Genomic DNA, 288358 nt, shown 5'->3' with positions numbered 1-288358 from the left:
GTTTCCCCTTAGTCACCTCGTTAAAGGCCCTATTTCCAAACAAGGCCACATCCTGAGGTCCCAGGGGTTAGGACAGTTCAGCGACAGCAGGACAGCACCGACTGCTGCCTCCACTGTCTCGCATGCCTCTTTATCATCTGTCACACTGGAGGTTTAAACCAGAGCCTTTCTCTTTCAACCACATCCAGGCAAACCCCCTTCATTTTGAAGCCAGGGTTTAGGGAAAGGTCCACAAACCCCAGGAACTGAGCAGAGCCCTCCCTCTCTGACTGCACAGGCCTCCCCTCAAGACACCAGCCATGGGACTCCCATGTCTGTGAACCACTGTCCCCCTCACTCCCCCAAGGCCCAGCGATTCCCGCTCACTCTGAGAGCCTAAGTCCTCTCCTTCCAGAAGCTTCCCTGCCTCTTCTGCCCCCTTTGATGGTTCCTTGGGGAACATCTGAGGGGGAGCAGCCACCTCCACTGCCGTATTGGCCACATAGAAGGAACAGTCGTGGGGTGATGGGGCCTCCCCAGCCAGGCCCTTACTACCAACCTTCTTCCATTAAAATGTATGTGGTCCGGGGGTCCACACAGAACATTGCACGCTGCCTCTAGTTGAGTTATTGGATATCTCACAAATGTCTTAAAAGTAACATAAACCAAGGTGAACTCCAATCTTGGAACGCTCATCCACCTGGTCTTCCTCATGTGTTCCTCACATCAGCAAACGGCTGTCTACTGGTCACCCCGTCACTGAATTTAGAAAACTGACTCATCCTGGCTTCTTCCCTGTTGACCCCCATGGATTGAGCCCCTCGGTGGGTCCTGGTGACCAGCCTTTCCTGGGGCTGGACTGATGTCTGCTGGAGGTCTGCAGGAAAGCAACTGGACTCTCGGGTCTGTGGTCCTCTAGAGGGCGTTCTATATAGTTTCATATTGATTAGATCCAGGGTCTGTGGTCCTCTAGAGAGCGGTCTATATGATTTCATATTGATTAGATCCGGGATCTGTGGTCCTCTAGAGGGCGGTCTATATGATTTCATATTGATTAGATCCAGGGTCTGTGGTCCTCTAGAGAGCGGTCTACACGGTTTCATATTGATTAGATCTGGGGTCTGTGGTCCTTTATGAGAGCAGTGTACATGATTTCATATTGATTAGATCCAGGATCTATGGCCCTCTACGAGAGTGGCCTACATGATTTCATATTGATTAGATCTGAAGTCTGTGGTCCTCTAGAGAGCAGTCTACACAATTTTATATTATTAGACTCTGGGATCTGTGGTCTTGTACGAAAGTACTCTATGCGATTTCATATTGATTAGATCTGGGGTCTGTGGTCCTTTATGAGAGCCATCTACACAATTTCATATTGATTAGACTGGTGAACTCATTCACAGCGAGAGTCAAATACCCATTTTCTACAACAAATCTAAGTAAGTTCCACCAGTTACTTTCTATCATAACTTTCTACCAATTTTCCTCCCAACATCACAATTTATCAATAATACATTCATTGGTTCATCTCTGCCAACCTTCTGTCATTCAAATGTGTATGGTCTGGGGTCGAGACATTGCTCCCTTTGCTGGGGACACGGTGGCAAACAGTGAGTACTCAGTAAATAACTGTTCATTGAATTGAATGAATCTTCAATTTGACATAGGATTTGGGTAGGAAAATGCTGAACCTCACCCAAAATTGCATTCTCTTTTCCCTTACTGCTGGTACCAAACACGCCTTCCTAAGTATGATAACATCTGAGTATGATACTTAGTCATGCTGTAAAAAGTTTACAGACTTATTAAATAGAAAACAATATAAAATTTTAATTTTTAACCACAGTAATTAGGAACTCTAAGTCACTAAGATATAATAATCTGTTATAAAAATGTCTGGCTTTTACTGAGACAACATTCTTTAAATTCATTTTATTGCTCACTTGCTTCAATCCTGCCTTTCATAACAGGTTGGATTTGCGTCTTTTTTGAGACACTGTAGGTGACGTGTATCCTATCAGAAAGTCCCTTCTTAGAGAAGCTCAGCTGTCCATAACACAACAAAGAATTCAGAAGTGGGCTGAAAAGATCTCCCTGAATAATTTTTCTAAAGGCCCCAAAGTTCATGTACAAAAGTCATTCATTTTACTCAGCTAGCAATGGCTGGCCATTTACACAGAGCCAGTTGACCATTACCTAAGGTTCCATTCTTACAGCCTTTCTTGAGCTGGTTTGCCATGGCAGACTGGAAAAAGGAAATTAAGGGGGCAAGAGAAGAAATATTGATCATATCAAGAAGTGATAACTGATGGGCTGATAATGAATGGAGAAGAAAGTTAAAATGAAAGATAATAGGAATTTTTGTTCATGTAACAGCGTCTGGAGCCCTTAGGGTGGGAGCATTCAGTAACAGGCATCTTATTCATCCTGAAGGCATCGCTGTGCAACATAGCACATCTTAAAAACTTAGCTCCATCAATTAAAAAATACATATAGTCATTATAATACAGGTAGCCAGAAAGGCACAGTGCATATACTACCGTGGTGCCCGTCTATCACAGACGGTGTTCTTAAAGCTTTGCAGTTGAGTGACTGCATATCTGTTACCTGGGCACTTGCTGACTTCCCAAGGCTGCGTTACTGAAATCTCCCCACTCTAGATTTCAGCATAGAGAAGAATTCCATCTGGCTTGATTCCGAGCTCAGTGAAACCTCAGACACTGGTTCCCACTTCCTGCTATTCTTTATTTGATAAGAAGACAATTCAGTGGGGTCTCCGTCCTTGCCAGTCACTCCACCTTGGGCATGTGGAAAGCTTGGCTTCATCTCCCTAATGCGGTGCTTAAATTTCACTTTGAGCTCTTTCCATTGGAACAAGAGCACTTAACAGTATTTGATGGCATTGATAATGTCACTTTGCTGCTGAGCTGGAACTGTCACCCTACATGGCTGGCGGGGCCCATAGAAAAGGTAAAGTGAGGCATCCCTCATCACCGATGCAGGGCCAGCTGCCTGTTAGGCCTGAGTGCCATCAGCTGGCGGCAGATTCTTACAGTGAATATCTTGGCTCAGGTGGGTCAGAAGGCAAGTATGTTCCTAGAAAATATGGCCAGAAAGTCAATCTGCTCTGGGAGAAACCAGGGCCCTCCACCCGTGGATCAGTGCTGCGAACTCCTGCATTTACCCTGGAAACAAGCAGCTTGCATCACATTAGCCTGGAAAATGGTCTTTCCTCCCTCCCTCTGCTCTGCTCTTCCTCCCTTTGACCCTGGTCCTGGTGACAGCAGCCCCAATCTCGAAATAAAGAATCACCTGTCCTAGGGATGTATCACACAGGTTGAACTCTGTCTTCTCCCAAAAGAGCTGATGTCCTAACCCCCAGGACTTCAGGATGTGTCCTTGCTTGGAAATGGGGTCATTTCAGAGATGTAATTAGTTAAGATGAGGACACTTGGAATAGGGTGGGTGCTTAATTCAATATGATGGTGTCCTCATTAGAGAGGAAACGAGACAGAGACTCACAGACAGGACCACCCGTGATGGGAAGGTGGAGCTTGGACCAGCGTGTCTGCAAGCCAGAGAGGACCAAGCATTGCCAGCAATGCCAGGAACCAGGAAGAGGCAAGAAGGATCCTCTCCAGAGATTCGGGGAGCGCAGCCCTGCCCACACCGTGGCTTTGGGCTCCAGCCTCCAGAGCTGCGGGACAGTAGAGTTCCACTGTCTTAAGCTGCCGGGTTTGTGACCCTTTGTCACCGCAGCCCTTAAGAAACTGATGTCGTGGGCAATTCGCTGCGGCTTGTGTCTGTGAGGCAAAAAGCCAAGCCCTCCACACGAGGCCAGGTGTCCCCTGGAACACTCAAGGATGGGGCATTGTTTATTGACTTTTTGGAAGGAGAAGTGTAACCCCCTCTCTCTCCAGTTTAAGCCACACCCTAGCTGTCTACTGGAGGCTGGCCAAGGTGCCTACTACCACCCTGAGCAACTCCCCTCCAGGGGCCTTGGACACATGAGGAGGGCACAGTCTCCTGAAGCTCATGGCTCCAGACAAAGTGGACCATCACTGAACCTGGCCCATGTCCCACAGAGTGAACTGGCCCTAACGGTTCCAGAGCTCCCGTATTCCTCCTTCCCTCCCTCCCCGTCTCTTTCTCAAGAACACGGGGGCAAATGCGAGAGCCTTTTCAAAGCTGGATCACTATGAAAATTATCTTCACGAAATGTTCTAGAGGCATGCCTCTACCTTTCAAGACAATATTTGCAAAGACTCAGAAGGTTGCTGTAGTTAATAAAAACATTTTGTACTTTACTAATCAAAACTGAGTTTGCAAAATCTTGCTTCATTTAAGATTTAAAATCTTAATCTTAAGTTTGATTTGCTTAAATGTTAATTTTGATTTGTTTAAATTTGATTTTGATTTAAACAGTTACATTTTGAGGTGAGATTAACAAATTAGTAATTAGAAAGAAAACACTGCTCACATTCTGTTACTAAATGTTAAACTCACACAAAATTTTTAATCTTCCAGACCTAGTGCAATGAAGAAATGGTGAAAACAGTTACATATTTCCTGGGAACAGAAATATATGGCTGGATGTTTTCCAACTATTCAAAGCTTCCCTCAGTCACGAAGGGAACTGGCCTATGCCGACAGCATTTGGAACAAGCTGCAGGTGGGTAATATAAATATAAGCAGGTGAATATCACCAGGACACTCCACATCCTGACTGTGTCAACCTGACCCAGTGCTGGGAAGAGAGCTCTCTCAAACCCCTACCAGCTTCCACATTTATTTTTAAGAAAGGTCAGCATGAAATGTTCTCAGAGATTTTTATTAGGCAAATAATTGGATTTTTGTCACACAGAAGCCTTATTGTGTTGGGGTGAGAGAATGCCTGACTCACAACACAAAAATTCAGAATTAATGGCAAGTGGGTTCTTGTTGGACTAAATTTGCAAATGTCCCCTGAGGGGATGCTCAGATCAGAGTGGGCGCCTCGGGCATCCTGCCAGCAGCTATTCGGGTGCAGGGCGCCACGTGGGAAATACGGGGTCCAGCTTGGCCAGGCCTCAGGGGTCTGCAGATTCCCACTTCTCATGGTCCTCCCCCACTCCTCAACTACCTTGTTTTTTGTTTTTGTTTTTGTTTTTTTAGACTGAGTCTTGCTCTATCGCCCGGGCTGGAGCGCAGTGGTGCAATCTCAGCTCACTGCAACCTCCACCTCCCAGGTTCAAGCGATTACCCTGCCTCAGCCTCCCGAGTAGCTGGGATTACAGGCACCCACCACCACGCCCGGCTAATTTTTGTATTTGTAGTAGAGACAGGGTTTCACCATGTTGGCCAGGCTGGTCTCGAACTCCTGACCTCAAATGATCTGCCTGCCTCGGCCTCCCAGGGTGCTGGGATTACAGGTGTGAACCACCACGCCCAGCCCCTTGTTTTTAAATTCTGCTTAAACACAGCTCATAGGGTGGTGTTATGTTACTTGCCTGTCACCCAGCAAAAACATCCCGCAAACGACAAAGAAGAAAACTTTTGTTACTAAAGGAATGGCAAAGAAATAATAATTCTGACATTTGCAAATTGTTGAGGAAATAACTCATGATTTTTCAAATTACTGGATTGTTAGTGCTATGCAGTGAGAAACTTTTGTGAAAATTCCAGCCATCAGGAATGACTTCAGACCTGCTCCATCTCACAACAGACGAGCTCCTACAGCCTGCTTGTTAGCGATGTGTGAGAGGAACATGTTTCCTTCATATGTTTCTCCCTGTAACATGGCCTTCAGTGGTGGGTGCAGGAAACTGTGTTTGGAAAGACTTTAAGTTGTTTTGATGTTGTCTTTTAAAAATGAAAGGGGGAAATTTTCTCCCAGGAGCCACCAGACCTGACCCAGCACCCGCATGGAGGGTCTGGCACAGTCCCACCCTTGTCGCTCCTCCCTCCTCCATTCCTCCCCCTCCTTCCTTCACGTGTCCTCCCTCCCGCAGAGATCAACCCCAGCTGAAGCACAGCAGCCTCTGCCATTCACATCTTCTTCCACCCCTGCAGGAAGGGTGCCACCTGCCCAGGCTCCCTCTGCCTGGCTGGAACCTGCCTATGGCCCAGGGAGCAACCATCAGACAAAACCCTCAGACAGCCCCATCACTGTCTATTAACTCATCTTCAAGTCTTCAAAATGCCCCCCTCTCTACTCCTCCCCCACCCCACCCTTTTTTTTTTTTTTTTTTTTTTTTGAGACAAGGTCTGGCTCTTGAGGAGAGCAAAGATTGCCTGGCGAGCATCAAGCAGGCCATCCAGAGACAGCACTCCTTATCTGAGAAGTTCAGAAGCTGTCAGGCTTCCCTGTTATCTAAAGCCAGCATCTGGTTCCAAGCCTCTTTCCAATAATTCATCAGTAACTAGGATTTCTTTACATCTCTAGAATGCATGTGTGTTGAAACTCACTGGGCAACTCTTGCTGACGTCAGGGCACCAGAACGTCTACAGATGTAGTCATTTATCACGACCTCCGTGGCTAGTGTGGCCCAAATTACCCTCAGTTTATCACGACCTCTATGACTAGTGTGGCCCAAATTACCCTCAGTTTATCATGACCTTCATGGCTAGTGTGGCCCAAATTACCCTCAGCTCCTGCTTTAAGGTCCATAAATGCCCCTAAGAAAAATCGACCTTTGAACGCTCTGTCCCTTCACTGAGACCCTCACTGCACTCCTCTGCAGCGTTTTCTTTCTCCTAAAACTCCTTTTTCAAACCTATGCTGTTGTCTGTAAATTCTTACTACCTACCACACACGAGCTGACTGTTTTTTGATACTAGGGCTCTGACACCTCTCCTGGCAGCTCTGTCGCCCAGCCTGGAGTGCAGTGACGCCTCAGCCTCCTGAGTAGCTGGGACTACAGGCGTGAGCCACCACGCCCTGCTAATTTTTGTATTTTTCTGTAGAGACAGGGTCTCACCATGTTTCCCAGGCTGGTCTCAAACTCCTGGGCTCGAGCAATCCACCGCCTCGGCCTCCCAAGTGCTGAGATTACAGGCATGAGCCTCCGCACCCAGCCAATTCCTCCCGCTAACACTTATTCACAGGGACACACACCCGTGGTAGCTAAAAGTACAACATCCGACTCCCACTTTTCTAATAGGCTTTATTTTTTTTTGAGCAGTTTTAGGTTCACCGAAAAATTGTGCAGAAAGTACAGTTCCCATGTACCCCTCTCTGCACCCCAACTTCCCTTATTCTTGACATCCTGTGTGGCTATAGCACAGCTGTCCTCACTGGTGAGCTGACATTGAGACGCGGTTGCTGACTGAACTCCTCAGTACACACTGGGGCTGTCTCCGTGTGCGCATCCCTGGGTTCCAACAAACATACAATGGCACGTCTCTACCACGATCGTGTCACAGGCGAGAGTTCCACTGCCCTAAAAATCCTCTCTTCTCCACCTATGTATCCTTTCCTCTCCCCAAGTCCCTGGCAAACACTGATCTTTTCCCCATTTCCATCTTTTTGCTTTTTCTAGAACGTCACGTCCTTGGAATAATGCCGTTGGAAGCATTTTCAGGCCGGCTTCCTCCACTGAATGGGCCCTGCCAGGAAGGCTCCTCCTCACCTTCCCGTGCTCCGTGGCTCCGCCCCTTCGGCTGCCGCACAGCGCCCCATTATTTGGGGGTCCCACGGTTTATCCATTCACCTCCTGAAGGGCATCAGGGTTGCTTGCAAGTTTGGCAATAATGCACAAAGCTGCTATAAACAGCCACATGAAGGTTTTTCTGGATCTAAGTGTTCATTTCCTTGGGGTAAATACCAAGGACTGTGATTGGTGGATCCTGTAGTCAGAGTACGTTTAGTCTCCTGAGATGCTGCCAAACTGTCTTCCAAAGTGGCTGTGCCATTTTGCCTTCCCACCAGCCATGAGTGAGAGTTCCTGTAGCTGCCCTTTAAAAAGCAAGACACCAAAAACAAACAAAAAAATCTCTTCACAACTGTTCCATTGAAGAGAAAACTCTCAGGGTGAGGCGTGGCAGCCAAGGCCAGTGACAGGAACATGGACTTCGGGTGGGTGTGGTCCAAAGACAAAGCTGACATTCAGAGAAGGGCAACGGGCAGCCTTTTAATGCCACAAAATACAACACACCTGGGGCCAAATTTTACTGCAGAAGTTCTCCCCGGGGGGGAAACTGACACAGGTGCTTTGGGGCGAGTTACTCAAGAAGCTGCTAGAGACCAGATGATTGACAGTGAGAGGCTGCACCTCTCCTGGCTGCAGCAGGTGTGAAGATCTAGGCTGCTGGCTCCTGGTCCTAAAGCTCTGCTCCATTTGCAGCCAAAAATCGAACACACGGAAACCCGCCTTGTTTCCTAGAATTAAAGCGTTTACTCTTCAGCAAGGTTGTTTTCATTTTTTTGTTAATTCTTATTATACAAATAACTATTCGTTTTAAAAATCAACAAGCAAAAAAAAAAAAAAAAAAAAAAAACCTGGACATCTTACTCCTTTTGATATATTTTAATATATTTCCCTCCAGACATTTTTCTTTGTAAATATTAAAACATAATTTTTACAAATTGTCTTCCTTGTCTTCTCCATTAAAATTTGAAGTGATATCCTTGTCCTCTTCCTTTTCCCCAGACATAAATATTTTTCTTTTTCTAGGGAGAAAGAAGCATTAAACTCCCAATCCGAACGGTCAAGGGCCATTTGCTGTTTTATTATACAAATGTCACATAAGACGAACCCTCACACCAGGGAACCACGTCTCCAGGTGGGTGGCATCACGGCAGCACCAGCAGCTGTTATTCTAGCACCTTCTGGACACATGAGGATTGACGAGTTGTGTGTCCTGTAAGTTAGACCAGGCAGGGCCACTGCTGCCGAGTCGTTGTGACACTGAAGAGGCTCCCGAGTTAAATCCCAATTCGCTCTCTCCATCAAGTCGCTGCTGCCATGTGTGATAACTCTGCATACACTGACGCACTTATGTACTGGACATCAGCAATATCTGGCATTTCACCACCCTTTTCACAAAGTAACCTCGTAGTTCTCACATGCAGGTCATTTTGTGGCAATGCAGAGAAAAAAGAGATCTACAAGGGAAAGAGGCAACACTGAGATGTGATTCAAAGATGAGATCAGAGCCAGCTCCAAACAGCAGGCAGGCTGTCATCCGGGGCTATGTGGAGGACTGAGTCCACTCGGCCCCATCTCCACAGGGGACAGGACCAGACGCAACGAAGGAGCAAGGGCCCCACGGAGATCAGAGTGGACCAAGAGTAGGCTCACTGCCTGGGTGAAAGGTGTGACGAAGAGGCTGCTTCCAGACTACCAGGGCAGGTGAATACGGAAGTCGTCACCTGTCTGCTGCCAGCTTATAAATAAACACAAAAAGCAAAAATCACCCAGGGCAGATACACAACACCCAGGCACCATGACATCAAGCCCATCTTAGTTTCTGGCTCCTGCTGGTCTGTGACCTCTTGACTCAACCCTCGAGCTCTTTGCCACCCAGTGGTCCTCATTGTGCAAGTGTGTGGACGGCATGAACCACCTTCATTTAAATGGTGCATTCCTCTGTTCCTGCTGGAGTGCAGAAGGAAGAGGAGGAGAAAGGAATTAAATCCACGCAGCAGCTACTTCCCCTAAGGCAAGGTGCCAGGTATGCAGACATGATTGAATGGAGTGGGAGGACTCTACTGAGCTGCTGTATTTGATCCGGGCCCTGATACATGAATTATTCATTCCGCCAAGAACTCTCCAGTGCCAGCAGCTCTTGGAGGTGCTTGGGTTTCAGCAGTAAACAAAATAGATAAAAAAATCTGCCCTGCTGGCACTTAAATTCTAACCCGGGGAGGCTGTCAAAATGAACGGCTACATAGTATCATATGGTGGAAGATCGGCATTGAAGGAAAACTGTGAACATATGAGGCCTGGGGCAGGGGGAGGAAGGGGAAGGAGAAATCCGAACCAGGACGGTAGAGAAGCGCCCTGAGCCGTGATGCCGGGCGGCCTGGAACCTGGTTCCCCAGAGCCTCAGAACACAGCCAAGGCTGGGCTCTGGGCGCTCCGCCTCAGGGGTCGGGAATGACGCCCTCTCTCTCTTTCTTTGCTCTCTCTCAATCCGCAGCGTGCCTGGGGCCTCTGCACTTGCTGGTCCTCAATTTGGGACCCCCGACTTCCTCCAAATATCCAAGAGGCCTCCTCCCTCCCTCCTAAAGGTGTCTGCCCAAATGTCACTCTCCGACGGGGCAAATCGCCCTGGGCCAGTGAAGCTTCAACTGCCCTCCTGGGCGGTGGGGTCTGGTTTTGCATGGAGATAACATCCACCCCTTCCTAGAGCTCCACCGCGGCGTCGTCTTCCCGCTCCCGGGGCTGGAACTGCCCCATCACCCGCGCAAACCCCGGGACCATCCCCTCCCCGCCACTGTCCCCCAGGGCAGGTCTCCCCTCTGCGTCCGCGCTGCCCGCCCAGGGTCCACGGACAACGCAGGCAGCGATGGCTCCAAATGCATGCCGCCGTTCCGAGTGGGCTGTCCAGGCCGTGAGGTCCGGGGAGAAACCCGGCAGCGGGGTCGCCAGCAGCCTGCAGGGCGCGGAACCCGGTGCGTCTGCGCAGGGGGCGGCCCATTTGGGGTGGGTGGCGCGATCGCCTCTGCAAGGCTGGGACGCTGCAGCCCGGGGCCGGGCAATCGGGGGGCGTGACCCGGGCATGGAGCGACCCTCCGGACTGGGCTACCCCTGGGACAGGCAACTCTGGGGCCGTGCGACCTCCAGGACAGGTCAACCCTCGAGACCCTGCACGGCCCGCGGTCCTGCCGGGGAGGGTCGGCTGGGCGGGGAGGGGGCGGGCAGCGCCGGCCAATCCGGAGCCCGGGCCGCGTCACCCTCCGGGATCACCGCTGCCTCCCCACGTGGTCCTACCCGGAGGGCACAAGAGCCGCAGCCGCTCCTACACCGCAGGCGGGACCACGGCTCGGAGCCTGGAGCCGGACGAGGAGCCGGACCTCGGCCCCCCGAAGGTGAGCGCTTGGGTCTCCGCGGGCGGGGTGCGCCCTTCTCCAGCCACCGCCCCCGGGCGAGGGGACCCCGGAGGCGGGGAGTGGCGCGAACTGTCGAGTTTCAGGGGTTGCGTCCCAGGGCTCGGAGCGGAGCGCAGGGGCCAGGCGGCTTCCGCTGTCGTCCCCTCGGGGTTTCCAGGACTGAGGCCGGGTCTGGGAGGACCCGCCTGCCCACGGGGCTCCCTGCCCCGCGCTAAGTGCACCCTGCCTGCCTTCTGGAAGGAGCCCCGGCCCTCTCCCCCCGCCCCCACTTCTCCCCACTTCCCCCCCACCTCCCCCCTCCCTCCCTACCTCCCTCCCTCCCTACCTCCCACTATTTCCCCCCATCTCTCCCCACCTCCCTTCCAGTCCAACACCCTCCCCTTCCCCTGTCCCCTCCCCCAGCCTCCTGTCTGCCCTCCCTGCGGCTCTGCGCTCAGAAGCAGGTGCTGGCCAAGGGAACCAGAAGCTCTGCCTGCCTTTACCCCCTTCCCCACCCCACCCTCACCCTGGTGTGGGCTGGAATTTGGTTTTTGGAGCGTGTTTCTAGAGGGCTTTGGACCCTGAAAGGTGCCCACACAGGCCTGGAGGATCCTGGAGTCAGGCTCTGCTCCTGCCTTCTACAAACCAAGTTTTCTCCTCTCCCAGCAGCCCTCCTAGCTGTGGCTGCTTCCAGAGCCAAAAGGCCGGCACCTGAGAATGAGGTACCGCCAGTGCTCGGAGCAGGAGGTGCAGACCCTGGCCAGGGTGCAGGTTTGAGTGATTTGTGTGCTGCAGGGGCAGGAACAGACATCAGGTCACAAAATGACATCTAAGCATTTAATTACCAAAGTGAAGACATCCTCACCTTTGTTCCATGAGGTCGTCCAAAGCTCCCCCTTTCTCCCCTCTTTGAAAGTAAGGCTGGAGTAGGAGGTGAGCGAACGTGGGAGCAGGACCTCCAGAAGGGTCTGGAAGTGTCCGTAAGAGTCTGGAAGGGCCTAGGTGGTGATGTTTCCTGAGTAGACTGAGTAGGGGTGGTGGGGAAGGGGAGCCGTCGCTGGGCAGCCCTAAATCCTGCCTCTCCCCACCCATGCCACTTCTCCCCACCCATGCCACCTCTCCCCACCCATGCCACTTCAGAACTTCAGCCCTTCTCTGTGGGACCTCCCTGCCCCCGCCCCCCCCCCACCCCATTAAGTGTTAAGGAAAAGACAACTGAAAACCAAAGTGGGCTGCGCCTTCACCTACCCCAGGTGCTCCTGCGGGCCAGGGCAGGTGCAGTCTGTCTTTCTGGAGAAAGAGGCAGACAGAACAGGAGCTGGGGAGGAGCTGTCCCCAGCACCAGCCACTCCAGGTGGGGCAGGGGAGTGCAGCCTGGTTGGCCGGGGGCACAGGGGGCTCTGTTAGTCGTCCCCCACTCAGCATCATTTGTGTCTCCTTTATCCCCCGTGGGCTTTAGAAGGATTCTCTGGTGCCCAGGATTGCAGCACAAGAAGTCACCACGCACCCTGGGCTTGATCACGCAATGGGGAGGTCTCTTGAGACTCAGGATGCATTACAGGGCCCCTTCCAGTCTCTGGGCATGGCTGGAATGGCCTGGTGGGCTTGTATGAGCTCCACAGTTCGGAACACATACCCCGGAGGTGAGCGGGGGTCCAGACCCATGGAGAAGTTTCTAGAGACAGCCAAGTGGTCATCGGGGTACCAATTCTCTAGGATTCTGGCCTGGCCCCTGTCAGACCCCTTCAGATATGAACTTGAACTTGAACTCAGGAAACCTTAGGCCCCGAGAAGACTAAGGAAGTCGGGAACCTGAGGACCGCAGGGTGTTCTCTGCAGGACGCAGCAGGAAATGTCTCCCTGAAAGCCAGGCCAGGTGGGGATGCCTGTCTCCGAGACCCAGTTTAGCCAGGACGCACCGGCTCTGCATTGACTGTCTTTGGTGAAGTTCCTCCGCTGAGGCCCCACGGCTCCTCCTAAGCACCTGGCGAGGGGCTGCATCTCATTTCTTCCGGAGAGGGGGTTCCCAGACTCAGCCTCACAGATCACTGCTTTCCCTCGGAGGAGCTCTGTTCGGCCCCTGCTAAGGGAGGGGCTTCGGCCTCTCAGGGGTTCCCTCACTTCCTGCAAGTACAGCGACCACCTCGCATAGCTAAGGAGGCACTGGAGCTGTCCGCTTATCCACACTGTCACTCGCGGCTTCTAAGCTTTTAAAGTTGGTGTTGGGAGGGGTGGCAGGGCAAGGTTGTTTACAACGCAGATTTTGTCTGATGTTTCACAATTTTACTTGTTGTTTTAGAAGCAGTAGGGTCATTTTCTTGACATGTACAAGGTGTCTGTTTGGAAGGCATATTCTAAAAGTACAGTGGCTTCCCAAGCCACACGAACTTCCCCACCCAGAGTGGGGAAAAAGCCTTGAGCTTTGTCCGAAGCGTCTTCACTGAGATGCGGACCAGGGCTTTGGATTTGATGGGAATTTTGCCTTCAGTTTTGAAAATGGCTGTATTTTGAACAGGCTCAGGGCTCCCCTCCTCAGAGGTGGACCCCAGGCCTGTCTTGCCTGGGTCAATGTCAGGTGGTGTCTGTCCCAGTGCAGCCATCACTGCAGCCACGGTCACCCTGCCTGGGCTGCTCTCCCGTCCCCTTGAGCATGTGGGGGAGGCACCAGGCCAGGGGCAGCGGGGGCCGTTGCTGTTGCTTTTGGCGGGGTCGGTGAGACCTCACCTCTCCTAGGGTCCCTCCGGGAACGTTTGGGGGAGCACCAGGTGACAATGGCCATGGCCCCAGGTGGAATGGTGTTGGGGGTCCCATCAAACATCAGGAGTTCTTTCGGTGTTGCCTGGGCTGGGAGCACCCATGAGTTCAGCACAGGATCTGCCTGGGCGCCGGTCACCAGGGCTGGTTGGGGGTCATTATCCATGGGAGAGGTGTTGCTGGCCCCACACTCGTCGCCCAGGGTGCCAGAAGCTGAGGGCCCACAAGGCTGGGGGCCGGGCCGGGTGGGATCCTTCAGTCCATGTGGCCTACAGGGTACAGCCCCCGCCCCGGGCAGGCATCCCTGCTCCTCCTGTCCATGACTGGAGCCGGTGGCTCACCCAGACCCTGTCTCTCTTCCATCCCAACCCCACCCAGGGAGGGAGAGCAGGCGCAGGCTCGGTGGGGGGAGTGCCACTTGGAAGGCAGCACTGGGGCTGGAAGGTCACTTCTTTCTTTGAACAAATATTTATAGAGCCAGGGTGGGCAGTGAGCAGGAGTGCGCCATCTCTGCTTCCGTCTCCTGCCACCCGCTGCCCAGTGGGCAGGCAGCCTGCAGCAGATTATCGTGGGCATGAGTGACACGGCACAGCGCCAGGTGCTCTGGGAGCCATGTGGAACCATTTGCCTTTCAAGGTCAGACATTCAAATGACAATGGGGCCTGCTGATAAACCCCTCCTAGGCCAAACATATTATAAGTGCAGAAATGCATTTGATTCCCTGATAAACCCACTGTTAAGTCCAAATTTCCTAAGTGGAACAATTAGTCAGAGTCCATCTGTGTTTATGGAGTGGTGGCTGCCTGCTGGGGTGTCCTGGGCCTGGGACGGTGAGCACAGCACACAGTGGCAGACGGACTGGGGGTGGACAGCAGGAGGGGCCTGGGCCCAGTTGAAGACTTCCAAATAGGCCATTGCCTCTCACGAGTGTTCAAGACCGCTGGGACAGCCAGATGGGGGGGAGGGCACAGTCAAAAGAGGGAGAGGCTGCTGTGTCTGCAGCCCAGCAGGAGAGCTGGGGTCAGCAGAGACCCAGGGTGGACAGTGGAACTGGCCAGGGAGGGCTTTGCTGCGAGGGAGGGTGGTCTTGCCCCCATTGGGCTCCATGTTCTGGAGAGGGCAGAGGTGCAGGCACTTCCCCCGTGCTCTCCACTGGGTGCCCCCAACCAAGCCTCAGGAGCCCACCTGGCCCCACCTGTCCCATCAGTGGGGCTGGGGCTGCCTGGTGCAGGGCTGTGTGCCCCACCAATGACCCACGGCCATTGGTGCATCATGGAGCTGTATGCTGGTCAGCACTGGCTGCCAAAATGTCACATCCCAAGCCAGCACCATGCAGGGTGTCGTGTGGGGAGGGTGGCCTGGCGGCCTCACACTTTCTACTGTGGACACGCTGGGGCATGGTGTCCCAGTCGCGTGTGAACTGTGTTCTAATGGTGGTGATGAAACACGTGGAGCAGCCGGTGGAGTGTGGCCAGGTGCTCTGGGCTCAGCAGGCTGAGCTGGGCTCTGGTCTCGGCTCACAGAGGTGTTGGGACCCGGGGCAGTGTGCAAGAACCTTGCAGGTTACAGCAGGAATTAGGAAGAGGTGACAGTAAAGCACCTGTCCCAGCTCTGCTCCACATAGAAGATGCAAAATACATGGAAATGGAGCCTCTTCTGGGGTCTTACCTGTGGACTCCCCCACCCTCCGCCCTCCAGGGAGCTTCCCCATCCCCCGCACAGGAGTCAAAGCGATTGTCACTGGCGCTGAACTCATAGGATGAATCTTCGTCTTGCTGCCTTTGTGCCCCTAGGCCTGGAGACTTCTGTGTCCCAGAGTCGGTGCACAATTTTGTTTTGTGAGTGAACGAGTCGGAGATCAGCTAGGTCCTGGCCTTCACCCGGCAGCCCACACTCAAAAGCCCCGCCCCCTCCATCCCTCGACCGGCCTCCATGGCCAGAGCCGCCGGCCCACTGCTCTGATGCCACCTAGGAAGGGAAACATATCCTAACAGGAGGCTTCAGAGCATCTGGCCAGTGTTCCTGATAAGGCCGAGGAGCCGTGAAGGCAACAACTGCCACCTCTCCCCTTCCTGGGAGCCGGGCTCAGGGCACCCACCCCAGTTCCTGGTGGGCCAGCCCTGTGTGGCCTGGACATCCCCTAGAGTCACATCAGCTCCCATCAGCAGGGTGCCCATTGATGACCCGAAGACCCAGGCATCTGAATGTGGGCAGCACACTGGCCCGGACCCCAGTGTCAGGATCAGCCTGGGCCCTTGTCTGTCTGCCCAGTGGCTGCTGCGCACCCGAGGTCTTGCCAGGGGACTGGCTTGTTCATCTGATCAACCAGTCCTGCTAAGAGGTGCCGGCGGCCCAGCCTTCCCGACTAGGAAGTGGGAGTGAGGAGCTGGCCTTTCCCCACCTGAAACCAGCCAGGGGTCCTCCTCTTCCACTGTCCTTGCCTCAGGCCTAGAGTTACCAGCATTGCCAGCTCCAAGCTGATGGCTTCCCCTTCATCCAGGTGCACGTGTTGAAGTTACTGTGTCTTAGAACTCTTCCATTTGGGCTCTTGTGGAAAGAGGGTGCCTGCTTCTCAGTGCGGGCGCCGGAGACGGGAGCTCTCGGGGCTGGGCCATCCTTGCGGTGTTCTGTGTGCTGCCAGATGCACGGTTCTTGGTACACTTCAAGGGCCTGGAGAAACCACATCTGTGCCTGGAAACCGGACCAGGCCTGTGGACTTCAGATAAAGTGAAGGCGCCGGCCCCCGCCGGCCCCCAACCCCAAACAGTTGTGTTGTCCTTAAATGTAGCAAAATTAAATGGATGGCGGCGTGTGGGGTTTTAAAACTTAACCAGGTAGCGCTGATTGGAGGTTCGCATATTTTAAATTGTTTTGGTGCCTTTCCATGAATAACACAATTTGGGTCAATGGTTTCCTTCAAGACTCTGGAAACGTATAGGGCACCTTCCTGGCTGCTCTTCTGGGTTTGTGGAGGGAGATCAGGCAGGAGGCCCATTACTCCATCCATGTCGCTGAGCATTTGTGTCTGAATCCTGGGCCCTGGGCCTGCTCCCCAGCGACAGGTGCCAGGTCCCGGGAGGCCTGGTAGGGAGCAGTTCAGGGCTGTGACAAAGGCCCCTCTGGGGCTCTGGCTGAGCGCACAGACAGAAGGACAGTCAGAGGACCCTGGTCCAAAGCCGGGGGCTGCCAGGGGTCTGGCAGGGGCTGGGTGGCTGCATTCACTCTGTGGTGGGTGTAGAGGCTGAGAGGAGACTTGCTTTGTCCACGAGGGCAGGAAGGCCCAGGTCAGGCTTGCATCTCACTGACCTCTGTGAGCAGCTAACAGGTCAGCTCCGTGCTCCCGCTGCCTGTGTGGTCCATTGTGCCCGTCGGGGGAAGATGCTTCTTTTGGGCATTGGAAACTGCCACAGAACCTGGGACGGGCAAGTGCTGTCCCCAGCATCTTGCCAGGTGGGCTCCGTGCTCTGTCCCCGGCGGCTCAGGCACCACGCTGCTGTGGTCACTCGGTGCCCCTTCTACAGTTTCCCCGATTTTTAAATTCATGATGTGAAGTACAGAAAAAACAGTCACTCTCCCTTCTGTTAGATGAGCCTTTGTCAAGTCTCTCTAAACACACAGGGGTAACTCCACTCTCTGTTGAGGGTCTAGGACGCCTCTGATCCCTTGCACCCCTTGTGCAGGCACCAGGGCGTCCTTGGGCCCAGAGCTTGCTCTGGCCCCTGAGGACACTGGACCTGCCCTAGGGCTCCAGTCCCTGGTGAGTTACAGAAGGGGTTGTGGCGAGGGAGGGGCCGGTAGAAGTAGCACCTGGCCGAGTACTTTGGTTCTTGTTTCTGTAATTGTTTCTTGGGCAATTTTTGTTTTGTTTTGTTTTGTTTATTGAGACAGAGTTTTATGCTTGCTGCCCAGGCTGGAGTGCAATGACTCTATCTCAGCTCACTGCAACCTCCTCCTCCTGGGTTGAAGCGATTCTCCTGCCTCAGCCTCCAGAGTAGCTGGGAATACAGGCACCCGTCTTGGGCAATTTTTTTATTCCTCTTGGGCCTCGGTTTCCTCCAACTGTTAAATGGGGGTAATGTAAACCCTTTGCTCGATGCGACTCTGTGTGAACCCATCTGGAAAAGGTGTAAGCACCTTCACCCCGTTCCCCAGCTGTTCTGCCTTCGCTGAGAGTTGGGGACAGTGGAACCACTCTGAATGGCTGGCACCGAGAGTAAGCCCTGGTGTCACCACGGACTCTGGGTGACGGTGGCGAGTCAACAAAGGCTCATTGATTGTAACCTATGCACCACTAAGTGGGGGAGGCCATGTGTGGGTGGGGAAGACCATGTGTGGGTGGGGGGAGACCATGTGTGGGTGGGGGGAGACCACGTGTGGGTGGGGGAGGCCGTGTGTGGGTGGGGGGAGGCCATGTGTGGGTGGGGGGGGACCATGTGTGGGTGGGGGTATGCCATGTGTGGGTTGGGGAGACCATGTGTGGGTGGGGGAGGCCGTGTGTGGGTGGGGGGAGGCCATGTGTGGGTGGGGGAGACCATGTGTGGGTGGGGGAGACCATGTGTGGGTGGGGGGATGCCATGTGTGGGTGGGGGGAGACCATGTGTGTGTGGGGGGGAGACCATGTGTGTGTGTGGGGAGACCATGTGTGGGTGGGGGGGGATGCCATGTGTGGGTGGGGGGAGACCATGTGTGGGTGGGAGGATGCCATGTGTGGGTGGGGGGAGACCATGTGTGGGTGGGGGGATGCCATGTGTGGGTGGGGGGATGCCATGTGTGGGTGGGGGGAGACCATGTGTGGGTGGGGGAGACCATGTGTGGGTGGGGGGATGCCATGTGTGGGTGGGGGAGACCATGTGTGGGTGGGGGGATGCCATGTGTGGGTGGGGAAGGCCATGTGTGGGTGGGGGCAGGGAGCACATGGGAGCTCTCTGCACCTTCCTCTCAATCTTGCTATGAACCTAAAACTATTCTAAAAAATAAAATCTATTTTTAAAAACACACAGCTTGCCTGGGAAGAGGGGCAGGTGGACAGAACAGAGCGGGCCAGGCCTTGCTGGGCAGGGAGGGTTTCCCGAGCTGGCCAAGCTGGAGAGGGGGTAGCTGCTGGGTCATCTGCTAGGGAGAGTCTGGAGAAGCACAGGGGTCAGCCGAGGTCGAAGGTCCCTTATAAGCATCCCACACGGAACATCAAGCCCTGAGGGCTGCTGTTTAGAATCACCACACCAAACCAACCACAGAGCAAAGAAACAAAAAAAACCCAGGTCTCATTTCACCTCCAACAAACAAGTTGCTCCCTGCTGGAGTCCACCTGTGCCAGAACCCACCTTGCTTCTAAGGAAGAGGCAGAAAGTGCTGATCACTTCGGAGAAGCCGCTGTCCCTCTGCTGCTCAGAGGGTCTAATCATAAAGGTCATGTTTATCCTGCTCTGGACATGTGCTCAGTGGACAGTCTCCGAATAGTTCCAGAGGTTTTCTGGCCTCTAATCCCCGTGGTCTGCCTGCGCAAAACTCTGAGCACCTCATTAGAGGTTCCGTACAAAGACTGAGTTTGCCTTGATTTAAATTCCTAGGATGCTGCCGGGCCTCGGGCAAGTGGGAGCCCCGGGCTTGGTCCGGGAAGCCTGAGTCTCCTGTGAAAGTTCAGCGAATGTCTACACTGCAGGCTGCTTGTCAGGTCTGCGGCGACATTTCCGCAGGGCTGGTGTGGCCGAGTATGAGGTGGGGCCGGTCAGCTCATAGCCATCGGTGGTGCTTGCTGACAGGCTGGGCTGTGGATGTTTGATGAATGATGACCGTGACCTTGACTTCTGAGAGCTCTGGATCCCAGGACCTGTTTTCAGTGACCTAACTGATATGGCTGAGCTGTGTCCCACCCAAGGTTATTTCCTTGAACTTTCATCATCCCCATGTGTGGTGGGAGGGACCCGGTGGGAGGTCACTGAATCGCGGGGGCGAGTTTTTCCCGTGCTGTTCTCCTGATAGTGAAAAAGCCTCACAGGATCTGATGGTTTTATAAAGGGGAGTTCCCCTGCACACGCCCTCTTGCCTGCTGCCATGGAAGCTATCTCTTTGCTCCTCCTTCACCTTTCACCATGACTGTGAGGCTTCCTCAGCCATGTGGAACTGTGAGTCCTCTAAACCTCTGTCCTTTATAAAGTACCCATTCCCGGGCATGTCTTTATGAGCAGCGTGAGAACTGACTGATACACCGACGTTGTGTGCATGTCCGGGGTCACGGCTGCCTCTGTCCTCTCGTCCTTGGCCAGGCCTGCTCACAGGGTGGCTGCCACAGAGGTCACCCTGGTGGTCACTGGATTGGGACAGTGTCTTAGTCCTTTCAGGATGCTGTAGCAAAATCCCACAGACCAGGAGCTTAAACAATAGACACTGGGTCCTCAAAGTCTGGAGGCTTGAAGCCTGAGATCCAGGCACCGGGCAATTTGGTGTGTGGTGAGGGCTGCTGCCTTGCTGACGGCACCTTATTGCAGTGTCCTCACATGATGAAGGGGCGGAGGGTCTCTCTGGGTCTCTCTTGTAAAGGGCACTAACCCCATTCCTGAGGCCCTGCCCCCATGGCCACATCACCTCCCAAAAGCCCGCCTCCTAACACCGTCCCCCTCGGGTGAGAATTTCCACATGCGAATTTGGGGGACAGAGACCTTCAGTCCAGAACAGCCCAGTGTGCATTTGTTCAGTGAGTCTGTATGAAGAACACTTTGCAAAGTCCTGGAGATGCACAAGGACTGTGGAGTGGAAGAGCTGCTGTGACACCGAGCAGGACACATGATAGACAAATAAGGAAGACCATCCTGGTCCCATCAAGCCTCAGAGCAGACGGGGCACGGTGGCACACGGGTGCATCCGTGGCGAGGCCCGTGGCTGGGTGGTTGGCAGTGCTCTGTCCACAGAGATGTCATTTGAGCCGACAGATGAGCCAGCAGCAGCCCAGCAGAGGGCCAGGAAGTGCAGCGCTGTGGAGGCCGGACAGAGCCTGGCTCATTCAAGGACCTCACGGGGAAGCCGACTGGCCCGTGCTGGACACCTGAACACGGGGCTACTGGTCACTGGCCACTCTTGACCATTTCTTCCTAGCAACTTCCTTCTGGAGTGAGTGGAATGAAGGCAGGGTTGGGCCCGTGGCAGTGAGTCTGTTAGTCTGGGACCTGCGGGCGCAGAACAGAGACCATTTTGTTTCTGGGTGACTGCGTTTCGCTTCTGCGGAGTAGCCCCCCAGCCTGTCTGTCTGAGGAGCTATGATTCGGTTCTAGCCCGTGGTCCTCTACTGGGCCCATGTGTCACTCGGAGGCCATGTTCTCAGGGTCCCTGGGCCGGCAGCACCAGCACTTGCTAGATACACAGATGCTGGCGCCCCGCCAAATGCAGTTGCTGGCCTCTCCCAGAGTTTCTGCATCAAGATCCGCCCACAGGCTCCAGTGACACTGCTCCGTAGGGGGAGGATGCACAGTGGAGATCCGACCTGAGCCATCCTGCTGACACCTGACCAAGGCCACGGAGTCCCCAGGAGCCTGACCCTGAGACAAGAGGAGGGGCGAGGACCTGAGGAGGACGCTGCTGGGGGCCTGGCGGGACAGAGAAGGCTCTGGGCAGGGACACAGGTGGAAAGGACATTCCAGGCAGAAAAATCAGCCAGAGCAGTTTTGGGGCACAGAGAGCAGAGTCCGTGGAAGAGGATTCAGAGAAGGGGCCTCTGCACCTGCAGCCTGGCCCTCTGTTGGGAAGGCGCACACTGCGGGGTCTCCAGCCCTGCGGCTCCTCGGCTTTTTATTATCGGCTGGCAGTAACCATTTTAGTTACCAGGAAGTTGTCTGGAACCAGGAAGAAGGCGTGGGCTATCTTTTGTCTTTTTGCACTAAGCTCTGAAAAGTTTGCAGTTCACGTTCATGATCACTTTTGCGGTTCACATTCATGACCATAACCCCCCACAGTTTACAGGCACCTTCTCCCCACGGAGCCCAGGGCAGGGAGCAGAGCCGGAGTCCTCTGGGGCGGCCAGTGAGGGCTTCCTGCCGACCCGAGGTCTCCAGCAAATGGCCTGGATCGGTGGGCAAGCCTCGAAAGGAAACCAGGAGACCTGGATTTTGGAGTTGGCTTCGTGAGCCCTGATGTTGGCAGATCAGTAAAATGGACAGAGTAGCCCCCAAGAGGGCGGCTGAGAATCACGTGGAAGCACCGTGCATGGTGGACGATTGCCCCGGGTGTCATCTGTTTCCTCCCAACTTCAGCGCAGCACACATTGCTAAGCACGCACCATGGCCAAGAACTGCTCTCAGCAGTGGGGAGACGGAAGGGAACAGAACAGCAGCAAGTAAGACCTTGCAGAACTTTCCTTCCAGGGAGAAACAAACAACAAACAGGCAGATAGGCACAGGTGAGATTACCCTAAATGCCATATGCAGCCATGAACATGCAGGCTTAGGACAGGCCTCCCCAGGAATGCAGCATGAGAGCGGGCAGTGAGAACAGGGAGGAGATGGGCTGGGCAGCCACGCTGGGAAAGAGCCCCTCAGACAGCATGTGCAAAGGCCCAGGGGCAGGGAGGCAAGGGGCTGGGGTGGCTGCAGCCCAGGGACCCCTTAGTGGGAGCAGACGATGAGACCAGAGAGTGAACAAGTCCAGCCCACAAGGGACTTGAGGCTGTGGTGGTTCTCAGGCCTCTGGCTGCTCAGGAGGGAGGTGGGAGCCGTTTGTCGGCTTTGAGCGGGAGTTCTCTGCTGTGGTCTCTGTTTAGCATGATCATGGGGCTGAGAGCGTGGGGGGCAGAGGGACAAGAATGGCAGAGGAGACTCTGGAGCCCGTTGTCACCATCCAGGAGAGAGATGAGCCAGCCAGGGGTGGGTCCCAGTGGTGGACGTGGAGGTGGGAACGGGGTCAGACAGAGGCTGGGTTTTGGGGGTAACACCGCTGAGATTTGCTCACTGTCTAGACGCGGGGTGGAGAGCCAAGCTGAGACTGAGAAACTGAGTCCCGCGACCTGCAGCCCGAGCAGGTGGAGGATGGGCTGCGATTGCTGAGCAGCTGCTTTTCCTGCCAGCGAGGAGGGCAGCACATCCCTTAAATAAATGGATGACGGGACACCACCAGCGCCAGCAGGATTCGTGCCCCTCCATGGGAGCGTCTGTTCTCACTGCGGGGCTCACGTGCTTTCCCTCACCTGCCCTGGCTTCCCACTTCCTTCAGGAGCAGAGTTGCATTTTCTACTGAAACCTGGGCAGTGTCTCTGTCTAAACAGAGTTGCTGTGCCGTCTGCCTTCGATTTTCCGCTCCCCGCTGGGCGGCCCTCAGGAACTTCCCAGGGACCTGAGGACAGACGGGGCCTGCCCCAGTGCTGCTGGAAGGGGTGCACCCTCATAGAGAATTCAGAAGCAGACGTGAAGCTGCTGATGGTCCGTCTGCTGTTGATTATCTGTGCACAGTGACGGTAAACAGTGTGAGTGATAAACACAGCTGACCAGGGGCAGCCACTCCTGCCTCGGTCCTCCTCCACCTGTGTCCTGGAGGTCTGCTCCCCACGGGAGAGGACAGTCGGACAGATGCCAGCCACCTTCTTGAGGCTGGTCCCTGAAAGGAGGAGAAAGCAGCCACAGCCTCCTGAGAGTCCCTCCAGGGCCACAGCCCTTCGAGGAGGAGCTGGTGTTGCTCCACAAAAACGTTCTCTAAAAACAACAATGGGGCTGACGGTGACCGTGTCCCAGGGGCTTTGACACTCCCTGGGTCCCTTTACCCACCGGCAACAGAAGGATCTCCCTATACAGCTGAGGGAGCAAAGGCAACAGAAATCCAGGGACCCCCAGGGACCCACTGGCAGAGGCTGATTGGGTTTGAACCTGTGCCTGATGTCAGGGCCCACCCTCACCACCCAGTGCAGCCCCCAAGGCAGTCTGCTGGCCCCTGTGTATGGCCCTGGTGTGGGGCCAGCCCTGGGATCAAGTTATTTTACTTTCCAAATTGTCCTCTTCCCCTAAGCCACAGCTCCCGTTCCCCAGGAGCCAAACTGGCGGGGAGGACTTGGGCTCTCAGCAGGGCATGTTTGGTCAGTGTCCGAAAGCAGATCCGAGGAGTGGGGAGGTGGACAGGCAGGCCCGTGGGTCACACGGACACCTGGGTGGGGAGGTGGACAGGCAGGCCCGTGGGTCACACGGACACCTGGGTGGGGAGGTGGACAGGCAGGCCCGTGGGTCACACGGACACCTGGGTGGGGAGGTGGACAGGCAGGCCCGTGGGTCACACGGACACCTGGGTGGGGAGGTTGACAGGCAGGCCCGTGGGTCACACGGACACCTGGGTGGGGAGGTTGACAGGCAGGCCCGTGGGTCACACGGACACCTGGGTGGGGAGGTTGACAGGCAGGCCCGTGGGTCACATGGACACCTGGGTGGGGAGGTGGACAGGCAGGCCCGTGGGTCACATGAACACCTGGTTAGTAGCGCACGTGTTTATGAGAGTTAACATTTGCCTTGCAGTGGAAGGCCTGTGTTAGCTGGTGCTGTGTGCAGGGGACAGGAGTAAGAGGGTAGCCTGGGGTTTCTGTCTACACAGCCCTCCTGCCCGGGACAGGAGTGACAGGGTAGCCTGGGGGTTTCTGTCTACACAGCCCTTCCACCTGCCTGGCAGCAGCTGAGCCTCTGGCCCTCTGGTCCTGATAGATTCACAGCTCCTGTCTTCCGAGAGGTTCGAGCACTTTTAAGTGCTGAGTTAACAGCGGCAGCAGCTGAGGTCCCACAAGGCGAATGTTTATACCCGAGAAGATCAGATGCCAGGGGAGGCAGCAGGGAGAATTCCAAGCATCTGCCCTCTGGGTGGAGGGGGAAAAGTCCAGAGCTGAGGCAGCAGTAGCAGCTGAGAGGCCTTTGTGATCGCCTTGCCTCCCAGCCACTCCCCCGCCCGTAGTTTCTTTCCAAGAGTAAAAGCCAGTGACTCTGGAGAGCAGGCAATGAACCCGAGCACCCAGGGGCCTCTGCCTCCCAGCAGGGGCAGGTGACGGCGGGAGGGTGGTGGCTGCAGGCTTCGGGCTCACATGGTCCCACCCTGAGACCCCAGCTGGAGCATCCCAGAGGCAGCGTGTGCCCTGGTGTCCCCCGGCTTTCTTATCTCTAAGATGGGAATGAAGAGCGCCCTAACCCCCAGCTTGTTGCGGGGTGAGGGCCTGTGGGGGAGACTTGGAACCAGAGGGAGAGAGCCTCTTCGGGGCAGGGTCCTGGGGGCCGAGGGGCCCTGCTGGGAGCACACACAGAGCCCCGCCCTCACTGACACCCTGTGTCTGATCTGCTGGCTCATGCCGCCCCTCCCAGGTCCGGGGGTTCTCAATCTGTGATCTGGGGCCAGGGTTGGAAGCACCGTGCGAGGGGTGGAAGTGTGAGGGTCTGGGAGGATCTCCATGCCCAGAGAAGTGGCAAGGTCAGCGTCCTTGGGGACCCTGTGAACAGAAGCAGAAGGGGATGGACCTAGGAATGGGTCCTACTTCAGCCCCTCTTTAAGAGACGTGACCTGCTTCAGCCCCTCTTTAAGGGACGTGACTCAGGAGGCTGATCTCCCCAGAGAGTAGCTGAGAGCCTGGGAGTGGGATGTCCTCGCATCTCACATGCTCCACATGCAGCCCACACATTGCATACACCAGTCCACGCAGGTCAGAGCTCTGAGTGGTGGGAGAAGGGCCACTGCACCCTCACCCACAGAGCCGTCTTATGATGTGTGGCTGACAGGACCTTTTAACCTCTCTGTGCACCTGGGTTGACTGACATTGTCAACGGAGTGGGAGGCTCTGCTGACCAACATATACCCCACTCTGTAGGAGGAATCATTTGCACTGTCTGCAAAATTTCTCACATAAAAAGGTGCAATAAGTTCGGGCACAGTGGCTCATGCCTGTAATCCCAGCACTTTGGGAGGTGAGGCAGGCAGATCACTTGAGGTCAGGAGGTGGAGACCAGTCTGGGCAACATGGAGAAACCCTGTGTCTACCAAAAAATACAAAACATTAGCTGGGTGTGGTGGCTCGCGCCTGTGGTCCCAGCTGCTCAGGGGTCTGGGATGGGAGAATCGCTTGAGCCAGGAGGCAGAGGTTACAGTGAGCCAAGCCCGCACCACTGCACTCCAGCCTGGGCAACAGAGCAAGACACCACATGAAGAAAAAAAGTGAAATAAAACTGAAATCAGTGGTTGAAAACCAGGCCCAAGGGAGAGTGAGCGGGGAAAGGTGAGTGGCTGGTGAGCGTGGGGCTGAGGTGGCCACAGAATTGGGGACTACTCTCCTTGGCGGCTGGGTCACTCCATCAGGCCTCGAGGAGGCGGAAGGTGGATCACTCTGGGCAAAGAGCAAAGGTTCTGGCTAACAGGTGCCCAAGGGCACAGGCCAGGGCAGAATGGGGTCACATGGACTTCCCCCCGGCCTCCACAGTTTCCATGGAACATCGTGCCATCCAGTGTGGGGAGACAGGGAGAAGCCCAGCTTGTTCCACAAGGACAGCAGTGTGGGGATGCCGAAGGGGGTGACAGACGAGGGCCCAAGGGATGCATGATCGGGCACAGCCAGTGGCCCATGTCCGCAATGAGAACATGGGCGGCATCCGTGCTGGGGACGTGGGTGTCCGCACTGAAGATGTGGGTGTTCATGCTGGAACGTGGGCAGTGTCCACGCTGGGGACGTGGGTGTCCACACCGAAGATGTGAGTGTCCATGCTAGAACGTGGGCAGCATCCATGCTGGGACATGGGCATCCATGCTGGGACATGGGCATCCATGCTGGGGACGTGGGTGTCCACACTGAAGGTGTGGATGTTCATGCTGGAACATGGGCAGTGTCCACACTGGGGACGTGGGCGTCCATGCTGGGACATTGGTGGTATCCATGCTAGGGTATAGGTGCCCACGCTGGGGACATGGCTGGTGTCCCTGCTGGGGATGGGGTGGCTCCAGGGCTGGAAGGCAGGCAGCATCCCACGGATCCCTCATGACAGGGAGATGCGGGGCCACTCTGTTTGTGTGTGAATTCTATGTTCTACTCTGTACTTTTTTGCCAAACTTTGAATTTTGAAGTGATTCACCATTAGCACCCAGCACAACATTCGAGAAGGTCTGCCCTAATCCTGCGGCTCTGTGGCGAGCCGGGGGACCACATGGGCTTTGGATGCTGTGGCCGGGCGATAGGGAGCCATGGAAGGCTTTGGAGCAGGGACACCTGGGAGGCAGTTGCAGATCCTCCTGCAGTTCTCACGGTGGCCATGCTGGTGGCCACGCCCTTCCGTCCAGGCCTTCATGGTCCCTTTGTTCTCACGGAGGTTGTGGCTTCATTGAAAGTGACCGACCTCCTCTGCATACCCCCTGGAGCCCAGTGGCCGGTCCTGGGGAGCCATGGCCGGGCGTGTGGCTGTGGGTGGCCATTCGTAGAAATGGCAAGAGGGGCACATTCTCAGGGGCTGGAGCGCCCAGAGGCCCCCCACGGCTGTCCCAAGCCTTTGAGAGGGCTCCTCCGATGTCCCCGCCACAAGATCTCCCTCCCTCCGGGCGGCCTCCCTGTGGCCATGTGGAGGCAGGCTGGAGTGTCGGCCATCCTGGGCCAGGCGGCTGCTGCTTTCTGGGAGGCCTGGTGGAGTCCGTGCCTGCAGCTTCCGCACTGCGCGTCAGGTGGGAAAGGCCCAGCTCCCCACAGGCCCTCAGGTTGGGGCCTTTCTGGTTCTCTAGGATCCAGGTCACCCCTGCATCCTGGTCTGCAGTTAATGACTGCCTGGCTCAGGGACTCTATTCAGGGCCAGCCGACTGCCCCGAATATTCCTTATAACCAGAAGCTGGGGACTGTGGAGCTCAGTGGTGTTGGAGGGACCTGCCAGCCCTTTGTGGGCACGTGCCTGCTTGGCACAGACCAGGAGCACGGGAAGGAGTGACACCCATGTCCACGGGGCCTGCAGTGGGTCCCACCCTCCCACAACAGCCTGCTCCGCTGCTGCAGCCCCTCAACCTTTTCTGCTGCAGCCCCCTGCTCTGGCCGTTTGGTTGCCACCCTCATTTGGTCCCTGTGACGGGGAGGAATGAGATGGGAGGTGGGACCTCTCGACCATGGGACGCCCGCTATGTCCTGGTCTCAGAGTTGGTCTTGGTCTTGGGAGGATAACACAGAAGGGACAAGAAGGCTTTTTCCCTACGAAATTCCACACTGTTGTCATTCCAAAGGGCAGGTGAGTTTGAGCCAGCAGGGCTGCAGGTGCTGTCATGGAGGGAGCCGGCCAGGGACAGGATGGACGTCGCACCTTCCAGACCCCAGATCGGTGTGTGTTTGTCAGGGAGGCTGTCCACACCGGAAGGCTGGGGCCCCAGCCCTGCCGGCCCCATTCCCTGGGACAGGCCCCCCTGTCTCCCGAGGGGCAGAGGGGCCTTTCGAGTCTGCTCTGTGCCCGGCCACCTGATGGGGAGCGCACAGCTGCCCTTCACGGCCTCTTCCCATGGAGTGTCCTAACAGGCGGGCTTCTCGGTCATCTTTCCTGTTGGGGTTAATTTGTTGATTTAGCCTCTCATTCAGGTCGATGGGAGATTGTTCTGGTTTCATGGCACTTAGCTCACAGCGGCTCCTTTCTCTGAATCACTTCTTGAAGTTCAGTTGGGGCGGCTCCCGCTGGCACCGCTGCCTCCCCTGCAGGAATGCGTTGCCCTCCCTGATGCTCAGATAAATAAGGCAGGCAGGTCATGGCCTTTCCAGCGCCCATCCTGTCTGAGACAGCAGAGACACCCTGCAGTGCGTCACTGACCTTTCTCAACAGCCAAAGGTCAGTTCGGAAGACCAAGAAGCTGGCACCACCAAGACGGATGATGGGCTTGGGCCCTGCACCCTCCCACCCTGTTTACTGGGCTCAAGGTGTTAGTGGACCTTACGAGGTCTGAGCAGGTGGTGAATAAATGTGGCCCCGTGGCGTCTGCAGGGCTGTCTCCAGCTGCCCTTTTCCTTCCTTTCTGGCAAGCACCTCCTGCACTCCACATGTAAACTCACCGTGGGTGAGGGGCTCCTCAGAGCATCTGCCCTGGGCCAGGCTTCGATTCCTCGGCTCCTGTGGCTGCCTGGGACACTTGCCAGCCACCCTACCTGGACCCTGCAGTGCCTGGGAAAGAATTGGGGTGGGGAGCACCCTGCCCACCTTGGCCCAGACCCTGCACCCTGCTGCGCACCCCAACCCAGGCCCTGCATCCTGCTGCGCACCCCAACCCAGGCCCTGCACCATCCGCTTGGGCAGAGCAGCAAAAGTCAGATGGTTCATCTCCCAAATACCAGCCTCAGTCATCCCAGAAGACGAGGCTCGCATGGTTCGTTCACAAGAATGAACTCTCTCTTCTGAGATGATTTCCGAAGAGGGAGTCAGTAGATTCGGGGAGGAGCTTTGCGGCGGGTCTCAGGAATCCTGGAGCCTGGGGCCCTGAACAAGTCACTTAGCTGCTGTGTGCCTCAGTTTCCCTACTTACCAAAGGAGCAAAATGTGCTGCATCTGGGCAACGTTCTTTTCCGGGAAAACGTGTGAGGAGAGGAAGTGTGTTACTGAGAGCAGCGAGAAGCCCTCGTGGTGCTGATGGACAGCAGGGACCTCCCGGGGACCCAGCGGGCAGCCCTGGGCTCCTTCCAGGAGACCCCGGGTTTCTTTTTGGATTTCAGCCAGGCGGGGTCGGGTGGCCGAAGGGAAAGGGCAGAGTACAGGCTGGATGGTGGGGATGGAGGCTGAGCATGGAGCGAGACCCCGGCCAGCCACTCACTGAGCAGCTTGGCCTGAGCCCAGACTCCTCATCCAGAGACTGGGTGTTGCAGCCATCGCAGCTGAGTCGGTAAAGGGCCTCGCCTGGTTCTGTGATATGCAGAAAAGGATCAGTCTGTGTTGCTGATTGTGCAGAGGAGGACGTGGAGGAGGGGCGGGCAGCCCTAGCATTCCCGGACGTTAAGGCTGCATGTGAACATACATGCGCAGGCGTGTGCCCACTCACATCCACACAGGCACACGTTCACACAGCACACACGTGTCTCACACTCATGCCCACATGGTGGAATGGGTTGAGCTATGGCACACGGGTGCACTTCCTGCCATATCTTGAGGGCTTTTTGCGTGACCACTTTATAACTTGTGGTGTATTTTAATAGCTTTATTGAGGTATAGTCTGCATACTGTAAAATATATTCCTCTAAAGCGAACTCTTTCATAAACTTCAGAGCATTTAGGAACTGTGCAGCCATCACTGCAGTCCGACCACCCCCAGAGGAAACCTCGCCCCTCTGCAGTCCCTGCCACCAGCTCCCTGGCCCCGAAGATGCTGCCTTCACTGCACGTCTCCGAATGGAGCCAGGCCTTTTGCGTCCAGCTTCTCCCTCGCAGTGGGATTCTTTAGACCCGTCCTTGTGTCAGTTCTGCCTTCCTTTTCACCACGGAACAGCATTCCCACACTGTTTTCTAAAACCTGTGCTTTGTGGACTTAGGGCTCCGAAGCTTGAGTTCTAGAATGTTCTCAGCAGGCCCGTCTCATGATAGAGGATGGAAACCAGCTGTCCAGAAGAAGGGAGAGTTGGGCCGAGGAGGACTCCAGGGCTCAGCCATGAAGAGACCCTGGCGGTGGCCTCATCTTCCTCGTGCCCTCTGCCTGTCCACTGCCTGGCCCTGACATCACGAACGTGGCAGGCCAGCCTCTTCCATCACGAACAGGCCAGTCGAGAAGACAAGACATTCAGAGGTGGGGTCTGCGTTGGGGCCTGGTCACGCCTCTGCCTTCTCAGGGTGCAAAGTTGTCTTCTTGATGAGCTGAGGACAGGGGTTCCGATGTCCCCTCAGTGCCCTGGCGGGAGGTACTCACGGAGACCACCCTTGCCTTGGAGCCTCAGTACATTTTCAGGAAAAAGCCGCACTCTCCCAGGAATACGACGGGGGCTTCCCAAGCCCAACTCTCCCTGGCACTCGGATGGACGGCGGCCTTCGCTGGAGGACTGAGCCTCAATGGTGTGGCCCTGAGACTCCAGGTGGGAAAGAAGGAGCTGGGGCCAGGGACATCCTGCTTTGACGAGAATCCATTTATTGTGTTTATCAATACAAATGTGGAGTTTCCATTCCTTTCCCTTTTCTTCTCACTAATGATGTTTGGAGCTCATTGGCCCAAGGTCACCTGTAACACACCAGCGCCCACACACACCAGCACCTGCACACACATGGGGCACTATCGCTTTGATCATTTGTGCACCCAGCACAACTCCCCACCGTGTCCCCAGCTCTCCCCACCGAGGGGTCCTGGTGTCTGTTGTCCCCTCTGTGCTGTGTGTGCTCGTGGTGTTCTGCCACCCCCCACCCTGGCCCTTCCTGCCCTCTGCCACTGTCCTGCGCCCAGGCATCCTGAGAGGTGCAGCTGCTGCTGCCCTTCCTGATATGCTGGCACTGTGACTCCAGGCAGCGGCTGAGGGCATCCGGCACGGGGACGAGCTGCTCAGGTGCCAGTGCCACAGGGCCATGAGAATCCAACCTCTGCTGTCTGGGGCTGGTTTTTTGCCATTTTTAAAACTTTCTGTGCTCTCGGCTAAAGGGATCCTCACATCTTCCATAGTGAACTGCTCTACGTTTGCTGTGGAGAGAAAAAAGACCACCGCTGCTGTCTTGGGCGCACGTGTGTGGCCTCGAGGGTCTGGGAAGGGCCTGGATCTGAGTGGAGGGAGGGAGGGGAGCCAGTGTCAGTCCAGGGACCAGGGAAGGTGAGGCCTGAGCCTCCTAAATCTTCTAAACCCACCAGGCCAGGCCTTAGGGCAGCCAAAGTGCGAATTTCCTAAACTTACCGGGCCAGGCCTTAAGGCGGCTGGAGTGCGAATTTCCTAAGATGAACAACGGCCCTTCCGGAGGTCCAGACCCTAGAGGAGGGTCCCAGAGCATCCCAGACTCCATGGCAGGAAACCGATGGAGCCCACGGCTGAGGACAGAATTCCGCAGCCCAGGCCCATGGGAACTGCCTCTCCTGACCTGCAGTGCCCAAAGGTCTGGGTGGTCCCAGGGCCAGGCAGGATCCTGGGGTACCTTCCCCCCCTAACGCCATGCCAAAGAGCTCTAAGGCGTTACTCATCTCCGCTGAGCAGCCGCAGGGGTTCCGGGCCCTGCCAGAGATGTCCCCACCCCTCGTGCTGATGCCCCCGGCTGTTGTCCACCCGAGCCAGGACCCCCTTCCTGGCCTTCCAGCTGCTGCAGGCAGGAAGGGATTTGCTGGCCCTAGGCAAGGAAGGAAGTGTCCTCAGTTTCCAGCCCCTAAAGGGAGCCAGGGTCCCTCCTGGCAGAACCTGTCCAGGAACGGCAGCTGTGCTGCTTCCTGAGCTCGATAGCAGATGCCACAGGAGGTGTGTGGGGCAGGGTGCCCACCCAGGCTGCCTTCTTCCTGCCCTCCTCCTCCTCCCCTACTGCTGCTCCATCATCCCCAGCAGCCCTGGCTCTGGCATCTGTGCCCACGGTGTTTGCATGGCCCTCTCCACATTATAGAAGAAGGAGCAGGCACTCTGAGGAGCTAGGGGTTGTCAGGTGGGGGAGTTGGGTCCTGTCTCCCCCAACCTGGTTCTCATGGGGCCCACACCGCGAGGCTGGCTGCTGAGCTGCCCCGCGTGGGAGCACTGCATGGTTGGTGCCCAGCCTGAGGTTGTTTATTTGCATTCCAGGCGCGCTCCACACACCCAGCTATTTGCAGCTCTGACCCTTGTCCTGGCTTGGCCACGCTGGATTCCCAGCCCAGGCTTCCCTCTCAGTTCCCTTCCCAGTGAGAAGCTCGGCAAGGGCAGGTCCCGGAAGGCACAGCTGTGATCTGGGAGGTGCTGAGCAGCCACCTGCGACCCATGGCGGGGGAGGGCCAAGTAACGACAGCATGGCGGTGCCCCCAAGAGGGAGGGGCATAGACCCCGCCCGGACAAACCCTAACACGTTCCCTCCTTCAGGGACGTGATGGATGGAGCCCAGTCCTGAGAGGCCTGCACGCAGCTGGCAGGAGCCGACCCTGGGAATGGATGCGATGGCCTCGGAACACAGGGATGTCCTTGTGCTGCTGCCCAGCCGGGAGCAACTGCGGCTGGCCGTGGGGGTGAGCAGGGCCCTGGGTGGCCATGGGGGTGAGGAGGGCCCTGGGTGGCCATGGGGGTGAGGAGGGCCCTGGGTGGCCATGGGGGTGAGGAGGGCCCTGGGTGGCCATGGGGGTAAGCAGAGCCATGGGGGTGAGCAGGGGTGTGGGGTGAGCAGAGCCTCAGGACACAGCCTGTGTATGGGAAGTCCCTGGACCGCCTCACTCTGCTTACGCCAGGTGCCTGTGAGGTGTCGGAGGGTCAGCCCTTTCACTGGGCCTGTGAAGGAAACATCACTGATAGATGTTGCTGTGAGAAATAAGTTCAGCACATCCTTCCCAGGGGCGCTGAGGGAAGAGCGCCAGGAAGCTGGTTTCCAAGGGGTAGCTCCTGTCTTGTGTTCAGATGTCGCCACCTCTATGCTTCTCTATTTCCTTTTCTTTTCCCTTTCCCCCATTTGTCTACCTGTTTTGGTTGAGTTTGCGGGGACAGGAGTTGAGATGGTACTTTCATTTTAATGATTAATGTGGATAATAAAAATGTGGCAATTAAAATGAGAGCAGTTTGTTGAAGAACGATGACTTTCTGCATAGCTAATTTGTCGGCACTACCTGGAATGGAGTATGACTCGCTAGTAAGAGCCTGGTTCAAGTTCCCTGGGAATCTGGGAATCTCTTGTCTGCTTCGGGATAGAGTTCTGTGTTTGCATAAACGCCCACATCTATGTTTGTGGCAAAATCTCCCCCAAGACTCTGTGTCCCCACCCGGCAACGAGAAGCTGGAGTTGAGCTAATGGGGGATGTCCTGTAGTTTCCTGGGGTCCCCAGAGGTGCGTCGGGTTGGGGAGGGGTCATAAGAGGACCTGTTGAGGGGAAGATGCTGGGGCTTTGGCCTTTACCCCATAAGAGCTGGAACTTTTAGGTTTCTTGCACTGAACTTCACGGTAAGATTGTGCAGCCAGAACATAGTGAACCCCCGGGTGAATTGTGCTCATCTGTTTTTGATGGAGCCCCCTGAAGTGCCTCTGCAACTCCTGTGGCCCCTGCTGGGGCCAGCAAGTTGGCAACCACAGAGCCACTTCCTACCAGGGCGTGCGCACATCTGTGTCTGCAGTTGGACAGGAACCCCTCATTGAGGTGTGCAGTCATCTATGTCTGCAGTTAGACAGGAACCCCCCCATTGGGGTGTGCGCGCATCTGTGTCTGCAGTTGGACAGGAACCCCTCACTGGGGTGTGCAGTCATCTATGTCTGCAGTTAGACAGGAACCCCCCTATCAGGGTGTGCGCACATCTGCAGTAGGAGAGGAACCCTCTGTTGGGGTGTGCGTGCATCTGTGTCTGCAGTAGGACAGAAACCCTCTATCGAGTGTGCACTCATGTGTCTGCAGTAGGACAGGAACCCTTTATTGGGGTGTATACTCGTGTGTATCTGCAGTTAGATAGGGAACCCTCTATCGGAGTGTGCGCGCATCCGTGTCTACAGTTAGACAGGAACCCTGTATTCAACCAAATATGTGTCAAGCCCAGTTATTAGAAAGGGATGGGCTGGGAAGACCCTCACTGAAGACCTGTGTTACTGTCATTGTGGGGCCTGCCCCTCACCATGTTAAGCAGATAATAATCGTGTTAGTCTGTTCTCACGCTGCTCATAAAGACATACTCAAGACTCGGTAATTTATAAAGGAAAGAGGTTTAATTGACTCACAGTTCCACATGGTTGGGGAGGCCTCAGGAAACTTACAGTCATGGCAGAAGGCATCTCTTTACAGGGTGGCAGGAGAGAGAATGAGTGCCCAGCGAAGGGGGAAGTGCCTTATGAAACCATCAGATCTCATGAGAACTCTCTCACTATCATGAGAATTGGATGGGGGAACCACCCCCATGATTCAGTCACCTCCCACCGGGTCACTCCCACAGCACAGGGAGATTATGGGAACTACAGTTCAAGATGAGATTTGGGTGGGGACACAGCCAAACCATATCAATAAGGAAGCCAGTCTTACAGTAACTCAGGATTAACTCAGGATTAGTAAGCTGGATAGGCCATTTGACTTGAGACCATGCAAATGAAGAATTGCAAAATGGCCTCCTGCAGATCCAGCTGCCCCAGCTGTGCCCTGCCGGGAGGTTTCCTCTTGGAGCCCCAAGTGAGGGTCCTCGGGAGAGTCTGAGAGCAGAGCGCATGGCTATCGGCCTGCACCCTCGTCACAGGCTTGGCGCGCTGCAATTCTGCCCAAGAATGCCGCCTCTCCTGCCCAGTGACCACGGATGGGCCCCAGCACTGCAACAGACAGGACTCAGGAAGAGCTCTGCGGGGGATGCCCGCCAATCCCACCCATGCCAGCGCCGAACAGGCGTGAAGTAGTGTCATGTGCGGGACGCCGGAAATGTGGACACGGGACGCCGGAAATGTGGACCCGGGACACCGGAAATGTGGACACCAGGCACCGGAAATGTGGACACGGGACACCGGAAACAGGGACACGCACCAGACACTGGGTGTTTAGAGGCTGCTGTGAGAGGCTCAGCTGTAGAACACTGTTGGGATCACTCGCATTAATTGGGCGATGGATGATGTGAGACACGGATGCTCGCGCTCATGGGGGACCAAGCATTCATTTGTGCGGTGTGAGAACAGAGCCCAGAGGGCGGCCCTGGAGGTGACGCTGCATCATGTGTCCCTGACTGGTCTCGGGAAATCCTCACACCAGGGACAGACAGGGATGGAGGGGGCAGCCCTGATCCACTGTCCAGAGCACCCCGGCCACTCCACCGTCACTTCCCAGCACTCACAGGCGCTCTGATGGGCATGCGGCTAGTGTTTAGCTTTGGGAGAGAGTGAGGGACCCAGACCTGTTACCTGCAGGGGGTGCCTGACTGGGTCGTCCCCCTGGTGCCCCGCTGGGCCTCGTTTGCTCAGGTGGCCTCCCTGGGGACAGGTGCCGGCCCCTCCCTGAACCCCTCTCCACCTCTTTTGCAGGTGAAGGCCACTGGCCGCGAGCTTTTCCAGCAAGTGTGCAACGTGGTGAGCATCAGAGACGCCCAGTTCTTTGGCCTCTGTGTGGTCAGAAGTAAGCATCGCTCAGGCCCCACCTGCAGGAATGCCCATGGGCTGCATCTGCTGGAGGTCAAGGGGGCGGGCACACCACACATATCCATAATGTACACAAATAGTTACACACCACTCTCATATGGACACATGCACACACCATGCACAATGCACACAGCTACACACCACTCACATGTACACATGCACACACCACACACATGCAGGTACACACCACTCGCACCATGTACACATGTACACACCACACACATGCACACAATTACACACCACTCACACTTGTACACATGCATACACCACACCCATGCTCAGTTACACACCACTCACATGTACACATGCACGCACCACACACATGCACACACACACCACTCACATGTACACATGCACACACCACACACATGCACACACACACCACTCAGACATGTACACGTGCACACACCACACACATGCACAGTGCACACAGTAACACACCACTCACATGTACACATGCACACACCACACATGCACAATGCCGATTGTGCTGTTCTGGGGGCAGTTGGCTCCAGGGGCTTCTGGAACCCTCTGTGCAGTAGCAGGACCCTGGATCTATGGGAATTCTTACCTGGAGTTCTAGTACATGCAGACGGCAGGTGGAGGGCGAGGGCGGGCAGCCCCCTGGGCTCCACAGACCCTGCAGCTGGATTGTGTCCCATGGAAGAGCCATGAGAACCCAAAGTGCTTCATGTGCACTTTTTGCTGCCCCAGGAAGTGAGTGGCAGCGCCTGTATCCAGTCTTACAAAGGACTGGTGGCTTCTCATCTATAGCGGGGGCTTGAGGTTGGCAGCACAGACAAGCCTTGGCCCCCTCTCCCCAGCCAAGCCAAGGGAGGCTACACGGGGCATGGACAGATGGAGACGAAGCTCAGTGCTGACCAGAGGTGGCTGAATATCCCCCTGCCTTGCTGCCCGGGGAGGACAGAGCTGAGCTGACCTCTCCCAGGCACTCCCCAGATCAAGCCAGCCCCTGTCTAGGGGAGTGAGTGAGCCGGGGACCCTGGACAGGACACTGGGACACACACTCCATCCTCCCAGGGTCTGCAGCGCCTTGTCAGGGGCTGTGAAGGGAGCGTGAGATTTTAGGATCCTTCTGGATGAAGTTGTCTTGCTGCGACCGTCCCACGTGGCACCCTGGGGTTCCATCCCAAGTTTCTCTTCCAACCATTGTGAGTGTGGACAGGAGCCAGCCCTTCCCTCAGTGCAGGTGGCCCTGGCCCCTTCTGTGCCTCAAAGTAGAGGGGAGAGTGCCCCGTCTCAGTCTCCTCCTTCCTAATCTCCGCCTGGAGCAGAACGCTAGCTCCATCTCAGGGCTGCTCTGGGGGCTGTGGGAGCCCTGGGCGGTGTGGAAGGAGGACCCTGCGGGGCAGCGGGAATAAGATGGGGTCCAGCAGGCCAGCCTTTCTGATGTGACCTCATGCATTTAGACCCAGTCCTGCGTCCCCCAGGGGACCCTGAGTGGGCCCCGTGAGCCCCTGAGGGAAGGTGTGGATTTGGGGCTTCCTGTGTCAGACTCTCCAGGCAGGGCGGGGAGCAGGGAGAGCTGGAGGGCGCCTCCCTTTGCTGCAGTGTTTGTCAGGCAGCCCCCACCTGATTCCAGCCTCCAGCAGCTTCCCTCGGTGTTGCGGCCGGGGGTGACTGGGGGGTGCGGAGGTGGGAAACTGCGCCCAGCGCTGGGCTTACGCCCAGGAGCAGCAGATGTCAGTCTTGCTGTCAAGGTTGAATACTGGTGGACTTTTCTCAGTTTGCAGGGAAGTTCTGGCCCAGTTAATATGTTTGTCCACAGCTGCCATTCATGCCACCCTGTGCAGGAGCCCAGTCGAAACACGTAGCTTCCCAGACCCCGTGCCCCCAGGGGAACCTGAGCCATCCGAGGGCTGTGGACAGAAGTCTCCGGGCCCCACTTTTAATCACAGTGAGAGTCACTCAGGGGAGGGCGGGATGCTGACTTTGGGGAATCCAGTTTTGCTATTTGGTTTTGTGGTTGGTGTCATCTCTCTGTGATTTTAGAAATGAAAAGAAAATTAGTCTGGACGGAATGAGGGAAGAAAGTTAAAGTGTCCCAACCCCGTTCTCGGCATCTTTTATTTCTCAAAGGCTTAAAGTCTCTTTAACAGCCAAAAAACAAATCGAAGGTGGGGCGGGGGTTGGGGGGAATTCAGGGGCTGCCTGGAAAACCCCGGCCAGGACCCATCGCTTTGGTTGTGGATCATGTCCGTCACCGCCAGATGTTCACCGACGCGTTGGAGCTGCCGTGTTTGAGGGGCGAGCTCCGGTCCGCACTCCACTCTGCTTTGTCTTGTGCCCAAGTTCTCGGCACTGAGGCTTCACTGCTCTCCCAAGGCAAGAAAAGCCCCAGGGCATCCCCCTCCCCTACGTGAGGCCCTGCACAGGGTGGGTCGCTGTGGTTGAGAGGGCCTCTGGGAGACGCGGTTCCCAAGGTGACCACGGGTGTGAGGGCACGGGGACTTCAGCCCTATCCGGAGTTCAGGCACAGCCGCCGATGTCCCTGAAACCTGGAGACAGCAGATGGTGTTGGGGGGTTCTGAGGGTGGAGTGTGGGGGTCCCCCAGAGGTCTAGCGGCAGCTCCTTGGGGAAGGACCTCCCCTCCCAGCAGGGGGTGCAGGGCAGGGCGTCTCTCCTGTTGCCCAGGAATCCATCACCCAGGCGGGGCAGGTTCCCGGTGGCCAAGGATTCTCCCGGTTTATATGCTGATGATCCTTGGTGTTGGGGAATTGCAGACAGGTCAGGAAGCCGGCAGCCCCGGCTTGGACGCCATCGCCTGGCTTCTAACCCTGTTTCCCTTTCGACTGAGGCACAGTGTCCGTGTCGTCAGCTGCCCAGATGCTAAGAGGAGAGCTCATGGGCATTTGCCGTGTGTCTGAGCACAAGGGCCAGCAGGGGGAGGCAGGGGGCAGGGGTCCTTGAGTCTTGAGGGTCAGCACAGGATGAGGGCCTGCAGCGCTGGGACAGCCTCGAGCAACAGGAGGGGCTGGGAGGGTGGCCTGGAACAGCTCCCACTGGCAGCCAGGTGGGCGCACACAAAGGGAGATTGCTGGCTCATCAGCCAGTGTTTGCTTTGGAGGGAGTTCCCAGGTGGGAGGGCTTTCCGACTCCTGCCAACCAACCCTTTCTCACGTCCCTCTTGACGCTGTCCCCTTTCTCCCTGTCCCCTTGACACTGGACGTTTGAGACAGCCTGTGGCCGAGCTCACTGGCCTCGGGGACAAGAAAGGAATCTGGGGTCACCTTTCCTCCTGGTGATCCAGGAATCCGCCTCTGCAGGAGGAGGACAGACTCAGAACCGGCCCCTCAACCTCCCTGGGGCTGCGCTTGGCGCCTCCACCCAGCAGAGCCCCGTGGCCCCAGGGCCTTCTCGACCCCAGGACACCCTTCTTGGTTCTGGCCAGAGCTCTTGCTTTGGAGATTTGGACTTTTTAAATGGGAAGTGCTTGGATTTGTTACTTTAATTATCTCATAAGTTGTAAATTGTGTACATTTTTGAGACATTTTGTAAATTGTGTACATTTTTGAGGCCTATAGCAAAAAACAAGAGATGCGATCTGGGGCTTGGATATAGAAGCAAGGCAAAATAAGACAGAGACAGAGAGGGATAGAGAGAAAGTGGGCTCCACCTGGCCTGGCCTTGGCCCTCGCTGCCTGGAGCTTTCTCCTGTGGCAGTGAGCGAGGATGCCAGTGTCCAGCCCCTTGGCCAGCCCTGCAGGAGTCTTGTGCTGTCACACCAGCGTCAAGGGTAGCAGGGCACAGAGGGGGAAGCTCAGGCCTTTTGTTCAATCAACAGGCACTTGTGGAGCTCCACGGTGTGTCCCGATCTGCCTGCTGGGAGCCGAGGGGACAACTGTCACCGGGAAGAGAGTGAGGAGGCTCTGGAGGGTGCATGTGGTCCTCACCCTGCTGGGTTCATGGGAGCCTGTAGCCAAGGCCAGAATCTCCCCTTCCAGCAGCAAGATGCCCGTCCTCCAGCACACAGTCCTGTGCCAGTCAAGGCTCTCCAGAGAAGCAGGACCAGTAGGACGTGCACCGCACACTCCTGACAGATGTATACTTATGTGTATGTCTGTATACACGTATCCTTCCGATCCCATTTCTTTCTATAGGTAGTGTGTGTGTATAGATACACAGAGGGAGAAAGAGAGAAGCTGATTTATTGTAAATAACTGGCTCATGTGATTGCTGGGGGCTGGCAAGTCTCAAATCTGCAGGGCAGGCTGGAGACCCAGGGAGAGCCGCTGTTGCCATCTTGGGTCTGAGGGCCATCGGGAGGCAGAGTTCCTTCCTCCACAGGAGACCTCAGTCTTTCCCTCTTAGTCTTTCAACCGACTAGACGAGGCCCACCCACAGTATGAAGGTCATCTGCTTTACTCCAAGTCTACTGATGTAAATATCTCCCTCCCTTCCTCCCTCCCTCCCTCCCTCCCTTCCTTCCCTCCTTCCTCCCTTCATCTCACTCTGTCACCCAGGCTGGAATGCAGTGCTGTGATCATGCTCACTGCAGCCTCGACCTCACGGGCTCAGATGGATCCTCTGGCCTCGGCCTCCCGAGTGGCTGGGACTGCAGGTGCATATACCACCACAGCCAGATCCCTTTTGTATTTTTGTGGAGTCACGTCTCATTATGTTGCCTAGGCTGGTCTCAAACTCCTGGGCTCATGCAATCCACCTGCCTCTGCCTCCCAAAGTGCTGGGATTACAGGCATGAGCCACCACACCCAGCCTGAGTGTCACCTTCATCTTAAGAATGTCTTCACAGTGACATCTAGACTGCTTTGACCATACAGCGGGGCACTGTGGCCGGGCTAAGAAGGGTGTGCCCATCACCAGAGGTGATGATGTCTGCTGTCCCACTTCTAGGGGTGGGGAGGTTTAGGGGGACAGTGATGATTTTGAAAAACAAGTGGCTTTGTCTTCTAGATCGGTGTTGCCACAGGTATTGTTCTTGCAGTGTTTAAGTTTAAGTACTAGGAAGTACTAAGCTTAAGGAGTTCATTTTCTGTCCTCCTCATTGTGATTTGAGATGGAGTTTGGAAGGATACAGTGGGGTGATTTAGGTAATGAACGTACAAATAAAAGGCCTTTTGCTGACCTTACCGAGGCAAGGTAACCCCAGATCCTTTAGCAAACATTGCTTAACATCCGCCACTCATGCTGCAAACACTGAGTTCAAGCTCGAGTACCCAAATGGTGAATTCGGGGGAGTCAGGACCAGAGAATGGTGATCTAGACCTTTTCACTCAGCATTTGCTTAGACCGGGCATTGGCAGACTTTTTCTGTAAAAGGGCACATAGTAAATATTTTGACTTTGCAGTACGAAAGCAGCTATAGACATGACGTAATAGAACAATTGTGGCTGTGTTCCAACAAGATTTTATTAACAAGAGCAAGTGGCTGCTGGGGTTTGGCCTGGGGCCCTGGTTTGCTAACCCCTGGCTCAGAGGCTGTTAACCCTCTGAGCAAGGGTTTGCTAACCCTTGGCCTGTTATGGGGTGGGGTGGGGACTCCCATAGGAATGGCCTCTGAAAGCCTGGGCCTCCCTATCTGTGAGATGGGGGTAGATAACAGTGCCATCAGGTTAAAGATGTAGGGGTTGGTTCAGAGACTTTAGCACAGAGCATGGCACCCAGTGTCCAAGCAGTGAGCTGCTGTGGTTGTTACCGATGAGGCCAAGTGTTTGATCCTCCCTGACACAAAAGGAAGCTGGGGCTGGTGACACCCTGGAGCCTCCCCCTGGGTCTAACACCATCTAGAAGAGCTGGGTACTAAGGATTAGAAAGACAGGCAGGGTGGAGAGGGGCTGAGCCACGCGCCCGGCCCTGTGATGCCCTTTCTGCAGGCCTCTGTGGGTAAGTCTTCCTCACTGGTGTCTTCATTTATCTGCAGCACTTGGGGATGGAGTATCTTCATGTGTAATGCAGGTGGCTGTAAGGGAGTACTGCCTTATCTGGGACTAACTCTTCCCTGTGGCTTTTATTCTCGGGACGGCAGGTTTTCTAATATAAGCAAGAGTAGATGGTGCTCTGTATCCACGGGTTCCGCATCCTTGGATTTAACTAACCTCATGTTGAACATACTCAAAATAATAACAATAAATAGTACGACAATAAAATAATACGAGCTTGACAACACAGTACGACAAAGATTTCCACAGCGTTTACACTGCGTCAGGTATTATAAGGAATCTTGAGCTGATTTCAAGTGTACACAAGGATGTGCATAGGGTACACGCACACTCTACACTGTCCCTGGGTTTTGATATCCGAGGGGAGTCCTGGAAGCAGTTCCCAGCAGACACGGAGGATTGTACGTTGTTTTAAGTCACAGCCTGAAGGGTGTCTCTCTGGGCTTTATTTTCCTCTCTAGGAAAATTGTTTAATTTTTCCAGGCCATAAAGAAAACACATGCTGGGAAATATTTTCAAAATGTAGAAACACCTAATTTAGAAAGAAGCATCTCTTATAGTTTCCAGGGAAACCAGGTTAACAGGTAAAGCTGGGATCATTGACTTGATCACCTTGGTACTAGATTATAGACATCTCTATTTTTATTGATTGATTGCTTGATTGATTGAGGCAGGGTCACACTGGAGTGCAGTGGTGCGTTCATAGCTTCCTGCTGCCTTGAACTCCCAGGATCAAGCAATCTTCCTGCCTCAGCCTCTTGAGTAGCTAGGACTACAGGCATGCACCGCCACACCCGGCTTAATTTTTTTTTTCCCCTCTGGTGACAAGGTCTCATTATGTTGTCCAGGCTTGTCTTGCATTCCTGGCCTCAAGCAATCCTCCTGTCTTGGCCTCCCAAATTGCTGAGATTACAAGCTTGAGCCACCGCATCCAACCCTGACATCTCTATTTTTTAAACGACTCATTCCGTAGCTGAGAAAGGGGTGCCTGGGTTGCAGAAGAAGAGGGTAGGGATACATCTTGTTAAATTGCTTTCCCAAAGGTGCCCAGAGCATGTGCCAGTTTTGAATATCAGCTTGTAATATTCCTGCACGTTGGAACATCGTTTTAGTAAGCAAGCATTTGACACCTGCACGTGTGTTAAGATGCTTTTTGCGTTGTCAGCCGAGGAAAGCCCTGCACGCAGCGTCAGGTGGAGACGCAGTTTTCAGCTGTGTGTCTCTTCTCTCCAAGCCACACTCAGTTTTGAACAAATGGTGACACCTGAGAAGCATGGTGACTGCTCTGATGAAGCCTTTTGTTTTGCTTTCAGACAATGAGTATATATTTATGGATTTGGAGCAAAAGCTCAGCAAGTACTTCTCAAAAGATTGGAAGAAAGAAATAAATGAAGTAAGTGTAGAGTGTGGGGTGGGAGAGAGCAGGCACCGCGGTGGGCTGTGCTGGGCCGCGGGGACGCGTGGGGTGGGAGAGGGCAGGCACCGCGGTGGACTGTGCGGGACCGCGGGGACGCGTGGGGTGGGAGAGGGCAGGCACCGCGGTGGGCTGTGCGGGACCGCGGGGACGCGTGGGGTGGGAGAGGGCAGGCACCGCGGTGGACTGTGCGGGACCGCGGGGACGCGTGGGGTGGGAGAGGGCAGGCACCGCGGTGGGCTGTGCGGTACCGCGGGGACGCGTGGGGTGGGAAAGGGCAGGCGGTGGACTGTGCTGGACCAATGTGCTGCCTGCTGTCCACGCAGCTGCTCCGTCCAGAGGGGCTGTCCACAGGGTGACTGCGGTGAGCCCTGAGGCTGCAGGCAGGTGCGCCCACCCGAAGCCCGCCTTGGCAGATGTTCTTGAAAGCTGTAGACCACGTCCCACTCCGGGTTTACCTGGTAGAAAATACCATGAGTCGAGTTCTCAGCTGTGGCTGCAGACACCTGAGCTTTGGCTTTGAGCTGAGTGTGAAGCAATCCAGGCCCCCCGACTGGAAAACAGGACAGCTGGGGGCACCTCCCTGCGCTCACTATCCAGGCCCCCCGACTGGAAGACAGGACAGCTGGGGGCACCTCCCTGAGCTCACTTGCCTTTCTTGTGTTTTCCCCGCCAGGGAAATGAGAAACCCAGAGCCCCCTTCGTGGCCTTCCTCCGAGTGCAGCACTACGTGGAAAACGGAAGGGTCATAAGGTAACAGCATGCTGACTGTAAGGGATGTTTCCTAGAATATTGAAAATCTGCCACATGACATAGAAGTCCTGTGAAGGCCACACATTACATTTGAGTTTATCCAAAAACAAAAAGACAAACAAACACCCCCCCACTATATTGGCTGTTTGCTTTGGGGTTAACACAGGAATTCTATTTAATTGAAAGGTATACAGACTGTGTCATAAATTGGTACTTCTTTTTCTTTTTCTTTTTGTTTTGTTTTGGTTTGTTTTGAGACAGAGTTTCACTCTTGTCGCCCAGGCTGGAGTGCAGTGGCACAGTCTCGGCTCACTGCAACCTCCACCTCCCAGGTTCAAGCGATTCTCCTGCCTTAGTCTCCAGAGTAGCTGGGATTACAGGCGGGCGCCACCACACCTGGCTAATTTTGTATTTTCAGTAGAGACGGGGTTTCTCCGTGTTGGTCAAGCTGGTCTCAAACTCCCGACCTCAGGTGATCCACCCTCCTCGGCCTCCCAAAGTGCTGGGATTACAGGTGTGAGCCACCACGCCCGGCCTAAAGTGGCACTTCCTCAAATGCCAGGACTGGTACTCTCCAGGGTGGGTACACCATCCGGGGGTGGGCGAGGCTCTGGAGGTCGCTGGGCTGAGGGCTGCTGCGCTTTCTGCCTGGCGGTTCTCACTGTTCACTGCCCACTCTGCAGGTGTCTAGCGGGAAGCTTTCCCTGACAGGAGTGGGTAAGTTGTCCATCTGGTGGGCTGCACTCTAAACCCACAGGGGCTGCTTCTTCCAGAGCTGCCTTAGAGCTTCTAGGGTAACAAAGACGTCCCTCAGGAGGATCCTGAGACTTATTCCAGAACAGAGCTTCAGGGATGCGTGAACAGGGTTTTCCCTGGGGGAAAACCTAAGGGGGTTTCCCAGGAATTCCCTAAGCAGGCACAATCCCTGCCGGTTCCAAAAGGGATGTGTGCAGTTGTGTGGAAGGTTCTAGGGAGTGAGGGGCGTGTGGTTGTGTGGGAGGGTTCTGGAGAGTGAAAGGTGTGTGGTTTTGTGGAGAGTCCTGGAGTAGCAGGTTCTGGAGAGTTGGGGGAGGTGTTGTTGTGTGGCAGGTTCTGGAGAGTGAGGGGTGTGTGAATATGTGGAAGGTTCTGGATAGCCTTGGAGGGGAGGTCTGGAAGGTGTCAGGTGATGGATGGAGCTACCTGGTGCTATGGGGCCCGTTCGGGGGAATTATATGAGAAGATCTTGCACCTGCATCTTGGGGGAGCCTCCGCCTGGCCTGTGATTAATGAATACCAGCCATGGCCAGGCCCCGTGCTGGGCGGTGAGCTCTGGGAGCCAGGTCTGTCCACATCCAGGGATTTGAGTCACCCAGGCTCTGTGCACCTTTCCTGCACTGGGGCCTGGTTTGGTGAAGGCTGAGCTTACTGGGGAAGGAGTGGGACCTCCGCAGGTGGAGCCTCATCTAGTGGCTCCTTGGTGGCAGCAAGTCACCTGTGCCCCGCTCCAGGAAGAGTGCAGGCCTGTGCTGTGCTGGCCCTGCAGGGACACAGCTGTGGGTATAACAAGACAGAAACTAGGTATCAGGGGCTTAGGACAGCCCTGGGAGCTGGCGTGGGGAGGGACAAGGCAGGGCCAGAGGGGCCAGCAGTCCCCACACCGGCCGTCCTGGAACTCACTCCCTGCCGCCTTCCAGCGACCACAGGGCACGGCACCTGTACTACTGCCACTTGAAGGAGCGCGTGCTGAGGTCACAGTGCACCCACCGGGAGGAGGCCTACTTCCTGCTGGCCGCCTGCGCGCTACAGGCCGACCTGGGCGAGCACCAGGAGCCGGCCCACGCCGGGAGGTACTTCGAGCCACACTCCTACTTCCCACAGTGGGTAAGGTCGGGGCCCACCTCCTCCCAGCACCGCTAGCCTGGTGCCTGTCCACCTCCACCGGGTGCCATCCGTGGGAGCAGGGGGCTGGGGGCCTGGCAGGGGCTGCTGGAGGAAGGGTCAGGGATGGAAACAGGGCAATCACCTATCCTTTTCTCCTGAAGGCCCGAGGGTCCTTACCACCCCCAAAGGCGGGCGGTGTGGAAGAAGTGGCCTGGAGCAGGCAGGTCTGGGTGCCTGTGCTCCGGACACACCTGGCCAGCTATGTGGCCTTGCTCACTGGCTTCACCTCTCTGAGCCCCTCGGCTGCCTGGCTGTGGAATGTGACCCACGCGGGCCTTGTGGCTGTGAAACTTCCCTCTTCTCTCTAAGTATCCTGGGACCCGTAGGAGCCTCTGAGCCTCAGCTTCCTCACCTGTAAGGGAAGGAGGGCCATGGAGAGGCGTGGGCTGTGCCGCTGTGTGCCCAGTCCCAGGCACTGTCTGGCCTGATGGCCGCATGGGTTGATGGCTGTCACCCCGGGGATGCAGGCCCTGTTCTGGGTGAACTTTAACGTTTCTCTCCTTGACCGCTCATCCCTGTGTACCTCTCTATCCTGTGCACCTTAGGGCCTTCTCACCTTTGCTCTGCGGCAGTCGCTGAGGTCAGGGTGGGGCCCAGCCAGGCTTCCTCCCAGCCCTGTGGATGCCACACGTGCCCTTGGCCTCTGAGCACATTTCCACCCTCAGTGATTCCATGTCCCTGCAGTTCTTACCCCAGTCCCGGTGGGGGCCCCAGCCGGTCCTCACTGGGCAGATTCCCAAGAGCCAGGGCTCGTTGGGAGTGGAGTCACCACCTGCAGATGTCTGAGGAGGGCTGGCTGCTGCCATTCCCCTTGGGGAGGACCCGAGGGGGACTGGAAATCAGGGCCCAGGGCCAGAGCGGGCACCGAGACTTCATCTCTGGGTCTGGGCTCAGCAGCCAGGCCCCGGCCCTGCCCACCGAGGTTGGCACCAGCTGTGGGAGCCTGGGAAGGCTTCTGGGAGCAGGGGGCCAGCAAGGAGGAAGGCGGGACCAGCAGGGGTCTGAGCTGACCTCCCGGCTCTGTCCTCAGATCATCACCAAGAGGGGGATTGACTATATCCTCCGGCACGTGCCCACCCTGCACCGTGAGCGCCAGGGCCTGAGCCCCAAGGAGGCCGTGCTGTGCTTCATCCAGGAGGCCTGCCAGCTGGAGGACGTGCCCGTGCACTTCTTCAGGCTGCACAAGGTCCAGCCCAGGGTGGCAAGCGATGGGCTGGACTCTGACTCCAGGCCAGGGATGCACGGAGCCCCCATGGCTAACAGTGGGATCAGGACCCCAGGGCAGGGATGGACAGAGCCCCCATGGCTAACAGTGGGATCAGGACCCCAGGCCAGGGATGGATGAAGCCCCCATGGCTAACAGTGGGATCAGGACCCCAGGCCAGGGATGGATGAAGCCCCCATGGCCAACAGTGGGACCAGGACCCTGGGGCCGGCATGGCCAGGGTTCTCTTAGATCGTGGCTGATGTTTACTTAGCATGATGAAAGGCATGCTTGTGCTATGACAACTATGCCTTTGATCTGATGCTGGAGTGAACGAGACTGTCTGTAAATGGGCCCCAGAGCTCAGCCTGGTCCATGGAGGCCTCAGCCCCTACCCAGACTGACCATACTCTGCCATCAGTGAGGCCCAGCACCTCCAGGCCTGCAACTTGACCTCTGACCTGTGTCCTCTAGGATAAGAAGGAAGGTTGCCCCACCGTGATCCTGGGACTGGCTCTCAGGGGAGTGCACATCTACCAGGTGACCGAAGGGGCTCCAGCCTCACAGAGCCCCTCGTCCTGCCCCCACCCCCTCCTCCCTTCCCACTGGGGTCTGGGCTGTGTAGCATCCCTGCAGCGGTCACGGGCGCTGGCTGGCCCCGCCTGGACGCGCCCTGCCTCTGCTGTCCCGCAGGAGGTGGACCGTGCTCCGCAGCTGCTGTACGACCTCCCCTGGCCCCACATTGGGAAGCTGGCATTTCTGGTGGGTGTCTGGGGGGTCCCCATGCCCTGGAGAGCCTGGGCAGATGCAGCTTTATCCTCGGGGCATTTTCTAGGCAATTCTGCACCCGACAAGGTGCAGGTCCCTTCCTGCCGGCCTCTCGGGGGCATCAGGGCCGTCCTGGCCTCACAGGCTCTGTGCCTGGCCCTGGCCCTGCAGGCATTGGGTGTTTAGCTGCCTGGTGAGGTCTAGTTGTTGTTATTGCTTGAAAACTTCTGGCTCCCAATTGAGAAAATCAAGGGAGAAAATAAGAGTAGGTCATAGAAATGCACCTGTGTGGCCTCTGTTCCTCTCGTCCCGGCCCCAGAGCTGTCACCCAGGGTCACCCCACAGCCCAGGTGCCAGGGATAAAAGGGCAGTGACTGTGGGGGCTGCTGGGCAGCAGACTTGCTCTGGACAGCCACACCGACGTCTTCCCGTCCCACCCCAGACCTCCGCTCCCCTCACACTGGTGTGGGCACTTTCTAGCCAGGAGGGCTGTGTCCTCTCAAGCAAAGGCAGAGCACAGCATGCCCTGGGCACAGTGTCCACGAACAGCCATCTGCACTGCAAAGTGAAAACCTGGTCCTCATCCCCCTGGGGCCCATGGCTGGCATTTAAAATCATCCTTTCCTGTTGCTAGCGTGGTTTTCCACCTGTGGAGTGGCACCTTCTCTCCTGTTTGTTAGGGGAAGAAGCTGGAGATCCAGCTGGACGGGCTGCCCGCAGCACAGAAGCTGGTTTACTACACGGGCTGCACCTGGCGCTCGAGGCACCTGCTGCACCTGCTGTGCGCCAGCCACCAGCTCCACCTCCGCGTGCGGCCCACTCTGCAACAGCTGCGGCAGCGGGAGGAGGCAGAAGGTGGGGCTGGGTTGGGCATGCTGGGCTCCGCAGCTGGACTGCACCTTCTGGGCTGGGCTGGGCACACTAGGCTCTGTGGCCGGACTGTGCCTTCTGTCTCTTATTGTTGTGGCCTCCTGACTCCCATGTCCCCCAGATGCTCAGGTCGAAGGGTGAGGTGGTGGCCCCCCAGCTCCACCTGGAGTGGAATTCTACAGATGGGACTGGGGGAAGCTGGGAGCTTGAGGAGCCGCCTGAGGTGTCCACTTCTCAGTTTCCTGGTCTGTTTCCCACTTCTCCTCCCATCATGTGCCCACTAAGAGCAAGAAATGCAGGTTCTGACAAGGCCTCAGCGTTTACCCACAGGCCTGGTCTCCCTCCCTGTTCCACGTCCTCACCTGAGCACAAGGCCTGGCCTCAGCGTTCACCCGCAGGCCTGATCTCCCTCTGTTCCACGTCCTCATCTGGGCTGTGGATGTGTGTTTCTGTCTCCCGGGCTCTTCCTCCTGCATCAGCAGGGCTGGTCTCTCTCCAGCTTGCCCTCACTGTGCTCCCCGCTCCCTACAGAGAAGCAGCGCTACCGGGAGTCCTATATCGGCGATGGGCTGGAGCTGGACCCAGCCAGCAGGAGCTCCCCGGGCAGTGGGGTCAGCAGCCAGCACTGCCCCCACTGCCTCTCACACCACTCCGCCAACAGCCACGGCAGTTCCTATACGTCGGGCATCAAGGCCGACTCCTGGCTCAGGGAATCCAGAGAGATGTCTGTGGACGTGCCCTTGGAGGTCCACGGCCTCCATGAGAAGGAGCCGTCCTCCAGCCCCAGGACCAGCCGCAGCCACCCCAGCACATGTGGTGACAGCCAAGGTGGGCCCGAGGGAGATGCCCAGGCCCCAGGGACTGTGAGTGCAGTCCAGCCAGCCCCAGCTTGGCTGACCCTGGACACCAAGGCAGCAAAGCCCTGGCCTGCCCTCCAGTGGCCAGACGTGAGGGGCTGGGCTGCCTGTGACCTGAGTCCCGGGAAATGTGCCAGAACATGCCGGAAGAACGGAGATGGCAGGGAGGAGCTGCCTGCAGCCTGCTGTGCCCGAGTCTCCTGTTCCCACCAAGGGGCAGCTGCAGGCTGGGATCAGAGACAGGAGAGGTGGGGTCCTCTTGGGGTTGCAGATGAGTCCAGGTCCTTTAGCTTTCTTGGAAGCCCATCTCAGGAGCCCCTCCCACTCCTAGGAAGCCCCCCACCTCCTAGGAAGCACCCCCCCAACTCCTTGGAAGACTCCCCTCCCAAGGAATGCTCCCCCTCCCAGGAAGCCCCCCACACACACATGTAGGAAGCTCCCCCCCAACTCCTAGGAAGCTCCCCTCCCAGGGAGCCCCTCCCCCTCCCAGGAACTCCATCCACACACATAGGAAGCCCCCCACTCCTAGGAAGCCCCCTAGACTCCTAGGAACCCCCCCAACACTTTGGAAGCCTTCTGACTCCTAGGAAGCCCCCCACTGCTAGGAACCCCCTACTCCTAGGAAGCCCTGTCCTACCAGCTTCCCTCCCGTCAGAAAGCCTGGGTTAGACTCGTGTCTGTTTACACTCAGTTGAGTAGGAGTGAGAAGACAGAGCCATTCAGAGTGTTCTAGGACCGTGTGTCCACCTGGCCCAGGACACAGCACCCTGTCCTGAGGGGTGCGTCCTGCCCAGTCCCTGTGTATGAGGCCCTGAAGAGCTTCCTCATTGCCCCAGAAAGGGGACCTCAGCTCTGCTGGTCTCTGAGTGTCCCCACGGCCCTGACGGTGGATGTGATGAGATCAGGCGGGACCAGCCCCAGGGCTCAGTCACCCAGGGCCATCCAGGGTCACAAAACATCACCCAGGGCCTCCCAGGGCCAGGCATTCCTGTCACTAACCCACTGTGTCCACCATTGCCCTTGGAGTGTCTGGTCCACCAGTAAGGGATGGTTGGCCTCCATCTCTGAGGTTTTATGCAAGCTCTGTGGTCTGTAACCCAGCGGGAATCGCCGTGCTAATCCTGCATCTGCAAAGCAAGGGGCCTTTTTATCAGAGGTCAGGGAGTGAAGCAAAAGCAGTCACCGCACTGAGAGCAAGGGGGCGGTGTGAGCCTCAGGAGAAGCCCGGCTGAGACCAGGGCCCGAGAAGTGCAGGGAACTGCCCTGGGGAGGAGCCATGTCAGGCAGAACCCAGACACCTGTGCTCACGGCTGCCTCCTCCCACAGCCACTCGCCAGGAGCCCTGCGCCGAGGTCAGGACCAGAGGCCAGAGCGCCAAGGCCATGCACCAGGTAGAGTCCCCGCCACGGGCCAGAAGCCTGGGCCCTGCTCCTCCACCCCCTTCTCCTAGGTCCCCTGTCAGGGGCCCTGGGGACCTTCCTAGGCCTATCAGAGGGTCCCTCGACTGACACCCCCAGAGACGCAGCGGGCAAGTCAGGGAGCAGCAAGGCTCTCGGGCACTGGGGCAGGTGGACGTGAGTGGAGGCCTTGGCCTCAGGGCCAAGTGAGCCGGCTCGCTGTGGGGAGGGAGGGGTCCTGCCTGGGGCTGGGGTGGCCTGGCCCTGAGTGTCACCGGGCCACTGTAGGCAGGACCCAGACACCCGAACCCTGTGACCTGCGGTGCAGCAGACTGGCTGCCCCTGTCCCCTTCATCCACCTCCTCCACCCGGGGCCTGGTCCCGTGTGTGCAGGGCTGCTCCAGGGCTTCCCCCACTTTCTGCACAGCCCCTGAGCCTTAGGATCCCCCAGAGGAGCTAGAGAGGCAGAGCCAGTGATTCCTGGATGCCCAGGTGGGGAACAGGTGGGCTCAGGGTTCCCAGCCAGGCTCCGAGTTGCCCTCCCCACCCCCCAACCCCCTCCCCCGGCTCCACCACAGGAGGGTGAGGCCCCCTCTGGTCAGCCCTGTCCAGAATCCCCCTGGAAAGACAGAGAAAATCGGTTGTGGCTGATTAGTTACCGTGATGCTGGATGGAGAGAGAACAGGGCTGGGCACGGGAGGAGGGAGGGGAGGCTGCAAGTCCTGGCAGGCGCGGGCCCATCCCAGTGGGGGCGATCCCAAGCCCAGGTCAGCCCACTCAGTGGAGGAGACAGCTGCCCAAAGCTGCCTGAGCTCTGGGCCAGGGACTGTCACTCTTGAAAGACGTATTGATTAAAAACAAGGAAACACACGTAGAAGGGCAAGTCAGACCCTGGCGCTGGGCAACCTTCGGCGTGGCCTGCCGCCTGCCCCTAGCCCCTGCCACCTGCCACCAGGGGCCTCATCTGCCTCCTGGGAGCACATTGGTCCAAGGCAGATCTGAGGGGCCATGGCAGCCGAGAAGCTTGGGCTGGAGGCGTCACTTAAGGGCGATGACGCTGCCCGCTGGACGCCCACCTGGACGGGACCTTGGACAGTCAGCTCTGAACCCAGACAGTTTCCTCCCGTGTGAAATAGGAGGCCGTTCCTGACGTCTGAGGTGCTTCCAGAGCTGGTGTTCAAGGCCCACACTCAGACCTAAATTACACCAAATGCTACAAGTCCAGGTCCACTGAGTTAAAAGGCAGAAAACAGCCCCAGGAAAGAAGCTGGGCAAGGTCGGGGCCTCCCGAAATGCATCAAAAGAAGATGCCAAGCCTCTCTCGCAGATGTGTGTGCGGGGTGAGCCCGTCCAGGGCCAGGCTGGCCGTGCACAGGGGCGCAGGGTGGGCACTGGCAGGGAGTGCGGTTCTGTGGCCACAAGCAGTGTGGCTGCCGTCTGTGGTGGTGGGAGTGAGAGGGGGCGTCAGGCCTCACCCCATGGCCTCTCTCTCTGCAGATCCAGGAAATGAAAGCCGGGGTCAGTGAGGAGCAGCACAGCCGCAGCCTGGACGACATGAGTCTGCACCAGCTGGCCCTGCACCCAGCACCCGCCTCACTCAGACATACCTTCCACTGGGCCCCTGGACTGCAGGCTGGCGGGCCCCTGCGAGATCAGGGCCACTCTCCCCAGCAAGAGGTCCAGCAACTGCCTCGCCCCGGACCTGTTCGGAGAGGCCCCACCACAGGAGTTTGTGGTGTAGGCACCACCCACCCAGCAGCGCCGTCTTCACCGCCAGGTTCAGCCCCCGCCCACCCTGCTGCCATGTGGCCCTCGGCCCTTCCTGCCCGCCAGATGCTGCCCCCACCTCCGCAGCCAGCACACTCCACAGGTTCACCTGTAAGAGGTGTGGAGCTGGCTCTGACATCAACCTGGGAGGTGACAAACAGGTCCCGCACCTCATGCCTGTCTGCGGTGCACCCGGGAGCTCCTTCCCTCGGGGTCTCCAGGGAGCAGGTTGGAGGTCTGGCTGTCGAGTGTCCAGACAGCCGTGGCGTTGGCCCCTGAGGCAGCCTGTCAGCCATCCTCATCTGGGAGAGAAGGTGACACAGCTGGACCCTGACCCTGGAGAGAGAGCTCTGCGGTTTCCCACGCTGCCAGCTCCCCGAGAGACAGTCCCGACGGGCACAGGCTGCCAGCGCTCTGGAGCCGGAGTTCACGGTCCTCATCCCTGTGCAGGACCCAGGCTCCTCCTAGACCTGAGCCCCTCGCTGCAACTCCTGTTTGCGAGCGCTGGGCCTGCCAAACAGAGGCCCCTCTGGAGGTGCAAGCCCAGCTCTGTCACCTGAGATCCAGCCAGAGACCCTCCTCCACCAGCCACAGTCAGTGGCTGTGCTTTCCCTTCCAAGCCAGGGCTTCCAAAGACCCCACGGCCCCAGAGCCGAAGCCGACTCTGCTCCCATCTCAGCCATGAGGCCTCCGGCCCCACTCTGCTCACAGGTGGCTTCCTTAAGCCATTGCCCTGGCTGGGGTGGGGCTGGTGCAGCCCAGCTGGCGGAGGGGAGAGGCTTCAGTGACAGATGGAGAGTGGGGGACTGGCTGTGCATGGCACCTGCTCTGATCCGGTGGGCTCCGTGGGTAATGCAACCTCGGTTCCGTGGGCTCTGGAAGGCCACCAGGGTACGTTCTCCCCGGGGCTCCCCCGCCTGCACAACACTCCTGCACAAGTGCAAACCTGCTGTCCTCTGCGTTTAGAGGAATGGCCCGTGCATCCCTGCTAGTCTCAGGCCCATTCCAGAGCACTGAGAGGCCACAGTGGTTCAACCTTGTGCCCTGAACACCACTGGCCCCTTCACTGTCCGTGTGTGGTGAAGACCACACCACACCACCCTCCAGCTCACTGGAGACAAGCACAGGCTAGAGCCCCATGGCCTGGCACAGGGCTGCGTGCATTGAGGCCGCCTCTTCGACAGGCCCATCCGGGGGGCCCTCTCCTTTCTGTGAAAGGGAATCGTGTGTGTGCCCCAGGCACATGTAATAAAGAACCCGAGCAGATGCCTCCTGCTTGAACCAGGACCAGCCTGCCTGGGGGGATGGTGAGATGCCGGCTGTAACTCACTCACGGGCATCGGCCACGGAAGTCTGCGTTCTGTAGATGGCCATGAACCCTAGTGCTGCTGAGGGCAAGACCGCCCACAATTGCTGTGCAACAGGGGAGGGGCGCCTAGTGCTGGCTCAGATGTGAGCATGTGGGCACTTCCCAAAGCCATTCCCATTAGTACAAGAGGATTGATTTGCCCGGGTGCAGGGCAATGACTGTCTTCTTCCTTTGAAGAAACTTGAAAGCAAGAGCCCAGTCCTGTGGACCATGAGGGAAGGCACACGCCAGTGTTGGGCAGACACAGCAGGCGGTGTCCACCATGAAGCAGGGTCTGAGACAAGACCTACACACACACATGCACACATCCGCACATGCACACACATGCACACGCATGCACACACATACACGCGCACACACGCACACATCCGCACATGCACATATGCACACAGGCACGCACACACGCATGCACACATCCACACATGCCCGCACACATCCACACATGCCCACACACACGCACACATCCACACGTGCACATATGCACACAGGCACGCACACATTCACACATGCCCGCACACATCCACACATGCCCGCACACATCCACACATGCCCACACACACGCACACATCCACACGTGCACACTCCCCATGTCCAGGCTTGCCCTGCCAGTCACCTTCGCCACACGCCATAGACCCCAGGGCCAGCAAAGGCCGGGCCAGCCCAACCCTAACTTGTAGAAGTGTCACACTGCAGCCAGCCCAGCGCCTTGTGTCCTGGCAGAGGCGAGGCAGCCATGGCCCCTGGCTGACCCGAGAAGCCGCTCTGGCCCCACTGGGGATTCCTATTTCTGTCCTTCCTCTGGGCCTTGTGGACAGACATGGAAAATTATGCCAGATGCCTGTTAACTACCGGGTAGGGCTGCTCCAAAGACTCTAATCTCTGGTGTTCAGGGTACGTGGAGAGGACAATTAGAGGCCCGCTGCCCTGAGCCTTGCCCAAGAGGGGACGGCCGGGCAGGCCATATGAAGCCCATGTAGGCTACCAGCTCAGACACACCCAGCCAGGGCCGGGGCAGACTCCCCTAAGGCTTGAGCCTCAGCCTTGCTCACTGCCCCTCCCCACAGCCCCTCCCACATCCACCCACACCTGGAGGGGCAGGAGCGGAGCTGGAAGCAGAAGGCCAGCCTGGGAGGGGGCTCCTTCCCAGACAGAAAGCAGCGGAGAGCAGGGCTGTGGGAAGTTGGGGAAGCCAATCTTTCCTTTTGCACAGATTAAGATTAGAGGTCTTTTAGGCAATACAGCTATTTTCCAGGAAAATGGACACGGACTGGTAGGGACAGGGATGTTTCCTAAGAAGGAGGGTAGGGGGCAGGGCTGGGGGTGGCCTGCAAATGGACAGAGGCCGCTGTGTACAGGGGGCTTGTGGCCTCCAGGTGGCATGAGGCAGGCAGGTGGGGGAGGGGCACAGGGTAAAGTCCCCAACCCCTGTCTTACCCTGTCAGCGGAGAGGAAAAGAAGCCCACCTGTCCCAGTCCCTGTGGACCCCTGAGGAGCAGGCCAAGGACCTCCAGCATCACAGCCTCGCATGACCCCGGCTGGGGTGGCTGGTCCCGTGGCCGGGGCCAGGTCAGCGGTCAAGCTGGCAGGTCCAGACTCGCAAGAACCACCCAGAGGGCTTGTTCAGGCTGGGTTTCTCGGCCCCCCACTGAGTCTGCTTCTGTGGGTCTCACTGGGCCCCAGAACCTGCATTGCTGCTGTGGGGGTCCCTCATGGAAGATGGAGAATTCCAGACAGAGCTCATCCTTCCTCCAGGAAAGCCTGCTCCATCTGCGGTAATCAACAGCCTGAGAAGCTCTGCTCTTGGGCTGAACCCCAAGCAGGAGGAGGCTGGGGTCCTCAGGTGTCCGTCTGGGAGGCCCAGGGCAGCTGGCACCCGCCTCTGCGTCTGGGATCTCACGGGAGAGGGGGCTCCCAAGCCGAGCATCAGCCCATCGTGGCCCATGGACTCTGGGTCGCACAGGCAGGGGAAATGTGCCAGAACCACAGGGAAGGCTGAGCTCTGGGGCCCTGCGAGTGCCTTCACAAAGTTTTATCAGTTCATAAAACTTGCAGAAAACTCAGCCGTCCGTGTTTGGGACCAGCGGCCCCTTCTACTCAGGGTTCATCCGTCACGCTTCTTTCGCCTTGAGGGGCACTGAGGGGCCTGTGGGTGTGTGGGGCCCGCGTAGGGGAGGCTGAACTGGACACACACTTGGCTCAGTCTGCTGGGAGACGTTTCGGGGTTCCCAGTCATGTCGTCTCTACCTGTACGAGCAGCAGGGAGTCTCAGGACGGGATGGCCAGGGCCAGAGGTCACCTGGTGAGGCAGACATGTACTCCCAACCTGGGAGGCGTGGGGACTGCAAGAGAAACAGAGCTGGCAGTGGGAGGCTGGACGTGGTAGGCAATGCCAGTCCTGCAGCCGGGCCCACGACCGTTCTCACGGCGGCGAGCTGTGATGGGGAGGCTGCCTTCCAGGTGCCAAGGTTAGAAAACAAATCCCGGGCAGCCCTGCCGGGAGAAAGCTGGTATTCTACAAAGGCGCATAAAGAGGCGACCACGCAGTGGGGAAAATGGCATGGGTTAATTGTTTATTAATCATAGGCAGCTAACTATCAAAACTGTCACCGAATATCGTGTTACTGTGTTTTTCAGCTTTTTAAACTTTGTGATGTGGTGGTTTTTTAATGTTTCTGTATTTAGATTTATCTTCATACTTTAGAATTTGTAATCTTATCTTTTTCTCTGAAGGAGGGCTCCCCATCACCATGTAACCATGGAAGTTTCAGGCCTCAAAACGGGGCCCAGGATGGGGACTCTGATCTCAGAACCTCGGGTCACGCAGCGGCTGCCACTCCCTGCTCACATCCCCTGGCTACGGATGAGGCCCCCGGGCCACCGGGCACAGGTTGGGGCTCCCTCCCGGCTTGCTGCCTGCCCGTGCCTGGTTCTCCAGCCGCCCCAGTGTGGCAGTGTTCATTCTGAGTCCCCTCCTGGCTCTGCCCTGGTGTCTGTGCTCTGGTGACCAGCCAGGCCTCCCGTTGGCAGTGGTGTGGTTCCAGCCACTGCTGCTGTCACCAACCAGTGCAAGCAGCAGGAACTGGACGTCACCGTCACCAAGTGGGGACCTGTTCGCTGCACCATCTGTCGGCTGTCCTTGGACATCAGAGCCATTGTCTGCCCACAGCCCTGGATATCCATGGTGTTGGGGCAGTGGCAGGGCCTGGTGCAGTGGGAGAAGAGGAAGAAGTGCATCCTCAGAGCCAGATGCAGAAGTGTGCTCTGTAGGGTGCGGGCCAGGCTCCCTCCTGAGTGGACATGGGAACGCGTAACAGTGGGAACAGGCCGGCCTCCAGTGGGGGCCTCTGCAGGAGGTGGACGCGCCTCAGGAGCCTCCGGGATGCTCTTTATGGCCAGGCACGGTGCCTCACACCTGTAATCCAAACACTTTGGGAGGCCAAGGCGAGTGGATCACTTGAGGCCAGGAGTTTGAGACCAGCCTGGGCGACCTGGCAAAACCCCATCTCTACAAAAAATATAGAAATAAAATTAGCTGGGCATGGTGGCGCCTGTGGTCCCAGCTACTCGGGAGGCTGAGGTGGGAGAATCGCTTGAGCCCAGGAGGTCAAGGCTACAGTGACCTGAGATCATGCCACTGCACTGCAGCCTGGGTGATGCAGCAAGACCCAGTCTCAAAAAAAAAAACCAAAATGCTCTTTGTTCTCTAAGGAAGGGGCCGCCCAGCAGAAGATGGAGGGAGGGCATGAGGCTGTGGCAGCCCTGACAGTGCAGGGGTGGGGCTGGGGCGCAGGTCTGGAAGGCCAGCACTGTCCCCTACGTGGCAGGTGTGTGAAGCGAGGCATCCAGCGGGGGTCCGGGGCTGCCTCCCCGCAGCCTCTCCTTGTGTTTTGCTTCTCTCATGTGATTCCTGGGGGCAGGTGCCCTGGGCTCCCAGAGAGACTGCAGGACACACACCAGCCCCGGCATGTCCACCGCACTGTGCCTTCCCTCTGGTCGCTACAACAGATCCTCACAGACCATGTGGCCTCACTCTGCCCACACCTCATGGTTCTGGAGGCTGGAAGTCCCGGATCGAGGTGCCGGCCAGTTTCATTCCTGGTCCAGGCCCCTCCCTGGCCGCTGAGTCCTCTCAGGGTAGAAGGGGCTTGGGAGCTCCCAGGGCCCCCCTTACGAAGGCACAAATCACACCCGCGAGCCTCCATCCTCACAACCTCACTGGCTCCCACGGGCCCCACCTCCTAACACCATGGCCTGGCTGGTGGGGATTCCCACACAGACCTCGGGGGACGCACTCAGCCCACCCTACATTACACGCTGGCACAGATCCAGCTCATCGGTCTCCATCCCGGTCTTGGGATCTTCAAGGCAGGAGCCTCCGGCCTTGACTGCGGTTTCCTCGGTGCCAAAGCAAGACCCCGGTACGGGAGGCAGCCAATAAATGGGCACAGAATGGGTGAAAGAGGGAGGGAGGGCCGGGGGATTCGTGCTCTGTGCACCTCAGTGGGCAGGGCTGGCTTGCTCTAGCTGTGCCAACTGTATACACCTCCTTGTCCACCCAGGCTGAGCTAGAGTCCACATGGCTGTGACGGAGCTGAAGCCCCTGCGGAGGGGCAGCTGGCGTCCGGCCACACCCACCCCACATTGTTCTGGCCGCCCCCACCCCATCCCGGGGCTTGCCCGAGGAGCGTGGCTGAAACTACAGAGGGTCCCTAGCGCTTTAGGGAAACAGATGTAAAATGTCCGTGGATTTTGGCCAAGCTCCACCAAGAAAGGAGAAGGTCCAGGGAGTTATGAGAGCCCCAGGGCGTCGGTCACCCAGGTCCTGCCCACTGGGCCAACAGCTCACTGGCCTCCTACAGCAACACCCCCAGGGTCAACATTCCACCACCTCGGTCACCACAAATGAGGCGTCTTCCATTTCTGCTAGCCAAGCAAAGTCAGCGACTGGATTACAAGTTCCCAGGCCCAGGGCCTTGGCCACGGCGAGGCTGCTGGGCTCACACTGTGCTGAGGAGGCCACGGCTGCCCCAGCCACACCTGGGCCCCCGGCCTGCCCTCTGTGTGCTCCTCCTGCCTCCTCCGACCGCCGCTCTTTCCCCGAGTATCAGGGCTAGGCCAGGCTGTTCCCAAAGTGAGGTCTGCAGTGAATTCGGAATCTGAGGTGAGCCTGGTCCCAGACAGTCCTGAGGGAGTGTCCAGGGCCACAAGCCACACTGTGCGGCCGCCCACCACTCCCCAGGGCCTGTTTCTGGCTACGGCGGGGGCACAGGCAGCCTGCGGAGGAAAGGGCAGGCAAGAGAGATCTGGGGCAGCCGGGCGTCCCCACCATAGCCGGCCCCCTCCTGCCTCGCACTAAACGATGGCCGCGGCGGGACCCTCATCGCGCAGGGACCTCCGGCGAGTACCAGCAGGCCCGGGGGCTGGTGTCTGTGATGCTCTAGGACGGCGGCGTGCGCCCCTCACAGGGTGATTATAGTACAGAATACACAGTCCCGCACAGGCAGACACTTTGTCATTCCCCCTTTGCCACTGTGGACCCTTCAGGCCTCTGCACAGAGGCTGCCCCTGCAGGGAAGCCACCCGGGACCCCGAGGTGGGGCCGGGCCCCTGTCGTTCCGCTGTAACAGGTGCCTGTCGCAGCTCTCGCACCCTGGGTAGCTGTGGCGTCTTCTGTCCTCTCCATTTGGTCTGTCCCCGCGCAGCCTCCACGTGCCGCCTAAACCTCTGCTGAGTGTTTCCTCCCACAGATCACTGGCAAATCTCTTCAAAACCAGCAGCCTCTGACCCACTACAAGCTGAAGAGGGCAGGGTGTTTTATTCCAGCCTTGCAGTGTCCTCTGGACGAAACCGCGTCTGGCACCCAGAGCTGCCCCAGCCCTGGGGCCTGGGCCCCCACCCCACCCCCACCCCGGCCCCCTGCAAACTTCCCTCCTCGGGGCCTGGGCTCCTTCCCTTCCTTCTCTCCTCTCCTGAGCCTGCCCATGTCACAGGTTCTGTGGCCAAAGGGCCTGAGGGAGGCAAGGAGGGGGTGCTGTCCAGGTTCAAGGCGCCCCTCCAAGCATGCCTGGTCCAGCTGTGAAGTGCCCAGACAGGTCAGCCCTGGGAACGCAAACCTCGCATCAGAGTCACGCTCTCACCCCATAAGGCGTCTCTCGTGCGTGAACAATTGTGCCCTAGGTCAGCACTGAGGAGGTCTGGTTGTGCTCAGTTTGTGGAAGCCACAAGTGTTTCTGGGGATGCATTTCTCCGTGGTGCTGGGACTGCCCTCCAAAGGTCCACTTCTGTGAGAGAAGGAGCCGGACCACGACTGAGGGGCAGACGCTCCTTCCTGCCCACTCACAGGCACTGCAGGTCCGTAAGTGTGCAGACTCCACAGCCTCAGCGTCCTTGCTTTTCAAATTGGTGGATCCTAAACAGCTTCAAAGGCCCTGAGCCAAGAGGAAGAAGCTGATGGACACGAAGATAACGAAGACAGCAACCCCAGAGCAGAGCTGTTGACAGGACGTCTTTGAGTTTTAGTCACTGACTAGTTTTGGGTTTTTTTCTGTCTGTTTCCTGGGTCTTTCCCTCCCTCTCCCTTCTTACGGGCAGTGCATCAGCACCACGGTGATGGGCCATTGAAATCACTGGTGGTGGCCAGCGGTGGGGTGAGTGCCTGCAGCCCCACACCCTGGAGACTGGGCTGGTTTGCTCTGAAACCCTGGCACTCTGGGTGTGGCCAAGTGGACCAGGGTGAAGAGTGGACCCAGGCTTCCTTCTAGGAAATGAGGAGTTGAGAGTGAGAGCAGACGAAAACCTGGGGAGCGAGGACTCAGCTGCACGCCCTGTGATGGGGCAGAGGGGCCCAGTCTGCAGCGTGGGGGCGTCAAGGGTGGCAGGCAGTGGGGTCCGGTGCCTGGGGCCCAAGCGCACCCCACACCCACTGCCCCGACTCCCAGTCTCTGTAGATGCCCTTGCTCTAGACTGTGACTGGCAGGTTCCTGAGTCACTCGCGCCTCTGCCATCCCGCCTAGAGGCTGGCCAGAGCCCATCTAACACTTCCCCAGAGGGAAGCTCTGTCATTTTCACACGGTGCCCGTCTCAGGGGCACCACTGTGGGCCCCACGTGGCTGTGGGGCGAGGCGTCCACGCGTCCTCTGCAAAGGCAGCTTGGTTATCACAATGCCGGCCTTGCTCAGAGAGGAGCTTCATCAGATACACAAAGAAGGCTTGTCGAGTGTCACGCGGCTCGGCCAGGCTGTCCCTTCGGTCACGCTATGGCAGCAGCTCGGGCCCTTCAAGGTCAGAAGGAGGACGGCAGGGCCTGGCAGCGGTTGTTGCTCAACGCTGCTGTTCAGCACGGGCTCCGCAGAGAAGCTTCCGTCTCACCAGGGCTGCCGCCCCCTGAGTCCATCATTTGTGTGTCGGTGTCTCTGTCCTACTGAAGGAACTTCGCGCCTCAGGAAGCTGGTGAGGGGCTTCCTGAACCAGGGGCATCTGCCTGCCTAAGGGCCAACCCTAAAGAGAAGTTTGCTTTTATTTTGGGCACAGAGGGAGCATCTCAGAACCTGTGGGGTCATTCAGATCATCACAATGATGAGGGGACACAAGTGACATTGAGCAGACGGGCACCAAGGACGCCAGGTCCCCGAAAGGCACAGGACACTCCCACCCAGCAAATACTGTCCCAGGGGGCCGCGTGGCTTTAGCCACCTTCAGACATTCACAGGTGGAAATCCTGCATTCGGCAATCCAGGCCTGAAACCTCACACTGCTCTCTGTAAAATCATGAAGGATTATTTCTGCAGTTTTAATGTACATTATGTGTCAGGAATGCAACAGTTGTGTAAACCAAGAGAAGCTGAAACTTTGTAACATTACCAAGAGGTTTTCACCATGCACAAAATTATATCCCTTTGCTACACCGCTCATGACATGTGAGTCAGGAATATGACACTTCCGTGTCTGTGTGTCTGTCTGCTTTATGTAGCGGCCACATTCATGGAGATTTTACATGCACGTGCGTGCACACACACAGATATAGTCACTTGGCCCTTATTTTTAAATTGTCGCATATACATAAATTGAATATTGTCTTCCTTCTTATACCCAAACTCATTTACTTCGCTGTGTGTTCAGGTGTAGTTGTTTTGAAAGTTTTACAAATTGAAATATACTCATGTGTATATACACAGAAAAAAATATTTTTATTTCTCCAGTATCTTTTTATTTTTATTATTTATTTAAGACTGAGTCTCACTCTATCACCCAGGCTGGAGTACAGTGACGCGATCTCGGCTCACTGCAACCTCAGCCTCCCGGGTTCAAGTGATTCTCGTGCCTCAGCCTCTTGAGTAGCTGGGATTATAGCTGCCACCATGCTCAGCTAATTTTTGTATTTTTAGCAGAGACGGGGGTTTCACCATGTGGGCCAGGCTGGTCTCGAACTCCTGACCTCAAGTGATCCGCCTGCCTTGGCCTCCCAAAGTGCTGAAATTACAAGTGTGAGCCACCGCATCTGGCCTATTTCTCCATTATATTATAGTTACATCATTATATTGATTCTTTTGTTTTTTTCTTTTAAAAAAAGGCGTGCTCTGTTAGGATTATATAATCCATGTATAATTTCACTTTAGGATAATCAAGGTATCCTTAAAAATAGGTGGTGTTACAAAATGGAGGCATTTGTCTGTGGGGTTCAGCACAGGGCTAGGTGGGCTGCCCACCTGTGGCCCCCAAGCTCACAGCCAGCCTGTGCTAAGGGGCGCTGTCAGTCAGTGGGAAACACACACCAATTCTGAAGACAGTGTGGACAAAGAATCTTGAATATCTCATCTACGTCTTTATATTGATTTCATATTGATTACACATTGAAATGATCATATTTTTGATATATGAGATTAAATCTGATCTATCTGCTGATTAGTTTATCATCCATGGAGCTACAGCTCTGTCATCTGTTCACTGACGGATCATCTGCCATCTCTCTACCTATCTATGGTCTATCATCTCTACCCGATTATATCAAAGACCATGAGTTGAAGCGGATGTCTCTGCTTTCAGCCCCACTGTTTGGCTGAGTCCTTTCCTGGCAGGGAGAAGCCCAGCATCTCTGTCTTCAGCGCATGACGCCCTGTGTACCTGCCCTCCTGGCCACCCTGACCAAAAGCTGGACCCCAGCAGCCTGGGCCAGGTCCCCACTCCCAATGAGGCAGAACGCTCCACCCTGGGAAAAGGAGTACAGGAAAAGGCCGTTAGCACACTGGGCTCTGAACACCCCCTGTCTGTCCCCACCCCTTGCTCTGGGCTCCCAGGAAGGGAGGGGGTTCCTACCCTTCTGCCCGCCATGAGTCAGGACAACCACAGCTCATGCTCCTCACCTGAGCTGCATGTGGGCACAGGTTTACTTGGTTTGTGCTAACTACTAGAAAAGACATTTTACCTCCCTCTTGCATAAACAGGATAGAGTAAAAAAAAAAAAAACATTTTCCTGGCATTGAAACCATCTGAAAGCTACCAGCTGTGACTTCTCTCCAAAACCTGCTTCCCAGCCAATTCTCAGAGCCAAAATGATTGCTGGTAAGAAATGGGATATTCTTGGCCTGTGCTTGTGACCCCCCCATTCCTCTGCACAGGAGTTCCTCCTGGGACCCTGCTCTTGGATCTGCTGGGTCCGAGAGGGCACGTCTGTCACTGTGGGCCCGGTGGAAATGGAGGCAGCCCCAGGGGCCATCCTTCCAGCAGAGGACACCGTGGGCAGCTCTTCACCGTCCATCCCCTTGTGAAGCGGAGAGAAGCCCTGTGGTAGGGCAGGGCTTAAACGTGCCAGTTCAGCCCCACAGCAGGGGAAGTCACAGGCCAGTCTCCAGAGCTGCTTCTTGTCTCCTTTAAGGCTCACAACCCTCTGGTCTCACTGGCTTTGCCGAGGAGGAAGCCGGGCTTTAGAGGCCAAGCAAACCGTCCAGGGATGCAGAGCTGGGAGGTGGCAGAGCCACCATGGAAACCAGAGTCCACCTGGTCCTGCAGCCTGTGCTGGGGAAGCCTGGGGGCCGCGTTTGTGTCAAATGAGACGACAGGTGTGAGGCTGGCCCCAGACGCCCCCTCCCTCCCTGACAGCCCCTCGTGCGGAGTGTGGTGGATAACCAAAAACAGCGGTGAAGAAAGAGGGAGCCCGGGGGAAAGGAAAAGCACGAACTCGAGGAGGCAGAGGTGCAGCTCTGTGTGAGGCCTGGTGGCTCTGGGGCCGTACGTGCCCAGCAGCACCTCCCCAGCTCACAGGTGGGGTCCGCACTGGGACAGGCTGACCAGCTCCCACTGTGGGGCGCTCACGCCCCTGCCCTCCTGCCCACGGCCGCTTCTGCTGGCTCCTGAGTTTCCCGGGGCAGGGCCTTCAGGGCCCAAGGTGGCCTCTGGGGAGAGTCTGATGAGGACAGCGAGTGCCTGCTGTGACACCTGGTGGCAGCCACTCTGCAAGGAGCTCCTCTGTGAAGCCTGCCCTGCCTGATGGTCTGGCAGGGGTTGGAGGTCCCATCCACATTCATGAGGGTGCTTTGGAATAAAGCCAGGTTTATTGAGTCATCGGGAAACCTGTTTATTTCTAAGCACATATGCATTATAAAGCAAGGACAAGAAACACAGTTTTAGGAGAAAAACTCATTAATGCATTCAATCCAGCCTCCTCTTCCCCTCCGTCTGGGAGCTGGGCGGCCTCTTTCAGGCAGGGCCTCGCTGGACTTGCCGAGCTGGGATCCCAAAACCCAGGCCCTGCAACATCTGCGCCAGGTGCCTCTGGCTGGGAGAAATGCAGAGAATCACCAGTAACTTCGCGTCGCCTCCTTTAAAATAGAAAAACAACACGCAAGCTGGAAAGAAGGGCGGCTTCTGGAAGTGCCAACGTGCCGGCAACCAGGGCCCGAGATGGGTGGCTGCAGAGAGGGCGGCGCCCCAGCGGGAAAGTGGCCACGTCTGGCAGGCTTCTGGGACATGGGGTCTGAGAGGGTCAGCAGCCGGTCACTAGCACCCCTCACCCGGGTCCGGGAGGGTCAGCAGCCGGTCACTAGCACCCCTCACCCAGGTCCGGGAGGGTCAGCAGCTGGTCACTAGCACCCCTCACCCGGGTCCGGGAGGGTCAGCAGCTGGTCACTAGCACCCCTCACCCGGGTCCGGGAGGGTCAGCAGCTGGTCACTAGCACCCCTCACCCGGGTCCGGGAGGGTCAGCAGCTGGTCACTAGCACCCCTCACCTGGGGAAGCTGCAGGCCTTCTACTCACACTCCTGTGTCCCGGGAATTGGGAGGCATGAAGTCAGCCCTCAGTTGAGTCTGCACCTGACCCTGTGGCACGCTCGGCCCCCTGGGGCTGCTCTTTCCAGATCTCCCTCATGCCCACACCTGCTGCTCAGCCAGACCCCACTGGGGCAGGGGCCATGTGCCCAGGACTTCTCCTTCTGGGAGAATGCTGTCTCTTCCTGTTTTTCAGGACCCGTAATGAGGGTTAAGCAGTACAGATGAAAACCAAAAACAACGGAGAAGGAAGGGAGAGCTAAGGGGAAGGAAAAGTGCAGACCCCAGAGGCCCAGGCCGGGGCTCCGTGAGGGATCTGCTGGCTCTCGGGCACTGTGTGCCCCACGGTGCCGCCCCTGAGATCACGGGTGGGCTGCGCACCTGACCCAGGTCGCCCTGTCTCTCTGTTGGGGCTGCGAACTTTGGAATCCAAGAGTACCAGGTGGTCTCTCTCTCAGAGGCAGAATCCAAAAATATGCTCCTGTGAACAGCCCTGTTACTCACCATGTGGAGGAAGCCAGTTTGCCGTGAGAGGGGGAAATACCCCACAATGAGAGACAGGGAGAGTGGAACATTCCGGCCTCCCTGAGTCCCGAGCACCAGTGGCCCCTCCACCACCTCCCAGGGTGGCCCTCCCAGGAAGAAGGAGCCCCCCCACTGTGGTGGCCACGTGTCCCTGCCGTCCTGCAGTGGCCGTTTCTCAGGACAGGGCCTACAGGGCCCAGGGCCACCTCTGGGGGACTCTGCCTGGACCCTCAGTCAGGAAGCCCAGCCCTGGCAGAGGCCACTCTACAGCCACAGCAATGCTTCCTCGGGTCCTCCCTTTCAACTGGTCTGGAGTCTGAGTGGGGAGAGGGGGCACTAACTGAGCTCCCCGCGAACTGCAAGCCCAGATCTAGCCACAGCTGGATGACTCCGCACAGGGGCTGCCTGTGCCCCACCTGGCGCTGGTGCTTAGTCTGCTGCGTCCAGGCTTCTGGCACCTGCCCCCAAAAGACCCAAGGAACTTGCGGCCTAAGCAGGTCTACACAGCCGGAGGGACCCAGGCCACACACACAGCAGCAGCCTAGAGAGACCTCAGCTGCCCTGGCGGACCCCCGGTGAAGAGAGAGGCTAGGGCTGCCACCCTTGAGAACCTGAGCCCCGACCAGGAGGCAGGTCACACACAGACCGAACAAGCAAGCAGCCAAGCCGAGGTGAGAAGGCACAGGAGAATGACCAGCGTGCCGTGGGAGTGCCAGCTAGCCACAGCGAGGGCACAGGAGGTGCAGAGGGTGCATGGGTGGCCCTCGAGGACGTACAGGCCAGACGTGTGTGCACGTGTCCTGGGGTACGTGGTCCCCTATCCTGGGGGATTTTGGGGAAAACGGTTACCGAGGCAGTCCTGAAGGAGGTGGGTGAGGACATGGCCGCGATGCTCCGACAAAGCCCCTAGGACGTCTGCCAGGGCCGCAAGGCTGTGGTTGATGCACACCGTCTCCCTCAGGGCCGACCCGGTCACCCCGGACACACCTGCACAGGACAGGGGCCGCCGCGCACCATCACCATTTGCACCAAGAAAGAAGAGGCAGGAAAAGCAACACCGGCTCCTTGGGAGGAGCGGCTTTCAGGCAGGTAGAGGGGAGGCCATGGATGGGACAGGCATTAGAGCGAGGGTCTTTCATGGCTCTGCTCACAGCTCAAAGCAAGCTCCTGCTGGGAACTCAGGTTTTCTCTTCCCAGAGGGCCAGTGTGAGGAACACGACTCTCGGGTTGCCGGGGTAAGAGAACCAATCCCTGAGAATGTAACGGGATTTAGAACTCATCTGTGGAGGGGGAAATGCCTGACTCTCCCAGAGCTTCCCGGGCTGCCTGGTTGCACATCCAGCTCCATCAGATCATAGGCTTCTGCAGCATCCACCCCCCAGGGAAATGCCTGTCCCTGCTCACCAGTGTACTCGCTGCCAGCCAAGTCCACGAGCTGCAGCCGGGCCTGCACCTGCTCCGCACGCCCTGCGGGGTGCCCAGGAACCGGCTGTGGAGCCGAGGCCCCTTGAGAAGCTCTGCGGCTCCTTCCTGCCCTTCCTGCCCTTCCTGCCTCTGTTCGCTCCCTGGGGAGGGTGGCACTGCAGGCTTGGTCTACTGCAAGGGAGCGACAAGGAGGAAAACAGTTGCATGAAGCCATGAGGCTGTGCTTTGCCTCGGTCACAGCCGAGAAGTTTCTGAACTGCACCCTCCCACCCACACCTCCCACCCAGTAAGTGGTGGGATTTCCGCAGAGGTCTAGGGGATAGTGGCTTCTCTGGGGGAAAACCCAAGTTAGAAAGCAGCTTTCTTCACTGTGGAAGGTTGAAATAATGCCTAATTGGCCCAAAGGAAATCAAATAATGCTTCTTAGAAAGACTTGATAATCATGTTAATGAAAATCCCACTCAGAAAATCTATGAGCCCTTTTAGAAATAAATTCTACAACCTGTTTGATAATCTTCCACACAAATCCTAACAAAAGGGCTCTTCATTTTAATGCAAATGTCTTTGTAGTGTGTTATTCCTAAACAAACTTCTTAGGGTTTTTAAAAAAGCAAAATAGCATTTACTCACTGTACAAAACATAGAAAGTATACACAATTGTTTTTAAAGGACATGAAATCCAGTCTTATTCCCACCATCACTGGCAGCCACACCTCCCCTGTGTCGGGAGTGTTTTTGGTAGAGATCTTTGGTGCTCCCTAAACATCACACGCCTGTGCCTTTCCAGCCCCCTGCGGGTACAAGGCCCTGTGCCCAGCTGTGGCCTGCTCTAGGCTGGCCAGGGGCTATTGTCAGCACGTCCCCATCACCTCTCCTTCCCTTACCCAAGCAAACTTGGAGGCCATGTTTCAAGTGAGATGGTGGCAGGAAGGATGTGGAACGTTCAGCCACACTGGCCCTGGATACGAGTGAGAAATGGCCTTTCCTGTGTCAACCCACTGAGACCAGGTTTCAACGGGACTACAGTCTCATGTTCCGGCCCCAGACCCGTGGCTCTCCAGGTGTGGTCCCCCGAGCCATGTCCTTGCAGAAACGCACATTCTGGGTCCAGTCCCAGCCCTGCTGAACCTGAGCGTGGGTGGTGTCTGCTATTAGTTCCCACCACCTGCTGCAGGGAATTGGACGCAGCTCAAGTTTGAGAGTTGAAGCCCAGGCTTCACAGGCCTGTGTTCTTTCTGTTACATAACTGGAATCATTTTATATACTGCATAGTTTGAAAGTTTGGTTTTAAACTGAAATTACACTCATTGTTTCTTCCATGACAAATGCATGTACTCCAAGGTGTATTATGCCCTGCTTTTCTTTCTGCATTATAGTTTATTTAGCAGAGTGTTTTCCTCCCTCCCACTCTCACTTTTTCTTCTCAGCCTGGGATCCCAGTGGACTTTTGGGTTTGGGATGCAGATAGTGAAAAGGTGTGGCTGCTATTCCCATGCTGGGTCCCATGAGAGGCCTTGGATGCTGCAGGCATGCCGATTTTTCTTCTTCTTCTTTTTTTTTTTTTTTTTTTGACAGAGTTTTTGCTCTGTTGCCCAGGCCAGAGTGCAAAGGCACAATCTCGGCTCACTGCAACCTCTGCCTCGTGGGTTCAAGCGATTCTCCTGCCTCAGCCTCCTGAGTAGCTGGGATTACAGGTGTACACCACCATGCTCAGCTAATTTTGTATTTTTAGTAGAAACAGGGTTTCACCATGTTGGCCAGGCTGTTCTCGAACTCTTGACCTCAGGTGATCCACCTGCTTCAGTCTCCCAAGGTGCTGGGATTACAGGCGTGAGCCACTGCGCCTGGCCTGATTTTTTTTCTTCTTAAGTGGGTTTTTCTATTACTTGCCACTGACCAAGCACAAATGGTGACTTACCAGTGCTGTTAGAGCAAGCAGCTGTGGTTAGAGTCACCGTAATTATCAGGTGAGACCTGGAGGAATCCGCGTGCACCAGGGTGGGGTGCTTCGCCCTGAGCTGCAGACCTCCACGAACGAGCTCCATCAGTTTTGAGGCGCTGCCGACAGCCCTACAGACAAGGCAAGCAGTGGGGAACACAGCACGGGTGGCCCCCCTTACCCAAGGTGACTTCCAAGCCTCCTCGGCTGAGGGAAGCCTCTCACATGAGCCACGAGTGCTAATGGGGTACTAAAGCCAGTCTCGGGCATAATAAAACATGGTAAAGCAAACTTTTTCCTTTTGAGGCCTAACCAACCTATAGCATCTCTAATTGCTGACCCTGAAATAATGGACTTGTTTCAGAACAAAATCAGAGGTTGCTAACATTTTTAACATCAACTATTCCTTTATTTATTAGAGCCTCCAGGAACGATGTTTTAAAAATATTTTATGTATCGAATCTGATTTATGAAATAAAGGTTTAACCCATTTCCCCACGTTAGTGGATGAGATATGACTGCTAATCAGAGCTCTGAATCAGCAGGAGATAACATTTCCATCACGGTCTGTCAGTCAAAGGCTCAAATTTTGGGTGACTTTGTGTGACCGTATCAGGGTTGCATGGATGATTTCCTTCAGGTCTGTGAAATATTCAGCATGGCTGGCGGGCTCTTCCCTTGCTGCCTCCAGGGCGCAGGATGGGCAGCCTGACCGGGCTCTCACTCATGGAGAGGGTTCCCTTTGTCACCTCCCAGCTGCAACCCCACTGGGGCAAACCTAGCACATGCATGTGGATTTGAAGATAGGGAACTTTGAGGAAAATACTTAATATGGGGGATCCTCACTTTTACAAGAGGGTTCATTATCGTATTCTATGGAATACTGATATTTACAAATGTGGATGAGTTCATCTCTCCTAGCCTGAGTGGGGTGGGCAAGTTCTTTCACCTCTGCAAGCCTGTTTCCTCATCTGTGAGATGGGATGATGCCCGTCCGAGGGGCTCTTATGTACATTTTTTTAAAGCTACATTTATTTGTTTAATTTTGATTTTAAAAAATATTTTGTGTTTTTTTTTACTTTTATCTCTAACAGCTTTAAGATATTAATGACATATGAAAATTGTGTATGTTTAAGGTATACGTCTTGATATTTTGATATGAGAATACACTGTGAAATGATCACCCATTCCAGCTAATTAACAAATATATCATCCTGATATAACCACCTTTAAAGAAAGACAATTCTTACGCAAATTGAGAGTTGTGCAACACATACGAAGCATGAAAACACACAAGAAACCATTCAGTGACAAGGAGCACTGATTGGGCCACCACGGCCGATTCTCCTTGGGATCCTTGGGCATGGGGAGCTCGTTTAGAGATGTGCAGCCTCCTGACCAGGTGGGAGGGGCAGGTGCCATTCTCACTCAGAGGCCAGCAGCACAGGGCAGGTGCGGTGCTCACTCAGAGGCCAGCAGCACAACCTCTGTCCATCCATCCTTGGCTGTCATCACCTCACGCTTGACCCCTGACACGGCTGCAATGCTGTCTTTGGCCAGAAGGTCAAAAATGTCATTATTGTAAATTTCCACTATGGAGACTTCAACCTTTGGGATTCTTGAGGGATTTTCCGAAATGAGCCTGCGGGAAAACACACAAGAGAAACTTACAGAAAGTCTCACAGAGTGATTTTCAGTGTAAGCCAATCACAGCCCCAATGCCCTACAGGATGTTCAGTAAGACTGCTGGGGTCCGAGCAGGGGGATGCATGTCACATACCCCTAGATCACTCAGGGAACTAGGGTGTGCCATTTAGGTTGTAGGTTGAATACGTGTCTTGGGAGCAGTTATTTTATCAGAGTTATATTTAAGCCAACACCTTTGCAACCAGTACACTGAGGATTCTAAACACACAGGGCAAAGAAGCCTGAATATCACACAGCTGTGGTCTAGAAATTACCACGCCCCATCGATTGATCACTGCAGACACCCAAGGCAAGCTGCAAGGATGTTCGGGCCTCTAGCACTTCTCCAGTGATGGGGTTTGTTTTAAAACTTTTCCACTTCAGGGAAGCTTGAGTCCAGAGTTTATTCTAATTCCACTTATGACTTCCAACTGCAACTTTCCTGCAAGACCCGTAAAACCAGCTCCGGCTCTTTAAAAAGCAGCTGCACAGCCAGGCGAGGTGGCTCACACCTGTAATCCCAGCACTTCAGGAGGCTGAGGTGGGTGGATCACGAGGTCAAGAGATCCAGACCATCATGGCCAACCTGGTGAAACCCCATCTCTACCAAAAATACAAAACTTAGGTGGGCGTGGTGGCATGTGCCTGTAGTCCCAACTACTCGGGAGGCTGAGGCAGGAGAATCGCTTGAACCCGGGAGGTGCAGGTTGCAGTGAGCTAAGATCGTGCCACTGCACTTCAGCCTGGCAACACAGCAAGACTCCATCTCAAAAAAAAACAAAAACAAAAAAAAAGCAGCTGCACATCTTATTTTGCTCCATGTTTTAAAGAACTATGTGCTGACTTGCAGGAATGTTTTTAAATAAAGATACTACAGAGAGAGAGAAATAAAACCGTAATCCCACAACAAGAAAAAGGTGAGTGCTAACCCTGGATTCCCTCCCTTCCTCTCTCCTCCCTCTGGCTTTCTGGTTTGTCTCTGACAAAACTCTCCTTCTGACCTTGTCACCAAATAACAAAGGCCTCTTTCTGTCTGCTGGAGGTGGCCGCCTCTCTACCACCTGCACGGTGATGTCAATCCGATGGTGAGCATCGTGCTTTTCTTGTTCCTAAGGCTATTCTGAGAACCGGGTGGGAAGTCCGGAGTGACAGGATGCTATTTGTACTCGAGGGAAAATCCAGCAGGAATGTTCCCCACCCAGGCGCTGCCAGGCTGAGTTTTTCATCCAGATCTAGAGTTTTGTCTTCTAATGATAAAGAAAATGAAGACTAAAATGAAAGAGAAAGTAAGTAAAACTCTCAGGTAAAAATCATTACTGGCAAAGTATCAGGATTTGGATTAGACAGGTTCAGCACTGGGGTTTGCTGAGAACACTCTGAGTGTGTGCAACAGTGAAACATGAAGTTAGCTAAGCTACAGATTTTATTTTACTTAATATTTATTTATTTTTTTGAGACAGAGTCTCGCCCTGTCACCCAGGCTGAAGTGCAGTGACACATTCTCAGCTCACTGCAACCTCTGCCACCCAGGTTCAAGTGATTCTCCTGCCTCAGCCTCCTGAGTAGCTGAGATTACAGGTATGTGCCACCACACCAGGCTAATTTTTGAACTTTTAGTAGAGATGGGTTTTTGCCATGTTGGCTAGGCTGGTCTCGAACTCCTGGCCTCAGGTGATCCACCTGCCTAAGCCTCCCAAAGTTATGGGATTACAGGTGTGAGCCACCATACCCAGCCCAAACTAGAGTTTTTACATTCTCCTCCTCTCCACACATTAGGCAAAAATGCACCACATATCCAGAAACGTAACCTCCACACTTGGGCCCATCGTTTATGTGTCAGTTTGTCTCTTTGAGTGTCGCAAAACCTAAGTTAGAAATTTCTCAATTATGTAATACCGAGAAGTTAATTTGAGAGATGTCCCACAAGTAATTATTGGGCTGTTGACTAGATTCTAGGGACAATGGTGCAAACCACAAGCATCAGTCTTAGCCTTTAAGAAGCAAAGTGTTGAGAAGGCAAGACACACACACGCAAAGGACTCCAGGTCCCGGGATAAACAAGTGTGATTCAAATGCACGCAGCTCCCCTGACTCTCTGGGGAGGGGAGGGGCGGGGCCGTGCTTTGTCTCTGCCATCTGTTCCTGCCCATTTCCTACTGGGTCATAATTAGCCGTTTCCACTCTAGACTTTTTAAAAGCAGAAAATTGATCACATGCACTTTTGGATCCCTTGTGCCTCTGACGGTGCGGAGCAGGTGGAGAAATATCACACACTCCTGTTGAGAAGGATGACAGCGGAGACCGGTCGCGACGGAGGCAGTGTCAACAACCAGGTTTAGAAGAAAGGAGAGGGGCGTGCAGAGCCAAGGAATCCAGGCAGGAGCATTTTATTTACTTTAAAACAACAGGAAATGGCTTCTCTGGTGACTTCAGCAATCTAAGAGTAGTCCTTTTCAGGGTAAAGGGTTCCTGTAAACTATCTCTGACATCAGCACTGATGTCACTGTGGTTTTGTATCATTTTGGGCAGAGGGCGGTTTGCAACTTGAGTCACCAACACCCAAGCTCACCCCCGGCCCTGGCCCAGCGCACCCTTCTCCAGGTCGTATGTGGATGTGATGAGGAGGGAGACGGTCCGTGTCTGCTCTGATTCTCGTTTCTGCAAACGATGAAAGTGAGGTGTAGGGAGAGTAGGGCCTTGCCCGGGGCCACTCACTTGGAAGAGCAGAGATTCTGAGACTCAGACTGAGGGATTCCAGTGCCGCAAATCACTGTGCCCTGGAGGGAGACGCACGGCACCGCAGACTCAGAACAGCAAAACGGAAAAACCATTTTAGAAACGAGGCGACTGAAACGCTTGCCAGTAATGCGATGGGCCCATTGGTAATGCTGATTATCCGGTTTCTGGAGAGGCGCAGCCGCCTGGCCATCTTCCTGAGGGATCTCCCCTAACACTTTCACGCTGCTAACAGCCCCTCCCAGCGCTGCCTCAGCGCCGTTTCCGCCCTGGCAGCACCGTTCCCGCTGCCGCAGCGCAGCTCCCGCGTCCTCCGCAGGGCAGCTCCCGCCTCCTCCGCAGGGCAGCTCCCGCCTCCTCCGCAGGGCAGTTCCCGCCTCCTCCGCAGCGCAGTTCCCGCCTCCTCCGCAGGGCAGTTCCCGCCTCCTCCGCAGGGCAGTTCCCGCCTCCTCCGCAGCGCAGTTCCCGCCTCCTCCGCAGGGCAGTTCCCGCCTCCTCCGCAGCGCAGTTCCCGCCTCCTCCGCAGGGCAGTTCCCGCCTCCTCAGCAGCGCAGTTCCCGCCTCCTCCGCAGGGCAGTTCCCGCCTCCTCAGCAGCGCAGTTCCCGCCTCCTCCGCAGGGCAGTTCCCGCCTCGGCCGCAGGGCAGTTCCTGCCCCAGCCCTCTGCAGTCCTGGATATGCTTCCGTCGGTAAATTCCAGAGCCAAACGGAAACGCAGCCGTGGAATGTACGACGCCTGCTCTCACGGGCTGTGCATCGTTCATCTCTAAGCCCAGCTAAGGGGGGAAACGCTCTCGGAAGCACACACGCAGCTCACACTGGGAACACGACGAAGCCGACGTCCAGGACGTGCTGCCACACCACATCGCCCCCTTCCACTATGGTGTCCCAGCTCTCACAGACGAGAAGAAACGCCGCGGGAGGGTCTTGAAACTCCCACCATTCTCTCCCGCTTTCTACCTCAGTTCCCCAGTGCTCTTGCCTGAGCTTTTGTTTCTGGAACTTAAAGAGTTTGCTTAGCAGAAGGAAAAATGACTGGTCGAATATTTAATGACATGCACCATCCATGCAAGCTCGAACTCCTGACCTTGTGATCCGCCCGCCTCGACCTCCCAAAGTGCTGGGATTACAGGTGTGAACCACTTTGCCTGGCTGCTGAGATGACTTTTTACTATTTTTTTTTTTTCTAGAACTGTGTTGGTGAAATCATGACACGGGCAGTGGGTCTCTTTCGAGAATGTGCTAACGGGTTGGGAGCATCTTCGCAGGCCATGTTGGCTGGACCCCTAAAGAGAAGTGGATGCATACAGTCCTGATGGCGGCAGGAGGAAGGGCGACAGAAGGACAGGAGTTTTCCCTCTGTGCTTCCCATTCCAGGACAGAAAACCTCCATCCCTCACCATCCCCCACCTCCACCTCTGCCTAAGGAACCCTCTAACTCGGGATCTTTTTCAAGAAGTTTTGTCTTAGCCAAGCACGGAGACTCATGTCTATAATCCCGGCATTTTGGGAGGCCCAGGCGAGGGGATCACCTAAGGTCAGGAGTTTGAGACCAGCCTGGCCAACATGGCGAAACTCCGTCTCTACTAAAAATACAAAAATTAGCTGGGCGTGGTGGTGCACACCTGTGAGACCAGATACTGGGGAGGCTGAGGAGGGAGAATAGCTTGAACCCAGGAGGCGGAGGTTGTTGTGAGCTGAGATCACGCCATTGCACTCCAGCCTGGGCGACGAAGCAAGACCTTGTCTCTAAAAAAATTAAAAAATAAAAAAAGTTTTGTCTTAATGACAGAATTTCAACATAATTTCATCACAGGAATTGGTAGCAATAATGCCCATAAGTATGGAAGCACTTGGTAGTATTGAATGTATCTGATGAGATTATGGGGTTTGATCACCTTCTTCAAATGGTAATAATTTTTCCACGTGATAACCAAGGTGCTGACCACCTGGCTTCCCTGCCATATTTCTCTGCCCCACTCATCACCATCAGCGGTACCTGAAAAGCTCCTCAGCCACTCTAGGGATAATTCCTAAGTCATTCTGTGGGTCAAGCGGCAGAACGTGGCCGTCGTCCGAATGGGGTCCCAGCATGGTATAGCTCTTTCCGCTGCCCGTCTGTCCATACGCCATAACGCAAACATCGTACCTAAAATTCAGAGTAGATTCAGTCCAGCAAAACACGTGGGTGCCAAGAAGATTCCAGGGAAAAGTTTTCACTTGTATGAGAAACTTCAATAAATTTCATTTCCTATTCCCCTTACTCCATTTCTTATAAATTAGGTTTTCATTTAACTACAACTATTTTTTGCATAATCCATCCTTGTTGCTATCTTGTACGATATTGGATTAAGTGGTATTTGCACTGACACACACACACCGTGGGTTCATCCATCCCAGCTTCTCCTGGGCATTTTCGTCTCCCCATCCATCAGCTCAGTGTTCACACAAGGATTCTGACCTTAGCAAGGCCTTCCTAAATCCCCACACCTTCACTGTAAACTATCTTTTTTTTTTTTTTTTTTTTTTTGAGACGGATTCTTTCTCTGTCACCCAGGCTGGAGTGCAATGGCGCAATTTTGGCTCACTGCAACCTCTGCCTCCTGGGTTCAAGCCATTCTCCTGCCTTAGCCTCCCGAGTAGCTGGGATCACAGGCGTGGATTAGCACGCCCAGCTAATTTTTGTATTTTTAGTAGAGACCCAGAGTTTTGCCATGTTGGCCAGGCTGGTCTCAAACTCCTGGACTCAAGGGATCTTCCTGCTTTAGCCTCCTAAAGTGCTGGGATTACAAGCATGAGCCGTTTTTGTATATGTTTCATACAAAAAATATTTTTGTACTTTGTAATTGGAAGGGACTTTGAGGTGTTCGTGTCCACAGTCAGTCCACATGTGCTGAGGTCCTCTCTGTGACAGTAGCACCTGCTGCCTCTCAGCTCCAAGACTCTCAATTAGCTGACTGCAGCTTATTTCAGAGAAGATAAGAACTACCAACAGATCCCTACATTTCCTTCCAAAATATAAATGGGAGGATCAGAAATATTTGGAAGAATATTTAAAATAAGTATGATAGAAAATCATCTTCTCAGTCATGATGGTTAAGATGTTCATGGTTGTAAAGGTGTGGGTCCACCTGGCCCAATGCTAAGTGGGTTCATGCCTCAGAGCAGGATCTCCAGCCCTGACCCCCCGTCCAAGTCATCCGGGGAGATTCAGCAAGTCCTGCACTCAGAAATTCTGACTGAACTGGTCAACTGTGACTCCGATGTATCAATACCGGTTTAACGTGGTGTACCCACCACAAGTCAAACAAATAAAGGTTGTTGTTTTGAAAAAATGATTGTGAGACAGTGTTCTGATTGACATCTAAATCTCCCCTAGAACAGGATAGGAAAAGCAGCAGAGCCCAGTCCTGGGGCTGATGGTTTGAGTCACAAGGGTTGACTGTTACATTCCAGCCACAAGAGCCTGGAAACCACATGCTCCCGCCCAGCTGATCAGGCCTCTCCCTTACCATCCTGCGAGTTTTCCTTCCAGGATTAAAAGGTCTCAAGGCATTCATAACAAATCCCCACTTCAGGCAATGTCTCTTCCAGCTTCCCTGAGTTCATTTACATGCATTTCTTTGTGTGGAGAATATCTTTGACTACAACAGATAAATGGGTTCTTACAGGAGTCTTTCAACCATTTAAGAATGAACAGTGAAGGAAACTTCCCAGAGAAGGAAGCTGTAAACCAAAAATACAATTCTAAGGCCCCCCAGCCATCTGAATGGACTTCCTCCTCAGCCAGGGCACTCTAAAATTTAACCTCAGAGTCTGGTTCAGGCCATGACGGGAAGTGGGGGCTGGACAGGCCTCATGATACCCTCCAGCGTTAACATCGACACAGATCTTACATCTGATAAGAAACATGTACGCTCTGTTCTCTCTGAAGCTGCTACCTAAAGGCTTCCTCTGCAAATAAGAACTTTAGTCTCCATGATCCTTTACCTTAACCCAGACATTCTGGAGCCAATGTATTTCTTAAATGAATTGGATTGAAGTCTCATGTCTCCCTGAAATGTACAAAACCAAGCTGCGCCCAAACACCTGGGGCTTGTGTTCTCAGGACCTCCTGGGCTGTGTCGCGGGCCACGGTCACTCCTATTTGGCTCAGGATTAATCTCTCCCAATATTTTACAGAGTTTGGCTCTTTTTGCTGACAAGACTCAGAACTCAAACTAACTCCATCTGTTTCGCATTATCCTGGAAAGGCAGTTCTGGCAGTGATCACTGTGACCACGATGTCTTTTTTATTTCTGGAATCTGCTTACTTAAAAGATGCCTACTTAAAAAGAGACTCCCCTATCATTTTCAAAACCATTTGGTCAGATGGGTATAAAATTCCAGCCTTCTGGGGGAAGAGTTGAAGCAGCAACTGCATCATGATTGGCGGAGCAGCCCTGCCTGCGTGCGTGGTCAGACGCAGGAGCTTCCTGAGTTGACCCTACTCGTCGTATCATGTGCCTTTGGGGCGCGCAGAACACTGTGTAATTACAGTTGCTAGGTCCTTGAAGTTCCTTGAGGTTGGCTGTGCAGAAGCCTTTGCTGGACAAATGCAAGGACGTCTTCGTCAGGAACTTTATGTGGACTTCTGCCACAAAACTGAGATTCTTCAAAATGCCCCGGAGTGGAAGTATTGGCTTAAGGTGTCTCCATTAAGTAAAAAAAATTATTCATTCCTAAATTACAACCTGCTGCCTTTGACATCAGTAGTTGTATATTGCAAGAATAGAAGGCTAATTCCCAAAGGGAAAAGTCCCTAAATCTGACATTAACATTCCTTACAGATTTTTTTAAAATTCTGAAATGTAAAAGAATCCCAGAGAGAATGGCAGCTGCACTCACAGGCTTAAGCCCACATACACTGTAACTAAAGTGGAGTTTGGAATCCCAGGTGGATATGCTCATTTAACAAGCATTCTCCAAATCATTCTCACTCCTTTTCCCACGGTGCGGAAATAGTCTCCACGGATGCAAGTGGAGTCCACGCTGGGTGACCCATGGGCATGCTCTGCAGTGCTGTAAAATGCTCAGACTCTAATGCTACCTTCTCACTCCACAGCACAGTGAAGCTTCTTTATATTCAAATGTAACTATGATGACTGGCCTTAAAAATATTTTAACTCACCCATCCACGGGAGACGTGAGTAGGGAGCACACATCTCCAAAGACCGCGCTCTGAGACTCTGCTGGACCATAAACCCTGAGAGAGAAAGTGAAAATGCTGCATTAATAGAAGAAGCAGAAAGCTACTCGAGCGTGCAGACTCAGAAACCTGGGAACACAATGCCCCGTGTACTTCCCATCCCCACAACGCCATCAGGATTCTTCAACAAAAGATTAATCTGTGCTATTTTTCAAGATAACAGAGGTTAATAAAGAGTAAAGATAGTACTTTCTGCTATGAAAATGTAATAAGCATAAATGAAGTGACAGATGCTTGCAAGAAAGGAAGGAAGGAAGGGGAGGGGAGGGAAGAGGGGGAGGGGAGGGAAGAGGGGGAGGGGAGACGAGAGGGGAGGGGAGATGAGAGGGGAGGGGAGGGAAGGGAGGAGGAGGGGGAGGGAGGGAGAGAGAGGGACAGAGGGAGGATATAATTATCCCATAACTAAATTAGCTCTACTTTAGAGGGTCCAACAAATACAATGTAAACAATCCCACTCTGAGCAATATTTGATACATGGCATTTGATTTTTATGTTCAAGCTCTTAAAAATCTTGTTTTCCTAGGCCCCAGGTCAGTTCAGCGAACTTGAATCAATATCATGGGACTGGATGTCTGCTCTGAAAAGGAAACCTCATGTGATTCTGGGTCTATAAACAGGTACAAATAAAATAGGAAGCAACATCCAAAAGATGCCGTTTCCTGCACAATTTGAAAGAAGCCTGGAGCACGGTGAGAGAGCAGGCTCCCTGGCAGCTGCCCAGCACCGGTGGTTGGTTGCACTTGGTCAAGTATGCTTTGATGTGAACCTCAGTTTCCTGAACTACCGGTTTTGACTTAGCTGGAACCAAGTTTTTTCCTTCCTTCATTTTCAAGTGTGTCCTGACGCTCAGTTGATCCACGTCATCTCCAGCAGCGGCATTAATTTGACACGGAGGGGGGACCCTTATGAGGTGTTGCCACATGCATGATGCAGAGGGTGTGGTGAGCACTGTGTGGGAAGATGCTCAGGGCTGAGATCTTTTTTAACTTTTCACTCAGAAAATACACCAAGATACAAAAGTAGAAAGAATAGAAAAGTGAGCCCCATGTGCACATTGCCCAGCTCCAGACCCAGGCCTGGCCTGCTTCTCACGCTGAAGCTGACCTGAGGTCCGTTTCATCTGGGAAGGCCAGTACATCTGTAAAGGATGATGACTTTAAAACCTAACAGTATTACCACAACCATGCCTTAAAAATGAATGTTAGTTATTCCTTAACACCATCCAAAAGTCCATGTTCACATTTCCTCAATTGTCTAGTAAGTTTCTTTTTCCAGTCCATGTTTTAGAAATAATAATTCATCATGGCATCTACATTGCACAGGGTTGCCACCTTCTAAGTTCCTAATCTATGGCAAGGGTTGGCAAACTTTTTCTGAAAAAAACTAGATCGTAAATATTTTAGGCTTTGTGAACATCTTACCTTTAAAGAATACTGGAGTTTTTCCCAGTAATAGGAGGGAAAAGTCCAAGATGCCGACTACCTGCAATATTCTTTACCTGCAATACCCTTTACCTACATACTCTTTACCTGCATGCTCTTTACCTGCATGCTCTTTACCTGCAATACTATTTAATATTGCATCAAGCTATGATTGGCTAATGCAGTTGGACAAAAGAAATCAACTAGTGACATAAGAATCAGAAAAGGTAAAACAGTCTCTACTTGGAGCTAATATGGCCCTACATCCAAGAAATCCAAAATGAAAAGACAAAGAAAATTACTAAATCAATAAAATAATTTAATAAAACAGCAGGTCATAAAATTAATGTGTAAACATCCATAGCCTCTATATATACAAACAGAGTTAGAAGACATGCTGGGAGATGAGACTCTATCAGTGACAGCAACAAAAATATGCCTGGGAATAAACTTAATAAGAAATGTTCTAATCTGTCATGAAGAAAATGATAAAAAGGCTCCTGAAAATACATGATTAAACTCAAATAAGTGAAAAGTCACAGCATGTTCCTGAATAGAAGAGTCAACTCATGAAGATGCCAGTTTTTCCAAAGTTGGTTTATAAACTTACCTCAATCCCCCCCAAAATACTATATATGCTGTCAGGTTTTTCCTGGAGCTCCACAGTTTTATTATAATTTTTTTTTTTTTTTTGGCAAAATAAAAGAACGAGAATAGAAAGAAGCCCTGGAAAATAGAGGAACTGGGATGGGGCGGGTTCAGACACTGGAACCTTCTCTGAGACTCTACCTACGACAGCTTGGTCTTGCTGGGTGAATTAGTAAGTAGGCCGAAGGAAGGGGGGAAATGCTAGACAGATACAACTCCATGTGGCAACGGGCTGTCAGACAAAGGGCCATCTCAGATCAGTGGGGAGAGAGGTGTTTTAATAAGTGGTGTTACAGGCTGGGCACGATGGCTCACGCCTGTAATCCTAGCACTTTGGGAGGCTAAGGTGGACAGAGCGTTTGAGCCCAGGAGTTTGAGACCAGCCTGGGCAATGGGCGAAACTCCATCTCAATATCCTTTTTTAAAATAAATTTTATAATATTATTTTAAATGAATATTTTTAAAAATCAGTGGCGTTGCAATGAATAGATTTAAAAAGATAAAATTGGGTCAATTCTTTATAAAATGGACTAGGACACATTCCCAACAGACCACGAGTTTAATGAAAACCATCCGGCCATGCGTGGCCCAGCAGAGTCCACAGGTGTCTTCTTCTAGCAGCTGGCAGCCTTTTTACCTACGATCACGTAAAAACGTTCGTGTGGCTCAAAGACATCAGAAGCAAACAACAGACTGAGAAAGTAATCGTGGCTTAAATATCTGCTATATCAAGTGCCCCTAGAAATAGAGAAGGGAAAGGTCAGTCCTTGTGGAGAAAATAGCTAGAGAAGTGAAGCATGCACAGAAAAAAAGATGGAAATGACGGAAGCACACGAAAAGACTCAACTTCACTCTGAAGAGACGCTCCACAGAGAACACGTTTCTCACCCACAGACCGGAACAACGAATGCATCTGACCTCGTGCTCCGTGGGGATGTGGAGGGAAGCCGGCCTTGCCCACGCGGCTGTCCGGGGAGGAGGGGCGGTCCCGGTGCCAGTGGGAAGCTGGCCTGGGACCTGGCACTCCCAGCACCCACCTCCCACAGTCATGACCAGCCACATCCAAGGCTCCTGTGCTTGGAGCCTGTCATTCTCATTCTTTTTCTCCATAACTTTGACCATTTTTCCCCCAACCTGGAATCTCCTTTCCCTTTTTCTCTGCCTGGTTAACTCCTGCTTAGCTGAGCTGTCAAGCCCTGGGTCGAGGGCCTCCCCCATCTCTGCCTCCCGCCCTGCTGCTGTGTTGGTGGCTTCTGAGCTCAGCACAGCCTCCCAGGCACTGTCCCTACAGCTCTAGGTCTTGGTGGCAAAAATGCTGCCTTCCTCTCACCTACATCCCTTGTGTCTAACAGGGTGCCTGGCACATAATAGGTGCTCAGAAAAATGCTTGAAGTTGAACGACTATAGACATTTAACACAAGTGTGTCAGTTAGGAATATTGTATTGTAAATTCCTGTTCTACAAGAACACAGTCAGGAGTCCTTCAGCTTCCTGATGAATGAATTATTCTCAAAACAATGAACATGACTTATTCTTTTTCTCCTTGCATTTTGGATCAGTGGCATTACTTTTGGTTTGTCTTTTTTTAAATAATATTTTTATTTCACTTAGAAAATAACCTTTTTCTGACCCTGGACCTATTAATATTTCTTCTGAATAGTAAGAATTGAACTTTTCCCCTCATACAAATTTATTTTTAAAGTAAGTTAAGGGCTGAAAGTATTGGAATTTTTTTCAGAATGGAAATAAAATATTTTGACATTTGTTAGTTCCATAAAAAGCTGTTATAAAAACCAACAGTGTTCTGATTTCGTAAGAACCATATGCTCCACTGTTTATAAAAACAAGATGATCCCGAATGCTAAACAATATTACCCCAGAATAAATTCTTTCAGAGGTTTACATTTAGCCTCCCCTACCTCTATAGATAGACAGCAAGTTGCACAAATTCTTCCATTTTTCTGTTCACTTCAACTAGCACAATTTTGACCTTTCCCTTCGACCCTCAGCGTATTCATATTGAGACAGGGCCCGCTGAGAAGACACATGTCGGCATGAACGGTGCTGCTCCACTTCCTTCTTCCTCAAAACAAGGTTGCATGATCCCCGAGGGTGGTTTCCCCACCACAGTGCCCTTGCCTGTGCTTCTCCACTGATTTGAGCAGCAGCCTGGTGTAACTCAAAGACTGAGACCTTCTGCCCAAATCCAACGCTTGCTAAAGGCCATCGTTAAACTAGACTGGGCGGTGGTGCCCCCCGCGGCTTCCTGCTCAGGTCCTCCTGGGATGATCAGAGGCCTGAAAGTACTTGGAGACTGTCAAGGGCTACGTGAAGGTGATGTATATAACTCAACTCCACCCAGCTCAAGCTCTAGCCACTCTGTGACTCTCCTGCCCACAGGAATTTCTCTGTTGCTCAGCAGTCGGCCGCACACTCTGTGGGACTCTGGCTGCTTTGCGGTGATGACCGATACCCACAGCCTGTGTGTAAGCCGCGTGGGGAAAGGATCATACGTTAAACTTTTTATTCCTAATCCGACCCTACTTTATTCCTTCTCTGTGGCTCTGTGCTAAGCACCCGAAGGTGCTCATTAAATCCTTCAGCACTTTAACCAAAGGGTGCATTTGGCTCTAAACATTCAGCCCAATCCTTTATCAGTAGGCCACATGCTTCCTTAAACTGGCGCTGTTTACTTCCCAAGTCAAGTCTAGGGTGTGCAACAGTAAAGTGCAAGGATTGGAGGTGCGGTTGGGAGGAAGGAAAAAACTTTTACCACAATGTATCTACCACCGACGCCAGCTGACACGATCCAGCCATCATCCAGCAAGCCACGATTTTAAACACAGTTTAAATGAAATGCTCATTTATTGGGATTCAAGGTAAGACCTTGTCCCCAGCCCCGTGGGGCTCCTGTTCCAGTTGGGAAGATGACAGTAGAAGCAGATACTATAATGTGCCCAACACTATTCCAAGAGATGAAGCAGGAGCGGGAAATGAGAAGTCGGAGCAGCTGCCTCCGTCCGAGGGACACAGGGAAACTGAGAAGAATTCATCACGAAGGAGACATTCCCGAGCCACACCCCCAGGTCCTTCATCAGTGAGCACCCCTGTGTCTCAGATGAATCTCCTCCTGTGTTGGGATGCCTGTCCCACCTAAACCTCCAGAGCTGAGTCCAGGCTCAAGGCCCCTTCCCCAGAGGTGCTTCCCTCATTAACTCTGTTCCATTCCAAACATTCCTATCTTTCTTTTTCTTTTCTATTTTTTTTTTTCTTTTTTTTTTTTTGAGACAGAATCTTGCTCTGTCATCCGGGCTGGAGTGCAGTGGCACATTCTCGGCTCACTGCAACCTCCGCCTCCCAGGTTCATGTGATTCTCCTGCCTCAGCCTCCCGAGTAGCTGGGACTGCAGGCATGCGCCACCACGCCCAGATAATTTTTGTATTTTTAGTAGAGACGAGATTTCACCATGTTGGCCAGGCTGGTCTTGAACTCCTGACCTCAGGCAATCTGCCCGCCTCGGCCTCCCAAAGTGCTGGGATTACAGGCGTGAGCCACCGTGCCCAGCCAGTCAGGCTGCTCTTGAACTCTTGACCTCAGATGATCCACCCACCTTGGCCTCCCAAGGTGCTAAGATTACAGGTGTGAGCCACCTCGCCCAGCCCCGAACATTCCTTTCTTCTCCATCCTTGGCCAAGTATGTCACCTATTTTGATTGCTTCACCTTATTCTGCCAATGTTGATATTACTTATCATTGTAAAGATCTCCCAAGCCTCCCATCCCAAGCCTAGTTCTTGACTAGGGTATAAACTCCTGGAAGGAGTGAGGCCAACCCCATTTCCCTCCTTACCTAGCCCAAGACCAGATTACTCTGAAGCACAGTAAAAAAAAAAAAAAGAGAGGTTTTTACTAAGATTATTCCCCTGCATAATTGAGTTATCAAAAGAGGACAAAATCAATAGTGGAAGAAAGGTCAGCCCAGTGAAGGATTGTTAAAAAAACTGTGTGTCACGAGGAAGCGAAGTTCCACAAGTATTTGCATAAACAAACATGATGAAGCTAAGCCGTGGGGTCATTACTCCAAAGTGCTCATAAATTTGCTTCTTTTCTACACTGATAAAAAGTATCATTTTTCTCTATACTGTTTTTAGTGCACAGACATGAGAAAAAGCTTTTGCACGTGAAGACTGGCTTTGCTCTTACAAATCCATTGAACTACCAGCACCGTGTATGGAAGTTTCTTCAGGAAGCTACTTTATTACATGTGAAACTGATGAAAATTTTCTTGAGTATTCATAGTGAGATTTTTAAATATGATTATTTTAGGGAAAAAATCAAATTATTTGGTTTTAGATATACAAAGTAAAATGTTTTTCAGTAAATAATAAAAATGCATGATTCTAATATTGTTGCAATCCTTGAGTAATAAAACACATTCTACAAAGTGCACTGTCTCTGAAGCTCTAGATCTCGACACACGGTGGCTAAGATACTACAACTGCCTTTCTCTCCCCTAACCAACATGTAAGTAATGCAGATAAAATAGAAACAAAATATGTTTTAAAATGTGCTGCTGACATTGAAGGGAAGAAAGAAAGGAAACTGGCTGGGCTCAGTGGCTCACGCCTTTAATCCTAGCCCTTGAGAGGCTGAGGCAGATGGATTACTTGAGGTCAGGAGTTCAAGACCAGCCTGGCCAACATGGTGAAACCCGGTCTCTACTAGAAATACAAATATTAGCTGGCATGGTGGCTCATGCCTGTAATCTCAGCACTTTGGGAGACCAAGGTGGGCAGATCACTTGAAGTCAGGTGTTCAAGACCTGCTGGGCCAACATGGTGAAACCCTGTCTCTACTAAAAATACAAAAATTAGCCGGATGTGATGGTACATGCCTGAAGTCCCAGCTACGCAGGAGGCTAAGGCAGGAGAATCGCTTGAACCCAGAAGGCGGAGGTTGCAGTGAGCTGAGATTGTGCCACCGTACTCAAGCCTGGGCAACACAGCAAGACTCCTTCTCAAAAAAAAAGTCGGAGGGAGGAAACTTCCTAGGTGCAAGAAATGAAGAGTGGAAACAGGCTGAGTAGAAGGCTTGAGCTGGTACTGCAAGCACCCAGGCTGAGGAACCAATCCAGACAGAAGCAACAGGGCTTACAAGGCAGGGCTTTCTGACCTCTGGAGACAGGAGGCAGGACATGGAGGTGCCATGGCTATGCAAGTCCAGGGCACTCAAAGATAGGCCTAGTCCCTGAAAAGAGGGTCCAGATAAGTGGTAAGAAAGTATTCCACGTGCCTCAGAGTCTAGATGAGGAGTCAGGTCTCCTGGGAGCAATCAAAGCCCCACACCTGCACCACACGTGAGCACAGAATCCAAATGCACGGAGCCCACAGGGCAGAGAAACCACAAACTACAAATGTTACCTGAAAACTGATTCAGAACTTTTGTGAAACCCCAGGCCCTTGCAGCAAAAATTATAGTTGTAAACCCACAGCCAAGAGTACACAACTCTCCTACAAAAAAAAAAAAAAAAAAAATCCTCACCAAAGATAAGTTCACAATAAAAACTTACAAAACACAAAATAAATAAGTCACTACAGTCAGTGGCAACAAAGATACAAGTAATACAGCAGCCACCACAAGAACCAGACACAATAGAACATTTTGAAAGAGACTCAAGAAAACCATGTTAAAAATGAATAAAGTCATGCCTGTAATCCTAGCTACTCGGGAGGCTGAGGTGGGACAATCACTTGAGACCAAGAGTTCAAGGCTGCAGAGAGCTATGATTGCACCACTGCACTCCAGCCTGGGTGACAGACTGAGAGTCTGTCACTAAAAAATAAAAAATAAATCAGTAAAGATACAAAATAAGGAACACAAAACATAAGGAAAATGGAAGACTATTTTTAAAAGAATAAGAAGATTTAAAAGTGAGCCAAATAATTTACAAACATGAAAAACAGATGGGTTAAATGGAAGTTTACCCATGAATGAAGAGAGAATAAGTGAATTAATTAAAAGATTGTCACAGGAAAATTACCCAGAATGCAGCACAGAGATACAAGGAAGGTGATCATCTCGAAAGTGGGTAATAGTAGAGACACAGATGGTAGAATGAAAAGGTCTAATCTATATCTAATAGGAATTTCATTAAAAGAGTACAGATAGAAGGAGAGAAAGTACTTTTAAAAAGTACTTTTAAATCTCTGGTGTTTGTCTGTTTCTTTGTTTGTTTGAGATGGAGTCTCACTCTCTCACCAGGCTGGAGTGCAGTGGCACAATCTCCGCTCACTGCAACCTCTGCGTCCTGAGTTCAAGCAATTCTCCTGCCTCAGCCTCCCAAGTAGCAGGATTACAGGTGCGTGCCACCATACCTGGCTAATTTTTGTATTTTTGGTAGAGACGGGGTTTCACCACGTTGGCCAGGATGGTCTCAATCTCTTGACCTCGTGATCCACCTGCCTTGGCCTCCCAAAGTGCTGGGATTACAGGCGTGAGCCACCGTGATCCACCTCCGGCCGACTTCTTCAAATGTTCTCTGAGTACCCACTCCTTTCACCTTCTGGGATTGCAATTTCCTCTGTATTAGGCTTCTTGGAGCTGTCCCATGGCGCCGTGATGCTCTGTTCACTTCCTTTTTAATTGTGGTAAAAAATACATACAACGAAATCGACCATTTTCACCATTTCAAGTGTGCCGTCCAGGGGCCTCAAGCTCATTCACACTGTGGGGCTTGTGTCAGCCCCAACCATCCCTGGAACCCACTCTGTCCACTCGCTATGGAGTCTCCGCTGTTTTACATTGGTCATTTCTGTCACTGCGGCGCCAAGTTCACCCGTCTTTCTCCTGCATCCCAACTAGTACCTTCGTGTCTCCTCTATGGTATTTTTTTCATCTCTAGATGTTTATTTGGGTCTTTTTACAATTTTTCGTATCTCTTCTCAACATGTTTACATTTTCCTCTACTTCCTTGAACACACAGATTTATGATAACTGTTTTCACCTTCTTTACTAATTCTATCATTTGTGTTATTTCTCACTCTATTTCCATTGCCTGAGTTTTCTCATTAGAGGTCATATTTTCCTACTTCCTTGAATCATGTCTGGTAATTTTTGATGTCAGACTTTGCTAATTACTCCTAGTTGGCTGCGCCATGTTTTGACCCTCAGTCCCAGTAATTTTTCTTCAGCTTTATTATGGGATGCCAGCAGTTACTTGGAAACAACTTGACCCCTCCAGGCTTGCATTTAAGTTCTGCCACATGGCACCAGCAGCCTTTACTCCAGGGCTAACTTCTCACTCTACCCAAGGCCTCGTGTATCACAAGGTATTTCTGCCCCCGCGGAAGCACTCACAATTCTCAGGCCTGTGTGAGCTCTGCAGACTTTCTCCCAGGCTCCTCCCCAGTGGTTCTTTCCCGGCCTTATCCTTCCTACCACGTCTGTGCTGGTCAGTGCTCAGCGGAGGCTTGAGGGGAACCCTCTGCCCTTCTCCAGATGTGACCCTATCAAGCGACACAGGCTGCTGCCGGGGAGTGGAAGAGGCCTCAGGCACTGACGTTCTTCCGAGGAGCAGGAGGGCAGAGCCTGGGAGAGGGACCACTCAGCCAGCCCTTGGTAGCTGAAGGAGGATGAGCAGGGCTTTCCAAAGGCCACGTGCATCGATTCTGAGCCTTCCGGGGCTCTCCTACCACCCTAGGAATACACCACGACCCAGTGCCGAGGAAGGCATCTGACAGAAAGCCTTATGGTTAGTTGCTATCATCTCAACGAAATTACTATCAACAAACTGGATATATAAAAAATGTCTATTTACTTAAAACAATGAACATATGGATTACAGATGTCCCTCGACTTATGATGGGGTTGCAACCTGAGAAACCCATTGTAGGCTGAAAATATTGCAAGTTGAAAATGCATTTGATACACCTAATTTACCAAGCATTGTAGCTCAGCCTAGCTCTCCTTAAATGTGCCCAGAACACACACATTAGCCTACAGGTGGGCAAAATCACCAAATGGAAAGCTTATACACTGAAGTGTTGACTGTTTCATGTAGTTTATTGAATACTGTACTGAAAGCAAAAACCAGAAGGGTTGTAATGGGCACTCGAGACACAGTGTCTACTGAATGTGTATCTCTTTCACACCTTCCTAAAGTTGAAAAATCTACGTCAGGGACCGTCTGTATTTATAATCACAATTAGTCAAATGACAGGATAAATTGCACATTTCATTACTCAAACCCCAGTGCAAAATTTGTATTTTTAATGTGGAAGTTTGCTTTATAGGACATCTTGAAAAGCACTTACCTTTCAAAATGATATGTCTTATTAATCAGAGGGTGGCCGGGACGATCACATTTCACCAGAACTGTTTCCTGAGAGAAAAGAGTAAAACGATGTCATAAGACTTTGTGGGCTGCGTTAATTAAACACAAGCCCCGCCAACCCCAGCCTGCCGCCTGTTTTTGTAAACAACAAAGTTTGGCTGGAACACAGCCCCGTCCTTTGTTTACATACTGTGTACGGCTGCTTCTTCCTCAAGGGCAAAGTTGGATGACTGAGTTGGAGACCACACGGCCTTCAACGACGAAAATATTAACTCTCTGGCCCTTTCCCGAAAAGGTTTGCCAACCCCCATAAAGAGAAGAAGAAAGTCGCATCTATTGAGGAACACACAACAGAGCTCCTCAATCTGCCACAGGCTGAGGGTTCAACATCCAAATCACTGACTCTAAGGGCCCTTGATAGTTGGCAGGAGAGGTTTTCAAATGGCAAAAAAATCACATCTCAGACATCATTATATTCCATTGTAACTGGTGGAACTAACACGTCTGTTTCAAAAACAAATTTCGATCTTGCTGGCCTGTATTCTTAAATTATATCCTGTGTAAGGGAAGCAAAGGCATTTTTCAGCAAGAAATCTGAAATTAGTTTAGTTTCACTTAAGCAAAGAAAAGATGAACCTGGATTGGTTCCAGTTATAAAACAAAACGTGTATTCATGAAATAGCAGGGGTGATAGGAAGAACGAAAACCCCAAATGCAGTGGCGAATAACCCAGAGGCACTGGATTTTTTCCATAACAGTGTTTAGCGGATGCGAGGATGATACCTCTGTGTGTGTGTATCTGCAATAACATGTCAAAGGAGTGGCCTATTTTATAAAGACAAAAGCTGTGAGATTCAACAGCTGTTTGTGGTTGTTGTTGCTGTTTGTTACTCACTTACTATTGGATGAGCAGTCGTGGGCAGCTGCCGGACTCTTGTTGCCTCTGGATTCTGTGAGGTCTCCGAGGAGAAATGCTGATGGAATCAAATGGTGAGCCTGTCCTGTCTTGCCAGAGGTGAAAGGCCGCAGGAATCCCCGATGTGCCGCTCGGTGGGGCAGCTCAGGAAGCAATGACGGAACACCAGCCTCAGCCCCGCGCTGCCTGGGGACAGAGCCTCAGCTGTGCCTCGGAGGCGGCCTTGGGTTGCTCCCTGCCCCATGCCCGCTGCTGTTGTCCAGTATAATGAAACAGTGCCCTGGCTATCCCCTAACTGACCTCTGCCTCCAGTCCAGCACCCCTCCTGCCTGTCCTTTATGTTGTTGCTGTAGAAATCTTTCTCAAATGCAAATTAGAAAAGAAGAAAGCAGATGAAGTCACCGAAGCCAAAGAAAGACAGTTAAGAGGGAGGGAGTGGGTGATGCAGAATGCCACCTGTTGCCGAGAGGTTGCCTGGGTCCTTGTTTAAAACTCTTGATTGGATTTGGTAGACTGGGAGGCCACTTGCTACTGTGATTTGTATCCAATTTCCTGGGATGACTTTTGGGAGAGCGGGTGGGGATGCAAGCCCGACCACAGTGACTCTGGCAATGCCAGGAGGAGCAGCCGGTGGCTGGGGGCCGTCCGTGATCTCCATCGCAGCACAGAAGCGACCACCAGGATGCGGAGGTTGCGCGTGCTCGTGCTCCAGCACGGCTTTCACAGAAGCAGCTTATGTCTCTGCTGAGTATTTACTGGGCAGTTACTGTGTACCAGAAACTGTTTCGGAACCTGCATGTTCTTACATGATAATGTCACATCCCCTATGCCAGAAGCAGCTCTTCAGTTCCCTTCACGTTCAAAACACCGAAGCAAAACTCCGACACCCACCAGGACCAAGCCCCTGGCCTCGCCGTAAGAACAGACCTCCCAGTCCCTAATCCAACCGCCAGCCTAGGTCCCTTGCTCTTTCTCGCGGCATATTTTCATTTTTCTGCTGTCCACTTAGGGGACTGTTCCTTTGATGCTATGCCAGAATGTAATCCTAGTGCTCTCGTATGAACTGCACAGGGACACACACCCCAAAGTGTTTTACTGCTGTCTTCAAATGTCCAAGCTTTAACCATAAAGAAAAGCAAACGAAAAACGCAAAGGTCTACAATGTCTGACCCGAAAGCTCAAGGGACACCATACAAGAAACATGCAAAGCCATAAAAACAAGCCTGAGTCCGAAGGGTCCACATGCTATTTAGAACTTCATTCCACAGTGAGATCGTTCAATTTTAAATATCTGAAATTATTCCACAGCGAAGTTTAATTTTTCCAAACAGCTTCAATGATTTCCTGCCTGTCCAAAGACGCTCCCCACCCATGATACTAAATACCCTTAATCTCACAAGAAGGATTCATTTCTCTTGGCTTTTTAAACAAGTTTCTTATATCCAAATTTTCAAGCTCTTGACAGCATCCTTCTTTTCAAGATGGGACTGCCCATCTGGAGTCACTTCCCTGAAGAGGACTGCACACACCTGCAGGGGACACACGGGTCCTGCACACACCTGCTGGGGGACGCCCGGGGCCTGCGCACACCTGCGGGGGGACGCACGGGGCCTGCGCACACCTGCGGGGGGACGCACAGGGCCTGCGCACGCCTGTGGGGGGACACACGGGGCCTGCGCACGCCTGCGGGGGGACGCATGGCCCCTGCCTCAGGAATCACAAGATTCCCATGAAACAGCCTGTGAAAAGCACCTGGCTCAGAGGCAATGGTCAGTAAAAACTGTTTTCCTTACATTTACATGCTGTAGCATCTAGTTTTTTATTTATATCCAATTTCCTAGGTTAACTTTAAAAGCACTTAGGGCATAAAATTCTTTGTCATCAAATTTTCGAGCTAAAAGTACATTGAATTCACCCTCTCCATTTTAAGTGAGGAAACCTGAGAGGAAGAGGAGACCCGTGAACGACATGCAGACAGAGTCAGGGACTCTCCCAGAGGCAGACACAAACTAAAAGTACATTGAATTCACCCTCTCCATTTTAAGTGAGGAAACCTGAGAGGAAGAGGAGACCCGTGAACGACATGCAGACAGAGTCAGGGACTCTCCCAGAGGCAGACACAAAACAGCCAGGAGGGAGGGACTGCACATCTACGCGCTCCGTGCAAGCCAAGGCTGCCTGCTGTGGATAGCAACGGTCCTGTGGATGGTGGTTCAAGGCCCGGTGAACCCACGTTAAAAAAAGAACAAGTAATGTATTAAGGACCATACAGTCTCTGACCATTAAAAGTTTTGTCTCAGGTGTATCAAATCTATCAATCCTGCCAAGCACCACCAGAAAAATATGCTTTACATTGGCTGCATGTAACTAAATAAGTGTCATTTGACACATAGGCTCCGTTGACTGTATTCAGACATTCAAGTCAGTAACTGTCAAACTTAACAATAAGGGGGAATCACGAACAAAGACAGTTCAACAAGAACTTGATACAAAGCCTGAAATCTCTCCCATGTCTGATTATCAACAGAGTGGATATAAATTAAATGAAAAATGAAAATAAATAGCCTTTAAGACAGCTACCAGGAACTAGGGCAGCAGCCAGATTCTCCATCTGAGATCGACTTTATTAATAGATTGAATCCAAAGATGAAATGCTGAATTAGATTGCAAATGGAAATGAAGTGCCGTGTTACACGTCCAGTACGAACTCAAATTCTCTTTAGACTTTTGGAAATAAAAACACAACGTGGGAGCCAGGAGATACAAGGTCACAAAACGGACCATTTGCTTTCTCAGCAGATTTGATGGCATGAAGCCCTTCAATGATCAGGCCTATCAAATTAAAAAGCAACATCTTGGATTCTGATTTAAAAACAGAATCCAAAATGCCCCAATAAAATTTTATTCTATTTTGACGAGTAAGATGGAAAACCTCAAATATCCAAATCTGAAGATTCGGTGGAATTTTGGCAGGAATGGGAGAGGAGCGCAAAGAGAATGGCAGTACAAGGAACGGTAACAACAAACAGTGATGTTGATAATCATAATAAGCTTTCCCCAGGGGCTAGGGCCAGGCCTCAGCCTCAGGATGCATTTCCTCACTGAAATACTCTTTCAGGTTCACCCAGATGCAAACAGGGAAGTGTAGAAAGGCAATTACTAAACCACAAATACCCTGTGTGTTCACTTATAAAAGGAGGGGATTGATAAGGTCCCGAGGGCTCCTGTTAATGGGAAGTCCTGATCATGAGGATTTAATCTGTCTCCTTTTGTTTGACTCAAGAATACTGGTGCTTAAGGCATCAAGTGAGATAAATATATATATATGCATATATATTTGCATGGTGGGAGCAACATCAGCAAGACGCTGACGAGCTCTCCATTGTAGGGATCTGTGGGGACTACTGAGACCCACCAAGCAGGAAGCTGCTCTCTGAATACAATTCACGAGGAAAACTTTATACTCATGTCATCAACAGCATGGGCCACTTCTCTAGAGATGGAGCTGAAGGAATGAAACAACATTGAAAATACACATCATGAAGAAACTGCTTTCTGAATTCCTAACATTCAGCTTCTAAAACACCCCTCTGCTTCTCTGCCATCATTTCTGTCTCTGTCCTGGTCTTCCAGGACCCTGGCTTGGCTCCTCTCCCCTCTCTTCCTGTGTGCGTGGATCCACCCTTCCATCCTTTTCTAAAACTCCACTCATTGTCCTTTTTGACATTATGCTTTTTATTTTTTTTTTACTCTTTACTTTTTATTTATTATTTTCTTCTCTTCCCCACCCCCTTTTGTCTTCTCTTGATTTTTTTACTCCGATACCCCTGTTCTTTATTTCTTGTTTTTATCTTCCCTGTCTGCATTGCATGGGAGAGTCATCCATACTCCAGTAATAACGCTTAAATATCTGCTTCATGCTCAGTTTAGAGCAGTGGTGATACAGAACAACGGTCCCAAACCTCTGGCCACAGAGGCCTGTTAGAAACCAGGCTGCACAGCAGGAGGTGAGTGGTGCACAAGTGAGCAAAGCTTCTCTGAATTACAGCCGCTCCCTATCACTGGCATCACCGCCTGAGCTCCACCTCCTGTCAGACCAACAGCAGCATTAGATTCTCTTGGGAGCACAAACCCTACTGTGAACTGTGCATGCGAGGGATGGAGGTTGCACACTCCTTATGAGACTCTAATGCCTGATGACCTGTCACTGTGTCCATCACTGCTACATGGGACCCTCTAGTTACAGGAAAATAAGCTCAGGGCTCCTGCTGATTTTACATTGTGGTGAGTTGTATTATCATTTTGTTGTTTATTACAGTGTAATAATAATAGAAATAAAGTGCACAATATATGAAATGCAATTGAATCATCCTGAAACCATCCCCGCCCCAGCCCGCCAGTTCGTGGAAACCTGGTCTTCCAGGAAGCTGGTCCCTGATGCCAAAAAGGTTGGGGACCACTGATCTAGAAGACAAGCTCATCAGGTTCTCCCCTTCAGGAAATCAAGCAACTGCAAGCCATCATGAATCTGAAAACATGCAACATGTTTCAAAACCAAAAACCGATGAACACGAACAATGTGACAGTCCACACACACGTTTACGGAGCCTCTTAGGAAGCTCTGAGAAGCCCAGCAGCCCAGAGCCAAACCGTCCGGTAGAAAGAAGCCTCTGGGACGATGGAGACTTGCCTGTCTTTCTCATCCGCCCCAGGCCACGCCTCAGGTGTTTTCTCATCTGCCCGAGGCCACGCCTCAGGTGTCTTTCTCACCCGCCCCAGGCCACGCCTCAGATGAGGCTACTGCAGCTGAGGAGCCCCATTTCTGATGGGACTTCATTTGCATTCATTTGCATGTATTTGCCTCTTGAGGTGGGAGGCTCGCAGGGAGGCTGGTGTGTAACAAAAGCCGTCTGGAAGTGCCATGTGAAAGGCAAGTGCAGGAACGCTGATCACAGCTGGGGACCACTAACTACAGGCTGAGCATCCCTCATCCAAAAATCTGAAATCCAAAATGCTCCAAACTCCAAAACGTTTTGAGCACTGAGATGATGCTCAAAGAAAATGCTCACTGGATTATCTTGCTGAACCAGTACATATAAAACATGAACATTTGAAAATATGAAAAAATTCAGAATCGGAAACACTTCTGGTCCCACAGGTTTTGAGTGAGGGCCACCTGGCCTGTCCCGCAGCACACTGATGTACCCGACAGGCCCAGTTTCCAGTCCTTTGACAAGTGACAAGTGGCCACCAGTCAAGAAAGTGCGGAAAGTACTAGAGCCAGCACAATCATGTCTAAAAACTTTGAAAAGAAAAAGTTTCAATGACTATCAAAAGATCTGAATTTCTCGTTTCACACTGCAGGACCGGCCAAGTGCTTTCTGAAGACCTTCTCAAGTCAAGTGCTAAACTGCAGGATGCAAACACGGTGAGACTCAAGCTAGGCCCTCCAAGGAAAGCTCATTTGGACAGATTAAGCGGAGGAACCCAACAAGAAAAACAGCCTGAGCAAAGCAACAGAGTCAGGAGTGGGACCCAGTGCCCCCCTGCAAGCTGGTGGACACGGCCAACCCCATATGGTGTCGGGAAAGCCGGGAAGTGCAGCCCCTTGGAGTGGCGGGAGCGAGATTCTGTCCCCCGCCGCCTCCCCCCCCAAAAAAAAAGAACACAGGCGTGCACGCGTCACTCCTACAAACGTGGCCTCAGGGGAGTCACTAAGCAGAGTGCACTGAAGAAAACTAGGCTATAGCAGTGATTTCAATAAAACATCACGTAGCCCCGCAGAAGATCAGTACAGGTGCCAAAGTTCCCACACACCTATTTTGGAATAACAGCAGAACGACACTTAACCAAGTTCCTAAATTAACAATCATCTATTTGGCCTGTGGACACACTGAACACTGGGCAGAAGCTGTGAGTATGAAACGAATGTGGGGATGGTGCTATTTGGTTCTTTTGTTTTTTTGAGACAGAGTCTCGCTGTCGCCCAGGCTGGAGTGCAATGGCGCGATCTCGGCTCACTGCAACCTCTGCCTCCCGGGTTCAAGCAATTCTCCTGCCTCAGTCTCCCAAGTAGCTGAGATCGAAGGCATGCGCCACCACACCCAGCTGATTTTTGTATTTTTAGTATAGACAGGTTTCACCCTGTTGCCCAGGCTGCTCTCAAACTCCTGGCCTCATGTGATCTGCCCGCCTCGGCCTCCCAAGGTGCTGGGATTACAGGCATGAGCCACTGGGCCTGGCCGGATAGTGCAATTTGGATGATGAGTTTAAAACTGCAGAACCAAAGTAACCTCTTCCACGGCTTCAAGCACAGTAGCTGAAGATAATAAATCCATTATAACAAAAGAGTAGCCAAAATGCTGTGGCATTCTTAGAAATGAAGAAAGAACTGAACTGATAAGACAAAAAAAAAAACACAAAACACCTCACGTCATATTATAGGAAACTCTGACACAGAACACCCAACGTGGACACAGGTGCCAGTTCAGCAGTGACCGTCAAGGCCAAGGAAGTGCCCTGCGGTGATCAGGAGAACAAGGGGCTCCTCTAGCGAGTGGGACTGCAGTGGGAGCTGGGAGGGAGCAGTGCACGCGCCAGCGTGGCCGAGTCACACAGTGCCTACTCTCACCTGTGGAATTTGGTGTCAGCTAAAAGGAAGAAGAAATGGAAACTTGAATTCTAGACAGTCATTGTCTTAAAACTGCAAACCTTTCTCTGGAGTGTGGACTGGCCCGGCTTCGGTGAAAGGCGCCTTCCTACCTAGCAGGGTCTCGGCGCTCTGCTGTGTTCTTTGCACCGTGGTCACTATTTCAGAAACGCGGTCCTGATACTCATCCTGACAATCTCTTAAGAGCGCCCGAGAAGAAGAATGAAACGCCTGTATATCCTGGTTAAGTTTCCATAAAATAAGAACATACATGATTCATAAAATCATATGATTAATGATCACAGTATAATTACATAAGAATTCATTATATATGTTTCTATAGAATAATAACATACCCACACAATTAATGTAATGGATGTGTTGTTAACTGGAAGGGTTTAAAGCAGAAGTTCTTCGGCCCAGGCGTGTCGACGCCCGCCAGGGCTGTTTTCATGCTGCCCGTGCCTCGGCTCACTTACAGAAGTTCTGACTCAGTACAGCTGGGATTTGTACTTTCAAAGCAGTACATGTGATTTTATGCCCTTAAAGTATTTAAGAAACAGAAAGTCAAGTATTTCACCAATTTCCGTAGGAAGGGCCGCTCACTGCACGGTGGGGCGATGCTGGGCGCGAGCCATGTTTCCATCTGTTGTTGACTTCCTCGCGATGCTGGCTCAGGCTCAGAGCCTCTCGTCACTGCCTGTGAAATGGGGACCACCCTCCTAATCTACTCTCCAGACCTGCCTTCTGGAAGCTCAATTATCACGAGCACATGGTGGAAAACACGTGGGCCGGTGAAAACAACTTAACATGTAAATGTACATAATAAAATTCCAGGCATAATACATACGAACGCTTTTAGAGAACTTTGGGAGCAAAGCAACTGATGTCCTGGGTGGAAAGTCCTCTTCTCGCCCTGAAATTATCTCAAGGATCTTCCATGGGAAGATTTGACAGAACCAGAACACTACTGCTTAATATTTAATATCAGATGCTCTTAAATCACAAGAACATAACTAAACTTAAATAAGTACTCTTCGTTCCTTTAGTCAAATCTCTCCTTTTCTATAAAATGGAGATGGCTTTCATATGTTTGGGAAACATTTTAATAACAAATTAATAAAATTTTAATATCAAAACTAAAGTGTTTTTATTATATGGAGTACAGATAAAGTTATACATACAACTTATTCAATTAATTTTATTCAGTTGGAAGAGAATGAAAATTAATTTTATATAAATCTACTCTAAATACACTAATGCAGCTTACGAGGGGCTGGGATATCTCTAATTCTGACTAATAAAGAGAACAGATTAATCCTGTTTACAGATGTTTTATTGTGGTAGTAATTAGGCTGGTCACATTGTTTAAAACAAAAGGTAAAACAATGTTCTCAACCAAAGGTATAAAAATATCCTCCTACAAGTTCACCCTGGAGAATTGCCAAATATACTATAGGGAATAACAATTTTTCTAACTTTCCTTTCTAGAAATTATTAGTAGTTTAACAGGAGCTGTTCACATCTGATGACATGCTGTACCAGATCTATTTAATCTAACATGTATAAACATGTTTTCTACCATTTAACATTAAAATTAAATTGAGAACTTTGATAAACTAAAGATTTTAGTTTAATGATTTAATTTGATTAAAATGAGAATTTTGACTCAGAAAATTGAACTACTACCACAGCTATTTGAAATAATTCATTTCATGGCCAAAATGTATTTTTCCTTCTGATATTTGCTCAGAATCCCAATCCTATGTTTTGTTGTGTTTTTAGGTTTAGTCTTCCGTTTACTATGTATTAGAAGCAGAACTCCCAGAGTGAACACCATCCGCAATTGATTATGAAAACAGTAATGATTTTGGCCGGGCGAGGTGGCTCACACCTGTAATCCCAGCACTTTGGGAGGCAGAGGCAGGCAGATCACAAATTCAGGAGCTGGAGACCATCCTGGCTAGCATGGTGAAACCCTGCCTCTACTAAAAATACAAAAATTAGCCAGGCATGGTGGCAGGCACCTATAGTCCCAGCCACTCAGGAGGCTGAGGCAGGAGAATCCCTCGAAACTGGGAGGCCGAGGTTGCAGTGAGCCAGCATCGTGCCGTTGCACTCCAGTCTGGGTGACAGAGTGAGACTCCATCTCAAAATAAATAAATAAACAAATAAAAAGAAAGAAAAAAAAGAGAGAGAAAACAAGCTGGGCACGGTTGCTCATGCCTGTAATCCCAGCACTTTGGGAGGCCAAGGTGGGCAGATCACGAGGTCAGGAGATCGAGACCATCCTGGCTAACACGGTGAAACCCCGTCTCTACTAAAAAATACAAAAAATCAGCGGGGCGTGGTGGCGGGCGCCTGTAGTCCCAGCTACTCAGGAGGCTGAGGTAGGAGAATGGTCTGAACCCGGGAGGCGGAGCTTGCAGTGAGCCCAGACCATGCCACTGCACTCCAGCCTGGGCCACAGAGCGAGACTCTGTTTTGTTTTGTTTTGTTTTGTTTTTTAAGAAAATAGTAACGATGGTATACTCTTTTAAAGAAGACCAGATTGGGCCTGTGATGGAAACTTGTATCTAACACACGAGGGGCTTTCCTGGTTTCAATGAGGGCTTCTTTTACTTCCATAAGATTACATGTCTTTTGACAAGCATAATTTAAACCATTTCACCAGAAACAAACATAAACATTCACTGCATAAATTAAAACTCTGGCTTCTGGTGAAGCTGTTTTTACCTGAATGACATGACCCAGCTGGCTCAAGGCTGAGCGTGTGTTTCTCTGCAGACGCTGCTGTTTGTTGTACAGGGTGGAAATCCGCGGGCCTCGCTGCGACTCCTTTCAATGTTTCCCTTGTACTATTGCACAGAAAATAATCAAAGACAATTTAAAGTCTTAAAACCTCGAAGCTGAAGCAGAGGAGAGCTGAACCTCTCCTCTTTCCCCTGAGGAGAGAATGGTTGCTGATTGTCCCAGGTGCACCTGCCGCGTGAGAGAAGACACAGCCCCTGCATGGGCCTCGCTGCAGCGGGGAACACGGTGGGGGCAAGTCCAGGTGAGCCAGGGGCGTCCGGGGCACGGAGCCACAGGAGCCGTCGGGGAGGCATCCCCAGGGCTGAGCCTGAGGGTCCCGGCCGGGTGCGGGGAGGCAGAACGTCCTGAAGAGGGGCGGCGGGTGAGGCCGGCGATGCCGGCGTGTGAGCTCAGGGTCGCGCGCTGCCTGCGGTGCCTCCGGGGAGCTAAGCCGAGGCCCGAGTCCTGGCACAGAGACGGCCAAGCTCGGCGCCTCAGGAGCAGAGGGACGGGGGCGAGCCGGGCCCAGCAGGGCAGGGAGGCTGCAAAGTTACCCAAACTAACTGTGGAGCAAAGACGGCCGCGGAGGGGGGTGCGGTTAGCTCAGAAAACCGCCGTATTCTCCGGTGAAGCTCCTCAGGAGTGCAAAGATGTTAACAGAGAACTGCAGAGAGGGAGGCTCCCAAGAGCCCGGGGGGTGAAGAGGCCGCCAAGAGCACCGGGCGGATCCGTGGGGCCTGAGGGTGGGCCCGGGAAGCCTCTCCCGCCCTCATCTGACTAAAGAAGAGGCTGCAGCAAAATGCAGCCCCCGGCCCCCAAAGGCTCAGATCCTCTCTGGGGAAGAAAGAAATACCACGCACGTGAGGGTTAGAACATCAGCCTTCGCGTGTTAGGAACCGTGTTCCAGAGCCTCCGGGACTCACCGGGCGTGGAACGGCAATTCCCAGAAAATCCACGCTTCCAGAGCCTCCGGGACTCACCGGGCGTGGAACGGCAATTCCCAGAAAATCCACGGCGCCAGGATGGCCTGCGCTCAACGTGGGGCTGCCCTGGGCTTTGCGGGATTTGGCCGTGGGCAACAGTAAGACGGGGGAGCGAGCCTGCGTGGGCACAGGGAGGTCGCATTGCGCTGGGGGTGCTGAGGGATGGAGTTGGATGGAAATAAAGTCACCACCTGTTGGGCAAGGGACACGGGACTTATCTTAGGTGGGGGCGACATGGGAAGCAGGAGCATGAGTCACCGGCAGGAAGCTCCACTTTGGGGAAGGTGAGAGGCGGGGAGGGCCAGGAGGACCCGGTGCAGCCGCCAGATCTGCAAGGTGCATGTGGTGGATGGTGCTCCACCTGCGTCCCGGCCCAGGAGTCCCAGTGGAAAAGCCGTTTCATTGCAGGGCCCTCGACGCCAAGCACATCACACACCAAGGCCGCGGTCTGCGTGGCAGTGGAACATGCTGGCCTGGGGGAGGCAGCAGGCAGGGTCACCACGTGGAAATCGGCCTTCTAGTGACCGGAACCACCACGAGGGGCTCACAGTGCAGACGCCATGGCTCCATGGCTTCATTTCAGGCTGTGTGCCTAATGATCTTACATGCTAAAAAAAGATCCTTTAAAAATCTCATCTAAACGATACTGGAAAAGTCGCCGGGCTTGGGCAGTGCCCTCACCAACAGGGCATGGTCAACAGCACCAGGCTCTGGACCACACCCAAATGGGAAGCCTGGGAGTGCGCTCTGGGGTCAGCGGCCACACCGACAGCCCCTCCTCGACTCACTTTGGGGGTCGGCAGCCACACCGACAGCCCCTCCTTGACTCACTTTGGGGGTCGGTGGCCACATCGACAGCCGCTTCTCGACTCACTTTGGGGGTCGGCGGCCACACGGACAGCCCCTCCTCGACTGGCTGCTGGCGCTGCAGAGGCTGTGACGTCCTGGAGAGCCACTCATCCTGAGGGACCCTGAGCGGGGGCCGTCCATGTTCTGCTGGAGAAGGCTTTGGTGGAATGTGATGCCGAGGGGTTTACCTCTGCAATCTCTGAGTGCCTTACACTCAGGCACTCACGGGCAGGGGTCTGAGGTCCCTCCTCCACGGAAGGACCTGTGTCCCTGGCCAAAGATGGAGACTGGAGTGTGATTGTAGAGCAACGACACCTCAGGTTCCTTGAGACCTTCTTGATCAAGAGTCTTGACCCTTCTAATAAAGCCACGAAATGCTGTGAGGCCCTCAGGCTGGACGGAGTTCCTATTTCCAACTGTTTTCATTACTGTAGAATGACACTGTGCACTCCCAGAGAACACTGTGGCCTGGAATTGGGTGACGAGTTTTGATGCTCAGTCCCACAGCTTTTTGTCGTGGTGAATGTGGGAACGTTTTTCACCTTTGTGGGCCTCAGTGTTGCCGCCTGTGTGCCTTGGTCTTCAGTGCCTAGGAAGGGCATGATGATGCAATCACACCCGGGCCTCAACGCCCCAGGAAAGAATGAGCTCAAAAATGAACGCAGAAAATACTTTATTTAAGAAGTAGTATGAGTATCCCTTAATTAATCTGCAAATTTTGTGCAACTGCATTTTTTTTTCCAACGAAACTCGACAGGGTTATTCAAGGACAGTCAAGAAGAGTGGAAGCCCACTTGGTTCTGATTCTGCTCAGATTCCAAGAATTCTAAAGGGGTAATAATTTAAAGATGAGAACACAATGGTTTCCTATTTCCACTGTTACAAATTACAGGAACCTGGGAGCTTCCGAGAGAAACTTCTCGTCTCATGGTTCTGGAGGCCAGAAGTCCAAACCCGAAGTGTGGCCGGGCCTCCCTCTGAAGGCTCCAGGGGAGGGCCCCTCCTGCCTCCTCCCAGCTCTGGCTGTGCTTACAATCCTTGGCCTGCGATTGTATTGCCCAGTACACTCAGTCCCATCTGGAATGCTCCCTTCCTCCCTCCCCACGTGGCCTTCTCTCTGTGTGGAAACTCCTCTGCCTCCCTCCTGTAAGGACACTCACTCACGGTGGCATTTAGAGGCCACCAGGATAACCCAGGACACTCTCCCTTCCCAAGAGTATTAATTTAGCCGCATCTGCAAATGTCCTTTTTCCAGCCGGTTCATGTCCTGATGAGAAGCGTCCAGGGACTCAGGCCTGCTTTCTTTCCGTGGCCGCTTCTCAGCCTACCCCAAGTAGCAACAGCAAACAGTAGAAAAGAACAGCCTGAGTCCATGTGTGCCAAGGGCGTTCTCCCTTTGTGCTCCCTTCCTTTTACATTCTGAGAACAAACCTGCAAGAAAAACAGCGGAGTCATCTTCCAGAGACGTTTGTCTTTGGTGAGGCAGACGGATGATCGCGTAGCGTCGTTCACGTGTTCTGGGGCTGATCCCGGGATGACAGATCACTAGAGTCACCAGAGGAGCGGCTTGCTGGAACAACGGGGTGTGGGAAGGGGCGGAAACACGCCGGCGGGGGTCCTTCGGGGCGATGGAGACGCCGGGCACCTGGCTGGTGGTGATGGTGGCTGCTGCGGTTTGAATGCTCCACCTCCAAAATTCACATGGAAGCTTAACCCCCGATGTGGTGGCGTTGAGAAGCGGGGCCTTTGGGGACGGACCCGTGCCTTGTGGACGGACTGGAGGGAACCGGCGGAGGCCTTCTGTGCTCCCCACTGTCCTGCCAGGTGAGGACAGCGCCAGAGATGGCACCATCGATGAGGAAGAAGGGCCCTCGCCAATGGCCATGCAGCACCTGGTCTTGGATTTTCCAGCCTCCGGAACTGTGAGTGGTAAATTCCTGTTCTTAATAAACGTCTCCGTCGCAGGTATTTTGTTACAGCAGCACAAATGACCAAGTCAGTTGCACAACTACACACTTCCTAAACGTTGAATTGTACACTTAACATGGGTAAATTTATGGTACGCACACCTGGTACGCTAAACCTCAAGAGAGCTGTTTTGAAAAAGTGTGAGTTCCTGTTGAATTGTTACTCATTAAATACCTGTGAGCACAGAGACACACAGGAATTTGGAGCTCAACCTTGGTCCAGTGTAAGAAGACACTTCACACAGCAACCGAGAGGTCCCTGTCACCTCACTCGATGGCAAAAAGAAAAGGTCCCAGGGAGTCACCCCCAATGTATTTCTTCTACAAGGGCTAAAAGCTGACTTCAACACGAAGTCACTCCCCACTGGATACGATTCCACTCAGCCTGCAGAACATGTAAAAATATTACCTCTGCCAATTTCAGGAGAAGGACAGCATTTTCCGTTTCCAGTTCTGCTATCTTGTCTTCTTTGGTCTACAACCAAGGATCCAGAAAGGACAATGACCAACAGAGCACTTACCTGGTCATCCTGACAACATGAGAATTCTATTAATCGGCCATCATTGTCATCCTCGGAACACAGCGTACACCAGACACAAACGGGCCCTTGGCGAGGAACTGCCATCCTGGGCTGCATGGCCGTGCTTTGGTCAATGACAGGCCTCGTACCTCACAGTGGCCCCTTCAGATGGCAGTGCCTTATTTTTACTGTAGCTTTTCTGTGTCATGACGCACAAATCCTCACTGTTGTGTTACAGCCACCCGCGGTGTTCGGCACAGTCCCGCGCTGCACAGGTCTGTGGCCTGGCTGCAATGGCCACACCCTATAGCAGCAGGCAGGACCTTCCCAGTTCGTGGAAACGCACCCCACGATGTTCCCACAATGACAAAGTCATCCAAGGACACATTTCTCAGAACACAACCCCACCATTAAGTGATGCCTGACTGGGAACTGACCGATGCTGGGCTTGGATGACGCTGCTGCCGCAGGACAGGGAGGAAAGGCCATCTCCACCCCCGACAGCCCCTGCTTCCCTCCCACCGTCCACGCTCACATCCACCACCTCTCCAGCCTCCAGAGTGGCCCCTGACCAGCAGTGGCAGCCGAACCTGGGGGCTTGGACCCTCCCACTCCTTGTCAGAAGGGGACTCAGAGAGGCCGGCTGGGAGGGCTGAGGGCTGTCACAGAAACACTGGGGCACAGAAGCAGCCGGTGTGAAGGCCCCGAGGTGGGAACAAGCGTGGCGTGTTGAGGACAGGACAGAGGCCTGTGAGGCCGGCAAGTGGGTGAGGGAGGCTGAGGTGGGAAGGAGGCCGGGGCATGGCCAGGGTGTGTGCAAGCCAGATGCAAGCCCGGGTTTGATCCCACATAGACGGGAGGGCACTGGAGGGTCTGACATAGGACGGTGACATGTCACCTATTAACAGTGAACACGGAGAGAGCCAGCGACCAGAGAATTTCCTGCAAAGACAACCACCAGTTTCTTAGGAAGGGGGTTCAGGTGCAGCCCCTCCTACTGGGGGTTCAGTCCTCTGCTGGGGACTCCTCCTCCCCCACGCCTGCTGACACGCCCACAGCCAGCTGTGATGAGTTTAGGACAATCTTACTTTAACTCCAAACTCTTTGGGACTGGTGACATGACCTGAGGCCTTGGGAGTCATCTACATCAGAGGTCCCCAACTTTTTGCCACCAGGGACTGGTTTCGTGGAAGACAGTTCGTCCACAGGCTGGGGGTAGGGTGGTTTTGGAATGAAACTCTTCCACCTCAGGTCATCAGGCATTAGATTCTCATAAGGAGCACGCAACCTAGATCGCCCGCACGTGCGGTTCACAGGAGGGTCCGCGCTCCTCTGAGACTCTGATGTCGCTGCTGATCTGGCAGGAGGCAGAGCTCAGGAGGGAATGCTCACTGGCCCCTGCTCACCTCCTGCTGTGCACCCGGTTCCTAACAGGACACGGACCAGTACCGGTCCATGGCATGGAGCCTGGGGACCCCGATCTATGCTATCCATTGCTATATGCAGTCCATTTAACCTCTTAAAAAGAAATCTCTGGAATATTTCCTCTCCAATCCACTTAAATCCAAGAGGGCACCCTCTCTTCATGGACTACTGCAGGAGCAGACACCATCACTCTCTTCCAGCTTCTTCTTTGTGGAACTGAAAATGTTTCCATATCCTGACTGAGGCACAAATCACACGCCAGACAATTTACTCATCTCAAGTGCACAATTCAGTGAGCTTTAGTGCACTTTGAGTACAACACTCACCAGAATTAGTTTCAGAATATGTTCATCTTCCTCAAAAGAAACCCTTAGACATTACTCCTAACTACTTCCTACCCCAGTGCCAGGAAACCACTGATCTATTTTCTGTCTCTGTATTTGCTGATTCTGGACGTTTCATGTAAATAGAATCACACAACACGTGGTCCTTCGCGTCTGGCTTCCACTCTGCATAAGGTTTCCAGGGCTCAACCATGTGTAGCAATATCAGAATTTCATTCCTTTTTATTGCCAAATAGTATTTCATTGTATGGATGTACAACATTTTGTTTATTCATTCATCAGCTGATGGACGTTGAGGTTTTCTCTTCCTTTTGGTTATTAAGAGCCGTGCTGCCAGGATGTTCCCGGAGAAGCTTTGTGGGGAAATGTTTTCAGTTCTCTTGGGTGCATATACCTAGCATTTTGAGGAACCGCTAGACTGTCTTCCAAAGCAGCTGTGAGGCAGGAGGATAGGGAATTAGGGTAACCAAGGGCGAAGGCATAAGCAAAAGAACAGCAGGTGCAGTTACTTCCAGGCAGGACTGGGGAGCACACAGACCACAGCCTCCCTCTGGTGATAACAAGACAGACAAGTTTGCACGTCAGCCTCGGATTGACCACGGGCCACATCTCTGCTTCAGCCTCTGATTGGTCACAGGCCTCTAAAGGGCACCCAGGGGTGTTACCAAATTCTTTTCGCTTAGAAAACCCTAAAGAACATTGCAACTGGGGATCTTGAGCTGCTTGCTTGAGCCCGCTCCCACTCCGTGGAGTGCACTTTCGCTTCAATAAATCTGCACTTTCAATACATCTGTGCTTTTGTTGCTTTTTTCTTTTGTTGCTTCTTTCTTTTGTTGCTTTGTTTGTACATTTTGTTCAATTCTTTGTTCAATGCACCAAGAACCTGGACAACTCACAGTCAAGACATCCCATCCGGTAACAGTGGCATTATTTTTACATTCCCACACAACTGCATGAGGATCCCGATTGCTCCACCTCCTCTCGAACACCTGTTATTATCTCTCTTTTTTTATTATAGTCCTCTCTGTGGCAAGCAGTGGTGTGACACTGCAGTTTTATTTGACTTTCCCTGGTCGCTAATAATGGTGAACATCATTTTCAGTATAAAAGTCTTGTTAAGTCTTATACCTTGTACTTCTTTGGTTAAAGGTATTCTGAAATGTTTTGATATTTTTGATGCTATTGTAAGTGAAATTGTTTTCTCTTTCTTTCTTTTTTTTTTGGACAGAGTCTCGTTCTGTTGCCTGGGTTGGAGTGCAATGGCCTAATCTTGGCTCACTGCAACCTCCACCTCTCAGGTTCAAGCGATTCTCCTGCCTCAGCCTCCCAAGTAGCTGGGATTACAGGCGCCTGCCACCACGCCCAGCTAATTTTTTGTATTTTTAGTAGAGATGGGGTTTTGTCATGTTGGCCAGGCTGGTCTCGAACTGCTGACCTCAGGTGATCCACTCACCTTGGCCTCCCAAAGTGCTGGGATTACAGGCGTGAGCCACCATGCCCAGCCTTTTTTTTTTTTTTTTTTTTTAATAGAGACAGGGTCTCGATATGCTGGCCACATTGGTCTTGAACTCTTGGCCTCAAGCCACCCTCCTGTCTCAGCCTCCCAGAATACTAGGATTACAGGCGTGAGCCACCATGCCTGGCTGGAATTGTTTTCTTAATTTCATTTTTAGTTGTTCATTTCTACAGTATAGAAATACATTTGCTTTTTGTATATTGATCTTATATTCTTCAACCTTGCTGAATTTGTTTATTTCTGTGAATGAGTTTTCTTTTAGTGGATTTTTTTTTTTTTTTTTTTTTTTGAGACGGAGTCTTGCTCTGTCACCCAGGCTGGAGCGTAATGGCATGATCTTGGCTCACCGCAACCTCCGCCTCCTGGGTTCAAGTGATTCTCCCACTTCAGCCTCCTGAGTAGCTGGGGTTACAGGTACCTGCCATCATGCCTGGCTAATTTTTGTATTTTTGTAGAGATGGGGTTTCACCATGTTGGCCAGGCTGGTCTCGAACTCCAGACCTCAAGTGATCCGCTCACCTCTGCCTCCCAAAGTGCTGGGATTACAGGTATGCGCCACTGCGCCTGGCCCCTTTTTAGTGGATTTCCTAGAATTTTCCGTCTACAAGATCATGTCTTCTGCAAATCAGAGATCATCTTCCTTCTTCTTTTCTGACATAGATGCCATTTCCTTTTGATTTCCCTGCTCAACTGCCTGACTAGTGCTTCCAGGACAATGTGGACTAGATGTGTTGAGAGTGGATGTGTCTGTCTTGCTCCTGGTCTCCAGGGAGAGGTGTTGGGTCTTTCAGCATTGTGACATTAGCTGTAGTTCTCTCACAGATGCCTTTTATCAAGTTGGGGAATTTCCCTTCCATTCTTATTTGATTGAGTGTTTTTATTATGAAGAGGTGTTAAATTGTGTCGAATGCTTCTTCTGGGTCTATTAAGATAATCATAGCAGTTTTGTCCTTTATTTTATTGATATGGTCTATTACCTTAACTGATTTTTGAATGCTGAACCTGCCTTGCATTCCTGGAGTGAGTCCTGCTTGGTCATGATGTATAATCCTCTTTATATATTGCTGGATTCTGCTAACTCATCTATTGTTGAGGGCTTCTGCACCTCTATTTATAAGAGATACTGCTCTGTAGTTTTCCTTGCTCATGATATCTTTCTGTGGCTCTGGCTTCAGGGTAATATGGCCTCATGGAATGGGAAATGTTCTCTCCTCTTCTAGATTTTGAAAGAGTTTGTGAAGGACTGGTGCTAATTCCTCTTTAAGTGTTGGGTAGAATTCAATGACGCCATCTGGGCCTGAACTTTTCTTTGTGGAGGTTTTTGGTTACTAATTCGATCTCTCTACTCATTACAGTTCAATTCAGATTTTCTATTTTTTCTTTAATCAGTTTTGGTAGTTTGTGTTTTTATAGCAACTTGACCATTTCATCTAATTTGTGGGCAATGTTCATAGTGTTTTCTTATAATCCTTTATATTTCTGTAAGATAATATTCTCTTTTTTGTTCTTTTTTTTTTTATAGAGATGGGGTCTCACCATGTCACCCAGGCTGGTTCCTAACCTCCCACCTTGGCCACCCCTTTTTTATCCTTGATTTTAGCAATTTGAGACCCTGTTTAGTCAGTCAAGCTAAAGGTTCATCAATTTTATTGATATTTTCAAAGAGCCAATTATGTGTGTTTATTTTCTCTGTAGCTTTTCTATCCTCTATTTCATTTGCTTCTGCTCTAATCTCTTTTGTTTGCTTCCTTCTATTTGAGTCTAGTTTGCTATGCCTTGTCCAGTGTCTTAAGGTAGAAGAGTAGGTTGTTGATGTGAGATCTGTCTCCTTTTAAAATATAGGCTTTTACATCTATAAATTTCCATCTAAGCCTTGCTTTAGCTTCATCCCATAAGTTTCTGTACTGTGATATCTTCATTTTCATTTATCTCAAAGTACTTCCTTATTTCCTCATGGTTTCCTCTTTGACACATTTGGTTATTTAAGAGTATCTTAATTTCCACATATTTGTGAGTTTCCCAAATGTATTTTTGCCATCAATTTCAAATTTAACTCCATTCTGAACACGCTCCAGGATAAACATGCTAGATCAGAGAACAAGCCTGAATAATATATGATTTCTATCCTTTAAATGTATTCAGGCTTGTTCTGTGACCTAGCATGTTTATCCTGGAGCATGTTCAATGTGCGCTTGAGAAGAATTTTCAATTCTGTTGTTAGGTGGTGCATGCTACAGATGTCTGTTAGGTCTGTTTGGTTTATTGCGTTCTTTGAGTCTTCTGTTTACTTGTTGATTTTCTATCTGGTTGGTCCACCCATAATTGAAGGTAGTGTATTGAAGTCTGCAGTCCTTGTTTTTGAATTGCCTATTTCTCTTCCATTCTGTTGGTTTTTGTCTCACTAGTTCAGGAGCCCTGTTGTTAGGTGTATTCTTCCCTCCTCTCTTTTATATTATTATAGTTATACACATTATATGTACATATGTTATAAATACATTGTTATAATTACCACTTTACATAATTTCATGTTCATTAAAGAAGGTGAGAAAAGGAAGGAGGATACATATTCATTTATATGCAAGTTCTATTTCTTTTTATTCACCATGTTTGTTTCTCTTCATTTGGTCCTGTGGATTCGAGTCACTGGCGTCCTTTCCTGACTCCAATAAAACTTTGCCTTCATCACATCCTTCATGCTATTTTCGTCAAATACATTATATTTCTACATGTTACAGGGCTAACAGTACAATTATACACATTCTGTCTTACACAACTGCTCTTTAAATCAGTTAAGAGAAGGAAAATGAAGAAATATACATGTCTACTGTGTTTTATAATTACATAATTACCTTTACTGATGCTCTTTGTGGATTTGAGTTTCCTTGTGGTTTCACTTGCTTTCAGCCTGAGGGATTTCCTTTTCACAATAAATTCTCTCAGATTTTTTTTTGAAGAATGCTTTTATTTTGCTTTAATTTTTGAAAGACAGTTTTGCCAGATATAAGACTCTTGATTGACAGGTTTTTTTTCTTTCAGCACTTTGAACATGTCACTCCACTGCTGTATGAGTCCATTTTCATGCTGCTAACATAGACAAACCCAAGACTGGGCAAATTACCAAAGAAAGAGGTTTACTGGACTCACAGTTCCACGTGGCTGGGGCAGCCTCGCAACCATGGCAGAAGGGGAAAGTCACACCTCACATGGTGACAGAGAGAGACAGAAGGAGCTTGTGCAGGGAAACTCCTCTTTTTAAAACCGTCAGATCTCATGAGACTCATTCACTATCATGAGAACAGCACGGGAAACCTATCTGCTCCCATGATTCAATTACCTCCCACCAGGTCCCTCCACAACACATGGGAATCCAAGATGAGATCTGGGTGGGGAAACAGCCAAACCCTATCAACTGCCCTCTGACTTCCATTACTGCTGAGGAGAAGCCAGCTATCAGCCCTTTGGGGTTCTCTTGGACACGGCAACTCATTCATCCTTTCTGCTTTCAAGATTTTCATTTTGGCTTCAAACATTTGTACTATGACATGTGTGAGTGTGAATCTCTTTGTATTTATCCCACTTTTGGGATTCATTGAACTTGTTTGAGAGATTCACATTTTTAAGCAAATTTGGGAAGTTTTCAGCAATTATTTCTCTGAATATTTTTCTGCTCCTTTATCTCTCTTCTCTCCTTTTGCTTTCATTATGCATATGCTGGGGGGCTTAAAGGGCTCACATATTTCTCTGAGGTTCTATTCCTTTTTTAAATCTCTTTTTATCTCTATTTTTAAGATAACATAATTTCTACCAATCTGTCTTAAAGTTTGCTGACTTTTCAGTTCAAATCTACTCACGAGCCCTACCAGATTTTTTTTTTCCATTTCAGTTATTTTCAGCTCCAGGATTATCATTAAAAATAATTTCAGTCTCTGTGTTGTTTTTTATTTGATGAGGCATTGTCATGGTGTCCCTCACTTCCGTGAGCACAGCACTGTTAATTTTTTGAACATGTTTGTAATGGCTGCTTTGAAGTCTCCGTCTCCTCAACATCTAGGCCCTCCTGCTAATCAGAGTCAAAAAAAACCTAGGCCCTCACAAGGCAGCTTTTGTTTCCTGTGTTTTCCTCATGTCTCATTTTCCTGTTTCTTTGAATGTCTTTGCATGTCTACATTTTTATTGAAAATTAGATGTTTTAGGTAATAGTATACAAGCTACATGCTGATTTCTCTCCTCCCTCTTTGTAGCTTGGTTTTGTTGTTCTTTGCTTATTTGTTGAGTCACTTGGCTAGACTATTTCAGTGAAGCTTATTTCCCTGCAGTGTGAAGCCTCTGGGGTAGCTCCTTGGAGGACTCAGCCTTGGGCATGCACGGAGCCACCCTGGGTTGTGGTGGCTTTGGTGGGGACATTGGCTATCTCTTTCCTTGATCCCTCTGTGAAGCTATCTACCTTATGCAGCATCACATCTACCTGTTAAGTCCATTAATTACCAACTGATTGCTCCATGATTTTCAGTAATGACCTGGGCCTACATTTCTTCAATGTCTGCTTCGAGGAGGGCTTTTTTTTTTTTTTTTGAGACTGAGTCTTGCACTGTCACCAGGCTGGAGTGCAATGGCGCGATCTCAGCTCACTGCAACCTCTGCCTCCCGGGTTCAAGTGGTTCTCCTGCCTCCGCCTCCAGGGTAGATGGGACTACAGGTGCGTGCCACCACGCCCAACTAATTTTTGTATTTTTAGTAGAGACAGGGTTTCACCATATTGGCCAGGATGATCTCTTATCTCTTGACCTCATGATCCACCCACCTCAGCCTCCCAAAGTGCTGGGATTATAGACGTGAGCCACCGCGCCCACCCGAGGGCTCTTCTTAGTGTCACCTTGGTTCTCTCTAGCAACCTAGCAGGGCAATGAATTAGTTTGTTGATCATATGCTGAATTTTGTCTCTACCCCCAAATTCATATGTTGAAGTCCTAACCCCCAGCGTATTAGAATATGGTTCTATTTGAAGATAGGACCTTTAAAGAGGTGATTAAGTTAAAATGAGTCAACGGGGGTGGGCCCTATTCCAATGCGACTGGTGTCCTTGCAAGACGAGGAAATCTGGACACACACAGAGACATGAGGGATGAAAAAGGACCACGTGAGGACACAGTGAGCAGGTGGCCATCCACAGGCCAAGGAGGGAGGCCTCCGAGGCAACCCAACCTGCCAACGCCTTGAGCTCAGACGCTGGGCCTCAGAACTGTGAGGGAGAAACTTCTGCTGTTTAAGCCCCCAGTCTGCGGTGCTTTGTTCTGGCAGCCCTCACAGACCAATTCATTGCTCCTAATTAAGAGGAACAATCATTTCAGAGCATGCCTTCAGGCTTGAATGTCTCCACGCTGTTTCCAATAAAGCCAGTTCCTTTGGGAAGAGCTTCAGAGCAACCTTTTCTTCCCTGTGGACTGCCCTGCTCTCTGGTCTTTTCAGTTGGCCTCTTTTTACAGAACTGTGTCCTACAGTGGAGCTGGGCACAGCAATTGGATCCCAGCCTTCTCAGCCCGCTGTTCTTGGGCTAGAGCCCCATCCCATGAGTAGGGACTGGCTGGAGGAAGGGGGCTGTCCATCATGCTCACCAGGAATTTAGCCTCTTCAACTGGGTGCTGGGGTGAGAAATGCTGGCATCTGTCCCTCCTGGTGAGATAAGGGGACCCTCGGGCGGGAGCCGAGGGGAGAGCGAGCCCTGTCTCCTTGGCCACAACCACCAAGAGTGGGGCTTCTGTCAAGATGAGCTGGGGTGGGGGAAGGAGGGAGCCACAGATGATCATTATTCTTACGGAGTTTTAGCAGACTTTCCTGAATAAATATTTGTCATCTGATGTATGCTGTGAGGACTCTGATTTTTTTTTTTTAACTCTTACTCAAATTCCTATCTAAGGAGTCTGGGGAGTCATGCCCTACAAACCATAAATTCTTATCAGATGGGTTTTATTTGACCCTATATTTTGTGACTTACTTTCCAAATCTGACTCAGGCATAACATTACGAGACAAGGAAGAAAGTCAAAATATTTTACCCCAAAAGCATGTTTCTTTGCCGTATTTTGAAATGGTCCTGCAAAGCTGTCCTTTGTCGGGGGACGTGTACATCTGTAAAGAATCTCTGTTAACATGGTTAGATCTTTTTCTTCCAGGCCCTCCCAGTCCTGAAGAAATGAACTAGAGTCTAGCACCTTTTAAAGATTTAAATAGGAAACATTTGTCACCTATTGACTCTAAGGGCAGCCACTATGAAACTTCAAAAGAACCTTGGTCTCCACAATCTTTTATCTTGATCTGAACATTTCCTTTCTACTGATCGCAGGTCTTCAGAGAAACTCAACCAATTGTCAACCAGAAACTGTTTACATTTACCTAGAGCCTGGAAGCCCCCCCACACCTCGCCCTTTGAGTTGTCCCGCCTTTCTGGGCAGACCAATGTATTTCTTAAACGTATTTGATTGATGTCTCCTGCCTCTCTAAATTGTATAAAACCAAGCTGCGCCCCGACCACCTTGGACACATGTTCTCAAGACCTCCTGAGGGCCGTGTCATGGGCCATGGTCACTCATATTTGGCTCTGAATAAATCTCTTCAAATATTTTAGAGTTTGACTCTTTTCGTTGACAGCTGTTCCCACAATTTCCGTTAAAAAATGGGTGGTTTTCCCCATTTTGCGAGTTTTGCTCAGGTTTTCGGGGCTCTGGTCCCTGCCACCCCGGGTGTGCCCGGGCGGTGTTCTCCCTCCATGGCCATTACTGCGCTTGAAACACTGCCCTCCACAATGTGACATATTCAGAATAGGAATTCAATCTCATCTTCCCACCCTTCTCACAATCCCTCCAACGGTGTCTCCGTGCCCTCAAAAGAAAGATGATCCCTTACTGGTCCAGCCTGACCGGGCAGAGCTCGGCCCCTTGCTGTGCTGTCAGCCTTGCTGTGCTGTCAGCCTCAAGCAGTAGCTGCTTCCTGCCCTGCCCCAGCCATCCGCGCTGACCCCTGCCCAGCTCACAGCACTGCCGGCTGCAGCCTCTCACCGAGAGCTCCTGCCCTCAGCCTCCAGCCAGAGAAGGACTCGCCATCTCAGCAGAACTCAGCTCAGCGGGCACAGGCACGATGCAGAAATCCTTGATTTCTCAGATTAGGGGACGGCTGAATTATAAACACGTGTAAGACCATGCACCTCCACTCCCCAGCGTTCTGTATTTTACAATCATTCTGTGTTTATTTCATTGATCTACTTGCCGGATTCAACTGTATACTCCAAGAGGGCAGTGACTAGAGGAGCTTAACTGTCCCGGCTTAACTACTGTGCTCCCAGCACGTGCACAGCACACAGCAGACGGTTTTAAAAGCCGCGGAGGCCCTAGGTGGGAGGGGAGAGGAGGCCCGAGGGGAGAGGAGGTCCCGGGTGGAAGGGGAGAAGAGGTCCTGGGTGGGAGGGGAGAGGAGGCCCCGGGTGGGAGGGGAGAAGAGGTCCCGGGTGGGAGGGGAGAGGAGGTCCCGGGTGGGAGGGGAGAGGAGGTCCCGGGTGGGAGGGGAGAGGAGGTCACGGGTGGGAGGGGAGAGGAGGTCCCGGGTGGGAGGGGAGAAGAGGTCCCGGGTGGGAGGGGAGAGGAGGTCCCGGGTGGGAGGGGAGAGGAGGTCACGGGTGGGAGGGGAGAGGAGGTCACGGGTGGGAGGGGAGAAGAGGTCCCTGGTGGGAGGGGAGAGGAGGCGCCAGATGGGAGGGGAGAAGAGGTCCCGGGTGGGAGGGGAGAAGAGATCCCGGGTGGGAGGGGAGAGGAGGTCCCGGGTGGGAGGGGAGAAGAGGTCCCGGGTGGGAGGGGAGAGGAGGTCCCGGGTGGGAGGGGAGAAGAGGTCCCGGGTGGGAGGGGAGAGGAGGTCCCGGGTGGGAGGGGAGAAGAGGTCCCTGGTGGGAGGGGAGAGGAGGCGCCGGATGGGAGGGGAGAAGAGGTCCCTGGTGGGAGGGGAGAGGAGGCCTCAGTGTGGGAGGGGACAGGAGGCCCCGGGTGGGAGGGGAGAGAAGGCTCTGGTGTGGGAGGGGGTAAGGGGGAGGAGGTCACAGGGAAGTCCAGGGCCTCAGGTGGAGGTCAGTGGTGGGAGGACAAAGCAGGCCCACCACCCCTAGGTGCTGGAAGCCTAGACGGGAGGGGACAGATCACGTGGGGCCTCTGCATCCAAAGCTGGCTACCATCCAGTGAAAGCCTCAAGCCCACCCGATTCTCCCAGGCCTCCACGTGGAGCCTGGGGAGGGGGGGACCCTCCTCCCTCCCCCACTCACCCACACTTGGCTCTGCAGCTGCCGGGTCCGCTGCTCCCAGAAGCCCCCCCCACCGCCCGCTCCCCGCCGGCATCGCCTCTGCTTCTGGCCTCCTCTCACTGCCCCCAATGACCAGCGCAGGAGCGGGCGTTGGGGAGCGCGAGGGGGTGGCTCGAGGCGGGAGCGAGGGGCAGGAGGAAATAGCAGGAAGACCCAGGGGGAGGGGGCCGGTGTCCAAGCGTTGAGGAACGTTTCATCCCTTCTGAATCCCAGGCCTCGCTGGACCCCGGACCCGCCTGGTTCTCCCGTAACTTGCGGAGCTCCTGGACCGGCCCTTCCCAGAGACACAGCGCTGAGTCCCAGCAGCAGGACCTGAACCTGGAAGAGGAGGGGCGAGCACAGTCCTGCCTCCTCCTCCCCGCACACTGCAGAGGGAATGACCTCCACTCCTTCCTCCTTCCCGCACACTGCAGAGGGAATGACCCTCACTGCCTCCTCCTTCTCCCCACACACTGCAGGGCAATGACCCCCATATTTTAATGCAGTGGCTTCTCTGGTCACTCACAGTCCAGCACTAGCACGCAGCAGTCGGGGATGCTGTGGGTGTGAGATGCCCTGGATTTTGAAGGCTCTACATGAAAAAGAATGTAGAGAATCTGAATGCGTTTTATGTATAGATTGCATGTTGAAATAATGCTGTTGGGATATATTAGGCAAAATAAAATATATCACAATTTATTACACGTCTTTCTACTTTTTTCACGTGACTCCTAGAAAACGGATGGTCTCTGGAGGGGCTGGTGTCAGGTCTCGAGGGGACTGAGCTGCTCTGGGCCCATCCTGTGTCACAGAATGTGGCCAAAGGCTCCAGGAGAGTCGGTGGCAGTGCTGGACGGAGGCCTCATCTCCTGTTGCAGCGTGTTTGTAATACATCAGGTCCGTATCACTGACTTTGTTTCCAAACTTATTTACGTAGCAGCTGTTGGCTAAGCATGCACATAGGCCAGAAGAACAGTGGCGAAAAGGCTTGCACAGCATCCCAGCTCACGGCCTGGCAGAGGTGACAGGACACGGTATGCGATGTGATGGCGGCGACCATGTGGCATTGTTGGTTAGGAACATGGACACCCGCTTCTCCTGGCCTGTGGCAAGGACGCCCTCCCCAACCAGACCCTGGGCTTCTCCACGCCCTTTTTCAACTCAGCCTCAAGTCTGCATTGCCATGAGAATCCCCCACGCCTGCGTCCGACATCTGATCAGTTCTGCGTCCCCCGCCTTCCCCCAGGTGATGCTGGGTTCCCCAGGCCTGACTTTAGGAAGGTTCCCCATGGGTCAGTTTAGCCCGAGTGCCCTCCAGCCTTGCTGTATGCAGAGTTGAGTCCAGCTCTAAACTGCGGTGTCTTCCTCCCCCTATTACAAAGCTCTGGAATACAACCTGCTTTACCACCTTAATGACTGGCTCTGCCCATGTCATTGGAAATCCTGCCAAGAGGTGTGACAAATCTGCTTCCACCTGAGACAGCCAGAGGCCCCGTGTAGGTACACAAGTCAGCCCCGCAAATGGTGTCCTCAGGAGCAAAGAATATTCAGGGTGGCCCATGTCCAGTGCTGCCTGAGAAACGCCTCTTAGAATATGAGGCTGAGCCAAATTCCCTCCGGAGGCGCTTGCGTCTTGCTCCTCTTCTGAATACATGGAACTGGTTGTGGTACCAAGCCTCCCCGCGCAGCACCCCCTCGCAATCCAGTCAGCCTGTGTGGTCCTCACCTTCGCACTCTCCTCTTCCTTCATTTCCTATTTTTGTTTGTATTCCACCAATTCCTTTTCTTGTCTTGCTAGAAGAATTCTTCAGAGAGATCTGACCAAATCGTTTACAGACTGCAGCAGCCGGCTGTCTTTGAGCAATCCGTCTACTGTGCTGAAGATAGCATTCCTCTATGTTTTCTTGCATGGAAAGCTAATTTCAGAAAGTTATATTTAGTAACGCTAAGCAAGATGTAACTGGATGACTTGCAGGAGGGGAAGTATACGCAAAAAGTGAATTTTTAATTCCAAAATTTAATCAAATTTATTCCCAAAAGTCACACAACCCCAAAGATACATACTAGACTTCAGATTGAGAAGAATTTACCCAACAAATATTTATGGGTGCCTAGTCTGCAATGGGTGACATATAATTAAACAACTAGAAAGAGAAATAAACATCTCACATCACAGGAAGGAGAGGCTGCTTCATTAAATAAGTCACTCTTTGTCCACAAAGACAGAGTGCTCTGGATAGTCTCTGCATCGATGTCAGTAATTTTCCAATATTTAGGTAATGGCAGTTATAGAAATCAGACAAACCCAAAGTCCCGAGACTCCCTAGCTATGCTTCGCCTGTTCAGAACATGGTACGTATTTTGCTCAACTGAGCTAGGCTGTTTTTATATTTTGGGATCTATTCTCATACAAAAAAGACTGACGGGAGGAAGGTGGAACGTTTTTAAAGCCATCCAATTGACGCTACAGTTTCCCAGGTCTCTCTTTGGGCTTAGATTACTTAATATCTTATAATCATTTTCAAAAGTTCCAAGGTGAAGTTGGAACTACTGTCTCCAATTTAACATTCATTTAAGCCTGTAGTCTCTATAAAAGAATAAAACGTAAGATTTAGAAGAGCAGAGAAAAATAAGATCTAACCCACTGAAGACATGTGAAAGTAGTTTTCAGTCTGAAAGCCATGGTTAACAATTTGTTTGAAAGCCAAGTTGAGTTTTGTCCTCTTTCCTCATCTGTTCTTTGGCATCTCTGTAACTATGCAAACAACTCTAGAGCTCACCTGTGCCCACCCCAGCCCATGCCTCCACGCTCTCCTATCTGGGTGGCCACACCACCATCCGGTTCCTCAAAGCCTCCAACTCCTGCAGAAGTCTGCTCCGGGCTTCCATTCCTTCCCTTCCCATCCCGGCAACCAGAGCGACAGCCACTGACATCACCTGGGTGACCCCAGCCCCTCCTCAAAACCCTGCAGAGGCTTTGCACTGCGTGAAGACAAGTCACATTTCCTGCCACGGTCTTAGAAAATGCACTCTTTTACCACCGGGTAGCCCCAGGTGGCCCCTGGCTCTCTCCAGCCCCTGCCTGCACCCTCCTGTTCTGGGGGTCTGGGTCCGGGCTCCCCTGATCTTCCTGAGGCTCCAGCTTGCCTGCCTCAGGCTTCTCCTTCCATCTGCAAGGCTTCTCAAGGGCATCATTTTCTCAAAACAGCCTACTATCTCCCAGGAACTTTATTAGACCTCCAGGTGTCCCCTGCACTTCTTTATTGTTAACAGTTACTATATATCTGCACATGTAAAGGGAACATGTGCTTCTGCCTCCTGGAGTGATGCTCCCTGGGGGCAGAGCTGCACTGTTTCAGGACAGCAGGTAAGCGCTGTGAGACCTGTCACCGAGGCAGAGGAGGCACCCGTAGGCTCCCATAAACATCTGCTGAATTAAACAAGAAACTGGCTTCAATTCCCAGTCTCAAGTCTAGTATGTCTCTTTTGAGGTTATGTGATTTTTGGAATAAACTGGATGAAATACTGGAAATAATAAAACTATCACTTTTTGTACATCCTTTCCCTCCTGCAAGCCATTCGAATTAAATTTTGCTTAATGTTTACTAAATATAACTAAATCTTTGAAATCAGTTTTCCACTCAATAAAGGATAGAGGAAATTGTGTCCAACGGCGCACACCAGAAAATGATCAAGTGCTTGCTGGTCCGTATGACAGAAGACCACTGTAGGGGAGTACCATTATTTCCATTGACAGCAACAGAAACACAGGCCTTGAGAAGAAAAAGGAATCTGTATTAATACTCAGACTTCCTAAGTTTTTGTATTCCCAAACATTAAAGTCCCCTTTTAAGCATTAAAATATAGTAAAAGTGAATACTATAGTTCTAATACATAAACATCTCGTTCTATCAAAAAGGCCTCAAGTTTCTACAACTCTAAGACACACTCCTTCCTTCATGAACATCCTTATTTTTACAATACATGGATTACAGTCACCCTGCTGTGCAGCAAATGGATCTGAAAACCTATTCCTTTTGTCTATCTGAAACTTTGCATCCTTCAACCAACAACTTCCCATCCTTTTCTCCCCCCAGGACAGCTCTAAAAATTCTCCATCCCTGCCCTGTCCCGTCCTCCTGCTCACAGGCCATTAAAAGGTACACTGGAAATAGGCAGAGGCAGGAGATGGCGCAGAGGCAGCGCTGAGCCCTTTCCACACAGAAGGTCCCGCCCGCACATGCCCAGGCCTCCCGCAGCTCCCAGGTCCTCATAACGTGACTTGCGTAGTTTTACAATCAAACAATACCCTTTTACACGAGGCTGTCCCGAGTGGGTTCTTGCACTAAGACGCATCTCACCAGGATGCCTTATGTACACCATTTACTTATTACTAGGGATATTTTAGGAATTTCAAAGAGGCCACCAAGAGACAGTGTCACTGAGAAATGGCTCAAATGCCCACCTGAGCTTGCCGGGATCAAGGAAGCATCAGGAAGGCCCAGGCAGCAGAACGGCTTATGAGACTCAGGCACCACCCGTGAGCTGTGTGACGAGGCACACGACACGTCCCCACAAATGAAAAAAACTGCCTGACACAGAAATCATACTCAGTAAGTGTTTAATGAAGAATAGACAGATGGAAAGAGACGGGCGAGGAAGGCTGATGTTACAAATATAAACTTTGTCAGCACTTTCAAAACAGTAGCAAATACACTTAAATACATACAAAGTTTATTAAAAATAGGTTGCAACTGAAATACAGTAGAAATGGAAAACTACAGCAGTTTTGATGTTTTCTCATAGTAATGCACAGTTCTGAAAAGCACTTTTACACATATTCACATTTGACCTCACTGCCCAAAGATGGCCAAATTCACTTGTGTATAGGTTTCACAACCACACATACAAATATCCCTGTATGTAGATATTTACATGTATCTGCATGTTCTACTGTGTATTTTTCTATATATTAACAGAAAAGTAATTCATCTGCATCTCTTTAAAGAAAGTGTGGATTTAGTCACCATAAGGCTGCCAGTGTTCTCAAGATATTTGGGAGGCGCTTGCTCCTCCTAGAACTTCCGCTGCAAGCAAGCAAATCCTTCCTAAACACTCAGAACCATTTCACTCTCTTACTCAAACAAGGAAATGGTAAGAGCACACTTTCAAATAAAAAACCTGATAGACATAAAAAAATATTTACACTCGCATTTTTAATGATTTATCATACAACTCTTATTAAAAGTGATTTTGAAGGCAGTAAAAGCCCCTATACCTCTCTTTATAGGAAAGTATGCCTATTTTCCTAACATATGTATAAGAGAACATTCTCTTTGCAAGTGTGCCTATTTTCCTAACATACGAATGTGTAAGAGAACAATATGGTACAGAAAAATCATTTGGACTCCACCAAGGGCTTTGTCAAATAGAAAACTTGCTTGTAATCGCAAAGTTATTCATCATCTTAACACCAGACAATATAAAACACACTGAGGTCCGTCTCCCCAACATCAGCCACATATCCATAGCTGAAGAAATGACAGTGGTAACTCATAATTCAACAAATTAAAATTAAATATAAAAATAGCTTGAACTTCCATATGAGTTATTCTTACAATATTTAAGTTACAGATGCCCTGTAATTGAATTCCTTCCTTGACGGCATACAGATGAAAATCTATTTCTTTTTCAAATTTAAAATTTCTGAGTGACAGCTGTGCTTGAGGGGGTCCCTACTCATCTCCCATTCTTCTGCCATTCCCAGTCACATGAACATTGCTCCAATAAAGATCTCTTCTTTTACAGATGCCTTGGAACAGCTGAAGTATTAGTTAACTTTCTAATGTAACTGTCATCTTTAAATTTACCAGTGATTTATTAAGTCTAACAATCTGGTATTTATAAAAATAAAATCCCCTAAGCTTAAATCCTCAAAATTTTCTTTCAGAATTAAAATTAATCAAATATTTAGAATTGATCAGAAGAGCTGAAATTTGCGAGGAATGAGATGGAACAGTCTCAGACGTGCGTCATCGCCCAGGAAGCTTTGGCCTAAGCCGTTTCACGATGCAGACTAGAAGGATGTTGTGGGAACAGACACCATCAGGGGACACGGGAGGAGCATGTCGCCATATGTTCCTTCCCGGGTAGAAGAGTGTGTGGTCACTACTAAACAGTGCCCACAATAGTCTGAATAGTTCAAGCTATTCTCTGCTTGACAGCTAAAATAAAGTTTCTGAAAAAAACAGAAACAGAACTTCTTTGTGCTCCTCGGTTGATGATGAGGGGAAGATGGGAGAGAAGACACATCCATTCTCTCCTCCTGCCCTCAGTTCTGTCCCCTTTGAACTCAGGACTCCAAAAAAGAAACCAACAAAAAACTTACCCTCATGTGAGTTAGATAATTAAGAAACTAGACAGTGTTTAAATCACATAAATGGCAATCTCATGGTAAAGTAAAATAAAATTTCTTGGAATTCAAACATTTCTAAATCCCAACAATTTTAGAAACAGAAATTGTAAATCACTTGGAAATAAAACCCCCTTCCTCTTTCCTCTTCAAACTCGCACCTACAAACCCAAACTGAAAAGATTTTGGGGTAAATACAAAGTGTTCCCCTATTTTCTTTCACTTTGTGTTCAGTTCATTCTCCAGTTCTGTTAATTTACGAGAAGCTTTCACTTTATTGGATACATCTTGACCTTGTGAAAAAAGACGCTGGCGTTCCTTGAATGTCAAGTTTTCAGGGGCCCCAGAACTTCCAGGTGAATCTGCATCTTGGCTGCAGAAGAGGGCAATATCAAAGATTACTGGACAAACTAGAAACAACCTGTCAACAATTACACACGTTTGCATAATGGGCGATTAAAATTTTCACTCATTCTTTGTTAAATTGTGCTATAACCTTTCCTATAATTGAAATCACAGGGGCTGTATTTAAACCCATCTAGAAAAAAAGGGCAACATGTTCTCTTGGCTAAAACGTTAACTTTCCCCAGTCATAGCCAACTCTCAAAAAACTGGTAAGTGAGATTTTACCAAGCAGGCAATTCTTACCAGTTAAACAAGTGTAACCAGTTTTAAAATACAGCATGTTAAGGAATCTTACATGTACCTGAGAGGCATCTATAAATACGCCAAATTTAATAATAAGTTATAGAATGGTACTGATGATTTTTCTGGTTAGTTCAAATTCAATGTTTTAAGAACACCTGGGGCAATAGCATTTCTAACCAAAATCCAAGTGAGGTCACAGAGAGAAGCCATGAAGTCTGTTTATATAATTTAAAGTGCCGTGAAGAGTGAAAGGGCTCATCAGGTGCAGATCAAGTTCCTCGTCCAGTGCAACCGTCCATACCTTTTAGAGCGCTTCTCTTTTGCATCCCGATAGGCGTCATGGGCTCCAACAGCTGCTCCAGTAGATCCTGGGTAAGAGTTTGGTCCTTTTCCATGAAAGAAACAGTACAAGTTAAAGTACTTGATTATTTCTAAACTTTACTCATGATAAAGATGCAGTGCTCAGAGAATAAAAAAATACCTTTACTGAATAAGTAGGAAGGTAAAAGACCCTTCATATTGTATCAAAGTTTCATCAATTTGAAATTCATCCCTGTTGGTGGCCTGAGTAATCCAATTACTACTCTCAAAAGGTGCTAAAAAATTGACCTGACGCCCTTCATTATTAGAGAGGAATACTGCCCATGGCCCAGCTCTGCCTCTGACTGGCAGAGCAACTCTGGGTGAGTGTAACATCAACCCATCGGCAACATTTGCCCTGTTCCTACTGGCTTCAGTGGATTGTTGAGGATCAAAAGATGTGATGCAGACACAAAGTTTTAAATGTATCCAAGTAATAATGTCACTAAGTGTATCCAAGTAACAATCAATGTCATATTGTTAAAATCATAATGCAGTAAATCAGTGTTAATGTATTTCTATTAATTGTAGCATTAGAAAAATTCACACTGGAAAAATCTGACAGTGTAATACAGGCTGGAGTAATAAATGCTCAAACTATTTAGCAAACACTGACAGCAATGAATATTGGATTAGACAGGCCACAAAAGTAGTACAATATTTTCACATTAAAATTCTTTTTCAAACAACCTGCACAAAAATAAATTTTTGTTTCTCCTCTTCTACAAAAGGACCTGCTGTGCAGAACTCATCTGATGTGCTGCAGACGGGACACAGCTGCCTTTCGAAGGCGCCTCTCTGCACTGCACCTTCACTCAGGTTTCCCACCACCCTGCAGAGGGCGCCATCCTCAGCAAAGACTCAAAAGATTCAACAGAAACACATCTCTACCTTATGACAATCTATAGCGGGACTTTAGATAAATTACCTCATGGAGACATTTTTTTCAATTTTAGTTCCAAATATTTTATCTTGCTTAGTTTTAAAAACATTGTGTTATATCTTTTGAGCTTTGTTTTAAGAATGATACTGGCTTTTTCCACTGGTAAAATTAATTCTTCAAAATTTTCAGAACTTTTAGACTTAGAGTATCAAATACCTTCAGCTGACTCTCTATGAATACTCCAAATCACAGATCATTTTCAAAAAGCTTTAGTGATGAATCTTTCACATAGTGCTATGTTCAAATCTGGTATTACTCATTCACATCCTAATGCTGCTCCTCTCACTGGCCAGTGGAAGAAGCCCAGTCCATCTGCAGAAGCTTTACCAGAGCACTCGCGACAGCAACAGAGCTGAGCAAGGAATGAGACCACGCTGGTGAAATGAGGAAGACATGAGGTCAGAATGCCCTGCACACGGTGCAGATGGCTCTGTACATTACGAAGAAGTCTTCAAAGAAGTGGAGCAATCAGATGTCGGCTATGACCTGGTCCTGTGAGGTACTTCACGTGTGCAGTAAAATAAGGGTTAGTGGTAGGACTGAGAGCCAAGATGGTGGGCAGTGACACCTCACTATAATACTTGGCTAGCAAACCTCACATTTCTGTCATGACACATAAAATATCTTAAGTTCAGCTTATAAAATTCAATACAAGGAGACTGATGGCATCCTGCTTCAAAATTTACTATTATTCCGTAAATTTCTCTAAAAGGTACCAAATTATAGATATTTACAACAGATATTTCATAAAATGATTTAATCCTGGCTTCCAAAGTGACTCAACCTAAATATTATTATATATTAAACTTTCAAAGTAGATCAAAGCTCTGATCCGGGGGGCAGGGAAAGACAGAATTCTGGCAAAATTAATCTGTTATTTGAGTAAGAGTGACAGTTACACTGAGTCAGACTATTCGACAATTTCAGAATTGTCGAGTCCCATGCCTTGCTTATGGAGAATGATGCAGGATTTAGAAGACTCTCATACACTCATTAAAAGTAATCCTCCTGTATCTGAAGATATTTAGTACCAGAATTCCAGTTTCATTTAAGGTAAGATTAGTGTGAAATCTGAATCCTTATGAATTCAGCTATATTGTAAACATGCTGTCTTGAAAACACTGACTACTGAACCCACGCCTGTGACAGCCTCTAGGCCCTGTCCCCTGCAGAACGGTCCTGCTCTACAGTCAGCGCAGGGGGTTTCCCTAACAGCAGCTGCACGCCTGCTAAGGTCTGGCTGCTGGTGTTACTAGGTGCTAAGAGTGCAAGTAACAGGTAGGAGTGAAGCCAGTTAGAGGAAAAGGGGATGAGAGGAATTTCACTGTAACTGGGGTCTCTGGACCCTGGCGTGAGGCAGCCTGCACGGAGGTCATGAAGCCAACAGTTAACCAGCTTAGCAGATGCTCCGGCCACACCAACCAAACCACCACGAGACCGCATGATTTATTCCACAGGCTACTTAATCCAGAACAGAAAGTTCTACCAACATTAAATAATGGAAACTTATAATGTAATTATAACACTCTGTCTTTAGAGACACTACAATGTGTGAAAAGGCACTTATTCAAACAAATATAAGATCATTTGTAGAGATAGAAAACGAAAGCCAAGACCAACAGTACTTCAAGTGATTTGGGAACAACAGAGAAGGACTGATTGTCAGCTGATCAAAGAAATGGAACTTTTTAAAGTGTAAAAGAAATCGGAGTACTAAGATATCTACCAAAGAGTATTAGCACAGAACATCACAATCAGAGGCAGAGGAGGATCACCATGCTGAGACCAGTGATCACATGACATCCAAATTCCAAGGCAAGTACGATCGCCATGGACCATACTACAGGGCAAGTGTGCAGAGAGATGCTGAGGTTCCAATCATTAAGACAAAGACAGCTGATTTGTCACTCTTTTACCTCTACCTTTGCAGTGGCTGGGATGGTAGGAGCTGGATTTTTTTGGAGGGGGCGGGGGCTGGCCTTTTTTGTGAGCAGTACTGTTGGCTTTGGCTGAGGGTGGCTGGAATGAGTTGGAGAGAAAGATGCCATCGGAGGCCGGGCGTGGCTGGCAGGGGGGTGGCCGTGGTTTAAGAGGGGCAGGAAGGAGGTCCCCATGAGACTTTCTTGTGCTGGAGTACTTATCCTGACCTGCTAGGCTGCAGTCCTCCTCCTCCTCCTCCTCCTCATTGTATGCAACAAACTTGGCAGTGAACAGCGAGTCGGGGGAGAGGACCTGTGTTTTGAGGTAGGAGGCGTTTCGCTGAGGCGGGGGAGGAGGGGCGCCGGGCGCGAGAGACGGGGACGGGGGCTCGTAGTCCCGGGGAAGCGGAGGGCGGCACAGACCGGGCGCCTCGGGCTCCAGCAACCTGCGCGCCGCCTCGTCGTGCTGTCTGCGCCTCTCAGCTTCCAGGCGGCTGTAATACCCTTCTTCCTGTCGCCTCTGCTGGCGGGAATAGACAAGAGTGCAAAGGTCAGAAGTCAGAAGGGAACAGCCGACCCACTGGGCCTTCAAAGGGAACAATCCTCATCATCACACTGATGTCAAAGTTTAATAAAGTTTAATAGTTACAATTACTATATAACAGAAGCAGCAGGTCAATCCAGAGTCTTCTTCCTAGATTTACAAGTACATTAATACTATTCTGGATTATCTGACAGAAACTGCTCAAAAGCACGGAACGGATTCTCAGCCTCCTGCTTCCCAGTCACTTATGCCTTTCCATTATCCCAGTGGACTGAATTCTCCTCTGCTTTCCTTCTTTCCTTCCTCCACGCTCCTGTTACTTCCTTCTCTCTCTCCTCTTCTGATTTTGGCAGGATATTAACTTACCTGTTACTGCTGTGTTTAAAGATAATGCAAAACTAAAAACAGGCTGTCACTGGCTTTCTATGGCCAGCACTTTCCAAAAGGCAAACTTGCACTCTTTTTCACTGAGCCCCCATGAATGCAGAAGAGCAGTCCTTCCTGGACAAGGAGGGCGTGAGTGAACCACCCTGTTTACTTCCGGTTATTAGGAAGGAGATTAACAGGAAACCAGAAATGAAAAAAAAAATACTCATTCCCCCAAAGTAACAATCTAACAAATATGCTTTCCACAGTTCTTAACTTATATTTCAAATCTTAATAAACTCCCTAACAGACAGAAAATTAGAGAGCCAGGAATTAACAGCAACAGCAACAAGATATTCAAATATATTTTGACACATACTGTACATTTTTTTCTGACATACATCTGCACAAACTACAGTTGACAGTGTTAAAAATTCTTTTAACATTAAAAAAGGTAACAGCACAGTTTTGTTAAAGATTGACAAAAGTTTTAGAGCACAAGAAAAAAGTAAATAAGGGAGATGAAAGAGCAAACAGAATAAACTGCCTTGAGTAAATGTTTAATGCTGTGAAATAAAGTACAATGAATTGTAAATTCGTTCAACCAAAGAAAACTAATTTTAGAGACCTTGCTGGCATTCAGTGAAAACCTGTTAGTCCCTATTTTCAATTTCATCCTGTATTTTCTCCCTACTCCCTCTAGAGCTACACACACACACACACACACACACACACACACACACACAGAGTGAATACGCAATGTCACTCCTTCACCTTTTGAGGGAGAAAACTCTTAAGAATAAATGCCACCCCCATTACTGCCCTGAGCCCAATTTGTCATTGAATCTTCTTGCTCTATGATTAGAAATCCTGAAGGAAAGACTCTCATCTTCTTGTCTACACAAAGTAAGTGTTCCCTTGGAGTGAGGAATAAACCAGAATGACTTCTTGTGGCTTTTAAATAGAACTATCAGGAATCTTAGTATTAACATGAAGAACAGTTGCTTGGTAACATTTTAGGGAGAAATCAAAACATCCTCTTTTAGTTATACCAAGAGCAGATACAATTACAAGACGACTTTATTCTACCCAACAAATGAATGGCACATTTTTCTATAACAAAGCAAACCCATGAGTTTTGGACATTCTGATATAAAAATAGGTTATTCGCTTTTTTACAGTGACCACTTAATTATAGGAGCAGTTACTAACACAAGTGTATTTGATATAATCGTGAGTTATGAAAACACATTGGAAAAATTAAATAACCCAAGAGTTTCTCAGCATAGGAAAAACACGGCCTGGTCCTCTCTGCATGTGCACTGTGCTGCCATGACAACCCAGCTGCCCCCGCCAAGGCTCCGGCGTGGCCAGGACTGGGCCCAGCTATAGCAATGGGCACTGTGCAGGGCCTGGGACAGCCAAGCTGGCATTGACCTGGAAAAGCACAGCCCTCCAAGCAGCCAGGGAGCGCTTTCATGGAACAGCAAAGCAACAGCAAACACCATCAACACTTAGACATCAAGCGGCTCAGCATTTTGGAAATCTGATTTCCTTAGAAAGATCATCAATGTTGACTTACCATTACACAAGTGAAAGACTCACAGGGTAACCTAATCCTGAAAGCTCAAACTCTTTGAGAGGACTTCAAAGGCTGTTCAGATTCAACAGATAATACGATGATAAACTTAGAGGGCAAAGGTCTACAAAATGCAGAAATCACCAATTTCAACAGAGGTGAGTGTCCTTACGTTATTCATTCTACTCCATTTAAGTGAAGTCACATCATGTCTATCAAGCTTACTCTTAGATTGTTCTGTATCCTAATAGATCATATCACTACAAAAAACTCTCTACAAGTTCTTTTCTGTGAACAGTACACTGTTCTATTAATATAGTTCACTAGACTATCAAAGAAGGAATTATTAATAGAAACTAAATTTTCCACCATCAGAAGTTGTAACACTGAAAGCTTCTACCTTCATAGAAGGGAAGTAACAGAGAAGAGCAGCTTCTCTCAAACCACACAGAGCAACACGCAGTCCCCTCAGGATGAAACAGGCCCCCACAGGGAGCTCAATGGCTACAGCCTCTTCATCCAGAGGGCACTGGCCACACACACAGGACAAAGGGAGATATGGAGAGAAACATCTCAAAATCCCCATTCTCAGAATGTCAAAATTCGCTGTCATTTAAAAATTCAATTAAAAGGGTTACTTGACTTAAAAACACACACAAACGAAAATAAATAACTTAGGATATTTACTGGATTACATACTAAATTTTCCTGTATCATGTTTTCTAAGCCATCTGCTCTTTACCATCAACCAGAAGTGAGTGATTTGAGTAAACCATCTATTTGAAATGTTGAATGGCAGCCAACTGTCTTACTACGCTCCTACTGCTTCCCACGGTCCACATGCCATTTAAGCAATCACTGAACAAATGTCACCTTCACAATGACAAGCTGGGCCATGTCCAGTAAAGATGAGTGCCCGAGGAAACGAACCCTTTGCAAAGAGGCTCACTGCTACACACACCCAAGAGTTCAGAAGTTTGAGGGAGACAAAACTTGGCAGATAAGGGGATCTGGAGACAGTCCAGAAGAGAGGTAGGTGGGCCAGATGGGGTAAAGTTGCTGGTCCAATCACAAAGCTGGGGGAGCCAGGCCCTGCTCTGCCTTGTGCTTCTTAAGACACACAGAACTTCCAGCCCGCTCTGCCCCAGCCAATCGATTACGTTCAGGCTAACTTGGTAAAATTTTAGCTGCCCTTAGAGGACCATAACCTTTTCTTCAGCGTCTCGTTTTGTTCGCTCCTCCTCCTGCCGCCGGCGCTCTTCCTCTTGCCTCGCTCGGTCTTCCGCTTCCCGCTTGCGCATCTCTTCTAACTGCTGCTGCCGCCTCCGCTCCTCGTCCTGCAACTAACAACAGGCTGACATTAATCTCCCTCCACAAACTCCACCAGCACAAGACATAAAATGCACACATGAAGACAAGTAGACACACATATACACATACACACACACAGAAAGTTAAATACAAAATACCAGGTTAAACTCACTGTTGCAAGATAAAACTTTTCACATTTTTTTAGCTCTACAATTTTAAAATAAATTACCTAAAAACGGTTGCCACAAATCCCAGAGTTATTCCTCCATTAATCACGGCTATAAGATGGAATTTATCGTCTACATTCACAATTCAACAAGCACAATTCTTTTACTGGAACAAATTTAGTTAACCCGTTCATGTAAATTAACAGGCTCAAACAGGCCCCACTTGATGGACCTGCAGAACACACTTAAAACACCTCCTTCCCTCTCCCTTTTTAATTTCCACTATGAATGTCTTGTAGAAGAGGGAGGCCCCCACTTGCCTCTGCATAGGTGGGACAGAAGCAGCATATGTGACTCCAGTGGGCCGGGCAGTCGTCCATCTTTCCCGGGGACCAAGGCCTGCCACTCTCTCTCCTCTGCCCTTTACCATCAGCTCCCACCAGATCCCACCCTGGACTTCAAGAATTCCCTCCTGACTCAGGAGTATCCTACACTCTGCACCATGGACTCTGAACCTGAGACGGGAAGGAGCCCTATCTCACCTCTCTTCTGTCTGGACCTAATGTTGACCTCTCAGTCAATACAATCCATTCTGTTTTCAGGTAACACTAGTCAAGAAGTTCTTATGTTAACAATTCATTACCTGTTTTTCTCTTTTTGGTCATTCTAGTTCTGCCTTTTTGAAACAACACAAAAAGATACCTTTCCTTCATACCATTCAAATACTTAAGGATGTCCTTCAAATACCTAAGTCTCTTCTTTTCAATTTTTAGCTCCTTTATCCTTCTGCTCACATCTCTATGCACTATAGGTTGAAAATACCTTTTCTAAAGAGGAACCGTGGATTAGCAACCAGTGCAGAACAGAAAGACTCTCCCTTTTGGTCTTGGATACACACAGCTTTTCTGTTATTCTAGTCTAAGATAATGGTAACTTTGAAAACTGTGTTCTCCATTTACTTCTTATCTGGTATAGACCTATGCTACAGGAACACCCACAGCTGTATTATCATACATCATGAAGAAGTAATCAATATTTATAGGATTAAAATGAAACTTAAAGCCATCTAGTTCAATCTCTAACCACTGCAGGAATCCCTTACATAAAATTCCTATGTGTTTCAATTTCTACAGAATTACCAGTTTGTCTATAAATTGTTTGTAGCAGAAATATAACAATGTTAACTGCTGGGATTTGAATTGATTTGGTATGTATTTTTTTTTTTTAATAAAAATCTAACAACTTCACTCTCCCTTGACTTCTGTGAAGAAAACACTGTATCTGGTGAGAAAGAATAAATTAACCTGTGTTATTAGGCTTTTTCATGTCAATAAACAATAATAAAACACCTTAGAAAAATATTAAAATTGTCTTCTCAAAGAGACAAATAATTGAACTGTGTCTTTAGGACAACCTATCCATACCCCAGAGGGATGTTAGGATGACTGGCTTTTAGGGGGCTTATCGCAGGAGTAGATGCCACTGAGAACCCACAAGGAAGCCGTCGGTGATGCCTTGCCCTTGAGTTGACAGAACCAGCCACGGCTCCCCGCAGGCTTCCTGCACCAGGGCCAGAGCAAAGGATGGAAATGTTCAGTAAGGATTTCAGGGGGCAGGAAAAACTAGGAGAACTAGGAGAAACAGCGCCAAACAAAAACAGCAAAATAAAGCAAGGGAGAATATTAAACATTCTACAGAAAAGTAATCTAGGGTAGAATGTAAAATTGCATTAATGCAACATGAGTCTTTTCCTTATCCCACAAAGCACTAACTAATTTATGTTAATATTTTCTAGCCCCAATTAAAAATAAGTGCTGAGCAAGAAAGTGTTACACAATGATAGAGCCAATTAGTTCTTTTAAACAGAAGTATATTTTAAGAAATCAGAACAATTATCATTTTCATAATTTTTTATAAATCTATAAACAGGCATTTTCTTCTTAAAAACCTCTATTCTTCTAAATCTGGAACGCAGTAAGCAAGGAGCCTCTCCTTGTGTTCAGCTCATTAGTTACTATTCGTAAAGGAAGGCATATTAACCAGCACCAGTGTAATCAAGGCAGTTTCTTTCCACTCTTTGGCTAACTCATGTATTTCCATCTCCAAAACATAAATTGTTTTGTTCTTCAAAGCTATGTTGCTTTACTCCCACCATTCACAAAGTATTGAGAAAAATGAGAATCTCTTAATTTACTCAAAATAATAGCTTAAAACAGTACATTGAATTGTATGGGTTACTTACATTCAGTAACAGTTAAAGGATATTTTAACTTAAATTACAAATTTAATCACCCGGCAATCCAGTGGCAAACTGCCTATTAGATGAGCACTTTGATTAAAAGAGTGAAAAGTTACACGCTACCAAAATAGCCTTGCAGGAAGTGATCTTTGAGGAGAGAGCAGAATAGACTAAAAAATAACTATTCCCCGATGAATCAAGACCATGCAGACTGAAAGTTATTCTACATCGAGAACTACGCTGGGATTTGAAAGCCAGTATGGAGCAAGCTTGAACCAAGGTTCTGCTACATGGGTAGTCCACATTCCCCAAAACAGGTACTTTCAGGTTTTATATACATATATATATATGTGTATATGTTGAGATCTGTGTGTTTATAATTTTGTATCATGAAAATGAAACTGGTATCTGAACATAAAATGGGATCATAATACTCTTTACTTTTTGACAAATTACTGAAAACACGACTCTGTTAATGCACTTAAAAAGCCTTTTTCTCTACAGACTTTTTCTGCGTATGCTCCCTCCCTTTAAAAATGTCCACCCTAAAAAAATTTTAAGGACAAAAACATGAAAACTCCTGATTAGATCATTTATTACAAATTAATGATTGAATTGGAATGCCTTTGATAAGTGACATAACACCTGGTTTTTAGACCAAGCAAAAGTCTACTCTATGTCTTAGGGACCGATTTCCTCATTAGGAAAATGAAGTCCTCTCTCATAGTTGTAGAATGTATTCAATGACCCAGGAAAAACCATCCACTGTAGCACCTGGTACTCAGTAAGTGCTAGCTCCCTTCCTGTAGCACAGCCCACACGCTTTTTTCAGATTTAAGTAAAATGACCATTTTATTAGAAATTGTAAGATCTAGAGCTTAGCTGGTGAAACGCCCTTGTGGCAGAGACTTAACAGCGTAATCCCCAAGTAAGACAGTGTGGCTCAAAGTGGCCTACAACAGATACTTGAAGTTCTTTTAGGGCAACCGTTTTACGCAATCATACAAACTTTGTATTCCATTCTGTAATACATATGTGTTGGTTTTAATACGAACATATTTCTTCTCCTAATTCCTTGAGTAAAACTGGCCTTCCTGAAGATGCACTGCGACTACACTATGGCTTTGATATTCTGGGCAGGGCCCATTTTCATTCTAGAGGCACTCCAATTTGAATAGACAAAATACAGTCTGACTTCCCACAGACAGATTTCTCTGAAGAAACAATTCTGAAATTAGGCTTCCTACTAATTCCTGCTTGAAATTTTTATAAGGCTTTTAATTCAACCCCTTCTATGCCTGGGATGCTCAAGAGAGGTATACCCAATTTCTACCGTTCCACGCAAAAACAAACAACAAACAAAAACAAGAAAGCGGAATAGGAGGGAAGACCTAGCTTGGGTTTTCATGTAAGGAAAGCAGCAGAACCACTGAACTCTTTGAAAACATCTTTTCACTGGTATTACCTCAAGGGGGAGGAATTTCTCCTGTGAATTCTCATGTTTTCTGAGTCAGCAGATGACCCATTAAAACATGTTAAACAAGACAAACCTGAGCTTAGCCACGGAGAGATTTGTCAAACCAAGTAAATTTCGAGAAAATGGTTCCTGCCACTACAGTGTTACGAAAAGAGGCATTTTTGTGTCCTAGAAAGAGCATTTAATATGAATTCAGAAAATTCTTGTTAAAACCTTCACTCTCACTTGATCCACGTGATACAAAGCAGAGTATCCCTTATTCAAAATGCTTGGAACCAGAAGTGTTTCAAATTTTGGATTGTTTATTTTTGGACTAATTGCATATACATAATGAGATATCCTGGGAACAAGACCCAAGTCTAAATATGAATTGATTTCTGTTTGATATACACTTTATATATACATATATATAGCCTAAAGGTAATTTTATACAATATTTGAAATAATTTTGGACATAAAACGAAGCTTTGACTACAACCTGTCACTGAGGTCAGGTGTGGAATTTTCTACTTGTGGCATAATGTCGGTGCTCAAAGAGCTTTGAATTTTGGATTCTGGATTTTCAGATTAGGAATGTTCAACATGTACTGGCCAAGTCTCTCCCCCGGTGGGTTTGGAGACCCTGGCTCTCACCTGCTCTGTATGATACTGGGTCAATCTCTTCCATGCTGGCTTAGGCCCTTGTGCTCTGCCACAGAATTGGTTTGTCATGAGGAAATGAGAGGAATATATGCAGTTATGTGGCAACCTGGAGCAATGAAGGCATGAGTCACACACCTTGTCATCAGGTGGAAGGACTAGCTACTTCTCGAGGCTGTAGCCAGGCAAAGCTGTAGCCACAGTCATGGCCACCTCCATGGTCCTAACTGACCGGCTATTCAAGTTACAGACAGGTTCCAAGGCTAGGACAGAGTGCTCTGCCGGGAGAAAGCAGACTTCCTGACGAATTCCAGGTGTCCTGGATTTGCCCATGGGATATAAAGGAAAAGCCCTAAAGACACAATGGGCTTCATCATAATCTAGTGCTGAAGGAGATCCCTCCAGCAAGTCAGACTTTGGTTTGAACATGACTTACACACCATCTCAGTCATTAAAATAGGAGACAACCTAGTAACAGCTTTACTCTTGAGATGCTAACAGTCAGGAAGGTCACACACCTTCGAGAGCCTGGGACCTTGGCCTGGAATCCGATCCCACTCACTCGACTGCCTACCACACTCCAGAACTCTTCTAGAAACTTGGACAAAGGTCACTGTTCCCATGGAGGTGGCGCTACCCAGAAGAGACAAACATGCCTAATGATGAGTGATGTGTATAGCATGTCCACAGAGAAACACGCAGGACACAGTGAGGCCAGTGGGCCCCTGATACAAAGCAGCATGGGCAGGTGGGCCCCCCTAATATGAAGCAGTGGGGGCAGGTGGGCCCCCCGGAAAGGTGGCATCTGAGAGACACCTGCATGTGCCAAGAGGGTCAGCCATGGAGACGGGCAGGGACCCTCCCGACGGCCCAGCATGTGGAGGGTCACTAGAAGGAAGGCAGGCAGGCAGGTAGGCTGGAGGGCCAGTGGGCAAGAGTGTGAAGAGGAGATGAGACCCGAGCAAACTTGGACTACCTGTCTAAGTGAAGGGAGAGACTTAGGAGGGCTGTGAGGACGTTCTCATGGGACTGCTGTATGCTATGCCAAGGCTGTCCTGTGAAGGGACTGGGGGGCAGTACCAAGGGGTCCTGCCAGTCTCTCGCAGTGACCCAGGCAGGAAAGGAGAGAGGCTCTGGTCACGGGGGCACAGAGGCTGGTCAGGTTGTGAGGAGGTCAAGCCAGTAGAGTTTCTGAACAGAGAAAAAAGGGGGTCATGCATGACTGTGAGGTTTCTTGCCTGAGCAACTCGAAGCATCAGCTGAAATGGGGAAGGCTGAAGGCAGAATGATGAGCAGTGCAAGGTGAGTGAAGGAGACAAAGATTTCACTTTGAGCATGCTGCATTCCAAAAGTCTTCCTTGACTCCATGTGGAGATGTTACATGGGCAGGTGGATATCTGAGTCTTTAGTGTGCGAGAAGCTTGGACTAGAAATCAAATGAGGACATTGCTGGCATCAAAGTGGTGCTACTGTCTCAGGTCGGAAGTGAGCACAGAGGATGGAGAAGGTAGGCCCTGGACTGACAGGGGTGATGGGTCACAAAGAGACCAGAGGGAAGAGCAGAAACCAGTGCAGGCAGCCTCCCAACTTTATGAAACTCAGCTGTTCCCAAACAGGAAAAGAACTGCCTCATTTACCTAATTATCTGCCTGAAAATCCTGTGATGTGTCTAAGAAAATATCTTAAGAACCCTACTGGATAGTGTTGCTCCCTATATAGTCACATATTTGCCCTTATCCTTATTAAGGAGAGGGCTAATATCTTCACAGATGAGGGTCTCCTAGGGTAACCTGCCAATTCTTACATAAAAAGAATTCTATAGTTTTTTGTTTTTTTTTTTTGAGCCAAAGTCTTGCTCTGTCCCCCAGGCTGGAGAGCAGTGGTGCAATCTCTGGTCACTGCAACCTCCACCTCCTCGGTTCAAGCAAGTCTCATGCCTCAGCCTCCTGAGTAGCTGGGATTACAGGTGCCCGCCACTGTGCCCAGCTAATTTTTGTATTTTTAGTAGAGATGAGGTTTTGCCATGTTGGTCAGGCTGGTCTTGAACTCCTGGCCTCAGGTGATTTGCCTGCCTTGGCCTCCCAAAGTGCTGGGATTACAGGCATGAACCACTGTGCCCACCCAATAATTTTATAAATAATGAGGTGCTGTTAATAATATGTACTGGGGAACTGGGCTAAGAAATGCTCAGAAACATGGTTAGGATCAGTATTAATACTCAAAATAATTATCTTTTAAAGAAAGAAACTCTCTGAATTATTTCTATGGAACAAAAACCTTATTGCAAGCATTATTTTACTGTTCATGTGTCACAGAATTCTTCATAGTATAAGAAACTCTCTTTGGGCCTGAGAGCTGGCTGGTATCTTCAATGCCTCAGGTCAGTGTCCACCCGTGTCATGGATGCTGAGCAAGTATTTGCTGAATGAATATCTCACACTAAGGTGACTCTGATCAATATCTTCCAGCTACACTTATGTACACCAAAACACACAGAGAAGTAGGGAGAAAAATGTATACTTTTAAATCTTTGTTTCATGTAAAAAAAAAAAAAAATGCAGAGCTCAGAAAATATGCCTTCCAATCACCAAGGAGGGGAGGTGTTTGTAAGAAAGGTTCCCCTCTAAGGTGTTATTGCCACTGTGCTAAACTGAGGGGGGAAAAGGAAAAGGGGACTATTATTTGGTGAAAAGGCCATTAAAGTCAAACCTTGATTCACAGATTTTAAATGTAATGTCTGATATTGGCTTTTGTCTTTGTAAGTTGACTAGAATTTGTCTTCAAGTTCATATAAATGTATCAGAGTATAATTGTACAGCAGGTGATAAAGATACCATACGCAAGCATAATGGGCCCTAAACGATAAGCCAAACTTCCCCAATATGACAATGAACACTTTGAATTTACAACAGACCATGAACCTCAAGTATTTTTCAGCAGACTGATAAATTGGCATGGCTGATAAACTGAATTAAAATCCATGTTATATTATTAAAGAAAACATAGAATACATGTTCACTGGAAATCTCTTACTCTACCAATAAGACAGTTATATCTTAACTGGCAAATAATGTCAATACTCTTTCAGCTGAGTTTATAACAACTGAATATATCTTAACTGGCAAATAATGTCAATACTCTTTCAGCTGAGTTTATAACAACTGAATATTTAAAATCTACGTCTAATGTGAAAAAAAGAAATAGATTACTCATTACAAAATTTATTTCATTTGCTCATGTATTTATGACTACGTAAGAATACACAGAATCAATTTATGACTGAAACTGAGAAAAGGTCGAAACCATAAACAAACAGTAACACTTAAAATTAACAGAGAAAAGCAAAGAGTAACTAAATCTAGGAACATTCAAAGGCATGCTTCTAAAGTGTCAGGGACTCCATCTCCTTATGGAGGACACCCCTAAGGAGAACTGGATCTACTGAAAACATAAAACAGCCACCACTGAAAGAAAAGAAAATCAAGACAGGAAAAAAGTACCAAAGGGAAAGAAACAAGAACATACCAAATCTAGAACAGAGATTGCTGGCATAGCAGTCTGCTGCAGGTAACAGAGAAAGAAAAAAAAAAAAGAAAGATGAAGTGTGGAAAAAAAAGTTAGGTTTAGACCTGTAATCTGCCATCGGCATATTTTCTCACTATCACGAGTCATCTGTGTTTCGACAACTTGATGAGAAAGGTAAAGAACTACAGACTAACTTCTAGTATTCAGAAACAGAAAAATGCCCACATGGTATTAAATGAGTTTCATCATTAGGATACATAGAAAATAAAAAACAGCAAAATTTCCCTTAGCTTTCTTATTTGGAGACTAAGATACTAATTGTAACATAACTACTAAGCAAAAAGCAAATATTTTTTACTAAATTTTCATAAGAAACTTTCCAAATATCACAATTCATACTAAAAGGCTTTGAAATATTCAGTGTTTTAATCCATTTGGAAAAACTCTGAGACCTTTAAATAAAAGTTTAGTCCTCAAAGAAAAAGATACTTACAGAAATACTACAAGGCTAATGTTTCATTATTGTCAGGATACAGTTACAACAATAAGAAATGCTGATACTGTTGACTCATTTGCCATAGGCAACAGTTGTATATTCAGAGTTGAAAATGCAGTGAAGGAAAAGACATCCTTCCGTCTTTTGGGGTGTGGGCGACACAAGGCCGTGCACGTCCTTATGTTCCTAACGAATCCATCTTAGTGCACCCAGGAGCCACACTGGCCAGAGCAGAGGAGCATGCACCTGGTGCCAGCAGGCCCAGCACCTTTCAGAGGGCTCTGATGGAGAGGGGAATGCATAGTACTTTTAAAGTACTGTATTTTTTAAGCTACTTTTAAAGTAAAATAGCTATTAATGTAGTGGTTGGTTTTTCAAATAAAACAGTGCTTACAGTAAACACAGCTATTCATCAGGAAGTTTACTACTGATGACTTGAGGAATACTAATAAAAATAGTAGTAAAACAATGTAATAATTCACACTTTGGCCTCATTAAGAAACTTAAGTGTCTAAGGGGATTCAAGCTGAATTCTGGGCAAAGTTTTATATATACACACATTTTGGCTGAGATATGTATATATTAAGAAGTATGTGTTGAGAGAGACTTTCCAGGAAAAATTCACAGAGCAAATCGAAAAAGAATCACACTACTGGGCTCCAAGGATCTAAGGACTCACAAATTATTATCTAAGGTTAAATTTCATCGTGAGGTAGAAAGATTAAAATGTCTGACCTAATAGCTCCTGGTAGAGCTTTACCATTAACAGCATAAAAAAAGTCAAAATTAGAAACAGAATTCAAAAGATAAAAAGAACATGGCTCTGGCCATCTTTTCTCAAAATATTGCACTGTGTCTAAAAAAGAAAAAAAATCACTAAAACTCATGAACACAATATGGTCAATAGCATTCTCTATAAATTAATATTAATAAATGCCCAAATTAATAGCACTAAATGCTTCTTAACAGTTCTCTTTATAGAGTAACAAAGTCTTGCTTTTATCTAAAATTTCTGCATCACAATTCACTGTGTTAAACGAATTTAAATTTTACTTTTGTTAGTTTATTTAAAACAAAAATCATTTTCATACTATGGAGAAATAAGAATAAAATCAGTTCTCAATATCTTTATGCTACAATTGGAATATAATTGTTTATTACCTTAACAAATGCTTGCTTCATCAACAGTACAACTACTGTGAAGATTCTATTTTTGGTAATGACTGTCAATGTAATGATCTGAACAGTTTCTTTTGTTAACCACCACAAAATGCTGACAAGACCAGGGGCCAGCCAGTGATCTGCCCTGTGTTTCTGTAAATAAAGTTTTACTGGCACAGAGACACACCCATGTGTTTACTTGTGCCTGGGGCTGCTTTTGTGCTACAACAGCAGAGCTAGGGGTTGCCACAGTCCCCATGGCCTGCAAAGCCTAACGTATCAATCTGGCCCTGGAAGAAAAATTTTGCCTACCCTGGATCAAGATTATTACTGGTCATTAACAAATACTTGTTTTCTCAACTGGAAGTGTTAAGGAAAAGGATAATTATGAGTTTGCTAATGAAAACAATCAAGTTCCATTTGAATTGTATTTAATACTTGTCAAAGCATGTCTTAAAAAACTTGGCCTTATAGCCTTGACTCATTTCTCTACGACATCAGCCAAGAGTAACACATAGAATAAAATAGTATAAGCCTAGGGGCCCTTTTAATCCTTATCACGATCAGGGGCCTAGCTATCCCCAAAGGAAACACGCAGAAGCTAAAATAGGGACCACAGATGGGGACAGCCAAAGCACTCCCCCCTTTACCCTCGCTCTTCGTTCAGCCTCCAGGCGCTGCATGATCAGCATGGTGTCCACATCGTCGTCCTCCTCCTCCTCGTCATCTTCGTCCTTCTGCTTCGACTCCTGGAGTCTCTTCTGGAACTGCCACTCCAGCATGAGCTTGCGCAGCCGGTCGCTCTCCTCGGCGCTGCGGTCCGGTTTGCCCTGGAGCTCCTGGATCTCCTTGCTCAGCATGTCCACGATGTGCATCTGCTGCTGCTTCTCCAGCTTCTCCTTGGCGTCCCGCTTCCACGGGTCAGGGGACAGACTGTCTCCCGAGGAAAGCTCCTCTTTGCTGACTGTGATGTACTGCAAGTCTCTGCGCTCAATCGTGCGGGGCTGCTGCTGAGGCTGCAGCTCCCGAATGACTGTTTCCTGGGGCCGCTGGAGCGTGGAAGGCTTTTCGGGCTTCATCTGCTGTGCGGTCAGGGGAGAAAACGGAGCAGGGTTTAAAGACTGAGTGCGCATCTGGCCCAACTTCCTCTCCTGCTCTCTCCGCTTCCTCTCCCGCTCCTCCTCCAGGCGGGCCTTCTCCTTCTCATACCAACGCTGATGTTCTTCTCTCTTTTTCCGTTCGGCAGCAGCCACCTGCGCAGACGGCAGCCCTATCTGGTTGGCAGAAGGGGGTGGTGGGAGAGGCAAATCCATGGACATTCCATCGAAATCACCGGCATAGTGGATGGGAGGTGGCGGGGGTGGCGGAGGCAGGTCTGTTCGGATTGGCTGGGAGACGGCCACAGGGGTGGCCGGTATGGCTGCTGGTGTTTTCCAGCGGCCAGGGCCACTTTTGGTCAGTGTGGAAGCAGGGGTGACCGACTTAGAGGAATGGTTCAGATGCTCTTGGCTAGACGTACTGGAGTCCAATGAGGAGCTCTGATTTATCCACATATCACTATCAGACTTTCGGTCCATAGCTGCCTCTATTCGATGCCGCTCAAGTTGGTAAGCTTTATCTTCTCGAAGTTCTTCTTGGGAACGTGTAACACGCTGGAAAAAGAAAAAGAACTATTATATTTCAGCCATTTACTAGAAATTACCAAATATCCACAAACATTTTATCTTCAGATAGAAGAAAAACTGTTAAATGAGTGTACAGAAAGAGAATGAGACTGCCCTACAAGGTTCATTGGCTAACGTGGAGTAACAGTGCATTTATCTGTGTAAAGAAGGAAAAGCAGCCAAGCGTGGTGGCTCACGCCTATAATCCCAGCACTTAGGGAGGCTGAGGTGGGTGGATTGCTTGAGCCCAGGAGTTCGAGACTAGCCTGGGTAACATAAGTCTCTGTCTCGACTAAAATTTAAAAAAAAAAAAAAAGGAAAGCTGTACTTTCTCTCTGCATCGAGGCCCTTTGCCAGTGCCAGTGCCCATCCTCATCCTCCTCACCCTCCTGTGGTGCCCTGCACCATCTCCAGTGCAGAGCCAGACATGCGACTTGGACTTCAAAGCAATGAGTGTGTTTATTCATAATATGTAAAAATCAACAACAGGTACTTCTCTAATTACTATTACGAGTAATTATTAAATCTTAACCATTTAACCATCTGTGACTTTCTGCATTTTACAAGCTAAGGACTGGCTTTCTGGGCTCTGACAGAGCTGTGCACAGTAATGCAAGGACAAGTCCCACACATCTGAGATACGTCTGCTCCAACACCAGAAAGGTCCAAAATGTATTGCTACAAAGGTGTCGAACACAAAGGTAGGGGTGTGTGTGTGTGTGTGTGACAGAGAGAAATACACACACACACACACACACACACACAGAGAAATGAGTACACTTTTTCCAAAGGGCCAGTCTAAAATCTGAGAAATGGCACATATGAAAGGAGTCTACTCAGATAAACATGATCACTATGAGGTCTGAATCAAGCATCTTTTTCCTGCCCTGTTCATGAATACAAATTAAAGATGTAAACCGGGAAAACATTATTTCCTTTTCTTTAAAAAGCAAACCAACAACAAAGATGAAGTATCACTTCAAAAAGCAGTCGTCTCACAGGAAAATGGAACATTAACTCCCAACATTTTGCTAGAGCTTTACTTAGTACACAGAAAGAGTCTCATTACTGGGGTACGAAATCTATGGAACACATAAAAACAGAGACTGTGCCTACCGCCACTCCCTGCTGCTAGAAGGGCTGACCTGAGTCACTTCTCTGCTCCCTTAAGACTTTGCACTGGCCCCGGCTGCTGGCTCGCACTCTCCACCTCCCCGCTTAAACCCCATCATAACTTTTCATTCCACACTCTGGCCTGCCTCTCAGTTCCTCAACTCTCTCCTCTAGGTATTGTTTATCCATGTTGTGAGGTAGGAACAAGTAGCAGCTGTATACTCTAAATGTGAAGACGTAATGCCAGCCCCACAGAACAGGAAATACTGTGCATAAAAATGGGATTCAATGTATGCACTACAAATTGGGTTGTCTTGACATATGGGAAGCAGATTCTCCTAAGTTCTAACAAAAGATACTAGAAGGACTAGGGCACAAAATTACTCAATTTTTAAAGAGAAATTTGGAGAAAGACACCTTCTCCCAGATAACTCCAGCTTTTGGTTACAGAGTTCGTCCAAAACTCCCAAGACTGGGCCATTGCAGGTGATCAGGCCCACCTAGGAAAACAACAGGATGGACCAGCACACCAAACAAAAGGCCAAGATGGAATCTCCTGATGGCCAACATCTGTGGCCTGAGGAGCATTTTCTGCCCTCAGAAAACAGGATCCTCCTCATCTGTATCACAGCATCCGTCTCCTCAGTGTAATCCCCTCTCCGTTGCCTACTGTTCTCATTCTTCAAGGCTCAGCTCAAATTCCACCTCAACTCTGAATTTTGTCTTTTCCAACCACTCTAAGAATGCCGAGAATTCCTAGAGCATTTGCGATCCAGGGCACGTATTTGTTATAGATCCTAGACTGTACCTATTTTTAAGCATAACTTTAATTTCTTCTCTCAATCTTTCACCATACAAACAGTTATCTTTCTAAAAAGAAAACCACATTTGATAACGTTCCCCAGCTTGACTACTCAGATTGGCATCTCCCGTCTACTAATGTGGACAAAAATCAAAATTCCTTAACTGTCATGTCAAGTCCTTCTGCCTGGCCCCGCCTATCTTCACTGCCTTAGATCTTGCCACCCCCTTCACCTCTACTCAGGGTTCCTGCTGAACTACTACACATCTCTGTGCCTTTCCCTCCTCCTGGAAGGCCCTTCCGTGCATACAGCTGTGCCCAGGTTCTCGTCCAAGACTGAGAAGCTCCATCCCCTGCTGGGGCCTCTTCTCCCACAGCACTAACCATGCTGTGTCTGATGTGTCTGTCTCATTTCCCTGCCACACCATGAGCTCCCACAGGCAGGGACAGCTCCTGATACAGTGCAAAATACACCACTTGAGTTCTAATTTCTCACTTCTAGAATCAGTGAACTTTGTCTTAAAAATTGTAAGGCCTTATATTCCTAACATTTTGTTAATCAAACATCAGAGAACAAATAATCCTTTTTCTTATTAAGTATTCTATCCTGTCTCCTTTTTTTCCTCAAACTTAACCACAAAACCATTAAAGGAAAAACAAAAGGCCAACAATGCTGTTCTATAGAAAATATTAATTGTGTCTCAGAACTCAGTGTTTACTCCTTGAGAGGTGAGAAAAGTGTGTGGAATCTTTGATTTCTAACCTGAATTGCAATACTGGAATGATTACTATCTGTGTGCATATGTGGCTTTTCCTCATAATTTGGCCACTGGTTCTGAGGAGGAGCCATCCGATCCTGGGATTTGGAAGCTGGGAAGGTAAAATACTCTCTGGTGTATGTCTGAGTGGGGATGGGATAGGCTTCAGGTCTAGGCGGAGGCGTCTGCTCCTGTAAAATGTGAAGAACAAAAAAAGTGAGCTTTTTACAACCATACAGACTAACTTGATTTTCAATGATCTGTTTTAAAATTTAAAAAATAGTGTATGTTAAATACTGCATTAAAAAGTGTTTGATCCATACTGAGAATAAATAACATTTCATTTTGCCCAGACTTATTAATTTAAAACTGATTTACCTGACTAGTATATTAAAAATCAAAAGATAAAACACTGCAAATTTAGAAATTATAATCAATGCTAATTCAGAGTAAAAATTGTACTAGATAACTGAGATGTCCAAAGGGAGCTCTAAGTATGGAAGTGCAGTAGAAGCCTTTTGCTTATCAATCAATCAGACCTCAGTGCAGAGGTTTCCAGTAGAGACAGATGTTATCTTCGCTGTTGTTCCAGAGGCATATGCACTTTTCCCTCCAGGACTAGGAGGCTGATCTGTTCAAGTCAGGGGGGGAAAAAAGTTTAATATTAAATAAACAACCTATATATAACATAAAATTTCCTTAAAGACCTCATTCATCTTCATACTGCTAGTGAGCATCTAGTATACAGACGAAAAAAAAAAATCAAGGCAGATGAGAAATCAGGTCTTGTCATATCCACATCCATCTTTTAAATCATCAGAGCCCAGAGCTACAAAAACACCTTTGTAGCTCTGTGTATCAGGCCAGGGACTGGTAAACATTTTTGGTAACAGGCCAGAAAGTAAATACTTTAGGCTTTGTGAGCCTTTGTCTCCTGCTGCATATCCTTCTATTATTTCTTCTTCTCTTTGTTAACAACCCTTTAAAAATGTAAAAAATATTGGCCAGGCATGGTGGCTCAAGCCTGTAATCCCAGCACTTCGGGAGGCTGAGGCGGGCAGATCACGAGGTCAGGAGATCGAGACCATCCTGGCTAACATGGTGAAACCCCGTCTCTACTAAAAATACAAAAAATTAGCCGGGCGTGGTGGTGGGCGCCCATAGTCCCAGCCACTAGGGAGGCTGAGGCAGGAGAATGGCGTGAACCCAGGAGGCGGAGCTTAGAGTGAGCCGAGATCGCGCCACTGCACTGCACCCCAGCCTGGGCGACAGAGTGAGACTCCGTCTCAAAAAAAAAAAAAAAAAAAGTAAAAAATATTTTAGTTTCTCTTGGTAATTTACCAACCCCAAATAGAGATGTTATTAATGTTTTTGCTTATGGGATCAACCGAATCTAAAGTTTTTCCATCTTAGTTTTTGTCAGAGAAATGTTACTTATGATATCCCTTATGAAAACCATATCCTAGTTAGCCAATGTTTGCAGAGAATAATTTTAATAATTAACAAACCACAAAGTGCCTCCTCTCACTTCAGACTGTGACCACAAGTGTACTTAGGAAGCAAAAAAGTGTCACTCTTACTTGCTACGTTGGGGCTGGAACGGTGATCAGCTCTATTTTTCATCAGTCTGTCATCGCCAGGCAATTTCTTTGGTTCACTATATTCTGCCCAAGGCAGCTGAGGACTCTCAGGAGACCCATTTTGAGTTGAATTATTATAGAGCTCAAAGCCTTCACTCTTTGGTCGGGGTTTACCTGAGCCACGACGATCTGAAACTGGAATCAAAGCATATTCAGTATCTCTTAAGATTTTATTTTCAACATCCTGATTATCATTAAAATTCCCTAAGAATTGTTCTTAGCACAAGAAATAAGGTGATAAAGGTCAATTCTTCCTACAGAATCATAAAACAGCTTTTAAGTAAATATACTGAGAATAAAGAAAATATTTTTACTTAATTGATAATGACGGGAAGATAAACACTTTCAAAGCTTATTTTCTCGTTAACTGAAACTTCACTGTTGTAAGCAACAAATCGAACCATTTTTAAAGTATCTTTAAAAAAATAAATAAAGATATATACGCTTCCCTGACTTTGTAGAAACATATCTGAACTTTTAATCGCCCGGTGTCGTCGTTCTGAGCAGCCATCATGTTATATGAGCAGCCGTCATGTGACGTGAGCCTTCCGCTCCTGGCGGCCGCTTCTGTCAGTTCTCCTCCTTTTTGCTTGCTCACCCTGGTTTATCATCTACTGTTCACAGCTTCCCTCTGTGATTTCTAACTTACATTCTAGTTTGCTTCTTTTAAATGACCACAAACTAAGAAATAGACAACCAAGATGTTAAGTTCTATGTTACATAAAAAGTAAAAAACATGCTGAGCAAGGCAGACAATACCACACTAGGTTTTGCTGAGATGCCCCTTGGGTGGTGTGTGTTTGCTTCAATAAGCAGCAGGTCACATTCTCTGATGCCTTGGCTGTGGCTGTGATTTGTTACTATTAGGTACCAACTGGAGGTTCTGGGTTGTGAGGTTTCTAGAATCCTGCCTTACGGAGGAGAAAGCCATAAAGGCCATATTTAGAAGTCTATGTATACATTTAACAAGGTGTGCTATGAATCACAATGGTTTTCTCCTATTGTGTTGAAACTAATTATTTTAAAAGCCCTAAATTTGTATTGATTTTATCCTGAGATTTTTGATGTAGCTATAAAACCACAGTTCCAAAAAAGAAATTATTTAAATAATTAAGATGTTTAAGTGAATTACAGTCATGAACCAAATAAGCCCATTTTGGTCAATGATGAACCACATCCGTGACAGTGGTCTCTGAAGATTAAAACGGAGCTGAAAAATCCCTATCTTCTAAATGATCTTAGCCAGTGTAAAGTTGTAGTACAATGATTCCTTGTGTTTGTGGTCATGCCAGACTACACTGCTAGCTGTATACGAGTATAGCTCATACAATTATACACAGTATATAATACTTGATAATGTCATACGTGACTGGGTTGCTCGTTTATATATTTTACTATACTATACTTTTTATTGTTATTTTAGAGTGTACTCCCTTTACTTATAAAAAGAGTTAATGGTCAAGTAGCCCAGACAGGTCCGTCAGGAGGCCTTCCAGAAAAAGGCATCGTCACCACAGGAGGTGACGGCTCCATGGCATGTCACTGCCCCTGAAGACCTTCTCGTGGGACCAGATGTGGAGGTCTTCCACCAGTGACACTGATAATCCTGACCCTGTGCAGGCCGAAGCTAATGTGTGTGCTTATGTACGAGATTTTAACCAAAAAGATGAAAAGATAAATTAAAAAAAAAAAAAGAAAATCACTTATAAAGTATAGAAAGAATGAAAATATTTTGTTCAGCTGTACAACATGTTTGTGTTTTAAGCCATGTGTTATTACAAGAGTCAAAAGTTTTTAATTTAAAATTTTATATAGTAAAAAAAGTTACAGCAAGCTAAGGTTAATTTATTATTAAAGAAATATATATATATATATTTGTAAATTTAGTGTAGCTTAAGTGTACAGTGTTTATAAAGTCCACAGTAGTCATGGCCATGTACTGGGCCTTCACATTCACTCACCACTCACTCGCGGATGCACCCAGAGCAACTTCCATCCTACAAGCTCCACTCAGGGTAAGTGGCCTTCTACGGGTCTAGCATTGTTACTCTTGTACACTTTTTTAACTGTAGTTTTTCTATGTTAAGATATGTTCCCAATGAATTACAGTTGCCTGCAGTATTCAGTACAGTGACATGCTGTGCAGGTCTGCAGCCTAGGAGCAATAGGCTACACCATCTAGGTTTGTGTAGTACACTGTGATGTGTACACAATGATGAGATAAACTAAGGACGAATTTTTCAGAATGGATCCCCCTTGCCAGGTGATGCATGGCTGTATACAGAATGAGATCATCATGCCTTATCTCAGCAAATGCAGGACTAAGGTAACTACTCATATACAAATAAATGCCTATTTCTTCAGTGAAGAACTGAACTTATTCTTTAAACACTTTAAATTCTGAGTCTGCCAATTAAAACTGAAAATCCATTCAGTCATTCTTTAGTTTTTTTCCCAGTTCATCCTTAACACATCACATTCATTCTCTACTGAGCACCTACTATGTGCTGGCCCTAGGGAAGCTCACCAGCAGTCAACCAGCCCTGTGGGGGTGAAGTTAAACGGCTCCTGGTGTCAGGGAGGGGGCCTGGTGACTCACAGTGTGGGCTCCAAGGTCAGAAGGCTCACATGGGAATCTCAGGCACTGTGCTGAAGCGCTCTCATCCTCAATCTCTTTATCTTTAAAACTGGGGCAATAGTAACACCAGTACCTCCTCCATGGGGGTTTTGTGACTATTCGAAGAGGCCATGACTGTAAAACACTGTTGTTTCCCTACTGGTCCTTACTTCTCTGCATCATGGGAGATGGCTGATTGAGAAGGGTGGCCAGACCGTGGTAGATGGCACCCTGCTTTGCTACTTCCAGTGTCACCACAGAGCTTGTTCTTGTCATGAGTTCTGCTGCCCTAGGAGAAGAAGATTACACATGTAATAAAAACGAAAACGCAGTGCCTGCTCTGTCATGAATCACTGTGACACAGCAACGGAAAATCATGTTCCACAGCCTCATCTATCACTTTGAGTAATGGTTCTGACTTCCAGACAGCTTACTCACTACCCATTTTCTCCTTTGAAAACTGACTATGAAAATAGGCAAACACATCTCCTGTTATCGTATTAAGAATAGTAAGATAATATTCAGAAATTTAAAGAGGGTTGAGTATGTTTCTTTCAAGTTTCAAAGAAACTGTACTAGATTAAAATACATATTTATAATTTGATAACAAGTGAAATGTCATGTACACTAAAAAAGGTAAAGAGTAATATGAGCACGTTTTAGCACAGTTTTTATCTTCCAATTTCAACATTTAATGCAAAAATCACCTAAAAATGCTAATACTAAGCTTCAAGCAAATAAATCAATGATACCTTTCCTGAGACAGTCCAACCAGACTTCGTCCATCCACACTGAGGAGCTGATCACCTGCAGCTAGACGTCCATCCTAGGCAAATCCACAGGTGTGTGCATGGATTAGGGGTGGAGAGCAAAGAGAGATGGAGGAAGAAAAGGTAATGATGAGTAGATACCCTATTTGTTCTTCAAACAAACACTATAGTATTACATAACTAAAAGTATCAGCAGAATCTCTCATATCACTTGCTGAATATATGACACACTGAAAATTTACTTCTTTCAAAATGATACTGACCACATCTGCAGCACCTCCTTTCACAACCGATTTCACATAGATTCCTAGTTTATCTTGACCAGCACCCTATTGCAAAAACAAGGCGAAAACACTGCATTGAAAATACACTGTAAGAAATGCACTATGCAGGAAAGTAAAACAAAAATAAAACCACCCAACATGTACACAGATAACTGCAACAAAGTCCTGGTTCTCCTTTTTACATGAAAATTCGAAGTATGAAAAATCAGTTATTCATGCATCAGTTAATGATGAGACTAAAATAGAGACTTGGAATCCTGAAGTTAATTTAAGAATAGTTCTGAACAGCCACAAGTGTAAGCGAACTAAAAACTACTTGCATGATATATACTATTAATCATTTTAATACAAAAAGCAACTCAGTACACTATTTTTACATTTCACCATTTATCTATATCCTCCCTTATACCCTTGTTCTTTTCATACGTATAGTTTAAGACTTTAAATGATAAAAAAACTTCTTGTGGCAAACAGTAAGAGGAACTTAGTAAGAGAAAATCATACAGAAAATAATCAGTATTATAACTCATGTACTGTAACTGTAAATAAGTATCAAAGCAACAAGACCCAATTCACATAGAATTGATATATTATGAAAGAATAAAATTCTGTTAGATAGACTTAAGTACTATATACAATTATTTTCAGCATCACCAATATTCCACTTGGATACCAGGACTATACTAAACCTAACCCTATAACAATCAAAATTTTGGGTAATTTATTGCAACTATCAAAGAAAGCAGTCCTATGCATGAAATCTTACTTAAATATTATGGACAAGATTATACAACTGAGCATAATTCCTTAGGTCATAATGATTGAAGGCAAATACAAATCCATTTCAATCATTGCGAGGCACTGCATGGTAAGAGTAAAAATACAGCACAGAAAGGTACAAAGATATGATTCAACAAATGACTTAATTAAAACAGATTTTCTATAACACTCTGGAGCTATGTAATTTTCACTTGGAAGCCACTCACATTTGTCCCCTTTAGTTAACAAGTTAAGTTTACAGAAGACAGCCTGACTGGCCAGCACTGTTGATCCTGACTCCCTTTATCCCCTCAGGGAAAAACCAAACCAAACCAAACCAAACCAAACCAAACCAAAACAAAACGCCTGTAGCAGGTCAAATTTTGTAAGCATAAAATTACATATCTCATTTTAAAAACAGTATAGTATTTCTTAATTTAACAAACCAACTCCATTTTGGAGAGCATTATATACTTCAAATTTCATGTGGTTACATTATCTGGCAACTAAGTTTATAAAAGTTCTACAGAAAGAAAAATCAAGTATTCTCCTTTGCAGCTTTTGATCTGAATTTTCCATCTGTTCACCTCATCATCCCTCTGTCTGTCCACACATCTGTCCTGTGGATGGCTTCCACCCTCACCCCTACATCCCTCTGTCTGTCCACACATCTGTCCTGTGGATGGCTTCCACCCTCACCCCTACATCCCTCTGTCTGTCCACACATCTGTCCTGTGGATGGCTTCCACCCTCACCCCTACATCCCTCTGTCTGTCCACACATCTGTCCTGTGGATGGCTTCCACCCTCACCCCTACATCCCTCTGTCTGTCCACACATCTGTCCTGTGGATGGCTTCCACCCTCACCCCTACATCCCTCTGTCTGTCCACACATCTGTCCTGTGGATGGCTTCCACCCTCACCCCTACATCCCTCTGTCTGTCCACACATCTCTCCTGTGGATGGCTTCCACCCTCACCCCTACATCCCTCTGTCTGTCCACACATCTCTCCTGTGGATGGCTTCCACCCTCACCCCTACATCCCTCTGTCTGTCCACACATCTCTCCTGTGGATGGCTTCCACCCTCACCCCTACATCCCTCTGTCTGTCCACACATCTGTCCTGTGGATGGTTTCCACTCTCACCTCAATGCAAGTCTCCAGCCCAGTCCCAGATGCCTCATGGCCCACTTGCTACCTCCCTCTAGAAATCATTCACCACAGTCCACAAACCACAACAGCCAAATACAACCTGTGGTCCTTGAACAGATCCTTTTGCCATAAAAAGCATGACTGAGATAGCTGGCAAAGACTGAGCTTTTTGTAAATTTAAAATTTCAAAAATGAAAGATAAAATATACAGCAGGCACTCAATAAACGGCAACTTTCTGAATTTTAGCATATCACTTAGAAAAGAATAATAAATATGCTTTTTGCCTCACTCTATGTGTGACAATGCTGGGTTTCCTTGAATCTAGGGACCTAAGACACATTACAGAAAAATACTTCTAAGACATAGCACCCCCCTGACCGCCCCTATTTGTTAAATCAGGTAATCCCTCATACATAATCTAATTAACTGAATTTTTTCACACACTTAATAATTTTATATGATTTATGAATAACTTTAATTCCACAACTCGGCTGTTTAAAGGACAATTTCATTCACGGAACAAATATCCATCGAGCGCCTGTATTGTCCTAAGCTCCATGTACACATCAATGAACAAAACAGACAAACACCCTTGCCATTTGGGAGCTTCTTCTATTCTTCAGCAGAGTTTATCTGTGGTCATCCACTAATAATTCTAGTTGGAGCACTGAAAGTCCTTCTTTTTCTTTTCCTGAAAATGCTGCATGCCTATTCCCTTCCAGCTGGTACCCTAGGTCAGGTTTTTAAAAAGTTCTCCAAGTACTACTTATTTTTTCCTCTACTTTCTACCTGACTACAGAAAAGCAATCATTACTGAACATCAGAATGCCAACTGTCAGTGAGAATGGGCACCTCACGACATTTTCACATGGCATTATCTTCCGGTTAATGTAATACTGACCTTGTAAAGAATAAAAATCATCCCTTTACTAAGATAACCAATTATTATCATCTCCGACAAGAAAAATGTTTAGCAATAATATTAGTAATACAGCATTTTTAGTGATACTATTATAAACAAGGAAATACCAAATATATATTTTAGAACAATAAATCAAGCCTCCTTCCTCCATTTCTGGTATGCTTTACATGATCACAATTAATATAGACCAAAAAAATGACAGTTGCTTAGACAAACTGTAATAACAAAACTCCCTTTTTAAAATCATAAAATAGAATGATATCAGAAATGAGAACAGGACTGTTTCATTTCTCCCTAAAACCCAAGACCCTGCACACACAGTTGGTGCTGCCTGCCAGTCAGCTCTTCTGCCACTCCCAATTTTCATTTTTGGAAGATGTCTTTGTTCCAGTTTCACAATAAACTTCAGTTTTGTGGCACCTGTTACTCCATGTTTCAACTCCTTCATTCAGAGCAGTAATCACATACCTGAGGGCAACCACTAGGCTCTTTTCCTTCCTAGCCACCCCATACAAGCAGACAGCCAACATGCAAGCTGAACATGTGGACTCCACATGAACGGCACATGGTATTTAAAGAACCCGAAATCCTCTACCATTTTAAGGTAGTTAATTTATGATACTATATGCAATATGAAATTTAATGCCTAAATTTAAATCCTGAAGCAAAATTGATCATGTACTACTGATATCTGACTGCACTCCCTATCTTTAAATAGGCTGAAGTTTACATTATAAATTTCAGACAAATTCTGGCAAAATGAGGAAGCTCTCCTCATGACTGATCTTCTGGTCTCTCTATATCCAATCACATTTCCTGAAGCACAGCTCAGCTCACACTATGCTGACCAGACTCTTGTAACTGCCAGCTGCTGTAAAAATTCACAGCAGCTTCCTGCATAAGTTATTCATGGCTCCATGAACCTCTCTCATCATTCTCCACCCGGAGCACCCCTCACCTCTTCCCATTCTATCTGACTCATGTTCATGACTTGGTTGATGTTCTCTCTACACCAACTGTCTTTCTGATGCAAGGTATATGCCCAAATCCTCTCCATCATTCACCTCCGAGGCTCACCTGCCAGCCCACTCACCTTCCCAGTGTCAGGGAAGGCATCATCATTCACTTATGTTCTCATCACATTGGATTTTCTTTGTTCTCTTTGAGCAGTGAGTCACTGTGTCCTGCATTACAGCTACCTCTGCAAATGGCTTCTTCCTCCAACTCCATTAGAAGCTACTTGAATATAAGGAGCTCTATCCCTTCCAGAAGAGCTTCTCAATTAGGTTGACTTACAGTTTACTAACATTGATCAATAATTTGGTCAATTTCCTATTTTAAAAACCTAAGATGAGGAGGTCTGTAATTTTACTGAATGAATAGTAAGTTAAGAAGCAACTGATATGCCCATTATATATGGGTCAGCAATAAAACTGTAAAATTACTAGTTTAGAAAGATAGATACAAAAGCACTTCAGGCTCTGGCACCCAATGTGCCCTTTTAGGAAGGGAACTCAAATCCATGATTGTCAGGAAAGGCACAAATAAGATACATTCTATTTTCTTATATATTCAGAATTCATCTGAATTCTAAGTAATAACCACTTCTTTTAATTCCAAGTAAACTGAATTCGTAAGTATATCTGTTTGTCACAAAAGGAGGTTTTCATTTAAGGAAATAAGCATTCATGATAGGACCAGGCATGGTGGGAGTCATCCCAACACTTTGGGAGGCTGTGGCGGGAGGACTGCTTGAGGCCAAGAGTTCACAACCAGCCTGGGCCACATGGCGAGATCCTGTCTCCACAAAAAAATTTTAAAAAGCATTTATGATTATTAAAGACCTCAATTCAAAACACCCATTAAAATCTAAAAGGTCTATTCAAGGTTGGTCATAAAAATGGAATTTGATCAAAAGTCAAGACAATGCATCACGAAATATATTTTGAAAATACTCTTAGAGAGAGACAGGAAGACAAAACGATGTGCAAGTAAAGAATAAGGATCTGGATAATGTAAGAGGTATCCACATTTTGGTCGGCATTCGGGCCTCCACTTCATGGACTGCTCTGCATCATGGACGTTTCTGTGGACACATTCCCTGTCCACTGACCCTGCACCTTCTGAACACACTCCTTTCCTGCAGACCCTGTTCACATGCCCTTCCCTCCCATCACCTCTGGTTATTTGGATCCTACTTATACTTCAGGTGCAGCTCACAGTCATAAACTGATCATAAAAATTCTAACTACAACTGCTGTATGGAGAAATTACAGTTCTACTGGTAATTATCTTAGCAAAACAAAATTAGAGATGACTACCCAGAGATGAAAGAACTCTAGGAAATGTCTATTTGTATCACATCAATATGGGCAATTACCTTCAACTCAAACCACCAGAGTCTCTGTCCAACTACAAGGTGTCCACTTGTCCAAGGTTTCTCAATCTGGCTATGGCAGTGCAGGCCCGGAATGTGCACCCTGACTGGGGGAAAAGCAGAGTAAAGAAGCTCTGCAGGCCCGGAATGTGCACCCTGACTGGGGGAAGAGCAGAGTAAAGAAGCTCTGCTGCATCCCTGCCTCTGCTGCTGGTCAGATGCCTCAGCAAACTGTCGTCTGTCGAGCCAGAACAATTCCTTAACATTATGGAGCTCTCACTACCTACCCCACTTCTTTGAATAAATGAGAATTGTACTGCCTACAGTTAAAAAAAAAAACCAAAAAAACTGTATGAAACAATTTATTAATTTCAGAAATATTAAACCACTTAATTTAGGTCTTATTTCTAAACAATAATGGACAATCTATGTAGTTGATTAAGGCTGAACTCAAAACTTACTAAAATAATTAGTGTCTTTATATTTACATGTGCACACAATTAAAATTCATTTTATGGTAATTCTATTTCTTTTCTTTTCTTTTTTTTTTTTTTTTTTTGAGACAGAGTCTTGCTCTGTCACCCAGGCTGGAGTTCAGTGGCGCAATCTCGACTCACTGCAAGCTCCGCCTCCCGGGTTCACGCCATTCTCCTGCCTCAGCCTCTCCGAGTAGCTGGGACTACAGGCGCCCGCCACCACGCCCGGCTAATTTTTTTATATTTTTTAGTAGAGACGGGGTTTCACCGTGGTCTCGATCTCCTGACCTCGTGATTCGCCCGCCTCGGCCTCCCAAAGTGCTGGGATTACAAGCGTGAGCCACCGCGCCCGGCCTATTTCTTTTCTAACTAAGAAAGAACAGCCAGGCCTAGAAGCTCTTATGTTCTTTGCTGCTGTGTGTCAGCATGTAGAACATTCGAGTGTAAGCTATGTAATTACCAACCAAAAACAATCCCAGAAATGTAGAAACAGTTCCAAGAATACTAGTGAAATGGTATTAAACACTGTGCTGTTCAGTATGGCAGTCGGCAGGCCACTGGTGGTGACAGAGCACTGAAAATGTGGCTCATCCAAACTGAAATATGGAAATGCAGAGACTTAGTATGGAAAAAAGAATGTGAACTATCTCATTGATGATTTTTGTATTGACTACATGTTGAAATAACATTTCTGATGTATTAGATAATATAAAATATGGTATCAAAATTAACTTCATTTTTTAAAAAAACACAGATAGTAGAAAACTGAAAATTCCCCATGTAGCTCATATTATATTTCTATCAGACAGTGCTGCACTAATGATGTAGATTTTCATAGTATGTTTGTTATGAGTAATGACAGGTACTAGCAACACATTTACAATTACGCAGATAACATGGCAAAAACAAGATTTTTACCATACTATAATTTACATGCTAACATTACACATCCTGATTTCCAACCAAGAGAAAAGCAAAAGAGCCATTAAAATTGAGAACACAATATTATAGATAAATCCAGAAAGGCTAAATAATTTTAAGGATTACTTGCTTAAAGGTACCTAAATATGGTATTTGAAAAGATATTATTGCATTTTAGTCCATTTATTCTTTGCAAAACTAATTATTCAGGATTACTCATTCCTCATTTAACAAATCAGTTCCTTTAAAGAAAAGTTGAGGCAGAGGTCTTCTGAAAAGCAGTTACAGATTCAAAACGCATCAGGAATTACAAATTTCATTAAGTACAATTTTGGAATTTAATTAACCAAACTTAAATACCAGAGGTAAATTTTTAAATATGCTTTTCCCCATCTAGAGACCCCTGAGAACATTTGCAGTACAGCATCCAAACTGCTATGTACAGCCTTTGTGCCCTTCAACATAATTTCAGCATATCAGAGGATACCCAACGTGTAGCACACACTGGCAGAAGATTTAGATCTTGTATCCTTTAAAAAAAAAAAGGCAAAAAGGAAACACAAAGATCACTGCCTGTTTGATCTTAACATTTTAATCTTAAAAGGCCTCTTGAAACTGCCTTTCTTTCCATTAAAAAGGAAAGAAGGGGGTTTGGGAGGGGGGATGGGACTAATGAGGGAGAGGAGAGAGAAGAAAGGAGGACAAAAAAAAGGATGAACCAAAGCTGTACCTGAAATTTATCTGTAGAATGAGTTACAAGAGAGAATGGCAATAAATGAACAAAAAGTTATCAAAAATTATAATAAGAAACAGAAATAACTCAGCTGCTATACATTCAACTTTCCCTAGAACTGAGAAAGAAGCACGCACCTATAAGTTGCTTTGTACATCCGATGAGAAATGGCAACAAGGAAAAGACTGCTCCCCAAATGTCTTCTCTAATTCTTTTACTGCACCTTTTCAGAAGAGGTTTTATAGAAGTGTAGGTAGTCTCCCCACACGCACTACAGGGAGGCTCGGTCAGGCGGAGCCTAGGCTTCAAACATTCCAGAAGCAAACGCTGAGTGCGTGTGGGAGTATAATGTGATAAACAGCATAAAGACATCATTAAAACACAATCCAAAAAAAAAAAAAAAAAAAAGCAGGAGGAAGAAAGATATGCTGGCCAAATCATCATGAATCCAACCCTATTGTTCTCAGGTAAGAAAACCTAGCCTGGGTTCTCTGGCTGGTGATTTTAGAACAATAAGTGGCTGGAATGACCTCAGAGCCCAGAAGTATTTCAGTCATCAGGCATGCTTTCGTTGACACTCTGCCCGCTCGCTGCTCTCCTCGGGGTTTTTCAACTGCTTTATTTCTAGTCAGATAAGTTAATGCAGGCTTGAGTTTTAAAAACATTCTAAAGATCTCTCTTATTGGGTAGGAATTACCTTAATTTTGAAATAATCAGTTCTAAAATTCACTTTGTATATGAATTCTACATTCAGCAACCTTGGAAGTCCATGGTAAGTTACCCCTAGCAGGTTTGGTGCTGTGAGCAAGGTAACTAAGCTTGGTATCTATAAGCAAGGCTGTAGTTCCAGCTCTGGTTTTCGTTTATGCTTTGTATAAAATACAAACCCAAAAGACCACATCTATCTCTTCCCTCTCCATAAAATGAAGGGAACGAAGGTGGTCCCACAGATGGGATGCAGGAGCAGGAGGCCCATAAACCCCGAAAGACCGCATGCGACATTTGCAGGGTGTGTGAATTTCACCAGGGATGAGTGCACATCTCTCCCTAGCCTCACAAAGTGGTGTGTGACTCAGCAGATTTTCAGGCACAAGAGACCACTGGAGGCGACCCTGACACTCCTGACAAAGCTCCCCAGAGTCCTGGCCTGTGCAGGGGATGGGTCTGGATCACTTAAGATTCCACTGAGAGAGATGGGGCAAGCCTGGGGCAGTTTGAACCTCTGGGCTACCCTCACAGCCAATATTCTACATCCAGGTAAACTCTACAAATTATCATTTTCTATGATGGCTCTTTAGAGGATCAACATTTTATGTTCCTATTATGTTATTTTAAGTCGTACTTGAATTCAGTATTTCAGCCAATCCAAGAAATCAGCACTTAGGCCAAAATTATAAACTAGGTAAAAATAGTATTCTTTTATATAATTTACTATTTTGCTTTTGACACAAAAATATATTGTTTCCAAATTCGTAAGAAGCCACGAGGGGCAGTGTCACTTCATACAACTTTGTGGAAAGATGTTTCTGGCATCTCCATGGAAGAAACTGTAAGCACAATAGGTCTTTGAAACCAACTTTAAAAAGGAACCCGGAATTTCCTGACTTCATTTGTTTGACTAGGTGTTTCCCACGTGGTCATAATTAGACCATTAAAGAACACAAGAGAAGGTCTCAAAGTCTTCAAAGGACTAAATTACAGTTTATGCGAGAAACTGACTCCCTGAACAGTGAGAAGGCATGTTACTGAACAGTCTTGATCCTCTCATTTTTAGGGCATAGGAATCTTATGTTTTAAGCTGCGATTTTAAGATTTTAAAACTTTAAAATAGTACATTGTCTAAAAGCATAAACTTGAACATAAGGCATTAATTAACCATTATTTTTAAATAAAATAGTAAAATATCCTAAGTACTTTTAAAAGTGTCATTTTTATGTTCACTTTTAGAAAAAACAGGTTTTAGAGAAAGGCTGTAGTTAAAACCACCTAATGGGGCCAAATATAGGTTACATCATGGATATTCTTGTCCATGTCTTCAGCAAGTTACATAGTGGCAGTTATCATATTTAAAGCAACCTTCACCATATTATACCCAGCAGGATGAAATATCATGGCTGTTTTCTTAAATAAGAAGCATATAGAAGGCTTATGTTTTTATGAAGCTTAAGAATTTGCAGCACAAAAATAGCAAAAAAAAACTGAGTGTGTAATTACAAGCTACATTAAATGGTTGTTGCTTCATGAGCGAGTTAATTATTGACAGGTTTAAACAAGTTATATTGAAAGAAAAAGCATTCTTTCAAGACCACAGTGAGCCCAAGAACACCGACAACTGCCCCCTGAAGAAACTCACCACTGACTGTGTTCTTCCAACAACAGAGAACCACATTTTCATTTCCGGGACCACAACAACTTGGTGAACTGAAAATCAACCGTCTACTTCTCTCAGTTTTCAACAGCAACCAAGACAGCTGGTTTTTCAAGACCGGGATCACCGCATTCTGCGCTGGATGCTATGACCCTGTATGGCATTTATCAACACGACCTAGAACCAACGCAATATTCAGGCTCTTACGTAACCAGTCCACGCTGACTGCTATTCACTTTGTACTTTTAAACTTTAAAAAGACTTAGAAAAATAAAAAGGAGGGAATTGTTTGTAATTTTAAAATCCAAATTAAACAGGAAGCATCATGTTGTCCCACAGATGAGCAAGAAGTAGCCTGCTGATCCTCCCCAAAAGCAATGTTTTAAAAAGTAAACTGCATACCCACACTACTTCCAAATCATCTGGATTTCATAAAACTTAACCACCATGTGGAAGGCGAGTCAGGGAACTTAACATCAAAACACGGTTCAGCGTTACAGCAGCTAACCCATACACCAATTTAGAAAAGGAAAAAAGAATGGGCCAAATACAAAAACCACACAGCTTATAGAAAACAACAAAAGCACACAAATGACTAGGGGTAAAATTTAACTACACAAGTCTATAGGTTCCTCTGCAGAAAAAACATATACCACACACTCATGAGACTAATAAGAATACAAACAGCAGGTGATTATCCAATACCAGGCTCAACATGCCTGACAGATTCTCTCTGAAGAGCTGACGTAACTCTATTACTACTATATTAAAGGCAAGGAAACTGAGGCTTTGAGAGGGGGTGCCATGTGCTCTGTGCTCCAAGGCTGCCAGTGGCAGGAGCAGAATATGCACAGCAGCAGCGTGACTGCAAAGCCCAGACACGAACAGAATCCTACGTGATGCCGCCACACCAACAGGCTCAGTAAGACGCAGGGCAGGGCTAATGGTGAAATCCCCCTGTATACTGCCCTACCCTGCACTCAGAATACACCCCTGAAATCTCAAAAATACCTCCACTCTATTATAATAATTTAAGCAGTATTCAGGCTATCAACATACCTATCAACTATACAGTGTTATCTCGGCAGGGTGTTATGTATTAGATGACTTTCCAAGTACCAGAAATTACAAGTAAACTGGAAAAAAATGGACTGTATTTAGTAATCCAGTATGCCAGGAAACTGCTAGATTCATTTCTCTCATTTCAAGAAAAGGAATTAACAGATGCTTCATTTCTGAAAATGTTACACTGTCCAATTAACAGGCCATTTTCTTTATTTCCTTCAGAGCATCTATATGCTGACATCCAAATTTTATCTCTAGCTCTAACCTTCTGAGCTTCACTATCCAACTATCTACTAGATAATCTATTCACTCACCTGAACAGGCATCCCACATCTCCAGTGTGACCTGTTCAAAGCTGAACTCCTGATGCCACCATGCCTGCCCCCTTCAGTTTCCCTGCCTTTATAAATCACACCTCCATATGTCCAGCTGCTCAAGACAGAATCAAAATTCATCTTCTTGAGATTCATCATACTTCCCTCTTTCATCCACTACTGCAACTCACAAGCCGATCCAAAAACTGCCATTCAACAAATATGTATCAGTACCTACCATACCAGAAACTGTCAACCTTTCAATAGTGGACAAGAGAAGATGCCTGCCTTCACGGGGTGTCTGTTCCAGAACACCTTTGTCCTCTGCACACAGAGCAAACCATCCCATCATCTCCACTGCCACGACCCTACTGTAAACCTCCACGACCTCTCATCTGGAAAACTAGTACAACTTACTTACTAGTCTCTGGTTGTACTTCTGAGCGTCTCTAATCCATGTTCCAGAGTTGTAAAAATAAACTTTAAAAACTGCACTCTAATCATATCATGCCTCATTTAAACCTCAAGGGTCCTTATTTCGCCTATAATAAAAGCCTCAGCTCTGTCCAGACCCACCATCACAAGGCCTTTCTTTATGAAGTTTTATTGGAACACAGCCACGCTATGCCACAAACTGCCCTGTAGCTGCCATGATAGCAGAACTACTCAGGGCAACAGATTCCACATGGCCTGCAAAGTAGAAAATCAGTCTGGCCCCTGGCAGAAAAAGCTTGCTGACACTGTACTCCATGATCTGGTCCTATCTGCCTCTCCACACACCCCACATGGCTTCCCCTGACAGCCCAAACTGGGCTGAGCCTGTTGACAGGGCCCGCTGCCATCCTTGACCTGGCTAACACTGACTCATCCTTCAAGTTCAGCACTGACTTCCACTCTGGAGTGCAGTTTAGACATTCTGCAAACAGCCATGGATAATGACCATCGATCATATAATTCCTCGTTCATATTTTTCTGTCTTATCCTTCAAGTGGTCAAGGGGCATGTGCTGATAAAGTGACTAAGATCACAGACATCTTGGCAGGAGAAGAAAACTTTTATCACTAGGTAAAAAAAACTTTCATGAGCGTCAAATCCACACTTAATCTCACTAAATCTATTTTATATGCTGATGAATTAACCATTTTATTATTGTTATTATGAGACGATCTTGCTCTGTTACCTGGGCTGGGGTGCAATGATGAAAAAACAGTTTACCACAGCCTCAATCTCCTGAGCTCAAACCACCCTCCTGCCTCAGCCACCAGCGTAACTGGGACCACAGGCGCACATCACCACACTCAGCATACTTTTTGATTTTTTTGTAGAAATGGGGTCTCACCTTGTTGCCTGGACTGGTCTTGAACTCCCGGGCTCAAGTGATCCTCCTACCTCGGCCTAAACCCAACTGCTGGGATTATAGGCATGAGCCATGGCGCGTGGCCAAGTTAACCATTTTAGAACTAAATCTGAACTCCCTTTTCTTTCTTCCAGTTTTCAATTTATACACATTCACTATGGAAGGTATTTGAAAAGACCAAAAACAAGAACAAAGTGAACATCATCTACAATTTAGGGAGGATCACCCCCCACTTTAGAAAAGGGACACACAGGTCAATGTCCCCAGCAAAGGGAAGAGCAGGGCCTTTCCAGCCACTCTCTGCCTCTTCCCACCTGACTCCCCACGGAGGCAGCAAAGCCATGCATGGGAGAGTGAGACAGGGATGCCAAACAGAGCAGGTGCTCAAAACCTCTTCAGGCTGTCTTTTGGAGTGTCCTGCTCTAAGGCGACAACTACCTTCACCTTCCTCTTACCAGGGAAGACTTGCTGTGTGAGTGACCTGAGGATGGGGAGGGAAGCATGTTTAATTCAGGAGTCACAAATCTGCAGGTGCAGTGTAGACATAAACATCAGACACATCCCCAATCTAGCTTCAGCTGGTGAAAGGTCCATCTTTTTTATTGTATGTACCTAACCTATGCTGTCACTATGCCCCATTAAGCCCCAATTCTATTAATATAGCCTACAACCCAGTTAGAAGTACTATTAACATTGTTATTTCCTGGCCTTTTCTACAAATCTTTTAAAGTATCTTTTGTTAAATTTTTTTTTAAATGCTGGAGATTTAAAGTTTAAAAGTGAAAATTTACACTCTACTTTTCACACGATAGGCAGTAATATTCTCTTCTGAAATATTATTTTAACAATTAGCCACTACTTCCATATTAAGTTTATTCTAATACTAGTAAAAGTACAAAGAACCTAGTCTTGAAATTACAATATACCCTGAAGCTAACCCCTGCAGACTCCTAAATCACATTAGACTCATGGAAGCCAGTAATTGTGCTACACTGATACCTACTGCACCTTTTCCTCACAAATGACAAATATTTTTGTAATAGCAAAGATTCCAGAGTCAGTTATTTTTATGATGAAATTACTTTCCATTGAAGACACAGAGAGAAGGTTGTGTTTCTTCTGAGACTTCTTTGTGTAAGAGCAAACGCAAAGAGGACATACAGCAGCTCAGACTTCACATCCCACAGAAGAGGGGATTAGAGATTAGCAGAGGCTGGGGGTGGAAGAGGTGACCAAGTGCAAGGATCTAAAAACAAGAAGCAAAGACAGGTGTGGGCAGCAGCATGGATGCACAAATGGGCAGAGGCCAGGTGGAGCCCATTCAAGCAGCATGGGCTCCGTGGACTCAGACACAGTCGGGCACTCCTAGGGCTCCGCCCCCGTGCCTGAGCATCCGAGCTGGGGCACTTTCCTGACACCTTTTGCACTCCTTCCTCTCTCCCTCCCAGGTTCATAACTGGCAGAACCTTCCTTCTGGAGCTCCTCCTTGAAGTGAGAGGATTCTCCTCATCTGGGCATCAACTGACTGTCACCTGACACTGGGGCTGGCACCGTCCCTTAGTCTCTTGCCTGCATTGCCACAGTAAAACTGAACAGAGGCTCAGGTGTGATTTTGAAGCTGGCTTGTTGTCCTAATTGCCCCCGTCACCCTGGCAAGGACAGAGGTCAAAATTCGGAGACAAACAACCAGAGGCCAGAGGCCACCCAGGAGAGGGTGAGAAAGTGCCAAGTGAACCCAGAATTCCGCTCCTTCTTCCCTGCTGTAAGGTAATGCTGGTTCCTTTATACATTCGGAAATCATGCGAAAGAGAATACCAAAAACTCTGAAAGACTGAATGCTGAAGTAAATTAGACTTGAATCTATAGGAAACAAATAGTTTTGTACTGCAAGATACTTCTTTTAACTGGAAGAGGTGGACACTGATCGTGGAAGCCCCCTACTTCCACCTCCACACTCTTAAAACCCCAGGTAAGAAGAGTATTTAAAATAAGGTTACAGGATGAACATTAACAGAAAATATGGAAGTTACATTCTGCCCACAGATTTGAGTATGGTAGGGTAATTTGTGATTCTGATTTTTTCCTGAAAATGGGCATTGACTCAGTTGGTAAGCAAAGAGAAAACATAGCTCTATGGCTGATAGTTCCCCTTTTACATCTCCAAATGTTTGAGTCCTGGTCCCTTAAATTGCAACAGCCTGGAAATATGGCCTGTGAGCAGGACCCTTACCAGGAGTAAGCAGAAATTCTGGATGATGAGGTGGACTGAAGGGCCCTGGACTACCCTCTGCCTGCACAGGTGAACCCCATGTCCTGGTCTCTGAGAGGCAGCTTACTATGCCCCACGCAGCACCTTCAACCCATATGCTAAAAGTGTTCAGGTTCCTCTGACGAACTCCTGAACAGACGCCCACCTTTCGTCCCAGGTTCTTCTAATCCATCCTGCACACCAGACCCAGATAAAGCCTCCTAAAATGTCAGTTTCATCATGTTCCTCTTTTGTTCTAAATCCTGCATTTCTTTGTGGTGCCTACAAGATAAGACAGACTCCTTAACCTGTCAATCAAGAGTTTTAGAACTAATTAAGCACTGCCTTATTCTGCTCTCCTTAGTAATCGCACAGGTCTCACCTTATCCAAAAGTGGCCCACACAAGATTCGTTTCTCCTGTCTCTGCTTGTGCTCTCACTCCCACCCACGATATATCTCCCTTATTCCTTTATTCCAATTATGTTTGTTCCAAGGATTAGCTGAAACTCCACTTCTCCCAAGATGCCCTCCACAACTGCTACAATGCCCATTCATCTTAATTTCTCCAAAATACACAAAGGTAAAGTTTTATGGTACTTGCACTAGATCTTAATCACATACTGTTTCGTAGGCATTTGTGTTGCTATGACTAAGATTATGGATAACAAATTTTCCTCATAGCTAATTCAGTGAGAATTGTGCTAATATAGCTGGTAATGTGTTATTTTAAATAAACTAACTTCCAGGATTAAACCTGTATAACAGCAAATCAAATATCCACTTGGTAAAAAAAAAATTGTTCTTATTTGCTATTTTTCAACAAGTATTTTTTGCCTATTATATGCTGGGGACTGTGTCTGGGAGTGGGGATAACTATAGTGAAGATGCTACAGAGTCAGTCCGACAGGAAAAAAAGATACCAAACTCCCCATGATTTAATTCCGGTTCTAAAAGTACCCTGATTTAGGGGACAGAGATAAGCAGAGTGAGCTGCCAGGAAGTCCTTGCAAAGTAGGACACAAAAGCTTTGTTGGCATTTTGGGAGGCCGAGGTGGGAGGACTGGTTGAGGCCAGGAGTTTGATCGAGATCAGCCTGCGCAGCATAGTGAGACCCTGTCTCTAAAAAAATTTTTAAAATTAGCCAGGCATGGTGGTATGCTCCTATAGTCCTAGCTACTTGGGAGGCAGAGGCCGGAGCATCACTTGGCCCAGGAGTTCAAAGCTGTGATTGTGCCACTGCACTCCAGCCTGGGTCACAGAGCAAGACCCAGCCTCTTTTAAAACATAAAAATAAAAAAGGCCTCACAGCATGAGGGGACAGTAGATGCAAATATGCCCAGCCAGGCAGAGCCTGTGTACTTGTTAGACCGCTTATTAGCTCACCATCTAGCCTTTGGTTCAACGCCAGGACCTCAACATTTTTTCTCATACTTCTGCATTTGTTCGCTGCAAAGCTGACCTCATGGCCTGCCCCTATACCCTCATTTCAAATGGACCCTTCACAAATTAGAGCAGCTGAGGAAGAAAAAGCTTCAGTGAAAGCTTTTAAAAATCACAGGTCTCTAGGCAATGGGAATGGCAAGGTTTCAAACGATAGTCCGTTAATTTCCAAATTAATATTCAGGATAATATAATTCTGGTATAAAGAAAAATAAAATTTTTGACTATTAGCAATTAAAATATTTCTCAAGGCACATTAACTGTGTAATTCAGAAGGCACTTCTATCATATTGCTATGTAACATTTTCAAGCTTTTCATATATTCCCTAGAGACAGAAACAAAAATACAAATTGTAGTGGCCAAAGTGCTATTTTTAAGCAAAATATCAGCAAGGTTGACTGAAACATTAGTTACTGAATATTAGCTAAAAACATATTTGTTTCATGGAAAATATCTAAATACTACTCAAAGCTAAAATTCATTCTAAGCAAACAATTGAGATTCCATACTGGAAGAGGCTCATGAGTGAGTAACACCAAGTCACAATACTCATTTCTTTAACTCAAAGAAAAGCTCTGTGTAGCTTTAAATATCCTGACAAAACTAGCAGGTGAAGGGATTCAAACCCCAAGAATTCCAGGAGGGTGGTCCAGCAGTCAACACCTATCAGAACTATATAAGGCCTAGGTTAAGAATGCCATTTCCTAAGCTCCACGCCAGACTTACTGGAAGGGACACCTGGAAATGAGAACCAGACATCTTGTGTAGCAAAGTACTTAGTGGTTCTTATGTGCACTGGAGTCTGAGAAAGGTGTCCAGTGGTCCACTATGATGAGGTGACAGCCCTGTGCCCCACTTCCACGATGCAGTTTTCTACTGTAGCAATGCTTTCTCTCCTCACTGTGCGAATCAAGTTTTGACTATGCCTTTAAATTGTTTCCTTCTGGGCACCATCTGCTCAATCTCAAAGTATCACTCTAGCCACATTCTCAGAGTAGGAGATCATCCCTCAACTAATTGGGCCCAGTGAGCACACTGGCTTCATTCAGGTAACACCATTCCTCTCCTACACAGAAACAGAACTGAACAGGCACATTACACACAGGTGGTAAAGTACTCCCACACGATCCACTCTGACAACCACTGATTCAATGCTGAAAGACTGGAGAGAACAACTCTCACATGACTAATTGTCCTACCTTTGCTGCAACAATGCTAAGGCCCATTCCGTTCTGCTTTTTTAGGGTCACAGTGATTATTTCAGGTTCTTTCCTCAGAGGCTGAGCCTAAAGGATGAAAACAAAGGTTTATTTTATGACTGAAATGGAAGTGCTTCTGTATGGTTAGACAACTCATGATCTAGTCAATCATGTTCACTGGAGCAAATGGGGAAAGAAAAAGGGTGAGAAGATAAACAGTAAAAAAAAATTCAATTAATACAGACACTCTTCAGGTATTAATCTGGTAAACTAAATCAATATTCTTGACTCAAGTCTTAAAGATGAATTTAGTCATAAATGCTATTTAAATGTGATTTGAAGAACTTAGATTATAAAACAAAATTAAACCCCCATTACTATCAGGTAGAAAGCCTGATCATAAGGACAAAATTCAATTTTCACTTTATAACCTTTCAAAATAAATTACCAGTCTTTTTGTGTTTTCAAAGAAGAAATTTAAACTTATTTTACACTATCTATGGGGAGGACTGCAAAAAATGGTTATAACAAAGATGACCTAACATCTTTGTCTCTTGCAAAAACCCAGCAGTCATTTTATTTTAAATCGCAGCACCAAGGCCGCTGCAGGACTCATGCAGCAGCACCCAGAGCGCGCTGCTATTGAGTGAAGCCTGACTGGCCGGGTAAGGAGCCTAAACTGACAGACCGTAAGGCAAGACAGCTCCTGACAGACTCAAAGAATGAGAAAGCGAAATTACTCATTGAAGTTACGTGTTCTATACATGTCATTCCTATATGTCAAAGAGTAAACAAAATTCAAGAAGAAAATTAACGGTGCATACACACTAAGGAGGAACTTAAGTAATTAAATATATAAGCAGGAAGGTACCTTGCCAAGAGGTGATAATTATATATATGGCTTTTTAATTTAGAAGGATAATAACTAAAGCTTGTAAGAGACTATTTTAAGGAAAATAAAATTAGTTGACATTAGAATTTTTTTTTTTTTTTTTTTAAATCAAAACCTGCAATCTCCTGAGGAATCTAAGAATAAACTAAAAAGACGAGGAATGAGTGAATCTACCTAGAAGGTACTTGTTTTTCCATAAAATTGCGTAACCAGAGGTTGCTGCTGTTATTTGGGAATTAACAAACAGCAGTTAGTAAAGTCAATAAAAAGTATTAGGGGCCGGGCGAGGTGGCTCATGCCTGTAATTCCAGCACTTTGGGAGGCTGAGGCGGGCAAATCATTTGAAGTCAGGAGTTCGAGACCAGGCTGGCCAACATGGTGAATCCCCATCTCTATTAAAAATTCAAAAAAATTAGCCAAGTGTGGTGGCAGGCACCTGTAATCCCAGCTACTGGGAGGCTGAGGCAGGAGAATCGCTTGAACCCAGGAGGCAGAGGTTGCAATGAGCCAAATCGCGCCACTGCATTTCAGCCTGGGTGACTGCGTGAGACTCTGTCTCGAAAAAAAAAAAAAAAGTATTAGGGGTATGTTCACTTTGTCAGCAGTTCAATGTGATCATCAATTAATTCAATTTCTGGAGATGGCCATGATTTAATGCTCAAACCTAAAGTATGCCAGGGAGCCAAATTAATTACTTTGAATATACAAAAAATTCTTGTTTGTGTTTAAAACTGTCTATATGAAGCAAAGTAGAATTGTTCTTAACGTGTATGAAGCTGGGAAATTTTGGGATTTACCACTCCTTCAAAAAGATATAAAATATTACTATATGGCTTGATATATATTTAAGACAAGGCAGAACTGACTATAAAAGAATGAAATATTTCTGCCAAAGAATTTTAAGAAAATATTTTAAGGTTATCATAGTAATATGTTTTAAAATATGTATTAAGACTGGTATAACCATGGGTATAAGTGTTCTTTATTTTAAAAAGCACCTTTGCTTACAGACAAAACTGTAACAGGCATGGCTTGGGAGGAAAAAATACATATATATATGAATTATGGCTTAAAAATTTTTGAATATCAGTATTTAATGGGGATTTTAAAACTCTGCTATCACACCAATCTTCAGTGTAAGAAAGAAACAAATCTGCATCACATCTTCAAGTCCTAAGGATCCATTTCACTTCATGGTACCCTAAAAATACTTGCCAGCTCTGTGTTCTCACGCAGAAGGTGACTTTCATAATCTGCACCTTCAAAATATATTGTCCAAGTACCTGGTGAACGTGTGTGAGGAATTAATCTGCAAAATCCTAAGGAGGAAACAAGCAAATTATAAGTGAAAAAGCACATCTTGTCAAGATGAGGGAAGCAAGATTAATTACTGATTGCTTAATATCCAATACACAGTATTGATTTTTCTTAGTCTACACCTTTAAATCTCTGCAAACTGAATTACCAGACATTTAAAATCATCCATTTGTTTTGGTCCAAGAGTATTTCAGCACCAAGCAGTAAAGTAAAATTGGCCTCCCACTCCTCTGTGTTCCAGAAGAACTTTTTTCTTACTCCTATAAGAAATTACCAAATAGCCTTGTCATAACTGTTCACTCCACTACACTAAGAGATCCTTAATAACATTCAGAGTATCTACTTAACAAAGGGAAAGAAAAGAGAGAAGGAGCCAGAAAACAACATGAGCATGGGGGTGTATGCCAGCATGTCAGACTCTCGGTTCAACTGCTTACATTCAAATTATTGGGTAACTTGTACAACAATTCTAGGATTCCTCCTCATTACTCTTTGTCCAAATTTACTTTTAAGCTCATACTAATTTAAATTTCTTACAAATAAAGTTCAGAATCATTTTATAATGTTTTCAAGAATATCTCTGATATTTTCATCAGGGACAAATGACATGCTTTGTAAAAGTAAGCCTTTCAATTCAAACTAGGTCATTCCTCATTTAGTCAAATCCTATTTTGTTTCTCAGCAATGTTTTTGACCAACCCCTATCTATCACACGGGCCCTGAACAATCCTTGGTACATTTTCTCTACTGCCATCTTCTTCCCACTATCAGCACCTAACATTCATCAAGAGTGTCCTGTGTGACAGACTGCGCAGCTTTTCACCACAGTTTCAAGTGGTCTAATGGCTTGGACTGGTGAGGAGTTTTCTCTGGCAGTAGCTGACAGTCTCACCCACTCCAGTGCTTCAACAAGGAGAAAATTCTGACTGCTACTTGTGGACAGTTAGGTCATTTATGGTAGGCAAAAAAGGAGATGTCAAAAACATATTCAGTTAAAGTAAGTATACAAAGTAATTTTACTTATTTTTTATTTTTTAAACCACTATTTCAATTCAGGTTCATGAAAATATAACCTACAACTTGCTTCTCTTTCTCATGTTTCAGGGAATCACTAATTTATCATGATTTTGAAATGTGAACAATTATACATTATTTTCTTGTTTTTTTCAAGGGCTGCATTTCCTTAACAAGCTCTGGACCACACTACAAATACAGGTTTGGCTTTATTAGCTTAAGGAATGCATCTCAGACCAGGTATGAGTCCAGGCTGGTCGTACAGCCTTTTCTCACAGAACTGTATTGTATGAAGGAAACAAAGGAATATATATTGAGGGCACAAAGTAATTCTTTAATCAGCTTATAAAGAATTGAGTGTGAAGCATTAAAAACACTGATGTCATAAAAGAAAACACTCAATTCTTTGTAAGTCTTCTAAAGGCATCTGTGTACTAAGGTACATGTACAATGATCATCTAACACATATGAAGTAATGTGGTGATGCCTAGGCCATGGAAATACCACATATGCCCTAAAATTAATCATTTAAGAGGGCTTATGGGGAAGTCACAAAGAATACTCCATCATCAAGTCAAGAGCTCACTATTTCCAACCTGGTGAGGATCTGCCCTACGGCACATGCGACAAACCTGGCAGTTGCTCATAAACTATAAACTATATGCATTTGCAAAATGCTAGTAGTCACCTTGCATGCTTATTTGCAAGGTATTAATTATAAAAACAACTAGTTACTGAGCACTAAACATACAGCAGGCCCATGTGAGGTGCTGAGAATCAGAGAAAGTGCAGCTGGCCAAGCCCAGGCTCTCAGGGACCACCCTCACTAAACGTGGAGGACAGACAGCAGCACGCGTTTCAAACACACTGTGACCAGTGCAAAAATAGAAGCAAGTAACTAAAAATCACTCCTGGGGGAGACATGTTAAGTGTTAGGAAGACACTGAGGTTTTCCAGATAAAAGGATGCCTGATTAGAATTAAGAAAATAAGTAAGTGTGTAAGTTCAACAGCAGGAGTAGAGTACCGACAACGGTAACAGCACAGATATTAATAATACACAGTTCAATATTAATAACATATATAGTGTGCGTATTTCAAGGTGAAGAAGTAAGGCTGGAAGATGATGTCATGCTCAACAGTTTAAATTAATCCCACAGACGACAGAGGAAGAGGTCCTGGCAGGAGAGAGCCATCCGCAAACCATGGTTTTAAGATACCATGGCAATATGAACAATAGAACAGAATGAAAAAGTGGAGTGAGGAGACCGTCCGAGGACTAGTACTGTAAGTAACCCGTGTGTGGGGGAAGCCTTTGGGAAGGAAAGCTGGCTGTGGTTTCTGATTTGCTGAGATGCAGCACACCAGGAAGGATACTTCTAAGCAGTCCTGTGGTGGCCGAGTGCCTGCCGCCTGGAAGCTGTGCTGCTGCGTCTGGGTCTACCAGTGTGTGGCATGAGGCTTTTTCCAGGGAATGGCAGAGCACGGAACTAATGCTCTGGGGCTAGTTCAGGCCCACTCCATTTCTCAGACCTGCACTGAAACCCAGCCCTCCTCCTTCCCCAACCTCGTCACAGGTGCACCTGTACCAAGACTGGAGGCTCTCCCTGCCTACTCCTGCTCCCACCCCTCTTCCTTCACACACACTTTCCTAAAACACCTCACCCCAGCCTCATCTCACCTTGGCCTCTCTCTGCTTCTCTGATGGCATGGGGCCTTGAGCACCTTTTGGAAAGGCTCAGAGGTAACTGTTTTGCAAACACATTTCATTAAAGAAGTAGCCTTTGTAAAATGATTTTTTTAACTATCAGAAACTTTGAAGACATCTTGAAAGGTATAAAAACGTATTTATTGTAGGGAGTGAAACATTCACTGAAGTTAAAAATCACACTCACCAGTTTTATATATCTATGGGCACAAAACCTCTATCGTTATTACTTTTACGTGTTTAAACAAACCCCTACACTTTGGGTCTAACTTTCTACTTATCTGAGCTGTTTTCCACTTTATGAAAAAGTGGCAGACTGGGATTAAAATTTGGTCTAATACAAAACCTCATACATCAGAAGTAACTGTGGTGTTTTTGATCAGTATAGATCACAAGAAAATGTAGTAGAAGTGACATAATAAAATCCAGGAAATCAGTTGTACTCAAACCTTTCAGGGCTATAAGCCCTTCACACAGAAAAGCACATGACATGCTGGAGTTTGGGTCTCGCCAGCACACAGGCGCAAGCCAGCCTGGCACTGGTGGCCATAGCAGCAGCAGCAACAACAGCACTCACACCCACTCGCTCTGTGCTAGAGTTCTGCATGCTCCACAGGAACCCATTCAGTCCTCCCAAGAATCTCTTAGCTGGGTACTATCAACATGCCCATTTCACTGAAAAGGAACTGACTGAGGTGCCAAAGTCACCTGCCAATGGCAGCACAGCCTGTAGGTGACAGAGGTGGGTTTAGAATGCAGGCAGTCTGCTTCCAAAGCTTGTGTTGCTCTTAACTGCTATGCTGGTATCAACAAAATTTACAATTTAGTGCTAAAAGAATGAATCAACCTACTACACTCATAAAATACCAAGAAGGGAGAACAATAAAAGGTCCCTTGTTATCAGCCCAGGCAGAAAATGTAACCATGATAGCAAGTGGGCAGAGCACATGCTCACTACAGGGTCACAAAACATCCTCAAGGGCTCTCTGTCTCGACACTTCTGACCTTACATCACCATGAAATATTTCTCCAAGTCAGTGGAACACGGACTTCTCCAGACAGCACGAGGGTGCACTCCCACACAAGTGGACTACCCTATGAGATGGACGATGAATAAAATGCTCGCTTCAACCTGGGGTGCAGCTCAGACTCAGGCATGTAGACTAATTTACCTCTCTGGCACAGAGGGTCTAAAAATTCTTGTAAACCATTTGGAATGTTTCTGACAACATCACAAGAATAACCATCTTCTGGCAAAAGAAACGGCAGCTGCAGATCAGGATCTTCCTCCAGCTGCACTTCCCTTCCATCGCTGCGGGCCAGCTCATCAGCAGTGTTTTCAGCCACAGCCACTACATTTTCTATAAGATCCTGTTTGGAAAACAAATGCAAAATTAAAAAGAGATGCTCACTGCCTGGTGTATGTGACAAACAACGATTCCAAGCCTGTCTGATCACTGCAGCACAGCTTATCTCACAGACACAGACAGATGCAGGGTTATGGAGGGAGCACAGATCCCAGCAGTACACCCATCATCAGTTTTCTAAAGCCAACAACTCTGGGCTGCACACATTTTATAGATGAACCAAGATTTGAATTATTAATTTTAAGTAACTTGTAGCTTTAAATAAAAAGAAATTGTTCAATCACAAGAAGTTTTTTTTCTTTTCTAATCATTTTTTTCCTCGCACAATTCTTTAATTTTCAGCTGTTAATAACTATATTTGTATAGAATGTTTAATGATATAGGGAAAAGCCCACACAATGAAAAATATAAAAAACCAGAATAAAATATCTACACAGTATTTTTGCCAGTTTGGAAATATATCAATATATAGAGTTTATTTCTGAATTATGGGTTTATGGGTGATTTTTATTTAGAAACGTTTTATTGATATATTATCCACATATAGGAAAGTTCATAAATCCTAACTGAACAGATCAAAAAAATGAACACACCAGCTCAACCACCAGGTTCACTTCTGTTCAAGAAAGAGAACATCATCACCTGAGTAGCCACCCCATTCCCTATCACTGTCCCCTCCTTCTCCTTCAAAAATAATGACATGGTTTTCAGGCTTCTATCACCAGAGTGTGATTTTGACTGTTACTAAAATGTACACAGATGGAAGCGTATTCTATGCACTTTGCACAGGGCTGCCTTTTTTCACAGTATGTCATAATGTTCATCCCACTGTTGTAACTGTAATTCATTCTTTCTCACATATTTCTTTATATGACTATGACATGATTTATGTATATGCTGTGCTTTTGATTTGGTGATTTCCAGTTTTTGGCTGTTTTGTGCATGTCTTGTTAGCATAAACTCAATGCTGGTCAATCCATCCATCCACATACATAATTATCATGACTCATATTTAAGTCTACAGTATTTCTCTTTGTAAAAAGCTAACAGTGTTAGATACTATTTCTCACCCTCTGTTCCTCCTATTGAGAGGCAGGCATGCCAAAACTCCTGGCTCCATTCCGGATGAGATGGGACAAGCTTCTCATTTCAGCTAGGCTGTAAGAGGGTGATCTGTGACAGAAGCACCTGCCCTCTACACTCAGTTGCGGCCACGCACACTGGAACCCAACAGTCCTGGGCAGCCTCCTAACCTCCTCTCCTCTAGTCCTTCTGATGACTTCCCAAGAACCTAATTTCCTGAATAAAATCCCTTTCTACTTAGGAGTGTAGTTTCTGTTTATTCATTGAACTCTTAGACAACAACATGAAAATGATCTTGTAAGATGAGAATAAATAAGTCAACTTATTAAATAAGATTTCCTTTTGTTTTTTCATCCAAATTTCCCCATGCAAACATGTCCCGCACTGTGTGGTAATGTGGCAACATCCACTCACCGTTGGGATAAAAGGCTCATCAGGTGCACAGTGATAGTTCTGTAATAAGGCTTGAAGTTGTAGTGAATTTAACTTAAAGCAGGTGCTGTTTATATTTGGAATGTCATCAGGTGCATACTTATCCATGGTAAGCAAAGTCGTTGCCTATGTAAAAGAATAAAGGACATAAAATATCATACTTGTAAAGTTATTTCACAAATATTATCCTTTATGTAATATTTATAAAAATATAACTTGCTAATTTAACTTTGAAATGCAGAATGATTTCAGGAAACAAACTTCCATTTACAGTAACTATATACATTAAATAGAACTAAAAGCATTATCTTGTAAAGGGCATCTTTTTAAATGCCCTCTTAATTTTATGACATGCATGTATAATTAATTACGTTCGTAAAGCATTTTAAAAACTCTCTTCAAAAGCTAAACATTTACTTGACCATTCAGATGACCAAGTACTGGTGTTTGAATAGTTTCATTGTCCTGACTTTTCATAACCAGCTGTCTAGCCTCTATACTAAATCTCTTTCAAAAAAATGTTAATAAATAGAGAAAAAAATTATACATAATACTAAAAAAAAAGTCCTAGGTTTTTAAGCTGTAGATGACTCATTTCGTTAATTGCAAAACATCACCTCCTAGTTTTTCATATCTAAAAAATTTCCTCCGAGCTGGTTAAGCCACTGGGATATGATTTGGCTTTGTATTCTTGAGGGTTAATCATCACCCATCTTAAAATTGGTACCCATCTTTCACTGTAAAGTGTTCTGAAATACATCTTACTGATCTCAATATAAAGAACCCTTTAAGGATATTTATAGTCCACTGGTTACCACTTATGAGTTGCACTGCGTCCCCTAAAAATTCGCAGGGCTAACCCTCAGTATCTCAGAGTGTTATCTTTTTTCAAGACAGCATCTTTCCAGGGAATCATCAATTAAAACAAGATCAGCTGGTCCAATGTCAGCTGTCCTTATAGAAAGCAGTCTTTCGGACACAGACAGGCAAACGAGGAGAATGCCATACGAAGACAAAGGCAGGGACTGGGATGATGCATCTACAGGCCAAAGAACGCCAACTGTGTGCAAACCACCAGAAGCTAGGGGGAAGGCCTGAAACAGATCCTTTCCTCAGAGCCCCCCAGAAGAAATCAACCCTGATAACATCTTGATTTCAACTTCTGGCCTCCAGGGCTGTGGAGCAACTGTTAAGCCACTCAGTTTTTGACACAGGTTCAGTATCCCTTATCTGAAATGCCTGGGACCAGAAGTGTTTCAGATTTTGGAGTTTTTCCAATTTTGGAAGATTGACATTATGAGATATCTTTGGGGATGGGACCCAAGTCAAAATATGAAATTTGTTTCATATACACCTTATACACACAGACTGAAGGTAATTTCATACAATACTTGAAATAACTTTGTGCATGAAACAGTTTGTGTACATTAAATTAACAATCTGCGGTTGCTTGGTGTCACCACCATTTCTAACTCTGAATTTTTATGTATCTATAAGCAATCATTTTCTTAGATTTATTCAGGCTTAAGTACTTAACAGCAACAATTATGGCATACAATTACTACAGTGAAAAAATAATCTGTACTTTGTAACGGCAGCCCAAGTACTAATATAGCACTACTTCACTATTTGTACACACGAAAAACCCCAAAAAGAGGGTATTGAGGTTTTGCTGCATTGAAGCTCTTGCTCATTATGAAGATCAGATGCCTTTACCATAAAGCACATGAGCTGGGGAGTGGCACCAACACTCACCTGCACGATCCTGCTCAGATGACAATCCGCAGCCAGCTCCAGCCCCTGCTTCTCAGCCCAGGCTTCAATATGTCCCAACTGCTGACGGATAATTGCACCCCAGTAATGGGAGCACAGCCCTGAATCTGGGTCAGTCACCAATCTATTGAACAGCCACATATTGATAAAGTGGAAGAGCTGAGAGAAGAGCTGGATGGTCAGGGCGGCATTGACTCTGCAGCGTCGTAGCAAGGACATGGCTCCTGTGAGCGTGTGCAGCACATCATCTGCCCAGACAGGATGAGAGGACAAGAGGACCAAAATGTCATCCAGGAAGAATCCTTTGAATGTGCAGCAGATTTAGATAATGGTACCTATGGTAGTACGTGCTATTTAATCACTTTAAAACTATCAACTTCATCCCAAGAGGAAACAGTGACATGATCTTAAACTACATATAGTTATTAACTAATTACACTTAACATCATTAATTTTGCCTTAAGAGACTTTTTAAAGAGTATGGCCAGCGTGACACACCAAAATGAGAACTATCTGTAAACAAAACAAATAGTTAAAATTTATTAAAGATTGCCAAACCCAAAAGGACATCCCATTTATTTTAAAAATACCTCCATTTACCTATGCTAAGCATTAAAATGATGCTAACCGTGAAGGAAGAGGGATAGAGGGGGAGAGTCAAAAAACATCCTAACCTATTTTTGGTCTCTGCAGACTGTTCTCTTCAGGGTCATCTAGAAAGGCTGGCATGTAATTATTAAGTTCTGATTGAAGACAGTGAACCAAGTATCTGAAAATAGACAATTTAAGTAATCTTAGCATGACAGACAGCTATTGTCAGACACGTTATCACATGGGAAACAATCTGGACTCTTAAAAAATGTTTTCCATGAAAAAAATGTGTTTTAGGAATCTTGAAACATAGCTCACTGAATTCAGTATAACTATATTAAGTATATAGGTAGTTAATACATTTTGCAAAAATGTATGCTTCTTGATATCCATCTTCAATCAAGGGAAATATAAATCTTAAAATTAGTTTGGAAAACTGAGTAAGAAAACAAATGACTTAATTATTCACAGAGTAGTGCCACCTTCAAAAATGTGTTCCTTACTTAAATGCCATTTGAACCAAATGTGCTAAAACATCTTGAGCATCCAATGTGATCCGACTAAGGTCTCGGTCTTGCTTAATGAAGTTGAGAAGTTCAGATGCATTTGCCATCCAGAAGGCAAGTGCCCCTGCAATATTCTTCTGTTTCTGTAGACAGAACACATTTCCATAAGCAACAGAGAATAAACAAAATAAAAATATAAAGGAATGCTCTTGAAAAGCTGCTGAAGATAGACCAGTACCTTCCCATTTCACCAAGGTATTTACTACAGATACCAGATATTTGCAAAATAATTTGGGTGCATACATAGCAATGGGAAGTAAATAACCATTGCAAGTATTTCTTAGGTTCATGTACATAGACATATGGATTCCGTTAGCTACTATTTATAGATGGCATCAGCAGACAAATGGAGATATCAAATAATATAACACCAAATTGTAGACTGTGCATTATCTGGTAATCTGTGCAGTATACATACATGTAACCATGGTTACCCACAGCCACCCTGATACTTGTAGTCACTGGCTTGGACACCATGCAACTCAGTATCAAGTACTGATCTATCATATCCTCTCCCGACCACATGTGCAGGCCAGGCAACCTCAGATGAGATCCAAAGAATAGGAACCAAGGATAAATAATAAAGAGAAGAAACAGAACTTTTGTCATTTCATATCCACACTGAAGTGCATTAAGCAGAAATTATGAAATGCTGATAAAGGTTGCACAGTCAAAAAGGGTTTTAGTACTGCATGTCTCAGTTGCTGAATGAGTGTTATGAGCTGTTCAGTCCAGCTGTTGTATTACTGTATTTGACATGGGAGCAGCATGAGAAACTTGGCTAAGCAACACAGCTAGGATCAGCTCCCAGCAGATGTCCTACCTGGTCAACCTGGTCTACTTCCTGGAGAAAAACAGACGAGGGGAAATCAAGCAGAACGAGAGAAAGAAACTTGTAAACAATCATGATAGTTTAAAAAAATCAAAACACTAATATGAAGGTACGACATGAAGGTACGACATTTAGTTATGTTATTCCCAAAATAACATTTTCATTTATGGTTCTGAAGCACCTTTAGAAGTATACGACCTAAAGGATTAGTTTTATGTTCTCACCACTGGCACAATAACTGAATTTTTAGAGTTTATCAATAAATATGATGTTACAATAAACATACATGAACACACTGATCTCTTTAAAAGATTTACAATGGAAGGACTTGTGAATGAACATCTTTCAATGATATGGTGTGCTTACTACTTACTTAAAGGTACCTAATAAGGTGAAAGTCCATTCCCCTAGATTAATTAATAGGAATGGAAGAGACAGGAAAGACCAAGAAACAATCAAAATAAAAGCTGAGAAGATTAGAATTTAAAAGTGTATAAATAACTTATACCTATACTAAAGGGAGTAAATTCTTTGTTTTTTGAAAATAGAATTTAAATTATTCACTACCATAGTTCTTTTCCACTACTTTAAGATTCCCCCCATTGGATACTAAACCTAAATCTGAAGTTTAAAAGACTTGTTTGATAATGGTGATTTCACGGACTAGTTCACATCAATAAGGAAAAGGCTATCGAGGGTAGTTTTACGATAGGTGTCTCATAATTTGAAACAGGCTTAGTAAGTCCAAACATGATAGAACACAGACAATGGCTTTGAATGACAACTGAAAAGGAAATCCATGTTTGTTTATAAAATAATGATATGAGAGTAACAAAACGGTATCCAGATAAAATGACTTTCTTTTTTACCTATTTCCTAACTTGGGTAAAAGAAGCATAACCCTATTAAACTCATGCTAATCACTCAAATATCAAAGAAACATTTCTTGAAAAATTCTGGCCTTTGGAAACAATTCTGAAGGAACTAAAATATCTTAGTTTCCCTCAAATGATCCTGCCAGGAGAAAAGCAACCAATCTATCTATGTTATTAACATTATATAATTGGAGTTTTATTAAGTTGAATAACAACATTGACAAGTGATTCAGAAAAACTGAAAAAATCTGTACATTTACTTTTAAGAACTTTAAAAATTAAATCTTCAAATTATCTGTAGATGAAAAACTGCTACGAAAATTTTATCAACTGTAGATAGGGACAGAAAGTACATAAAGGAGTCAAACCATTCTACCAACAAAATACCTTTATCTTCTGAAATTTTGAAAACAGGTTTATGACGGAATTTCATTTTAAGTGAGAAGTATGTTACAATGTCCATTACACCTATACATGTGCTATCAAAAAGCCCAATTACTACCAACGTCTAGGCTCATTACACAGGAGCAGGTGACTTTTCGTAACCATTTTTAAAAAATCTAAGAAGGTGTTACCAGGGAATGGGGGAAAAGAAAAACACCAGGAACTACTTAAGGGGTATCCCTCTGAGGTGATGGAGATGTTTTGGAACTGACAGAGGCGGTGGTTGCACAACACTGTGAATGCACTAAATGTGACTCAATTGTTCACTTCAAAATGGTTAATACTATATGAATTTCATCTCAACAAATTATTTACAGAAAAAATTCTACAAAAGCCCACAACAGTCTCAGCACTTTCTCACAACTATTACTACAAGTTACCTTCACTTATGCTGAAGTTTACAGGGAAAACAAAATAGAAAAAAGCTTACATTTCCTTTCAACTCTTTAAAGTTATACATTTTCCTATAATATTTATATAACTTCTGTTTTAGAAAAAAATCGTTAGAGTCAAACATGTAACCAAATGAGAAGCCTTAAAGAAGCTGAATTCACTGGCTTAGCAATTACAACCACAATCACTGGAGGAGCATGGCTGGCCAGCTGGAACGTACCTGGATGACGCCCTCCATCATGCTCACCATCTTGTTGACGACTGCAATGACTTTATGTGTGCGCTCTGTAGGGCTGATGTCAGGTCTGTACTGGTTGGACAATACATACCGGCATGCCATATATAATACATATGTAGGGGACAACTTAAAGTGGACTGTAGAGCTATTAGTATAATTTATAATGGCAGACAAAAATGAATCTTCAGCTGTGGAAAGATTTCAAGAACAAAGAAAAAAAGGAAAAAAGAACAAAAACGAACGTGAAAATCAGATGGAGTAAAATGGATCAAGAAATAATTCATTGACAATGAAATCTGAAATTACTCACAACTTTCCCTGAATTCAATGCTTGCAGGTAGTATCAGTTCAGGCCCAGAAGCATCCTGCGTTCTAAAAGAAGAAAACTGACATCACTTAAAATAAGGTCACATGGCTAACAATATTACTGACAACTGTGTAGATTTCTGCAACTACTTTTTAAATCTATATACTACTCTTTCCAATGTAAAATAATAAAATATCCCTTGTTTTCAGACGTAGCCTAATCAAATAATGTGTTGGGAGTGATCTTATCACGACTCCTCTAAGAAGGTTAGTTCCTTGAAGTATATGCCGCAGCCATGAGAGCAGATCTGACGTGATTCTGGATTATTAATGAACACTTCATGTCTAGTACAGGGATCGGTCTGTCTTGCATCTGCTACAGCTATGGCTCAGGTAACACTGAAGAGAAAGTACTAAGTGACACAAAGAAAAATCAACCATGCCAAGCTTGAAACGGAGTTCTTATACTGAAAGGGAAAAGCTTCCTAAGACCTGGACTTTGTCTTTCTCTGCTGACACAGGGTTAGACAAGCTGACCACGGCAAGTCTCCTTCAGCCATTACTATCATCACTTTCCAATGCTTACAGTGATGCATGCCTTATAAAGAGATGTTCTACTCACTCACATTTCTTCTTATGGTCACATAAATTCCAGGTCCCTTCCACCATTTAGCCTGACACTACACAAATAAGGAACTGTCAAAAATTATAAATACAAAGAAACTATAATTTGGAACATTTATAAAAACTAGCATTGTGCTAATGTTTATCTATTTCCAGGTATTCAGATCAAATAAATTCAAAAGTTAGGTTCATTTCTATCTCTTTAAAATTTTCTTCAAACAGTGTGTCATCACCCATTGGCAGGGCAGAAGGCTGTTTTGTGAAACTACTCTTTCAGTTGAATATACATTTGTATGTGTGTTCACCAGAGCACAATGTAAGATATAATCTTGTGTTATAACCACAGTTCAAAAGCATTTTGAAAGCCATTGCTAGGCACAGACTCTTTAAAATGTGTAAGATAATAAATTACAAATCCAGTTTAGATTTCCTTATCTTTGTAGATTTATGCTTTTCTCAATGAATAATGCTCAGCTTATTCTTTCGTTTAGCCATGTGATTAGAACTTCAAGCCATTTACTTATTACTGTAAGTTTGCTACCCACTGTATTTTATATACAATATTTGCCAAAAACCAACGAAACACATAGTCAAGTGATTAGCTCCTTAACATTTCAAGATCTTTATCACTTTAGTTCAACTTTAACAGAGATAACCAGGAAGAATTCTCAAAAATGTCTCCGAAAAAACAAGAAAATTTAAATTGACAGTAAGAGCCAGGGAACATGTGTTTTGCCTTCCGCAAACTTAACGAAAAATGAAATTGTGGGGATATTAATGACTTAAACTGTGATGAACAACATGTCTACTGACTTAAATATTGACTTAAACTGAGACTAATACTTACTCAAATAAATCTTATTTGGTGAAATGGAAAGTCAACACAGTTATCTTGATATTGGAATGAGAAATACTCATTAGTGACTTAAACAGTCATTTCAGCAACAATGTGTCTGTTAATCTTAGACAACTGGTAATGAACGGCCAGAATTAAGTATTTGGAATTGCTGGTCCACTCATTAAATAAGTTAATATAGATAATAAAAAACTTTCCTTCAAAAATAAAAAGGAATAACTTACGATGATTACAGATTTATAACAGTTTACAGAAATGGCTAACTAATTTTTCTTTCAACAGCAAACCGTTCTCTTCCCTCCATCCTCACCTTCTCCATGCACCAAAAAATGAATAAAGAGCAATGAATATTTATACAAAATAATAAAAATATAACCAAATATTTTACTAATAATAAATATAACCCCAAATCTTTTTATCAAATTATATGCCTCAGAGTTGATTAGTTTATGATCTAATGATTTAACTCAACAATTAAGGAAAAGAAAAATGCTTCTATAAACAACGTAATTTAAATGATCAATTATTTTAACACATCTCCCTTACATTCCCATATTTACAGACATCTAAAATTGTAGCTAGGCAGTTATATATCTCATAAAGTGAACCTGAATAAACTTCACCAATTATATTTTAACAAATCTGGTAAAAAAGTGTTTAAATTGTCATTGATAAAAGAAAAAAAAATTTAGTGACAATTAAAAGTCATCCCCTCCATTCAAAAGGGTTTTTTCCTTCACTAATATTAGCATTTTAAACACGTTTAAATTTTTCATGACTACATCAGTTAAATTAAGTAGTGCTTATTACAACATTCCCCATGTGAAAAACAAAGAAAGGAGCAGAAAGGCTCATCTGTTTTCATCATTGTAGTAACAGCAACAAAACAACATATCTTATAATTAAAGCCTTTAATAACTCTGCAAACTAATCTTACCTTGTAAAATTAAATTATGTGTTTATGGTAAAAAAATAATTTCTGACATACAATTAACCATATTACCATTTTGACACTGTATTTATTAATCACTAATTTTGCATATATTAAAAGCATTATCCTAATCAATCCACTCCGTGTGAATTCATTTACTCATTCAAATATTTATGAGCTAAGAACTATGATTCATACTTCTCAGTTACACCTTATAAATACATAGAGGTATTCCTTACAATACCAATTTACCATTCTGAACACCCTACTCCATAATACACCACCAAAAACAAGTACAAACATGGAAAGTAAACTATTTATTATCACATGTAATAAAATTCACATAGCCAATAAAAATCTTGCATTAGAACCAAAAATCCACAATAAAAATAAAGTTAAAACCTGGGATTCCCTTACGAGTCTACATACGTAATAACTGGTGATGAATGATATTAAAATCCTGCAATATCCAGTGCCCTCTGCTGGAAGTTGGGAAACTGAAGAACTGTGTCTTCGTCACCTGCAAATGAACTGACAGGTGACCTCGGGCAAGTCGCCTGCCTCATCTAACTGCCTCACTGACTGGCTCTTTGAAGGAAACAGAATGGCTTCTTCAAAAATCTATCTGAAAAGCCCCAAAGGGGGAATGCTGCCAGTTTCACTGCTGACAATGAGAATGCCATAAAAGTCATGCAGTCTTTCTGTATTTCTGAGTTCCCACAGAGCTCTGGGGTAGGGGTGTTCAGCACCAAATCATGCTGCTGGTTCCACTAGTCAGTATCTGTTATTTATCCACCTTGTTTAATGCAAAGATATTACTCTGCAACATTTAAATAATTCCAGAGGTCACAAGGAAATAGGATTCTGATTAAGGTGACACGTTAAAAATCATAAGACAAGGAAATAACAAAAGACAGTTCTCTGCCCAGAAAAACTGGCAAGAACAATGTCAGAAAAAAAAATAATAATTCACATCCTCCATCTATCTCCACAGGGAGGCACATCACATTAGAGCACAAGACATAATATGGCCATTTATAATTCTTAAAATCTGTTTCAAAATCATTTTTGGCCTCATGTATTTTTAAACAGATGAAGATTTCTTCTAGAAATGGGTGAAATGCCCAGATTTTTCTAAATATAAAAATCATCAAATATTAAAATCCTATAAAAACTCCCTTTATGTTTTTACAAGTAGTAGCAAATTTTAAATGGCAACATTTTAATTCAATGTCCTCTTATTTCAATTTGACAACACTGTGGCATATAAGTGAGGGATATAATTATTGGTAAAGCATTTCTTTCAATTCAGTAACACAGAAAGGAAACGCCCCTAAAATATTATTGCTAACATTCTAAACATGTCAGCTGAACCTTTATAAATTCAACAATCTTTATCCCAACCCTTCTTCAGGAATACTTTCAGTACTTTCACCACTGAAAAATGATGTGTTTCCTACCTGCTTTCTTGCCTGCGATAATCTGGCTGCTGCTCTACTCTGATCATCGGTTTCACCATTCCCCGCTCAGCTGTGCTAGAGGCAGATGACACTCTGTCACTGTCCAGCCTAGTGGTGCTCTACATGGAGAGAAAGCACAGTGCGTTTAGAACCCCACACAGACCAACCAAGCTTGACACTCAGTGTTGCAAGCAGAGATCTGATACGGGGCTGCCAAGCAGGGCAGGCAAGAACACAGAGCAGGAAATAACAAAGCATGCTGGGGACACTATGTCCACGGGGAGTGCCCAAAGCACACTGGTATTAAAGCATAGGAAGACGCACAGCCGCTTTCATTCTCAAAGAGCTGGGAGTTGCCTTTAAAACACAGGCATGCAAAGCTGGTACAGATTTTTCCAAAAGTACATTAATAGTAATTCGATTCCAACAAGTTATTTTAAAATCAGGGTAAGAGATAAGAAATATGTATAACATGAAGAGGCAGGGTCTTTTTAAAGTTTATTATCTCTCGGAACAGATTTAGAAATCCTACTCCTTATAGCTCAATACCTAATGAATTCAGTACAGAAACTGGCTTCTTTCTTGCCCTTAATCAACACTGGGGAAAACACATATTATATGGTAACCCAATTGGGTATATTTAAATACTTCTAAAAAGTATACAATTCTAACCATTTGTATGGAATTTGTAGGCAGACAAAAGGATGAGTTACCTACATTAAGAAAATCACCAGAAAAGAAAAAATTTTATACAATGAAATTCACTGTAGAAAAAATTTCATGTAAAATTTCTTATTACATCTGCTTACTATAGAAACTGAGGACAAGTAGTAAATAAAAAATCATGTTTCTCTTATCACCTAGCGATTATTACTGTACTGTACATATCTTTCCAGCTTTTCATATTTTCCATAAATGGGATTTACGATCTTCTTGATAAAAAAAACTTTTTCAGATGTTATAAACATCTTACAGTATTACTTAATTTTATATTACAGATTTGTAATGCCTGTATAACATTTTGTTGTCTATTCATCATACTTCATTAAACCAATGCTTTATTACATCATTTAAAATGTTCATCAGTACAGAGTGACAAGACAATTGCGCTTGTAAATATGTTTATATAGACACACAATGAATCCTTCCATAAGAGGTTTTTTTTTTTTTTTTTTTGAGACGGAGTCTCGCTCTGTCACCCAGGCTGAAGCGCAGTGGCAGGATCTCAGCTCACTGCACGCTCCGCCTCCCAGGTTCACGCCATTCTCCTGCCTCAGCCTCCTGAGTAGCTAGGACTATAGGCACCTGCCACCACGCCCGGCTAATTTTTTTGTATTTTTAGTAGAGACGGGGTTTCACCATGTTAGCCAGGATGGTCTTGATCTCCTGACTTCACAAACTGCCTGCCTTGGCCTCCTAAAGTGTTGGGATTACAGGCATGAGCCACCACATCCGGCCCATAAGACAGAGTTATAGAAAAACAATTGCTGGTCAATGGATGGCAATACTATTTACACTATTAAAAATTTGTTATAAATGACTAGTAATAGGGCAATAGATAAAGAAATTAGAGTATGTTTATATGCTTACATACAGAATGGTTTTCATTTGTTTTTAAGTGACTTTTAAGTACTAAAAAATGCTCACAGAGTAGCAGCTGAAGAAAGCAAGAAAGGTGTGTGTGGAGACAAATATATCCAATGGTGTTAAAATGCATACGTAACATACAGACACACAGCAGAGCTTGGAAAAGGACCCCTCACAACATTACCATCAAAGGTCAACCATAAATTGTGGATGAAGGATTTTCATTTTTACTTTTTTCCTCTATTTACCAAGTCTTCTTTATGGACTACACATTTTTTTAAGAAATGAAAATTTTTATAAAGACAGTTCTCTTCGGCTCATTCAATTATTCATGAGATGGTTCCCAAGAGTCTTCTACACAGCAGGCATTTTTTAAGAAAAGTGCAACAGAAATACAGCAATGACATATGAATCAGGAGCCCCACTTGCAGAGTTCACATTCTACAGCTGGTCAACAAACAGACCAAGTATCGGATGGTAATAAAGACCGCATAAATAACTTACATCAGGTGCTGTGACAGTGACAGGATGCTCAGAGACAACCTCTTCAGGAATGTGGCTTTAAGCTGAGGTCTGAGACAAGAAGGGGCCAGAGTGTGAAAAGCAAGGACAAAAGCACAAACACTAGCACAAGAAAGGCCTTCCAATGGGAGGAAAGAGGCAGGCACCGGCACAGAATGGAAGCCTTGTGCGGCCTGAGTGAGCAGCAGAGACACACTGAGAGAGAAGCAGGCTCAGGGCATAAGGGGCTGAGCAAGTCAGGGTGAAGACTGATATACGGGTTGAGAAGCCAGCAGGGCCTTCGAAAGCAGAACAGTAACTAGAATCTAATTTACATTTTTTAAATGTGAGGAGAATGATGTGCTGGGTGGAATGGAAGAGGCTGCTCTTGGGGCCGTGTGGTCCTCCCGCTATGTGATGCCTGTAATCTCCGCTACGCAGGAGGCAGAGGAACGAACCCCTGCAAGCAGAGGCTGAGAGAAGGAAGGGACCAACTGGGAACGGGGAAGAGGTTTCTGTTGGAGCAATGCTGCAGATGGTAGTGTTGTCTTCTAAGGTGGAGAAGGATCAGGGAAAGTTTGTTAAGAAAGAAAATCTAGTCTTCTTTTAGCTAGGTTTAATTTGAAATATGTACAGGATATGCAAGTGGATATGTCAAGTAAACCTTTAGAGATATGAATCGGGGCTGGGTGAGGTGGCTTATGCCTGTAATACTAGCATTTTGGGAAGCCGAGGCAGGCAGACTGCCTGAGCTCAGGAGTTCAAGACTAGCCTGGGCAACATGGAGAAACACCATCTCTACTAAAAAATACAAAAATTAGCCAGGCATGGTGGCAGGTGCCTGTAATCTCCGCTACGCAGGAGGCAGAGGCAGGAGAATCACTTGAGCCTGGGAAGCAGTGGTTGCAGTGAGCCAAGATCATGCCACTGCACTCCAACCTGGGAGACAGAGCAGACTCTGTCTCAGGAAGAAAAAAAAAGAGAGAGATATGCGTCCGGAGAGGTCAGAACCAAAGGTACACATTAGTGGATAATTAACATTAGATGGTATTTAAACTCAGGAAACAGGGTAAGCTCACCTAGGAAAGATGCAGGAAGAGAACACATTGGTGCCCTACATCTGAAACCTTGGCCCTCCAAACTTTAGGAGTGAAGCATAAGAGGAAGAGGTACCGACAAATCAAACCAAGGAGAAACCACTGCTAGGTGGTTTATAGGAGGGTGATATACCCTAGAAGCCAAAAGAAGAAAGTGCATCAAGTACGCAGTTGTGGCCTGGCTAAAAACTCCTGCAACAAGTAAGACAGGACAAAATGCGTGCCAGATTTGGGACCTGGGAGGTCATCAGTCCTCAGTCCCTCTGACAGACAGTCCCTGTGGATGGAGGGGCAAGAATGAACAGGAGCAGATGAAAGAACATGGAGTTTAGAAGTAGAGGGAGCAAGCATAGATGATTTTTTTTTTCCAAGAAGCTGTGTAGCAAACAGGAGTAGAAAAATGGGATCAAAACTGGAGGCGTACAAAGAGTTTTCTAAAGAGAAGACACGTAACGTGTTTTGATGCTGATGAGAACACTCCAGGATCATAAGAGTTTGTGGCACCATGGCATTCAATAAATCACACCTTGAGTAGTGCCTTCCTCCTGAATCTGGACTGGGCCTGTATTTGCTTTAACTAATGAAAGGTGGAGGAAACGGGGTTGTGTCAGTTCTGGGCCTAGCATTCAAGAAGGCCTGGAAGCTCCATGGTTCTTGTGAGGTCCCACAACACTACGACTTCTGGCTGTCCCAGTGGGGCAAAAGGTCCCATGGAGAGGACGTGAGATAGCACAGAGAGGGTCAGTGGGCCCTGCACTCCAGCCACTGGCCACCAACTGATCTCCTGGGTGAAGGTGGTCACACCAGTAACCACCAGCAAGACCAGCAAACAAACTGCCCAGGTGAGCTCAAACCAGATTGCACAATGGTAAACAAATAAAATGGCTGCTGTTTAGCCACTAAGTTTTGGAGTGGTTTGTTATTCAGCAATAGAGAATGAAAATGAGAAAGGAAATGAACTGATTATTCCAGAGATAAGGGATCATTATGGAAGCAAAGTGTCTGAGGTTAACTGATGAATAGGATTTAGCACCTAAATTGAGGGGTTAATAAAAGCAGGAGTGTATTAAGGGTACTCTGACTGAGCAAGGCTAACTACACAGGAGAAAGCCTAGCAAACATGGAGGCTCTGCTTCATCCTGGCCTTAGAGAAAAGAAAGGTCTGGTAACTTTCTTTTATGTATCACTAACAACACAGCAGATTAGGACAATCCACATTTGGGGCCACTGTGAAGTCTGTTTTTACAAAGATGTTTTATAAGTGCACCTATTACCAGTTTACAGGAGTCCCCCTTATCTGCAGTTTCACTTTCTACAGTTCAGCTACCTGTGGTAAGCTGCAGTCCAAAAATAGGTGAGTACAATACAATAAGATATTTTGAGAGAGGAGACAGAGACCAAATTAACATACCTCTTATTTGAGTATATTGTTATAATATATATTGTTCCATTTTATCTTCAGTTATTGTTGTTAATGTCTTAGTGTGCTTATTTTATAAATTAAACTTTATCACAGGTACATATATACAGGAAAACAACACAGTATCCATAGGGCTCTGTACTATTTATGGTTTCAGGCATTGACTGGTGGTCTTGGAACGCATCCCCCACAAGTAAGGGGAGACTACTGTATTCATCCGTGGTGTCCTACAGCAAGCACACTTCTATCAGGTAATCCATAATTACCTACCTTGCTTGTCGGTAATGCTGTCCCACTATGAATATCTCCTCCCAAATCAAAAGTTGTCTCCTGAACAATTCTGATGGGATAAAACAAGAAACACACTGACTTAATAACATTCCGATGACAGGTACAGTCTCTTCTTAATACACAAGGAAGAACTAAAATACCAAATGTCAAAGACTTTTAAGAAATTGCTCTATTTTCTGCACACGAATTTACAGAATTAAAAAACCACCTTATGAACTTTCTTTACTGGTATATACTCAGTATTCCCAAGATCTTTTTTTTTTTTTTTTTTTTGAGATGAAGTCTCACTCTGTTGCCCAGGCTGGAGTGCAGTGGCGTGATTTCGGCTCACTGCAACCTCCGCCTCCTGAGTTCAAGTGATTCTCCTGCCTCAGCCTCCCAAATAACTGGTATTACAGACAAGGGCCACCATGCCCGGCTAATTATTGTATTTTTTATAGAGATGGGGTTTCACCATATTGGCCAGGCTGGTCTCGAACTCCTGACCTCAGGTGATCCGCCCACCTCAGCCTCCCAAAGTGCTGGAGATTACAGGCATGAGCCACCGTGCCCGGCCCAATCGTATTTTTTTTTTTAACTATACAAGAAACGGAACATAAAAAACCGGATTATTTCATTATATAAGTCTATCCAGGCAGCAAATGGCATATAAATGAGGTGTACAAGGTTGAAGTGCCGGTGGCCCTATTTATGGACACAGGGAAAGTGACACATGAGGAACAGGGGTGAGCTTCTCTCCTATTTGAAAGTCAATCTGATTATTTTTGTAAAGCACATGAGTATCACTACTTAGGCTACAAATTAAAAAGTGGGACATTTTTGATAATGTTAGCAAGCAAATCAAAAATTATGCTAGTTTAAACTGATTCTTCAAATATCTCAAAATATCAAAACTTCTAAATATGTCACTTTGAAAAATTAACTCATAAGCAAAATCTCATTATGAAGATTGAAGAGTCTAACAAGCTGGGACTGACTACATTCTTCAGCACAAACGAAGGGTGAATGCAACTCACTGGTCCCAGCTCATCGGAGAGTGCCCTCCCCACCTCCGCAAAAAAAAAGCTCTAAAAACACCTGGAAACCAATAAGGATGAATCAGTATTTAAATTTCCTGGATTTCTGCAAAACATAATTTAAAAAGAATGAAATGCCCTGTTATAATACTTGAAAAATATTAATATATGGTCTAATTTCAAAGCAGCATGGTAATGTGAAACTTTTATTTAAACTCAACCAATAGAAAGAAACAAGGAAGTAATGTAAAAGTTGAAAACAAGTTTTCAGATTAGAAGAGCAGGTACAAATTTCTCCCCTATCTCACCACTAAGAAAATAAAACCATCTTGTAATGCAAAATAATACCATGCTTTAAAATAGTAACTTTTGAAAGAGTAAAAGTTTTTACTAAAGGCTAAACGTCAATTTTCTGCACACAACTTTCTGCAATATATCACCAATTTTCTGAAATTAAATACTCATAATCTATCACCAAGAGATTCACAAAAACATGGAAATGGCCTGTGGGCTCCCATCAGTTTCAGTGGGAGATTCAGTCCAGCTATCGGCTCTGACAACAGGAGTAACAATGACGGCAGGCCAGCTTCTCTGCCACCTACCAAAGCTGCACACAGCAGTGTCCACCCCTAACTTCCTCTTGTGGGTAGTATGTGAGTAGAATCAAAGCCTTCTTGATTCCACTTACAATTATCATCCTAGAACAAGAGATTTCTAACATGCAACATTCTTTAACTTTTCCCACCAAAGCTACCTCTTTCAAGCTTTAACATGGCTCGTTTTTACTGTAGGCTGGATATGTGGACAAGACTAACCAAAATGACTTTATAACATGACTTTGAAATTATCAAACTATGACCTTTGACTGTAACAATCACATGTCACTCCTCTCAGCATTCAGAGAATAGTAACTCATGCCCTGGGTACTTGATATTTGTAAACTAGATTAATAAATCAATTAATGAGTCAGTGTATCACCAGGAGGCCCTAAAATTCCCAAACTATCAACATCAAACTTTGCTACTTGTTTATAACCATGAGTAGGATTTGAAGACACACTATGACATCTGCATTGGAGGGTATGTGAGTTATCTAGCCAGAATCTGTCACAGTCGTTTTGACACTAGAGCAAAATTAATGTTCCTAAAAAAACAAGAGTCCTTTCTAATTTATGGATGGTATGTTCAGCCACCAAGCAGCTTTTACCAGATTTGCCAGAAAAATACCTAATAATATCAACAAAATTTCACAGCACATTCTCCTCATTGAAACCTAAGCCATATTCTTCAATGATCTCTGCTTTTGGCCAGAAATATGGTAGGAAGAGACATCTGCAGGCTTCCAAAGCAGGATCCACATGGCAAAAATACAGTAGGAGATTGTCTCACACGTGTGAAAACATTACAAGCAAAACCGAAGGGCAGACTAGGTGTGGGACACAGGCTGCTCCTAGAATTGTGTTTATACAGAGAACAGAGATGGACAGTAACACTAGGAGTAACGCATGTCACAAGAAATATATTACAACTCAAGAATAAAGGGCATTTGTATATAAGGGGCAATAACTGTAGGTACTATTGAGAGACCACATGTAACACACAGCGGAAGAAACTGTTTCAGACAATACATAATCTCTTTGGAGAAACCTCAGTGAGCCTAAAAAATAAACAGGGAGTCAGGATATACCAGACCAAGATTTTTTATGCTGAAGGGAAGAAACAGGGCTGAAGAAAAGCTGATGATTGAAATGAACGTCTAAGCATGAAATCATGACTCGCTACTGAAGGAAAGAGCTCACGTAAAGCTAATGACAAGGGACAGGAAACAGGGACACGGCTGATCGATGAAAAACATCACCTTCAGAAAGAAACAGTTAAAAGCGGTGAAGAATGGAAGGATGGGTTTAAATACACACTAGTTTAAAGATGAAAGTGTTAGAAAGAAATGGATTTTCTTGGGAAGCAGGGAGGAAAAGCACATGCTGATCTCCTTGGATGTCACAGGTACGGTCATTTGCTGACACTTGGAGCGCAAGGTGAGGTGAACAGCGGGGGATGGATCTTAAACAGTTGTGAACTTTACAAATAAATAAATATATGTGATAACCCACCAAGTATTCATCTTGGAGAAAGACATTAATTCTAAATAGTCATATGTGGCCCAATGTGTAAGGTCTGGGTGGCTAATCAAAGGCATGCTGTGGAACAAAACAATGGGAAAGGCCAAGCACGGAAGACCACGCGGGTTTATGTCTGTGCTTCAGGAAGAAAGCCTATGCTCTAGGGGAGTTTTCAATTGTTTTAAGCAGCATGACTGAAAAAAGATAATGAAGTGGCTTAACAGAATGTTTTAAAAATAAAAACAAAGCAGAAGTCATATTCCCTACCTTCAAAAATTTTACTTGTCATTAAGAAAGGCTGTTTTCCCTTACTAAGCCCACAATGCAAGTCTTCAGAAAAGCACTAGGTGGAGCTAAAATATTCTGAATTCCTTAAGAGATCTTAACGTGTTTCATTATCAGTCATAGAAAAGAATACTTCAAAAAATTTTATAATCTTAGTTACACTGAATAATTACAAAGAACACCATGTTTTTTTCACAAAAGGTACTGTTTTAGTATATTGGCTAAAAAAACAAAGTTTAAATACAAACAATTTAAAACCAGTGAGAACTTACAATTTTAAGACAAAGTCAAGACCTTTCTTCTTTCCTCTAAAACCAACCCAAGTTAAAATTCAACAACCCTTCATGCTAAAAACTCTCAATAAATTAGGTATTGATGGGACGTATCTCAAAATAATAAGAGCTATCTATGACAAACCCACAGCCAATATCATACTGAATGGGCAAAAACTGGAAGCATTCCCTTTGAAAACTGGCACAAGACAGGGATGCCCTCTCTCACCACTCCTATTCAACACAGTGCTGGAAGTTCTGGCCAGGGCAATCAGGCAGGAGAAGGAAATAAAGGGTATTCAATTAGGAAAAGAGGAAGTCAAATTGTCCCTGTTTGCAGATGACATGATAGTATATCTAGAAAACCCCATTGTCTCAGCCCAAAATCTCCTTAAGCTGATTAGCAACTTCAGCAAAGTCTCAGGATACAAAATCAATGTACAAAAATCACAAGCATTCTTGTACACCAATCAGACAAACAGACAGCCAAATCATGAGTGAACTCCCATTCACAATTGCTTCAAAGAGAATAAAATACCTAGGAATCCAACTTACAAGGGATGTGAAGGACCTCTTCAAGGAGAACTACAAACCACTGCTCAACGAAATAAAAGAGGATACAAACAAATGGAAGAACATTCCATGCTCATGGGTTGGAAGAATCAATGTCGTGAAAATGGCCATACTGCCCAAGGTAATTTATAGACTCAATGCCATCCCCATCAAGCTACCAATGACTTTCTTCACAGAACTGGAAAAAACTACTTTAAAGTTCATATGGAACCAAAAAAGAGCCTGCATCGCCAAGTCAATCCTAAGCCAAAAGAACAAAGCTGGAGGCATCACGCTACCTGACTTCAAACTATACTACAAGGCTACAGTAACCAAAACAGCATGGTACTGGTACCACAACAGAGACATAGAACAGACCAGAGCCCTCAGAAATAATGTCACATATCTACAACTATCTGATCTTTGATAAACCTGACAACAACAAGAAATGGGGAAAGGATTCCCTATTTAATAAATGGTGCTGGGAAAACTGGCTAGCCATATGTAGAAAGCTGAAACTGGATCCCTTCCTTACACCTTATACAAAAATTAATTCAAGATGGATTAAAGACTTACATGTTAGACCTAAAACCATTAAAACCCTACAAGAAAACATAGGCAATACCATTCAGGACATAGGCATGGGCAAGGACTTCATGTCTAAAACACCAAAAGCAATGGCAACAAAAGCCAAAATTGACAAACGGGATCTAATTAAACTAAAGAGTTTCTGCACAGCAAAAGAAACTACCATCAGAGTGAACAGGCAACCTACAAAATGGGAGAAAATCTTCGCAACCTACTCATCTGACAAAGGGCTAATATCCAGAATCTACAATGAACTCAAACAAATTTACAAGAAAAAAACAAACAACCCCATCAAAAAGTGGGCAAAGCACATGAACAGACACTTCTCAAAAGAAGACATTTATGCAGCCAAAAAACACATGAAGAAATGCTCATCATCACTGGCCATCAGAGAAATGCAAATCAAAACCACAGTGAGATACCATCTCACACCAGTTAGAATGGCCATCATTAAAAAGTCAGGAAACAACAGGTGCTGGAGAGGATGTGGAGAAACAGGAACACTTTTACACTGTTGGTGGAACTGTAAACTAGTTCAACCATTGTGGAAGTCAGTGTGGCGATTCCTCAGGGATCTAGAACTAGAAATACCATTTGCCCCAGCCATCCCATTACTGGGTATATACCCAAAGGACTATAAATCATGCTGCTATAAAGACATATACACGTATGTTTACTGCGGCACTATTCACAATAGCAAAGACTTGGAACCAACCCAAATGTCCAACAACGATAGACAGGATTAAGAAAATGTGGCACATATACTCCATGGAATACTATGCAGCCACAAAAAATGATGAGTTCATGTCCTTTGTAGGGACATGGATGAAACTGGAAACCATCATTCTCAGTAAACTATCGCAAGGACAAAAAACCAAACACCACATGTTCTCACTCATAGGTGGGAACTGAACAATGAGAACTCATGGACACAGGAAGGGGAACATCACACTCTGGGGACTGTTGTGGGGTGGGGGGAGGGGGGAGGGACAGCATTAGGAGATATACCTAATGCTAAATGACGAGTTAATGGGTGCAGCAAACCAACATGGCACATGGATACATATGTAACGAACCTGCACACTGTGCACATGTACCCTAAAACCTAAAGTATAATAATTAAAAAAAAAAAAAAATAGGAACCAAAATCACAAACTTCACTTTGATATTTTTTAAAAAATTGAAACAAAAATAAAAAGCCAAGTTATGTATGAATAATCTGAATTACTTTAAGTATAATCAAAACATTTTAAATCTTAAGGTTAATCTATTTACCCAGGTTTATGTTTCGGGCCCTTAACCATCAGGCCTCCATCCACAGATCTTTTTGCAAGAGCATGATCCTGACTGGGGTCCACAAACTTAAATACATGGGATGCCCCAAACTGCACTTTCATGCCACTCTGCAGCATGGTGGTTTCCGAGATGCGCTGGCCTTCCACGTAGGTTTCTGCGTCCATACTTCTGGGCGTCACAGTGACCACTCCATCCATGTTGGTGAGGTCACAGTGATGGGGCTGAATTCCTGGGCCAAACAACTGGAAACGGAAGGAAACCAAAGAAACTCCTATCATGAAGTTCACAGCATTTAAACACAGAATGTTAAAACTGTGAGTACCCCTTTTATGACAAATATAACCTAATATGCTCTGGATTTTTAGTGCCTTTTAAAGTGGATTTCCCTCAATAGTTTAAAAATAAACTGTCAAAAAAAAGTCAAACCAATCAGACCTTTTATTTTTAGTATCCAGTGACTTAAGGCATACTGTAACTCTGCATTAAAAAGCATACAGTCAGCCAGGCGGGGTGGCTCAGGCCTGTAATCCCAGCACTTTGGGAGGCCGAGATGGGCGGATCATGACGTCAGGAGATCGAGACTATCCTGGCCAACATGGTGAACTCCATCTCTACTAAAAATACAAAAATTAGCAGGCATGGTGGCGCGTGCCTGTAACCCCGGTTACTCAGGAGGCTGAGGCAGGAGAATCACTTGAACCAGGGAGTTGGAGGTTACAGTGAGCCGAGATCATGCCACAGCACTCCAGCCTGCTGACAGAGCAAGACTGTCTCCAAAAAAAAAAAAAAAAAAGCATATAGTCATCTTAACCAATATTTGTTAGATGTTTAATGGACAAATCTAAACAGATCATTAGCATTAAAGATTCCTATCTATTATTATTTTTAGTGTTGTGCTAAGAAAGAAGAAATGGTAGAATTGAAGATGACATTAACAATCTGAACCCATCATCTTACAAATTGAGGAATAAGTACAGAGCAAGGGTGATCTGCCTGAATTCAACTTCAAAGAAGTGACAAATTCTGACTTCATTTATTCCAATAATGTGTTAAGCTCTGTTTTAAGTACTTAAGAACCATATTAAGCTAAATTTAATTAGAATTTACCGAATACCTACTGCTATGTGTGTCAGACCCAGTGATAAGCAGTTTTTCATAGGTTATATCCTATAATCCTGAAATAGACCTATAAAATTATCATCACCATCTTTTAGAGAAAAGGAAGCAGTTTCAGAGCAATGTCATCACCAGCCCAAATTTCTAGAGGTGGAGCTTGAACATAAACTCACATTCTGCTCTTTTCATACTAAAGCAGAGAAAAGTGACCAGAGTAGATAAATTATTTATATTTAAATACAAAGTCTGTAATTATAATTTCTTCTTTCATTACCATGTGGCAGGCTCTGTACAACATGTTATGCCTCCTGGAATGTCAGAGTTGCAGCAGGAAGCTCAGACTACGTACCTGGATAGAGTTGTCATCCAACTTTTCTGTCCCAACTTCAGTAACACTTAACTGAAGGCGGTAAAGCTTTGGCTTATCTCTAGAGTCAGAACCATCTGTGAGAAGAGAAGGAAGACAGCTCTATTTGCAAAGTCTAATATTACTGTCATGTTATTTCAAACAAACAAAAAGTTATATCAGGCACTACAGTTCTCACTTCTCAGGATTTCTTTTCAAAGAATTCTCCAAACTTACGTAATACAATTTAACAAACTGGATACAGAAAATTCAAAATAAGAAATAAACATATCAGTTTCTGATTAATACGAAGTGCTAGCACTAGCATTAATTCCACCACATTCTTATTACATTAAAAAAAGTCTTCTCTACCACACTGCCCTGGATTTTTGTTAATGATTCTGAGGAGCAACTGTGGTAGCAAAATGAAGCTCAAAGACACACAGGCCTTCCCTTCGGACCAGATCTTTCCTGGAGTATTCTTGCTGCCCTTATGGCACACAACACAACACAGGTTGAGGGCACAGCTAAATCACTGATGGAGGTTTTTAAATGTACAATTCTCGTAGCTCTCCCCAGACCTCCTGGATCAAAATCCTTGGGGATAAGACCTAAGCATGTGTCCTCTGAAAAATCTCCCCAAGTAATTCCGCTGTCCATTACTGATTAAGAATTACTGTTAAAAGTGGTTAGCTCCCTGGAGTAGAACTGGCGTAAAAGGAAGACTAGGTTTTTTGGCTTTTTTTTTTTTTTGTCATTTTATACCTTTATGAACTGTTGGAATGTTTAATTTATATGAGCATGTGTTTCCATGACGGAATGGGTGAGGAGGAGGAGGAAGCCGCTCTGCCAAAGCCCTCTAGTCCCAATACACCTAGACATGTTTTCCCACTCTTCACCGACTGTATCCCGGATGAGGACAATGTCACTTCATTACCTTAACTTAAAATGAGGTATTCTGATTTCAGAGTTGACATATGAGAAAATGTGCCTTCTAGAACGCATGAATGATGATGTAACTGCAGAGCTTAGCGCCTGCACCACAGCCATGGCAGTCAGTCTAGTGTGGCAAGCACACCACCCACCAAAGCTTAGGAAAAGGCCAAACCAGTAAGAGTCTCCCTGATCTGCTTTATGAGTGCCTTTAACTTTCAAACCCGCTGATTCCATTACCTGTTAAAACCTCTAGTCACTGCAATTACGAATGTAAGCTTTGAGAGTTTCACAGGTTAAACAGTTTGGAGTATGAGCATGCACAGAGTTTGTGACTGCTAAAATCCCTCAGCAGTGGTACTGCTAAACTCTCACAGACAAAAGACACCATAAAAATGCAAGTCCTGTTAGAATTGATGCTAATTTTAGGGTATACAAAGTTACATTCTAATGACAAAATTTTCTATTTCTGAAATATTTCAGAAATCTGTGACATCGAGTGAAGGTAAGATGAGACTGAAGTACCTGATAGACACTAATGCCTAATACCCATTAAAAAATTGATTCATCATCTTTGCTGCTTCACATCGTATTGAAACATTTATTTTCAACTCTAACTGTTCTAAAGTTCTGATCCGAACAAGACATCAAAATCATCTGGGGCTTTTCCTGGACATAGGTAGCTTCCTTCCAGACCTGCTGAGTCTAAATCCTCCAGTAATGTTTACTATTTTGTGTGTTTTAACCACCAAAGGCAGTTCTAATGAACCCCCCTAGTTAAGAAATGTGTCCCCCTTATCTACTCCCAGAGCACCCCATCTGTTACATTAACTGTACCACTAACCGTATCATATGATGATTTCCATCTACTTATTTCCCTCATCTCTGAGCTCCCTGGTGGCTAGGTTTAAAAAAAAAAATCTTTTTACGCTGGCAACTGATCACTCCACATATGGTCTATAGTTAGCAATCAATAAAGACTTGATGTGTCAGCAGTGAATACTTATATAAAAATAAAGAAAACCGAATGCAATATAGTCACAGAGAAATGACACAAATAAATTATAAAGAAAGCAAAAGCAGTAAATAAGTAATCATGTGTGAAACAAGAACATTTCAAAGCAAAGTTAAAAACAGAACATGAAAAATGTGTTTAGACATGAAAGAAAAATTCACATTCATGTTCTTCCAAATTCTGAATGCTTCTGAAAGGTCTCTTGTGATACAATAAAGAGCTATCACACACCTTTCTACATCAACAGATTTCAAAATAGAGAAAGGGAGAGATAGAAGCTGCTTTCTCAGTCTCTCCCTTCTCCTCACCTCACCATGGTAATAGAAATCTGTCAACAGATAGATTAGAGAGATAAACATCCTTCCCAGGCTCTCTTATTACTTCACAGTAATAATAGGAAACCATAGTTAAAGCTGTTACAGATTTTGAAGAACCTAAATGGTGGCCACAGGATTTAGTAGATAAAGGGATGTTTGGTTTGAGCTGGGGAGGAAAGAGAGAGTGCAGTAGTCCATTCCCTCTCCTCATTACAAGGACAGTTATCTCACAGGGAGTAACATATAAAACTGTTGCCAAAAACAAAAATCTCAAATTTTCTCCCCTTCCTCAACAAGTATTCTACAAATAGTCGATTTCTGGCCAAAGTGCCTGAGTCTCTTTCTTTCCCGTAGATAATGACAATACATCTGGAGCACCTTGAAGAGCAGAGACATATCTAAGTAACCCCACAACAAACAGTAACAGCACTGCTACCAGAAAGTTTTCCTATTCTACAGATGAAGGGAGGCAGACTGGCTGAGCACCGCCCAAGGAGTGCTTTGAAATGGCACTCTGTCTTTACTCCCCAGCATCCCTCCACAGCCATTGCTGCTTTTGCCTTCAGTTCCTTCCCAGGGTGAACCTGGGAAAATAAAGACACAAAATAAGCTTCCAGTAAATGAAATGAGTTCCAGATATGGAACACTTACTAGGTACAAATAAAATGACAGTACATTAAATTTCTTAAAATAGGTTATTTATATCAACTAAAAAACTGATACATAAGATATTTGGTCATTCAACACTATTCTGCCCATGAGGTTCTATTAGTACTTTAGTTACAAAAGTAGTAGTAAGCATAGCATTACCTTCATAAGTGTGATAGTTGTAGTAGGCAAAGTGATTCCTTCTCCCTGGGGTTAAGACACATGCCAGGACCCAGGTGAAGGCAGCATCAGCAGGACAGAGACCATGCAGAACACGCGGAATAGGGAAGGAGGAGAAGAGACGCAGAGGGTGAGCTTCAGTGAGACACGTTTCAAAGGAAGAAAAGGTACACTTCACCCACCAGCTTTTGTGAGGACAAGACTATACTAGTGCCCCAGTCAGTGTTTTAGAAACCAATGCAGACTGTTAAGGGAAACCACAGGACAACAGGTGAGTCACCAAGCAGCAGGACAGCAACAGTGAGTTAATCATATAGAGGGCTACCACCCCTGTGGGCTGATTTCTTCTGTTTAAAGAACACATTCAAATCCAAAGCAAAGAATGAAATAACGTATTTCTCCCCATTTCTCCAAAAGACAATGCTGAGCTCATGACCACATCTCAAAAAACTCCTAACCACACCCAGCAGAACCTCAGCATTGAAGATATAATGCTTGGCTGACAGTGTGCCCAGGGGAAATACAGTACTTATCCATTCATAACAAATCATTATGCATGAATATTATTTTCTCATAAATGGAAAATAGATCAATTTCATTCAGCATGCTGACTGTGAGCAATGAATAATAATGAAAACCTAAAATGACATTATGACTTAGTGAAAGAACATGGCTTTGGTGCAGGAAGACCCTGGCCTTGCATTCAGGCCTGCCACCAACCCTTAGGTCACCGTTAAAATAGCGGTACCAGACCTGAACTTCAGACATTTGTGGAACAAGTTAAGCTATCCCACAGGCACAGGGCTCAGGAGAAGTCAGGACTAGAGGCAGAGTCACTTGTCACAAGGCACTGTGATTCCCTCCCGCTGTGTAAATTACCTGAAGGCAGGAAGGAACTTAATCCTTTTGTATCCATTGTTTTGCCTAAAGTAGAAGGGTCAATGAATGCTGACTGAAGGCAGCATAGTGCCATGAAGAATGCAGTGTATTAATAACCACGTAACAAATGCTGTTGCCAATATTTGGTGAAAAGTAGTACAGAACTGTGATCTACTCCACACCTACAAAAAAAATTCTATATATTTGATTACCTGAGAGACTGTAAGTATGAAAGAAGCAGTCAAATAACAATTCTCACTAGAAGAGAAATTCCCAAGGTGAAGCGGTTTAATCTGTTTTGGTGCTCTACCTCCAAGGCCCAGAACACGGTATGACACACAACAAGTATTCAATCAATATTTATCAAATACATGCGTGAATGAATGAATTCTCATACTGTCTCTGCTATCTACCAAAATAAACTGTCCATTACTCATCTGAAAATTATTCTGTCAGCTGCTATTTATCAATTTTTCTAAGGACTTAACACTCTTAAATCCTCAAAAATTTGGATTTGGAGAAAACAATCATTAGTTTCTAGAATTTAATATAAGATTTTAAAGGGCAGACCCGATACCCAAAGAAGAGCCTAAAAAATTTTAAGTTCAAAAACTAATGGCTGCTTCACAGTTGCCATTCATTACCTCAGATAACCAAACATCAATGCTCTCACACACATTATAGACACACAACAATACTGGGATGTGTTTCCAAACTACAGTGAGATAATAAAACTTCAAATAAACTTTCCACCCAGAGAACTAAGGTTAGCAACACCAATCTATTCCTCACAAATAGCTAATCAATTAATTTTTTTGAAGTCCTGAAGCATAATTAGGTATAAAAGCGACTACTTAAAGCCACACTGCCACTAACTGTGGCATCAAAATGATACCATCACTTCCTGTTATTTATATAACCTACTGTACCATGAGACTGCTGGACAACAAATATCGTATGTAATCATTAGTTAATTACAATAACCTAGCTGTAAGAAACTAAACAAACCTTGTAAATAAAAATAAACTCTCAAAAATCAAAGAAGAAAAAATGTATAATTCACGTTCACGGAGCCATATATCATACACATAACTGGATCAATTTTCTGCTAATTTGTTCTGTGATTACTACTTGGGCTTTCTTTCAATGCAGCTTGGGATGGGGGTGCAACACTCTGATCTTCACAGTACTGTATAATGCAGGTCACATAATAGCATTTAATAATGAAATAAGAAATGAAGTAATGTTAACTGCATAAATGTCATGTATAGTCATGCACAGCATACATATGTGCAAATATACACTCTACCTAGGAATGTGTGTGTAAAACATTTCCTTAAGAATGCCCACGTATTCCTCTACTCAATGGCTAACCTGAAACAACAGCTTTAGCGTATTAGAGTTCTACAAACAAAACACTTAGAGGACTCATGTGAAAACAAATGTAGTCTGCTACTTTAAAATCAAATAGCCTTCCTCTTACTAAGATGGGTTTCTTAGATATAAAATTTAAAGATATTCTTTTTAGACGTTGTCCATGCATCAGAAACAACAGTTAGCCACACACACACACACACACACCCCTTTATGAAATCTGCCCTTGAAGGGGTAAATATCAATTTGTCATCTTTAGTAGATTAACTATTTTACTAAAGTTATCTCGGAAAAAAAAATTTAAGGTATTAAAATAGTTTAAAACTGTCTATACACTAAATTTTGTTTCTTAATACTCATTTTTGTCCATGTGAACCATTTTTATGTAAACATACGTATTTTATAACCTTAAGTTTTTAAAGAAATAAATGTTATGAGAGTTACTTTTAAAAAAATAAATGGCTAAAAATGTTAAGTCAGCCAACTGAAGACTACTTGAAGATACATTAGAAACTACAAAGATTTGAAGCTAAAAATGCACATTAATAATGTGTGCTGGTGTGACCAGCTTTCTCACCTGGGCTTAACTCTACTAAATAGGGCAGCTTCTCCGGAGGAAGGGTGGAGCCATAGCCAGACCCGTCAGCTCTCTCCTTTCCCTTGGGTGTCTTGCCTTCCAAGTGTTTCTTGGTTTTCTTTGGGATGTGGTCTGGTGGCCTCCTCTTCAACTGAAAGACTAAAATCCCTAGAACAGCAGCATGGGAAATCATCAGGCAGACTCGGGTTGGTCAGGATGGCCAGCCGACTGGCAGTCAACTGTGCAAAACTTTCTCAAAAAGATGCATGTAATTTAGGAACATCTGCCAAGGAATCACTGCGTAAAGCTTACCCAATTCATACTTTTACTCAACAGAGGAAATATTAGCCTCGTGGTGTGTTTGAAAAGCTCTAGCAAGCAATTTCCAAAGATTACTCTAAATTAACAGCTATCGAAAGACATCATAAGCTTGAAAAAAACACACCAGGTTAAGAATAAATGCTTACATTAGTAAACAACTCTATGATCAGTGAATACATTCATACATATAAAAACCACATTCACACACAAATACACATATAAAAATGTACTTTTAGGGTGATAAGTACACCAAAATCTCAGAAGTCACCACGAAAAAACTTATTCATGTAACCAGACACCACCTGTTCCCGCAAAAGCCTATTGAAATAAAACAATTCTATTACTAACAAAATATGTATATTTTTAGTTGACCTGATTTTTATTAAATTCAACTTAAAGAATTTAGGCAATTTGCCTTTAATAAAATTTTAACTTTATACTGTTTTTAAAAAGTACTAAACAAGTGTTTTAAGGAGGATAGAAATTTGCTTGCTGAGAAAGATTTTTTCGGTGTTTTAAAACTACCCATCTACATTCCATACTGACACGATTAAATGGCAATACATTTTTATGTCGTTATTAATGCAAGACCCTCTATGGAGTTAACAGTTAACTTATGATGTGAATTTGAAAGAAAACCCTATTTTCTTAAAAACACAGCTTTAAACTTAGACTGCTTTGAAATAATAAGGGAAAATTGTTTCAGTAGTGCAAAGTGTGAATTCATTATTTGAAATGATTAAATCACTGGACAATCTATAGGGTTACAGAAGTCATTTTCTCTATCATAACAAATTTGTCCAAACATCACACAGTTAATCTAGTCAGCATGAAATGTGTTTTCTACTACTGGTAGATACCAATGATCTTTCGCTTCTTGTTGTAGTGCTAATATTCTGGTTTCTTAATGAGATGTGTGATTTACCTGCAGTATCACCATTTGTTCAGTGTCTAACACATGAGACTCAGATAAGCTGAGTGTGGTCTTAGGGACAATGGCAACACTCAGGAATCATCAAGCAAGTTAATGAAGGAGGCAGAAAGCTCTACAGCAAAAAGCCATCCTTGTGGAGAAACTCCGTCTCTACTAAAAATACAAAATTAGCCGGGCATGGGGGCGGGCGCCTGTAATCCCAGCTACTTGGGAGGCTGAGGCAGGAGAATCGCTTGAACCCGGGAGGTGGAGCTTGCAGTGAGCCGAGATTGCACCATTGCACTCCAGCCTGGGCAACAAGAGCGAGACTGTCTCAACAACAACAACAAGGCCATCCAAAAACATTTACGTACACATCTCCTACATCATGTGATAAGGTGAACACCTGGTATATCACGTAGGAATCTGGTGTAAGTAATCCTTTAATAAGGTTACTACCTTTGTCACTTGGCCATTCCCTGAAGATCTGTAAAGGACACTCATCATCATCAAGAATAATTTCTTTAGCACCCTTTTCATCAGAATGCTGGGCTCCAGGAGGAAGCATAACCTAAAAAAACAAAAATAACTATGAATGTGCCAAAGTAACTAAGTTAACAAGTACTTAAAAGAACACATTTATTGCTTTTGAATGAATAAAATGTCACTGTAGAATTAAGCACTAGAAACAATTCTCACTCATCATCAAAATAATCATCAGTAAAAGTGAAAGGTAACAGTCTATAATAAAAAGCTAAGCCAGCTGATTTGGCTGCTTTTAATCACCTGGTCCCTAAAAAGAGCTAGACTGAATATTTTTTTTTTACAACCTTTTATACGGAAAGGCAGTATGTAATGGTTAACTTCTGCGTAATTTCTTCACTATTGCAAATTTCAATCTCTCTAGTCGTTAACCCACCTTTTCACATTCAAACAATTGTTTTTATAAAGTGGGTTCATACAATATGAGATATCTTAGGATAACCACCACACAACAAGCCAGAATAGTTTTCGTTTTCTTGTAAATAATCTCTCTTTATGATTAAATTTTAATCAGACCATTTAAATATATTACAGGGCAAGTCATTCATTCAACAAATGCTTTTAACCACCTATTTCAATATACTGTATTCACTGAACTCTTAAAAATTCATAATGCTGTATTACTGTTTTATTATGTTTTTACTAGAGCTGGATTTTTTAATCATCTAAGAAAGCCCCCAAAACACTGTAATACGGAGGAGAGTGGGAGATGATGGTTGTCCAATATTCTTCTAGACTTTGCGCTGGTGCTCCATCTTCACGCTAACACACTGCTAACATGAACCAAAACAGGATTAGAGTGAATAAGAAAAGAAGGCCAAGTCACCGGCATGTGAACATTACTTCCAACCTGTAATTAATGTAATGATGTTATCTTAATAGACCTCACCACCCAAATGTATCCTCATGCTCACATACCAAATGGGTTAGACTCTTCTACAGAACCCTGTAATTTCTCTCTACACTGCTTCAATTACCTTAAAAAGACAAACAGACTATAACACATCTTATCATAAATTAATCAATCTTTCTTCATAGTGTTTCATATTAAATTCAGTATCTTGGCTTAGAACACATACTACGTCAGGATCTGACCTTCACTCATCTCTTTAGTCTCAATCTTTATCAAACATTTAGAGCCAAGTCACACGGAACCAGAATCCTCACACTCGGTGACATATATTATGCTTCCATGATCTCTCCTGCCCCAACTTTCATGTCTAATAACATCCATTCATCCTTCAGCTTAAGTACAACTTCTCTACAAAGCATTCAATGATTTTCATTCTAATAGAAAAGCTCCCTGTATTTTTATTTCTTAGTCTTTCTGTCTCCCTTTATTATAAGCTCTAAGGGCAGCTTCTTCTTATCCCAGGATAAAGTCTAACAAGGAGAAAATTTATTGAATAATTAAATAGATAAAATAATGAATAAAGAATATGAAAACAGCTACAATTTATACAATGGCAACCTGGGCCAGGCGCAGCGGCTCATGGCCACCAAGGCAGGTGGACTGCCCGAGCTCAGGAGTTCGAGACCAGCCTGGGCAACATAGTGAAACCTCATCTCTACTAAAAAATACAAAAAATTAGCCGGACACGGCAGCGTGTGCCTGTAATCCCAGCTATTCAGGAGGCTGAGGCAGGAGAATGGCTTGAACCCAAGAGGTGGAAGTTGCGGTGAGCCAAGATCGCGCCACTGCACTCCAGCCTGGGTGACAGAGCGAGACTTCATCTCCAAAAAGAAAAAAAAGAAAAAAAAAAAAGGCAAGATGAGAAGATAAAGAATTTCAAAGTAAAACAATAATTACCTCCTGATTTGCACTGCCTAATCTTGCAAAAGAAAACTGGTTAGGAAATAACAGAACAGAAAACCAAAACTAGAAGAAACACTCTATGGAAATTATTAAATGACTTCATAAGGGACTGTCAATAAAATCCCAAGATAGGCTTACAGTTTATTATTAAATAGACTTGTATACACTTATCAACATAAACATTCCCTTGGCAAATACTGGAGCAACACCAGGTATTGATGCAACACTAGGCATTCTTTTTTTTTTTTTTTTGATACAGAGTCTCGCTCTGTCACCCAGGCTGGAGTGCAGTTGTGCGATCTCAGCTCACTGCAACCTCTGCCTCCCGGGTTCAAGCAATCCTCCTACCTCAGCCTCCCGAGTAGCTGGGATTACAGGTGCTCACCACCATGCCCAGTTAATTTTTGTGTTTTTAGTAGAGACAGGGTTTCAAGTTCCTGCCCTCAGTGTTCACACCACAACAGCTCAGGGACACAGCTCAGAAAGCATCAGGCCTCTGTTCAGTAGTACAGACCCTATGTACACTGCTGTTAACAGTATTCTGACTCAGAAAACTTTGTACAGCAGTTACTAATCAATTGTAAGTATACGGAACACTTAAAAAACCCATCATATCCATGGACTTAATTATTCTATAGGTAAATTACGTCTCTCATATATACAATCATGCTCGCTACATAGTTCTTGTGAACGGATAAGTGATTATCTTATAAGGCCCAGGATTATAACAGAGCTCTCTTGTACTTCAAGTAACTGTCAGGGCAACACACCACAATGTCCTCTAGCTCAGGTATTTTTCCTTCAGAGAGAACGTACAATTACCTTGACTAAACAACCTTACACCATTACCCCATCAATGCCCCACAGAGTATAGCAGAACTCTAGTTCATGACACTGTTTCTTTATCTATGAATTCTCATTTAGAAGTATAAATTTTAAAATTTCACTTCTGAGACGACCTTTTTTCCTTTAATTTTATCAATACTATTTCTTACTACTTCCTACTAGAGGCCAAAGAAATAAAAAGGTGCATCAAATTACCAAATACCCATGCTCATCTATCTTCTCCCATCCCAATGAAATGAGCTTTGCTGTATTTCTTTCTGATTCTGAGTAACACATGTTCACTGTAAAAAAAATTCAAATACAGAAAAAGCACAAGGAAAAAAAAAACTACTGTGAGATTACTATATTTTTGTGACCATACTTTCAATAATCTTTATGCATTTATTTTATAATGAGATTCAGGTCTTAATCATACAACACATTTTAAAAGTCTTTTCCTCCCTCTTTCCCTCTCTTAGTTTGTAAGCTAGTATCTTTTCTAGGCATTTAACTTTCTCTTTGCTCATGTAAACATATACACAGCACTGTGTTATCTGGTTTTGTTTATGATGACTGCTTTTACAAAGACAGGGCATTTGTAAATGTACAGGCATACCTAGTTACTTTATTGTGCCTCACGGATATTGCTCTTTTAAGAAAAAACAAATATAAGTTGAAGGTTTGCGGCAAGCCTGCGTTGAGCACGCCTACTGATGCCATTTTTCCAACAGCATGTGCTCACTTTGTGTCTGTGTGTACATTGTGTTAATTCTCACAATACTTCAAACTTTTTCATTCTTATTATTAAATCTGTCATGGTGATCTGTGATCTTTGATGTTACTAATATTCTGGGGTGCCATGAACTGCACCCATATAAGATGGCAAGCTTAACTGATAAATGTGTGTGTTCTGAATGTTTCACTCCCCATCTCTCTGCCTCTCCCTGGCCCTCCCTATTCTATGAGACATAATATTGAAATTAGGCCAATTAATACCCTAACATGACCTCTAAGTGAAAGGAAGAGCAGCACATCTCTCACTTTAAATCAAAAGCTAAAAATCGATTAAACATAGTGAGAAAGGCATGTCGAAAGCCCAGACAGGCAGAAAGCTAGGCTTCTCGGTGCCAGTCAAGTTATGAATGCAAAGGAAAACTTCTTAAAAGAAATTACAAGTGCTACTCCAATGAACACATGAATGGTGAGAAAGAGAAACAGCCTTATTGCTCATATGGAGAAAGTCTGAATGGTCTGGATAAATGACCAAATCAGCCACAACATTACAGCCAATTCTACTCTAGAGCAAGGCCCTAACTCTCTTCAATTCTATGAAGGCTGAGAGAGGTGAGAAGGATGCAGAAGACAAGTCTGAAGCTAGCAGAGGTTGATTCGTGAGGTTTAAGAAATGAAGCCACTTCCATAAAAGTGCAAGGTGAAGCAGCTGATAGAGAAGCTGCAGCAAGTTCTCCAGAAGATCTAGCTAAGATCACTGATGGTCACTACATTAAATAACAGATTTTCAGTGAAGATGAAACAGCCTTCTACTGGGAAAAGTAGCCATCTAGGACTCTCTAGCTAGAGAACAGAAGGCAATGCTTGGCTTTCAAGCTTCAAAGAACAGGCTGATTCTTTTGTTAGGGGCAAATGCAGCTGGTGACTTTAAGTTGAAGCCAATGCTCACTTACCTTTCTGAAAATTCTGGAGCTTTTAAGAATTATACGAATCAACTCTGCCTGTACTCTATAAATGAACAACAAATCCTAGATGTCGACACACCTATTTACAGCATGGCTTACTATTTTGAGCCCACTGTTGGGACCTACTGCTCAGAGGAAAGAAGAAAAAAAAATAAGAAGAACCCTTTGAAAATATTACTGCTCACTGACAAGGCACCTAGTCACCCAGGCTCTGGTGGAGAGGTACAAGATTAACATTGTTTTCATGCTTACTAAAGCAACACCCACTCTGCAGCCCATGGAACAAGGAGTGATTTTGAAAACTTTCAAGTCTTATTATTTAAGAAATACATTTCATGAGGCTATAGCTGCCATAGATAGTGATTCTCTGATAAATCTGGGGTGAAAACCTGGAAAGTATTCACCATTCTAGATGCCATTAGAACATTCATGATTCATGGGATAAGGAAAAATATCAATAGTGAAAGGAGTTTGGAAGAAATTGATTCAAACCCTACGGATGATTTGGAGGTGTTCAAGACTTCAGTGAAGGAAGTACATGAAGATGAGGTGAAAACAGGAAGAGAACTAAGACTATAAATGGGGTCTGAAGATGTGACTGAAATGCTGCAATTTCATGATAAAACTTGAACAAACAAGGAGTTGCCTCTTATGAATAAGCAAAGAAAGTAGTTTCTTATGGAATCAACTCCTGGTGAAGATGCTGTGAACACTGCTGAAATGAAAACAAAGGATTTCAAATATTATATAAACTTAGTTGATAAAGAAGTGGCAGGGGTTGGGAGGACTGACTTCAATTCTGAAAGACATTTTACTGTACATAAAATGTTATCTAACAGTATCGTATGCTACAGAGAAATGTTTTGTGAAAGGAAGAGTCAATCAACGCAGCAAACTTCATTTGTTGTATCTTAGGGAGTTGCCACAGCCAACCTAACCTTCAGCAACCACCACCCTGGTCAGTCAGTGGCCATCAACATCCACGCAAGCCCCTGCACCAGCAAAAAGATCGTAACTTGCTGAAGGCTCAGATGATCGTTAGCATTTTTTAAGCAATAAAGTATTTTTAAATTAAGGTAGGTCCATTTTTTCCTAAACACAATGCTACTGCACATTTAATAGACTACAGCATACTAAAAGCATAACTTGTATATGTACTGGGAAACCAAAAAACTCCTGTGACTCACTTTATTGCGATGCCAGATTTACTGTGGCGGTCTGGCATCAAACCTGCAACATCTCCGAGGTGTGCCTGTATATATCTCCAGGTCAACTGGTAGAGATTTAATTGACGTTGCAGAGCAACATGTCACTGAGTGGTAGAAGCATTCCTTAGTGCTGGGCCTGTTGTCTGCTTTTTTATTGCTATGCACAGAATACTGCAAAAATAAATGCTCATAGAAATATCCTCAGGAATTTACTGGCTATTTGTTTATGTCAGATGTCACAACTAGTATTTACCACCATATTTCTAAACAGTGTGTCCTTATTGCTATTTACCTTCAGTCTTGGACATTATCTCCAATCTCAAGTGTTGCCGTTCAGCACTACTGCAGAGGCATCTTCTGGACTTTCCTTCCCCACCATCCTTAGAATCCCCTTCTCCTGATAGATTCTATTCTTGAATTCTCTCTCTCTCTCTTTCTTGGCCTCCTCCATCATTCTGCTGGACAATGTCCTCCAGCACTTTTTTGAGATAGGGCACATGGGAGGTAAATTTTTGCCTTGTATGTTTTGAAATGTCTTTATTCCATCCACCTAACACTTGGCTGACAGTCTGGATGGGGAATCATTTCACTCTGCATTTGAAAGTACATGGCATACCAGATACCATAGTTACTGTTGAGAAGACTAGCACCAGCCTTACTCCCCAAACCTTTATATGCAACTTTAATCTTTTTCTTTTGAATCATTCTTTTTAATACTAGTTTTCTGCAGTTTCAAAATAATAAGATTTGGTTTGGGTCTTTGTCAAAGCAATTGTACCATTTTCAGTGGGCCTTTTCAACCTAGAAACTAAACTCCTTCAGTTCTGAGAGATTCTAGCAATATTTCCTTGATAACTTCCGTCTCCCCATTTCCTTTTTGTTTTTTGTTTGTTTTTGAGACAGAGTCTCACTCCATCGCCCAGGCTGGAATGCAATGGCGAGATCAAGGCTCACTGCAACCTCCCACGTTCAAGTAATTGTCCTGCCTCAACCTCACAAGTAGCTGGGATTACAGGTGTGCGCCACCACGCCCAGCTCATTTTTTTTTTTTTTTTTGTATTTTTTGTAGAGACAAGGTATTGTGATGTTGACCAGCCTTGTCTCAAACTCCTGACCTCAAAGTGCTGGGATTATAGGAGTGAGCCACAATGCCTGGCTTCCTTTTGATCCCCCTTTAGTATATGTTAGATATTCTACACTAATAATCTAAATATCTTGTCTGTTTTACTTCTTTTTCTCTTTGATCTGTATTTAGGTAGTTTCCTTATTTTCTACCTATCTTATTAACATTTTCCCCCTCTATCCCTTATTTACTTATATATATTTTTTATTTCTAAGAGCTCTTTCTCTGTTTCTTTTTCCAGCATTCTAGTCTTATTTCATGGATGCACTATTTTCTTTATCTCTGTAAGTCTTAGTGTTGTCAAACTTCCATCTGCTCTCTCCAGTTTCTCCCTTTTAGCTCCAGTTTTCTTAATGTTTGTGTTATCTGTCCCCATTTTAAAGGTACTTTTTTCAAATGTCTGTTGAACCTTGGCTATCGACATTTGACAGCAAGTCCCATGAAAGCTGAATGTAAAGGCTATATATGTGGGCAAGGGTTACTGTTGCTAAGTCTCAGAGTGATGTTATTAGACCAGAATTTCCAAAGGTCCATTTTTATACAGATCTTTCTCTCAACAAGTGCCTTCTGAGAGGGATCCATAAATCTTCTAGCCATCAGTATTCTGGATACAGTCTTTCACTTCATCCTCCTGTTTTCAGTGAAGACCCTTGTCGCCTTGTGCTATTCCTGTTACCTCCAAATCCAAGGACTTCATTCAATACCCACCCACCTCCCATCAGTTTTACTCTAGCCTTCAGCCGTTAGGGTAGGGAAGTGAATCTGGTGGAGTCTGCCACTTCTTACAGAAACTTTCAGCCCAATTTCTTCTTTTCAGCCCAACTTTCAACACTGCCTTAGAAAGTTCCAAAGCCTCTAATTCCTGAGTCTTCCCGGGGCTGGGATACACTCGCCTGCTTTGTCTTGATGTCCTCCCAGCAAGATTTCTCTGGTCTGGCAAGTTAGAGACCTCTCATTTACATCTGCAAAATTCCACAGACTAATCTCTTGTCATCTCATCTCTCATTCTCTTTGTTCTTGTGCATTTAAACAAATTTTTATTCCTTTATTGTCATTTTAATGTGAGAAAAACATGGTTTCCCATCTACTGTCAGCTAAAGTTGGGCTATACTCATAAGCTGCAAATCACTAGTTTTTCCAACTCAATGTAACTTCTTAGTTTCTCAGCAAAAAGATAAAAGTTATAAAACTCAAACAACAAGCCCTTTTATTTAATTCTACCTGTAGATAACAAGACAGGCACAAGACCTCTACACTGAATACCAAGAAACTGCTGAGAGAATTTAAAGCACTAAGTAAATAAAGAGATACACTCTGCTCACAAATTGGAAGACTAAATATTATTAGGATGAGAAGTCTCTCAAAATTCATCTACAGAGGCAATGCAAACCCAATCACAATCCCAGAAGGTTTTGGGTAGACACTGACAAGCTGATCCTAAAATTTATAAAGAAACATAAACGATCTAGAATAAACAAAGCCATTTTTTAAAATAATGAACAAAATTGGCACATACTTTCCATAATTTTAAGACTTACTATAAATCTACAGTAATTAAGGCAGCATGGTATTGGTAAAAAGATAGACATATATACCAATGGAACAGAAAAGAGACCAGAATAAGAACCACACATATATGCGGTCAATTGATTTTGGGGTAATTTTTATTTTCTTTAATTTGCCTTTTAATATTTTTCTTATTTTATAGTAGAAACATATATTACTTTTGTAATGGAAGGGAGACTGCTTTTTAAAAATATATATTTAGCACATGATTTGTAAATTATCAGATCCTAAATGATACGGTAGGCTGAAAATCTAGGTTTAATCTGATTTAAAGAAAACCTTCCATTTAAATGCAAAGTAGAAAGAACTACTTATTTGATAAAGTTCCTTACCCGGGCGATGCAGTAATCCTTAGGGTTTTCTTTTTCCAGACCATACTTCTCTAAAGCTTCAGCCACAGCAAAGTCTGCAGGATCTGTAGTAGACAGCAGGATTGTCTTATAGGGAATATTTGGTTTTAAACTATCTGCATAAATTCTCAATGTTCCACCTGAAAAAAATTTTGACATCTTTGAGTACAACTTACTTTATGCCAATAATAGAGACAGCTAACATTTACAGTCACTTGAGAAAAAGGTACCTGCATTCTAGCTAAAATGAGTGCAAAGACAATCTGCCTAATAACTATTGTTTCATTTCCTGTTAGATAACATATAATAGCAGTAACTAGTTGATCCAGTGACACTTAGAAACCATGAACAATCCAGTGTGACAAAGATCATTTTCATCTTCTCTCTCTAAGCTAAAGGAGTTTTTAAAAACAATGAATTGATTTCCGTAACTATAGTGAGGAAAGAAAAGGAAGGAACTCCAGAATTTCTCTATGGTGCTGCTCTTTATTCAATTGCTTTGCCATTTCCTTACCTATATATTATTATATACCTATTTTTCCCATTTTCCTACTTCCTGATCATCAATCTGAAAAAAAACTAAAAACCCAGATAAAGTTAAATATTGACCCACAAAATAAATCCATTTTTAAAAAGTGAAGTAGGAACCAGGAGATCTCAGGTGCTCAAGGCCAAAGATTTTTCGTAAGAGATTTGCCAACAGAGCAGAGTTCTATTTTTACTTCCAGGCACTACAAACTACAATGTCCTTTATAGCTGTGAACTTATTTAGGGGAAAAAAAGAAAACCAACTACAGCAGAGCAATTTGGATATCCTGACATTTTCTTTTGCGTTTCTTTTTAATGGAAATCTACATGTATAATGTCATAATATTGTCACTTTTGGTGTCATAATCTGCTTTCTACCTATGGTCTAAGATTAATATACCCTGAAATGTGAAGTCCAGATGAAAGGATACTGAGGGAAGAATTAAGATAGGCTCCACAGTCCCATTATGACAGTGTGACCCTAGGTACGCACTCTAGCTTCTTTAACTCTCAATTTTCTCACCTGTAATTTAAGAGAGCTAAATTAGAAAATCTGTGGGTTTCTTGAAGCAAATTCCTAATTTCCATGATTCTATTACTTTTTAATTCTAATGCAGTTATTTCAGTTACTGAATACTTCTCACACTCTCTTTTTCATCAAGTCTGGCATGAATTGCATTTTGATAACTTAGCTCACAGTAAAATCATGTTGGTCTTTTAAGAAACCAACTAGTCCTCAGTAGTATTAGAATATGGACCTGCTAAGCCAGACCAGGGGAATCACAGGTTGCAGCACATCTTTACCATGTGCACACTCACACTGCCCAGGGCCTCCCCTGTTCCAATGCAGAGGAACAGCAATAAGCAGGTCAGATGATATTCCTGCCTCAACAGCTTATATTCTGTGGTTGGGAAGTAGGATGCAGAGGAAGAAGACTAACAAGAAAACAAATAAATACCACTAAAATAGTGACGCACATTGTGAAAAATATAAGGTTGTGAGAAAGAACATGATCCAGAGCATCCTCAGCTTCGGTGACTGGCCCAGAACTCTCTGAAGAATAAACATTTGAACTCAGACCTGAACAACCAGACAAAAGCGACCATGTGAAAATCTAAAGGAAGGGCTTTGTCTCAGCAGGGGACCAGCAACTGCCAAGGCCCAAGGCTGGGGTAAAGTCTGGTTGGGTTCACTGGCCAGTACGGACAGAGCGAGGGGAAAAGGGGCAGATGAGGTCAGAAACCAGCTGAGACCAGATCATACAGGACCTCCCAGACCATGATCACATCATGAGTTTGAATTATTCTAGTTAAAGTGAGAGCCACTGGAAGGGTTTAAGTTCCATGTGTATGACAGAGAGAGAGAGACAGAGAGAGCGCGAGTGTGTGTGTGTGTGTGCGCACACGCGTGCATGCAAGAGAGTGCACATGTATGACTGTGTGTCTGCGTGCATGTCTAAGGAGGTGGGCAAAATGTCACTTGTGCTTTCCAAAGAAGATCCTGGCTTTTGGGTGAAGATAGGGACATTAGCAACAGGAGTGGAGTCCATTTAAACTGTGTTTTCCATGACACCAGAATGCACACTCCTTATTTTACACTCCACATCCAAATACAGGCCTCAAGTAATTCACAAAAAAAAAAATATGTACAATAGGATGAGTAAACAATTGGGTAGACCGCAGTAACATCTATATGATTTTGGTTAGTGCCCTGTTTTGAAGATGAAGAAACTGTGGCTCTTGGTTTGTACACAGTGGTTCCAACTGCACCCTGACCCCAGGTCCATGTTCTTCTGCACTTCACAGTGCCCTGCTACTCACAAGACTGTGTGCTAAAAAACCCAAGAAGAGGAAGAATCAACTAAAACTTCTCTTACAATTCTGTTAATTTATCAGTGAAAAAAAAACCATAACAATAAATGGTAGTAGAGTATTTGTGCCACAAATGAATTAACTGAGATATATAGGGCATTTTGGGGTCAATTACATTTTGAAGCCATCATGAAGCAAATATAACTGACCATCAAAAATACAAAGTTCAGGGGCAAAGCTTGTTATGAATTATGATGCCTGATCAGCTGTGAGGTGAGTTTAACAAAAACAAATTGAGGGACATGCAGGTTCTGTCATCAGAACTTGAGAAACTAATCCTTGAGGTAAAAGAGAAAAAAATAACAGACACAGTTGTCATTCTCAGAGAAGTGGTATTCACAGGTGCCCTTGTCTCCAGCCCACACTAAAGAATCAATCTGATAGCTAAGCTGATAGCTGCAGTAGGCTGTAAGGATATATTTTTTCAGAGCAAGTTATTTGTTAAAACTAACAAATAAAAACCTTAGACTTTATTAATACTTTTGGCTTCCTTAGTATTAACCATAAAGGGCCATTTTTTGTTATCAATATTTAGTTAAGAATTTCCTCAGAGTCTACATATAGAAAAAAGCTCCTTCTACATATGCATACATGTGCCATGTACCCTAAAACTTAAAGTATAATAAAATTTAAAAAAAAAGAAAAATGCTCCTTCTACCCCCAATCACACCTTTAACAGACAAGCTGTACTTTGATGTTCTGCTATTTCTCCTCCTAATTCTTTGCAGTTTTTCCTGTTTTCTTTGATGACTCCTCTTAACAATCAATGGCTTTCCCTTAAGTTTCTGAATCACCTATACACTGTCTCCCAACACTGATCACTCCCAAACCCTAATCGCCATGTGCCACTGAAACACTAGCCTAAAATATATCCCATATCTCACCAGCACTTCATGTGACAAAGATAAACAAAACGTACCTTCCACCCCCAAATGTTCTTCCATTCTACAGTCCATCAACATCTTTCCAATAAAAAGCAGAGGGGCCATCCTAAATGCCTCCCCTCCTCAGTAAATTCCAGTCTATTGCCAGTTCCTGATAATTCTACCTCTTAATTATTTCTTCAGACCCTTCTCTCTTTACAGTCCCACTGTCAATGACAGAGCTCAGAGGCCCCTTATTCCTTATATGGGCAAAGCAATACTTTTAATGGGCATGCCTGCTTCTAATCATAATTCCCTCAAATCCATCTTCCACTCTGCTTCCACAGTAATCTCTCCAGATATAAAGCTTAGGCTACAATGAAAGCTTTCTAAACCCCTAGCTTAAAACTCTTCAACAGCTTATTAACAAAGCATATCAAACTTTTCCATCAAAATAGCCCCAATGGCAGTGCAAAATACATGGGGGAATCTGGGGACATAAGCTAACTGACATAGAAAAACTTCCTATTTTATTGTAAAAAAAAAAAAAAAACATGTAAATGTTACATTCTAACCACGTTAAAGCATATTTCATTATAACAAACATTTTTTAAAGTTAGATATAAAAATTGATACTCTAAGCTAGCTATGTTTACCATGACTCACTACCTCTAGCCCATACTTGAATATATTCTTTAAGGGAACCATAGAATACATTCACAAATTCATTTCAGTAATACTGTCAAACTCCTTCTTACAGCATACAAAGTGCCTTCAGGTCTGGTATGTGGTTAGCACATGTAGCCATTTCTTAGCATTCCTCTTGTCTTTTAAAAAACTTTTACTCTTCTTTCTATTTTCTTTCAGACTCCTTATTTTGTCTTTTTTGGTGCATATATTTAGAAATTATTTCAAATTCTTGACAGAACAAGACAAAATATATATAAACAAAGAATCATTTGGGTCTCAAATGTAATCTATTAGAGTATTTACGGAACCAAGAAGTCCCATACTCTCTGAGATCTTTTTTGAATCACTGACCCTACAAGTCCTGTGAAATATGTAATTACGACTCAGTTATAGGGTGCTAAGGGTCAAAATAAGCACGAACACTAGGGTGGGCCAACATTCCCCCCAGATGGTGGCTGTCTGGACACTAGGCTGAAATATGCTTAGGAGAAATAGAGTCCTGCAATGGACGCAGAAGCAAGTGACCATGCATTCAATGTGTTACATCTCATTTAGATCCCATCCCAAACAGAATCATCTGAGGCAATCAGGAAAATTTAAACAATGACTAGTTATTTGATAATATTAAGGAATTATCAATTTTTCATATATGATAATGATACTATGGTTATATTTTGTTTTGTTTTTAAGGAATCTTTATCCTTCAGGAAAATATATCAAAATATTTATAGTTGAAAGAATGAGAAGTTAGGGATTTGCTTCCCAATAATAGTTTCAGAATGGAGGCAATGTATTTTGTAGTACAGAAGAAACCTCAGTGATACGTACACGGGAGTTTATTGTATCTTTCTCTCTTTTTTTGTATATACTTGAAATTTTCTAGTTTTGTTTTTTTTTAAGAGCTGTATTGGGGACAAGTATGACACTAAACATACCCCTATGTGAACAGAACTCTTGTACATAGAATAGGCTGATTTTGTACCAGAAGTATATGGTACACATTTGTTAAGAAAAGGTTACATCATCCATTGCTTTAGTTAAAGCAAGTCTCACACATGTATAAAGAGTGTAATTAAACAATGCTCTTTGTAACAGGTAGAACAGAGAAAAAATACGAAGTTGTACCTGAATCAGGCCGCCCATCTGAGCTCCGAAATTCCTGCATTCTCTTTTCCAATTTTTGCTGCCTCCGTCGTTTCATAACCACCTCAGGATTAGAAATGGTTCGAGTAAAGCTGGTTTCAGGCATGTCTTTGTAAACCTCAGCAGCCAGTCGAGAATTTTCACTGTAAGAAAAAAAATACCAACAATATTTTAAACACTGTTTTCTTATTAGAAATAGACACATTGCAACCGCACAAAAATCAAAATGGCAGGTGCTATTTGGCTACATCTGTACCTAACAAGTCTGTTACGTACTATTTACCACATGCTAATTACTATATGATAAAGAATATAGTTTCTCTCAACACAAACTAATATACTGAACTAAGCAGACATCTATCATTAAACGTTTACATTAATAGTGAGTTTATTCATGAATAATGCTAAAAGAAAAATATATTGATCATACATTTCAGTAACTTCCACCAGTGTTACTCTAAAACAGACCAATATTTTACCATGGCCTTCCAACCACAAGAAAGAAACATAGGACTGAATATACTTTAATTTTGCAAAAGTCTGTCTTAACATTATAGCAAATTTAGGCCGGGCGTGATGGCTCACGCCTGTAATCCCAACACTTTGGGAGGCTGATGTGGGTGGATAACCTGAGGTTGGGAGTTCGAGACCTGCCTGACCAACATGGAGAAATTCTGTCTCTACTAAAAATACAAAATTAGCCGAGAGTGGTGGCAAATGCCTGTAATCCCAATTACTTGGGGGGCTGAGGCAGAAGAATCACTTGAACCCAGGAGGCGGAGGTTGCAGTGAGCCAAGATTGTGCCACTGCATTCCAGCCTGGGCAACAAGAGCAAAACTCCATCTCAAAAAAAAAAAAAAAAAAAAAAAATTACAGCAAATTTTGAAAAGCCCAAATTAATTGAATGGAATGATTTTTTTTAACACCTAAAAGATTTAAAAGCCTTAACTTTCTTGAAGTTAAATTTTCAAAAAGAATTAATTGCTCCAACAGCTTCTGTGAAGGAGTCAAATGTATAGAACGATGAGCTGAAAACAAAACTAGGTAATTGACATACTTAACTAAATTTTGGTAAACATACTTTAAAGATACAATTTTTAATCATAAAAAATAATTTAATTAAAAATAGTCAAGCTTTTAATCAAGTTGAACAACTTAACTCATTTTAAGTTAAATAATTTATCACCCCATAAACAGGATGATTAATAGAGCGAGTCGTAAAGTAGAAGCTTTTGGTTTGTTTTGGTTTATTTTGAGACAGGGTCTGGCTATGTAGTCCAGGCTAGAGTGCAGTGGCACAGTCATTGCTCACTGCAACCTCAATCTCCCAGGCTCAAGCAATCCTCCCACCTTAGCCTCCTGAGTAGCTGAGGCTACAGGCATGAACCTAGCCTAAGTTTTAAACTCTCCTTTTCTTTGATTTTTTTCATGTATGAGCAACGTTATCTTTGTACATTTTTTTCTCTTGCATAACTGCATTTAATAGAGTCTTATTATGTAATACTAGACTCAAGTGATTACATAGGCATCACTGTCTAGTAGATTCATATCTAAACCCCCTTTGATGCAACACAAAATAGGCTCAAATTCCACTTTAAAGTATACCTTATTCACTGACAAATGGTTAATATCCTCAATACATACAGGACACTCAGAATCAATTTTAAAATGAGAAAAAGCCTTGGACAGGCCACTCCAACAAAAGAATATAAATGGTTAATAAATATGTGGAAAGATGTTGCCTTATTAATGATAACAAATTCAATTTATGGAAGGTATTATATACTGTAGAGATAATATACTGTTCTGTGACACCTAAGAGTTGCAGGTGTAAGGAAAAGAGAAGTCTCCTGGGCTCCACGACAGTACGGGGCAGTCTGCCGACGGGTTCAGAACACATGAGAGTATCTGAACCCTGTCAACCAACCATTCTTCTAGAATGCACCCTAAGAAAATAATCAGATGACGTCCCTAAGTCGTAGAACAAGGATATTCACTGGAACATTTATGTAAAAACAAAACAAAGAACCACTATAAACAATCTATAAGTACACCAAAAATGGACTAGTTACATAAATTATGGAAGAACTATATAATACTGTATAATCATTTAAAAATGTTTTTGTGAAATATAAACATCTTAGTGGAAAAAATATCAAGTGAAAATCCAGCTGAAGAAACTGTAGTTACATTTCTGTTTAACACCTCTCCAGAGAAGCATATGAAATAGAAACATTTATAGAGAAAAAACAAACTAGATTATGATTCTCTCTGGGTTCATGTGATGACAGGTGAGTTCTTTAAGTTCTTTACCCTTTTTGGCAAATCTATATATTCTGACTTTCTAAAAACAGTGTACATTATTTGATTACGGAAAGGTAATGTATAGAATACCATGTAGTCAAGACCAAGGCAACAGCAAGCTGCCTAAGAACAGGCATATGATAACCAAATGCACTAACTAAAAAACCAAAAAACTGCTGAGGCTGAAAACAGGAACTAGAAACTCCACATTAAGGGGAAAGTCTAGTTTCTCTTAATGACTCTTTTTGTTAGAGTAAAAATGCAATGATTTAACTGATTCCCTCAGCTCTGTGTCAGATCCTCCAACACTTAAATAGGTAACCATCTACAATGGAACTGGTGTGACAAAATAAGAAACGAGAGGTGGGAGTGGAGGGAACTAGATGGTGATCTGAAGCTTAAAAGGGAAAATCTGCTTTTCACCTTTTCAGCCTCTGACTAGGCATTAAGTGTATCTGAGGTACATAAGAGACAATTGCTGCCTCATGGCCAAAACCACAGAAATGAGGAAAAAACCCAGCTGAACATGAAAAAGAAAAATAATAATGTTAACTAGAGTTTGCTTATTTAAGATTAGCAAGACTGTGGGCGCAGAGATTCTTCCCAAGCATAGCAAGACAGGCACTGCCAGCAATGAACCCTGCTTAGGTAAGACCCTCTATCCTCCCTCCACACAGAAGAGCTGGAGTAGACCCAAACACATTTCCTGACTGATACTCAACCTTTTCATAATTTATCTGAAAATTTAACAATTTTGGTGAAACAAAAACATCTGATTTGGAGCACAAAGAAAGGGAAACATTTCCAAAACTGACTTACACGTCCTCCCCTTGGAAAGGTCTATCATCTTTATCAGATGCCTGTCGCAATGCCTCTTTTTCTCTCTTCTTTTTTTCCTTCTTTTCTTTCTTTGAGAGAGTTCTCTTGAAGTTCTGGATAACCCCTTCTTTTTCCTGCTTTTCAGGTCCATTACTTTGAGCCTTCTGATGAAAGTAACATTATCACCATATTTACTACTACACAGAATCACGTAAAATTGTCTACAGCTTAGCTAACTTCATCTCACATGCTACCGAACATGTGAACAAAGCTACTGAAACAGAGGAAGGTCTGGAGTAATGAGAATGGTCTTTATCTTGATTCAGCTGACAGTTACATGGGTGTATTTATCAAAATCAACTGAACTGCACACTCAAGATCTGTGCATCTCACTGAATCTATATTTTACCTCATTTTAAAACTAACAAGCAAGCAAGCTAAGAAACAAAAATCAAAGCCAGTTAGAAAACTGGGGTAGAAATGATGAAATCTGATTTTCAGTAAATAAAACTCCAAGTAATTTACATAAAGTAACTTGAATAAAAGAAACCTAACGAAATTATAAAAACAAAGAGTGAATAATAGACAAATCGTCTATAGTAGTTTTTAAATTTAAAGTAGTTTTTAACTTTAAATTGTTAAGAGTAGCCATAATAAATTGGCTTTTATGAAACAGTTGTAAACATTATGTTTGCACAAAAATCTCTAACTTCGTTTCCAGATCTGATTTATTTGCTTGCTTCTTCTTAATTTGTATTTTAACCTTGAACAATGGCCTGCTAGCAGATGACAGAGATGCATTATTTTTATGGATAACTTAATAAGAAAATAACTATGAAAAACAAAGAAAAGAATGGCTATTGTGATGGGAAAGAAAACCACCTTCTGCTTTATAAGTTATGGGAGAAAAGCATGTGAACATTGCCATTTGATTCATAGACACTTGGAGCACTGCACTGGTCTTAGGAGTTCCAATACATGTCAATGAGGGTCTGTGGTCCATAGCAAAATATACAGAATGAAATAGCATCTGCTGAAACTGTGGAGCAGAAATGAAATAAAACATGTATAGCAAAACAATGGACGCGCATTCTTAACTTTTTTTATATTTGCTGCAAATATGACACATCACTAAGCACAGTAACAAATAAGGTCAAGAATACATTTTGTACATCTCCATGACTCTTCAACATGGAACAGTGACATCACACAAAATAAAAAATTTCTGCTGCTACAAGTGATTAACGACAGCCTTTTCCCAATCTGTTGGGGGGTGGGAATGAAATGGAAGGAAGATTTTTCATAAAAATATTCTTAACCTTTGCATTTGCTATCACTTGTCCATAATGAATTCTAGTGTAAGATGCCACTTGATTTAGCACAAAATAAACACAGCAGCACAGAATTCCAGGTATCCTACCACCTAGAAAGTTTTAGAATCATTCTATTCCATCATTCAAGAAAGTTTACTAATTTCTAACCCTGCACATAATGAAAAGGTTTTAAATGAGCCAAAGTTGCATCTAAAAGTTCACAAATAGATATAAAAGCGTTATTTTCCCTTTTGATCCTTATTAGAACAATTCTGATTTTATATTTTGGAAAAAAAAAATAACTGCAGCTCATCACCTGATCATTAAATCTCACAGTAACAAGTTTACATAAATATTCTCTGAAAAGGTGAGAAACAATATCTGGAATTACTAGTTGAGATAAAGTAGGGAGAAAAAGACTTCTTTTAAATTATTTTCTGGGAGGAGGGCAAAAGGGTTTATAAAGAGAAGCAAAAAAGAGAAGGAACTCCTGTAACAAAACATCAGTCTCCTGTTTATCAGTCAGACCTGGCCCTGGACCAAGACCGGCATAAAATACTGAGGGTTCCTACCTTAGGAGGAATGGCGTCATTCTCATTCTTAAGAACAAATCTACCTTCCCGATCATCTTTGTTCCAATTCAACTGTACAACTAGAGGTTTCTCATCTATATCCAATCTTCTTTCTTCTTCAAAACATGAAATGAAAAAAAGAATAAGCTATGGTTATTTCATGGAACTAGCTAATATAAGCATTCTGATATACATTTAATTTTATAGACAAAGCACCTACTTGCAGACTGAAATGTATTGCTCAAAATGTAAAATCATTTGTTTTAATTAATTCAACATTTTGTTGCTACTGTATGTTTATTACCACATATCCAGTGCCAGACACTGAACAGGAGCAATTCCCTCATTTAGATCTAACTGGGAAAATAAGAGAAATATACATGAAATAAGAAAAAAAGTAACATGGTTTTTGCTAAAAGCTTATTTCTGTAAATCAAATTACCTCATATGCAACTGGAAAATAAGGACATAATGTTAATACCACACAGAAGTTCCACTGATTCTATGAGATTGTTCTTATCACATTAATGTTATACCCCACACAAAGCGATGGCAGCAGCCCCCACCAGTCTTGGAAGTGATGACTGCACTATTCTTCCTATCTGTGCATCTGATCCTTGTCTCCAAAATTTGCCCACTTCAACGCTTACCTCTCCTTCCACCATAAAGTTACCATCACTTTTCTTATGTAAAGTACTATGCTTGGTATATTACTTCTTTCATTAGCAAGCCTCCCAGGCACACTTATCAGGAACATGGTACTCGATGGAGGGTATCCATGAGAGCCTCACACAGCCTGACCACCTCACAAAGGCCTACAGTCGCTGGAAGCTGTGGAAAAAAGGCGGCACTGAAGGATGGACCTGCTCCTACTGGCCAAGACACCCATCCTAGGCTGGAGAAGACTAAGGAAGCAGGAGCTGGCAACAGATCTGAGGCTGCAAGCCCCACACACAAGTCAGGCTACATTCCCCAGGAATTCTCCTTGTCGCTCAGAGAAATCCATTCACTCTGCTCAAACGTTCAACTGTTCTTTGAGCCATGGCTACAAATTTAAACAGGTATTGAGTGACCTACCCAAATCTTTATCTTAAAGTCCCTACCTTTTAGTGTACAAATTGGCAGAATTTGAGTTTTTTTAGAAATGCCTCTTTCAGAAACATCTGTTACAAGAATGCTTGGTAACCTGAATATCAGGAACACAAGACCCAGCACTTTCAGGGTTGAGTAAGAAAAGTAAAATTCACCATAAAATAAAATCACTGACTCCCTATCCAAACATCACTCCCTGTCCAGCCCTGCCCACTGCCCAGCACCCCATCAGTCACATCACTTCACAGTCAGAATGCATGTGACAGTGCCCTGTCATACAAACTGCTACAGTTTGCTGAAAAGGACAAGACTGCACGATGCTGGCTGGGCTCACACCTATAATACCACCACTTTGGGAGGCCAAGGTGGATAGATCGATTGAGCTCCAGAGTTTGAGACCAGCCTGGGCAACATGGCGAGACCTGATCTCCACAGAAAAAAAAAAAAAGAAGAAGAAATTAGCCGGGTGTGATGGTGTGTGCTTGCAGTCCTAGCTACTTGGAGGGCTGAGGTGGGAGAATCACTTGAGTCCAGGTCCCACAGTGAACTGTGATGGCACCACTGCACTCCACTCTGGGTGACAAAGTGAGACCCTGTCTCAAAAAAAAAAAAAAAAAAAAAAAAAAGATAGCACAATGCTGATGAAAGTGATAGTAAAAACTCCATCAAGCACAAACTCGGCCAGTGATAAATGAGGATCAGACAGACCAATTAATAACTAAAGAGACAACTGATAAGGATGATGATAACATAGACTCCTTGCAAGAGAACGATGTGATTTTCCAAGGACTAGAAGACGTTCTGAGAAATACTGGTTCAAGTCCTAAACTCAAAGTGCTCTTCATAATCACACCCCAACAGTCACACAGAAAGTCAAGAAAGACAGTCCAAGATTAAGTCTTTGTTTTTTCAACTAGTCCATATTTGAAGCAATAAATGATAAATATGAGATAGACTTTGTTTTTCTAACAAAGGTCTGCAAACATTGTCACCATTTACTATAAAATTTGATTCCAGATGAGGGTCTCACTATGTTGCCCAGGCTGATCTCAAACTCCTGATTTTAAGTAGCCCTCCAACCTCAGCCCCTTGAGTAGCTGTGACTATAGGTACATGCTACCACATTCAGCTTTGATCCTAGTTTTAAATGTGTTTTTCTAAGGGGCCTTTTACAGATACTATCTCTGGAAAACAGTACTTTGCTGTATTAGTAATAATATATTACAATAAAAACACTAGGTGAGGCAGTACAAACGATCACTTTGGTTAGGTTATTCAGCGAAAAGATGCCCAGAGACTATATGACCAGGACAGCCCTTGAAGGAAAGAATAAGTATAGGTTGTTCCAGAAAACCGTCAGAAAGATAGGCGGTAACAGCATGGTGAGGGCACAAGGGTCTTACTACAGCCTCACGCAGGGGAAGAGAACTATTAAATTGAAAAAGCACTTTCAATGCTATGCCAAAAATTTAAATTTTAAATGAGCAATAGTTTACCACCACCCTCCCCATAAAAAATGACACCATAATGATGACAACAATGATGATATTGACAGTACTACTGCTAATAGTGTTGACAAAGATTATCCAGGTAATTATATACAGGATATGCTAAAAGGAGGCTGGTAAAAATAGGAGGCCATGAGACTAGCTAAAGAATTATTGTGTGGCCGGGTGCGGTGGCTCACGCCTGTAATCCCAGCACTTTGCGAGGCCGAGGCAGGTGGATCACGAGGTGAGGCACTCAAGACCAGTCTGGCCGACATAGTGAAACCCTGTCTCTACTAAAAATACACAACAAATTAGCCAAGTGTGGTGGTGTGCGCCTGTAATCCCAGCTACTCAGGAGGCTGAGGCAGGAGAATCGCGTGAACCTGGGAGGTGGAGGTTGCAGTGAGCCAAGATCATGCTGCTGCACTCCAGCCTGGGCAACAGAATGAGACTCCATCTCAAAAAAAAAAAAAAAGAATTATTGCGTAATGGAAACAACAGAAATGCCAGTTATCAAAATACAGAAATAAAAAATTTTAGATAATTATTTATCAACTGAATATATAAGAAATTAAAACCACAGTAAAAATTAGGGATAGAACAGTAAGTCTGAATTCCTTCCATAAACCAGAATTACCAAATCGTTCTTGTTGCAAAATTTTTACTAGATGAAAATCCTTCAGAGTGCAACTTTTAAAGAACTAACATTAACAATTATGTATAAATCATATAAGTAAAGCAAGAAGAGGGCTGAGATATTCTAAAGCACGTGTGAGTAGGCACTGAAGGTAAAGAGGGAACTGGGTCCTACTATATCTTTACGTATTTAAGATCTCTTCTGCCTTAGTGGTTTCATTCACGTTTTTAAAGTAGCATGATCCTTTTTTATGTTTCCTACTGAATTCACACAAAGACTTGTACTATATAAAAAGAATACATGCAGAGCTTCCCTGGTGGCTGAAGGTTTGGGGCTGGGGTTTTAGCTCACTAGGGCTGTGGTATGCAAACGTGCTGAGGTGATCCCAGGGCACTGAGGAGCATATAAATATTCAAGAGAAACAAGGTGCATGTGCCAGACACCAAAAGAACTGGTTCGGTGGCTGCTGGACCACAGCAAACTGCACAGCGTCTCTTCTGTCGGCATCACATACGTACAAAGCTGGGTTTTCCGTAACGCTGTAATAAACAAGCAGCACTGTCTGAAAATCAACATGGACAACAAGTGAGGGCTCCCGGGGTCTGAGGAGCTCGGAAAGGCCCAAGAGGCACAACTGTCCCAGCAGACAGCAGCTGTGATTAAGAATAAAATGAAAGCTTTAGTTTTCCATCATTTTATGTGTACTATTTTTCAAACATCTACCTAACTGTTCACTGTTAAACACTTACTAAACCTGTCTGAATCTAACTACTTAATGAAATGGACTATTAGGTATTTCCTCTGGCCTAGTGGTGCCATTATTAAAAAATTACTGAGACGCTGAGGGTTCTGTAACCCAGAAAAGACTGAGAACCTGCATGCTAGGGCTTTCCTCATACCTGAGGCACTGGTGAAAAAACCAGCACTTCAAGCCCAAAGGTATGGAAAGGCACCTGAGGGAGTGGGGAAGACACTATTTCCTTCTTCTTTAACCATCTTTTTGTTTTCACCCTTTTCTTTAAAAAATCAGAATCATCCAATTTTTAGACCTCAAACTCCAATCTTACATATTATTCAAAGACTTCACACTTGACAGTATTCAACTAACTGAACAGCACAGACTAAAAAGAAAAAAAGGTGGAAGTGAGAGATTTTATTCTTCTTTGTAACCTATTTACAAAGATTCTAAGGTAAAGGAAAAGCTCAGCTTCAGAAAAATCATCCAAAATTGAGAACACCCTCTATTGTCAAATTTAGTTTTGGCGTTAATGATGAAGGTAATAATCTTAAGGAAAAAAGTAAACGAACAACAACAACAAAAAATGGCCTGACTTACATACTACTGAGGGAAAAAGGATTTAGTCACACCTGAAAATCCCACATATTACAAACACTTTAGTCTATTTTCATATGTACAAAGAAAGCAGTATTTTTAAAGTTTTTAATGTTCAAAAAAGATCTGTGGATGGAACTTAAAAGAGGTATTCAAATTAGGTTTGTGCTATACATAAATCCTTTATTTGCTGCACCAACTGTAATTTGTATTTTATTAAAACTCAACATTTCCAAAACAACAATGAAAAAATTTAAAAATTTCTACATTTCATTTTATTAATTTTTTTAGAGAAAAGGTCTCGCTCTGTCACCCAGGGTGGAGTGCAGTGGCACGATCCTAGCTCACTGAAGCCTTAAACTCCTGAGCTCAAGTGATCCTCCTGCCTCAGCCTCCCAAGTAGCTGGGACTACAGGCATGTGCCATCATGCCCAGCTAACTTTTTTTTATTTTTTTGTGGAGACGGGTCTCACTATGTTGCCTCAAGCAATCTTCCCACCTCAGCCTCCCCAAGTGTCAGGATTACAGGCATAAGCCATGGCACTCACCCAAATTTCCACATTTCTTAATCAGTCTAATTTTAGTTGTCATTCGATATTGCTATATAAGATATTTTCAGAAATTTCTAATGTTAATACAAGCAGAAATTACCAAATGTATAAGGAGGTTTCCTTAAGATACATACCCTAAATTATTCCCAAAGAATAATGAAAATGTATTGTTTCAGAAGGCAAAAATATTACAGCAAGATTGATGACTCATACCCATATAATATTTAACTGTGTTACAATTATAATATTATAATCTCTACATAAGAGCCACATAAAACATTCTCAAAAAGCAGGTAGCATACTACACAATGTATGTGACACCCAGATATGTTGGATAAATTTAACACTACTTATCTTTGGAGAAATAAGCATATGCAAAATTAATATATTCATTCTAACTTCCAACAGATATATGCGCCAGGGATTTATAAGCACACTTCCCAGACATAAAACAGTTTTCTCAGCCTGCCAACTACTCTCCTACCCACCAAAAGAGAAGAAAGATGGAGACGAGCAGTAAACCTGACATGACCACAATGCCCCTGGACAAGCTGTCTCTTCACAGGTCAGGTCACGCCTCTAGCAAACCCTTCCTGTATACACTGACCTCCGCTGACATGCACTTCATAGAGTGAATACTTGGGAGAGGACAGCATTCGCATATCAGGTCGAAATTTCTCCGCAAGCGTTTCGATTACATCTTGAGTGGTGGCAGTACTAGAGACCCGAATACATTTTGTTGCAAAGTTTCCAGCAGCTTTATCTTGAAAATAAAATCTCATCACTCCATGGAACTCCAAATCCTAAAAGAAAACAAAATGATACATTTTTGGAAAACAACACTCTGAAAAGGATTTACTTTTTGTAAATGAGAAAGTCTGTTCACTTTTTAAAAAAATGCTTCTTTATCATAAATATCTGAGACTAACTTAGAGAGATGGGTTTTTCGTCTTCAAGTTTCATTTCTGACTTTGAACAAGTTACTTATAATTTCTCTTTGCCTCACCTGTCTCATGTATGAAATAATGGCTTTCAAATAGATGATGTTATCAACAGCTAACATCTACTGGTCCTCGGCAAGTGGTAGGCACACCATGACACTCAGTATTTATAAGAATGCAGCTCAACAGATACTATTATTTAAACCTATTTCAAGATCTAGTCGTCCAAACTCATAGAGTTGAGTTCAGTGCTCGAGCTGGTATGTGGCAGATCCAGAGTTAAGACCCAGATCCACCAGACTCCAAAGTCCATGCCTGTACTGCCCGTGAGATCCCTTTCCAGCTCCAAGTGTCAAAAGCCTAAATGAACAGAGTTAAGACCCGGATCCACCAGACTCCAAAGTCCATGTCTGTACTGCCCGTGAGGTCCCTTTCCAGCTCCAGGGGTCAAAAGCCTAAATGAACAGAGTTAAGACCCAGATCCACCAGACTCCAAAGTCCATGTCTGTACTGCCCGTGAGGTCCCTTTCCAGCTCCAAGTGTCAAAAGCCTAAATGAACAGAGTTAAGACCCGGATCCACCAGACTCCAAAGTCCATGTCTGTACTGCCCGTGAGGTCCCTTTCCAGCTCCAGGTGTCAAAAGCCTAAATGAACAGAGTTAAGACCCAGATCCACCAGACTCCAAAGTCCATGTCTGTACTGCCCGTGAGGTCCCTTTCCAGCTCCAGGGGTCAAAAGCCTAAATGAACAGAGTTAAGACCCAGATCCACCAGACTCCAAAGTCCATGTCTGTACTGCCTGTGAGGTCCCTTTCCAGCTCCAGGGGTCAAAAGCCTAAATGAACAAGTTCCTTTTAAAAAGCAAGAGGGAAATGTTGGTCCCAACCACTAATGCGAATAAATGAAAACTCTTCATTTTTGAAGGATATATTGTGATGGTGCAAAATTGTGGGTTTTGCTATTATTTTCAATGGCGAAAGCACAATTACTTTAGCACCAACCTAATAGTTGTAACTAATTTTCTAAATGAACTACTTGCCCATAATCAATGAACGCATTTTAGATTTGTCTCAAAATCTTACTTCTAGAGGAAAAGCACATTGGAATTCCAGCCAAAGGTATCCCCTCCACAGGTATCATCTACTGCAATGTGGGCTGACGCTCACAACTGTGGGATGTCCTTTCCCATTATTTCCTTGTACACAGAAAAAGCACAACTCCCAACAAAAATTTCAAAGAATATTTCTAACTCCTAGGTCACTTTTACTGTCTCAAGCAAGATTAAAGATTCAGTTGTTCAACTAAAGTCATCCTTGGTTCTTCTTTCTCTCACCCTCCACATCTGATTCATCAAAATACACCCAGAATCCAACCAAAGTCCTGTTCAAACTAAGTCACAACACATCATTCCTTGGCTTTACATTTTGCAATGGCTTTCATGTTCTCAAAGCCCATCACACTGAATGAAGCCTTTCTTTACTTTTCCCCAACCCACTAGCCTCTTTTTGACTAATAAGTATGAACTAAGAAGTATTTATTTGAAGAAAAATAGGAGAAATGGGATACAGGTTGAGAATATCTTATTCAAAATGCTTGGAACCAGAACTATTCTGGATTTTGAGTATTTGCAGATTTTGGAATATTTGCATCATACACTTCAGCATGTCTGATCTGAGAATCTGAAATCTGAAATGCTGCAATATGCATTTCTCCTTTGAGTGTCATGTTGGCGCTCAAAACGTTTCAGATTTTGGAGCATGTCATATTTCAGGTTTTCAAGTTAGAAACACTTAACCTGTATTAGAACAGGGTTAACAACTATACAAATTTATGAAAATCAAAACAAAAAAATGAGACAGTAAGGCACATTTCTAGCCCTGAAACTTTACAGTGCTTGCTCAGGGTCTTGCTACCCACTATACCAAGAGAAAATAAAAAATAAATGAGCATGTATGTTCAGAAACGACACTTACCCATAGATTCTGGAATAAAGGAGGGCCATAGTTTTGGGTGTGAGACCTGAGAAAGCTTAAAGAGTTGGCAAAATGGGAGCTACATGAGTAGGAGTCCTGCTGTCTCTCAGAAATTCTATCAACAACCTCTTAGTCTGGTCTGGGTCAAGTAACAAACAAAACAAAGCTGACATCCTTTTAAACATCTCCATCTCTATGTTAGTCTGGCAACCCTAAAACCTTTATAACTGCCGGGCACGGTGGCTCATGCCTGTAATCCCAGCACTTCGAGAGGCTGAGGTGGGCGGATCACCTGAGGTCAGGAGTTCGAGACCAGCCTGACCAAGATGGTGAAACCCTGTCTCTACGAAAAATACAAAAATTAGCTGGGCGTGGTGTCAGGCACCTGTAAGCTCAGCTACTCAGGAGGCTGAGGCAGGAGAATTGCTTGAACCCAGGAGGTGGAGGCTGCAGTGAGCCAAGATCGTGCCACTGCACTCCAGCCTGGGCGACAGAGCAAGACTTCATCTAAAAAAAAAAAACCAAACCTTTATAACTAAAAATGCATGCGAAACATGCTCCTACACTATAAACCTGTGAGTCTTAGGTAATATTAATGACAGGCCACGTTCACCGCCTCTGTGCCAGGTACTGTGCTGACCGCATCCTATGCACTGTCTCCCCAGCTTTCCTTCACCTTCGTTCTCCCCACATCTGCTGGCTGTACCTCTTGGAATCATTCAAGCATCTTCCGCTACCCCCTTCCACAGACTCCTAAAATAGCACTTTAGAAAACAAAAATTTCTATACAAATTTAGCTGTATAAATTTAAGATTTTATCATGGGAGCTGTATTTTTATTCCGGGATTCCGATACTTTCACACTACCACCCTGAAACCATCTTCATATTAAACCTAATAGTCTCTAAAATATTCATTGGCAAAACTACTCCCAGGCTTCTCCAAAGGCTCATCCTTATACAAGAAGTTAAAGCAAAAAAGCAATTAATCTCCACAGTACTCAATCACTTTGCTAACAAAATAGTTTTACATTAGTTGTGATCAGAATAAAACAGGCCAGATGTACCAAAGGATGACAAGAAATACAAAAGCACCAGTTTCCCTGAGAATTGTCAACAAATAATTCCAAATTACTAGATATTAAAGAACCAAAAGAAAAACAGAAGAATCATCTGTGGCTGGCAAGGGTGAGAGGGAATGCCCATTAACATCAGCAACACAAAGGAAAGAATCCACAATGAGCTGATAAAGACAAACAGGGAAAAGAGGAGAATCTACTTAGTCACCCTCATGAAAATTCCTTACATATAAATTACTGCCCTTCACTGTAAAAAAGGAAACTGCAAACACAAAATCTTTATTACCAGTGTGGCCCAACTACTTACCTTACATAAAATGTTAAGAGATCAAAGAGAGAAAAAAAAGAAACCCAAGGGAGTAAGGAGATACTGGTGTCCTCATCAAGCAGTAGCATTCCTGTATACAGAAAAGTAAGAGTATCCTGGAAACAATGTTCCAGGTTCTATCAAGCCTAAATAAAGCCTATGAACACTATGTTTTATTATATTTCATTTGTACTACATGTTAATAAATATTAATTTAGTTTGACATCACACAAGAATGTATTAATATCTGTTCCCAGAATATTCCCTTAATAAACAGGTTAACATTCTGCTCAATTATTTTGCCAATCATGTTTGGCTGGTGTGAATAATTCCACAGAATCTTACCAAAACTAGTCAAATGGATAAAATCAAGTTCCTAAACCTTAAAACTGGGTATGAAGAGAAGGGAGAGGAGGGGTGCAGAGGGCTGGGGAGAGGAGGGGAGGTCCAAAGAAGTACACTGACCACCATCACCTAGCTTTCCCAGTAGCAGGGCTGAGGTACAGCCAGCATTAACTGGCCCCAGACCTGCCTACATCACCATGCTCTGCTGGGAGTTTGACACTAATTATTTTTCTCTGATCTTACAACAGGTACAAGAAAAGTTCCAGAAGAAACAAAGCAACGAATGGTTAAATGAGAGAAAGAAATTGTTGGTGACTTGAGACCATCACCTACCTAGACAGGCCTGGCATTCAAATATAAGTATTCTTACTGCTCACAAGGGACTCCAAGGCCGCTCACGCCCCACACAGTGCCTAATCAACCTCATCTACCAGGTCTAGACATCTGTCTGTCCTACAGTGCAGCGGAAAAATCTGGGGGGCTGCAACAGGACATGAACAGATTCACATTTCAACATGACAGCCATATCCTTGAGTGAGTTATTTAAAGTCTATGTGAACTCAAATCTCTACATTTATAAAATGAAAACAAGCTTCTTTTGAGGATTAAACAAAATATATAAAGCAACTCATGCTACCTGACACACAGGTAAGTGCTCAACAATCAGAAGTTTTCTTCTTTACAGTCTCTCCCACTAGAATATAGCTTTTCTGGGACAAGTAAACCTCTTTTATTCATTATTCTAGGTCCTCCCTCAGGATCCAATACAATGCTTTGCATATAACAATAAAAACAAATGTGAGTCAAGATGCCCAATAGCACGATCTAATCCTGCCAGCTGTGGTTGTCTGTTCTCAATTGATAAGAACTCTGGAAAGCAAAACTTAAATTTATAATAAACAGCCATAAAGTCTCTAGGGCAGAATTAATAGTCTAATATGTTGCAGCCAACCTAGTTATAATCTTACAAAGACAAAGGTTTCTTTAAAAAAAAAAAAAGCACTGCTATAGGTACTCAATACCTAAATGAGCTTATTTGCAAGCAGCATGTTTTCAGAAAGAAGTTTCTATTTAGAATAGGTAAGATAATAACTGCCTATGATCACTTTATCAGTACAGTCAGCGTACAATGCTCATCTCCGTATGTCTCAATAATTTAATTCAAAGGGAAAGAAAAAATATAATAATCACGTTTCCTTTCCTTAATGGTTATTTCTCCTGCCAGGAAAACAAGTTTCTTTGGTAAATATTTACCTTGATATAAACTTTTCCCTGAGAAATATTATCACCAATGATTACTGAAACAGAAAAACTGCTTTAGGTCAACTTCAAAACAAAATTCTTTTCATGCTTATCAAAAGAATACAATGATCCAAAACTAAAAAAAAACAAACAAACAAACAAAAAAAACCAACAAAACCAAGCTACATTGTGAAATTACTAGAGTGAATACAAGAAATAAATAAAGATGGAGATTTTCTTTTAAATATCAGTATTTCGTTAATAAAATTGACAATCAACTGGCTGTATTCTCCAAGCCAGTAGAAATTCACCAGGACAACCCTAAACCTCCTTTTGATAAAGCTAATCAGAATCATTCTTTCTAAAACTTGAATAGGTCAACCATACACAATTTACTTTTCTTCTATGGTTAGTACTTACATGAAATCCATGTCCTAGCCAGTAGCAAAACAATGCTAACTTCAAACAGATCACCAATTCCTACTCCCCATGGAGGAAACTGACGGACTGTCCACTTTATTACACACGCACACAACCAATTTATTTCTTATGCTAGTGTCTACAAAATATGTGCAAAGTTTAAAAAAAATACAGCTGTGCCTTCAACACACACCACTTGCTAGTACACAAAACAACCTGATGGCAATAGCTATTTAACCTACTTAACATTAAGGTGTTAACAGCTTTAGGTAGAAGATAGAAGAAATATTTGAATACGGGCTTTTGAAATCTTCTCTATGAACACTATTTTTAAATACTAATACTTCAAGAACACTACTTGAAATGAAATGCATTTCATTACCTAAAATTTTTACAAGACAAATAATATACCTGGAAGCATTTGAAACAGAAAAAAAAAAAAAAAAAGGCCATAAAATTTCTTCACCAGGCTAACATTCTTTCCACTGTATTCATTCCCAAGAAACCGTCTTCCTAGCCCTTTCCTCCCACTCCTCATTCCTATAAAGCTCCTAGAAACCCAGTTTTCTACTGGCACTAATTCCATTACCTTAGAATTTTGACCTTCCCAACCATAAAATAATTTTCTCTAAAAATTCAATCAATTTGCTTTGTCTTTAACCTTGGTTTCCTCATCTATAAAATGAGCACAGTAAAGTATGGACTTACACAGGGCACTGTTATTCTGTTGCTGGCAACGTAAACTGGCAAACAAGCAACTGAGAGCAACTTAGCAAACACAATCCAGTTCTAGAAAAAGAATTTATACCTTCATGTGTACATGTGGTCTTTAAAATCAAATGATTTCATTAAATTTTTGTCTGAAAATAAAGGCATAAGCTTAACACACAGCAATGCACAACTGTGTAATGTGAACCAATCACTGTACTAGAAGTACATCTTAATGCTTATTCACCAAATCTGAGAAAGACCAAGTCACTGAAAGTGGGAAAAGGTCGTCTTCCAAGCAAAGAACAAAATATTTCTGGACGTAAGAAAATTAACAAAACAGAAAGCAAGCACACGATTGCACAGATCTCCCTTTTTATGAACCCTAACAAAAATCCATCCAGTACCCAAACACCTAAATGTTACAAATAAAACAAAATTCTCTGCCAGAAAACACAGCCTGCTGTGAAAACCAACAAGCCAACATACTTTTAAAATTGCCCCAGTTATAACTGCCAACATTATCTACTTAACAATCATCTGCTCACAGCAGCTACACATTTGTAAGCCATAACTCTGCCAACTTTCAAAGCAAGTGAAATCAGTGCTCTGCTGCTAGACTTCAATGGAATTAGAAATCTACCCAAACTCTTAGCATTATGAAAGGGGGATCAAAAAGTGAAAGTTTTCCCTACAGTACTCTTAAAAATTTTTAACTGTCTATTTTTAAATAACTACCCACACAGACATACACTGGGAATGTGAAAGATAATCAATTAAAAACATTTTAAACCCACATGACAAAAAAGCAATTATCACATCTGTGATTAAAGATTATGTTTATAACTCAATCGTAATCTTTAAATACTATATTTGTACACATGTACATAACACAGAACCCTAAAGCCAACTATCTAGTCTAGGGGTATAACTGATTTTGCCATGCACTGTTTGGACATCTAGTGAAGGCTATGAGTTGGTTCTCAAAGGACTACATTAAAACGTAACTAAAATATCTGTAAAACCTATAATGTAGTAATATAAGTGCTTCTTTATTAACATATTACATAAGATCTACAGTTGGCTCAGGTTCATATAGCTCAGATTTTGAAGTAATGAGTATAATAAACTCATGAGTGAAGAAAATGCTACATTATCATCAGAGGTTAATAAAGACGTATTTATTGGAAATACAAATGTAATCCTCCTCTCATCCAAGTTCAAAGGCCCCATGAATTATACTCATAGACTTCAACTTAAGAACCCCCTGAAAAACATCTAGTGACAGGGAACTATCTAGCCAAGCAATATATTCTTTCTTGGTATAGATAGTTAGCTAGGAAGTCTTGCCTTTTATTTAAAGCAAAATCTTTCTCGCACAGCTTGATCAACTGGGCTTAGTTTTACCCACTGGTATCGTTTAGACCTATATTCAAACCATGGCTTCTTGATCATCATTTTTTTTCTATTTATACATGAAATGGATCAGGGCAGATGATTTCTACCAGGTACAATGCACTCTGGGGTAAGAAAACAGGGCAAACACTGTCTCACAAAATTTTAAATTCAGTTATTCCTGTGTACATCCTGGGCTGCAAGGCAAAATACAATTTTTTTCTTACTATGGGTCACAGTTAAACCAGTTTAGATTGAGAAAGGGGTTTCTCAACCTCAGCACTACTGACAGTCAGGGCTGAACCATTCTTTCTTATGGGGGCTGTCCTGCATATTGTGACACATTGCGAGCATCCTGGCCTCTATGCAGGAGGTACCAGTAGCATCACACCCTCAGGTGTAATAACCAAAAAATGTCTCCAGACACTTTTATATGGCCCCTGGGGGAACAAAACTGTCCCAGTTGAAAACCATGGATTCATAACAAGTGTAGAACCTCTTCAGAATAATGTTCTAATTCTAGTTTCTTCAACTGTTCTCCTTCCTGTGACATAATTTCAAATCCACACCCTATATTGATCAGTTCTCCTCTGAACCCCTTCATGTTCCATCCTCCTAGCCTAAAAGAGTTCTTGGAGTTGATCACAGAACTCCAGATGTGGTCTGACCAGCGTAAGTACACAAATTCTACATGCTGTACCTGTAATTAATGCAACTTAAGATTAAACTAGCTTTTTAGTGACCACATAATATTGTTGATTCATAAGAGTTTCCAGTAAAATTAAAATTCCCAAGTCATTTTCATGTTAGTTTACCAAGTAACATTTCTCCAGCTTGGCAAAAATCTGTTAAACAGTCTTTGAGTACAACTAATCAACTGGTTTCTACTTCATCTAATTATTTTAGATCCAGTCCTTAAACACAATAAGATGGTAAAAAACATTATTGAAGTCCTTGATATACTCCAGATACGTTATGACTAAGGCACTTCCCTGAACTACAAACCTGGTAACCCTCTCTCTCACTCTCTAATATCAACTATCCCCACCCCCATCCTCTCTCTGGCTCTCTCTTTCACAGGAAATGACAACACTGTATTTAGTAAGCCATGCTGGTTCCTATGAATGGAATTACACAGCTTTTAAGCCTCAAGATAGTTTCCTCTTCCATCTTACCATAATCACAGCAAACATTTCCATGAACAGTTCAGTTTTTTACAGTGTGAGTATAAATAACTAGGTTAACATTGCTTTTAAACTTTTTACTGTGTAGTAAACATCTTTCTTACAAAGTGATGCTTCAAAAATTATACATTAAGATATATAAATATACGCCATATGTGACAACAAAACTATAAACAATTTTATAAATATGTACAAAAGCTCATAAATAGTCCTTTTTATGCACCCAATTCCCCTCAAACATAAAACAGGCTTAATAAATATATTTGGTTAAACTACTACTTGATATATATGACATTAAAACACTCCTTTTTCACAAACTGGAAGTTTCTGTTTTAGTCTTGTTTGGTATCCAGCCTCAGATACCTCTTCTATAAAAATGGAGATAATAGTACCAACTTCTCCATGTTACAGTGGAGAATTAAATGAGACAGTATGCACAAAAGGACCTAGCACAGTACAGTAGGTAATACATATTTCATCAGTATGTTACTTTTTTCAAATACATGGCTATCAAGTGACCTATAGTTCTTTCTATAAAAGAGTGAATTATCCAATTTCTAGCCAAATACTATAGTAAATTAGAGTAGGTCAAGACTTAATTACCAATTTAATAGTACCTAAGAGTATGTGCACATAAAGAATTATACTTCCCTTTTCTAGTTCAAAGCCTTCCAACCATAATGTGTATAAGTAGTTCCCCCATATCTGTAGGGAATATGTTCCAAGATCCCCCACCCCACTGGACGTCTGTTATGGCAACTAGTACAAAGCTCTATGTATACTACGGGCTTTTTTCCCCTATACATACAAAGCTATAATAAAGTTTATAAATTAAGCACAGTAAGAGATTAACAATAATAAATTAGAACAGTTATAACAGTATGTCAGCATCACCCCTCTTGCATTTTGTGGCCCTTAAGTAAAATAAGCGTTACTTGAACACAAGTTCTGTGACAGCACAACAGTCTATCTGATAAATGAGGCAGCTATAGTGACTAACAGGCAGGCAGCATATACAGCGTGGAGATGATAGACAAAGCGATGATTCACATCCCGGGTGGAACATAGCTGGACAGCCAGAGGTTTCATCACACTATTTAAACTGTCATGCAATTCAAAACATATTAGTTGTTTATTTTTGGATTTTCCATTTTGTATGTTCTGACCACAGTTGATTCTGGCTAACTGTAACCTCAGAAAGTGAACCAATGGATAGGTGGGACTACTGTACTATGACTTAACATTTCTCAGAAAAGTAATGATGCATCACAAATGAACACAATTTGCTTAAAGCAGAATTTTACCCTAAAAGTGTTGTATTATCCACTACAATCCTGAGGTTTAAATAATATAGGCCCTTGTCTAAACATTCAGGTCACTATTTGGTGTAGCTAAGTGACCAATGGAGTCTAAAATTCGTGATGTTATTCCAGCTCCACGAAAAATCAACCACAGTTGTTAAAGCTATAAGCTATCTTCCTACTGTCTAGAATAAACCAGGCTGTTCTAATATTCTCAAAGTCAATGAATGCTAGCTAAGGGGGGAATCTTCATTTTAAATTAAATAAGAAAGGTGACTGGACCTGACTGAACTGCAAGAGTAAGTTCAATTCACAAAGACTTAACTTTTGGTCAGTAACGCAGAGTGGATTCTGAACTCACCTATTTTTTTCACTAAGTAACGTGGCCAGACTCATTACTTTGTTTTGTAAGATTCAACTTATCTTCTGATTTATAATTTTTAAAAATATTTTAAGAAAGAAGACATTTGCCAAGGTACTCCTGGAGGCAGGAGACAACTTGGCTCATTTCAACAAGTAGTTCAACTGTCCAATTAACTAGATCAGTATTGTCAAGGACATGAAAAACAATTTATCACAACTGTATTCATTTTAATGATAGTTTTAAAAAAGATTAACTTATGACTTCCATGTCACTTCAAATACTTAAGTAAACTAGGATACCTTGAAAACTGTGTCAACTAAACTCAATTGCAACATAAAATTATAGTTATCAAGGACATGAAGACAAATTTGAAGTCAAATTACACTGAATATCATCACTGAACAGTTTGTTTTTCAAAACAGAATTCCTCTTGTAATATTAACAAAACCTTTTGCTTATTTTCTTCCGAAAAAATTCAAGTTACACACTTAATTTATAAATTTAAGAAAATAGTAACTAAAAATACGATGGTTTTGTTGGTTTTTCTTTTTTTCCTGGAACTAAACAAGCTAATTTAAAAGATTTTATTTGCTATGAGGAAAATAAGCAAGAAATCCAGAGCAATCCAGGAAAAGAATTATAAATAAGAAGGGTCAGCCTACTAGATGTTAAAAAAAACTATAAAAATCTCTATTTAAAACACCACCTTGACATAAATGAAAGAAGAAGTCTAGACTTCAGGTGGGTCTCAAATCAGTGTGGAAAAGACGAACTTCTTCATAAATGTGTTGGGACAAACAGACAGATGGCAAAGAGGAAACTGGACCTTTACATCACACTGTACATTAAGATAAATTTCAAATGGTCAAGGGATACAAAAAAGAAACAACACAAGTACACGAAAAAATGGATAAATTCCATGAAAACTTAGAAATAAGAAAAGCTTCCTAACCATGACTTGAAATCCAAAGTCAATTAAAGAAATGTTAAGAAGTTTGACAATATAAAACTTTGATATCAAAAAAATTCAAAAAGCACACAATAGGTAAAGCACCAAGACAAATAACACACTGGGGGAAAAAAAATTTCCAACTTGTTTCACAGAAAGAAATAGAATTTCTTTAATAGATAAAGAGTTTCTAAAATCTGTGAAGAAAGAACCAATAACCCAATAGAAAAATGGGCACCCAAAAAACCTTCAGGCAGCACAAAGTAGTGAATCTGCCCTTAAATACACAAAAAGATGAACAACCTCACCCACAATAAAACAACTTTAAAATAGACAATACTAATAGTAAAATGCCATTTTTCAACACCCAAATTGGCAAAAATCTGAAGGTCTGAAAACAGTCTTTTTGTGGGGCTGAAGTATATACCCAAGGTACAGATTTTGGCAACATTTGGAAAATTAGATACTCATGTACATTTTGAAACAGCAATTCTTTTGTGGATCTATACCAAAGATACACTAAAAATATATATATGAAATGCGAAAGGCTATTCACTGTGGCAATGTTTATAAAAGCAAATGTTTGAAAATGATCCAGCAGTAGGGAACTGGTTGAAAAAATTCTCGTATATTCATAGAGTGGAATGAAACGGTGCCATTAAGAGTTATGGCAAAACTCTTTATACTGTGATATGGCATGATGCATAAGACACATAGTTAAGTGAAAAAAGCACAACGCACAACAGCATGTGTCATAAGCATCTATTATATGAAAAGACAGGAAACAAACACACAACCTGTATCTGGTTATATCTTCAAAAAGACGCCTTCCATGCATGGACAAACCAAAACATAATCAAGATGGAAGCAAAGCTTTTCTAAATGTACTTTATTACACAGTTTCAGCTCTGGAACCATATAACTGTTTAACAAAAAAAAGGCAATCACTGAAAACATAAAACAAACTGAAATGAATGAGTCTTAACTATCAAGTTGGTCATACTAGCATACAGAAAAAAGATTTTTGTCTGAGCGATTTTGGACAACAGCTTTTGACTTTAAATTGCCAGCAGACTAGTCTACTGACAAGTATCTGCAAATAATTTTGCAGAATTTTTTAAAACCCCGTTCAGATATCCTGTTGTTAGTAATAATATTGGCAATATGTTGTAATAATAACTATATGATACAATAAAGCCAACAGGTAGTTGTGCTTATACAGTGACAAGGTTTTCAATGTAAGAGAAAAGAGATATAAAATTAAATAAATTAAATAAAAGCCATACAAGGCCATTCTGAATTGGAAACATCAGTAGAAATATACAGATTTTCCTCCCCACGAAATATAAATATCTCCTAGTTTTTCGCACTGAAAAGGCCCAGAAGCAAACAACAATCTGTAAAAATGAACATCTCTAGCACCTAGACTGTAGTCTCTTAAACACCACTAAAAGAAACCACAGCTACTTGGAGAAATGGCTTAACCCAGGTCTAGGTCAGAAAATGTACAAGATGAGTTTGGGACATCTTGTTATGATAGAAAACAAGGAAGTTCTCAAAGACTAACTCATATCAAAAGAACCCTCTGGCCAACCAAAAACTGCAGCTGGACAAATTTGGGACAATCTGAGTACCAGCAGAAATGACCTCAAGTTACTGAAACATGGAATACATAAAAATCCACCAGTTCATTATACCAAAGAAAAATGAGAACACCAACAAAAAAAAAATCAATGTTAGCACTGAAGGTAACTAGAGCAACCAACTCCTTACTCCGGAAAATAAGCAATACAGGAGCTCAGAATTTATGTCTACATATCTTTTAAAGAATGCCAGCCAATAAATGTAAAGAGAAATAATGGAATTAGAAAAACGCCATTTTGCAGCCACTAACTGATTTAGACAAAGATCTTTGAATGAAACAGTGATAAGGAACTTGACAGTACAGGGGCTGTCACCACTTGGCCTTCTAATGTGATTCAATATGAAACACACAGCACTGCTTATAAAGCCTTGTCCAACAACTGGACCTGAATCCATTCAAGCCTTTAAGCTAGAGAAACATGTCAAACCACCACCACCCTGAAAAAGATAAAGGCAAGTGTAGAACAGAGATGTTCTACAGAGAAAGTAGCCCAATATTTTCAAAGTTTACGGCATGAAATAAACGCTCTAGATTAAGAGATGTAGGAGAAGTAAATAGAATGTGTGGCCCTTGTTTGGATCCCAATTCAAACAAATTAACTGCAAAACCACATTCTTGAGAGACATAGGGAACCTCAGTATGGACCAAATAACAGATAATAACAAAGAATTATGGTTAATTTTGTTAATGAGATTATTGCACGATGGCTGAATTTTTGTTAGATGCACACGGAAGTAGGGAAGAAATAACATGACGGGTTTTAGGATCTGCTTTAAAAAACAGTGCACCTAAAAACAACAAAATTAAGAAAGACAAACTGAAAATTGTGAAGTCTAGGGAATGAGTTTCATTTGTGTTTGAAAATTTTCACACTAAAAATGTGTAATATGAAAATAATTCAGTTATAATTACCAACTATTAAGTGCAAAATAAAGTAAACCTATTTTTTTTAAATGCTCTACAAAAACTCAAGAACTTCGGTTCTGTAAATGGATAATGAATTATTTAACATCAGAAGCTAAACATAGCTTGCTTACACTGAACAAGCAACAAGTGTGTCATACAAAAAGAAAGTGAAGCAGAGCCTTGGAAATAGCCAGACATTGGGTAAAATCCCAGTTAATTTTACTTTCACTTAATACCCACATGACTCTGCAAAACACTTGAGTTCTCTCAAGTTCCCTGTCTATAAAGTGGAGGGGCTACTATTTCACAGGGTTTGGTGGTTACTAACTGATTCACACTATATAAAGGAACCTGCCACAAATAAGGCACTTGATAAATATTAGTTCCTGTCTACAAATTCTCAAGTGCCTACACTTACACAAGAACTAGTTTAAAAGGTGGGTGTGCATAGAGGCGAACAACACATTGGGACCTATTGGAGGGTGGAGGGTGGAAGAAGAAAGAAGATCAGAAAAAAATATCTAATGGATACTAGGCTTAATACCTGGCTGATAAAATAATCAGTACAACAAACTCCTATGACATACATTTAGCTATGTAACAAACCTGCATATCCTGCAGATGTACCCCTGAACCTAAAAGTTAAAAAAAGAAAAGTGTGTGTTTGTGTATATGTGTGTGTATAAAATACCTATCTCTAGCAAAACTAAATACAAAAGCAAAAAATAACAGAGTATATATTAAAGATCTGCATGTATGATGTGAAAAATGAAAACCATCAAACTTTGCAGAAAAAACAGAATGGCACTGTAAATATTTAAAATTCTATTGTTGAAATTAGCTGGGCGTGGTGGTGGGTGCCTGTAACCCCAGCAGGAGGTTGGGGTAGGAGAATGGCTTGAATGCAGGAGGCAGAAGAATCGCTCGCAGGAGGCAGAGGTTGCAATGAGCCGAGATCGGCTCCAGCTATGGGCAACAGAGCGAGACTTTGTCACACACACACACACACACACACACACACACACACACACACACACACAAACTATATTGTTGAAATACAATTTCTGAGAGTTGAAATCATTTCCAATGATATAACTGATCTACCCAAATCAACCTATACATAAAATTATAAAATGTTTTGGTGTCTACAGAAAATAACCATGTTCTTAAATTCAGCCTCAAAATTATAATACTGAAAGAAAACCCAAGAAAATGTTTTATAATCTTCATCTTGAATCTGCAACTAAGATTCTTCTTTAAGTATGTGAAATAATAAGAAGGTTCTAAATTTGAACGATGAAGATAATGTACCATACAAATTATATACACGAACATTGGTAGATCATCATTTACTTGGATTTACAGTGAGTTTCACATCAAAGTAAACACTGAAACTATAGCAAGTGATTCAAAGAAACTTCCTACAATCAAAGTGCTTCCATCTATCTTTTTATAGTACACTAAAAATTGAATTCACAGCACTCAACCTACTCCAATTAAGAAAAAAAAAACTTAAAGCAACTTACCTAAACCTAAAATATCTTCAAAGTACTGCATTAAGAAACAAACACAAGCACATTTTAAAACACAGGCAGTTTTTTCAAGCCTCCACTATCTTAAGACCTTTCACATTTCACACAAAACACATCCATGAGAAAGGGTTGGGACAGAAGTGAAAAGAACAAATGAGAAACAAAATAATTTTGAGGTAGAGAGTAACATGACTATTACTGCCTTGTAACTGGAATTTTACAAACTAAAACAATATATTGTTCCGGTTCAAGTATTTGACATTCTCTCCCTGGTATCATGAGCGATCTTGAACTGCATATTTGGTGCCAACCGGTACCTCCTGCCTACCCTTCCAGTTTCACTCTGTGCATTACCAAATGACTACAGCAGACTGGAATGTCACTTAGTACCAGGCATGAGAAAAACAAAAAGGTAAGCTGTGTAAATCAGCACAGGGACTTCTGAAAGGAGGTCAAGCTGTTTAGGAGGATTCTTATCAGTAGTAACTTACAAAAGGAACCTAGAACCTCCACAGGAAAAGTGACACTAATGAAACTAGCTCACTGTTCAATTAAGTTTTCTTAATTAATTCTCCTTGCAAAACAGAATTATGGTGAAAAGAACCAATCAGTGAAGTAGATTCTAATTTAATGTTATGGAAACACTCTGTTCGCTAGAATAATATTCTCAACTCCTGTTTTTGAGAATCTTCTATACTGTTAAATAAATATCCTAGGCTAACACATACACATATAGATTTCTAAAAAGTACATTCTGGAACAAATTCTTTAGGCAAGTAATGGAATACACAACAGGCATGAACTCAAAGACAGGGATACAGAATATGATAAGAATATGGTAAGATGTGTAAAGTTTCATGAAACAAAAACCTCAAAATCACTGATTCAGTTTTTAAAACGTTACACTGTTCAAGAATATCATACAAGGATACTTTTGAAGAAGATACTATCATTTCTAGCTACAATTGAACACAAAATAAGAAACGGCAACAAACAAGAATGCAGTCAACCTAGAACATACAATACTAAACCTAAACATGTTGCTGGAAATCTCTCCTCCCCCACAAATTACATTACATGATATAAAGATAAACATATAAAATCAAGGGAAAGAAAAAAAAAACAAATAGTAATGATGACAGTGCACTACAAATAACAACAGTATAAATGCCTGCCTTATGCTAAACATTGTGCTAAGTACTTTTTATGCGTTATCTACTCCAATTTTCACAACAACCCCATAAGGTAGGTATTATTACTGTTCTGTCTTACAGATGAAGAAATGGGGCCTAAGAAAGATCAAGTAAGTTGACCATGTTCACAGAGCTAATACCAGTGGGCCAGAATTCATACTCTGGCAATTTTGAAACAAGTCACTTTCAACCACTATGCGGCACTGCGTCTCATCCTGCTGTATAAAAATAAGGGTGGAATACACCCACAGCAATATGGCAGACTAAACAATCAGTAACCATTGTACTATACAATAAAGAATACAAAATGAACATTCTGTTTAATACACAGCTGAGTCTGTAAAAAAGAGAAATCCAATTAAAGGGAAGTAAAGGCTAGATAAACATACGAAAACATGCTCACTTACAGAAATCAGGGTAACAAATTGAAATTATCATTTCAAATACTTTAGAGCACATCAACAAATCTGAATATACTGAGGAGGGTGAAAACTGAAATTTAGAATATAAATTGGTAGAACCATTTCAATGATCAATTTTGCAGGACCTAAGAAATCTGAATCTAAATATTCCACTTCTAGGTATTCATCCCAAAAATTTTACATCAGTACAGAAGAAAACACAGACAAGAGTGTTCATTAAATCCACATTTGTAACTGCGGAAAAGTATACACAGTTTATTAATCTCTGGATAGGGATAGAGATAGAATACGATTTATTTGGACAACAGAATACTGCAAAGCTGTTAAATAAACTATATCTACTCATATGAAGTTTCACGTCAGTAGTTTTCTTGGGGGAGGCAGAAAGGGAGAAAGAAAACCCTTTCGCTATGTCTGTAACTCTTAATTCCTTAAACATTCTGGATGCTATTTAACTAAAAGAAATATAAATAGTAGTAATATATCCTTTGCTGATGTGGGAATCAAATGAAATAAGAGACTGGTTGTAATGCCTGAATCACTGCTAGGCATGGAACATGTTGTCAAAGAAATGTGACCATGATAGTTATGAATAAACTCAAGCCAAGGTCTTCAAAAAGCTTGCCATTTAGGGAGGAGCTCCTGTTTCACCAAAGTGCTGCCCCCACAGTTTCACATAGGGTAAATCAACAGACTTCTGGGATACTTGAGCAAAGCCTAATTGTAAGGAAACAACATTCTAAGCCCAGGGAACAAGTACTAAGACCCCAGGCAGAATCCTGGTTGGCATAACTGACAAATAGCAAGGAGACCCCTTGTGGCTATGGCAGAACAAGAAAGCGAAAAAAAGGTATTAGGAGTAAGGTTTGTAGGTCAATGTACACTTTGAGTGATTAAAAAAAAATTGGGGAGTCTGGCCGGGCGCAGTGGCTCATGCCTGTAATCCCAGCACTTTGGGAGGCCGAGGCGGGCGGATCACGAGGTCAGGAGATCGAGACCATCCTGGCTAACACGGTGAAACCCCGTCTCTACTAAAAATACAAAAAATTAGCCGGGCGAGGTGGCGGGCGCCTGTAGTCCCAGCTACGTGAGAGGCTGAGGCAGGAGAATGGCGTGAACCCCGGGGTGCGGGGCCTGCAGTGAGCCGAGATCGTGCCACTGCACACCAGCCTGGGTGAAAGAGCGAGACTCCTTCTCAAAAACAAAACAAAACAAAAAAAAAAACAAAAAAAAAAAACTGGGGAGTCTGAATAGAAACATTACATTATTTAACTTAAGGTTTAGAAGTGTATGTCTGTGTAGGAAACAGACTGTAAGGGGGCAAAGGCAGACAACGGAAATAAATTAAGGCTAAGTTAAGAGGTTACTGCAACAACCCAGGTGGGAGATATGAAGTTAGCCTGGATTAATTCAGTAGTAAGAAGCAAAGATGGTGAGAAGTGGTTAAATTATAAAAATATTTTGAAAGTAGAGCTGACAGAATCTGCTGCTAAGATTAGACGTGATCATGGTCTGAGAGGAAGAAAGGAATCCAGAAGAATGCCAGGCTGTGGACATGAGCAACTGGTAAAGTAAGCGGCTGTTCACTAAGACTTAGGAGAGAGCTGAAGAAGAAGCAGATGAGAGTGCGGTGCTGATGAGAGTGCGGTGGTGGGAAATCAGAGTTTAGTTTTGGACAGGCTCACTTTGAGATGCCGAGAGTGCACCTAAGTAGAAATATGCATTGAGGGACTGGCTATATGGGGCTGAAGTTCAGAACAAAGGCGAAACTCAGAGATGTAAATTTGGAATATATTAGCACTTAAAACCACAAAAATGAAATATTTCACCTAGGGAATAAGTGGAGAAAAGAGTGTGTATTGGGATCAGACCCTGAGGTCAGGGCAATAGGCCAGTCCTGAAGACCAAGTGAAGGAAGAATTTGATGGAAGATGTGATCAACTGCTGCTGCATCAGAAGATAAAGAAATGACTGGATTTGGCAGCATGAAAGTCTTTAATGACTTTGAGGAGAGTGGTTTTCGTGAAGTTAAAAGCTGCTCCTACTTAAGGTAAAAAAGCAAATGAAAAGGGTTCTAAAATTTAACTTTCATCTTTAAAATTAAACAACTTAAACTGACAGAGTATAGACCTCATTTTTTTTATTGTATAGATGACAGGTTTGCATCAATCAAATAACTAAACTGGCAAAACAATAATACAATTATTGAATGTCAACACAGATTCAGTTGATGAATTATATTAAACAATATTTGATTTCTGCTAACTCAGAGTTTTAATTATGATTTTTCTAATAGATTAACTCCCCTGAAAATGCCATTTCCTAGACATCCTATACTCTTCCCCCAAATCGCATAGAAGATTCTCTAAGATACATCAGAAAAAAAAAAACTTGTTTTTTAATATTATACTTTTTTCAATCTTCAATTATTTTCTTTACTGTGATGTTTGTAGAAATAAACTGAAAAAAAAAAAAAGCCATTTCATAAATATACATCACAACAAATAAAAAGTTAATGAGAAGTTTTAAGTAATCAGACAACCTTAACTATTTACAACTATCAGTAAGGCTAATTTCTACAAAGCTCATGGCTTATTTTTGAACTTTTAAAAATTCACGCACTGGTTTTCGGGGAGTTTTGTTTATGTTCATTTATCCCCAAAACAGAAAAAAACACCCCTACAGTTCATTTTGAGGATCTTCTCAATGTCACTGAAGTAAAATTATTTTAGTATTTTTGTAGTCATATTAAAAATTTGGGACTTAAAACATCTAAACCAGTCAACATTTAAAGATCTCATTAACAAACCTACATCCAAGGCTTCTTCTGATACCATGCAGTCCAGTGATAAAAGTTTAATAGATTTGAACCTCATTTAAGGAAAAAAAAGACTGCCCAAGCGCTGATAAACTGGCACCTACTAAATGTAAAAGGAATGGGGTCCAAGCTATCAGCTGTAACTCAAGTGATATGGTTTGGCTGTGTGTCCCCACCCAAATCTCATCTCGAATCATAATCCCCATATGTCAAGGGAGGTAAGTGATTGGATCATGGAGGCAGTTTCCCCCATGCTGTTCTTGTGACAGTGAGTGGAGATCTGATGGTTTTATAAGCATCTGGCATTTCCCCTGCTTGCACTCACTTCTCTCCTGCCACCTTGTGAAGAAGGTGCCTGCTTCTCCTTTGTCTTCCGTCATGATTGTTAAGTTTCCTGAGGTCTCCCCAGCCATGTGGAACTGTGAGTCAACTAAACTTCTTTCCTTTATAAATTACCCAGTCTTGGGTAGTTCTTTATACTAGTGTAAAAACAGAATAATACACTAAGATATTCTGGGTTTTAAAAAATAAGTGCTCAGTCTTTTTAGTTAAATTTCAAGTCCCCTAAAAATAAGAAAACAAAGCATTAAGAAATATTCATTTAGGCCAGGCGTGGTGGCTCACGCCTGTAATCCCAGCACTTTTGGGAAGCCGAGGCAGACAGATCACCTGAGGTCAGGAGTTGGAAAGCAGCCTGACCAACATGGCGAAACCCTGTCTCTACTAAAAATACCATCTGCCTGTAATCCCAGCTACTAGGGAGACTGAGGCAGGAGAATCGCTTGAATCTGGGAGGCGGAGGTGCCAGTGTGCCGAGATCATGCCATTGCACTCCACCAAGAGCAAAACTCTGTCTAAAAAAAGCAAGAAAAGAAAAGAAAAAAGAAATATTCATTTAATAGCAAAAATACCATAAAATTAGAAGACCAAAATGACTGAGTAGGAAAAACTACTTATAAACACAGTAAAACATCAAAATGTTTATTTAAAAAGGATTTTCCATAAAAATTGACGAGAATAAAACAAATTTCTTGACAGAAAAACAAGCACTTCGCATAGAAAGAAAACAAAGATGGCAAGAAACATTCATGAAAGACGCCCTGCTAAGTGCAGTGGCTCATGCCTGTAATCTCAGCATTTTGGGAGGCCCGAGGCAGGCAGACCGTTTGAGCCCAAGAGTTCAAGACCAGTGTGGGCAACATAGTGAGACCACATCTTTATACAAATTTCTTAAAAATTAGCTGGGCATGGTGGCACATGCCTGTAGCCCCAGCTACTCAGGAGGCTGAGACATGAGAATCATTTGAGCCTGGGAGGTCGAGGCTACAGTGAGCTATGATGACGCCACTGCACTTCAGCCTGAGTGACAGAGACCCTGTCTCAAAAAAATAAAAGAGAAAAGGATGTTCAATCTCAACAATGAATAAGGAATTACAAATTTTAAAACCAATGACACATTACTTTTTACCTGTCAGACTGAAAAGTTTAATTCATAATATGCAGTGTTAGGTAAAGGGTCATAGTCACAACAGTGGCAGCATAAACTGGAGGGCCCCCTGCCTTTTGAATAATAACTTGGTAGTCTATCAATATTTTCAATAAGTATAGCCTTTGACTCAAATTCCACTCATAGGAATCTATTTTATGGAAATACGCAAGTATAGAAAGACATGTGTATAAAAATGTTCGTAGCAGCATTACTGGAACAGTGTATTGTGGAAATAGTCAGTGTTCATTAACAGTTAAGAAAATGATTACTACATGGATTATACAGCTACTAAAAAGACAGAATTATATTTATACATACTTTTGTTTTATATAAATATGGGAGAATTTCTTTAATAAAGCATGTTGCAGAAAAGTATATATCCTATGATCCAATTTTTGTAAAATAAAATTCAAATACAGCTGTGCTACAATGGTGCATTCCTGTAATCCCAGCTATTTGGGAGGCAGGATTGCTTGAGCCCAGGATTTAAGAGACCAGCCTCAGCCAAAACAGCAAGATCTCATCTCAAAACACACACACACACACACACACACACACACACACTTTTGAGTCTACAAGAGCAAAACTGGGAAAGACACACTGTAAAAATTCCTTACAGTGGCTATGTCTGGATAGCTAGAATTCAGAGGTCAAAGGGAGACCTTCAGATTTACCCTACAGACTCAATTCAAAAAACATGAACTAAATCCACATAAATCTTAATAAATACAAGCTCTCCATATCTCTTGCTATAAAACTTAAGTTTCCCTTTGAGTAAAACAGGCCAGTTACTGCCCACCTGAAAAAGCTTACATTAGTCTGCAACAGCTTAACTATCCCAAGAAGGTGTTTCTCCTTTAGTCAGATATTGAAATGTTAACACAAAAGGTTCTAATTATATGAGCAGATTATAGTACCAGGTGAAAAGTAGCAGCATATTCTCAGAATAAATCTATTATTTCTTACAATATACTACCAAATCATGAATATCTGCAATGAACTACTTATAGTTAATAAATTTTTGCTGTAAGTTATCCAATTTCTAAAGAAATCAACACAAGCCCAGCAAGGGGCCAGACTTCTAAAGCTTTAAATAAAAGGCTTCAAATTTTACTGTGCTGAGTTTATGTATGACAGTTATGTCCTTACCGATCAACCTTAATGTCTTAGTGCATGCATTCTTCAATTATCCACTGTGCACATCGTGTCCTCCTCTGGAAGACCACACAGCCTGGTCTCTGTCCTCAAAGAGCTTAAGTTTAGTGCAACACCCTTTTAAGTGCATTAACAATGTACTAATGTCCATTCGTCAATCTTAGGAATAAAACAGCTCTCTTATACTTAGTGCTTAATTCGGTGAGGAATACTGTCACATCCTTGACTTTAAGTAGATTTCCCTACAGCAACTTTTTCTTCTCATATTGTAGGGAGAAGAGGTCAAGAATTGCTAAACGGGCATTTTAGCAGTCTGGAGTCCTCCAGGTGATGAAATACTGGAGAAATTAATGTAACATTTGAGTATAGAATGAACTAGAAGCAAAGAGACCAAGTTTACGATGTGGGGGTAATATTTTCACAGAGGCTAATCTGAGAGAGAATACCGGAGCAATAAGTCAAATCCCAACTTTGTCAGCTACCCAAGTGCACTTGATTCCTACTGAATCTCCAGGATTCAATTTATTTTCCTCCCCTATCCTATGCCACTACTCATTAACTATCGTATTTCCTCAATCCCTCTCTTCCAAGACTGGCCACCAAAATCAAACGTAGTTTTAGTTTTGTTTTCTAGACCTTTATTTACAGATAGTAGCAAATGACTAAAAGCTCATGTGTTTTTATAAAACTTTATTGGAGATGCTAAGGACAACCACCAAGGCAGAGGACTCGAAAAACAGCAACAGCCAGCATTTCCTGAGCAATATTCTCAATTGACTGCCAATCTAAAATTGGAAATCAATACTGGATTTTAGTATAGGCAAACCATCACCTAGATTACTTCACCTAGAAATATGCAGTCCAGATTCTGTGATGAAAGCAGTATGTCAACACAGTGAGATGAAACCAAGTATGTGAAATAATACATTCCAGTGGAGGAGAGGAAGGAAGACAGCACAGTAAATCGCAGCTACCATGAAATCAGGCCCTCCATCAACCCATCTTGCAGAGGATCCTGTGACCCAGGAATGCCAGCCAAATTTTTAAATATCTACATAAGCATACACAGTTTGAAGTCAATAAATGCTAAGTATACTATGTCAGCTAGAGTCATTATCAATGTGCCTCCTTGACCTCAGGATTGTGGCCCCATAGTTAATTATGGGGCATTTTTTAATTGAGAGAATGAGTAGAAGAACATCAAGAATCCAGCATTACAATACACACTGTCCTGAGAGATGAGCAAAATGGAGTCAACTAAGGGAGATAAGGAAAGAATAGCTCCAGAAAGAGGCTAGTATCATTACCAAGAAAAAAAAAGGGTGGTAAAAAAAGCCTTTTATGGTCCCACAGTGGGCAACCGGTTTTGGTAATCAGGAAATCAAGGCTACCAAGAAAGGCAGTTCTAGCGGTGTTTTTGGGATAGAAGCAAGAAAGGCAAGGGTTAAATGAGTCAGGAGCAGATGGGGGAAAGGGATAATTCTTGCAGTAAGCTGGAGTAGAAATGTTTGTTGAATGAATGATGAGACAAAACATGAAGAGTTACAAAACTTTAGCAAAGTTTTTTTTTAATTAAAAAACAAAACTTGAGTGCCTTTTAATAGAAGAGAAAAGCCCAAAGATGAGTGAATGGAAGGTACAAAGAAACGACAGAGAGGAAGGGAAGTAAGAGAGAAGGAATGAAAGGGCAGCTGCAAAGTCCCAGAGGAATGAGATCTCAAAAGAAGAAAGGCATCGGTGAGAATTCAGAGGGCTCTTGAAGTAATAAAATAGATAACAATTATAAAAATGTTTCCAGTAGTAGAAAAAAAAATTAGCAACATAAATTGAAACACTCTAACTGATATATTAAGGACATCACAGATGATCAAAGAATAGGAATCTTTACAGAATGCTAGGAAGGGAGGCATTTAAGAGGATACCGAAAAAACTTTGAAGCAAGATCAGAGAGTAGAAATTAAATTAAATGCAATTTAACAAACTTTAAAGCAAGATCATGGAGGACTAAACAAAGTTTAGTAGGTGACACTTTCTAAACTTTCCTCTCCTGATCTGACATCATTGTACAGTATTTTTTTTTCCTGTATTGGACTTCTATGCCCATTCCCTTCCAGTATACTTAGCCAGTTCCCCTTCCCCAGCCCACAAGATATTTTGTTCTCAGGCTTTCTGTCCTAGGTTCTTGTCTCTCCTCACACAACTTTCTCCTTGTAGTCACCTCTATGCCTTGGCTACCTGCTACCTACCACAATCACCCTGAATACCCTGGCTCTCTTCCTAAGTGCCTATGTAGGATGCCTCTGGGAAATCCAAGTACCTCAAATTTGGTATATCTCAAAGAGAACTTTTTATTTCCCCACTCAAATCTAATCTACCACTGACATCTTTTATTCTGGTTAATGACACCATCACCTACCCAAAGTAGCCAAGCAAAAAACTGGGGTTTCCCTGGACTGTTTCCCTTTCTCTCCTCATCAGTCTCCAAATTCCAGTTTACCTCCTTCAGTTTCATTTTCTCCTTCCCTGTTACCTTAGTTCAGGCCTTTACCTCAGACACAAGCGCAGGATGGCCTGAAGGCCCTGCCTCCAAGTGTGCCCTCCCTTCACTCCACAGACTCAGCTGCCACGGAGGTCCATCTGAACTGCAAGCTTCCTCACATTCTTTCTTCTCGAATGTTTTTAACTTCCCTCCCTTCACTCCACAGACTTGGCTGCCAGAGCTCCATCTGAACTGTCAACCTCCTCAAGTTCTTTCATCTTGAATGTTCTTAACTTGGCTTACAAGGCCCATAAGAACTGACCATGATTTACACCTTTGGTTTCGTAACTGGCAACTGGCTCCTCAGCCCCAAACCAACTAGTATGTATACTTGCATGTACACACAGACACACATATAGTGCTCTTCTCAGTCACAACATGATGCTATGAAAACACATGGCCCCAAGATCTTAGCAGCTTACAACAAAGCTGTATTTCTTTCTCACAATAACGTATCATTCTGTGAGTAGCTGGAGCTCTGATCTAGTCATCTTCATTCTGGTACTATGGTTCAAGAATGAGCCCCAGTATGGGACACACTAATGCACGGATGACAGAAAAAGGCAATGACAGAACCATGAAATGGACTTCAAGCTTCTGCTCAGAAACCGTATCTGTCACTGGCCAAAGAAAGTCACATGGTCAAACTTGATGTCAAAAGGGCAAAGGCCATATAATCCTCTTACAAGGAGGACAGTGAATAACGAGGAACAGTACAATCTGCAAGCCCAAAATGGGCCTGCATATTCGCACGTCTGTGCACAGATTCAACCAAATTGAATGTTTTTAAATAAGGTCTCACGCCTTACCCCTTTGCCCCGCTATTTCCTACAAATTTTTCAGGATTCAGAATAAACATCACTTCCTAAAATGAACTCAGTTAAGCTTCCCTGACTTGACAAATCCTGGAAAGGTCCACCGCCCATGAGCTACCTACCAGGTCTCCCCTCTTCGCTGCCCTGAACACACTCTGCTTGCTTGCCATGCCTGTCTTCTACCACAGTGAGATTCTGCCACAGCTGCAGTGCTCCTCTTGCTCAGCGTGGCACCACTGTGCTAGTACAGTGTGTACACACAATGGGTACAAAGAGGATACATCTCTGCTGCAGGAATGCCGGTCCCCTCTTCCCCATAAAATATTCCTTCTCATCTAAAGACTCTGGTCTGTAAACATGCGCCTGATTCCCACCACCCAAATAGAACATTTACCATACTATTGCCATTTTTCTGCAATTTATCTCCCATACTGAAATGGGAGCTTTTTGAGAAAAAGACCATGTGTCAATTAAGTGTCGCATGCTCAGCAAAACCCACACACAGTGGGTGACCACTCAGTGAGTGAACGTGGAAATGGAGACCGAAAGGAACACATGTACTGAGTGGGAGGGCTAGGAGTCAACCTCAAGCCCCAGATCTCAGTGCCAGTTACCGCTCCCTCTTCTTAAGGCACAGCAAGCTCATTAGGTAATTGTTCACTTCCTCCCTTGAGATCACAGATTACTTCATTCCTTCATCTCTGACAAAGTCTGACTCCTAACAGGCTCTCAATAAACACCAGTCTGAATGAATAAGTACATTATCCTCAGATAAATCCCTACAATTGAAGAAAAATGTTTAAATGTCCATAATTTTAATAGGGCTAAGCCATTATTGGAAAAAAAAAAGTAAACAACAGAAACAATTTCCCATGTTTCTCAGCCCATGAAATAGGCACATAACTATTTCCGAAACATTTGCTGTTCATAGGCATCAGTTCATGAAAACAATAATTTCCATTACATTTAATGTAAAATCTGAAGTGTTTCTCAAAAATCAAGCTGGTGATACCATCCACATGCATTTGTAATTACATACTAAAATAAAATGTCTAAGATGCCATTACATTAATAAAATGTTAACATTACTGATTTATCAGAAGCTACTGTTCAGCAGGTACACAAATTATAAACAGGTAGCACTTCATGGTTGGGTGCCACTTCGTTAAAAAAAAAAGTTTTTGAAGTTAAATTATATTTTATGCAAGAATATTGGCCACAAGAATCTAAAGGCAAATGCTACATTAAACCAATACAAATAAGGAAAATATAATGGGTGAGCAACTGAAGTTACCTGCATCTAAGCATCTTACAACACTAGCAGAGTGAGTAGTCTTAGTTTATTCTCATCACAAAATCAGGTAGGCTAACATGTGGTTCTTAAAATCAAATATTCAGAGAGCCCACGATTCATGAAAGAAAAATATTCCTAACTTCCTACTAGAAACCTCCTCCAGGGCTACTCGCCAAGATTCATTGTTTCTTACAAGAAAAAAAAACCAAGGCTCATCACCAGAGAAGACGGGCTGTAGGATGTAAGACGGTACAACAGGCCGCTGTGTCTGAGATTCCCCCTTTTCATTTGGAAATGCAAGTATTTGTTCAATAGATGTTGAGGAACTGTTAGTGATAAAGAATAACCTCTCAAAGATTGTTAAAATTCGAATGTTATCTGGGGAAAAATTGCTAGTTAATGTGTAAATAAAACTTTATGACACAAAATTAACTGAGTGATGGCAGTAAGGAGAACCAGAGTCTCCAAGAGTCACAGAATAAACACATTTTGTTTATTGTTTAATTGTTAAGCACAGACCAGGGAAGGACTAGGGCAACATCCAGAGCAAAATCAGGCAGGGCAGTACCAAGAGGACGCCCAGTAAGAGGACAGGGACTAAGCGAGATGGCGAGATGGCGAGATGGCATGGGCAGGCACAACGATCTCCACAAATGCGGCATCACAGCCAATGCTGTCAAAAAGGCATCTAAACCTTGGGTAGGTCTTGACCTCCTTTCTTTCCTATAGGCCTAAGAAAGTAATCAGTGAAGCTATCAAGACTTCTTCACTGAACTCCTCACTCGTATTCCAATTTCTGGCTGCTATAAAAGATACAAGGTTTGTATATAGTTACAAAATAAAATATGGCATGTGTCACCTTGGCTACAAAACACAGAATCTACTATCACAATGATAAAATTATAATAGGGCTTTAAAAAGTCTAGATGAAAATCAATACATCATGTATTTATGTATGAAATACATATATATGCACATAAGTACATGATCCAAATAAAACAGAAGAGATGTTTTATTACATTATGCCTGTGGTTCTTCCTGAAAATTATGTCCTAAATTTTCTACTTAGAAATTATTTTCCTATAAAACTTCCAAACACTGGTTTCATTGCAGTGACCTTAAATTTTTGGATTTTACAAACATAGTGCTTAAGAGAAGGTTCCAGAGTCAGAGGATCTGGGTTCCAATCACTGCTCTGTGGCTTACTAGTTTTGCATACCCTTAAGCAAGTTATTTAATCTCCCTGTGCCTTGGATTCTTCATCCAGAAATGGGAACAGCAAAAGGACATACCTCACAGGAGAACGTAAAAAGGTAACATACACAAAGCATTTACACTAATGTCAGGTATATATCACATATGTTCACTACATGTGATGTATTACAATTACTATCAGAATAACTTAGGTGACTTTAAAAACTAGATTCCTGACAGAGGCATGGCTGGTTAAGAAACACGATTCAGTACTAAAGATGCAAACAACTAATAAGCAGACACCGCTAAACATACACACAAACTTTTTTCCAAAATAAAATAAAATGTTAAAAAAAAAAAAAAAGCCTAAAAAGCAACTCATTTCTTCAGATGGCAGAATGCTGGGTAATTTGTTACCTTTATTTCTGTTTGTATTTTCCAAATGCTCTAAAATAAGCATATTTGAATAATGGAAAGAAGCAAATATTTTTTAAATGTATCTTACTATAGTGAATCAAACATACTAGCTCCTTCACGTCTAATCACATTTTCAAGAATATACATTAAAAATCAGCCATAAAATATCATAAATGTTTTTTAATGTTTTTCCTGATTTACTAGTCTTAATTTCACTGTCCTTCATATTCTCAAAACAATGTCATGAAGGTAATAAAATTAATTTTGTATAAATTAAAATCAGCAAGTTTGGCACAAAAACCACATTAATTGTACCATGAACTCACTGAAGTCACCTTTGCCAATCTTAAATTAAAAACACATTTTTAAATATTTGAGGTCATAAACATTAAATTCAGTAAAAACACTGTCCATGGTACTCCTGGCAGAGTTCTGAATAAGCAAAAGCTTAGCTGATTTACAAAAGAACCATTACAAATTCATATATTCACCAACTAGGATTTTTTATCTGTATTACATCGTTCTGATAAATTAAAACAATGTTTGCTAATAAGCATGATTCTCTAAATGGTTAAAGATTGTGTAGCACCATAATAGTTTAGTAATGCTATCTATAATAACTAAATGGGTGACTCAAAAACTCAAAATGCCTTTGCACTCATCCATAAATTAACAACACAATATATTTTGTGCGAAACAAGGTGCCACTAAGTAGAAATAAAACTAATCTTAAGTGATGCTAATCTTAAATATAAATGCAGTACTCTGATATTTTGTTTTTGCTACATGTATTTTTTTAATATATCCACATATTATTTTGAAGTATTAAAAATCCATACGTGCATGATTGGTCTTAGAACATAAAATACCGTCTGTGTTTGTGTGTCTGTTTCTCAGGAAATAAGCCAAGGGAAAACACAACTAAACGTAGTAGGAGAAAAAGACGTCCTTACACAGCCGACAGTTGGCTAACTCAAGAGTTCATATTTGGGAGACAGAGACTGAAGGGGCAGACAAGTGCCAGAAGGCCTAAGCCACATTAAACAACAGCATAACTCCACATTGTGCTGAATACATGAGACGCCACTGCTCCCTGAACTACAAGATCTATAAGTAGAACTTGAAAATGTCCCATAAGTAGGTGTGGCTTAGGTCACATCCCGAGTGAACTCAAATAATAAAACTTGATGGTCATCACTCTAATAGCTTGTGGCCAGTATTCTCAAGTAACAAAAATGTAAATGTGTGCATCTTAGCACTGATAACTAAAAATTAAAAGGAGGCATTTATGAATACAGAAAATGTATAATGGGTAAAATAAATATGTTGAAATGTATACTTCCATAATAATGAGCCCTATGTTTACATTTTAAATATTATACGTTTATATTATAGCCTTACTTGGAAAACACCACAATATCTACCTTAGAACACACATATTTTTTAAGTCAGCCCTAAAACTCATCACTAAACATTCTAGGGCAGCAGCTCATAAACTGCAGTCCATGAATCCCCAAGGTTCTCTGAGACCCTTTCAGGTCATCTGTGAGATCAAAACTATTTTCTTAATATTTTGACAGTATTAGCCTTTCTCATTTTGTTGGAATTTGCATGAATGGTCAAAGCAATGATGAGTATAGCTGATGGCACCTTAGCACCAAATCAAGGCAGTAGCACCAAAATGCACTATATACAAAACGTATTTTTTACTACTATGCAAACTTTTTTCAAAGCCAGTTTCACTTAAGAATGTCTTTGATACGACAGAAAAAAATGATTGATTTCCTTGAAAATTGAGTACATGTTTGTTTGTTCAATTATGTGCCAAAATGGGAGGCATACATAAAGCCCTTCTACTTCTGCATACCACAACTTGATGGCTGTCTCAAAAAAAAAGTATATGAGCAATTGTTTAAGTTGTGAATTGGTCACTTCTTTTATGGAACGCCATTTTTTTTAACTGAAAGAACAACTATGCTTATTTAGGCTTAGATATTTGACAGACATTTTGTCAAAAATGAATAACGCACGCTTATCTCTTCAAGTGCTGCCTATGACAGTGATGTCAATAATAAAATTTGAGCTCTGAAATGAAAATTTTTAAAAAACCTGTATCCACTAATGAGAGTCTGAAGGCTTCCCTATACTTACAATTTTTCTGATGAGATCAGTGGTGATATTAACAAAGGTTAACATTTTGATATTGTTTAAGGAAATTTATCAACATTTAGTAGATTTGCATAACTCAGTGAATCAATATTTTCCTAATAATCAACACGAGGGAAGAAAATCACACGTGAGTAAAAGAACCATTCAAAGTGCAAGGCAGACAAATGTGTTTTTTTTTTTTTGAGACAGGGTCTCACTCTGTCACCCAGGCTGCAGTGCAGTGCAGTGGCTCCTTCATAGCTCACTGCAGCCTTGACCTCCTGGGCTCAAGCAATCATCCTGCCTCAGCCTCCCAAGAAGCTGGGAACACAGGTATGTGCCACCCTGCTTGTTAATTTTTTTTTTTAATTTTGGTAGAGACGGGATCTCACTGTGTTGCCCAGACTGGTCACAAACTTTTGGGCTCAAGCAATACTCCTGCCTTGGCCTCCCAAAATGCTGGGATTACAGGGATGAGCCACCGTGTACAGTACGAAAAGTATTTAAAAGAATCTTCCAAAGGAGGATAGCAGAAATGAAAATAAAGTAAGCTCAAACTAGAATCCTTGACACAACTGATTTTATTCCCAATGCCTCTTAAAAAGAATCGTTCCATGGGTGGCAGGAGGGGTGTTTTCATGGTGCGATGCACCATGACTTGTTATTCAAGATGTAGTCCACTGTTCCATCTATCACGTTTTATACCTTTCCAAAAAAAAAAAAAAAAAAACCGAAACAACAACAACAACAAAAATCATTCCAATTAATGGCATTCACAGCAACCTGGATGGGACTGGAGACTATTATTCTAAGTGAAGTAACTCAAGAATGGAAAACCAAACACATGTTCTCACACCTAAGTGCGAGCACTTAATGAGGATACAAAGGCATAAGAATGACACGATGGACTCTGGGGACTCGGGGAAAAGGGTGGGAAGAGGGCGAGGGATAAGACTACTAACTGCGTTCGGTGTACACTGCTAGGGTGATGGGTGCACTAAAATCTCACAAATCACCACTAAAGAACTTACTCAAGTAACCACATACCTCCTGTTCCCCCAAAACCTACAGAAATAAAAAATTTTAAAAAAATTCCAAGTTTTTCCCAATGAAATTAATGTAAAAAATGTAATGTAACCTAATAACTCACTAAAAAGCTCGTGTAAAAGCACATTATTGAAAAACAAATGTTCTTTGCAACCTATGTAAAATCATGGTATACTGCATGAGCATCTAGGAGTCTGCAGCACTCGGAATTTTATTCGGATAACAATAACGACATTTAAAATAACATATTTGAAAGATATTTTCTCAATCTATGAATTTTATGCTAAGCATGTTTATAAGAGATTATGAAACTTAAAAATACAATGTTTTTAAAATTGTGGATAGTGTCTGAGAGTGACCATATTGTTACTCCCATTTCATTTTCTCTACTTAACATACAGAACCAAAGTCAAAGAAGAGGAGTGAAACTGGCAATCTCAAATCTCAGTACCAAAAGCTGGTAACAGTGAAAAAAATGACAGAATTTGTGTTGGTTCTCCTATAAAAAAATCAGGAACTAGAATAATAAGTAGACCACAATGGAAAGTACCACTATGAGCAAACAAGAATAAAGAGAAAGTAAATTCTTGGAAGAACCAAAAGTTTTAAGTCTGCAAAGAGCAGAAACCACCTGATTTTCCTTTAATAGAACATGTATGAAATCAAGCAAGAGAACTTGCTAGAATTCTGAATAAAACAGCCCACTGCACCACTCAGCCAATAAAACACCCCCCAAACAACAGAAACAAATGAGCATTTTTTTCAAGGATCATAATGTTGGGTCAATCTTTCCTCTATTCTGAAAATCAAAGACACTTTCAGGTGGAGTTTTAGGAGACAAGGCACGACTTCCTAATTTGGAAACAACCTAGCATGCTGTTGTTACTATAGTCAGTGGCAGAGCTAGACTAGAGCTAACCTCAACTGCAATATGTACTTTTCAGCCTGCTTCCACCCTACCGAAGAGGAAGATGGTTTTTAAAACACACACAAAAAAGTCTGAATATTCTGTGAAAATGGTCTTGTCCTGTCAGCCTAGGTCAACCAGGCACTAATAAACTTCAGGAAGTTTGAAACTGCAGAAACTGCAAAAACAGTGCCAGCAAGTCCACCCTGTTCACACCTAGAGTTAAAGGAGACAACTCCAGTTTATGGCTGTTGTCCTGGTATAATTATTAATAGTGCCCACTTGCACTCACAGGGTTCCACATGGCCACTCTTAACTAGAAAGGAGTGACGCTTACAAGGTAAAGCAAGTTGTGCATATTCAGCCTAAAAACATAGCAAAATGTAAACATGTGCAACCAAGATTGACGTTTCTTATTTTCTGTAAGCCATACAATTTTAACATTAAATTTCTTGTGAGCAAAAGCACAAAAATTTTGGCTCTCTTCCAGCCATAGTAAACTATTCCATTTCAGTTCCTCAAAAGAGTTTCACTCATGACATACATGCATAAATTTGTAAGTATAAAACTTCAAATTATCCTTTACTTTTGGAAACATACTGGAAAATACCTTCCTGCTTATATTTGAACCACCTCTCTATATGCTTATTCTCACTTTATTAAGCACATTCACTTTCTAAATTAAATTCTAATATGGTTTTGGTCAATCACATATGTCAAAATGATTAGTGAATTTTATGTTTTTATGGTTGCTAGAATGAAATCTCGACCAGGTAACTTGAGCTAGGCAAAGATCTCCCTTGCCACCTCTTTAGCCCAGTTACACACAACGAGAAATGTTCAGAAAAATCTTCTACTCATGAACAAAGACGGTACAATTTTTAGAACATGCACACACCTGCTACGAATTCCTACATACGGAGACACGAACTGGAAGCCCACCAGTAGATTTTTCAGGCCCTATCAGCACATCAGCGTTAGCCAACTCTGACATGCCCAGAACTGGTTAAAGGGTCTGTGGGATTTGGCACACTGCTTAGTATCCAACTTACAAGTGTAAATGTAGGTCAGACAGATACATTTGATCCCTGTCTTAAGTATCTACAAGGTGAATGGGTATATCCTATACACAATCAGCCAGAAAACTAACAGAAATAGCAAACATTTGAACAACAGCAGAAATCAAGACTCAATCTACTCTGAAAATAATTTTCAACTGAGAAGTTCAGTCTCTTATGTTCAATAACTGCTACCTGCATATACATTTTATTTATAATAAACATGTTTATATCAAAATAAATGCTATACTACTTATTAGTACATACTGTCTGACATTACACCAAAATTCAAGTCTGGTAAAACTGTTTATAAACAAATTAGTCTATGCCACCAGATTAACCAACACCTAGAAATAATGCTTTATACACTACAATTGCTCAATCAAATCCTTAATGACAATCATAAACGTTTCTTAAGCTTCCCACCAATTTGGTGTGATATCCTGATCATTTATGATCCCTGTTTTTCAAGAATATGAAAGACCCACTTCTGCTATTCTGCCACTATTAATTTAACCACAATCACAGTTTGATAGTGTTATAAAAGTCTATAGTTATAACACTTACTTTCCATCAGGTCTGCAAATTATGTAAAATAAAATTATTTTTCACTGGCAGGAGGATAGCAAATTGAAACTAGCCTAGATATAGTTTCAACTTAAGATGACTCAACACTGTTAGATAAGAGCTGTCCCTCAGACTCACAAGAACACACTGAATCAAACATACAACAACCAGTTATTAAAGGAAATAAAAGATTTTAAAAGGTTATAACCACCAATGAGATTCAACTTATCAAAAATAAAAAATAGAGATGCCTATAAATACTAAAAATACATCATTGGCAATCATCCATCTCATTAAAACATCAGTCACCAGAAACAGATTTTCAGCAGTACCAATATTTAAAAATACAACTATTGACAGCCAGGCACAGTGGCTCACGCCTGTAATCCCAGGACTTTGGGAGGCCAGGCAGATCACCTGAGGCCAGGAGTTCCAGACCAGCCTGGCCAACATGGCAAAAGCCTGTCTCTACTAAAAATACAAAAGCTAGCCAGATGTTGTGGCACATGCTTGTAATCCCAGCTACTCAGGTAGCTGAGGCACAAGAATCACTTGAACCTGGAAGGTGGAGGTTGCAATGAGCTGAGATCACGCCACTGCACTCCAGCCTGGGTGAGAGAGTGGGACTCTGACTCAAAAAAAAAAAAAAAAAAAAAGTTTCAAATATAGTTCAGTTGTATGATAAAGCATACTCACAAGCTAAATATTAGTCTGGAATATAGATGTAGCTATAAGTCATGCAATTATTACCACTTCACCTGAAGACTTTCTACTCTATCTCTGCTGACAAAGTTATTTCTTACACAGATCTCTGGAAAACATGAATCACCACATTACTTCTTGATTAATCAGAGTATTAAAATGTAATGTATTCACCTGTAATAAAGCATACGTAGGTGTCCACCTAAATTCTGGGTTATTTTTACCATCAGGGCAAGAAGGAGACAATAAATCCAATAAAAAATAAATGACTTTAAGAAGTATCTCATGAAGCGAAATAGTCAATTACCTAGCATAATTTCTGCATTTAAGTGTAAGCTTCTTGCAAAACTAAGAATAAGACATGAAAACATAAATACTCACTGGCCTAATAAACACTCTTCACTAAATTTTTAGAAAGCATATATCCCATATTTTGTCATGAATAAAGGTATATACAATGAAGGCCATATTCGACATTCTTTCCACACAATATTTATTGAGCCCCTACCATGCAATACACAGAACAACTATTCAAGAAAATTCTACACTCTTGCCTTCATGTAATAAGAGGGAGACAGACATACCAATGGCAATGACAAGTCATGGTAAGTTAAAACCAACAGGGAGACCTTTGGATAACCAGAGAAGCCCTCTTCTGAAGAGGTGACAGGAAAGATTAAAAGGACTCTGCTGCCGTAATTATTCAGGAATCCCTAAAAGAAAACAAGCCGTAACATTAAAAATAAGCAAAGGAGGGACTATACATACTGTAAGGAGTTTCCGTGAGCTACAGCTTTTCATAGTAATCAAGACATTAAGTTAGCTTAGCATCAATCTCCTGGTTATAAAATAACATCATCAGGTTTAGATCAACTCTCATTTTACAAATTCCAAATGAATCTAGGATCCAAGTGACAAATAGCCTGAAAAATACTCGTGATAGCCTACTTATTCTTCGTAAGCCCTTCTTTTAAACACAAACGTGAATACAAAGGAAAAAGCAAACTTAGCCAGGATGATGTTAAAACATAACTCTAATTTTCTTAAAAAAAGAATGTAATCCAAAGAACCAAGTTTATCATCTTCCTAAACACAGAAACCACAAAATTATCAGTGGTTATCAAAGCTGCCTGAAACCACCAATCATAGATGATTAATGAAGTTATAAAATTTGAAAACAGATACTTATCACCATACCAAAAAAAAAAAACAAACAAAAGAAAACCCACAACTATACTCTCATACACATAAAAAGAATACTCAAGTAAATAAATACAAGGCTTAAATCTTATTTCTACAAATCAATTCCTGCAGTGAATTTGTTCAACATTTACTGAACATCTGATAAGGACCAGTACAATGCTTCTGTTCTTGCAGAAAACTACAAAATTGGATTTGTGATGACCAAATAGAGTAAAAATAATCATTAGATGGTTAAAAAAAATTCACACGAGCTTAGACAAAGCAAATTGAAACTGTTGGCCTTGAAATACTGGCTGAGACAATTACTCATATTAAGTTTACCTACATCATAATAAAAGATACAATATGTTAAATGCAAAGTTTAACTAGGACCATAATAAATTTAATAGTACAGGAAGGTTCTCGAGAAAAGAAAATAGAAACGTAGGCCAGCCACTATACAGTGAAAAAGCTAAAAAACCAATATATGGACATTCTTAAAAACCAATTCATTTCATTATGAAAGGCTTCTAATACAATTCTGAAGAATAATTTCTAAAAATAGAAATGTTCAGATATGAGTAGGGAGAAAAATTAAGAAATGGAATATATCATCTTTTTTTCCAAGTCCTTCAATTCTTGTTTTGCTTCAATGTATGTACAAAGCAAACTTTCACCTACAGTATAACTGAAAAAATAGCTTTCCAAATGACAGGCCAATTTTAAAAACTAGTCATATCACTAAGAAATAAAAAGTTTCAATTGAGTGCTTAAAATAGAATTTAATTAAATCAATGAACTATAACGTTTCTGATTTGAGACTTTTTTAAATGCTAACTCAATTCGAAATCCCAAAAAGCTGAATTCTCTTTATTAAACTGAAAAAAGATTCCTTTCCACCAGACTTGAGAAATCTCTCAAAAAAAAAAAAAAAAAAAATCCATTCAAACAAACAAAAAAAAAAAACTACACACCAAGAAAATGTTTTATGGTCAATTTTCTTAATCTTGTGATAAAAAGAAAAATTAATTCATTCTTCTGAAAGAAAACATAATCCTGAAACTAAATTATCATGTCACCTTTCTAAAGATATACTATGAACGAGCACAAGTACATAGTACTAACTCGCTTACTACAACCTAACTCATAAAATCATTACAGAAGATGAATGAATCAGGAGTAACTTCACATAACATCTATGCTCAAATTGGCAACCTGAGCCTAATGACGTGTGTCAGTATTCAGCTAAGGATTAAGACAAATGGCTAGCTACCCACGTCAAGTGCAGTCACAGGTACAGACGAAGACAGAAGAAATACAGTCCTTCCCATGACTGATAAAAACTCAAGAAGTCAGAGAAACAATAGTCAAATTTTCTCGAAAATATAAAGTGGAATTTAATGATAAAAGGATTAAATTTCATAAGAATGTTCAAATTTGCCAAACATGTTTTGTTGCCTAGGAGCCAGTATTTTACAGCTAGTATTAACTATAAATCACCTATTACAACAAATCAAAAATAGACGCTATTAAAGTGATTTCCTAAACGGGCACAAATATTGAGCGAAATGTTTTTTATGCTGTTAAAGTCTGTGCAGCCACCGAATGAACAGAGCGCGGAACCGACCCCTGCGGAGCGATTTACAGGGTTGCTCCCTGACCCTTCACCTCCCTCCCCTCTCCAGAGCCCTTCCTAGTGGACTTGGACTCAAACATTTTTTTAAAAGCTGCTCGGAACGCTTTCAGCAGCTTTGTTATAAACAAGCCCCATTGTTACCAGACCAGGAGCGAGCGTGATTTCCTCCTCCTCTCAGGGAGCCAGCCTGGGGCCGGCGCCTCCCTCCGGGCAGAGGCCGCCGCAGAGGGCCCTTCCTCGCGGCCCCGAAGGTGGAGAAGGCGCGCCTTTCCTCGGAGGAGTCCGACTCCGGGCCTGTGCCATCAGGGAGCCCGCACCTCCCGAACTTTGTGATACTGACTTTCCCCTCCCAGCTGGCAGCCTGCAAGTTTATGAACCCGAAGCACAGCGCGCGTCACAGGCTCCATCCCGGCCACGGCGAAGGGGCGCCGCGAGCCACAACCGGGCTGCAGGTGGAGGGCGCCGGCCCCGCGCGCCGCCGGGGATGAGACCGGGGCCGCGCCGCGCTCGCGAGGGTGGAGGGCGGCGGCCCAGGTGAGCCACCAGGTGAGCGGCCGGAGAGGGGAACAGGTGACTGCCGCGCCCCGCCAGCCCCCTCTCGGCCCGCGCGACCCCGGGATACACCGCGGCAGGGGGACGGGGACTGCGGGGGACGCCGGGGCCCGCGGTGGGCCTGGGGGAGGGGAGGGGAGAGAAGGGGAGGAGTGGGGGGAGGGGGAGGGGAGGGCGGGTCCGCGGCTGGCGGGCGGCGGCAGGGGGGGAGGGGCGGGGCGCGGCGGGCGGGGGTCGCGCAGGCCCCGCGCCCGGCGGCGCTCACCTCGGTCGGCTGGCTGATCTCGAATAGGTCCAGCCGGTTGGCGTTCCAGTGGTGGATGATGTCGGCCAGCTTCCGCCGCTCCTCGTCACGGCCGCCCGCCGACATGGTCCCGGCCGCGCCTCCTCAGGCGCGCGGGGCCGGGGCTGGAGGACGGGCCGAGGACGACAGGTCCGCGGGGGCCCGGCGCCCCTCGCCACCCCCCGCCGGCCGCCTCCGCCTCCGCGGCTGCCTCTGCCTCCGCCTCCGCGCCCGCGCCGCGTCCTCCGACTTGGCCTCCGCCTGGGGCTCCGTCCGCGTCGCGCCGCCTCAGCCCCGCCGGCCGGTGTGCGCCCGGCGCCCGCACCCGCCCGCGCCCCGCCTGCTGCCGTGCGCGCCCCCGCCCGCCGTGCGCGCCGCCGCCCGCGCGCCGCTGCCGCACCTCCGGGCCGCTCCGCTAGGTGCTGCTGCCGCGGCCGCCAGGGAGGGAGGTGCCGGAGGGCGGGCCCCGCGCGGTGCTAGGGTTCCGTCTGGACTGGCGGTGGTGGGTCCCGACCGGCGGTGCCGGGTTCTGTCCCGACCAGCGGTGCTAGGTTCGGTTCGGACGCGCGCTGCTGGATCTAAATGGGCGGTGCTGGGTCCGATGGGTGGTGCTGTGTTCGGTCCGGACGCGCGGTGCAGTGTCTGGACGGGCGGTGCTGGATCCAAATGGGCGGTGCTGGATCTGGACGGGCGGTGATGGGTCCGATGGGCGGTGCTACGTTCGGTTCGGACGGGCGGTGCTGGGTCTAAATGGGCGCTGCTGGGTCCGATGGGCGGTGCTGGGTTCGGTCCGGACGGGCGGGGACGGGCGGTGCTGGGTCCAAATGGGTGGTGATGGATGTGGGGACGGGCGGTGCTGGGTCCAAATGGGTAGTGATGGATGTGGGGACGGGCGGTGCTGGTTCCGGACGGGTGGTGCTGGGTCCGAACGGGCGGTGGGTCCGATGGGCCGTGCTAGGTTCAGTTCAGATGAGTGGTGCTAGGTCTAAATGGGCGGTGCCGGGTCCGATGGGCGGTGCTAGGTTCGGTCCGGACTGGCGGGTCTGGGTCTGGACGGGCGGTGCTGGATCCAAATGGGGGTGCAGTGCTGGATCTGGACGGGCGATGCTGGGTCCGAACGGGCGGTGGGTCCGATGGGCGGTGCTAGGTTCGGTTCGGACTGGCGGTGCTGGGTCTAAATGGGCGGCGCTGGGTCCGATGGGCGGTACTGGGTCCGGTCCGGACGGGCGGGTCTGGGTCTGGACGGGCGGTGCCGTATCCAAATGAGCGGTGCTGGATCTGGACGGGCTGTGCTGGGTCCGGACGGGTGGTACTGGGTCTAAATGGGCGGTGCTGGGCTCAGCAGGGGACAGGTGGGCGTGGCGGCACAGGTACGGAGCGCAGGGCTGGTGCAGCTCCCTCTTCGAAGGGCCCTGCGCTCCCCGCGCTCGCTGCTCCTCCCGCCCGCGCATTGCCCGGGGGCTGCTGCGTGTGTCTTCCAGGGTGATTCCTTTCCGCTGGGGTCACTTCAAAGCCGACCTTTTCAAGCTGTTTTCTTCCGAGGACGACACGTTATTAAGCTTGGTGTGCATTTCAAGGGTCATGTTTTCTGAACCGCGCTCCGCCGCTCCCGGGGTGTTCGAGCCCCCGCATTGCTGTGCGGTGTTCCTCTCACAGAGTGAGGTTGGAGGGTCCCACTGCCTTTGTGTGTCTCCTTAGAAAACGCCTCTTCTCTCAGACACATTGTTATCTGCCAATCCTTCGCAGACGTAGAGAACGGACTGCAGAGTTAATAAACGTCGAGGGGAAGCTTTGATGCGCCCCAGTTGGCCCTGAGAGATGCCACGTGAGCCGTCAGTTTAAATCCTGTACGTGTCCCCGTGGACGTGGAAACCTGAAATTAATTTCAGTAGCAAGCTTTGTGAACTGTAGGGATTTTTTTTCATTAGGTCTTTTTTGTAACTGCCCCTCCCCTCCCCCACCCTTTGTTTTGGCTGCAGAACACATCTCAGCAGTCTTCCCATGCAGAGTTCAGTCAGGCGAAGTTGCGTTCTTACGTTATCTGTGATGTGTTGTAACAAAAAGCGTTTATCTTTGAAACACTAAGGCAAGTAATGAGAAGAGTGAACCATATTTGACAAAGCCTTTTTATTTTTGTCGTTACTTTTTTTTCCAATGTGGAAATAATTTTTCTCTCCACCAACTGGATTTCCTCTTTTGCAGACAATTAGAGAATTCTGTCATTCCCACTGGGTTCTGTCTTTTCTACTGCACTTGTCCAGTACCGCTACATAAGGAGGCTTCTCAGCAGAGGAGCCTGGGGTGTTGAACCAGTGCCATGAGGGAATGAATTATTCAATAGATCGCTAGTCTCCTTTCTTAAAATTAAAGTGTGGTGACTTGCAGAAAAGCGCCTGTGTCTAAATGGCATCCTCATGTTGTAGCACTCGGCTTCTTTATGCCTTTCAGTTCCTGCGCTTCCCGATGGACTCGAGTTTTTACTATGTGGGCATCTCCGTGCCTGCACAGTGAAGGACTCTGACTGGGTTCCACACGTGCTGCACAGATCCCTGACACAGCGTTAACTGAACCTCAGCTGCAGGAGCTTCATTCCTGAGGATGCTGTTACCGAGAATGACTTGCCTCTTGAAGAATGAGTTTGCAAAGCTGGCAGTTAGATTGCTGATGTCCAAAGTAAGTATATGTAGCATCACTAAAGAGAAAATTCAGGATTCCTGGAAAACAGTTATGGGCTCTCTGCAGTGTTATTTTTGTAATAAAAAACATATAGCATATGTGAAATACCTACTGGGTGATGCAGGACACATAGAAGGCTCTAAATTAATATGAATCATTCTCGTTTTTTGTCATTAAAAGTCCCCATTTGTATTATGTATGAGTGGTATATCAATATCTAAACTACACCTCATTGTAGGTGCCAACCAACATTAGTTTATTGACAAATGTTTAAGAGCAGCCAGAAAGTCATAGAATACCTATGATTCTTAAATCATGAACACTCCCGTAACTGGTATATGTTTAGGACATGAAAATTTCCAGGCTGACAAATCATTTCACCGTCATTGGTCAAGACTCCAGGGTGATATTCTGAGCCGTATGTTAATTTCGATACCACCTAGAACAATAAAAGGTAAACATGCTACCATCTTCTATTCTCATTGCACCACTGGATTCTGGTACATCTAAAAATTGCACTTAAATGATATCCAAGAAATGCTGTATAAAAACAAAATAGGGCCAGGCGCAGTGGCTCACACCTGTAATCCCAGCATTTTGGGAGGCCAAGGCTGGCAGATCATGAGGTCAGGAGATCAAGACCATCCTGGCTAATACGGTGAAACCCCGTCTCTACTAAAAATACAAAAAAATTAGCCGGGCATGGTGGTGAGTGCCTGTAGTTCCACCTACTTGGGAGGTGGAGGCAGGAGAATGGCATGAACTCGGGAGGTGGAGGTTGCAGTGAGCTGAGACCGCCCCACTGCACTTCAGCCTGGGCGACAGAGCAAGACTCTGTCTCAAAATAAATACATAAAATAAAAGAATGGGCTTTTCTGTTATTAATTCCATTTTATACATGGTGAGACTGAAATGCAAGATAAAGGACTGGACTGAAGCTAAACGAAGCTGCAATGGGCAAGGTTGAAAAAGACCTTTTTAATCTATAAGTCAGTTTTTGAAAATTTAAGTTTCTACTTTATAATTTTAGTTTTCCTTTTAAATGTATATTATTTTTAGTTGCACTATTCAAAAAGTTTTACAGCTTCTATTTCAATCAGCACTGATATACTAATATTTTTAAGTATCTCCTATCTAAAACCGAAATCTATGTAAAACCTAAAAGTACCAGGTAGTAGAGGACAACAGAGTAAGACTGTCTCTTAAAAAAAGAAGTATCACATAATAGGAATAAATATGAGGACAGAAAGTAATAATATTTTTGAATTTCTGATTAAACTTTGCACTTAATTTAAAAATTTTTTCAAAATATTATGAAAACCAGGTTTTGAGACCAGCCACGTGAAATAAACCTTTTCCTGCCCCAATTTTCACAACCGCTAGAAAATAGTAGGTACCAGGGAAAAGATTAATACATCTAATAAAAAAAGATACAAATATATCAACTATGTTTAACCATATCAACTATATTTAGTACCCTATAGGTCATTTAATTTTCTAGCCACCAATAAATTCCATATTTTATTAAATTAATCAAATTTTGAAAAATGTCAATATTACTGTATAAATCATCTTACAAGTCCTTTTAGTAGATATATCAATTCAGAGGATGGTCTTTAGCAAAAAAAGTAAAGTAAAAGGATTTAATAAAGGTCAAATAGCAGACATTCTAGGGCAGGCAGCCTTCTACAGTAGCCCACGCATGAAAAAGTTAATCTAATTAGTTGATCAATAAAGTTAAATAACCAAACTCTCCTTTGCTTAACCCATTGCTAGAAAGGCCAGTGTTGTTAATTTCGTTTTTTAAACAAACAAGCCAAAAAGATAAATTCTAGAGGATTAGTTGTTCATAAGTAGGGTATGTGCTACTTTATTGGAAAATGAAGAAATATATCTTTCAACTCTGCTTCCTTCATTGCTTTCTCATGTTCCTAATATTTAGTCACATTTTAGGTTAGAACTTTCAGGAAGTGAGTTTTTACACAGAAATTAGTGCTATAAACAGCCCTTAAAATAGGAATTTAATTATACTTATTTTATATATATATATATATATATATATGTATATAATCTTAGCAACCCAGAAAGACATCTGTGGTTAAATGTGTTCTCTGACATTTATTAAACTAAGATGATACTGGAAGGAAAAAGCTAAATCTTAAATACATAAACAACGTATTTACACTGTGATATGGTTCAGATCTGTGTGCCAAAGCCGAGTCTCGTGTCAGATTGTAATCCCTAATGTTGGAGGTGGGGCCTGGGAGGAGGTGATTGGATTGGATCATGGGGGCGTATTTCCTCCTTTGGTGCTATTCTGGTGATAGAGTTCTCACTAAATCTTGTTGTTTAAAAGTGTGTGGTACCTCCCTTCCCCAGCTTCCTCCTGTTCCAGCCAGGTAAGACATGTCTGCTTCTCCTTTGCCTTCTGCCATGATTGTAAGTTTCCTGAGGCCTCCCCAGCCATGCTTCCTGTACAGCCTGCAGAAACATGAGCCAATTAAACCTCTTTTCTTTATAAATTACCTAGTCTCAGGTATTTCTTTATAGCAATGCAAGAATGGAATGGACTAATACACACTGAATGCAAAGAAATGAAATGGGTGTGTGTGTGTGTGTGTGTGTGTGGAAGGTATTAGAAGGGGATTATACTGTAAACATGGGTCACTTACCTTTTACTGTGTTGGAGAATTGCTTTGCATTATCTTCTTTTTATTCAGTACATGTTGCACACTAAGTTAAAATGTGATCATATATATCCTGAAAATAATGAAAGAATATCAGGCTGTGAGGAGATTTGTGAAAGGGCGTCTCCCCTGCCTGCCTCCTTGTCCTCCTTTCCGCATTCTGCCCATCCTCAGCCCTGTGAGGTGTCACTGCATGGTGCTCTGGAAGCGCTCTCACTTCCAGAATTTCTCCGTCCAGTGGCCCATTTCGTCAGTTTCGGTTTCCCACTTTGAAAACCGATCAACTGGCCGGGCGTGGTGGCTCACCTCTGTAATCCCAGCACTTTGGGAGGCCGAGGCGGGTGGATCACGAGGTCAGGAGATTGAGACCATCCTGGCTAACACGGTGAAACCCCGTCTCTACTAAAAAATACAAAAAATTAGCCGGGCCTGGTGGTGGGCGCCTGTAGTCCCAGCTACTCGGGAGGCTGAGGCAGGAGAATGGCGTGAACCCCGGAGGCGGAGCTTGCAGTGAGCAGAGATTGCGCCACTGCACTCCAGCCTGGGTGACAGAGCCAGACTCCGTCTCAAAAAAAAAAAAACCGATCAACTAAACTGTACTAGTTCTTTTGTTGCCATCTCCCCATATTTTCCTGATCCCTTACACTTGGCACTTTGATTTTGGCTGCTACCTTGAATTTGGTTTTGACTTGAAATTCTGAATGTGCCTTTTTCCTCACGAGTTCTGTTCCCCTTGGTGTTGGGGACGCATCTTACCGATGTTTGATTCCGTGTCCCACTTCTAGCAGAGAGCACAGTTCTGTGTACCTAGTGGATATTTAATAAACGCTCATTGGCTAGATTGAAGATGGCTGTGTCCTGGGGGGCGGGGTAGGGGTACCCAGCACACAGCTTCTACAGCTAGTCTAGTCCCAGTGGCTGAGACTAGACTTTACTCAGCTGAGTGGTCTTTACAAGGGTGGAGAGTCCACAGTCTGGAGGCCGTGGAGGTTCTCCATCCAGCCTTTCACCTCTTTTCTTGATAATTAAAGGTACACTTCTAAACAATGGGTCTAGAAGAAGAAAGAATTGTGCTTGTCTCATTCCTAAAATAGAGGGCTTGACCTACTGAGCAACTTTAATATGACTCTATGATCTCGCTGTCATTAATAGAACAAAGGCCAGAAACGTTTAGGAGGCGTTATGGAAGCCGGGTGCTAAAATGAACTAAATGTAATAACCCTAATTCCCTCCCCAGTTTTCACAGGTTCTGTAATATAGAAAGTACTAGGGAAAAGAGGAGGAACTTTATACACCTCAGAAGAGCAAAGGGTACAAATATATCAACTATTATTTTTTACATCTTATGCCCTTTTCTGCTAGAAAATTATATGTAAATATATAATATAAGCTGAATATATAAATTTTGCTAGGAAACTAATATTTTGAAATGCAAACTCCCATTAAATTTTATTTCAACAAATAAAAACAGATACCAAATGAAGGGGAATGTACTATTAATATGCTATTTACCAGCAGTAAAAATAATAGAAACAAAAAAAAGTGTTGAGAAATGTGTTGTTCATGGCAAACCCATAAATGGAATACCCAAGGACTTCTCCCAAGCAAAATCCTTTCTTTATCCACTAGTGTCTCTGGAAATAAAAATCACCAAGTTACAGGGTTTTGCTTGCTTTTGAAAATACAGTGCAGCTTAGACATTTTTTCAAGTGCTTTCAACATTTGCAGTAGTTCTGTGAGAAGGGAGAAACTTGGCCTAAGGACTTCCGCTAAGATGGTTCTATAAACATGTACCCCGAAGCACCCTTGCCACACACACATACCTGCTCTAAATGTATGCCAATGGTAGATGACAAATAAAGAGGGAAAACGTAAAATTGTAAGAGACTTGAAACAGCATGGGCGCGGCTGAGGGTCGGCGTTGGGATGGAGATGCACGGTGGTGAGAAGGAGCGGAAGGGAATGTCCTGCTGGGGTCTGGAACCCAAAGGCAGATCCTGCAAGGAGCGGGGCCCTTGTTGGGCAGTGGGGACTGTGATGGGGACCACAAGTGCTCATGGGAGGAGAGGAAGCGGCTGCCAACTGCAGCTGCTGGCACGACTGACATGAAGCCATATGTCTGCAGGGAGAGAAAACGTGCATGTGGCCTCCTGCCAGGAACTGCCATGCCGCGAGTGACTGCATCTGATGCCTTCAACCACAGCAACACGGCTTGTTCCCGGACGAGGGCCCCACACGGACGAGGTGCCTTTGTTTAGCAGAGGTGTGAGCAGAGAGACACTGAGAAAGATAGACAGTAGAGAGAGAACCTCCCACTTACGATGAGCTGGCAAAGAAAAAATTCCCATGCACGTGAACACAGCAAATGCTAAGGGGCCACCTGAATCAGCAACCATTCTGAAAAGAGCTTTAAAATAAACATGTTTGGGAACCTTGAAGAAACGTATGCAGGAATAACACGCATCAAAAAGGATAAGAAGTTATGAAGAAGAACTGGCAGAAATATATTATCCTAACTGAATTAACACAGAAACAGAAAACGAAATACTGCATATTCTCCTAAGTGGGAGCTACACACTGTGGACACAGGGACATAGGGATAGAAACGGTGGACAGTGGGGTCCGTGGGAGGGAGAAAGGGGCAAGGAGAGAAGAACTGCCTACTGGGAACTGTGTTCACTCTTTGGGTGATGGGTTCGATAAAGGCCCAAACCTCAGCATCACACAATAAATCCACGTAACAAACCTGCATATGTACCCCTGACTCTAAAAAAAAAAGGCAGTGGGGGGCGCCAGGCACGGTGGCTCAAGCCTGTAATTCTAGCACTTTGGAAGGCTGAGGCGGGAAGTCAGAAGTTCGAGACCAATCTGGCCAACCTGGTGAAACCCCATCTCTACTAAAAACACAAAACTGGTCCGGCACGGTGGCTCACACCTGTAATCCCAGCACTTTGGGAGGCCGAAGTGGGCGGATCACCTGAGGTTGGGAGTTCCAGACCAGCTTGACCAACATGGACAAACCCCATCTCTACTAAAAATACAAAATTAACCCAGCATGGTGGCACGTACGTGTAATCCCAGCTACTCGGGAGACTGAGGCAGGAGAATCGCTTGAACCCGGGAGGCGGAGGCTGCAGTGAGCAGAAATCACATCATGGCACTAGATCCTGGGCAACAAGAGCAAAACTCTGTCTAAAAAAAAAAAAAAAACAAAACACGAAATTAGCCAGGCGTGCTGGTGTGTGCCTGTAATCCCAGCTACTCTCGAGGCAGAGGCAGGAGAAACACTTGAACCGAGGAGGCAGAGGTTGCAGTGAGCCAATATCATGCCACTGCACTCCAGCCTGGGCAACAGCAAGACTCCGTCTCAAAAAAAAAAAACAAACAAAAAAGGACTGGCAGAAATAACAAAACAAGAACATAAAGAAATCCAACCGAAAGCAGAAAAGAAGAAAAAAGCTGAGAAATGCATCTCGAAAGTAAAATGAGTGGAAAGAACAAAAGATTTATAAAAGCGAGAGCTCTTCCGGAGCAAGAGCTGTAGGCTGAGGGAGCTAATCTCATCTCACCAGAATTCCAGAGGATTCGAGAGAATGATGGAGAGGCATAATTAAAGAGATCATTGCTGGGAATTTTCCAGAACGCAAGAAGCATAACAGTCTTCAAATTAAAAGTGCTTTCAAATACCAAGCAGGACACATGGAAGTCCATTTGCACCTGAATAAACCATAACGCAACTCTAAGGTACAGCTCGAAAAGGAAATGCTGAAAGTTATCTAAGAAAGAAAAGGAGAAAATTGCCTGAGAGAGAAAGTTCCTGTAAAAGAAGGAAAGAGTGGACTCAAGAGGGGATCTGAAAACCTGTCTCTAAGTTTGAGACAAACCACAGATGAGAAATCTAGGCCCAGAGGTGTCCCCTGCTCATGACTCACTCACACTTGTCTATATTCCAATGCCCTGTTTTGGTAAAACTGTTTCCTGATTTTAGCACCACAGCAGAGAAGGGCAAACAGGTGAGTGACCTCGAACAATACAGCTAGAATGTAGGTGAGTGCAGACATGGCAGTGTACAGGGAACCTCTGTAGTTATAGTTATGTGGTTGGATTAGATCAATGATCCAATGGGTGATCATCAGAATTTCCTGGGGAGCTTTTCTTGCAACATTTTTGTTATCGAAATGTGCAGTGATACGAATAGTATCGAATACGGATAGAATGCCAGAGGAAGTCCCTGTCTCCACTCCCCACTCACCACCTGGCTTCAGTTGTCACAGCCTGTTTCATTTATCCCCTTCCCTCTCCCTCTGCTCCTGGATTATTTTTAAACACAAATCAGACTTTACATAATTTCATTAGTAAATGTTGCAGATGTATCTTCAGAAGACACTCTTTAAAAATATATTTTCTTAATATCATTTTCATACTTTGAAAAATGACAATTCCTTAAAGTCATCAAATATCAAGACACTGTTCAAGTTTCAGAAAACTGTTTAAGCATACACATCCCTTCAACTCAGTGGCAGACAGAGAATCAGAATCTCAGGGCAAGTCCAACCATCTTTTATTCTCAGTCTCCCTGAGTGACTCTGATGTTCAGTTGAGTTCGAGAATCACTGGCTCAGATGACCTTGCAGGTTTGACCTTGAGACTCTCCCAATGTCACACACCTCCTTTCTCCTAGGGGAAACTTTCCACCAATTCCTAACTAGCACAGAGATCAACTCTCTGTGGTCAGAGACATTGTCGTGGGAAAGTAACCTTGGGTTAAGCGCCACAGTTCCCAACCTTGAGCTCCGTCTCTTACACTAACTGTAGGGCAGTGAAGGGTCTGTACAGGTCTGAGACTCAGTTTCCTCATGTGAAAAATAAACATGATGGCCAGGCGTGGTGGCTCAACCCTGTAACCCCAGCACTTTGGGAGGCGAGGCAGGCACATCACGAGGTCAGGAGATCGAGACCATCCTGGCTAATATGGTGAAACGCTGTCTCTACTAAAAATACAAAAAAATTAGCTGGGCGTGGTGGCGGGCGCCTGTAGTCCCAGCTACTCGGGAGGCTGAGGCAGGAAAATGGCGTGAACCCAGGAGGTGGAGCTTGCAGTGAGCCGAGATAGCACCACTGCACTCCAGCCTGGGCGACAGAGCAAGACTCTGTCTCAAAAAAAAAAAAAAAGAAAAGAAAAAAGAAAAAGAAACATGATGATGGCAACAGACCTTCACTGCCCAACTTACAGAGCTGTTATAAGGATAAAATTAAAGTAAGGCATATGAATGTGCTCTCCAACTATGCATTCACATAGAAATGTTTTCATTATTCATTTGAACATTGGCACTGCAGGGGTTAAAAATGTACATGAGAAAAAAGGAAGTCCAGAAAAGTTTTTTTTTTTTTTTAAATAGTCTTGCATGCCGGAAACCATACAAAAGTGTTCACCCTTCTGGAAAAAAAGAAAAATCATTCAATTTTAACATTTTATGCATATTTTTAATTATTAAAGGGCACTACATTAGAGCTTCCATTTGTTCAGAATATTGCAGTAAACGTCTAAAGTCTTTGGAGGCTTTCAAAGCCATACATATATGTAATACTACATAGCACCCCACCCCCCAAAAAAACCACAGCAATATAGTATTATAATTGTTTTCATTGCAATAAGTCATCTATGATGAATTTGGTAGACTATATGTTGTGAATGTTTCAACTACATATTCTATAGGTAGGAGGAGACAAGTGCTCTGTCTCTCTCTCCCCACACGACCTGCTTCCCAGTTGCTTTCCCTCTCTGAGTTCACCTGCTCGCTCCTCTGGACATCTTAGAAGCACGCCTCTGCTTCCCCGCCCTGCCTGCGGGGCTAGACTCTTCCGTCCACCCGGAGGACTCCTGCTCATAGCTGCGGGCTGAGATCCTGACCATCCCTGTTGGACACTAGTTTGAACTGTCGTCTCCTAAGCACACAGAATTTCACCTTCCACCCTGTGAAGGCAGGCGTGGCCACGTGACTAGTTTTGGTTAACTAAATGGCACAGAAGCCGCTGTGTCACTTCCGTGTGGAAGCGTTCAGGAGCCAGGAGCGACGGTCCAGCCCCGTCTTTCCTTGCCTCAGTGCCTGTGGAAACGCCAGTGTGGGTGTGGAGAAACTGCAAAGTCCAGCAGCCAGGCCTCAGCCGCCGCCCACAGGACAGCTGCCCTGGAGGGGCACTGGGTCCCACAGAGGGATTTGGGTTTTGCAGTTTACAAGAAGGAAGTTTTAGTGTTAAGACACTGAAATTTCAGGGTTGCCTATTGCAGCAGGAAAACTCAGCCCATCTGCTCAAATATCATCGACTCGAGGCCCAGCTCAAACACCTCTCTACCACCGCCCGGAGGGCACCCTTCTGCTAAACCCTCAGAGCCACATGTCCGTTCCTCTGGTTCACAATCAGACCTCTGCGCGATGAAACATCTGTTGGGTTAGAGCCCCACAGACCTGAATTCGAATGTCAAACTGCCATCAGCCACGTAATAGCCAAGTATCTTTCTGAAACTCAATTTTTTAATCTAAATGATTGATGTGATGCCTCATAGAATTGTCAAAGAAAAATGAACACTTCAATAATACATCTGTAGTGCTCACTAAGTGTTAAATCCTTACATATTGATATATTTTTCTCGGTGTAGAAAACTTACAAAGCTTAAAGCAATTTCAAAGAATAACGTTTTCTTTTTATTTTTCTGCAATTACAGGACTGCACAGACAAATTTCTCTGCCTAATATTTTTACCAAAGTATAATGTCTTTAAAATAAGACACAGATGTATATGTATTTTTAAGATAGTTAATGAGGCAAAACATAGCTATGTACATAGTTTGATTAAGTTGTTACATAGTAACATGCTTGTCTTTTTAAAAATAATTTTTTTTCTTTTTCTTTTTTTTTTTTTTTTGAGACAGAGTCTCACTCTTTCGCCCAGGCTGGAGTGCAATGGAGCAATCTCAGCTCATTGCAACCTCCACCTCCCAGGTTCAAGCGATTCTCCTGCCTCAGCCTCCCGAGTAGTTGGGATTACAGGCACCCACCACCAAGCTTGGCTAATTTTTGTATTTTTAGTAGAGACGGGGTTTTGCCATGTTGGTCAGGTTGGTCTCGAACTCCTCACCTCAGGTGATCCGCCCACCATGGCCTCCCAAAGTGCTGGGATTGCAGGCGTGAGCCGCCACACCTGCTAGAATAAGGAATTTGAAAGTTATTCAAATATATATCCAATAACGTTTGACCTGCATATCTAACTATTTTGAAGTAAATGACCATTTTTGGTTTCAAGGCTTTTTATGTGTATTGTTTAATAGAGATTTACTTCAGTATCAAGAAATGAATAAATATACGTTCATTATCTATTAACTCACATTTTAGACTAGAAGAAACCAATTTATTGTTCATCTATTAAATTCCTTCTTTCTTGCTTCCTTGCTTTCTTTCTTTCATTTATTTATTTATTTTGAGATGGAGTCTCCTTCTGTCGCCCAGGCTGGAGTGCAGTGGCTCTTTCTCAGCTAACTGCAACCTCTACCTCCTGGGTTCAAGCAATTCTCCAGCCTCAGCCTCCCAAGTAGCTGGGATTACAGGTGCCTGCCACCATGCCCAGTTATTTTTTGTATTTTTTTAGTAGAGATGGGGTTTCGCCACATTGGCCAGGCTGGTCTCGAACTCCTGACCTTCAGTGATCCACCCACCTCGGTCTTCCAGAGTTCTGGGATTACAGGGCTGGCCAGATACTAAATTATTTAAATAATTATATATCAATATATATTGGAATCATGGCTTTTTCATTAGGCTAAAGTAAACCTACAATGTGCTGAGAAATGCCTTATTAACAACAGTGTTAGGTACTAGGGAGTTTCAATAATTTGTGGTTATAATTCCTATAAGAAATTTAATATATTATTAGCATCTTTTTTTTTTTATTATTATACTTTAGGGTTTTAGGGTACATGTGCACAATGTGCAGGTTTGTTACATATGTATCCATGTGCCATGTTGATTTCCTGCACCCATTAACTCGTCATTTAGCATTAGGTGTATCTCCTAATGCTGTCCCTCCCCCCTCCCCCCACCCCACAACAGTCCCCAGAGCGTGATGTTCCCCTTCCTGTGTCCATGAGTTCTCATTGTTCAATTCCCACCTATGAGTGAGAACATGCGGTGTTTGGTTTTTTGTCCTTGCGATAGTTTACTGAGAATGATGTTTTCCAGTTTCATCCATGTCCCTACAAAGGACACGAACTCATCATTTTTTATGGCTGCATAGTATTCCATGGTGTATATGTGCCACATTTTCTTAATCCAGTCTATCGTTGTTGGACATTTGGGTTGGTTCCAACTCTTTGCTATTGTGAATAGTGCCGCAATAAACATACGTGTGCATGTGTCTTTATAGCAGCATGATTTATAGTCCTTTGGGTATATACCCAGTAATGGGATGGCTGGGTCAAATGGTATTTCTAGTTCTAGATCCCTGAGGAGTCGCCACACTGACTTCCACAATGGTTGAACTAGTTTACAGTCCCAGCAACAGTGTAAAAGTGTTCCTATTTCTCCACATCCTCTCCAGCACCTGTTGTTTCCTGACTTTTTAATGATGGCCATTCTAACTGGTGTGAGATGGTATCTCACTGTGGTTTTGATTTGCATTTCTCTGATGGCCAGTGATGAGGAGCATTTCTTCATGTGTTTTTTGGCTGCATAAATGTCTTCTTTTGAGAAGTGTCTGTTCATGTCCTCTGCCCACTTTTTGATGGGGTTGTTTGTTTTTTTCTTGTAAATTTGTTTGAGTTCATTGTAGATTCTGGATATTAGCCCTTTGTCAGATGAGTAGGTTGCAAAAATTTTCTCCCATTCTGTAGGTTGCCTGTTCACTCTGATGATAGTTTCTTTTGCTGCGCAGAAGCTCTTTAGTTTAATGAGATCCCATTTGTCGATTTTGGCTTTTGGTGCCATTGCTTTTGGTGTTTTAGACATGAAGTCCTTGCCCACGCCTATGTCCTGAATGGTATTGTATTAGCATCTTTTAAACCATAAATTTCAGAAGATAATTATAAGGGAATTGTATATGATTCTAGGCTTGGATTTGAATGGAGACTCCAGAAATGAACCCTTTTGGCTCAATAATACAATTATTTTTTCAGTCATTTTTAACTTTTAATTTCCCATACATGCATTATTTCCCATTAAAGAAAAATAAGATTACAGTTTAAATTTCAATGCCTAAATATAGTGAAGTGGCAGTAGAGTAAAAAATATAATTTTAAAATGAGCTGTAGCCAAGGGTATAGATGACAAAATATCCAAAGTCAATATATTCAATTATGAGTAAGAGAAGTGTTTTAGCTAAAAACTATTTGTTTAAACATAGTAAATTCATGAAGAGATGCTTGTTCAAAGATTAATGTCAAAATGTTAGTTATTTTAGTTTAATTGTTTGGTTTATTTGTTGTAAGGCAGGTTGAGTATTCATTATCCAAAATGCTTGGGACCAGAAACGTCTCAAATTTCAGATTTTGGAATCTTTGCATTATCTATTTACCAGTTCAGCATCCCTAATCCAAAAATCTGAAATCCAAAATGCTCCAATGAGCAGCTCCTTTGCATGTCCTGTCAGCACTCAAAGTCTCAGATTTGGGTGCATTTTGCATTTTTGGATTGGGAATACTCAGCCTGTATAAAAGAGTGACACAGCAGGGTGAATTCCATCATTAAAAACGTTCTAAATACTTTTAGATGTATGTCATTTTCAATACCACAAACTACATCTTCTCAAGCAGCTCCTATTTCTAGGGTCCCTTAGACTATGAATTAATATGTAGAAAATCCTTAATATTCTAGACCAGGGGTGGACAAATTATCACCTGCAAAGCTTTTGCCTCTTGTTTTTGTATGGCTCACGAACTAACCATCTTCTTTATATTTGTAAATGGTTGGAAAAAAAATCAGAATGAGAGGTGAACATGGCAAAATACTAATTTTGAAGCCTAGACATAAGATATCAGTTAAAAAAAAAACGGATATTAAGTTACAGACAAGGCCGGGTGCAGTGGCTCATGCCTGTAAACCCAGCACTTTGGGAGTCCGAGGTGGGGATCACGAGGCCAGGAAATCGAGACCATCCTGGCCAACACCATGAAACCTCATCTCTACTAAAATACAAAAAATTAGCTGGGCATGGTGGTGGGCGCCTGTAATCCCAGCTACTCAGGAGGCTGAGGCAGTATAATTGCTTGAACCTGGGGGGCGGAGGTTGCAGTGAGCCGAGATCACCCCACTGCACTCCAACCTGGCAACAGAGTGAGACTCCATCTCAAAAAAAAAAAAAGTTACAGACACAAAGGAGGAGGGAAACATCCAATTCTTATCAGTGAAGAATCGTTTAAAGAAGACTTGCTTTGCCGAAACCAAAATGGACGTCACAGTTGATGGCTTTTCTTGGAGGACAATGGTAATTAACCCAGAAGAAAGTGTTTCAGTCTAAAATGATTCTCAGGGTTTTCTACTAGCAAACCAGGTGAGGGTTAGGGTTAGGATAAGGGTTAGGTTTAGGTATTTGCCCGTATGTATTTTTAATGATAACTCACTCAGAAAGATCCAGCAACCGTTCACTACATGAAATTCCCCTGAAGTCATCTGGAGGTTTCCTAGAGGGGGCACTGGGGTAAAAGGATTAATCGTTAGTTAGGTTGCCTGAGGAAACAGCTCTAGGGAAAAAGCTGAATCATTATTTTTTAGTTTACAGTTGTGTTTTCTTAGATGGAAATAGACGATAATTATGAATTCACCTCTATATATCCTTGGGGAAATCACAAAGATGGATTAATGGGCACCCTCCGCTGGTGCAGGCAGAAGAGCATTGAGAACAGGGCAGGGATGTGAAGACACAAAAGCAAGAACCCAGGCTCACCTGGGCATGCTGTCTTCTGGGGAAGAAGGCAGTACCATGGCACTGGGAATCTTGGTGAAAAATTCCATCTCTCGAGTCACATTGCTCCCATCTGGACTAGGACTCAGTATCTTGTATGAGTTGTCATCCTGAGATCTCCCTCCAGCCTCCTCATGGGAGGTTTCTGTGAACATAACTCCTGTTTTCTATCTTCTGTTTCCGCTGTTCTTTCCTTGGCAAGAAGCCAGGCCAACCATGGCAGTTGATAATATGTTCTCCTCTGAGCTCTGCAATACTTTCTACCTCACCCATTTTCCTCTTCATAATGATTAAGTTATTATGATAACCTAATTGATTCCTGTTCTTCTATGTTGAACACATACAGGAAAGTGCATGCCCCATCATTTTACAGCTTGATGAACACTTGTGCACACACCCAGGTTTAAACACAACAGCAGAATATGGCCAACACCTCAGAGCCCGACTCGTGTCTCTTCCCAGTCACTCCCTTCACTCCCTGCTCAAGTTAAATGCTGTCCTGACATCACAGACTCATTTGTCTTGTTTTTGAAGTTTATGAAAACGGAATCATACAGTATATATTTTTGTGGGTATGTTTGGCTTCTTTTCCTCAGAACTGAGTGTGACTGTTTATATATGAAAGATTATCCATCTGGTTGTATGAGGCAGCAGTTCTTTCATATAAATTGCTGTTTAATGTCCTATTGTTTGGCTACTGTGATGTCCACTGTTAGTGAACATTTGGATTGCTTCCAATGTTTGACTGCCCATAAGAATGCTGCCGTGAATAGTTACGTGTGTGTCTTGATGTGCAGCACAAACTCACATGCTGGTTGGGCACATGCCTATGAGTGGAGTTGCTGAGGCATTGGGTATGCACATACACACACGTAGTAAATATTGTCAAATTCCCAAAGAGGTTGAACCAATCTACGTTTTCATCATCAGCATAGTGGGATGTCAGTTGGTATTGTCAGCCTTTAGCCATCGTGGTGGATGTGTAGTGATATTCTATTGCCTTAATTCACATTTTCCCCATTTCTAATGAAAATGACCATCCTCTCACATATTTGTTGATCATTTAGATCTCCTCTTTTGTGAAGTCTTGGTGTCTCTTGCTTGTTTTTCTATTGGGTTGTCTGTCTTAATTGATTTGTAGAAACTACTGATATATACTGGCTAGAGACTTTTTGTCTTGATATAACCACTCTACCACTCAGTGGCTTGCTTTTCACTCTCATAGTATTATCTTTTACTCTTAAATTTAAAAACAGTTTTAAATTTTAATATAGTCCAATTTATCAATCTTTCTCTTTATGGTTAGTGCTCAAAAGAGCATTATTCCTATTCAATTTTCTCTATCCCAAAATCTTAAAGGCTTTTCTCTTATATAATTTTCTCAAAGTCTTGTTATTTGACCCTTCAAATTCAAATAAGCAGTATACCTGGAATTAACTTTTGTGTATAACTCTTCAGGGAAGGGTTATATTTAATTTTTTTTCATGTTGTTATCCAAATTATTCAAGCACCATCTACTGAAAAAAAAATCTCCACTACTTTGCAATGCTATTACTTTTACCGGAAATGGAATATCTATATGTGTGCATCTGTATGCACCAATTATTCTATTTTTTTCGGTCTATTTGTTTATCATTGCACAAAAAACTGCCTTAATTACTGAAGCTTTATAATAAATTCTGATATCGAGTAGACTAAGTCCTCCTGCCTTGTTCTTTTCATTAAAGTTTTCTTGGCTCTTCTTGGCCCTTTGTGCATCCACATAAATTTTAGAATTATTTTGTTAATTACCACAGAAAATCCTGCTGAGGCTTTTATCAACATGGCATTAGATTTATAGACCAATTCAGGGAAAATGAATATATCTACAATAATAACATTTCTAATCTATGAATATGGTATATCCCCCCACTTAGATTATCCTTTCTCAAAAATGTTGTAGAGTTTTTTCTGCATAGCCCTTGTGCATCTTTTAAGAAGTTTTAGTGTTAAATATTTAATATTTTATGCTTTTGTAAGTGAATCTGTTTTAGTATTTCATTTTCCAACTGTGCTAATACATAGGAATATAATTGATTTTTTAAAATATTCACCTGTGTCTAACAACTTTGCCAAACTAACTTCTTAATTCTAATAATTTATGCGTTCTACATCGAAATATTATCAACAAATAGTGGTGGTTTTATTATCTCTCAGCCAGTCTGCATATCTTTACTGCACTGGCTAGAATTACTAGTTTAATGCTGAATAAATGTGGTGATATAAAATATTCTTGTTTAGTTCCTAATCTCAGATGGAAAGGTTTCAACATTTCACTATTAAATGTGTTTTTAAAAATACTCTTTACTATAATAATGATGTTGCATTCTATTCCTAGCTATTTAAAAATGTACTCTGTATCATGATAATGAAGTTCCACTCTATTCCTAGCTTGCTTAGAGGTTTTTTTTTTTAACATAAATGGATTTAAATTTTTAAAAAATGCTTTATCAATTGTATGATTACTTACTTATCCTCTCTTTTATAATGTGAAGACACTACTTTTAAGAATAAGCCCCAACTTGTGTGATGCATTATCCTTTTTGTACATTGCTATATTTAATTTCCTAATATTTTATTTATAAAGTTTACATACATACGTACAAGGAAGATTGACCTATTATTTTTTCTTATAATGTCCTTGTTAGTTTGATGCTTAAATTGTACTGATTTTATTAAAATTGCTGGGAAGTGCCCACCCTTTTTTATTCTCTAACTTTCCCCACACTCTCTTAAACATTTAGTTGGGCTGGGACTTTTGTTTTGTGGGGGGACGGGTGGGGTCAGAGTGGGAGAGCTTTAAGTACAGATAATTCCTGAATATTTATAGAACTTTTAAAATCTCCTATTTCTTCTTGTGTCAATGTCGGTAAGTTTCACCTTTCTAAGACTATGTTCAGTTCATCTAACATTTCAAATTTAAATATATGGTCTTTTGTGATTGATTTCTTTCACTTAGCATAATATTTTCAAGGTTCATCTATGTTGTAGTACAACTTTTTTGTTTTGTTTTGTTTTGTTTATTTTTTTTTTGAGATGGAGTTTCGCTCTTGTTGCCAGGCTGGAGTGCAATGGCTTAGTTTCGGATCACTGCAAGCTCTGCTTCCCGGGTTCAAGCGATTCTCCTGCCTCAGCCTTCGAGTAGCTTGGGATTACAGGCTTGTGCCACCACACCTGGATAATTTTTGTGTTTTTAGTAAGAGACGGGGTTTCACCATGTTGGCTAGACTGGTCTCGAACTCCTGACCTCAAGTGATCCTCCCTCCTCGGCCTCCCAAAGTGCTTGGATTACAAGCATGAGCCACCGCACCCAGCCCAACTTTGTTTTAAAGTGAAAAAAATTAACATGAATTCTGTAATGTGATTGAAGTATATCAATTCTATTGCACAGGACAGGACAGTATTAGACTTTGTTATCCCTACCCAATATGCTTAACAAGGTGCTAATATTTATAATACATTTTCTAGATGTAAATATTCTCATCTTGGTTCATTTTGCTGAAGGGAAAATATCAAGCTGCAGCATTATGTTAGCTGTACAATTAATATTTCTGAAATATATCCTTATTCAATAGAAAATTGTTCTTAAATTATTAAACATAATTTCAAAAATAATATAACTTATTTTTGTGAGATAAACATCAAATTGAACAGCTTTAGTTAAAAATGGAGTATAACGTATCTTGCTTTTCTATACCAATTAATAATATAAAACTTCACAGCCATCTTAGAAGCTTTAATTTGGAAATATTTATGGCCGAGTTTTTTTTGAGCTGTCAGGATTCTACTTCAGCCTTGCAGAAAATATTTGCAAACCATATATCCAGGGAAGGGGGAGAAGTAGGAATTACAATCGATCCTGAGGCATTATCTTGATGATCATGTTTTCATGGGTGTATGCAGATGTTAAAACTCAACAAATCATACCCTTTAAATACGTGCAGGTTATTATATGTTAACTATACCTCAGTAAAGCTGGAGAACAAGATTTTACCCAATGTGCAAATCAAATCCTGTTCTATATATAGCCACGCCACACGCCTGGGCCAAGTGGTTCCCGTTGTGGTTTTCACTTCTTGAGGTGGTTAGATTTAGCAAAAATGTGGCTACTTTATTCTTTCTGATCCTTTTTTAGACATTTAATTTTGGCATTTCACTCTCCTATTTTTTTTAAATGGACACATATGGTATAAATATTTTAGCACTAAATAGATAATCATTGAG

General features: G+C 44.8%; 3 protein-coding genes, 1 long non-coding RNA gene and 1 pseudogene across 19 annotated transcripts; 2 read left to right on the top strand and 3 right to left on the bottom strand.

Moving 5' to 3' along the window:
* Positions 1-10889: 10889 nt before the first annotated feature.
* On the top strand, positions 10890-54566 carry FRMD1 (FERM domain containing 1). Its single transcript, XM_063623797.1, has 13 exons — positions 10890-10996; positions 32676-32818; positions 35776-35866; positions 43125-43204; positions 43902-43978; positions 45655-45841; positions 46932-47087; positions 47580-47645; positions 47799-47867; positions 48554-48728; positions 49275-49871; positions 50927-50991; positions 52495-54566. Exons 2-13 carry the CDS (start codon positions 32687-32689, stop codon positions 53041-53043), a joined length of 2244 nt encoding a protein of 747 aa, XP_063479867.1. The 5' UTR covers positions 10890-10996; positions 32676-32686; the 3' UTR covers positions 53044-54566.
* Positions 54567-64678: 10112 nt separating this feature from the next.
* KIF25 (kinesin family member 25) lies at positions 64679-80071 on the bottom strand. 3 transcript variants are annotated; one of them, XM_055269653.2, is made up of 8 exons: positions 80010-80071; positions 78874-78969; positions 75703-75852; positions 70748-70924; positions 69262-69413; positions 67323-67514; positions 66768-66905; positions 64679-64947 (listed from the first exon to the last, which is right to left on the bottom strand). In XM_055269653.2, the coding sequence occupies exons 1-8, from the start codon at positions 80069-80071 to the stop codon at positions 64826-64828; spliced, it is 1089 nt and encodes a 362-aa protein (XP_055125628.2). In that variant the 3' UTR covers positions 64679-64825. The 3 variants fall into 3 exon arrangements, 2 of the variants coding, with proteins under 2 accessions (XP_055125628.2, XP_063479855.1); XM_063623785.1 differs by lacking the exon at positions 66768-66905; XR_010117202.1 differs by lacking the exons at positions 64679-64947; positions 66768-66905; positions 67323-67514; ... (2 more) ...; positions 78874-78969; positions 80010-80071 and adding an exon at positions 73188-74027 and having other exon boundaries at positions 69670-70924.
* Positions 80072-97061: 16990 nt separating this feature from the next.
* Positions 97062-115737, bottom strand: LOC129476787 (uncharacterized). The gene is made up of 5 exons (XR_010117203.1): positions 115612-115737; positions 103917-103982; positions 99652-99773; positions 97272-97615; positions 97062-97155 (listed from the first exon to the last, which is right to left on the bottom strand). It is a non-coding gene; the product is annotated as an uncharacterized lncRNA (long non-coding RNA).
* Positions 115738-120233: 4496 nt separating this feature from the next.
* Positions 120234-268106, bottom strand: AFDN (afadin, adherens junction formation factor). Of its 14 annotated transcripts, XM_055269593.2 has the most exons (35): positions 267768-268106; positions 228686-228881; positions 222976-223091; positions 221091-221254; positions 217949-218109; positions 212853-213010; positions 204202-204313; positions 202509-202676; positions 199661-199705; positions 196589-196683; positions 195103-195365; positions 188975-189044; positions 184100-184218; positions 180233-180294; positions 179905-180110; positions 177964-177984; positions 177078-177223; positions 176658-176752; positions 175966-176231; positions 174193-174336; positions 172501-172699; positions 168506-168609; positions 166399-166485; positions 149043-149108; positions 148762-148835; positions 148180-148298; positions 145333-145527; positions 144292-144383; positions 143758-143943; positions 140066-141067; positions 137759-137794; positions 129609-129743; positions 126140-126434; positions 122991-123075; positions 120234-122414 (listed from the first exon to the last, which is right to left on the bottom strand). In XM_055269593.2, the coding sequence occupies exons 1-35, from the start codon at positions 267870-267872 to the stop codon at positions 122261-122263; spliced, it is 5541 nt and encodes a 1846-aa protein (XP_055125568.1). In that variant the 5' UTR covers positions 267873-268106; the 3' UTR covers positions 120234-122260. The 14 variants fall into 14 exon arrangements, with proteins under 14 accessions (XP_055125568.1, XP_063479879.1, XP_063479882.1 ...); XM_063623809.1 differs by lacking the exon at positions 137759-137794 and having other exon boundaries at positions 125915-126434; XM_063623812.1 differs by lacking the exon at positions 137759-137794 and having other exon boundaries at positions 125915-126431.
* A 424-nt stretch (positions 268107-268530) lies between these two features.
* Positions 268531-272497, top strand: LOC129476782 (putative uncharacterized protein AFDN-DT; annotated as a pseudogene).
* Positions 272498-288358: the final 15861 nt, after the last annotated feature.

The sequence above is a fragment of the Symphalangus syndactylus genome, chromosome 2 (assembly GCF_028878055.3).
Source record: "Symphalangus syndactylus isolate Jambi chromosome 2, NHGRI_mSymSyn1-v2.1_pri, whole genome shotgun sequence".
Classification (NCBI taxonomy): Eukaryota; Metazoa; Chordata; class Mammalia; order Primates; family Hylobatidae; genus Symphalangus; species Symphalangus syndactylus.
Note: the sequence above shows the minus strand (reverse complement) of the source record. Positions and strands in the feature narration are given on the sequence as shown.

Coding starts and splice junctions, on each gene's coding strand:
- AFDN (XM_063623809.1), bottom strand. CDS start 267,872: ATGTCGGCGGGCGGCCGTGACGAGGAGCGGCGGAAGCTGGCCGACATC. Junction 184,219..188,974: donor CAGCATTACCGACAAGCAAG/GTAGGTAATTAT, acceptor CTCTCCATGTAG/AGCACCACTAGGCTGGACAG. Junction 174,337..175,965: donor ATCTGAGCAGGATCGTGCAG/GTGAGTGTTGGT, acceptor TCTTTTACATAG/GCAACGACTTTGCTTACCAT.
- KIF25 (XM_055269653.2), bottom strand. CDS start 80,071: ATGAAACGGACCTCAGGTCAGCTTCAGCGTGAGAAGCAGGCCAGGCCT. Junction 75,853..78,873: donor CTCACGTCTCCCGTGGATGG/GTGAGTTAAAAT, acceptor TCTGAATTTTAG/GTACGATGTTTGCGTTATGG. Junction 64,948..66,767: donor CCTCCTTCAGGACTGCCTCG/GTAACCGTTTTC, acceptor TCTATTTTAAAG/GAGGCGACGCGAAGTTACTG.
- FRMD1 (XM_063623797.1), top strand. CDS start 32,687: ATGGAGCCCAGTCCTGAGAGGCCTGCACGCAGCTGGCAGGAGCCGACC. Junction 32,819..35,775: donor AACTGCGGCTGGCCGTGGGG/GTGAGCAGGGCC, acceptor CCTCTTTTGCAG/GTGAAGGCCACTGGCCGCGA. Junction 47,868..48,553: donor TTGGGAAGCTGGCATTTCTG/GTGGGTGTCTGG, acceptor CCTGTTTGTTAG/GGGAAGAAGCTGGAGATCCA.